General features: G+C 46.3%; 1 protein-coding gene across 1 annotated transcript; it reads right to left on the reverse strand.

The window, feature by feature from the left end:
* Positions 1-39415: 39415 nt before the first annotated feature.
* LOC138567510 (LITAF domain-containing protein-like) lies at positions 39416-213790 on the reverse strand. Its single transcript, XM_069645776.1, has 5 exons — positions 213612-213790; positions 138097-138188; positions 88141-88224; positions 62408-62573; positions 39416-40150 (listed from the first exon to the last, which is right to left on the reverse strand). Exons 2-5 carry the CDS (start codon positions 138170-138172, stop codon positions 40042-40044), a joined length of 435 nt encoding a protein of 144 aa, XP_069501877.1. The 5' UTR covers positions 138173-138188; positions 213612-213790; the 3' UTR covers positions 39416-40041.
* Between the last annotated feature and the right edge of the window lie 74568 nt (positions 213791-288358).

The raw sequence follows: 288358 nt of genomic DNA on the forward strand, positions 1-288358 counted from the left end.
AAATGCCCAGGGAACCCTGCAGTGGCCACAGAACATATAAAATAACACAGAATAAGCACCAGGGAACCGTACAGTGACATCCACAGGCACTGTGGAAACTTGGGGCCACCTGCAATGTCCGATCGGAGTCAGTGTGGCACTCATGGGGGCCTGAGCAACGCCCAGCACTGGTTAAAGCAGGCCGAACCTGACGGGTGCGGAGGAGTTGGGAGCCCCCCCAGTCCCACAAAGCACTAGTGTGCCCATGCCAGGAATGAAGCAAAGCCTCTCCAGACACACATGGGGAGGGACACCTGCAGGTCGAAAAGCCCGCAGCAGCGTTGAGGACATGCCAGCCCTCCAAAACATACGAACGTACAGCACCTCCGCCACACACGAGAAACAGTGGAGAGAGGTGAGCCCTCTGGGCCTGCTTCCCTTGGGCGGACCGTGGACCGGTGGGGACCTGGTCACACAGAGTGGAGTGCGGCTTGGAACGAGTACCAGCCTCTGCAAAGATCCGAAATCAAAAGCATCCTACGATGAACTCGACACCTGCGGTCCTTACTGGCCCTTAGGGGCCCAATTGGGCGTGGGACAGAGTGCTACACGGGGATAGAGCTACCCCCAACATACTAAAGTGCAGCGGACGGCACCGCTTCAGGAGTGGCAGAGGGGGTCTTCAACGAATGCCACAGCGACAACAATCCATACGGAAGACCGACTGCGGACAGTATAACGGACACCATTGAAGAGGTGAGGAGAGGGGGCAAAACAGAACAACCATGTCCGTGGCGCTCGCCTTGACTGCCTTGCCCCCGGGGTGCAGCCGAAAGGTAGACACCACACAGTGACTCCCCTAGTCGGTAGTGGAGGTTAGATCCCCAATCCCCCTCTGAGCCGCTAGGGGAGAGGGTGTCGCTCACACCCTGTTTCAAAGGGTAAGAAGCCCCACCGTTGCCCGCCCCGGGTTCCGCTGGACCACTACCACTAGCACCTCCATAAGAACATCAGAAAATCCTGAACACCAGTCCCTTCACAACCCTTGTTAGGCAAAATCATAATCGGTACCCTTTGGGAACACCACACACAATTAAGACTAAAAGTGACAGTACAAATTCACCTTTGGTACAAGCCTGTACTACACAGTAAAGTGGTAGCGATGGCTGAGCAGCCAGACTTCTCTCAAGAGTAAAGTGAGCAGTATCAATAGTTACACAAAGGACAACAATTACTATGGTTCAAACAAACACTGGCTCAAGGTTTCTGAGTAAATGAATATACATGTATTTACACATCAGTTGTAAAACAATTCACCAAGTGAAGCAGCAGAAAAATAACACTCTTAATATACTACACAACACCTGATGAATTCTGGACAAGTTAAGCTCAAAATGAAGTGTGAGCAAAATGGCACTCCAGCAATTTAAAAGGGAGGAAAAGACAAGGTTATACAAAATTAAGCAGCACCAACAAGTAAGTAGGCAGGGCAATCTAGAAAAGGCTTGCTACAATTAGGATTCAAATCAATTATGCATGGGCCAATGTTAATGGTACAGAGTCTTTGCAGAGGATCACACAGTTCACTCTAGTTCACGGTTAAGTCTTTGCCAAGAGTTCGAAACGAATTTGGTCGGAAGAAAAAGTTACTTAAGGGTAGAGAAGGGCAAGCCCTCAGATTGGCGAAAGATTTCAAATACTTTCACCCTGGTCGGACGGAACAACCGGGTTTGAACAGTACCTTAAAGGAAGAAGGCGGCTTTAGCTGAGGCAGAAGTTCCTGGCAGGTCCTTTAGGCTCACGGTTCCTGAAGCGACTGTCAGACTGACACGAAGTAGGAAGACTGGAGGGTCCTGCACTGCCCAGGGAAGAAACCAGCAGCAGAGCAAAGCAACAAATAAAAGGAGCGCTCCTTAAAACCCAAAAAGGGTCCGGTCCTCCTGGCTATCCGTTCACTGCAGCTGTGCACAGCAAATTCAACCAAGGGAGGGAGGCCTTGCTTGGTGTTTGGCGAACTGGTTGGTCCCACCAGCTCAAGGGAAGAAGACTTCTTGCAGATCTTCTCTGTCATCGAAGTTTGGAGATTTCGGACCTGCAGCAGGTCTTCACCGGGAGGTTCAGTCGTGGTAGTAGTCCTCTTCTTTCAGCTTCTCTTTGGTTCTCTCAATTCAGTGGCGACTCTGCCTTCCAAGCCCCAGAGACCTGCTTTTTATGCAGTTTTCCCCCATTCACACAGCCTGGCTGTCAATCACGCAGCAGGGTGTCTGTCCTGGCGGGACAGTCACCACAGCCAATGATACAGAGTGCGACATGGGTCTCCAAGGAGACCCTGTGAAGGGAGTCTCAAACTTCTCCCTCACATCCTGTCCCCCCTCAGACATTCAGGTGCATAAGGAGGGCTTCTGGGCAAAAGCACGCCAAAGGACGGCGAACAAAGGAACCAAACATGGTTTGGCGCGTAGAGTAAAACACGAGAAAGACCTTCACGAAAAGAAATGGCGAATAAACCCAGCCGGAACCAAATAAAAGTAAATGGGGTCCAGGATTTAAATTCGAGGCTACTAACTTAGCCTAAAACAGTACCAAGGCTATTTAAATAGACCACGGTAGGAAAAATAGGGTAGATACTACTGCCACCTGCCAAATCTTAATGAAAGGGGAAGGAAATAATGTTGCATGAGATACAGACAAAAAGGGTTAAGTATTAACCCTTTCCAGTAGTTTATGGAAGATAGTTTGTACTGGGTCTGTGAATTTAAAAAGACTAATAAAGTCAATGGAATCTTTACATGTTCTGGGAGACAGTAGTAAGTCCCAGAATATGGAGTTTAAAGTGGGAAGTCTGAAAAAGACAACCCTATGTCACTGCACTAAAGATGCTGTGTGACACACAGTAGGAAGATGATGCTTATGGAGTAGGTGAGGCTCCACAGTCTATGAACACAAAAATGTTAAACACACACAGCAAAACACATGTAAGAGTGGGAAAAAAAAATACCAGATCAGGCCAACAGCAAACCGCTGCGACCGGAGGGGAAGAAGGCCAGTGACCATTCCAACAAACACCAAAGCGAAGGGTTAGAGATGACACCTTACAGAACGGCTGCACTCGGTCTTCACTCCACATATGCGCAGGGCAGCGAGCGGGAGTGCCCCTAAAACTACCATTGTGACAAAAGACATAGGGCCTCATTATGACCCTGGCGGAATGGGATTACGGGTGCCGCAAATGGATGCGGACCCGTTAAACCCAATCCGCCTGATTACGAGGTCTCCTCGCGAGACCCGGTAAGGACGCCTGGTAAAACCAGGCATCCCTACCGGGTCCCGCGAGGGGACCAGGGAGCTAACAATGGGCCGGTCGTAATCGGCCCGTTGTTAGTTCCTTGCACTCATTCCCATTGAGTCCTATGTGGGCTCGAATGGGAAAGGTTTGGGCCCGGGTTCCCTGTGGGAGGAATTACCGGGCCCTCCAAAATTGGAATGGCCCGGTAATTCCCCATTCAGGGAACCCGGACCCGGTTTTGGAGGCAGCTATGCCGCCAATAGCGGCATGGCTACTGCCAAAGCCGTAATGAGGCCCATAGTCCCCACACCACTGATGGACCACCTCTGAACAAGTGCAACACCCATTACAGACAAAGGACCAAACAGGAGGAGTGGGGCCCCCGCTTCCCCTCACAGCCTCGGGGTAGCCCTTCAATTACAGCCCTCTGAGTGGAAGAGCCCGCTCTGGCGTCCATGGCTCGACACTCACAGCAGTGTTCAACACCACCAGCTACAACATTATCCCGCAGATACACCCGAAATGGATAACCCCCTGGGCTAAATCACTCATCCCAGGTACCAAACAACCAGCCCCCGGACTCCCTTAAAAAAGTTCAATACAGAAACAGCAAGAGACAGACAGCGCCAGGAGTTCCGCCCCTGAGTCGCCACCTGAACGTCCCCCTCCCGACGACAAAGGATGGACATGGGCAAATCTGATCAATCCCAGAGGAAGCAACATTTTGAACCAGGTGCTATAGTCAGTCAAGAACCCCAAGGCTCATCCACAGTAAGAGTCTCTAGCAGCGAAAATGGATCCAGAAGAAGAGGGCATACAAACCCCAGCCAGTGATATACACAAAATCCTTCTTGACCTCAAATCTGGCATCGGCAATCTGGACTCCAAACTTGATGCTCTCTCTTCGAAAGTGGATTTGCTGCAACACCGACTGGACAAACATGGAGACAGACTGGACTCGGCAGCGCAAAGAGTTTCAGACCTGTAAGGGAGCAGCAATACACTAACAACTAGGGTGTCAGCACTAGAGGCTCAAATGAAAGCAGTATCTGCTAAAAACAAAGACCTGGAAGGGAGGGCCCACTGCAATAATATCAGGCTGGTCGGAATAAGAGAAAGGCAAATTCCTCAGAAAATGGAAGACTTTGTGGAAACAGTATGCAAAGAGCTATTCGGAGCACGATCGCCATCCCCGCTTTTTGTCATCGAGAGGGCTCACAGAGTTCTGTCCATCCACCCAATCCCAGGGGCTGTCCCGCGACCCATCATTGCACGACTACTTAACTTCAAAGACCGGGACACAATCCTGATACTCACTAGGGAGAAAGGCGAGTTGCAACATGACGGGGACAAGATACAAATATATCCCAACTTTTCACCAGCAGTCCAAGCCTCGAGGAGATCCTTTACTAGAGTGAAAAGGCAACTTCGAGACAGTCAAATGCAATATTCTATGTTATTTCCTGCAAAGCTGCGGGTTCAACACACAGGAAAAGTTCTTCAGTACACCAGACGAAGTGAACACGTTTCTTGACAATCTGGGCTGACGACCACCAGACAATCAAGACCGGCGAGGAGAGACTGCAACAGACAGAACCCTTCCTGAAATAACCTGGTATGTGGGGTTCCTAACTTTGGATCACGACTCTGATGCCAGGAGACGGCCAGGGCACCATCAGTGTACTGGTCTGGCTCTCCCTTTCTTATACCCGGCATTCCGCATCACAGTGCTTAACACCTACGCGCGCTTAAACACACATCTTTTTGAGAGCTATCAAACGTGGATGGGCACTAGCACCCCGAGCATGGCAATTTTTATTAGTTGTTGGTTTAGGGGGGCGGTCTAATAATGGTGGGTTGGGGTTGCCAGTGGGGCAGGGGAAGGGGAAGCAACCTGGCTCTATTCCACGGTAGACAAGGAGCAGTTCAATAGGAAAGGTGAAATTGAAGGAGAAATGCCATTTGTGGCAAATCAGTAAGGGAACGTGCCATGCGTGACCCCAACCACCACCGACTGACCCCGTGGTAAACCACTCACAGTCAGCACAAATACACACGAATAACTACAGCACCTGCAAAGAATTTCATCTATATCCGATACAATAATAGCAACTCCTAACTACATTCAAGCTAGCAACTTGGATTATCAGGGGGGGGGCAATAACCTGACCAAAACACGGAAAGTACCCCAGTATCTCAGGAGACACAATATCGACGCAGCCTTCTTACAAGAAACACCCTTCATCCCAGCCTCTGAGACACGCTGGGCACCAGACTGGGGGTGCCACAGATACTTTTCCTCCTATTCATCATATGCCAGAGGGGTGGCCATACTAAGTTTTATAAAATGAAATTTAGGCTACTATCAACAGACAGCGACAGAGAAAGCAGATTGCTCCTGGTTCGAGGGGTCTTAGAAAGTAGTGAAATTGTCCTGGTGAACTCTTATACCCCAAACATAAACGGGGTGAACACCTTTGATTGAGTAATGACACACCTGGTAGGGACAAACTCAGCCACGATCATGTGGGCCAGAGATTTGCACACCATGCTAGACCCCAAAAGGGACAAATCGCACACGTCCACCTACACTCCCTCCAAGGCGAGTCTCCAGATTCACAAGAACTGTAGGGCCTACAACCTCGTAGACGCATGGAGAAGTAGTCACCAAGACTCCTGTGACTACAGCTTTCACTCCTGGGTTCACAATACCAGCTAACGGCTAGACTACCTCTTGGTATCTAATAACGGACGATTCCGATGGGGAATCTGCCAGATACTCCCAAGAACACTCTTCGACCACTCCCCTGTTAATCTCGAATGCAGCCCCACAGATAATAAGCAAGGTAGGCCCCACTGGAGATTCAAGCCCGGGGCACTCCAGGACCAGGTGTTCGCCCTGGAACTCCGTTCCCAGATTACATCCTTCTTGGCCACCAATCAGGGCTCTGTAACATCCGATGGGACCCTATGGGAAACACTAAAGTGCTATGTTAGAGGGATATGCATGGCCAAAGAGAATGGGATACTGAAACTGATTAGGAGAGAACTCGCCGATAGCGAGACACGACTGAAAGAACTTGAACACACATGCACTGCCCTAAACGAACGAGACTCCCTTGCCCGCCTCAGAGAAGAACTGGATAAATTCAGGTCCACCGCAGACCGCGAAACCTGATTTCTAACACAAGGCCACTGCATCCGCCAGTATGGGGAAGGCCAAAAACCAGGGGGCCCTACTAGCACGGCTACTGTGAGTGGATTGAAAACCCCTGCAGGTCGAATGTATTTGGAACCCCCAATGCACCCTAGTCTACACATAGGACAAAATAGCAGAGTCCTTCCGCGTCTTCTACCATGACCATTACAACTCGAAACACACAAGCAGCCCAGAAACCCTCCAGCAATGCCTCGAGGACACAGAGCTATATTGTGTCAACGACGCACTGAGCGCACCCCTAAACAAACCACCAACACTCGAGGAAATTTTAGGAGCGATAAAAGAACTTCCAAGCACCAAAGCCCTAGGCCCTGACGGGTTAACAGGAGAATTCTACAAGGCGTTTGCTCTGCTCTTAGAACCAATCCTACTGTGGGTATTCGAGGAGGCATTGGAGAAAGGTTGCTTGTCCCCAACACTCTGCGAAGCAAACGTGATCCTTCTCCATAAAACAGGGAAACGCCATGAAGAATGCACCTTGTACAGACCAATTTCATTAATTAATGTTGATCACAAAATCCTTGCAAAAATTCTCACCTCCAGATTACTCCCCCTGATGCCAGGTCTAGTAATCGCTGACCAGGCAGGGTTCATCCCAGGTTGCAATACAACATTCGGCATCAGACGGCTGTTCGGTGTCATCGAAGCGCTTGACCCATCATCTCAAGCCATGGCTGTTCTGCTAGATGCAGAAAAAGCCTTTGAATGGCCATATCTCTTTGCGGTCTTGAGTAAACCTCGGCGAATGCTTTCTAGACCTAGTCTCCTTCTCTACAAACACCCCCTGTCAAGCATCGTCTTTGGGAAAGTAAAATCTGCATGTATAGAACTACAAAGGGGGACCAGGCAGGGTTGCCTCCTGTCAGCCCTATTGTTGGCACTGGCGATGGAGCCCTTGGCCGCCAGCCTAAGGGCCCGACAGATGGCAAGTGGTCTTTCTCTAGGTCCCCACAAATTAATACCATCCCTACACACCGACGATGTAGCCCTATTCATCAGTGACCCAGCAGAGAACCTAAACCCAGCCATGCGAGAGGTTGTCAAATTTGGCGCCCTCTCGAGTTTAAAAGTTCACCATGCAAAATCTGTCATATTTCCACTAACCCCTGAGACCAGAGTATACAAAGAGGACTACGGGTTTAAATGAGAACACACAGGAGTTAGATACTTAGGGATCCTAATGTCCAGCAATCACCAAGACCTCTTTCGAGATAATTACGGGAGAATAGTCGACACGCTGCGTGACAAAATATCCAGATGAAAACACCTTCCCCTCACACTGTGGGGCTGGGTTTCCATAGTAAAAATGGTAATTCTACCCAAGCTCCTCTACCGGTTTGTAAATATCCCCCTATTATTGTGTCAGAGGTTTCTCCTACAGCTGCAGAGCCTAATTCTCGAGATAATCTGGGCTGGCAAACCTGCGAGAGTAGCCCATGCAACACTGACTCAGCCAATTGCAAAAGGGGGTCTAGCACTGCCCGACCTGGAATGCTACTACTGGGCTGCCCGTGCCCAATTTCTAGGACAGTGGTACGCCACTCATTTCATTAGACCCCATGTACAAAACTCGAGCGGGCCCTAATAACTCCTAAATTACTGAGCACGGCCATCATAGGCACCATCCAGGTACCACATACAACCCTGAACATAGTACACTCCACTTAAGCGATATGGAAGAAAAAAGCGCAGAAGTGCAATGTCCCGGTCAGGTTCTCCCCCTTCTTCCAGCGAGATTCATACTGAGGATCCAGCCAACCACAGAAAGTGTATACGTCCAGTGGGCCAGCAAGCTGTGAATTGACACACTAAACGACCTATTCATAGATGGGACCTTTTTAACACTCCAACAAGCACGAGAACGGGGAGCCGACTCTGCCCTAGACACATTTATATGCGTCTATCTCCGTCATACACTCCAATTGCTTTTTCCCACATTTCCAGCACAACCACCTGCATGGCAACTCCTACATGGGGTGATTCAGTCCCAAGGGGAGGGTAAACTGGTATCCAGGATCTACAAAAATCTACTGTCAGACATTACTATCCAGTCGACAACCCTGAAAACAAGATGGGAGAAATCGCTGGGGGTCACGATTCCAGAAGAAGACTGGTCACAAGTCCAGTGGCAAACCCAAAAGGTGTCCTTAAACTCCCGCTACAAGCTGATACATTTTAAATTCCTGCACCAGGTGTACCACACCCCAGCTAGACTTCACAGTCAACGTCCAACCATATCAGCAACGTGCGAACGATGCAGTGCACCTGCAGCATTCTTAATACATCTGACTTGGGAATGCCAACAAAAAGTCGCTTCTGGAAGGAAGTACTGTAGTGAACCTCCACAATAGTAGGAGAACAAATTGAGCACAGCCCCAAGGTAGCAATGCTAGGATGCACAAAAGACATGCCAATCTCAGTGAGGAGGTTGTCCGGCTTGCTGCTGGTACTAGTATGACGGAGGATTGCCATGACTTGGGGGAGAGGCCGCACCTCACTTCACAACTATGGCTACAAGATATAGCATACTGTCAAGACACTGAATCAAACTTTATCAGGACTCTGCCCCTTCATGCAAGGCCTCCAGACATATGGGTACCCTACATCAACTATCTGATGTCCGCACCAGATTGAAACTGTCCATGCGGTCTACATCAACAGCTAATGATTTGTTAAACCTTCCACTTACTTGGCAGGTGCCATATGTTGAACTTGAGGCACAATCGTATGACTGTTGTACATCCTTTTATCTTACCATCGGGGGCAGGCAGGGGGTGGGAAACACACGGCGCACCGTACGAAATTGTTCTGTTATGATTTAATATTAACCAAAATAAAGTTTTTTAAAAAAAAGAAAGATAGAACAGTAAAGCCTTTAACTCAGCTTTACATATCTTATGCTTTTTAGAATTCGACAGGTTCATATAATTTGTGCACAGGCCCCCTGGCTGGAGAGCCACAATCTTTCCTCTGTGCCGCTTCATTGTGTTGGCACGCAGAGTTTGATTTTTTTCTGATACTATCCTCATTCATTCTCCCCTGATAGTGGCTTTAATCTCTTCCCACAGGATGGCTGTGGATACCTTCCCATTGTCACTGAACTGAAAGTGCTCCTTCATACTTTCCAGGAGTCCCTGTCCCACCACCCTATCTTTAACAAAAGCATTACAGACCCAATGCCCTCTCCCATCCTTCCTGTTCCACTCTCCAATCTTTACAAACACCAGTTTGTGGTCCGACTAAGGGAACGGTGCGAGGCCCATGTTCCACACCCACCCTCTTACTGTGGAATCCACCAGGATGAGATCTATCTGTGAATATGAATTGTATTCCGATGGGTATATGGGGGTCTGCCTCGCCATCCGGCTGCCATGCATCCTCCACCCCCAAATCCCGGTTGATTTCACAGAACCTCTGTGATTATCCCTTGGGACCTTAATGGGGGAGGAGTCCCTGAATGCTACATTCGATTCGTGTCTCTTACAGGATCCAGAGCCATACTAGAAGGGCCCATTGCACAAACAATTTAATGTTCAGAGCCAGATGCTCCCAGAAGGGAATCTGTGCGGTGCTCCAGCAGTACACTGATGCAAACATAATCCTAGAGCCCCGATAACACCTCTTTAAGAAACGGTACCGTCCTTTTGGCTCCCTTAAACCCTTCTCCACGGCTATGCTAAAACTTCCTCCCAACACTCTGGCAACCCTATCGTCTTACATTGACCGGGTGATAGTATAGCTTCCCCATAACTGTCCCCCAAAAAATGACTCGTTCAACGTTAACCAGTGTTTCCTGAAGGCAAAGGAGGTCAAAGCGTAACCCCTCGAATATCTGTATCGTCATTGATCTTTTGGTTGGGGAATTTAATCCCCTTAGTTTAGCACCATACTTGGCTCACTCATGGAGTCTCATAAAGGTGGCACTCACGTATTCTGCCCTGGCTCCACCATATCTTTAACAGACCTCTCACTACCATTCCGTCTCCTATATCATACTGGCCCACTTCTGAATCAAATCAATATAATTCTCCAAGAACAATTCCCCAACATTAACACCCCTACCCTTCCTCCCCTCCACAGCTCGGAACCCACCACCTTCTCATGACCAAGCTGGACCACCAGTATCACCCCCTCTGCCACTTCTTACCAATGTTGTAATTAACTCTGCCCTGGACACCACACTTTATATTTGACACAACTAGAACCCTTTATTCCAACCCCCTTTCTCCACCCACTCCCTGCCGCCCTTGTTCTGCTCTCTAACAGGTTTGTCGATATACTTTTAAACAAGGCTCTTAATGAGATTTGGAAATATAACATGAGTAGAAATCAGATTTCTATATGTATAGCTGCTTTGACTACTTTCTTACAGGATTTTTAGAAATTAATGAAGATAAGTAAATGGAGGGATTTTCCAGTGTGATAGTAGACTTACATATGATAATTGTATTTATTTAAAGATAACATTTGTGACAGGTTTGCTTGAAAATTAAAACACAAATAAAAACAAATAAAAACATTAAAGTGGAGTAGCCACAATGATCCAGTCCGTTTACTCTCAAAGCAGTACCCAAAGGTCTCCAAGGATGCCAGGGCATTAATTGAAAGATTAATGAGGATGAGGGGAAAGAAAGAAGACTAGATCGATTGATAGAATTAAAGATATCCTGGAGATTTGAAAGACTCTCAAGGGAAATATACAAAAGTAGTGTGTACATCTATAGAAACAAAATGGCATAGAGCATCAGTTACAAGAATGGCCACCTCTCCGTAATAAAACACAATCGAACAACATGGAGGACAAAGATTAAACATAAGGTGCATCAGTCCAGAGGTTAAAAACAAAAATTATTTGCTTTGCACTAAGACACTCATTTTATAGAGCAGAAAAATTGTAGTGATAATGGTGGGGGCATTCACCAAGTATAACCTTGGACGCCACAACATGGACTTGTAAAGACAGGAAGTGAAGGGACAGTGCTGGTATTGGCAAAAGAGCAGCACAAAGAGGGGGTCATATTACATAGCTCCCACCAACTGTTTTCTCAACTTCCTTTCCCTTAACCGCTCATACAACATGTGAGTTTTACCCATGATACATTTGGGTCTTCACGTTGATGCATGTGTTCCAATATTAGAATCTATACAGTAGTGTTGTCCTTGTGCCTCTAGTTATTATGGTTACAGATACTCTGGAGGGTTAAAAAATCTCCTTCCTCCTTCATACATCAACCGAATCTGACCTGGATTCTTCCTCCATATATTGCCCCCAAGGTATCCAGTCACATTGCCTTGGCAACAAGAGCATCAATGGGGAGAAAAATCACAAATTAAATGTATTGGACTATTGAAAGCAAAAATTGGCAAAAGAGGAGAACAGCAACTTAGAAGGATGGAGGACAAACTCCTTTGACGACTACGAAGTACACTACATGATCTCAACACGGAACATGAAAGGTCAGCATTTCTGCATAAGTATTTACATGTTGAATTTTAATTTTTAATAAAGAACCTGTAATGGTCAACCTTATGGCTTTGGAAATCCTGCAACAAATAAACCCTCATGATAAATACCCTGTCATGAGTGATATTGGTGCAAGGATCAATGGATTGGCATATGAGGATTGGAACTATAATATAAATCCACATCCATTTGGGAGGAGATCACGTACTGCTTAGAAATACTAACAAGGACTTGTTGCAAGAGTTGGGACTACCATAGGCTCTCAGAACTCGCACAGGTACCATTGTTCATTGACTAATTCGACAATTTAAGGGAAACCATTTACCTATAACTTAAGTTGACACACTTGGTGAGCACAGTGTACAATTGCTGCATCAAACCATTGTTCCCCCAGAAGTCCATTTATTTCTCTTATCACCAGCCTTCTAGAATATTTATTTGCGCAAATTCAGCCATATTCAGGTTTGGCTAACAAGCGATATATTGTATATGGCCTTGTAAGGGTTAAATAGCTCAAGACAGGACAGGTTTATGGACATAATTATGAAAGAAATCGCAAATAATGCACTTGATTTGTCAATGACAATACAAATTACTTTATTTAATACGACAGTGGCTAACAAGCAATATACTGTAAATGGCATTGTAAGGGTAAATTGCTCAATACTGGATTTGCTAACACTTAATGTTGGCCGTGGCTACCAGGGACATCATTTGGGGATTGCCAGAGTTCGCAACTGCGACCCCACAGGTCTCTCTTGCTAACCCTAAAAAATGTTACACTTTTCTTTTTTAATTGATGCTCCAGGGCTGTGCCCAGCACCATGTGGCTCTTTGTTTCTGGAGTAGCCTGCTTTTTTGTTCAGGCCTCTTAAAATAAAATAATAATAATAATAAATACATTAAAATAAAATTAAAAAAACAGCAGGTTCCACGAGGGTAACACTGAGCAGTGACCCTAAATAAGAAAAATAGGAATAACAAATGTGTTATTCTGGAATTCTATTCAAGAATTGCTGTAATCATTAAAGCTTTATTTCAGGCATACTTCAGGGGGCGAGTCACGGATCTAGTATGTTCTTAAATACCTAAAATTCGCAATGCAGACAAAAACCTCCAAAAAGCATTTAGAATAGAATAAGCATCCATTTTGGACTATGTATTTTGCTTTTAGCAAGTTGCAATTTTAGCATGTTTTACTGCTGTTGTCTCTGTTATGCATCACGAAACATTACATCTCAGCGTCCTCGGTCACTTGACAAAATCTTTGTGCCTAAAAGCTTGTGCACAGTGTAGAAATGTTTGACCATAGCACATAGATTGGTCTTGATTTCATTGTGCCACAATTCATGCTTTTTTGTAATGTGTCTATCTTTCCTGTTTGTTTGCATGTATGAGGTAACGAGTGCCCAGTATGCTGCTTTCCCTGCACTACTCTAAATTCTTTAATCCACAGTTATGAACCCTACCAATGGTATGTATTTTGCGAACCTCTGAAGCCTGTAAAGTAGATCCACACCGGCTTGACATGTGGCCAACTTTGCACCAGGCCTGCAGATGAACTGGCCTGTGCTGTCTGTTAAATCTCGGTTACCAGTTTAATGATATCCACTACAGAGTGTAACTTGCTTTCTGACTTCGAGAACAGTCAAGCATGTAATTGCTCATATTACTATAGCCTGTAAGATAGGTCAGTGGGTTGAGCGCTCATGTCTGGTATCTGTGTGATCTGTGGGTTGCAGGTTCGAATCCCAGCAAGGCCATCTCAGCCTTTCATTCTTATTAGGTTGATAAATGAGTACCAACACAGATTGGGTGATATTGTATGTGTGTTTGTTCTATTTAAACATAAAGTGCTTAAGTATAAGACCTAAATAATAATACATCATTATCATTTGGCCTTGGACGTCTGCTTGCATTCACAGTAATTAGGTAATATGGGCCTATACACACTGATATTAACAATATCTATGGTGATGCAATGGATATCACATTACAGTGATGATATAACTATATTAGGAATAATGAAGGGGTGAACGGTTGTGTTCCATCGCTTCCCTTGATGTCACTATGGGGTGGGGTTAAATGACATTTTCTGTGATGTCATCAGAGGTAATGTGATGTAACTTCCACTACCTGTGGCATTTTGGTAAAATGACACCCCTGGTGGCCACACGGACATGAAATGTTGGTAATATTCAGACACAAGGCTGAGTTACAGTTTACAGCAACACGCGCAACCCGAATGCGGTATACGCACGAACAGCCCACATCACTTTGTTAGTAAACCATGATGCGGTACGTGATGATGCCAGACATATGACGTCATCCACTATAGATAAATACAAAATGGCACCCACAAGACTAACGGAAGCCACCAGCACGATGCACACGGATGCACTTGCAATGAAGTCCTCACTTTTATCCTGATAGAAAGTTAAGCCTCTAGAAGTAGAAGAGGAGTACTACTAGTAGTATTTCAGGCCTTATATTTAACAAGTAGGTTATTAACTTGTAATCACATTATTTCAGTATGAATCTCTTTAATATTAACCCCAGAGGTTATCCTTATGACAACTATCACCTAACAAAGGAAGACTGGTGCAATACATTATTATTTACTCTATGCACTGGGCAACACTTTAACCCACGGGCCCCCAATATACTATATGAACATATTTACAAGTTACTTTGCAGAATGCCCATTTGTGGTAACATATGAAGAGGGCATCTTTTTCCAACTGAAGCAATATAGGAAGGAGGACAAGAACAAGGATCCTCCACAGTTTAGCAGTACATTCACCCAACTTAAATACATCCCAATTTCGACCATTTCTGGACACTATTGTCAAGTGACATTTTAGTTCTTAATGCCTTACAACTGGAAAGCATGAAATGCATCTACATGTTACATTCATTTATTTACAGTGAGGACAATCAGAATGTTTAACCATTGTGGTTATCGCTATGATTAGAAATATATATTGAAGTAAGACTGGTCAGATATGTTATCTTCTACTCTATGCACTGGGGAAATGTCTACCCAATGTGCAATAAATGTTAGAAGGTCATACTAACTGTTATATGGACTCAATCACAGGATAATTTTCAGAACGCCCAATTGGGGCCATATATGACGGAAGACTCAATGCCAGACTCGGGATATGCATGAAGGAGAAAAGTATTTTAACCCCTTAACTGTCAATGGTTTTGCCGCCCAGTGACAAGCCCTTTTTTGGTGATTTCGGTATGTCGCCATGCAATCCCATGTACCTTTTTTGTTACATGTGATATGTCAGCCAAATTTGGCCCCTTTTTCCCTCATGTAGGCGGTCATGAGGCCACCAAAGAATCCTAGTTTGCTGTATGGGGGTGAGAGAAAATAACCAAAGAGAGCAAATGGTCCTTTTTTTAAAAAAATGGCAATAAAATGATGTACAAAGAAGCCTGTGTTTTTTTCCTTGTAAGAGCTAGGAACAAATGGTTTGCTGTTCTGAATCAGCCATTTTCCAGGCTTTCAAAACAGGATGAGCGGAAACCAAAAAAAAAAATATTTTTTATAAGGTAACCATCAGTTTTGTGAGAGGTAGGCGATTTTACCCTTTTTTCCAATAGGACATGCATGGACGGAATCGAAGAGGAGGGTAGGAAAGCTTAATGGGAAGACAGAAAGTCATACATTTCTGAAAAGTAGACAAAATTCCAAGTGTAGGAAGGGGTGATTTGTGCAGGTCAGGCAACAACTATGTAGGTCAAATACCGATAGTTTGGGGAAAAATGACAGAAGAAAAGTTGAGTAAGGGACATGGTTGGACCTGTAAGGTAATGGCTTCTGTGAATATTGAGAAAAGCAATGCCCCGCTACATTCCCCCGACTCTAGTTAGGAAAGCACACATTTTTCATAATGTTTCACAAAACAAGCAAAGACACTCTGAGCCATGGTACATAAGATTTTTATGCTGACGGCCTGAACAGACGTACTTAGCATGTGTAATTAAGGAAAACAAATGTGGTGAGGAATGGCAAGCATACATTTTTTGAAAGAGCACAGGCAGACCTTTTGAAGGGTAGGCGACTTGTGCAGGTTCCAAAAGTGTACAGTGCGTAAAGCAACGACTAAATGTATGTTACATTTGGGAAATGAACAGGTTATGTAACAAAGTGCAGTAGCAAATGTATGAAAACGTTATGCAAACCAAGAGAAAACAAATGTCCTGGAGCGCTGGCTGGGATGCGTTATTTCCCTTGGGGAAGCCCAGCGGCAGTCCCAGGGAGCCCCAGGAATGGTCCATATCCCTTCCCGTAGTCCATTTATATAATGCAGCCCAACCAGAGCTCCAGGATGGTCGGGGTGATATCCCTGGCCTTGGGTGGCTGTCTCCCATGTGGGTTGACCATTCTCCAAGCCCAGAAGCGGTTCAAGGAAGCCCTGGCAGGGTCCCGGTCCTTCTCCAGAGGGAAAAGCTGCACTGCAGGCCAAAAAAATTCCATGATGGTCGGAGTTGATGCCTCTGGCCTTCGGTGCCCGTCTCCCATGTGGGTCAACTGTCCCCAAGTGCAGTAGCAGTTCTGGGGAGCCCCGGCGGGGACCCCATACCTCCCCAGAGGGAAAATCTGTAACAGCCCAGCCAGAGGTGCAGCCTGGGCTTGCGGACTTCGACCCACATTGGAGACAGGTGCACAAGGCTGGAGACATCACCTCCGACCATCCTGGAATCCTGGCTGGCTTGCGTTACAGCTTTTCCCTCTGGGAAAGGACCGAGACCCTGCTGGGTCTCCCTGGAACTGCTGCTTGGCTTTGGGTGTGGTCAAACCATGTAGGAGACAGCCCTCCAAGGCCAGGGACATTACCCGCAGACTAAACTGAAGATCTGACTGGCCTGCGTTACAGCTTCTCCCTCCAGGAAAGGATGGAACCCTGCCGAGGCTCCGAGGGACTATCACTGTACTTGGAGACAGCAGACCCACATGGGAGATGGATGCCCATTGTTGGGGACATCACCTCCAACCGTCCAGGAGTTCTTGCTGGCCTGTGTACAACTTTTCCCCACCATGGAGCCCCAGCAATGTGTCAATACTTCCCCGAAGGGAAAATCTGTAACGCAGCCCAGCCAGAACTCCAGTACGGTTGGCGGTGATGTCCCCAGCCTTGGGCATCAGTCTACCATGTGGTTTTACCGTCTCCAAGCACAGCGGTAGTCCCAGAGAGGCCAAGCAGGGTCCCCATGTTTTCCCAGAGGGAGAAGCTGTACCACAGGCCAGCCAGAGCTCCAGGATAGTCAGGGGGGTGATGTCCCCGGCCTTGGTGGCTGTCTCCCATGTGGGTTGACACCATGCCCAAGTGCAGTGACAGTCTCAGGGAGCCCCGGAAGGGTCCCCATCCCTCCCCGGAGGTAAATTCTGTAATTCAGCCCAGCCAGAGCTCCAGGATGGTCGGGGGTGATGTCCCTGGCCTTGGTCACCGACCTCCCATGTGGGTCGACCCTCCCCAAGCACAGCGGCTCTGCCTGGGAGCCCCGGCAGGGTCCCCATCACCTCCCACCGAGGTGGGGTCCCCCCCAGAATTCTGTAACACAGCCCAGCCAGCACTCGCAGATTTGTCAGGGGTGATGTCCCTGGCCTTAGGTGGCTGTCTCCTATGTGGGTCGACCATTCCCCAAGTCCAGTGGCAGTCCCGGCAGGGTCCAATTCTTGCCCGGAGGGAAAGGCTGCAACGCAGCCCAGCCAGAGCTCCAGGCTGGGCTTGGTCGACCCACATGGGAGACGGGTGTCCATTGCCTAGGACATCACCCCCGACCATTCTGGAGATCTGGCTGGGCTGTGTTGCCGAATTGTTTTCCAGGAATGGATGGGGACCCTGCCGGGGTACCCCGGGACTGCCCCTGTGCTTGGGGATGGTCAACCTACATGGGAGACTGGTAACCAAGGCCACGGACATCACCCAAGACCATCCTGGAGCTTTAGCTGGGCTGCGTTACAGAATCTACCTCCTTGAAGGGAAGGGGACCCTGACGGGGCTCCCTGGGAATGCTGATGCACTTGGGGATGGTCAACCTACATGGAAGACTGGTTCCCAAGGCCAAGGACATGACCCCGAACCATCCTGGTACTGTGGCTGGCCTGCGTTACAGCTTCTACCTGCGGGAAAGACAGGGAATGTGCCAGGCCTTCCCAGAATCACCACTGTGCTTGGGGACATTCAACCCACATGGGAGTCAGCCACCCAAGGTCAGAGATATGACCCCCCCCCCAACCACACTCGAGCTCTGGCTGTGCTGCATTACAAAATGTCCCTATGGGAAGGTATGGGGACCCTGGCAGGGTCCCCTGGGAGTGCCACTGGCCCTGGGGATGGTAGACCCACATGGGAAATGAATGCCCAAGGCCGGTGACATCACCCAAAACCGTCATGCATTATGGCTGGGCTGTGTTACAGCTTTTCCCTCTGGGAAGGGATTGGCACACTGCAGGTCCTAGTGGGGAAACCCTGTAACGCAGCCCAGAACTCCAGGGCGGTTAGGTGTGATGTCCCCGGCTTTGGGCATTCGTTTCCAATGTGGATCTACTGTCTCCAAGGACAGCGGCAGTCCCAGGGCACCCCGGCAGGGACCGCATCTGTTCCCGGAGGGAGAAGCTATAAAGCATGACAGTCAGAGCGCCAGGATGGTGGGGATAATATCCATGGCCTTGGGCGGCTGTTTCCCATGAGGGTTGACTGTCTGAAAGCCAAGCTGCAGTTCCAGCATTCCGTTCACTGACGTGAAATTGAAGAAAATCCAACCCCCGGGCCGTGAGGAGGAACCTCCTCCTCACATAGCCCAGGGGTTGGATTTTAGTTTTGTGCAATCGCTGCTTTGCAGCAATCGCACAAAGTGGAGCACCAAAAAGGACAACCTATCTCTTCCTTCATACTGCAAACATAGTGCTAAGGATGGGATAGCTTGGCCTTGGCACTCAAGGGGTTAAACCTCCACAGGAGCAATTCCTTCACATGGCTAACAAGTGTCCCAATATGAATCATATCAACACAGGTGATAAATTACATGCAAGGAATGGTCGGGTCTCATGAAGGTATTGATCTTTGTATTTTATCAGAGTATCTGCAACCAGAATAACTAGATTATGAGATACATCCCAACTTACCTGATATAAGGTGAGAGTAGAACTGTAATCGGATACCCCCAGAGAGGCTTCAACCATTCTTTGTTCAGCTATACATTCAGTATTCTTAAGTCCACTAGCAGATAAATTGGGCCAATATTTTGCATGATGTGGCGGCACGGTGCGGACCTAGTGTCTCAACACTCATTCCCATTTGTAGGTACACAATGGCATGCAAGGTGAAGCGGTTCTTAAAGTAAGGCATATAGCACTTAAACCCATGTGTAATCAAGAGAAGATAACACCATGGTCTATATACCTGTGGAACAGTTGTATCATTATTGGTGAAATGTGCCATCAGGCATGCTGGTTTTCCCCCTACTGTAACCTGAAATGATCAATTCTATTTCTTTAGAGGGGTTGTTTCAAGTCAATTTTTTTAAGGAAAATGTATACTATATGATACACATGAATTATTGGCACAGCCTTGATAAAGACCTATAGTACAGTCGAAACACATGTTACGGCCAACTCAGGATGTTTATGAAGGCAGAATCAATGCCAGACTCAGGCGATGTATGAAGGAGGAAACAGTATTTTAACCCTCCACAGAGAATCGGCAACCAGAATAGCTGGAGGCACAAGGGTAACACTAATGTATAGATACTAATATTGGAATACATGAATCAACTTGAAGACCCAAATGTATCATGGGTAAAACTATCTGACATAGGTTAACTGTGTATTGAAAGTTATGGTATATGCGCACAAGTGGAGGTGCTGCAGAAATCCATGTGTTAGTAGTCTATTGTTTGATCAGGACAGAGTATGTGTTTGCATACCAAAGTATCATATTGATTAGTAGTAATACTATTCATATGTGACCACACCAAAATAAAAGCTTAATTTGAGCATTTGTAATCATCTGATCAGAATAGACTTCATTTATAAAATACGAACCTGAGCTATGCGCTAGGTACTTGGTGTATATTCTATTCTTACAATGTATCTCTACTGGCCAGGATACACGATTCCAAGCAGCAGGCACACAAAAACACATATATCTAAGCGCTGGGAGCGACTGTAGCCTCGATGCTCTACAAAGCTCAGAAAACAGTTCCCTTCATTCCTAGCATGGCCCCATTACCTAGCAAGTTCGAAAAGAAGTCAGGAAAACAAATGCGGTGCACAGTACTGTAGAATTGTTTTTGCAGTTGCATGCACAATCCAGGTCGCCAGATTTAAATAAAACTGATTTACAATAGGCAAACCTGAGTGGTCCATAATGGGTGAGCCAACTAATTTGTGCCATCACCTCTTTGCCCTTTTTTCCTTTCCCTGCCATACAATTTCTAGAGTGGAAGAAAATTATTTGATTTAAATAGCACTTTACATTTGATTCCCTCCAGCTTCTAGGTTGTGGGGTGAAAAACCAGCTCCAGAGGGACAGAGATGGAAAGGCCTTGCTAGGCCCCTATTGTGAGCGAAGCTGGCTAATGTGGAGTCCCATTGAAATATAAAAGCCAATACAAAACATGAGGCCTAGTAAATGAGCAAGAATGGGACTAACTCAGCTTTATCAAAATGGAAAGGCACTCAGCTGAAGGAGTGGGACTCAGAACGGTAATAATGCCAACAATGCCCAATTAATGGGAAAAGACACGGGGTGCTGCAGATGCTGACTTCATGGGAACTGGGAAAAGGCACCTTTTGACAGATTCAAATCTGCAGCAGAACACATGAGAAAAGATGCATTGAAATGGTATGCTTTTGAAAAATAAAAAATAGGAATAGTGCCTTGCATCTAAAAAGTGAAGCCAAGTGACAGAATTTGGAGAAAGATGCTTACTTTTCACAAATAAACTGACATTTAAATTGAAAGGCTTGCATGGTGGAGAAGTGAACAAGAAATGTCTATGTAACTGTGGCCTGTGTGAATAATACCTAAAGTGAACTTATATCTGTCCAATGGTATGCAAAGAAAGATTGTATTATGAACATGCCCAGATATATTGCTAAATGTTACATGTAAGCACATCTTGTCGATTTAAAGCTGTACTTTCTGAAGTATGGATGCAGCCGCGGTGTTTTCCCCACTGCACTGAAAAGGTCAGTGCCTTTGAAACTTTGAACGCAAGACCTGTGGGCTGGGCCTGGTTCAGTTAGAAATACAAATAAATAACAGAATTAGATTGAAATTGTGGGAGCTGTAGATGACACGATTAGCAGAGATGACCTTTAAGGTCAGGTATCCCAATTAGCTGTGCATTAGTGGGCAAAATAAATTACATTTTCAGGGCTGCCTAGGCCTAAAGAAATGGCTTCAGAGCCACTAATAGATGATCAAACATTGTGTATGAAACAGATTTTGCTGACAAGCAGATGCTCGTGTTGGATCACACGAAGAGAAGTGAATCTTAAAAAAAGGTTGGGGCTAGTGTAATGATGAGGGTACATGTGATGTCTTTCCATGTGATTAACATTGGGCCACCTTTTCATTAATAAAAAGAGAACCGTATGTCCCAGAGAGCTCATCCCAGACTCATTAAACAGAATAATTAGCCATCGGTGTCATGTAAATATGAATCCTGTGTGATGTATAGAAGTTGAGTTATAAAGAATTATGATTCTGCCCTTCTCATAATTTCGAGGGAATGGAAAGTTGGTGTGGTAATAGGTTATGGAAGTAAGGTGTAGAGGAGGTCCCAAATAAAGCCTGCACTCCCATCTCCCATTTTGAAGTACCAGGAACGTTCACACCAAAATATGCGACGTATGATGAGCAAATAAACCAGCAGAGAGACACAGTAGGGCTCTGCCCAGTACCCATCAGAAGAGCAACACCTATTGAAGTACCAATACCCAGACAACCATGGACAGTAAGGTATACATTGAGAAAACCGTCCCGGAAGAAATCAAAAAGGCCTTAATGGAAGATGAATGGTGACGTCACGAGAGCCCAGACAGACTCTCACAGATAGAAGAAAAGACCACCAAAAAAAGACAGACGAAACACCATGAATAAAGATATCATGAACCCAAAGGAAGGGAACGTTGTCGAAACACAAAGAAGCTTAAGCTGTAAGCAGGATGAAGATATTTAACCAGCTAACGCCTGTACATATGCGTGGAACCACAAGAAAGCTAAGAAAACAGTGCAGATTGCTATGCTAAGTAGAAGAATAGCGCGGCAAGCACCATTATACATAATTTATCTCAAAACGAAGCACATTATTATAAGTGTGGTTCCACTTTGCACGAAAAGCATAATCAACTCAGGTTACTAGAAGCCAAACAAGACGAGATTCAAATTCTAGCAAAATGAGAAGAGACGGCTAAATCAAAACTCAGCAGATGCAAATCGTGCCAGGAGAGCCAAGGTCCTACCAATAGAAAGAACGAACAGTAGCTTCATCTAATTGAAACTTAATAACAGAATATCCTGTCTTTGAAAGGTCAAGATAAGGAAGTGGAGGCAGGTGGCAAGCTGAATAAGAATTAAATGCAGAATTAAATGCACAAAATGAGAGAAACTTGGCAAATTCACGGTGTCTGCATCACATGACCATCCGAGCGAGGAGAAGCACAAGTTCACACCTACGCTTGGCATCCGCCCAGGAAGAGATATTAGAACTTTCCCAGAGAGAAGATGCAGTTTCGAGGCCAACCACAGTAACATAATTGACACATAGTTGTTGAAGTGATGATTGATTGTAACCTTAATTGGAGGAAGGCTGGGTAGCTGAGGGGGCACCCTGCACCTGGCTGACCATTCTGCGTGCTGCTAAGTAAAGTGGAAATGTATGCATGGGTTGGTGCCAGCCCAATCACAATGGTCCAAATAATCTAGGGTTCTATAGTTAGTAGAACCAATGGGATGTCATACTTTTAGTGACATCTACAGTAGTCATTTTTGAAGAAAGAGCTTAGACGCTCACCTGACAGTATTTACCCAATCCCCTCACTACGTTACCATATACAGATATAGTACCTATATTAAAGTTACCTTTTCCTAACCAATAGAATTGCATGTTAACTTTTAAGTGTAACATGTCAATTATGACGAGTTTTGAGTATAAATGTCACTGTTTGTATGAAGTTTGTTGGAGTTGAAGCGAGACGGACTATCACATCACTGCTGATTGCCATGACTCCCCGTTTTTTGTACTCGTCATTAAACAGACACCATTTACCAAAGCATTTAGTTGTCCTTATTGATTGGTGTTGGAGTAATAAATTTGCACCCTTATCCATCTCAAGGTGCAGCTATCTCGTCTTAAAATACTTCGGAGCAAACCTCGGCTCTATGGGCCGGCCGGGGGTCTCCTGAGTACACTTGGTAGCAGAGGATGGTTATCGATTATTGATTTGAATAAGACACCTATTGACCGCCGACATAGTAACTAGGCCTTCAGCAATATGACAAGCCCTTTGTCATTCGGCTGCGTAGACCATGAAGCTCCCCGTAGACAGTGGTAGTGTAAAGTGACTGCCGACAGGGCCTGAAGGGACCCGTGTTCCCCACGCATCACTTCTCATTCCTACGGGCAGCTGAACGGGCAAAGAACCGAAGAAGGCGGTAATGAAGACAGTAATCCCGAGGGTTCAGAGAGGAACCATGCGAACAGTGAGTGAAGAAGACTAATGTTCTGGCAAAAGTGCATGCTCTAGAACAAGGAATACTGTATATATATATATATTTATATATAGGGATAATGACTCGGGAATAATTAAACAGATAAAGGTTACCGGGAGCACACCCGAGAAGAGAGGTTACCAGGGTAGACACCCGAGAAGTGAGAGGATTACCTTATTCCTACGCTTTTAATACAAGCGGCTAGAAAAAATGTGTACCCAAAGTCCCAGCTAAAGGGGGAATGATTACCCTACCACGATGGTCAAAGATGTTGTGAAAGGGGTACGTTTAGACTCCATGAAGGGGTAATGATTAGAGGCAGAGATAACTGTGACCAGCTGGTGTCCGTCTAGTCTGTCAAGCATCTGTCTTACATGTTTGTTGCGACGTCATATGTAAAAAAAAAAAAAAAATCTTAGAGAAGACTGATTTAAATTTTATGCAATTTAATAGCGGAGATAAAACCGCATATGAATTGATGTTTTTTGAGTAAATCAGAAGGTATAAGATTTTGTGAAAATTTGGATTGGAGCTTGCAGTGTTTGGTGCTCGCTCATATTGTTTGAACGGTTTAAGACACACAAAAGTGCTGACCACTGTTATACAAGTTAAAAGGGAACAGACTTAAAGAATGGAGGATAGAACTCCATTCACACACTTATGCAAACAGTTGCCGAACCACGCTCCCAAACTAAAGAAATATAGTACAGAGTGGATTAAAGGGACTGCCCACAAGATGTTTATGCCATGGCCTCAAGGTGGGTCCTTATCTAAAGTTGTCTTACAACATATGATGGCATATTTGCATGCCACATGCACGGGCAAAAAGCTAGAAAAACGCCTCGCTGTTCAGGAGCTTTGGAAAATGTATGAACAGGGAAAGGAAGAGGAGCTGCCAACAGATTGGATACTTAATGTATGCACAGAGAGGGGTGAGACACCTGCCGCACCACCTACCCCATCCGAAACAAAAGTTGAAGAAAGTAAGAATGAGGGATTATACCCACAGAGAACTCAAAGCAGCCATGGGGTACAGCAATCACGCATATGAGTCACCTACACATAATAGTGACGAAAATCAAGGGAAAGATAAGGATAAGAATATTGCCTCCACAATCCCATGGGACAAAGGGAAACGTGATGACAAAAGAAGAGATCAAGCACAGACAAGTGCATCTCTCGACAGAGAGAAAGGAAGAGATGGAAGGGAAACGAAGATAGAACTGATGAGATAGCCTTCGTAAGAGACGAATGAATGGGACAGCAAATTTGATTGAAACTTGATGGCAAAGGCATTGATGACGCAAAACAAAGGGAAAAGAGAAGGTGAAGGAAGGAAGAAAGAAAGAAAAAAGAAAGAGAAAGAAAGAAAGAAAGAAAGAAAGAAAGAAAGAAAGAAAGAAAGAAAGAAAGAAAGAAAGAAAGAAAGAAAGAAAGAAAGAAAGAAAGAAAGAAAGAAAGAAAGAAAGAAAGAAAGAAAGAAAGAAAGAAAGAAAGAAAGAAAGAAAGAGGCGATAACAGCTATATCTTGAAGAGCAAGAGACAGCTTGATCGTAACCCAAGAGCAGCCAATGATCAAGACAGACAAACAGCAGAGGTTAGAGGAAGAGCAAAGGATATGTGAGAAAAGAATAAAGAGACGAAGAGATGAGGGGCAGACGGACATAGAAATGAACATAGAACATAGAAATGAAAAGAGAAAAGATAAGAGGCGAGGAAATGCAAAGAATTCGATGACAATATAGAACGTAAGTGAAGACGGAGAGCATGTGATCTTGTATATCTGGGGAGAGAGGTTATAAAACCTGATCCAGTAGTAGATTGGGAAGATAAAGAAGAATTCTTTCCTGCGTACGATTCAGTACCAGGCACGTCTAGGGCAAATATGGAAGATGACCTTGACACCAGAAGCATTGGAGAAACGATCAATAGAATATTTGATGAGATGGGGTTAGAACAAACACCCCAAGGGGATGGGGAAGAGGAGCGCCGGGAGAGCATTCAGCTGTATGACACCGAGGATGTCTCCCGAAGTAGTGGGAATAGAGACCTATCCCTGGACAAATTAGAAATAAGTAGGAGTAAGGAGAACACAATGAGAAGCACTATTTGGGGACAGACAATGTCCGACTTGGAAAGGGAAGAGCACGAGGAAAACGAGGAAGAGAGACTGAGCGAAAGACGACTCCAAAGGGAAAAAGGAATAGGATGGTCAGACACTAGTGAGTCTTCACCGAGGGTATCAGTCAACAACACAGTCTGACCGACATGAAGTATCTCATGGTCAGGGGGGGGTGTCATCACTGCCCTATGTAGACAGGCTCAGGACATTGCCAGGCAGACGACGATGCAGGGATATTACCCCTGCAATAGACAGAAGAACAATGAGAGAAAAGAGAGAGGGCTATGCATCCCAATTTCCGTTGCTCGAGAAGGGGGGGGGGGGAGTAAGACCACAATATATTCCATGGCCATACATGGATCGAGAAAATTTGAAAAACAAGCTGCCAATGCGGACATCGGGAGCTGGAAAGTGGATACATGAGTTAGAAAAAGTGACAGGAGGAAACACGTTAACTATAGGGGACATTAAGGGTCTCCCAATCACCATACTTGGTGAGAGAGCAGACGATGTGTGGGCACGATCAAGCTACCCTGGCATAACCACAATTAATACCGTGCATGACGGAGCTCCATTTAACAACTGTAGAGCTGCAGGAGTCTGAAGATCTGTTAATTTACATACAGAATTTTCAAGACGCATGGGTGCTCGAGACTCATGAATCTTGGACGAAATCTATACCTGTGTTTTACCATATATTGTGCCAAGGGCTGCCCGATCCGGTGCATAAACAACTCAAGAAATTGGTGGGAATTGAAGCCAAGCCTTTGGCTGAAATACAGTTGATACATTATTGTAGACGGCTGCAGGGAAAGAATCGTAAAAAGGAAGCTGCTCTAAAGGGTGAGGAAGCAAAATTGGTGCAAAAGAAATTTTCAAAATATGCTCGAGGGAGCCATGATAATTAGCACAGCTGAATCAAGCATGCAGCAGGTGACTAATCCACAACAGACTAATCTGGGCAATACAGGGTTTTACCCTAGGGGAAGAGGATTTAGGGGAAGAGGATGGCAGGGTAATCAGGGAGGTTTCCAAAATAACCAAGGAGGTTTTCAAAATATGCAAAATGGTAATCAAGATATGTCAAACGGGCAAATGATCCAACCACTGTCAGTATGTTGGCTGTGTGGAATGACAGGGCATTTGGCGCACACATGCAGAAATCAAGGCATGATGCAGAACGGCCAAGGAACAGGAGCAGGCATGGCAAATCCACCTGCAGTTTTACAGTAGGGTGGTGCACAGAATCAGACGGTGCAACAACAGGCGCCAGGAGCGCTACAAGGGGTGTAACCACAAATCATGGGGAATTTTCCACAAGGACGATCCCACCAGACACTGCTGCAACTATCACAGACAATGAGCACAGGGCAGACCATGAACCCTGGAATGGGAAGTAACAATGGGAATGGGGGAAATTCACCAGCACAGTGTGGGCCAAATTTATATATAAACTCGGAAAGCTCACTGGGAACCAAGCTGTGTTCTATCCTATCAGTGACACCAGACACTCACAGGGAACCTAGGGTGGATGTCGTTATAGGGGATAAGGAATATTCCTTCTTAGTTAACACGGGTGAAACACATTTGTGCATGCGTGAAGGCAAGTTTTCCTTGTCTGGTGAGGCCATAGATACTCAGTTTTACAGGAGCTACCAGTCATGTTCCCTTCACAAATGCACTTCAAATCTCCATAGGAGAACGTGAAATGAATGTGCCTTTACTATATTCTCGGCAGACCCCAGTAAACATTTTGGGTTGAGATTTAATGACAAAATTAAACATGACAATCTCGTTCACGGAGGAGGGCATAGTATGTTCCATCCCAGGAATGCACTACTCAAATGTATGCAAAATGATTAGAGCATACTCCGGACAGATATCCATCAGGGTCATAACATCAGAGTCAGAAATGTTCGTGTATGGTATGCGTGTGCTTATGGCAGGTTTTCCAGGCGTTGCAGACAAAGTCATGAGAACCCCTGATGAGTTCTTATTCAGACCCAGAATACCGATGCATGAGGAGGAGGGACAAGTATTTCACTAGATGATACACACGGCTGCAGTGCGAGGGAGAGTGGCCTTGATTGATGGTTATGACGACGAGGGCCGACAATGGTGTGCCGTAATCGCCATTGAAGAAGTATATTGAGTGACCAACGTCACCGATGATGATCTGTTTGAAGAGCAAACAGATATGGGAGAGACAATGGTGGAAGTGAGTCTCACCTTTTGGGTAAAGATGATTAAAAGAGAAGTACCTCCGAGAATGATGATGGCACTTATCGTCCTGAATATTTTGATGACGACATAGCCAAGGTGCGTGTCTCAGTATGGACTACAGGCCCCTATGACGTAGGCCTCTTGAAGGGGGTTGTAGAAGTGAAGATTAAACTGAAACCAGGAGCAATTCTATCAAAAGCCCGACAATGTCCCATGTCCAGAGAGGCAGATGAGGGCATTTTTAAGACAATTTCTGCTATGATAGAGCAAGGCATCTTAGTGACGTCAGAGTCGTCATGTAATACGTCAGTTTACCCTGTGAAAAAAAGTAAAGGGGGGGTCATGGAGGTTAATTCAAGACCCAAGGCCAATAACTGATATTGTTGAGGCCGAGTTCCTTTTAGTTCCTAACCCGGCTACAATTCTATGTAATATACCTATTGAGGCAAAATATTTCATGGCGATTGACCTGAAAAATGCCTTTTTCTCAATCCTGTTGCACCGTGACTCCCAAGATCTGATGTCATTCACGTTCAGACAAAAGTGTCTGAAAAGCACGAGGCTGCCACAGGGATACTGTGAGTCTCCTATTTTTAACAGAGTTCTGCAGATGGATCTGAGCAATATCGCACTAGAAAGTGTCGTCCTGCAATATGTGGAGGACATCTTAATTTGTAGCACAACAGAAGAACAATGCAGGCACAATTCTGTTCAGGTACTGACTATACTGGCTGAGAAAGGATAGAAGGTTGACAAAGAAAAGTTACAATATTGTCAACAAGAAGTGCTGTACATAGGCCAGCTGATATCACATAAGGGAAATAAAGTGACCCCAGAAAGGGCTGAAGCCACACTGAACACGGCTAAGCCACACATGATAAAACAGATCCAGAGCTTTCTAGGCCTATGCAATTACGTCAGGGCATGGGTCTTCGACTATAGCTCTTACACTAAGCCTTTAGTTCAGGCCCTAAAGAAGGAAAAAGGATTTGCTGAACTCAAAAGAGCCTTTTGCACAGCACCAGTTCTAGGGATCCCCAATTATGCAGAGCAATTTTACCTGTTTTCACACACAAATAGCAGCGTTATGACGGCAGTACTCACGCAGAGAACCACACTGGGGTACAAGCCCCTGGCATACTACAGTGGGAATTTGGACCCAGTAATTAGGGGTAATTTCCCATGTGAACAAAGTTTAGCTGCTGCAGCGTTCGCCATAGAGAAGGCTACAACCATTGTGATGGGTTGCTCAACGACACTGTACGTCGAGCACCAACTATTTTCCATTCTAGAGAAACCAAAGGGCACATTGACATCTCAGAGAGCTTCTGCTTATGAAGTGATCATATCAAATCCATTGATTAAAATAGTCTGATGTAAGATCGTAAACCCAGCTATGTTCATTGCAGAGCCAGTCACTGAAGGAGAGCCAATACATGACTGTGCAAATTATGAAGAATTCTATGATGACGTCCCCAGGGTGAAAGAAAATGCCTTGGCAGAAGGAGAGATCGTCTTTATTGATGGGTCTTCGAGGATCGACAAAAATGATGGGCAACGATATACAGGCTGTGATGAAGCACACAATGGAGAGTTTCGAGTTCTTCTTAGTGCATGAATACCATCTCATTATGCAGCATAGGCTGCAGAATTATTGGCGTTAATACACGCCATTATGAATCACGCAGACCAGGAAGTAATGGTGCAGTGACTCCGCCTATGACGTCGACAGTAAATGCAGGTTTAGCGCGCTGGAAAAGGAGGGGCTACCTCTGAGCAGACGGCACGCCAGTGCAGCACGCAGCCTTATTGGACAGGCTGATCAAGGCACTACAGCTCCCAGTGGGCATAGCTGTCGTGAAATGTGCCACCCAATGAAGGGGACAGATTTTATCTCACGTGGGAATCAAGCAGCAGACACAAAAGCCAAGCGTATGGCATTCAAAAGTGAAACAATCATGGAAGTGGAAGTTATCCATGCCAACGAGCGAATGATGGTTACACGAACTGCACCTGAAAGTAATTTGGGGCAAACACAGCTAATGGAACTCCAAGGGGAGGCGCCACAGGAAGAGAAGAACCTGTGGAAACGTCAAGGGTGTTCGTTAAACCCCTCCGACAGCTTGTGGGGACAAGACTGCACTGTTAAACCAGTAATGCCTGTAGCCCTATTAAAAATAGCGCTAGAGCAGTTACATTACCCGGCGCACATGACAAAAGAGAACCTAGCAGCAACACTCGCAGAAGACTGGTTCATACCGAATTTATCAGAGCACGTTGCATTCTTTATGGTAAACTGTATAATTGGTCAGCAATTCACAGCTGGGCACACATTAAAAGTAGTGGGAGGAGTCATCCCAAAGCCAATGGGCCTTTTCAACACTTGCATGTCGATTATGTCGACATGATTCAAGTATGTAACGGGTACAGATACTTCATTGTTGTGGTGTGTCCATTCTCTAGATGTATTGAGGCAGGTCCATGTACACACCCAGACTCTACCTGTGTCGCCAAATTGTTAGTGGGGGGTTTGCGAGGTCAAGAGGTCAGATAATGGCCCTCACTATCAATACACTGTTCAAGCAGATTAGCTTGCTGCTTGGTATAAAGCACAAGTTCTCGTCAGAGTATCATCCACAAGGTAATGGGGTCTTTGAGAAGCGCAACGGTTCATTGAATTAAAGGATAGCCAAGTTGAAGCTTACTCCACAAAAGGGATGGTTGCACTGCCTTCCAATGGCACTGTATGCATTTTGGAACCAACCCGAGTCCGACCATCATTTTACGCCACACGCGATAGCCACAGGAAGAAGAATGAGAACTACTCTGACACCCCGAGATAGAGCTATTTGTGATGCCCAGTCAACAGGAGAAATTTTAGAGTTTGAAATGCAAAACTATCTGAACTACATGACATCTTGCCTTACTTTAATTTCAGACCTGCTGCAGCGATGACGAAAAGGGTGCAGAGCAGCACAGAGCACTGGAGACACTACAACAGACCAAGTTCAAGGTTTACATGTTCCATCCGTCTTCCTTGGAGGCACCGTCCTTGTGAAGAATCATACAAGGAAAAAGTGGGACGAGCCACGATTCAATGTCCTTTTACAGTGGAGGACTGCACTCCATCCGCAGTGAAACTGCAAGGCAGAAGAGCTTGGCTTTTTCTTGCGATATCAAACCCTACATCAGAGAAGGCCCCCTGCCTGCACCCCAATGAGAGGAATTGACGAGCGACGGGGAAGAACCATAGCACGTGCAGACAAGATCCATGATGTGGAAGGACGATGCATGACCAGCCAGACAAAGACGAAGAACTTTTTGCAAAGTGTGGCTTAAATTGGACACTTCCTCTAAGCAAAAAAGGGGATAAGGACATAAAAAACAGACACTCTGTGCATCCTAGTTGCAGGGTGAAGAAGAAAATTGCATGTGTAAGCCACAACACAGGCTGTTGACTATTGAACGTTGGACTAAGGCACACTTAAGCATTTATGAGAAATGAATATGCCAAATTTTGACCGAGGACACTTACATTGGAAGCAAACACAGTATCCCGACTCGTTCCACACCGAGACCCTATTCGGAATCACTTATGGTGTCCTGCAGTAGCGACATCACCAAGGATGTGGTCACCTATTTTGATCTAGTGCTAAGATCATACCCGTCATTGGTAGGGAGGCTTACCAGTGTCACTGACTTTCTACAAGATCCTGAAAACAAAAAGACAATAAGACAACTCCTCACTGTCATTGCCGAACAATTTATCCTACTCCCAGAGTACAGTGAGAAAGAATCAAATGTTCCCAACACAGACGGAAATAGATGAGCTCATCAACACACTGTTCTTTTGCATAATCGAAGACTGTCCAACTCTTATTGGGAGAACAACAGATACACTCACATTCCTTCGAGTTCCAGCAAATACAGAACATTTAAGCCATCTTTTAAATTAAATCATAATTCTAGTTGCACTCCACGTGACCGGACAGTGCAGACATTGTTCACATTTAGGGGAAAACATAATCCCGAACCTCAGCAAGACAGGACGAGTGTCCCAGTCACCAGAAGACACCAGGTTGGCCCATAACGTCCTCATTCGCCTAGTCACTGACTTTCCAGAGCTAGTCGGTAGACCAATCGATGTTGATGTCCTCACTTTCATCGGAGACCCAGCTAACATTCAACAGATGGGAAATGCTCCTACATGGAATCGTGCTCCAAGTTGAACTGTCTAACCATCAGCGGAGCTATCTGAGGAGATTCTAAAAGCCTTCCGCCGAGGGACAGATCAACCAAGCAGTGTCAAGAACTCCATGTGTTCTTTGTTTCTATTTTTCCCTAGTCCTCCGCACCGATCAATGTACACTATGTCCTCAGGACTGAAGCAAATCCGAGGAGTGGATTGGGAGCTTATCTATTTTGAACATGCACAGTAAAGGGAATCACTAAAGTGTTATTTTATTTTGATTTTTCCCATAGTCTAGCAAAGGAACTGTATCCTGACATAAGAGACAATTTGCCACTCACGAGATGGGGGACACTTGTGGAACACCTGACACTCTTAAACTCAGAAGACGATAGTGGTTAAGAGACTAATAACATTGACATTTGGCGAATGATCGAGATGGGGTTCCAGAGCAGCAATCTGGTCCTCCCACAAGAAGAGAGGCCCCCCGCTTCTCTGGAAGCAAATGCTGCCGCCTAACCTACAGGGGCATAATTTACCTATGCAACATATTCATTATTGTTTTACTGTCATTAACGATCAGCACTGCATTCTTTATTGGTGCACAAAGCACTCCAATTTCAGTGCACCCACCTAATGATGCACGCATAAAACCCACAAAAGCACCCAGACCTTATACAGTCATTCCAATCCCTAGAAGATCTGACGGTGGAGTGAATGAACTTGAAATGGATGTGATTAGCAATGATACACACACACTTGTGGTCACGAACAAACAAAAGGGCCAGAGACCGGGTCGGCAAGGAATGAATGAAGTAATATCACTGACAACGCGCATACAAGCACTGAATGCACATGAAACAGGCCTAGTATCAAGGACTGCAGAACAACAAACCAAAGCAGTAGAGAAGAAGAGACTGCTTGCCATAAGAAACTCCACAGCAGATGTGAGAAAACAAGAAGAGTTAAACTAAAACCAACAGAAGAAGTTATATCCGAAACTCTTAAGAAAACAAGAACCAACCCTGAGAAACTCTCTGCACGGACACAACTGATAGTAGACTCATTAGTTCCGCACATAGCCAGAGCAAGGAAACAGCAAGAGGAACTGAAGAACAAAACCGCAGAGACTGTATTACCAAGCACATATGTTCCAACGCAAGGAACAAGTACCAGTTTTACAATACAACCATACACCGGACCAGTGTCAGGCTGGTTGGCACGAGCATTTGTAACCAGCAGGAGAAAGATGTATGAGGAGAGGGAAAGAGCTTCCAGACTCTTGTCCACTCAAATGGCGCAGATGAGGAGACTGCACTACGGACCAGGATACCCGAGAATCCTCCAGCATGAAAAAGCCATACAGATGCATTCAAGGATGTAGTCATAGCCAACTAAAGGAAAACATTAAGACTGAAGAGAGGCATGCATGGAGATGACGAACTGAACGACTACCTGGACAGCACAGCACATCTGGGAAACATTTGATACCAGCACATGAATGAAGTTGGAAGACGAAATTCAGAAGGGTAATGCTTTGTTTGTGCACTCCTACCATACAGCATGGGAAAATCTAAGATCTTCGTAGCTGTAGCAATCGACGTCCAGACAGCACGTTGTCTGTCACACGTAGCAATGTGCAAGACCAGAGGCCAGTTCATGGGTAGTGATGCCGCATTAATATAGGCAACTTTAACAGCCTATCCCGACGAAGATGATTATGTTCAAGACATTAAGACAAGAAACAGAGCACACACTAGTAATCATGTGATCAGATACGAGAAGCCTGGAGTTAAAGGAGCAGAAATAAGATGGGAAGTGAACCTGAGACTAAATGTCCAAGGAAAAACTCCAGAGGAAGCTCGAAAGTGGAAGAATAGAACCCAAATGCAGATTTGGGGAACAATGCTTTCACCAGATAGGTGGGAAAAAGGAGTGGTGATTTGCAGAGCCTGGGTGATCACTGGACTCTACAAAGAAACTGTCGACATCGTGCAGAATGGCTGCAAGCCATTATGGCCGAAACATGCAAAACTATTGACATGGGTCGAAGACAGAGGAGGACCTTTGCAGATAGTGCCACTAGAAAGCCCAAAATTCAGCTTCAGGAATAATGGGACAAGAAAGATGGGAGAGAATCGGAACTGTGGACGAGTTTTTGATGCTCCAGGAATGGTGCATGGAACTGCAGTAATTATGGATCATTATTGGGCATGCAGATCCAAGGCATACATCATACTGCCAAGAGACTGGGGAGGTATATGCACAATAGTGAATGTTCACGTTCCAGCATTGGTGATCCCAAAAAGTGACCTGAATATTGACAGTTTCCCAAAATCAGATGCTCACCTGAGGAAGAAGAGATCTGTGGAACGGATAACCCAGATGAAGAGAGAATTACTTCTCTGCTAAATCAGAAGAAGCTTTTCATGCAATCCCATATGAACACAAGCTGTTCAGCCTCACCCCATCAGTGTTCAAATTATTTTTATGCCAAGAATTCAAGATGGAGTAAATACTAAATGGTTGCAGATAACCAGATGGGAGTTACCATCAACACGACAAAAAGGATTCAATCCAATCAAGGAAGAATTAAGAGCCATCCGACTGATGACTCTCCAGAACAGATATGTCCATGACATGATCACAGCGATTGATGGAGGAGTTTGTACAAAAATAGGAGAATCATGTTTCACATTTATACTTTCCCACGACGAGGAAAATTGAACTTTAAGAGAAGCCATAGGTATGCTGATGAAGCTACAGAACCAGATGATCGACAGAACTGATGGAGTTGATGACAGCTGGTTTGGATCACTATTCTCTTGCGTCCCACACTGGATGGCAGACATATTCAAGTTCCTAGGAGCCCTGCTAGTGATGATATTACTAGGATTTTGTGTCATTAAGATAGTAATCTCGCAATGGCAGAAAAATGCAAAGAAAGCCATAGGGATGAAGATCATTATTGATGTCAATCCAGGATGGAAGCCCAAAGACCTGACTGATGAAGAAATAAGAAACTTTGTGAAGGCCAGCAGGCACGCGCCAGAAGGTACACAGTTTCTCTATCCCAGGAAGCACAGAAATTATGTGGGGAGATGGGTTTACTGTAGCCCAAATGGGCAATGTCAACTCATGACATGGAATAAAGACGAACAAGTAAGAACAGCAGGAAGCCTGAAGGGAGTAATAAAGATATGGACTCCGAAGAGACACTTTTTCAAACTATTATGTATAGATCTAGAATATGAAGGAATGAACCCAGGCGATGGAGTGAAGATAAATATAGAAGAATCGAGTGAATTGAATCCAAGGAAGGAGGTGAAAGTGGTTGATGAATCGCCCAGAGGGGGGAGTGTAAGAGGTCCCAAATAAAGCCTGCACTCCCATCACCCATTTTGAAGTACAAGAAACGTTGACACCAAAATATGTGATGTATGATGAACAAATAAACTAGCAGAGAACCACTAGTACCCATCAGAAGAGCAACACCTATTGAAGTACCAATACCCATGGACAGTAAGGTATCCATTGAGAAAACCCTACCAACAAATGAGATGAAATGAAGATTGCCCAAGTACCGTCCTGCAAGAAACCAAAAAGGCCTTAATGGAAGACGAATGGTGACGTCACGAGAGCCTGGACAGACTCACAGATAGATGAAATGACAACCAAAAAATGACACACAGACAATCACCATGAATAAAGATATCGTGAACCCAAAGGAAGAGAACGATGTCGAAACACAAAGAAGCTTAAGCTGTAGGCAGGATGAAGATATTTAACCAGCTAATGCCTGTACATATGCTTGGACCCGCAAGAAAGCTAAGAAAACAGTGCAGCTTGCTATGCTAAGCAGAAGAATAGCGTGGCAAGCACCATTATACATAATTTACCTCAAAACGAAGCACATTATTATAAGTGTGATTCCACTTTGCACAAAAATCAGAATCAACTCAGGTTTACGGAGGTTACTAGAAGCCAAACAAGACAAGATTCATATTCTAGCAAAATGAGAAGTAACGGCTGAATCAAACCTCAGCAGATGCAACTCGTGCCAGGAGAGCCAAGGTCATACCAATAGAAGGAATGAACAGTAGCTACATCTAATTGAAAATTAAGAACAGAATATCTTATTGTTGAAAGGTCAAGATAAGGAAGCGTATGCAGGTGGCAAGCCGAATAAGAATTAAATGCACAAAATGAGAGAACTAGGCAAATTCACGGTGTCTGTATCACATGACCATCCGAGCGAGGAGAAGCCCGAGTTCACACCTACGCTTGGCATCCGCCTAGGAAGAGATATCAGAACTTTCCTAGACAGAAGATGCAGTTTCAAGGCCAACCACAGTAACATAATTGACACATAGTTGTTGAAGTGATGATTGATTGTAACCTTAATTGGAGGAAGGCCGGGTAGCTGAGGGGGCACCCTGCACCTGGCTGACCATTCTGCGTGCTGCTAAATAAAGTGGAAATGTATGCATGGGGTTGTTGCCAACCCAATCACAATCTACCAAATAATCTAGGGTCCTACAGTTAGAACCAATGGGAACTCGTACTTTTAGTGACGTCTACAGTAGTCATTTTTGAAGGAAGGGCTTAGACGCCCACCTGACAGTATTTACTCAAGCACCTCACTCCGTTACCATATACAGATATAGTACCTATATTAAAGTTACCTTTCCTAGCCGATAAAATTGCATGTTAACATTTAAGTGTAACACATCAATTAAGACGAGTTTTGAGTATAAATGTCACTGTTTGTATGAAGTTCATTGGAGTTGAAGCAAGATGGACTATCGTATCACTGCTGATTGCCATGTCATTAAACAGACTCACTTTGCCAAACCATGGAGTTGTCCTTATTGATTGGTGTTGGAGTAATAAATCTGCACCCCCATCCATCTCAAGGTGCAGCTATCTCGTCTTAAAGTACTTCGGAGCAAACCTCGGCTCTATCGGCCGGCCGGGGGTCTCCAGAGTACAAAAGTTGAATCTTGAAGGGCCAGTGTTGTGACTATTTCGGCTCAGGAGTTAATCGATAAAAACAGTAGCTCCTCCCAGGAAAGACGTGCCAAAATATAATTAGTATTTTCCGACTTGCCAAAAATTTAGAGCTCAAATATATATATATGTACCTGCAGTTACCTGAAAAATTGAGGTAGCTGCCATGTTAGATTTTTAAGGACAATGAAAAAATGTTGAGGCCACTTGTCATTTTGGGATGATGAATCTTTCTCCTCCCTCTGCCTCCATCATTCACACCCCCGCCCCCCAACTCCTTGTCCTATCAGCAGGCATTAGGTGTGTTTGGGGAGGCGGAGGGAGAGAGCTGGCCAATCCACAGCGTGGGAATTATGATAATGGATTGTCACCAGCCATATATAAGATCAGTTTTCAATCTGAGTGGGAATTTTCTTTGACCTTTGACTCTTGGGAACTTTCTTAGAACTTGATTTTTCCCTTGACTCTCCAACTCACTTGCTGGAAGTAGTCTACTTCTGGACTCTTGCAAGGAACAGCTAGCAGAGAGGCAGGGAGAGCTACCAAGGCCTTAAACATTGCATGGGAGACAGACTGGGAAATCTAGAAGCTAGCTGGGCCTGCCATTTGAGGAGCCAGAGGAAGTCTGAGTGCTGGGAACAACCCCGGACTGAAGCCTTTGACCAGATTGGTGCTGTTCTCAGAGGAGCCCTGATGTTTCTCTTGGTGCCCCATAACCAAGGACTCTCATGTAAGGATATTAATCCAAATGCCAACAAAAGTGTGGCGGGGAATCTGCCAGCCCTAATCTCCATCTTGCATGGCAGGTAGGGGGTGGAACTTGGGAGACCTTTGGCACATTTTATTAAATCTAACTCATAATTAATTCCACTATAGAAAAATCAACCTATCCATTTAAGTTGAATTGGGACTGCCTGCCTCAATCCTTTCCATTGAATTGTGGGGAGGGGGTGAAATTTGTAGATCCTTAGTGCATTGAATTGAAGTCACATCAATTAATTCCCATATAGAAAAATCACATGAGTGTTGTTAGAGTTCGAAACTAAGTTTATGCCCAGTGTGCTAGAGAAGGTATAGACAATAAAGTACTTGGGTGACTATAACTTTCAGAAACCCCCGTCTTCTGTACAAAAGGTGGGTGTCCATAATCCCAAATTAAGTTAACCTAAAGCTCTGCCATTCAAGTGAATGTAGAGTGTGCAAAACGAAATTTCCTATTTATTTACTTGCTTCCCAAGTCAAAATACCAAGGCCCTGCATTTCAAGCAAATAAAAAGCCTGAAACTATTTTCACATCGAGTTCCTTTCCTGACTTTGCCTTTCAAATAAAAAGCCCAAATCTATTTTTTTTCTTTGTGTCCATTTGCCAAACCCTACCTTTTAATAAAAAGCCAGGACGATTTTTCCATTGCATTCCCACTCCCCGTACCTTGCCTCCAGATCAGAGGGGTCATATCTAATTGATGCCTGCGGCTGGGGGTTGCTGGGAGAATCGAGCTTGATAACAGATTAAGCAATCACTGTGTGAGTCATATTGTTTGTGGGTGAAATTGATATGATTTGATGACTGTCGATCTCTAAATTTTACCTGTGTGTTGTAATATGTAAGTCCATTAGAAATACGTCAGTCAATTGGTGCAATGGATTTGAGATTGTGATATTGTGTTGCATCATGGCGATGGTGGCTGATGTTTTGCTTGTTTTATTATTCTTTGTCAAACATTAAATAAATATTCGTACTATTCACCGGCATGGTTCCTAGCTCATTGGTGGTACAGAGGGTATTTTCTGGGTGGTGCAAGAAGGTTGGATGCCTCACTAAAGTTGACTCTGTATAAGCGCTTTGGGTGCATTCCACCTTGCTTGGGGGGCAGTGTGTGAGGGGGAGAACTCACTGAGGATAGTGAGCACCTAATAAATCATGACAAGGTGCTGTAATAATTGGGGGTCAATATTACTAGCCATTCACAGTACTTAATTTAGCAACCATAGGACGATTAACGTTGAACCACGACCAGGATATTGAACTTGTTGCACAGCATTATTCTGTTCCCAAGGTGAGCATGGTCTGCTTGAGGTATTCGCCTATACAATGCAAAGAGGGGTCACAACAAAGATGGTCTCCTGTAGAGCCAAACGTACAAGGGACCCCTGCACTCTGAAATAAACATTGCATGGCTCAGCTTAGTTTTAGGAGTTTTTAATCAACAATCTATAGAAAAATAAGAACCAACGACTTGTTCATTTAGACAGCACTGGAATGTTCAATTGACATGGTTTGGAAAAATAAGACTCCCCACGGAGCACATTGCATCGCCCTAAATGTATTTAAGTGAATGAAAAGGAAAACGAATGCAAATAATAATAAAAAACTGATACAAAACATCAGTTGTAGCAATGCAGCCAGTCCCCTGATGCATCAGCACAGCATGTTGGTCCCAGAGAGTGCAGCCCTAGGTTTGCTTTAGCAAACAGGCTCCTTAGAGCAGAGATAGATGGGGACTTTTCCCAACTTGCAGTGTGGCACTAGGATGCTATACTATAGAAATGTGAGGTGGCGACAAAGAGGGCAGCAGCAATGTAAAGCTGCCAGAGACTGGTCATGGCTGGCAACTTCACCACATGTGCTAGGGATTAGATCACAGTTTATTCAAAGTATTTAAGAATCATTATTTACATTTTTTAATAACATTTTACAAATAGACTTGGAAGTATACACATCGCACAATAAAAAGGCACGCCAACCATTCAGACGTTTTGGTAAATGCCAACGGTAGGATTGGAATTGCTCTTAATACACGTGGTCCATGCTACATCCGTTTGTATTTGTAGACTTGATGGTTACAGTTTGGGCAGAAATGATCCACATCCTTGCAGGAATCCACGCAGAAGGGAATGAGGCAGCACCCCAGCCAGAACCTTAAAGAGAGAGAAGGAGAAATGGGCAAGTTAACAGAGCTGGCGCCACTGAGAATCGAGCTCACTACGGCTACACCGGCACAGGTATTCTACTCAGGTTGGCCAGCATGGCCAGATCAAAGCTGCAATAACATCTTGACCTCAATGACAGCCAGAATCCTGTGCAGAAGACCTCTGCTCCACACAGCCTTCTGATCAAGCAGAGTGCAACAAACGTCCAACTTGGCATTGCAGAGGGGATCAAGGCTGGGCCATTTTCCCTAGAACAGAGAAGCCCAGAAAGGTTGCACACTTCAGGTCCTCACCAGTCTGAGTGACACCCTTGTAGGTCATGCTTCTTCCAGTGCAACTGTCCTATTGGCCAAACTTGGCTTAAAGGAGCTAGATCGCCGAGTCAAACTTCATCCTTAATGATCCGATATCGGAGGCCTTCTCTGATGCCCCCAAGCCGGAGCCAAAACGGATTTTCCAAGCTCAGCTGCAAACTGCATGTGTTTTAATAAAAAAGGTTACTATGAGTGCAATCCCCTTAGGCTGTGTTACTGTTGTAGTGAGTTTGAATGCAACAAGCAGGGGAGAAATGTACATGTCCAGTTGTTAATTTGGATAGAACAGTGGAATATTTAGGTTAGTGAAAGGTTCTTTAAGTTTTATATTCTAGGGCCATGCTAGTCATCGTATAGTTATGGTGAAACCCATCAGCAACAGGAAATGTGATCATTTTATGGCTAATTTCTGATGTATAGGACGGATCAGTGCAACATTTGTAATTTGAGTCCCAAGCCCCCCAGAACTGGAACATTTCCTACAAATCTGTTACAGTTCACAGATAAAAGGTGCATTTTTTTATTCTCTCACAGGGAACCTCTTTCCTCAAGTGCAAAGGCCAAAATAAATTTAAACAAAAATAAATAAATAAAAATAAAAAATAAAAAAATAAAAAATAAAAAAAAAAAAAAAAAAAAAGAAATTGCTGGACGGATTTGTGCCAAATAAGAAACAAGTGAGGCACAAAGCACTTCAGGGAAATCCTTGGTTGGTTTGGCATAAATCCGTCCAGTAGTTTTCTTTTAAATTTGGAATAAAGCGGGGTGTCCCCAGTACCCTAACAGTTATTTCTAGCTCCCCTGATGCATTGCTGGTATCCAGGTTCTCATGTCTGAAAATATGCCATAATGGAAATCTCAATTTGATTGATTATTTATGACACGCTTATTACCCAGAGGTTTCTAAGCGCGGACCCGGAGATCGAACCCGTGTTGCTCTGTGACGTCTTGCTTCCAAGGCGAGCACGTTGCCGCTGAGCTATCCTCCCGAGACGTTTTTGGAAACTGCCCTAAAATGATATTAGGTATGTAGGTAGGGAGGTTTTGAGGCTAGGCGTTCTCTCCTGTTCCCCTCCCTTGCCTTGTCGCGCTCTGAAACACTTGTGTACGAGCGCAATAGAAATGAAATATCAGTATCAATGTCCTACCCAAGGGTGCCCTCCCATCTGGTTCTATATGCCCAGGACTGTTGGGGCTCCGATTCCTGTAGGATCGAGTATCATTTTGACACCAGCTGTTCATCTCCGTATTGTGTAGTTCTAAATGTTTCAAACGGGGTCAGCAGAGTATTTGCTGCCTGTCTTATTTCAGGTTTCATCAACCAGTGTCGTAGTGGATTGTATACAAATCTATCTATTTCCCTCAGGCCAATGTGCTGCTTACATTCCTCAAAGGTATCCATCTCTTTCTCTCAAACCATATCTCCTAACTTTCTACATCCCCAGGTGGAATTGTGAATTCTGAAAGAGGAGTAAATGGGGATGGGCATGTGGGAAGACCACCCTTCGCCAGCAAGTGATCCCATATATCACAGGTAGTCTTTAGTACCATAGTAAGTGTCACACTGAGGGGTCTCTGCTTTTCCCATAGCCAGAGTAAACCTTTGAAGGGAGTCCCTGTGACTGCTCTATCCATCCTAGCCCATATTTTGCCTCTATTACCAATTAGGCATTCCCTGATCACCTGTAGTTGTGCCACCTCATAATATTTGTAAAGATTTGGTAATCCCATCCCCCCTCATATGTCTTAGTGCCATTAGGGTTTTTAAGGCGATTCTAGGGTTTTTATTCTGCCATTTACATTTTGATATCAGTTTATTGGCCATTTTGAAGAAGACCTGGGGAACTGGAATCAGAAGTGTCTGAAAGACATACAATAGTCTTGGCAAGGTCAGCATCTTGACCGAAGCTATTCGTCCTAGCCACGAGATTCTAAGGGGGGTCCATCTAAGTTCTCCCATATCAGATTTTGCACCCCTGAGTAATTCAGGTCATATAGCTGAGCATCAATGTCACCCCTAAATTTAGCATACTATAAGCAAAGGGGAGTAGGTATGCAATGTCTTGATTTGCATATCTGATAGACCAAGACCCAATAATTCAGATTTCGTCATGCTCACTTTGAGGCCTGACAATTTTCCACATCGCTTATCTCGAATATTAATGCCATTAATGTATCAATCTTTCAGGTTCTACAAGGGACATCAGCATGTTGTATGCCACAGTCGTTTGTGTTCCTCACCGCCAAAGGGGATACCTTGTATCCATCGATTCTGCCGAATGGAGGTTATAAGGCTTTCTAATTAAATTGCATAAAGCAGGGGGGGGGGGGACAACAGACACCCCTACCTGGTGCCTCTTTCAATTTGTATGCTCCTATATAGTTGGGAGTTAATGGATAGGCTCAGAGGATTATAATTAGTTCTCACCATTAGTATACATTTAGGACCAAACCCCATATGCACCATTGTAGCGAATAGAAAGGACCATTCCAAGTGGTCAAAAACCTTTTCGGCGTCCAAGGAGACTTAGCACTGCAACAATCTGTTGGATTGTCACTTTTTCAATTAGGTGTATTATTCTCATCGTGTTGTCCCATGTTTGACGTCCCATTATTAAACCCGACTGATCTGGTCCCATCACTGAGGGGAGGAGTGCTTTAAGTCTCACTGCCAAAATTCCTGTATATATTTTGGCATCTATATTTAGCAGCGCTATCGGCCGGTATGAGCCACATAATGTTAAATCTTTATTGGGCTTCCCAAACACGATTACTTTCACCTCGGTCATTGAAGATGCAATTCCCTCCATCTGTCTAAACGAATTAAATAACTGCATGACAATGGTGGTACGTTTTTTATTGAATGTTTTATAAAAGGCTGTCGGGATTCCGTCCGGTCCTGGTGCCTTGTTACGTGTGAGTGCTTTGATCATGGATTCCACTTCCTCCTCTACTATGTCTTTGTCCAGCATCTAGCTACATGGCCCAGTTTCGGCATTTTCAGTCAGTGAGGAATAGCTTGATTGCTGTCGGATAATTCACTATAGAATGCTGCAAATGATTCTAATATCTCCCCTGTTTCTGCTTTAAACTCTGAATTGATCGATTCAAAGTCGGCCTTTTCAGTTGCCTCGCCAATAGTCTATCCGCTCGGTTAGCTTTGATGTGATTGTGTTGTTGGAGGTCAAGCATGGATTTCTTTGCTCTTCCTGTACGCATCAACTCTAGCTGACTTTCATTTTCTTATAGCTCTCCCTTGTCCTTTTCTGTACTAGCTCCTTCTGGGCCACTGACAATTGGGGTTCCATCTCCTTCTCCATTCGATCCTGCATCCTGCTCTTCTGAGTTTTGATTGCTACGATCTCCCCACGCATCACTACCTTAAAGGCATCCCAGAGGTTCTCCATTGGGACCTCTTGAGTGGGGTTTATTTTGAAGTACATTTTTCCTCCAACCTTTCCACTTGCACCGCATCATGGAGTACTTCCCTTGGAAGCGTCCAGGCCCATAACCCGCAGCCTTGTCTCCATCCTTTCGTCGTCAACCTAACAGGGGCATGGTCGAATAGAGTAATCACATTATTTCCATTTCTTTCAAGGACCCGAGCACGCCCAGTGTCCCCATACATAGTAGATTCTGGAAAATGTCTTGTGCACGTGAGAAAAGCAGGTGTAACACTCTAGTCTCCTTCTTTGCTCTCCGTAAATCTCTTAAGGCCAAGTTGGCAAAGTATTACTGCAGAGCCGCAGACGGCCCCGGTCCCCAGGTATTTGCCCCCCCCACTCCCATCTTTCCCCAAGTCCAAGGTCAGGTTAAAGTCCCCTGCCAAGATTACCTCTCCTACCACAAATTTCTCCAGTTTCATCATTACCACTCGCATGAACCCATTCCGCCTGGAGTTGGGAGCGTATATATTGTTCCCATCATCAAACGTCCTATGTCCCAATATTACCAGAAGAAAAATGTATCTACCCTGTGGATCCATTTGTGTATGTGTCACCTTGGCCCTGAAGGAATCTCTATCTCTAATACCCGTTAGGACTCTAGAGGTTGTCCCTTTTGCATTAGCTTGGTGTATTTGCAAGCTTTACTGAAGTAAACAGACCTATCAGATCATCGAATATGCATCTCTTGTAGCATAACATCTGCCTGTCCCCTTCTAATCTGCGTTTCTACATTTCTCCATTTCATTGGGGTGTTTAGGCCCCATATATTATGTGAAAGAATTATAAATCGCCATTCCCTCCGAGCGTATATTGCTGCCATGATAAGCCGTAGAAACATGGAATCCATGCCATTCTCTTATCCTGCTCTCTGCAGGTCAACCCCATCACCTCACGTGCGCCTTACCCTCGTGTGCACCTTATCCGCCCGCCCTCTCCTGCCCCAACCCAACCTGTCTGGGCCCAATATCCTATGAATTGCCTCAAGGGTAACAGAGACCCGGCCCACGTTCAACCCCGGTCAATACTAATGCAAGGGTGAACTAATCCCTCAGGTGTACTTCAATGTCCCTGATGGTTATCTCTGCCCCGTGCAGGCCTAATGACCAATTTAGAAATTCATCTTCCCCTTCATTCTCTCCTCCTCCCCTTGCATGTTCACTCATTCACCTCCCTTCTTTTTATATCCCTCCTCACTCCCCCAGTGCCTGGCTTGTGTCCAAGCTTATGCCCCCCTTTTAATTCCGCCAACCCCCTTACTTTAAAGGGCCCCCCCTAGGCCTCCCCCCCTCGCTTTCCCCCAGTGTCAATTCCCACGGTCTAGTCCCCTGTCAGGTACCAGTCCTTTGCACCCTCCTTGGCTCCTCTTCTAGCCATAGAATCTAGAGGACTTATTCATTTATTTTATTTATAAAGCGTCAGGACAAAGCCCATAGACATAGAGGCACGGGGACAGGTGTAGACAAACAAAAAACAAAAAGCAGTCAGGCAAGGGAGGACAAGCGGTCGATAGCAGGAGGCGGCTTAATTACAGAATAGTCATCAGTCTATGCTGGACTGCCCATGTGGGTGGGACAAAGACTGATATGCAAATGGATATTTCCCATCTGTGAAAGGTACAGTGAGCAAAAGGCGTAGGCTGCAAACTCATCTCAGAACAGGTTCTCATGCCATGTTCTTTCTGGAGAAAAGCGCCTGTTACCTTTTTTGAAATATTTGCAAGGAACTTGGAGTTGGTCACCCTGAGTTACCTGGTGGCAACCAGACGTGGACTCCCTGCTCACTGTGCTCAGAGAGGCACAGCTTCACCGCACTGATGAGGCCCAACAAGGCTGAAACACGTGTATGGGGTTGCTGTTGGTACTCTTGTTCAGAGACGAATTGCCGTAGCATTTCGGTGATGTACTGCCCATGTGGGCGGGACAAAGACTAATATGCAAATGGTTATTTCCCATCTGTGAAAGGTACAGTGAGCAAAAAGCGTGTGCTGCAAACTCTCATCTCAGAACAGGTTATCATGCCATGTTCTTTCTGGAGAGGAGCGCCTGCTACCCTTTTTGAAATATGTGCTTGAACAGCAATAGAGGAGCAAGCCCTAAAGTCCAGAGGTAGGGCATTCCACAAACGTGGCCCAGCCCCAGAAATAAACCCTTCTGATACTAATGACAGTTTGACCTTGGAGGGAGGGGGGCAGCAAGCAAGAGTTGTTCGATCTTAGGGGCCACCTATTTGGGAGTCATGAGAGCTGGTTGGAAAGGTAAAGAGGACTTTTCCCATACAAACAGAAATGGGGACGCACAAAGTCCTGAGGTTGACCACTTATCAATGGGCAATCAATGGAGGGATCTCCTAGCAGCTGACACATGATCGGATTTTCGCAAACACTTGACCACCCGAACAGCATTGTTTCACAACACCTAAAGACGATTAAGTTCCCCTTTCCCTGTGCCCAGAAGCAGGCTAGAACAGTAGTGAAGATGAGAGCCAATGATGGCGTGAGCCAGGGTAGCACATTTGGAGGAGTCAAGTAATGGTCTGATTTGGGCCAGGAGTTTGATGTAGCAGGAAGTGCTTGAGACCAAGCTGCGAATGTGGGCTTTCATGGTAAACTCTTTGTCAAGCACTACTCCCAGTGTCTTAACTTTGTAAAGGGTTGTCAGTGTACAGTGTACAATTTGAAAGGAGCTGTATGCAGTGTCCAGATTTCGTATTTTAGAAGCAGAACCGACAATCAGAATTTCAGTTTTGCCATTAAGAGCCAATCTATTATGTACCATCCAAGTGTGTATGTGTTTATAGGTGGTATTAATGGCCACTGAATCTTGGGAATGATTGCCGTAGAGAGGAATAATTATTTTTCCCTAAGTGCGGGAATGGTTAGATTTCGTGCGCACCTTTTTTTCCCCATGTGCTCACATGTGCGCAACAGAATAACGAGGTAAGCCACTTGGTGAGCATGCGTACTTCGTGAGCTACAAAGTTTGGAAGGGTATTTCCCCTTCCCAACCACTGTAATTCTTTACAAATTCACGTAAAAGGTGCATCTTACAACAATTATTTCCAAACCCATATAGTAAAAAAAAAAAATAAAAAAAAAAAAATTGTTTACATGATATGGCATACTACCTACCAAAAGTACTCCAGTGCATAGAAAAAAAGTGTATGCACAAAAAAGCTTTGTATGCTCAGGATAAACAATAGGTTTAGTTGTGGCTATTCATTTGTAGACACAGCTCAGAAACAATGCAGAAAGTGTTTAATACCTTTGAAATAAATACAAAAATCAAATATATTGCTTATCACTGATGTGGTTGTCAAATATTTTAGAAAGCCCTGTTGAAGAAAATTACATATTTGCCTTCTATGTCAATAGCAGCAATGCTCACAAGTACAACAGATTCAGTGTCTTCTTCTTTAACTAAAGACCCCTTTTCTGAAATGTATGGATATCATTTCAACAAGATGCATGGGGATGCTAGAGGAAATAAATGCCAGCACATGATTATATTGAAAAGCCATGAGCAGCTAAGAATTGAAAGAAACAGAAGGTGCAGTTTCCTAGACTGTTACTAGAGTGCCCTATCCTTTAGGAAACAAACTTATTTCCTTCACTGCACTGTACTGCCAAAACATCTGATTTGGTATTTGAAAGTTGCTGATTTGTTCTTCACCAAGGAGTGTTCCCCTGTGCCCTTTCACCTGTACCTGCCCCTGGCTCCTGTGCTAGCCTCCAGTATTAGTTGGGTATAGTTGGCGGGGCTCAGTAAAAAGTGAGGGATTGTAGTAGTAAAACACTAATTGGATATTTGCATACCCACAATACTTGCAAGAAAAACATATTTAAAGCCTCATCATGACATTATGTGTAGTTTAAGAAAATGTCATGAATCGGCATGTGCACAATTACTATGAAGTAAATACAACATTTTTTGCAACATACCCCACCTTTAAATTGTTGGGAGGATTATTCAAGTGCTCAGTTAAACTGTTTTTGTATAGCAGCGAATTACCATACAATAAGCTAAGGTCTATGCCCCATGGAACTCTGAAAACTTTGAAAGGATGCAGATTGTGTAAAAACCATTGTAGTTATCTGAATATCTATTGCCATAATATATACAAATAATGCCAGGCATAGTCCATACCCATTATTCCTTGCAGGCCAAGTAAATGATGTTGCAATGTTGCTCTCCACTTCTTATAGGGTAATGCTAGCAACGCAAAAGTAGGAGACACTGCACATGACATGACATTAGCCCACTCAATCTTTAGAGGGTAAATTAATATTGGAGTTTTATGATGCATTAATTTGCATGGGGGCACTACAAAGTGCTTGTGTGGCACACGTACAAACACTAGGAAGCATGGGATGAGGTTGCACATCCAAGTAGCCTGCTTACTTACAGTCAGTATTCGACATTTGATCTGAAGGTTGGGTTACATAGTCTGGGTGACGCTTTTGCTATTATAACAAACAGAAAACAAGTGGATGTAGGTACATGTCTGGTAACCATTTGCAGAGCCAAGGTAGGCATAGTCACAGTTATCTGGTAATATCTGAATGTGGCCGAGGGCGGAAATGAGTCATAAGGTGTAAGTGTGGTAGAGTCAAGTATAGGAGTCATGGGTGTGGAGGAAGCTTATTTGGGTAATGTGCGCAGGCATATTTTAGCTATATCTTTTGTTTGTGGAGCCACTTTTTCATATTCGTTTTAAGCCTCTTGTAGATGCATTCTGTTTTTAGGATTTTTTGGTTTTTAAGTTCAAGCTTGCATAGTAGGATAATGAAAATAGGCTAGAATAGGATATCAAGACTAGTTAGTCCAATTTAGCATACTTTTGGGAGAAAGCAAATATTAGTTGCCTGCTGTGACTTGTGTCTTCCTAAATCTTTTTGAATTGGTGTACATTTTGTGTGCGCGCTACTAAAATTCTTCTGAGCGGCACACAGAAGGAAGCTGGGCAAGCGCACATGCGCACAGCTTAGAGGGAACATTGATTGGGCAAGGTCAATTTCTCCGGCAATTGCATTTGGTTATGAAAATCTACAAATTACTGTTGAAGCAATTTGGTTTCAGTCAAAGAAAATGTTACTTCAAAGCCCTGATCTTCAGTCAGAAAATTGCCTTTAATTCTAGAAAAAAGGTGCTAGGACATTAGGTTGTCTTCATTAGGATTCTTGTTTGTCAGACATATGATGGGCCTTAAATTGACTGAATGGGGCCATTAAACATTCCCCCAAATCACTGCTGCACCTCCAGCTCTGAATGATGCAGACAATGCAACCATCTTCCCCGGCCTTTCACAGGAGCCTCTCACCAACTCCACTCAAGAGCTTGCAAGCTTTGCCTGGCCCTAACTTTATTGCATCCCAGGAAAGCATAAGGGCAGTGATCTCAAATAGGGACTTCAGACTCAGCATAAGCAAATTATTTCTATGCGCTGGGGCAGGAGTCATGCACCAACCTGACGCATTCGCTGGGAGGTAATACACAAGGGCACGGCTTATTGTACAGGACAGGCGATATAAGGCAGCTATGCCAGGCAAGCGCTCGGCGGGAACCTTTGAACCTTTTTATTTATTGAGATTGCATCTGTGTGCCTTGCTGTATCTTGAGAGTGCCCCAAGGGAGGACTGACCTATAGGGAACTCTGGAGATTTCTCGGTAGCCTTTTGCACCCCTTTTGTGTGGTAATCTACTTTATTTCCACGTTCTCATAGGAAAAGGGTTGGGCTTGCTGAAAATGTGTTATATGGGGCCACTTTGAAATATTTTCCCAGGGCCTCTTGATTCCCAGTCCACCCTTAATATGCCCACCCACCTTTTTACAGAAACCAGCCGAAGCATTTAGCTTTGCTGCCTAAAAGCTAATCAGTCATTCTTATGAGCCCAGTGTTTCTTTTGCTACCCCTCTGCTACTGGCGAACAGGGTGGTAAGCGGGCAGGTGCAGGTTCTCCCCACCAGTCAATCAGATGGAGAAGAATATTTGGGTTTCGCACGAGCATAACGTACCCCATCAGTGCAGCCAGCATTTGAGATCCCCCTCTCCCTTTCTGTGGGTAAGACTTGGCATGTTGATGCCAATAAGGAACCGTGCAAAGGTATTATGTATGCATATGGTTAAAATTATAATTATGTCAGGAAAACAGGGGCAGGGTTCACTTCATGCATGTGGGTGGGTGGGTGCGCTCAAGTGTTACAATTTTTCTGCAAAAGCACTAAGAGCTCTCTGAGAAAAGGCAACCAACCAGAGGACGCAATTGCTTTCCTCTCTGGCCCATGGAATGCAATTAAGAATCTGCTAAATCTAAAACCCCAGTCCTACTGGAGACTTTTCCTTGACCTCCACATGGAGGATAACCTTTGAAAGGGTTGGAAAAACATACCTTTGCCAAAAAGTATACAGGTTTCTTCTAACGTTCTTTTCACACTGGTCTTCCATTTCAAGAGTAAGTGGGTCTACATGAAATAAATTCATTTCTGGCTTGAGTGGCTGTTTACACCTCAAATAGAGAAGTATTTTATTTCCAGCATTGGGTAGGTATGGAACGCATGCTGAACTGCCCTGTTGAACCTGCTGCCGCAGTATGGAATCGCAATGGCAAGGCCGGCTTGAGCCTTCATCCTCCTGAGGTCGAAAGGGCCCAGTTACTGCACCGTTTCCAGGGGGTCTGTCTGCATGTGTGGGTTGGGGGGGGAGATGGAGACCAGACCATTATCACACAGTGCTTAGCAGCGGTTGGAATCCAGCATTAAGGCGCTAGGAACTTCAGACTCCGGGTCAGCGTAGGCAAATTATGTATATGCGCAATAGCACGGATCATAATAATAATTGGCACTTATATAGCGCTACGAACCCTCAGGTATCTGAGCGCTGCTTATTATTACCCACGGTGTGTGGTGCTCATTTATCGAGCTCGGAAGGATGAAAGGCTGAGTTTGGCCCTGCCGGGATTCGAACCTGCGTTAGCAGGCTCGGCACGGATGTCAAAGCGAGCATCCGTGCGCTCTACTCGCTGTGCCACTTGACAGGCTTGCAGCCACTTGGCGCATTCGCTGGGGAGGAAAACTCAGAGGCACAGCTTACTGTACAGGACTCTGGTGAAATAAGGCAGCTCTGCCAGGGAAGTGCTCATAGCAGATGTCTACGTTGAGCCTCCTAGGACAGTTTGAATCACAATGGCATGGCCAGCTTGAGCCTTCATCACCCACCTCCGGCCCCCCCCCCCCCAGGTCAAAAGCAAGCAAGTACAGCACAGTTTGCATCAAGGCGCTATAAAAACATGACGCGAGGGGGGGGGGCATCTGATTAAGAGCTGGCTGTGCTCTAGCTAAAAGATACAAGCCATCACATCAACACGCGCACAAACTGGAAGCAACCCAAAGGTGAGCCCAACTGGTTACCAAACAGCCCTGGGGCTAAAGAGCACAGGTAGACTAAGGGGGATTGATTTGATCACCAGCCACAGCACTTTTTATTCAACAGCTGCCCATGGGCGGTGGTGATTTATTCATTTTCTTTTTCTATAGGGGGTTATTTTGTATGACACGACACGTGGCGGCGTGGGGCCACTTCAGAGTACGGGGTTGTGAATCACCAGGGTAAGTGCAGAATAGAAGGCGGGCAGCCTTCCAGAAGGATATAAAAAGGAGCCACCATAGATGTAGGTGGTTGCGGGGGACTGGCATGCAGGAAGAGTCGTTCTAACTAGCATCCACCTTCTCTCGACTCCCCCACCTGTCACCTGCAGAACAACCAAGAACAGAAACGGCGTGGCTCCAGCGAGCCAGCCCTGCTCATTTCCCCAGTGTGCCAGTGTCCACCCGAGTCTTTCACACGGACACTGTTTCAGCCTGGCACACTTAAGAAATGACATGGGCTTGCTCGTCAGAGCCTCAGCGTCTATAATATGGCGCCTGTGAATTAAAATGAGCCCAGGACGAAACAAACTTCATGTCTCCGTTTGGTCCTGGGCTCATTTTCAACATGTGCACCAGCAAACCACCTGTCCTGACCCTCGACCCTCCCAAAAACATCCATGCTAAATCTGGATGCCTCAGCCTCCTTCCAGCACCTTCGATGATCCAGAGACACATTTCAAAGCCCGCTAACCCGGTGCACACACATTGGCAAACTATGGGCCAATGGGGGCATAGCTTTTAGCAAGCACGTGCTCTGGCCAATCACAGCATTCCTTCTATGTGGTATTGAGATATGCTGCGCTGTGTTTGGCCAAAGCACTTCCTTGCTGCTGTGGGTTTTCTGTCTTTTTTGCCCGAGAGCGATTGAAAAGGCTCAAACGAGCTACTGTTCGCCCGCGATCGACCGTTTGGGGACCCATGGGTATAGACGCTTTTATACTATTCTACATAACTAGAACCGACATTTACGTTGCACAGTAAGCATCATAAACCTGTGCCCTATGAAAGAATCAAGAGTGTATACCCAATTGTGTTATGATGAATGCAGCCACTGTAGAGCAAAGACAACATGTAATCTGTTGCACAATATCAGACATTCTCTGAACCAAGCTTGCCCATATATGGTAATTGTGGTCAGGTAGCAGCCTGATTAGTGCTAGCAGCCAATCAGGTTACTTAATCGCAGACATTACAAACTATGACAATGCATTACTTACCGTAAAAGCATTTCTGATGGTTGTATCTGCTTAGATTCACATGCGGTGCATAGGTCCGACATCCAGTGGTCACTGCGGAGTATTGCATTTTGTTTTTCGTAGTCGAAAAGGGGACGTCGACAAGGCGTGTCTGTAACACTATCCCTATAGTGACGTGCGTTGTACCCACAATCCCTCACGCGTCGAGGTCCCTCTGTTTGTATTTTTCTGCCCTGAGGGAGCCTTTTAGCCGTGAGTGAGTACAGAAAAGAGAGAAATATATATAAAAGGATGTCTATGTTCCTTCCATCCGAGCGGGGAGGAAGGGTGGGCGCATGTGAATCTAAGCAGATACAACCATCAGAAATGCTTTTACGGTAAGTAATGCATTGTCTTCTGATGTTTGTTAATCTGCTTAGAATCACATGCTGTGCATAGACTAGCGAGCAGTACCCGGAGTTGGCGGTGGGTTATGAGAAGGAACAGTAGAGAAAAGATGTCTTAATACTGCCTGCCCAACCTGGGAATCAGACCTAGAGTGTGCCTCTAGACAGTAGTGTTTTGTAAATGTGTGCACAGAACTCCAGGTTGCCGCTTTGCAGATGGACTCAAGGGGAACATTTGCAATGAATGCTATGGAAGCCCCCGTGCCTCGAGTGGAATGTGCTCTTGGCTTGAAGGGTAGTTCTCTCTTAGCAAGAGTGTAACAGAGAGTGATGCATTGAACAATCCATCTAGATATAGTGGATTTTGAGACCGCATCTCCTTCTCTTCCTGCTGCCACCGAGACAAAGAACTGATTAGTCTTTCTCAGTGGTCTGGTTCTTTCCATGTAGAACATGACAGCTCTGCGTACATCTAGTGTATGCAGACTTTTTTCTCCCGAGCTGGAAGGGTTTTGAAAGAATGTTGGTAGTTCTATAGTTTGGTTTACATGAAATTTCGAGATGAATTTAGGTGCAAACCTTGGGTGTGTGCGTAGAACCACCTTATCTTTGTGAACTGTTACGAAGGGGTCTAGTACAGAAAGAGCCTGTAGTTCACTTACTCTCCTAATGGAGGTGATAGCTATTAGGAAAGCAGTCTTAAGGGTGATATCTTTAAGAGTTGCCTTGTGCATGGGTTCGAAGGGAGGGCCCATGAGTCTGGAAAGTACCACATTTAAGTCCCATCCGGGAGCTGGGTTAGCTATCGGAGGGTGTATCCTCTTTACCCCCTCCATGAAGGCTTTGATAACTGGTATCTTCCACCACAACACTTTAAGTTGGGAAGTGGTGTATGCAGAAAGTGCCGCTAGGTGGACTTTAATGGAATTGAACACTAAACCTGAATCCAGTAAATGGGTCAAGTATAGAATAATGTCAGTAGGAGAGCAGTCAACTGGGTTGATGCTAGTACCTGTACACCAGATAACGAATCTTTTCCATTTGCTAGAATAGCAGTGTCGAGCATTAGGTTTTCTGGCTTCCCTGAGGATGTCCATACATCTCTGTGGGAGTTGTAAATGTCCAAATTCTATGATCTCAGGAGCCAGGCTGCTAAGTTCATGGTCTGAGGGCATGGATGCAGTGTTCTGCCCTTGTCTTGTGACAGCATGTTGTACGGGCAGGGAAGTTTCACTGGGGGAGATAGGGACATCTCCATCAAGTGAGCGAACCATGGCTGCCGGGCCCACATTGGGGCCACTAGTATCATTGTAACCTGCTCCTGATGCATCTTGTGCACCACTTTGTTGAGAAGGGGAGTCGGGGGAAAGGCGTAAACAAATTTCCCTGACCATAGAATCGACAGACCGTTCCCCTTGGACTGGTTCTGGGGGTACCTGGAGGCGTAACTTTGGCATTGTGAGTTTTCCAGAGTTGCGAACAGGTCTATTTCCGGGAAACCCCATTGAGTGAAGACGTCTAAGACGATGTCTTTGTGTAATTGCCATTCGTACTCTCCGGGCAGGGGGAAGTCTCTGCTGAGTTTGTCTGCTAGAAGATTGAGTTCCCCTGGTTCATGTTGTGACAGTAGGAACATGTTGTGTCTGAGAGCCCACTTCCATATATTCTGGGACAGTTTGGACAGTCCTGGAGAGTGAGTGCCTCCTTGCTTGTTGAGGTAGTACATGGCTGTGGTGCTGTCTGTGAGGACCATCACTGTCTTTTCTTGTAGCTGTTTCTGAAAGGCTTTCAGTGCTTTGAACACCGCTAGTAGTTCCAGCAGGTTTATATGCTTGGATGCTAAGCTCGGAGTCCAAACTCCGTGGGCCGTCTGATGGGATAGGTGAGCCCCCCATCCTGTAAGGGATGCGTCTGTGGTTAGAGTGGCTTCCACTGCGGGTGTGGCAAAAGTTTTCCCTAATAACAGGTTTTCTTTTGTCCACCACCGTAGCGAGAGAACCAAGGCCTGCGAGACCACCACTAGATCGTCCCATTGTCCGCTGGCCTGACACCACTGGCTGTAGAGCCACTCTTGCATTGGGCGCATGCGCAGGCGCGCGTGAGGTACCAAATAAATACATGACGCCATCATCCCTAGCAAGCGCATTGCTTTGCGTACCGTCACCTCTCGGCCTGCTACATAATGGGGAATTTGAAACAGCATGTTTTGGACCCTCTCGTTGGAGGGGAATACGAGGCCGTCCTTTGTTCGAATTAGAGCCCCTAGGAATTGTTTGGTTTGGCTGGGGTCTAAGCTGGACTTCTTTTCGTTGATGGAGAAGCCCAGTTGGGACAAAAGGTCTACGGTCTTTTGGGTATTGGAGAAGCATGTTTCGTAAGAATCCCCTGTTATGAGCCAGTCGTCGAGGTAAGGGTATACCGGGATGGATAATCTGCGCAGGTGGGCCGCTGCCACTGCCAGTACTTTCGTGAATACCCTTGGTGCAGATGCTATCCCGAAGGGTAGTACTCTGAACTGGTAGTGTTTGTCCTCTATTTTGAACCTGAGGTATTTTCTGTGCGATGTCAACATTAAAATATGAAAGTATGCATCTTTCATGTCCAGTGTTGTCATGTAATCCCCTTGTGATAACAGTGGGATTACCTCCTGTAAGGTCACCATACGAAACTTTTGGGGTTTGACAAATATGTTCGCTGGGCGCAGATCTAATACAGGGCGCATGGTTAAGTCCTTTTTGGGTACAAGGAAGTACACTGAATAAATACCTTCTGTTACCTGTGATAGGGGGACGGGCTCTATAGCTTCTTTCTTCAGTAGTTCTTCCACCTCTTGAAGAAGAATGGAGAGGTGTTGCGGTGTCATGCGTCGGTTCCGTGGGGGTTTGTACTTCGGGGAACCGTTGAACTCGATGCAGTATCCGTGGGCTATGGTGGATAATACCCAACGGTCTGACGTGATTCCCTCCCATGCTGAAAGGAACGATGTTAGCCGGCCCCCGACCGGTGATGCATGGGAGGGGACCCGAATTTTCGGGTCATTTGCTGGTATTGGGCGTGGAACCTCTGGGGCTGGAGCCACGACCTCTTCCTTTGCCACGGCGTTGGCCTCTTTGACTGAACTGGGTGTTACCCTGGTTAGTGGGCCAGTTGGAGCCAGAGTAATATTGTTGTTGTTGGTTCTGCTGCTGTCTTTGGCCACGAAAGGAGCGTTTATTACCATAGCCTCGCCTGTTAGGGGGCCTAGAAATTTGATCAAGAGTCTTGATGGTATCAAACTCTTTTTTAGCATGTTCTAGGGCCTCATCTACTGCTTTCCCAAACAGATGCGTCTGTTCAATGGGTTTATTTATGAGGGAGGCTTGGGTTTTGGGCTTAAAACCTGAATTGTGTAGCCAAACGTGGCGCTTGAGAAGTATTCCCTGTACTAGGGAGCGGCCAGCCGTCTCAGCGGCATCTAGGGAGTTTTTAACGATGCCCTGGTTTACCAGTGTGCCCTCTGATATTATAGCTAGCAGGCGAGAACGCAGAGGTTCAGGTGCTTCCTTTGCTTCGCTGCGCAGCTTGTTCCACTGTGCATCTGCGTAGCTAGCTAAAAGTGAGTTGTTATTAGCAATTCTAGTAGAGAAGGCGGCGGAGGTCGTGATTCTCTTCCCCAGTGCGTAGAGTTTTTTGCCTTCTTTGTCTGGAGGTGCTTCACTAGTGGATAGTCGCACCCCTGCTCTTTTTCTTGTGTTGGTAACCACAAGGGAGTCCGGAATAGAGTGTCCTCTGATGTATAAAGGGTCAGAGGATGAAGGGCTGAAGAGCTTTTCTATTCTAGGGTTGACCCCTCTTACTAAAGCTGGGTTAGTAAGGGAAGGAGAAATTCTTCTTTTAATAGAAGCCAGAAGTGGAATAGATTGGCTAACAGGGGCTTTTTCTTTGATGACCTTTTCTACAAAGTCAATGTCTGGAAGAGTTTCCCCTGTATCAATCTCAAAATGCGCTGCTGCCTTGCGCAATAGTGCATTGAGGGAAGGTTGGTCATCTATGGGAGAGGAGTTCCCATGTGAATCCTTGAGAGGAGAAGGGAGAAAGGCATCAGGGTCTGAATGTACTGATGGGGATTGCCAAGGCTGCACTGACGGTGAATGCCAGGGCTGCGAGGTAGCTGTATCCTCTTCAAACCCTGTAGCAGTGGTGTAAGGATCTTCTTCGAACCCCTCTTCCTCAAGTTCTACCTCTTCTTCTCCACCCAAACACTCCTCATCTTCTTGGAGGTATTGCTCCTCCTCAGTGAGGTCAACCAGCCTAGGAATCTTGACTCTAGGGTCATCCTGTGGCCATTCTCTTTGTCTTTTGTGAGTGGGTGGGTCTTGGTTTCCTAGAAACCTTTCCATTTTCTCCATGCAAGAATGGAGTCTTTCAAGGGTCTCATGGGGTACCCCTGAATAGTCTAGAGGGGGGAAATTAGTGTTTTCGCCTTCGAATCGTTTCGAACGCTCCCACAACGTCGACGAGAGGTTCCCGTCTCCTTCTGAAAAGCCTTCAGGTAGTTCGGAAGCGTCCTTTGGAGAAAGGGGGAGTTCCTGGCTACTTTTATGTTTTTTCGACGCGGTATTCGACGTTTGTTTCGTCGTCCGCGTACGTTTGTCTTCGGCGACAATTCTCGCTAGGCTCTCGACCACGATTTTGTCCGTCGAGGGCTCTGGTGTCGACGTTGTGTGCGTTGCGCGTTGTACCTCGACGGTCGCTCTATGGAGCGTTGCGTCGGATGTTTTTGGGGTAGCGCCCGTGTTAGATGGAAGCCCAATCGCTGGTCGCGGCTGCGTTTGCGGGTGGGGCTTGTGACCTTTACGGTCTGCGGTAGACGCCGGAGTGCCCTGCGTCCCCTTCGGCACCGATGGATCCTTCGTTCTCGACGAAGAAGAGCCGTAGGTAGTGTGTTTAGCCTTAAGGGGTTTGTGTGCGTCCTTGTCGCCGGGGTGTTCATCCCCATAAGCAGGGCGTGAGCCGAGCCCGTCGGGGCCGGGGACGGACGACGAGGAGCGGGAGTGCTCCTTCTGGGGGTTCATGACTTCCGTAACGGACGTCGAGTTATCGCACTCCTCGTCACTTTCAGTAACAGCGGCAGCGGGTGAGGAAACTGACTTCGACATCGCGTAGTCCGCCCACCTCTTAACCCTACGTTCTTTAAGAGTCCTGGGTTTTAAGAGCTTGCAGGCTGCGCAGCTGTTCTCTATGTGATCGAGGGGTAAGCAACGATTACAGAGCTTGTGCTTATCTTTCCAAGTATATTTGCCCCTGCAGCGTGGGCAAAACTTAAATGGTGTCCTCTCCATAGCTGAGGCAATAATAGCTGGCGATAACAACCCCAAGGGAAAGAAAGGGGAGAAAGAAAGACATTCTCAAAGAGAAGAGACAAAGTTCTAACCCCCACTCTCCCTACTGTAAGTTGGCCGTCGAGGCCAGGCCACGTGTTCGGCAGCGCCGAAGGATCTCCTCCGCTCTTCCTCTCCGTCGAAAATCAGTTCGGCGGAGAAACAGCTTCACAGCTAACGTCGAGGGGGAGGGATCGTTATCAGTATATTAAGTTATGACAAAAGGACCGAGGTCCGTGGCAAGTATAGCAATGTCTCTCTAGGAGCTCCGCGAAAGGCGACCAGAAACTGGGCGGAAAAAAACAATCTGAGGGACCTCGACGCGTGAGGGATTGTGGGTACAACGCACGTCACTATAGGGATAGTGTTACAGACACGCCTTGTCGACGTCCCCTTTTCGACTACGAAAAACAAAATGCAATACTCCGCAGTGACCACTGGATGTCGGACCTATGCACAGCATGTGATTCTAAGCAGATTAACAAACATCAGAAATATGCCTACTTTCCAAGCTGCCTTATTGGATGCTTGCTGGAGGCAGCCAGAGGGACAGTGGCAAGACTGAGAACCATAGTTCTCCGATCTGCCACTGCCCAAGAACCCCCTCCTCCCCCAGTTAGAGGAAGCTGGAAGTGGAGGTTTGGGGGGGAGGGAGGGCAGGTGAGGAAGCAACCAGTATATGGAACAGTGAGGAACCAAAGTTGGGGGGGGTTTGGAGAACTAGAATCTGGAATTAGGGTGGGAGTGGAAGGGGTGTTCCCTCACAACCATAGGAACATCCATGCTTACCCAATTCCGGTCTAGCTGTAGGTGTTTCAACATGCATTTTGGGACTCTGGTAGTGCAGTCTAGAAAGGATAAATACTTGGATGACTTCGCTTTGTAAAAAAAAAAAAAAGGGCAGGTAATAAAGTATACATTGCAGTGGGTTTGTGACTCAAGAGTGCTGGTTGGTCCATTAGGAATTTGTGGTGGTTGGGCTTCTGAAACTCTTGGAGGTATGTGTTTTGTCAAATGTGTATGGTACCCTCTAACATGTATTTTTTCAGCCAATTTTATATTTTGTCTTTTTGGATTGAGACCAGTGTCGGTCTAGTCTTTTCCCTCTCTTAAGGCGGGCTAGATCTATATCACTCTTGAGATGCTTTCATAATAGGTTTTTAATCTCAATTTATGGACCGGCCAGGTCTCCTCAATTTCCAGCTGGAAAGATGTTCACAATTCTTCTTGGTCTTTGGGAGTGGGTTGAAATAGTCTGAAATGTTTGAGTTCTTGTGGATATGTATGTGAGGAGGATGCCTTTGCATGCCTACACAGAGCCTGGTTTATGACTCGGAAGAAACCATCCTAAACTGAGGGGGGTCAGACCCCCAAAATAAATATTAGACAGCATGAGAGCCTGGATAATTACATCTGGTCAGGCTGGCATACGAAAGCGTGCACCAGTTCATCAACGCCAAGGTGTGACAAGTGGCATCCAGATACAGTCGCAACATTGTTAAAGGGTTGGAGTGTCAAGGTGCTGGTTAACGACCTCCCATCACATGAACGTGGTTGAGTTAGGAAGCAACTGTGGCTATGAAGTCTAGCTAGTCTTCGAGGGATTCACGATTAGCCCTGGAAGGCCTGTAGATCAGAATCCAACCAGTTTTGCTAACATTTCCACCCCCCTCCACTCCCACCATGTGCTCAAAACACTGGTAGCCTTTGAAGGGCCTGGTGTACAGTTTGAAAAAGGAATATTAGTAGCATGTGTCATGGCCACCTTCATGTCTGTGTCAGCTGAGGGAGGAAGGAAGCCCGACCCCAAACAGCCTCGTAAGTGCTTGAGCGTGTGTGGGCAGGACCCTCCCTAACCGGGCTTCCCTGCAGATGGTGGTGGCGCGGCCGCAGTCTACCCCTCCCACACCCACCGGAGAGAATTTGTCTGGGCTGCAGCAGGTTCCGCTGCAGCGTGGAAGACTGCACCAGGCCACAGAACCACTCGTGGCAGGGTGCTGCTGGTTGCCACAAGCGTGACCACTCTGGCCACAGGAGGAAGCAGCAGAGCAATGCCACTGGATGAGACACATGCCACAGCTCCAGTGCAGGGCATAGACATGGAACGCTGCTCCTTGAAGAACGATGACCACACAAACTCTCCCCTTCACAGACTCCACTAGCCCAACAGGTAATGGAAAGATACAATTTGTTCTGTCCCCAGCATTGGACAATAAGGATCATCAGCTTACTTCGAGTCTCTGCAAGCCCTTGTGAGAAATGCAGCAAGAAGGGATGGGGCTTAAAAACCATCATCAGCCCATCCCTGAGCCTTCCCCAGACACCACACAAGAAAGGGGAGCGAATGGGGTGGGGTATTTAAGTTATGTGTGAATGTTTGTGTGCATTAGCTGGGTGAGCACATGAGGCGGAGGACGTTATCCGGGAGACCAGAAGAGTAGACGTGTGACAGGAGAGCGAAGGTGTTGGAGGGAAGGACCCTTGGAGTGTTTGAGCGTGTGAGTTAGGAGTGAGTGTAATGGTGATAGAAACACTTGTGTGTACAGCCGCGTTATAAATGCCTTATAATATCATAGAAGAGTAGGAGTAGTGAGGAGGTAGTGTTAGGAGGTTGGGGGTAGGGTGGCCAGACGTACCGCTTTTCCCGGGACAGTCAGGGAAATCACCCTCCGTCCCAGGATCCCGGGAGTTTTTTCATTGTAGAAACCCCATCCCGGGTTTGCATGGTTGGGTGGCTATGGTCCCGGTTTTCTAAATCTGGCCCCAGCGTGACTCTTCCTGCATGAATGGAGGCGTGAAATGCTTTTCACGCCTCCATTTCCTCCCACTTCCCCTCCCTGGTACTCTCCTTCAATGAGAGGAGTGTGCCTGTGAACAAACCCCCTCCCCGCCCCCTGCAACAGGCCGGCAACATAGAAGTAGGACTACAGTTTAATTTGTATTTATGTCAGTCCTACTTCTATGACTATGGCCTGTCACTTTTTTTTTATCTGGTCACCCTAGTTTTGGGAGTAATAGTGGGAAGGAGAAGTCATGGTAACAAGCAGAAGTAGTAGACTCGAAGGTGAAGTCTAGAGAGGGAAGAGAGTGTTGGTAGCACTAGCGGAGGAAGAGTAGTAGAGTAGTGGTATTAGTGAGAGGGAGCGGTGGAGGAACAGAGGGGCTAGTAGTTGCAAAGAGGTAGCATAGGAGGGAGGAGAAGGTACCATCGGACGTAGAAGGCAGTAGTGGCAGCAACAATTGGAGGACTTGAGAAGTAGGAGAAGATTGATCAAAGATTGGACGTAGGAAGGAGGAGTGCGAGGTCTGAGCAATTCTAGCAGGGTTGGAGGAGGACACATGGCACCCAGTGCAGGAGGGGGGTCAGGTGAGACTGTGCATGCACGGAAAGAGTGGCAACGAGTCGAAGGAGGCACCATCGCTAGAACTCTAAGCAGGGATCGGTTAGGAAAAGGCAGAAGACCCACTAGGAGGATAGTTAGCCCACGTCTTCGGAAAGTCATAGTTTTCTCCAGATAGATCAGGTGGTACCATTCTGTAGTGAATAGCTGCCTGTTAAGGATGCCAGGCCTAGGGAAGAGGGAAAGGCCAGTTAGAGAGGGACAGCCCTATCACCAAACATCTAAAGAACCCGGTAGGCCCTAGGAATACCTCAGCTGAACCAATTTTGTAATATCCAAATAAAGATCCTTGGAACTTTATTGGAGCATCTCCACTGATTATTTGAGACACCCAGCCACTTGTCCTGTTATTTGTGTTCTAGCTGGGTGGCATCATGATGTCAAACAAGGTTTGGAAGCAACATAAAATGATGTATAAACGATAGGCGGCATAATTAGTTGATTGCCAATATCATGGATGGTCACCGCCGGATTGCTAGCTGATAAGGACCATCAAACTATGGGAATGAGTGGTGCAGGTAGCAAAGTTTGAAAAAAAGGATGTGAAGTCGGTCTTTCTTGTGGCATGCGAAAGGTCAACTGAGCAATGACCAGCAATAGGCAACATACAGATTCTTGCCAGATAAACTGTTTCAATACAGGAAGGCTATGACAAGTTCTCCCTTTTCCCACCCGGCCAAGCATCCCACAGACAAAAAAAAAAAAAAAAAAAAGACTTACCCAAAAAGACAGAGGATGCCAAATATCAACCAAGCCAGAAGGCCTGCGGTATATGCCACTCGTGTGGTGATGTTCTGTTGGCATGAAGGGCAGACCATGACTGCTGGCACGTCGGTTATATTTGATCCTATAATAAAGGTGGCTTGTAGTGGCGGTGCCATGATCACTGGAGGAGGAGGCAAGGAAGAAGGCAGAAGATTACTATCCATTTGCTGCATCAACCTCTGGTATATTTAATCCAAAACTCCACACACATTGCAGTGGGTACAGATAGCATCCGTTGCGCCGTTTAATACTTAACTGCATTAATTACTGCACTTTTGTGCATATATATTTTCAAGGGTGTGTTTGTAATACACGTCCTTATACCAAACATTAAGATACTGCGTCACTGGTCCATTCATGGTGGCAGGACATAAATGGGCCTAGGTCCAAAGACCGTGATGTTGTGGGAAGCCACTCTATGACGGATGCCCCCCAAAAGGTTGCCCTTATACTGCCATACTTCCCCCCACCCCCGGACCTTTGGTTTGGGGAAGGAGGAGATTTCCCATGAACCCCTCATCCTGCTTTGTAGCCCCTACAGCCCCATCCCCAACCTTTACTGGCCCACACTCATCTTCGGTCCGCTCTCCAGACCACTTCCCGGGGTCGCAGTTTAGGGAAGCATTCTGGAGAACGCAATCTAGCATACATGCATGCATTGGCCCTTAAGCGCCAAAGCACGAAGACCCCATCACTACCAATACACAATAATGAACATAGGTGGCATCTCTGGGGTAGTTCCTCTGTTACCATTACAGTATCTGCCCAGCAAGTCACGTGTATGCAATGTTCAAACATCACATTACTGACAAGAAAGACTTCATTTGTTCAGTATTTCCACTACTAAAAACATTACACAATATTTTAGTTGATTTAAAATATGATATTCACAATCCTAAGAAAAAGAAAATCGGTTTCATGTCTTAACAACGACACCCTAAATAAAGACATACTTTTTAAACGACTCCTGAATAACGATTTTTATTTGTTTTATTTATTTGTTGGGGTTCCCCATGCAAGCCCCCCGTTTCTACTGCTTTTTTTACCACTCCCAACTACCCCAACCCCATATATACTTTTTCTAAACAATCCAACTTTTTGTCGTTATTTAAGTGTCGTAAAAAAAGTGTTGTTATTTTTTTTGTTATGAACACTGCATACCATACAAATCTCATGAGAGCTAGAAAAATGAATACATTATCAAGTAACAGCCAGTGCTGCGTTCCAGGCAGAGGGCCTGCCCTGCAGAGCCCCAGCGAGAGAACGCTGCCCAGCAGAGCCCCAGCGAGACAACGCTGCCCAGCAGAGCCCCTGCGTGGCAACTCCGGCTGTGTGTGCTGTAATGGCATGGGTGCCCCCAGGCCATGGTGCATCCGTGTGTTCACAGCCAAACGGGGAGATTCCTGTTATTGGCTTGTCGGCTGGGTGCCACCCAGCCCGGGCCTACTAAAGCAAACTGACACGACACTAGTGCACACAAGTGCGTGTAGGGGCTGACAAGCACGTCCAGGCCTGCAGAAGCCATGGATGACGCAGGTTAGTGGGGTGCGTGTTTCTGTGCGAGTATGTTTCTGTTGGAGCTTGTGACAGGAGTGGGGGGCGGGTTCTGAAGTGACCGGCAGGGAGCAACGGGGGAGGGAGGCTGGGGGCATGAACCCCTCCACCCCCATGAAACAATGAGTAGAGTAGGGGTACAAAAAAAATGTAAATTCCCAAATATTAAGGGTCGCACCAAAATCGGCCGGGGAAAAAAAATGGCGCGACTATCAATATCCAAGAATTTCACAAAGCACCCTAATATGCCGTTTGGCGTCACCCAGCTTGCCATATATTGATTGGAATTTTATCAAATTATATCTGCAGCACTTTCATTCGGTTCATCTACAGGGATTCTCCCTGGAAGCGGGTCCATTATTGAATCAGCGGGTTTGTGCCAGTGCAGAAGCAATGCATGTCCCATGTATCCTCATGTGTCTTGAGCTGCAACTCTTCCTCCATTTTGTCAACAACTGGCATTCCCTTCACAAATAAATGAATCCTTATGTCCTGCCTAGGCAGTACTCCAAAGAAAAAAAAACAGCCACAGAGTTCAACTACATCATAGGTTACTCTGCCTTCATATTGCCACTCACACAGCTTTGCAAATGACTACATTCAGAATCATAACTAATAATGCTAAAATGATTTAATTCCAGGAAAGGTTCTCTTTCCAGAAGGATCCCAATAACCAGGGCCTATTACCCTGGTTGACAACCTGTCTAGGTCCCGTCTGGAGGCCGCCTTGCTTAACCTTTTTTGATAGAGATGGGGGTAGCTTTTCGAGGAGGGTCATGACAAGGACAGATTGCTTTCCATCATACGGTGGAATGCATGCTCTTCAGATATGACCGCATTTACATGCAGTAAAACCCATGTATGCCAGAACGAAGGCCTTCGCGGATATTAAAAAGCTGCCCTTAATAGCCAGGCGAGGCCTTCTTCAACCAACTCACAGAAGTGATTCTACTTTCAAGACAAAGAAAAATGGAAACTAAACCCGACCAAAGACCGTGTCCACATAGGACTCCTCGGAAGCCCTATATAAAAAAATAAATCTTTACAATGGCCTAGTCACTTCTATTTACTGGGTGCAGCGAAAATATCAAAGGCATGAAGTTGGAGAAAATTGAATAAAATAATGCAGAAAGGCTGATTAGTCATGCACAGGCAGACCCAGCCAACCTTTCACAGCACACAATGCCTGCACAAAGGCAGCGTTCAATGCACAGGGGAGCTACATGGGCAGCCATGTGAACCGCCTTTCATTCCAGGCTCTTTCATCTGGGGCCTTCCGCCGATGAGAGATTTCAGTGTTTTCAGTGCTTTGGCAGAGCCCTACAACCTTGAGCAATTAGAGGTGGGCGGTCTCATACATAGCATTGTTATGCACTGTGGTCTGTTCAGGGGATGGAATGGTGGGTGAAGGAAATATATGGGAGAGTTTCCTCAAGCTGCGTGAAATAATGACTATAGTTTTAAATCCAAGGAGGATTTCTTTAGGCTCACAATACTAAAGCAACTTCCATTTGGGAAAGGGGGGGTACCCGTACTGTGGCATTCTTGTAAATACTTCTGGAACCATTGTGGGTTCTAACCCTACAAGGTTAGAGCTAGGGCTAGTTGCAGTGACCACCCAGAAATAAAAGACTGGAAACTGGTGGAGTCTTACCACATGTCCAAGAAAATGCTTACCATCGTTTCCACACCCGTTGGTCTGCCGTTGCGGAAGCCGAGTGGTTGTGGGGCTGGGCAAATCAGGCGATCCCTGGCCCGATCAGCCCCACTCCTGCCAAGTGGGACTCACCAGTCTGGGTCAGCCAGGGCTGCCGTATCACCCCCTGCACACTGGGGAGCCGGCCAAGGTATAGCCGGGCAGGGGGCAGCTTAGACTGGCACTGGCTTTCTTGGTGGCCATTTTTCCACTCCCTCCCAGATGCAAATAATGCCTACGTTAAGGGGTAGGCAGGCGCAGTGACACAGTCCCCGCTAAGGCACGATTAGCTTCAGATATTTCAAAATTGCACCGGAAGGAACTGGAAGTTAGGTTAACTTGCTCAATCTGACGTCGGGCTATTATACAGCCTTTTCACTTTTCACACATGAGACGTGTGTCCGCCATCTTGGAATGGTGTGTGCCATTACTTTAATAATGTACTGTGGAAAAGAGGAGCTGGCGCCTCAAATGTAGATTGGGGGACACAGGAGCTTCAGTTTTCTTTAAAAAGATATTTAAAAAATACAATTTTCCAATTTTCTTTTAAATATATGGATCGCGAGAGATTGCAACCCCCAAATGACGTCCTTGCTTAACATGCGTCTAAGAATTTACTTATTTACTATTTGAGTTTGTAAGTTTCTCATGGCTGCGCGTTAGAAGGCCATAATTTTGCAGTAAAAATAAAAGCTGAATCCCAAACTACTGAATTTTGAATGACCCATTTCACGGCATATATATGGGGGCGGGGGTGGTTGGGTAAAGTTAATAAAAAAGTTGGGGTGTGGGGTCTCCCCCTGCATTTATATGTGGGGAAATGGGATGAGCACTCCCCTCCCCCTGTATTTAGGAATTCAGTATTTTATTTTTGAATATATCAGAACCAGCAGTTCCTGGTTTCCCCCACTTTGGATTCTGGGACCTGTAGTTTCTCTCCCATTCTCGTTGGTAGCACAGGGCTAGGGTGTGTTCACAGTATCAGTGGGCCCAAAGGCAACTTCATGAAAGGCAAGAGTGTTTTTAGTAGTCTTCTGAACAGAAGAGAATAGTCCAAACACCACAAGGTGCCAAAGTTATTCCATAAGGAAGCGTTTACCTCCTTCAATTGGCAATCCATTTCTATTCTCTTAACCAGAGTACAGGAAAAGTGACTGACTTGGTGGGGCGGTTTTTGATGATCGTCTGACTGATTTACCCCGGCAGATCCCGGTCGCACCGAATAAGCACAATGCATGAAGCAGGAGGTTTTAAGGGATACCCTCATCCGGCATTGGAGTGCTAGTGCAATATGGTCTCAGGACCTCAGATCCAGGATCAGCCTGGCAGCTTGGCTTTGAGTTATTTGAAACTGGTGAGTCGTTTTGTGAGACCTAAATAGAATCTGTTGCAATAGTCCACGAGGGAGAGGATCAAAGAAGTTGTTGAAAACAGCTTTTTGCAGCAAGGTAAATGCACACTCTTCCAACAAATGGAGATGCCATTGCTTGATGTCCTGGAGGAAAGGAGGCCAGGCCATCAAACCAGAATATCAACTACTGGCCCAAATAATATAACAGCCCTCAATTAATATGGTTTGATCCGCACATTAAAAAGGCCTAAATAAATACATATTTTCTTGCCAGCCAACACTACGTGTAAAACACAAAAGAGAAATTATAGCGCTTAATGTGATGCCAGAATCCAGTTAGTGGACAGCTAAAACAATGGGCCCACATCCTACCAGGAGAGGGAATGGAGCTGGGACCGATCCCAGAGAGGGAATGAAAGCAAGGAAAGGGGAAGGGCAATGAGGGGGGCAAGCGGGTGAAGATGCAGTCAAGAATCACAGAAGCAGTCTCACGCAAGGATGCTCATTAAGGCCTCTTGGCTTCTAACAATATTGAACACGGTCAATAGGATGTTTAATGGCTTAAGCAGGTGAGGTGGCTACAGGAGGCGGCAAGGGGAGGAAAGAGCAGAGTGAATTGGTTGGTTTAACCTACTCAGCCGAATAGTACCACAGATGTGTTCACCTTCTCATACAGTGACACTCTTTGAAGTCCCCACGGGACCTGGTCCATCACACGCTACGACCTTTCCAATTGCCAGAAATTGGATCAAAGTCTTACTCTTGGATTTCTAGTGCCTCTTGCCTACTAGATCCAGAGTCTTACAGGGCCAGACTGCACTCCAACTGGAGGTCCTGTGATGAGGATGAGCAAGGCAGGGAGGGGGCGAATGATTTGCAGATCCAAATTAGTCCCAAAATGATTTCACGCACATTCTTTGACTTTTGAACAGCACGCGTGTGAGGGACCCTGATCACGTTTCCAACAGTTGCTGCTAGCAGATGGTCCCGGAGTCTGACGCGGATTGGGGGGTACTCATTAAAGCCTAAAGCAGATCAGCTTGTCGCTGCAAAGGTCCACGCTGATCCTGTCGGAGGCAAGATGTGCAGAGTTACATTACGTTCACTGCTGGGTTCACCAACACCCCTCTCTCCAGTTGCATGGTTCTTTCCAAAGGAGTCTTCCTCCTTTGAAATTACCATTTTCCTGATTTTGGAGACCTTAACTGAAGCCAGTGACCCCTGAGAGGCAGGAGCCAGAGAAGGGCCAGATATAGTTTTCTATCAATGTCTCTTAATGGCCTCCAAGTCCCATATTTCCATTTCTTATTTAAAGTATGAAGCAAACCTACCACTCTGTTTTTTATTGCCTCTCGTGTTGGCAATCCATTTAGCCGACCATTCCGCCAAAACAATCCACGTACTATTTTCCCTTAAGCCTGGGTTTAGCCATAGAGCACCTGATCTGTAAAATGATGCGGTCATCGACATAATCAGTTTGCGGATAATCAGTCTGGTTTTTGCACAGAAAAGCAGGTTAAGTGTTTGATGGGGATTGCTACAGGCTTCTGGCCACAAGATCAATCAGTAGTTCCCCTCACAAACGTCCTTCCAGGGCCATTTGGAGAGATTTAGCAGGGGACGCCTATTGCCCTGAGGCCTCTTGTAGCACTAGGCTTTTTTTATTCCACCCCCCCCCCCCTCACATTTAGGAGGCCAACCCCACAATCACCGTTGGAAGACAATCTCTGTATTGGACAGCATTGATCTGCTTCCGCCCCAGCTCTAGCAAATAGAGAGTGCCTGATTGGTTAGATGGCGACAAACAGAGCACAGCCCCGTTTCGGGCTTCTCTATCAGGGCTACCAAAGTAAAAAGACCATTCGCGTCGGTGCAGGACTTGGATTCTGTCTAAGGTCGTACCAAAGCCCATTTCATGCATGGTCCTGAATTTAAAGTTTCTCATGAACCTTCCCAAATGCTTTGCCTGTGTTGACCCAGGACTCGTGATCTCTTTCCATCGATCTGAATCAAAGATGGCACTGGTCAGGTCCTCGGCTGCCCTTCATGAATCCAGTTTGTACATTGCTCATCACTGTGAAACCACTGCTTGCAGACCGTAAGCGAGAATTGTAAGGAGGATCTTAACATTGTACCGGGAGGATAGCTCAGCGGCAACGTGCTCGCCTTGGAAACAAGATGACGCAAAGCAACACAGGTTCGATCCCCGGGTCCACGCTTAGAAACCTCTGGGTATTCAACGCGTTATAAATACGCAACTAAGAGACATATTCCTGTAACAGCGCCTCGATGCCCCTGGGCTGTGTGAGCACTTTAAAAATGCAAATAAATAAACATCAACATTAATCAGGGAGACTGGTCGACAGTTTTGCACAGTGACTGGTTTCTCCCAGACTTCAGAATGACGGATTCAATTCACCAGCCAAGAACAATTAAAAACCCTACTGTTGCAAAATCCTAATTAAAATTTCAGCGAGAATCAGGATCAGCTGCTCCCGGAATGCTAGACCATCCAAACCCTGAATGCTATAGACCATCAAGGGTTGTATCATCGCATCAACTCGGGATAGTTCTTTTTCTCTGTCGAGCCGGTCTTCGCCCCAGGGCCCAGTTGGAGCGTGCCCTTGTTGAGGATGGAAGCAGTCGCCAAGATCCATTATTTCGCATAGAGCAGCTTGTAGACTTGTGCAATATGGCTTTGCTATCACTATGATGAACCCTTTCCAGGTCTGTGGTGCTGTAAACATGGTTTGCAACCATGCGCTGTTTAAGTCTACGTCAGCGGGCAATCCCTGCCCTCTCTTTGCCCAGTCACTCTCACACAGCCAGAAGATCCACCTTTCAACCTTTCATTATAGTCTGGTTTTAATTTCACAGCTAGTATTCTCAATTCTGCGACACAGTTTTACTTTCATATTCATCCTTTAATATCTCAAAAAGACTTAAGCTCTATCAAGACATTTTTAGTTTGGGCCATTAGGTGGTGCTATAGCGCCATTAGAGTACAGATCAGGAGAAATGGCATGCGAGGAGGGAACATTTGCAAATGTTTTGGCTATTTGCACCCCGATTAACTGGCCATGGCCATGCTAATCCCCATGCCCATTCCCACCCATTTCCTGTTCCTCCCCCGCAAAATACCTCCTCATGGGAACTCTGAGCTCGCTTTAATAAAGCCCTACTATAAAACTTTGCACTCTAAGTTTCTGCCAGTGTTTTCTCAAAGCTGTCATACTTCATTCTTGTTGTTAACACGCCACTGTACTAATCAAAATATCTTAACAGCTCTGCCTTCAGCCACTCGATGTATAAGCTATGTGTGCCCATCACTGAAGTACTGTTAAAAACAAGCATTGACAAAGCCAACAGTTTTAGCTTGTGTATAAGTATTAGGCATTTGCCAGGCACTGACATTTTATGCCCAGGTACTCGCACAATTGTGCATCTGCTACCATAAATGGCCAGGTAATACCACTATGGCTGTGCACGGGAAGTGCCTTTGCCATGCCTACGCAAAAGCCAGCACTGTTGGCGTTGCCAATGCTCGTTCTTAATATTGGCTGTCTGGCCATGGCCCTTCCCTCCTCAAGTAGGCTTTTCGAGCACGCCATATGTGTAATTTGCCCATGAATCATCCACATTCCAGGCATTAAGCCTCCGATTGATCATTTAGCTTTATATCCAGGTCATGATTCCGGCCATTAAGTCTCTGATTGATCCCTTAGCTTTCTTAACAGGTCATGATTGCGAGCATCAAGTCTCTGATTGATCCCTTAGTTTTATTTCAAGGTTATTCAGGATGAGGGATTCAATCGCTATGGAGATGGTTCACATTGGCATCCAGCAATAGGTAAAGGCCATGTGGAGAGTGTTCCAAAAACAGGGAGATCACCAACTATTGGGTTTAAAGCTAGATCAATGAATGAATGCTAAAACCGGGAGTAATCAAACAGTGACTGACAGGCATGCATTTGTGAAAGTCGCACGAGTAGATGGAGTAGACGCTAGCCATCAGGTCGAGCACTCTCCAGATTCTGTAGGGCCGGCCTGTCTTTGGTTTTCTCCAATTTGCCCTGTATCCTTGTCTAGAAAGGAGTTGCACATAATATTAAAATCCTGCTAGGACTGTGTGAGGATACACCCCCGGAGTCACCTAATTTGAACAGTGGCGGGACATCTAGCCCACTCACCAACATAAAGTTAACAGAACACCCTGTACCTACAGTCATGGACGGTGAAAACATGCCGCACATAATGAAAAAACCCACTCTGCCAGGAGATTCCAAAATAAAATCTACAGAGACTGTCAGAAAACTACTTCTCCCACAATGCACTATGCTGAATCACAAAGAAAAGCTGCCAAATCACTTAGTTCCAAAATGCATAGTGACCTTCACCTACCTTATTACCTCAGCAGAAGAAAGGCATTCAGAACGGACAGAATATCAGGAGGGCGGGTGGAATCCAATAATAACCAGGGAGGTCAGGTGGGAGAGCCCAGAGAGAAAAGCGAGGAAAGGGTGGGGTTGATTCAGGAGAGCACGGAAAGATTGAACACACCTGGGCTTGGGAGGGGAGGGCAGGACAGCATTTTTAACGCGTGCGTGGATTCAGAGAGGCTGTCTGTTCTTTCTTTATCCAGGGAGAAGGCGAGTGCAAGGAGAAATGGAAGGAGGAGGCAGCAGGTTTTAACTGGGCATACTGATTGCCAGAGCCACAGGCATGCAAGAAGTCCATATGCGCGAACTCTCGCTGCAGAAAAACGCAGAGTCCCTCTGACAGGGGCTTTCTTGAAAAGCACCATTTGGCCGGGATAAATGCTGGCTGTTAGACGACACGGGCATTGATTTATGGACTGTTTACTTTAACCCACGGAACCAAGGAAAGAAAAGGTTACCGGAATGGACATTTTTTTTTTTATTGAACTTCAGATAGGAAGTCTGAAGCAACGCTTAGTGAGTGCCTTAGGAGGAAAAAGAAGCCCACAATAAAAGGCAAGGACATTTAAAAGACTTCTGTTTTTTTTTCTTTCTTTACATTAATTTGGCCTTAACCCGTGTCATAGCACCAACCCTGATTTAAGGCCTGGTTCAGGAAAGTGAAAGGAGTGCTTCCTTGAAAAAACGAAAATCGTGCTTGTGTTGAAAACTGCATTTAAAGTTTTTTTTTTTTTTGTTCTGAATAAAAGGATTTGCTGCATCCTCAAATACGCCTCCCGCCTGCTGATTAACAGTGGTGGCAGCGGTGGGATAAAGATAGCGCCTCGCCAACCACAAAACAATGGAAGCGGTAATAAAAACCTTGGCTGAGGGTCAGCAACAGTTACAGCAACTAATCCAGGTGCAGGGACACCAAGCACAAGTAGATCGCCAGGCCCTGCAGCAGGCAATCCAGGTACAGAATGCCGCCCAAGATCAAGGTAGAGAAGCACTACGAATACTGGGGGAAGCCGTAGCGGCAACAAGAACTCAACAGGCAGTTCCACCCACAGTACTTCAGAAATACCAAACGGGGGATGACCCAAGTTTTTTCTTTGTCAATTTTGAACGAATAGCAAGAGCCGCCCAATGGCCACAAGAGAGATGGGCTTTCTTTCTGGCCCCTTTGCTGACTGGGGTAATGCAGGGAGCCTATCAAGCAGCAAATCCCACAGGGGATACCCCATATGTCGAACTGAAAAAAACTATCCTAGAAAGACTGGGAATGGATGAAGAGTCCTATAGGATCAAGTATCGGGAGACCAGGCTCAAACCAGGAGAGAGCCCGAGACAACTATTTTATAGAATTCAGGACCTCGCAGAGAAATGGTTGCAGCCCAGCACCTCCACCATTGGGCAAATCAAAGACAAAATCATCCTTGAACAATTTGTAGAGGCCATGCCCGGACCTATACAGAGGTGGGTCAGACAACACCACCACCTAACACTACCAGAAGCCATAGACGTAGCAACTGCCTTCCAAAAAGCCGGTACCCCAAGGTCCTTCCTGACACCCCAAGTGAAACAAAGTGGAGACGCGGCCACCCTGCGCAATGGGCCTTACAGATCGATATCGGCAGAGCCCAGACCTCGGCCAGAGATCAGAGCGTCCTCAGGTAATGGGGGTCCGAGAACCCCTGGGGGCCCACACAATGCTTTGAGTGTGGTGAATGGGGGCACATAGCAAGATTCTGCTCCCGAAAAGCAAAACCAGAACCGATGGAGATTGGAACCATTCAGTCCCAGGAAATCCGAAGACGGCGACTCCCGTACGTGATAGAAGTAACTGTGGATGGACACCCCGCCCAGGCCCTGATGGACAGCGGAAGTCGTCAAACAGCGATCCAGCCCCATGTAAGCAACCAAGAAGATAACCAGGTGAGCGGAGTAGTTGTGAAATGTGTGCATGGGGATGTCAAAGAGTATCCTACCAGAGACATTACTTTGGGGATAGAGGGGGAGCAGATTCCAATAAAAGCAGCAGTGATACCTACACTACCAGCCCCAGTCCTGATAGGTACCGACTTACCCGGATTTGAAAAATGGCTAAAAGAAGCACCGTATTCCGGATCAGAACTGAAAGGGTGCCCACTTCGGGAACGGTTGTCACGGGCCCAGAAAAGAGAGAATAAGTGGGGATGGAGGGCAGAAGCCCAGGAAATAGCCCTGATAGATTGGAAAGTAGAGGATCATATACCCTCATTCCGCACCAAAATAGAAACAGATGACTCACTAAAACGGGCAAGAGAACAAGCTCATGACCCAACCCAAAATACAGGCTCCACCCCATATTTTAGAGAGAAGCAGGGTCTTTACTACAGGATAACTAGAGGGGTAGACCACACAGAAAAAGAACAACTATTGGTACCTCTGTCCTATCGCAAGAATTTGGTGCAACTAGCACATGACCACAACACAGGGGGGCACCTGGCAGAAAATATGACTCTGAAAAGACTACTCCTGAACTTCTACTGGCCGGGGATATATGCAGAGGTGGCTAAGTATTGTCAGGAATGTTCCATCTGCCAAAAGACCAGTAATCGTATTCCGCCTCGAGCCCCGTTGCAGAGGATGCCCCTTATTAAAGAGCCTTTCCAACGAATCGGGATGGATATTGTCGGCCCCATAGAACCTAGCAGCCGAGGGTATAAGTTTCTCTTGGTGATAGTGGACTATGCCACAAGATACCCAGAAGCGTTTCCCCTATGAGGTATCTCAGCTAAACAAGTCTGCGACGTCTTGCTCCCATATTACGCCCGAGTGGGAATTCCCCAAGAAATAGTGACAGACCAAGGAAGCAATTTCATGTCCCTTGTAATGAAAGAAGTGTGTAAAACATTAGGAATAAAGCATCTGAAAACTTCTGTGTACCACCCACAAACTGATGGACTTGTGGAAAGATACAATCAGACCATAAAACAAATGTTAAGAAGGGCCACAAGTCCCACAGGATTGGGGTGGGACAGAACACTACCATGGGTACTGATAATACTGCGCGACACGCCCCAATCCTCCACAGGATTTTCCCCTTTTGAACTGTTATTTGGAAGGCAACCAAGATCTATTCTGAAAGTGTTAAAGAACATGTGGGAGAATCAAGAAGAGAAAACGTTGTCTGAGTATGTAAATGACTTACAAGAACATTTGGGGCACCTCCGGGAATTTGCACAAGAGAGGTTAGGTCGAGCCCAACTACAACAAGAAAAATATTACGACCAAGGAACCCGATTACGCACCTTTAAAGTGGGAGACAAAGTCCTGGTCCTATTACCAACAACTACCAATAAAATGCTGGCACAGTGGAAGGGTCCTTATCAGGTCACAAAAGTCTTAGGACCGGTGAACTATGAAATAGCCCAGCCCGACAGAAAAGAAAAAAACAAAAATTATCATGTAAACCTGCTCAAATTGTGGAGAGAGGATACCCCACAAATACTGTGTGCAGCCCTCTCAGAATTATCGGTGGCGGAACAGTTGGTGCCCAACGCACCCAGTGGTTTACATGACGTGATGGTCGGGCAACAACTGAGTAAGAATCAACTAGCAGAGTTGTTTGGATACCTTGATCCTGTATCAAAAGTATTTTCCGGACTGCCGGGGCGAACCAACCTGGTGTCGCACCACATAAAAACAGAACCAGGCAAAATAGTCCGCCTCAGACCTTATCGGATACCAGAGGCCAAACGGGAAGACATAAATAAGGAAATAAAGGAAATGCTGAGACTGGGCACCATCATACCATCCAAAAGCGCCTGGTGCTCACCAGTGGTACTCGTACCTAAGCCTGATGGGTCCACAAGATTTTGCATGGATTTTAGACAATTGAATGCCATATCTCGCTATGAAGCTTATCCCATGCCTAGAATTGATGAGTTATTAGAAAGGTTAGGAGCAGCAACATACCTAAGCACACTGGACCTCACAAAAGGGTATTGGCAAATACCACTGCACCCGGAGGATCAAGAAAAGACAGCGTTTGCAACCCCTCAAGGCCTCTTCCAGTTTACTGTCCTTCCTTTCGGTCTGCATGGGGCACCGGCCACTTTCCAAGCCCAAATCCTAAGACCACATGAACCATATGCAGCTGCCTACTTGGATGATATAGTTATTTTCAGTACCACCTGGGAGGAACACTTATCCCATCTTAAAAAAGTAATCATGGCATTGGGAGAAGCCGGCTTGCACATAAACCCTAAAAAAACCAAACTGACAGCAACCACTACCAAATACTTAGGATACTCAGTGGGTGGAGGAGTGATAACACCTCTGTTAGACAAAGTACAAGCCATACAACAGCTCCAAGTGCCCACCACCCGGAAGGGGATACGAGCTTTTCTAGGATTTGTGGGATACTACAGAAGGTTCATTCCTCACTTTTCCTCTATAGCTGCCCCATTGACAGACGCCCTCAAAACCAACAAAACGCTAACAATCACCCCAGAAGTAACCCGGTCCTTTTATTCTCTGATCAAACTGATCGCTAACAGGCCGGTTCTACACTGCCCCGATTTTTCCAAGCCTTTCTTTTTACAAGCTGATGCTTCAGGGTGCGGCCTGGGGGCTGTACTATCACAGGGAACAGAAGATGAACTCATCCCAGTTGTTTTTATAAGCAGAAAACTTATCACACGAACTTCCATATTCAACCCTGGAAAAGGAGTGCTTAGCCATAAAATGGGCAGTGGAATCTTTACGTTACTATCTGCTGGGTAGACAGTTCACCATTTTCACGGACCATGCTCCTTTACGGTGGCTAGCAACACAGAAAGAATCCAATCACAGGGTATTGCGATGGTTTCTTACATTACAGCCATTCCGATTTGTAACCGTGCACAAACCAGGAAAATATCAATTGGTAGCGGACTATCTGTCTCGTTCCCTAGATCAGCCCGATCGGCATGATTCCTTGAGGGAGGTATGTGAGGATACCCCCCCCGGAGTCACCTAATTTGAACAGTGGCGGGACTTCTAGCCCACTCACCAACATAAAGTTAACAGAACACCCTGTACCTACAGTCATGGACGGTGAAAACATGCCGCACATAATGAAAAAACCCACTCTGCCAGGAGATTCCAAAATAAAATCTACAGAGACTACCTGTCAGAAAACTACTTCTCCCACAATGCACTATGCTGAATCACAAAGAAAAGCTGCCAAATCACTTAGTTCCGAAATGCATAGTGACCTTCACCTACCTTATTACCTCAGCAGAAGAAAGGCATTCAGAACGGACAGAATATCAGGAGGGCGGGTGGAATCCAATAATAACCAGGGAGGTCAGGTGGGAGAGCCCAGAGAGAAAAGCGAGGAAAGGGTGGGGTTGATTCAGGAGAGCACGGAAAGATTGAACACACCTGGACTTGGGAGGGGAGGGGAGGACAGCATTTTTAACGCATCCGTGGATTCAGAGAGGCTGCCTGTTCTTTCTTTATCCAGGGAGAAGGCGAGTGCAAGGAGAAATGGAAGGAGGAGGCAGCAGGTTTTAACTGGGCATACTGATTGCCAGAGCCACAGGCATGCAAGAAGTCCGTATGCGCGAACTCTCGCCGCAGAAAAACGCAGAGTCCCTCTGACAGGGGCTTACTTGAAAAGCACCATTTGGCCGGGATAAATGCTGGCTGTTAGACGACACGGGCATTGATTTATGGACTGTTTACTTTAACCCACGGAACCAAGGAAAGAAAAGGTTACCGGAATGGACATCTTTTTTTTTTATTGAACTTCAGATAGGAAGTCTGAAGCAACGCTTAGTGAGTGCCTTAGGAGGAAAAAGAAGCCCACAATAAAAGGCAAGGACATTTAAAAGACTTCTGTTTTTTTTTCTTTCTTTACATTAATTTGGCCTTAACCCGTGTCACAGCACCAACCCTAATTTAAGGCCTTGTTCAGGAAAGTGAAAGGAGTGCTTCCTTGAAAAAACGAAAATCGTGCTTGTGTTGAAAACTGCATTTAAAGTTTTTTTTTTTGTTGTTCTGAATAAAAGGATTTGGTGCATCCTCAAATACGCCTCCCGCCTGCTGATTAACAGACTGTTAACACAGGCTTTCCTCAGCTCTTACGCTACTTCATGGAGATCAACCCAGCAGACTTTTTGTTAGAAATGTACCCATTGGGTCAGTCGGTGGTTATGTACCTTGGGCCTGCATTATTAAGGATCACAAGGCTGGGGACCTCACCTCATGGATTATCTCAACTCATTAAGTGGACTAGAAGATTTGATTAACAATGAAGCTGTAGTTTGGTGGGGCTTGGAGGGTGAAGCCGCTGCTCCATTTCAAATACAAAAGTGTGTGTGCCAGGGATGTGTGCTGGCTCCCACTCCATTCCTGCTGTGTATGAATGACTTAATAGATAACATTTTGGCAACACCAGCAGAGCTTCGGCTCTTTCTGGGGAAGGATACCTTAACACAAATATACACATAGATAATCAATACAATTGATAGATAAAAAGGAAACGGCACAATTCCTTTATGCGTAAAAAAAGAATGTCTTGTAGACACAGAGCCAACTAGGTCATGCATTCGAGAGGGAACATTTATGTTGTCAGGCTATGCCATGAATACTGTAGGATGGAATACTCAAGGATTCTCTGGGGCTAAAGAAGTGCTTCCTTTCACAGATGATATCTCCCTTTCTATAGGGGAACATGATCCATCACTGCCTTTGCTTTACTCTCGACAGACACCGGTAAATATACTGGGAAGAGACATCATGAGTAGATGGAGCATGACAACTTCATTCTCAGATAAGGGGATAGTGTGCTCTACACCAGGGATACACTTTCTCAACGTAAGAGAGGTTGCCCAAGCCTATTGTGGACGGAAGGTACAGAAGGGGGCGCCAGTAGACCAGGACCTGTTTCAGTACGTGACAGATTGCAATGGCATGACTCCAACGGAATTAAAGGGAAGATGTGGCGTGTCCCAAACAAGTATTTGTTCAGACCAGAGATACCATTGGATGAAGCAGAAGGGACAATATAACCAATAGAAATCGAGGCAGTGGTTTTGAGGGGTGAATTGAGAGAAGTACATGGGATGGAAGACACAGGGTCATCATGGCGAGCAGTGATCGCGGTCGCCGAAGGGTGCAGGCTAACCACAATGACAAACAAATCATGAGCGGCAGAGAACCAAATGATGTTTGAAATGAGTGACTTATTGGCTGAAAATACACTACCGAGTGGTACCACAGAGGATGGCAGTGGCAATGGAAGCACCTCCGTCCTTCTGCAAGGAGGATTTGGCCAAGGTGCCCATCATCCTATGGACAACCAGTCCCAATGAGGTGGGGCTTCTGATAGGGGGAGTAAAGATAAAGCTGAATCAGGAGCAATTTTACCCAGAGTCAAACAGTATCCACTCTCAAAAGAGGCAGATGAGGGCATTTATGAGATTATTGCAGAACTAGCAGAGCGAGGCATTCTAGTACCATCAGAATCCCTATGTAACATGGCTGTGTACCCGGTTAAGAAAGCAAAAGGGCGTCAAGGCATTTTATCCAGGACTTGCACAATCACATTGTAGAAGCAGAGTATCCTCTGGTTCCAAATCCAGCAACACCTGTATGCAGCATTCCAGCAGAAGCTGCCTTGGTCACGGTCATAGACTAACACCTTCTTCTCTGTACCACTACACAGAGACTCACAAGACTTAACTTCCTTTATGTATAGAAACCAGAAGTGGAAACATACAAGACCTCACAGGTACAGCAAATCACCCTCCATATTCAATAGGGTCCTGCAGATGGACCCAAGCAATGTACAGCTGGAGAGTATGGTTCTACAGCACGCAGATGACATTTTGATTTACAGCACGACAGGACCAGTGTAGAAAAGACTCAGAACACATGTTGACAGTGTTAGCTGACAAGGGATACAAGGTGGACAAAGCAGAACTACAGTACTGTCCGAAAGAGGTGCTATACATTGGACAGATGATATCGCAAAATGGGCCACAGGTGATATCAAAGAGGGCGGAAACAATATGCAAGACAGCAAAACCCACGACAGTGAGAGAGATGCAGCAATTTCTGGGGTTGTGCAACTACTGCAGAATATGGGTTTCTGATTATAGAACATACACCAGGCCTTCATTGGTTGCCTTGAAGGAAGCCAAAAGGGACACAAGAAAATAAAATGGACAACAGAAATGACAGGCATTGGAGGAGCTGAAAGAAGCAATATGCACGACTCCAGTGTTAGGGATTCCAGACTACAAAAACAATGTTTTCTTGTTCTCACACACCAATGGGTTGGTGATGAAAGCAGTAGTGACACAGAAGACAAGCCTAGCGCATAAGCCAATAGCATACTAAAGTGGGAAACTCGACCCAGTGATGAGAGGACACTATCCATGTGAACAAGTTTTGGCGGCTGCCGCATTTACAGTGGCTAAATCAGCAGGTACTACCATGGGGTGACGCACCACTCTATGTGGAGCATGCCCTCTTCGTGATACTGGAGAAACCACACTGACAACACAGAGAGCAACCGGGTATTAGGCGTTACGTTCCAACCCATCCCTTCAGGTGGTGAGGGGCAGAGTTAAAGCAATTTTCCTAGCAGACATTTTACAGGAAGGAGACTATGCACACGACTGCGCAGCAAACATACAGGAATTCAGTGACACCCGCAAAGTACATGAGGACACCCTTGAAGGGATGCGGGGGAGACCTGTCTACATCGATGGTTCTTCGAGAATTGATCAGGCAGATGGGGTCAGGCATACATGAACTGCAGTGTTGAGGTTGAGAGAGGATGGGACAAGTGAGGTAGTGGTCAGTGCAAGATTGCCATCACACTATTCAGCACAGGCAGTAGAACTAGTGGCTTTAATATTAGCATTGGAGCACAGCAGAGGGAAGGAGGTGACAGTGTACTCCCGACTCCACATACGTGACATCAAAGGTGCACTCAGGACTGTCACGATGGATGAGGAGGGGTTTCAGGAGGGCTGATGGTCTCCAGTACAGTATGCACTCTTATTGGGCAGATTAATTGAAGTTATACAGTATCCCGAGCAAATAGCAACAGTGAAGTGCCAGGCATTCACATGAGGGGGAAGATCCTATCTCAAGGGGAAACGAAGCAGCAGACTCAGAAGCAAAATATGCTGCATACTATGGAGAGCCCTTAGAAATGGAAGCCACAGCACATGCCCATGACTATGTGAGGACACTAGTACTAAAGGACGGGTACAATGTATTTCCAGAGACACAAATAATGGAGTTGCAGGGAGCTGCACCCAGGCAGGAGAAAAACTTGTGGACTAAAAGAGGATGTACAGTTTCTCCCACAGGCACCCTTGGGAGGCAGAGCAACACAGGAAAAGTGGTGATGCCACTCGCATTATTGCACACTGCACTGACCCATTTGCATTATCCAACACATACAGGGAAGGGGGTCATTGCGGCCCACATTGGAGAAACATGGGAATGTGTGAGCAACTGCTTGACATGCAAGCAGTTTGCAGGACATATATTGAGAGGAGCCATACCTCACCTAGCAGGCCCATTCCAGCATCTCCACATCAACTATGACGACATGATCCAAGTTTGCCAAAGATACCGCTACATGATAGTGGTTGTGTGCCCGTTCTCTCGGTGTATTGAAGCAGGCCCTTGTTCACATCCAGACGCACTCGGAGCAGCAACATTTCTGGTCAGGAAAGTATTCCCCGAGATGGGGAGTGTGAGAGGTCCTGCGGTCCGACAATGGCCCTCACTTTGCCAATGAAATGGGGTGTGTGAACGCCTAAATGGCCTTTTAAAAGAGATTATTGAAAAAACAAAAAACAGAGCACAAAGAAAAACAGCTCCATTGCCTACCCCTTGCACTGTTTGCATTGCACAATAAGCCTGGTTCTGACCACTGGGTCTGACCACCATTTAACGCCCCATGAGGTGGTGACAGTACGGTGAATGCAACTCTCACTGGCTTCTCTTACTAGGGCATTAAAGGACACAGTAGTGCAGAAGTGTTAGGCTAGGAAATGCAGGAGTACATTAGTTCCTCGATTGCTAGTGCCTCTTTTTTATCTTTCGCCAGATATGACACCAGGGGCGCCTAGAGGAAAGCAACAGTGACATTGAACCAAGGGACTCTGAGACTGAGACTGGTTAGCGTTGGGGACACCGTTCTGTTGAGGAATTTTATCAGGAGATGGGATGCACCTAGATTCACTGGTCCCTACATAGTGGAGAGAGCGGCAGACTGAGCAGTGAAGCCTCAAGGGAAAATCTTCTGGAACCATCTCTTGGACGTCAAGATAACGGTCAGCAGCAAGAGGAACAAGATAATTCTGAACTAACATTGCCAAGAATAGGACACCCAATGGTTACTCGCTCAAGGGCAGCAGAGCTAGGGAACAAAATGCCTACACATCTAGGAGTGATGATGCACTATTTTACTTTCTACATATATTCTTCGAGAAAGCCGACTGATATTTTGATATTTGTTTACGTTACCCGCTGATTTCCACCCTGATACTTTCTCGAACCAATTTGTCCACACTGTGAGCAGACACAGCAGATTTAGGGCAAGTTGACCTAGAGTATACTATCTTGCTTTTATAGTACATTTAGCCCAAGTGTACCCACAACTTCGACAGGGAAACCTTTCCATTCTGAGGGAACATGGATTTTGAAACTTGTGGGAGCAGCTATTCATTTTTGCAATAAATTATAGGTTTTACGGGGCTTAAGGATTTACTAACACATTAACACTTAGTTTTGCATATTTCAGGAGGGCAACTATATCGTCAAAAGATGCACATGGAACCAGCAGCACAGGTAAAAATGGGTGAAATAATAAAAATGTGCTTATTTTATCGTGTCTTATTTCCAAGTGGAGTATTTGTATTCATATTTTGGAGAATTGCGCTTGTTGCTCGCAATACCGCTGTATCCTCTACTAACATTACCCGAACCGCAGCAAGTGGAACAACTATGTCAGGTGGACAGGAGAGTACTGCAAGCATAGTAAGGAGAGGTAAACGCAGTATTGACACAAACATGAAGGAGGTAGATCTATCTCACCGAAACTGCTCGAGTGTCTAAAATGTGGTATAAGTACATCACTAAAGTAGGTAAAGAAACCACTGGGGAGACCTGTTTATGTCTGCTCGTTAATCCACTATGCCATGAGTGCCTCCAGAGCATTTATAGCAACAGAGATACCAACAGCAAGAGCTCAATGATTGATGTATCAGTCGATGGTAACAACTGGAGTAAGATTTCAAGAGAAGACAGCATCATTGATATGGATGTCTCAGGAGACATTTCCGTACAAAGACAGTTACATAAAGACTCTCGACATGAACAATTATTGGCATTGGACGAAGCAATACAATATATAATTGACGGTCCACAGAAAGGAGACACAGACTATAATGTTGAAACAACTACCCTGCCCTTGGAAAAGGATGAAGGAGGTAGGAGGAGAACCTGGTTGCTGGGAAATACGGATGCTTGTGTATGATCAAGTGTACACAGAGAATGGATGGAAAGTTGGAGGAGTGGGAAGCAAGGCACACACCCTAGCGCAATTACCAGTGAATAAAGTACAAGAAGAAAATGACAAGTGCCTGAAAGAGTGGGCCGCAAGTGCAAAATTTCTCACAGGATGTCGTAGAATAGAAAAACATGCATCGATGAAGCTAGGCACCGCAGTACTGAACTACTGGGCATGCGGGTCCAAGGCATACGGGAAGCTGCCACCCAACTAGGGAGGAGTTAGCTTGTTGGTGCATATCAATATGCCATCCTTGGTCGTGACACAAAAGGACAAAAGTTCGATGACTTCCCAAAAATGGACACTAACAAAAGAGGTCCGTGGACAAAGAACACATAGGAGAAGAAAAGAAGCCGGCAGAAGTAAGCAGAGTGAAAAGAAGCAACCATTTCTTGGAAGAGTCAGAAATGTCTCTAGAAAATGTACCACCAGGGCACAGGTTATTCATCAGAACAGAAATGTTTTGCAACTGTAGTTCCAGCTATACAGACGTATACAAATGCAAAATGGCTGCAGATTACCAGGTGGGAGCTCATGGTGATGATAAACTCTACAGTGAATGGGTTCAATGCCATAAAAGTAGAGCTCCGAGTAGTAAGGTAGATGGCGCTCCAGAATAGGAACATTCTGGAACTCCTCACAGCAATGGAAGGAGGAGTAGGTGCAGAAATCTGGAGTTCCTGTTGCACATTCACACCTGCCAACGACGTTAACAGCATGCTGACCGAAGCAGTAACACAGCTATCTAAGATGCATGCCAAGATAGAGGAAGAATCCAAGGGGGCTGGAAAGGACTAGAATTGTGTAGAGGAGGAGCCAAATGCCTTTGCCAGAAGCCCCGCCCTTTCTTTTGATTATATGTTGGGAACTGGAAATAGTGACGAGCACGACACCTGTAACGATGCCCATAACACAAAAAGCCTTTGAGACAAGGTATCCATTGAGAAAACCATTCTTTATGTATCCGTGAGGGAGCGGACCGTCTCTTGAAAGAGATCCCTGAAGAACATATAAAGATGGATGAAAGATGAGACTGGTGGCATCACATGAAGCGAAGGTGATATGCCAATAAGAGATTGCAAGAGAGAAGGTGAATAGACCATATAGAATCTGATGACAAAGTTGAGGATCGAGTGACCCTTTACGTGCAGAATGAAGATTGCATGTGCAAAGAGCACAGAAGAAACTGCAACCCGTTTTATAATTGTACAGATGCAGTAACACAAGTAAACCAAGTATTCATGAAGGCTGGCTACACATAGTGAATAGACTGCAGGCAGCGCCGCCATTATACAGAATCTGTATGTTCCACGTCGTGTTTAAGCAAACTAGGACCCCATGAGCAGAAGGGCTGAAAGTGTGGTGCAGTAGAATAAGAACAGCTGACGATGGAGGAAGAATCGAGAAGGCTTGTCTGGCAGAGTGTCAAAGGTTGAAGCAGCCAAGAAACTGGTCATCTATCATGGAAAGATACACTGAACGTGAGTGGCGAGATAATCTCCTCTTAAGGTGCGATGGAAAGACATGGAGTGCCAGGTTAATTCATTTTAATATTATTATATACGAAGAAGGAGCTCAAACACGGTCTCCTTTCACATGGTCGCATGGAAATATACTTTGGGCAAGCTACGCCGAGACTTTAAGATAAGAGCATGCTCACACGCTCTTCTATTCCCAGGAGCAGTTATACTTTGAAAGGCCAAGTTCAAAGACTATTCTAATGGCAGACAGCTTCAGTGATGATGAAGGATGGGCTAATTGGGTGGGGAGGCATGGTCAAGTCCACCCCACTAGCACCTGGGGTACCAGCTTGCGTTCTGCTAGCGAGTGGAATATTACAGAAGGTTACAAGCATGCCAACCAATTGTGGAGGGCCACATAGCAAAGAGCCCTATACTTTAAGACCCAATGAAATGTTGTGTATTTTATGACACTGAAGATGGCTTGCACTAGGGGTGGACATAGTTGTCCACCTGACTTTAGAGACCCAATCACAATCCTTTCCCCCATAGAAAGTATACCTAGATGCTCCCCGTTGACCTACCACAATCCAACTTAGTTTTTCTTATTTTGCCACATAGTATGTATATAAATGTGTTTGTTATGTACTTCGCCAAGAGCGAACTGTGAGACGTCCGTTGTACTCCCAGTTTTAGATCATTGTTAAGAAAACAGCAAAATTTGCCAACTTCCTGAGTCAGTCTTATTATTGGTGTAGGAGTAACTTCTGCATCCCCATCCATCCCATATAGCGGTACCTCACTTAAAGGGCCTACAGGTTCAGTTGGATAAGACAAACTGAAAGTAAGAGTAGGGCACTAATATTGGCACTATACATGGTAAAGATCTGTATCGCCCAGTGCCCAAAGACAGCAAAGAACAGTATTGGGATGAAGGTGCTGATGGATGTCAATATAGCAGGAGCAAAGGACAAAATAGTGGAGGAAAGAGATTAGCTGAGAGTGAGAATAGCAGACTGTCCACTATTCCCACTTGTGGCAATGCAGCTAGATAATCCATTTGACACCAAGATTTACGAAGGAAAATGGGCATGGTGCAACCCAGAAGGAGTATGCAGTTCATGTACTGGACATTCGACGATCATGTCTATTATGGAAACCTCAGAGGGATTACAAATATTTGGCAACCAAGAGCTAAAAGGTGTGAAATATGATGATCTGGTCAACCGGTCAATCAGAGGGGGGACTGAATAGAGGCTCCCACGAATGCCCCTTCTCACCCACTAATTCATGAAAGGACAAATAGCCAGAAGTGCTCGCAGCCACCCATCTTATTTCGGACAAATCCTGAGTGCACCAATGATTGACAAGTACACTGAAAGGTATCCTTTCAGTCAGCCGCACAGACCGAATCCAATACAAGTCTTCACAGGTATAGCAGAAGAACCGGATCGTGGACAGAAACGCCTATATGAACAGTCTCGACTAAGTACCAAGAAGCCATGATGCAGACGTCATTAGTGACACCTCAACGGAGCAGCGTTAGTCATGAAGTACACTAACAGTCCTGCACCGCATTAACCAGACATGCACTCGCATACACAAAGAACATGCTTACACAGTTCTATAGTTAGAGAACAGACACATATTTATACTGTCAATTCTTTTGTTGTTTTTTTCATTAGCCAAATGCAGTAATGCAGAACCGCAAGGCACAAGAGCTCCTGAGCAAGCTTGCAGATGCTTAAACACAAACAACCCTATGGGACTACAGGGATATATGGATCCTTATAGGACAATGTGCGATTAATGTATAGAGTACCTAAAATAGCATGAACATGTAGAAATCCTATTATACATCTAAGGAAAATTACAGACGGCCCAAAAGACACATAGCCCGAGATGAGAGAAGCTGATTCAGGCTGCACTGTGCACGAAACAGGTTCAGAGCCAAAGTCAGAGATACGCGGACACATTGCAATCTCTAGACGATAAACTGCAGAAAAACATAATTCCTCATAAATGCAAGCTGAAGAGCTCGATTTTGTGGTCTCTAAGAATGTGGTACAGCCAGACGAAACAATGGACATTCACCTATGGTGGGCAAGCAGAGCCGATCCCAGCAAGAGAGATGCCGACAGCAACAAGGGTTGCAACATAAGGAGCACATTTTCATAGGCAAAGGAGATACACACAAGTTACAATACAGACTCAGTTGTTCACATCACCTTGAAGAGGTGCACAGGGGGCTGAGAACCGAACCAAGTCTCAGGCCTGGGGAGAAGTTAGAAAGTTAGGGTTGGATGGCAAGGGGCATGGACCAATGGTAATCCCATTACTTTGCAACAATGTAATAGATAGTTTCTTGGGGATGGGGCAGGCCAGCCACCGACATGCAAGGACAAGTAGAATAACCTCTATAGGGCTTGGGGAGGGGGCAGGCCAGCCACCGACATGCAAGGACAAGTAGAATAACCTCTATAGGGATCCTCTATGGGTAATAGTACTCTCAATCCCCAATCCCCAGTGATGATAGGTTTTTCGGGAAGGGCCCATGCCACACGTGCACAAAACTGGCCTGCGCACCAGGGAGAGCTGAGATGTACCAGAGAATTCCCATTTTCTTGTATTGATCCCTATTAGTTTTACTTGTAATAAACTGCAGTTTGAACTTGCCGCTGGCGGAGTCTTGCATTTATTCTGTGGAGGGTGTTGTGCCCTTGACGTCAGGCAGACCCCCAGCCATCCTCTGGCATACCTTGGAGTCCCACCCAACAGATTCTATGTAATCCAAAATAAACTTTGATGACCAAGTTGGATGACGAGTCTAGTCAGATGGATTATTATATAGTTACGCCATTCGCGGTTTTCCTGATTTATCAGTATGCAGTTTGGTATTTGTATTTGACAAAGTGGAAATTAATCAACAAAATGGAGACTAAAAAGGAAATGAATGCATCACAAGAAACCAGTGAATGCAATCCGTTTGCAGAGCACTTAGTTCAAAGGTTCCCCAAATCTAAGCACTCCATTTCGGCAAGTGAGTGACGTCAAAGGTCTATGGCCCTCATTACGACCCTGGCGGTAAGGGGTTTACGCCAGCGTTAGCTGCGCCGACCCCTTACCGCCAACTACGAGTTTCCAGAGCGCCATGGTCACTTTTCCGCCCGCTTTTTGCGGGCGTAAAAATCCATGGCGCTATGGGACCTCGGTGTTAATTACGCCACCGTAGTGTACGGTGGCGTAATTAACACCTTCCCCACTCCCATTGAGCCCTATGGGGCCGAAATGGGAATGGGGAAGGGTAAATGGGTCAATGGGGACTTACCGCCCCGCCAACCTCGGAATGGGGCGGTAAGTCCGCCATCCGCCATGGCGTAAAGGGACTTTGCGCCATGGCGGAAAAGTCCGCCGATGGCGGAAAAAATCCGCCAGGGTCGTAATGAGGGCCTATGTCTCATCTTTTACTTTCGGTGGGTTTGGTTCAGCGTTCACTCAGTTCTCCCCTTGTTATATGGAAACATTTGTTTTGTCTCACCCAGCAAAGCAAATATAAACGGCATGGGGAATGCGCACTGACCCGGTCAAACTCCTAGTTGAGTTTCCAATCATTCATAAGGTTATTTGGAATTACCTGGAGGCTGTCCTCCTCCTGGTGGAAAGTTTTGTGGTGCGCTTCCATAGGCTGGTGGCGGTGGATAGCTTCCTCCCATTGCAGCTAGAAAGAATGAAACCAAACAGGGAGTGAGTGTGGCTGGAAACCAGAATGGTGCACACACATGCATCATGCAGAAGTCATTTGCATACATAACTAGATGACCACATCTGAAGCAGCTTTCAGGTTAACAGCATAAAAACAAAAAAACAAGACATGTTTGCTTGAAAAAGTTGTCGAACATAAATACAGTTATAATCCGGTACAATAAAGCCCCATATTTACACAACTAAAATAGTTTGCACATAATTGACTGGCAATAACATTAAGTCAACAAAACTTTATTCATCACAATACAATTAGTCAAGTTATAAGTGCAGATTCTTTCCCCGGTTCTTATAGGGTCTTTATGTAGCCTATGGTATGCAAGCATCCGTTCTGTAAATGGACACATGTATTACAGTCCAGAGGCTCGGTATACAGTTCTTTTTCAGCAACAGCTAGTTTTAGATCTTTAAAAACTAGTGGCTAATGACCTTGATATGATATATGATATGTTATTTATAACGCGCTTAATACCCAGAGGTTTCTGCGCGGACCCGGGGATCGAACCTATGGTGCTAATAATTTCACATTTATGTAGCGCTACGAACCCTCAGTTATCTGAGCGCTGCTTATTATTACCCACGCTGTGTGGTGCTCATTTATCGACTGAGTTTGGCCCTGCCAGGATTCTAACCTGCGTCAGCAGTCTCTGCACGGGTGTTAAAGCGAGCGAGTGTTCTACTCGCTGTGCCACTTGACTGGCTTAAATTGAAGCTGCCTCCCAGTAATCCGCCCCTGACCTTTGAGTCAATTATCCACCACTTCCATGCTTTCCAAGAGGAGATAGCTTGAAATGATACGTTATCAAACAAATAATTGTTCTCGCCCCAACTTGCACAAAGGGCAGTAACAAAATATTACACGGTTTCCTTGCAGTCCCAAACACACAGACAAGCCAATCTGAAATGCTGCACCAACTGCCAGTGATGTCAGTTACAGTTAACAATGCCAAACGCAGTTTCAATAAGAAATTGACGATCCTTAGGCACACGTCTTACGGGTAGGTACTGCGAGACTAGGCCTGGTGCCTGGTTTGGATGACTAAGCAGTGAACTCACGAGGCCCGGCAGCTCCCTAAGCTGGTGGTGTGGAGGGGATCGACTGGTTGTCCCCACTTAGTCCACTTCACAGGGCCAAGGACGATCTTAACTGCCCAGTCCAGGACCGCCCGAGTAGCCTTGACCCATCCCTGCACCCCAGTGAGTTAAGTCAGAACAATCCTGGTGGCCTGGATCCTCCACAGTACCAAAGTACAGCAGCGCAGGACAGTGGTAGTAGATCCTCCCTCCCTCCCTCCCCAATTGCAAGTGTTTGACACTCTCCTAAGAAAGAGTCAAATCCCTAAAAAGGAAACCTGTTGCTTTACCCAGGGTCACTTTCATTCACACGCTGGCAGCCACATTGTCATGATATTGCTAAAGTCAGGGCATGTTGGATACAATGGTGCAAAGTCCGCAGTTTTTAGAGCGTGGATTTGTGTGCGAGATCCACAGAAATGACCTGTTACAAAGGCATGGTCTCCCAGCAGAGTCTTCCCTAACCTAGGACACAATATGTCAACAAAATAAAAAAGATCCCGCAATTTCTACATCTTCAAGGGAATTTAGACGACTACCCAGAGCATCTAGCATGACTTTTTTTGCTGTGGCCGTAGGAGACCAGTGCCCTCCACAGACAGCCGAGGAATGCTAGACCGGGGAGAATGAAACCCAAAATGGAGGGCAAGTCAAAGCAAGGCCAGGTGCAGTAACCAATCCCATTGCTGCCCCAATGACCAGATAAACGTGCAGCCCCTTTCCGAAAAGCGGGACCCAGGGAGAGCACTATTAATATAACGCAAGGCTGATTAGTTGGTGGGGTTGGAGGAAGCTCAAATTTGGTGGTGGGTGGCGACTGATGCGATTTGGAGAAAGTGGAGCCTGGAGAGACAGAAGATGTGGCAGTAGCAGAGAGTAGGAGTGGGTATAACTACGCGCTGAAGAGGCTCAAAAAGCAGATGGGAGAAAGCAAAATCAGAGAAGGTGGTGATAGAGATATCAGGTGGCAAAGATGGTACATTGGAGGAGGGGATAGGCACTAGCAAGTGGTAACGGGTAACACAGGTTGCACAGTAGAGACAGGGGAAGGTTATAGCATTCGAATTTCTGCCAATTAGCATACCTGTATCCAAGCGTGCTAGAAAAAAGTCTACCTAACAGCGTAACTGGCCTGTAGTTGCAACTCTGCCAAATAGCATATTCTATGGTCTAGCTACATTTCAAAACTGCCAAAGGCACATCTGCAGCCTAGTTTGCAATTAGAACATTAAAACTTAAAATACATGAATAATATCATCCTGCTTAGTTGAACTAGAAACCGTGAATAATCTCCCCTAGTGGTATAGCTTAACTTTCAAAGCCCAATTATATAGTGTAATTTGCATCTGAAACTGTACTTAACAGCAGGTACTGCTGTGGTACTGTTAATCATAGAAAGAGTGAGCAGTTAACATCCAGTGTTATAGCTAAAGTGGGATAGTGTGAACGAAATCTTCCAACCCATCTATATCACAGCTACTAACCATGAGTGCACCCAACCCACCAAGGTCTGCCAGAAACGACCCCCGTGCACCGCCCCCCCTCCTGCCAGCCTTACCTCCCGACCCCCTTCCCATTTCAGCCCACCCTCCACCACATCCCCTACCTATCCCCTTTCCAAACACCAAGCCAGAGGGGCATGATGGCGAGCCAACCACCCTAAAACCACTGCTCCTCCAAACCCCTCCACCGATCAGCCTACTATGATCATACCCACTCCCCTCACTAGCCCCCCAGTCACACCCCGCTCAGCAATCATGCAACCCCAGTTTTTCCCCATCAACCCCCATCATCATCCCCCCTCGACCACACTCCTTCCACTCCCTAAAAACTGCACGCCTAGCTCTAGCAAGAACAGAAGCCTTATCCTTCATGCCCTCTGTACCCCCACCCTCTCGCATACACCAATCGCAACAAAGACACTAAAGAGGAAATGTACCTGGTCCCCCTCATTCTCTCGGCACTCATCGCCTCCCCTGTCTCGACCCACCATCTCATCCCTCCCAATCACCACCCTCCCCCCACGCCTCACCCTGCCTGAAACCACTGTCCCTCGATTTCTCACCGACGACAACTGAAACTCCTATCCCCACACACAAATCCCCCATGCCAAACCCAATCATACCAAAACACGCGTCTATCCACTCCCACCCGAAACCTGCCAACTTCTCTGCTCGCCCACTCTTACCATCGACCATCAACCACCCCACCCCTCTCGCTCCCCAGTTTCCACCCTCTCCCACCTGTTCCCCCATCTCTACAGCTCCGACATCAACCTCATCTCCCGAAGTGAATTGCATCCTATTTAATGCCCGATCCGTAGCAATAAACAGACACAGCATCTCTGACCTCCTCACCTCTGACAAACCAGACCTGGTCTTCATCACCTAAACCTGGTTCTCTGAAGCCTCCGCCCTCCCCCCTTCCCCTCCTCCCTGACTACTCGCTGATCCCACTGAACCGTCCCTCTAGAGCACTGGTCTTCAAACTTTTTTGGCCTGGGCCCCCCCTGAGCAAAGTTTGGGCAGGCCGGGCCCCCCCAAAAGTGCCAGATGGACAGTATGTAGAAATCGCTATGAACTTTTGCATGCCGTCACCGCACCCTACTCCCATTACAGACCCTGGGCTCTCCCCACCCTACTACCACCACTATCCCAGTGCTGCCGCCCATCCTGCTACCACCACAGTCCCATAACACAAGCATACACACATCCATACATATTTAAATAAAAAATAAAATCGCCATAAAACGTACCTCGCGTGGTTGCTAAAATGCCCCGCTCCAGGTTGCTCTGCCCGTATGTGCGAGGAGGTGCAGGAGCACCCCCCTCGCACATAAATACATGCAGTGCCCCAGCTAGCATTTCCAATGAGCTATGCAAGGCTGGCGAAGCAAAACACCCCCAGAGTTGCATGGCTCAGTGATCATGTGCGGCTGGGGAAATAAAATGTCAAAGGCAAACAGAGTTTCCCTTTGACAGTTCAGTCAGCCCAGGAGCACTCCCTCAGCTGGAAAAAGCAGCTGAGGGAGTGCTCAGTGTTTCACTGGGCTGGCTCCTCGGCTCCTCCATAATGGGTAAGGCGGCCATGGGTGGATGCCCTCTCACCCATTATGGATGAGCCGGCAGGCTTGGACTGGCCTATAGGGCAGTAGGACGATGATCGTACCAAAAATGCAAAATGCTAGAGTAGGCCAGTAAAAATGGGCCACTTTTTTGACCATTGTTGCTGAATAAATATTCTTTAAATATCACCATTTGTTTACATTTGAACAAAAAACAACCCCTTGGGTACTATTCAAACAGTCTGTGACTAAACACTGAATATCCATTTGCAACTGCTGGGCATTTTTTCATTGGTGCCTAAGACCGTTGTATGGCTCAGTCTGACCATGTGAGCTGCCCCTTCCCATTTCCTCCAATCTAAAAATAATAATAATAAAAAAAAAAAACGTTTACATTTCATGATGGGCTCTGGCGCCCCCCCCCCTCCCGCCCCTGGGCGGCGGCCGCGCCCCCCAGGGGGGGCGCGCACCTCCGTTTGAAGACCTCTGCTCTAGAGGAGGAGGAGGAATAGCATTTGCCTTCAAGTCTCACTTCCACGCTTCAATCATCGACAACCAACCTTCCATTCCTTCCTGCGAATCACTCCTCATTGAACTATCCCTTCCCCCTTCGTTCTCCCACAGCTTCCTAATAATTGACAGACCCCCTGGCTATGATGGACAATTCTCAAACAACCTTTGCGACTCGATTGCCACCCTCCAACTAAACCATCCCAACCTCACCCTTCTAGGAGATTTCAACATATGGCTTGACATTCCCACCAATCCTATGGTACACTCTCTGGTTGACGGCCTAGATGCAATTAACCTCCAACCCCACTTAAATGGCCCGACTCACTATAAAGGACATACTCTTGATGCCATCTTCAGCACCCACAACCTGATACATCTAAACCCCCTATCATCTGGTCCGATCACTTCATTGTTTCTTTCACCATTCGCTCACCCAACCCGCTCCCCGTACCGGAACCTGAACCTCCACCTCCGAAGCCACGCATGTGCTGGAAGAAACTAATAATCTTTCCTGACCTAGCCGACGCACTCCTCCATTCTCCTCCGCCTAGCTGCCTATCAACTAACCCCCGGCGCCTTCAACTCATGGCTCAACACCTCACTAATGCTGCTCACACCCTCTTGCAAACCATCAGTTTGCCGTGGCCTCTTCCCTAGATGGTTCACACCTGAATTGAAGACCAGTAAACAACTATATAAATACCTAGAACGCAAATGGCGGAAAGACAAAAACACCCATGAGCAGATCCACCTTGGCCCATCACCTTCACCAGTACAAGGCCGAAATCCGGAAAGCAAAAAAAGCCCATTGCAACTCCCGAATCCTAAACTGTAAAAACACCCAGCAAAGAACTGCACAAAATCATCACCAAATTCACCAAACCATCTTGCACCACCACCGTCCCGACCCCCTCACAATCCCTGTGCGACTAACTCTCGCTCCACTTTTACTCCACAGCTCTCAAAAAAACAAACACTCTAACCAACAAACTGGCTCTCTTACACCCACCAGGCAACCCACCCTCCATACCGGCCAACCCACCACCTGTTACCACTACCCAACCAACGTTCCACTCCTTCAGTCCAATATCAGCTGACCAATTTCTCAAACTCCTCTCTGCCCACAAACCATCCGGCTCTCCACTGGACCCGGCCACAAACCTCAAAGAAATGTTCGCATCTACCTGCGCAGGAGAACACGCAAGAACCATCATAAATTACTCCCTCTCCTCAGGAATTCTTCCTGACGCATTCAAAACAGTTCATGTCAAACTTCTAATAAAAAAAACCTTCCCTCAACCCTCTCGAGCCCAATAACTACCGCCCCATCTCAAACACCAAGTTCCTTGCCAAACTCATCGACCGAACTGCCTACTCCCAACTAAATGCCTTTGGCGAAGCCAACAAATCTCCTAGAACCTGCTCAATCAGGTTTCAGAGCCTAACATGGAACCGAAACCACCCTAACTGCAATCTGGGATGATCTTAAAAACATGGCAGACTCTGCGGGATGCACCGCATTAATCCTTCTTGACCTATCCGCCGCCTTCGACAAAATCAACCACTCAATCCTCCTTGACCGCCTCCACTCCCTAGGAATTTGTGGAACTGCTCTCAAATGGATAGCATCCTTCCTCAAAAATAGGAACCAAATAACCCTACTCTCTACCTATTCCTCCCAAGCCCGACCAGTCGACACAGGAGTTCCACAGGGAGCATGCCTATCAGCCCTCCTGTTCAATCTCTACATGGCCATCCTCCCATGAATAATTTGCTCACACAACATCCTGTGCTACAACTACGCTGATGACACTCAACTAATTCTAAAACTCCTGAACTCAAAACCCGACCCGACCTCGCTTCCTGCCTCCTCAACATAGAGCTCTGGATGACCACAAACCACCTCTTGCTAAACCCCTCCAAAACCGAAATCAGTGTTGCCACATACCATGAACTTCTTCCACACCCACTACCCTGGTCATCTTCCATGGGCACCCCACCGACTCCCTCTAACTCAGTAAAAAACCTTGGATGCATCCTAGACTCTGACCTAACAATCTCGCACCAAGTCAACAACGTCTCAAAGTCCTGCCACTACCACCTTAAAACTCTTAGGAGCATTTTTTCATACCTCTCCTTTCCCAACAGACACTCTGCGGTCCAATCAATTGTTATTTCAAGACTCCAGTCTACGCTAACCCCCTCTACCTCGGAGTCCATGCATACCAACTGACTAAACTACAAAGAGCACAAAACGCCACAGCCAAACTGCTACTAGCGCTTGGCCCTAGAGACCACATCTCCCCAGCCCTCAAACTCTGCACTGGCTTCCGGTTGCCCGAACGGTGACCTTCAAAACCGTATGCATTTCTCACAGAGCAATGCATAAAACCAGACCTCAATATCTTCAAGACAAACTAAAAACCTATCACCCTGCACATACTCTAAGATCAAGCTCAGCCGGCCTCCTAGTCATACCAAAAACAAACTCAGTCAGGTTAGGCGGTTCATCATTCTCAGCCTTGGCCCCCACGCTATGGAACGCATTCCACCCTTTAGCCGACTCACCGAAGACCTCATGTCTTTACACAAATTACTGAAAACTTGGCTCTTCCCCTAAAACCGACCCGAACTCAAACTAACTCAAACTGGATAACAGCACGTCAATGACCTTTGCCCAAATGCTAGATCATAAATAGCAATGCTGCATCACGATCCGAGTGAGAAATCAAAAACTAAAAACCTCTTTTGGGTAGCTAAAATGAACCAACAAAACAGAATGAATAAAAAGGATCAAAACTGTGAAGCAGATAAAAAGAATAAGGTGTACGAGAGCAGTAAAGTAGCCGAAATTAATGAAATGGACAAAATAAATGTAATAGAGAAGAGGATCCATGTGGACGTGAGGATTAAAGTAGATAACAATGCGAACTAACCCAAACTGCTAGATCATAAATAACAATAAAACAAATAACAATACAACCTCAAGATTCCATGGGAGAAATCAAAAACGAATAACCTCCAATGTAAACTGAAAAGGACAAACGGACAAAGCTGTACAAGAGCAGCAAAGTAGCCGAAATTAATGAAATAAATTGTAATAGTCATGAGGATCAGTGTGGACGATAGGATTAAAGTGGATAACAACAATCCAACTAACCCAAACTACTAGAGCATAAATAACAAAACAAATAACAATACAAGCTCAAGATTAATGCGAGAAATTGAAAACTAATAACCTCCAATGTAAACTAAAAAAGAAACTGAATAGAATGAGTAAAGTAGACCAAAGCAGTGAAGTGGATAAAAGAATAAATTGTACGAAAGCAGGTCGAAATTAATGAAATGAATGAAATGGACGAAAGGATCAAAATGGACGAAAGGATCAAAATGGACGAAAGGAATAAAGTGAAGAGGATAGAAAGATGAATACAGGAGACGGATGAGTGCACAGACTGAAAGCATGGAATGTAAGAGTGCATGGTGTAAATGGAAAGTACTGAATAGACGATTCGAGTACATGAGATGGGTGTAGTGCATGGGACAGATGGAGAGCACAGAACGGATCGAGTGCGAACCGATAATGCAGGATAAATGAATGAAATAAGTGGAGCGGATGAAGTCTGTGGAGTGGATGAGGTGCATAGAGCGGGTGGGTGCGGGCAGCGAGCGGGTGAGTGCGGGCAGGGAGCGGGTGAGTGCGGGCAGGGAGCGGGTGAGTGCGGGCAGCGAGCGGGTGAGTGCGGGCAGCGAGCGGGTGAGTGCGGGCAGCGAGCGGGTGAGTGCGGGCAGCGAGCGGGTGAGTGCATCATGCGGATGTAGGTTGTGACTAGAGGAGCAGATGAGAGCATGGAGCAAATAGGAGCGTGGTGCGGATGTAGGTTGTGGTGGGGATGCAGAGTGCGAGTAGATATTAGAGTGGAACAGATGTAGGGTGTTGAGCAGATGTGGGGCGTGATGGTGTTGAACAGATGTAGGGTGCAGTGGTGTTGAGCGGATGTAGGGTATGTTGCTTGTGCAGAGCGGGTGTAGAGCACAGAGCGGGTGTAGAGCGCAGAGCGGGTGTAGAGCGCAGACCGGGCAGCGGTTGTAAAGTGCAGGGCAGGTGTAAAGTGCAAAGTGGGTGGCGAGTGTCGAGCAAACGGATGATCTATATGGAATGAACGGATGAGGTGGTTGGAAGGAATGGGTGTAGTGGGGGAAGAAACGAGTGAAATGGGTAGCAGGAACAGAGGATGGATCTGGAAGAAAGGGTGATGGATAAGGACAAGACGGGTAAAGTATAAGGAAGGAATGGGTGAAGTATGTGTACAAAATGCGTCAAATATATTAAATAGAACGGGTGAAGTATGTCGACGGAACGGGTGAAGTGGATTGATCAAGTGAAAAATGTGGTTGGAACAGAAGTATGGGGGTGGAAAGAGCAAAGTATGTAGGGGGAAAGGGTGAAGTATGTGGATGCAACGGATGAACTGGTGTAGAATAGATGAAGTGGGTGGAACGGGTGAAATGCTAGGACGGATGAAGTAGGAGGATGAACGGGTGATGTGTCTGGAACCAGTGAAATGGGTGGAACCGGTGAAGTGGGTGGAACATGTGAAGATGACGTATGTGGAAGGATGATGCATGGAAAAAGGTAACCTAGGTAGAACAAAGGAAAGGAGCGGTGCATAAAATGGATGGAGTGCATAATATAGCTTGAAGTGCATGGAACGGATTGGAGTGCATGGAACGGATTGGAGTGCATGGAATGGAACGGTTCTGAGTGCTTGAATGTCAAGACGTGATGGTCGTGTAGCCGATGAAACCTCCGTCTACAAGTACCACTCGAGCAAACAAGAAATTACTGCCCGAGCGGTCCTTGAGGCCACAGGTGGTGAATTTTCGTCAGCCGGAACCAGGAATGCCGAAAGATGCCCCCTATGACCACCTTAGGTGTTGGTCGGGACCCAATATTGGTGTAAGGATGTTATCGGAGGCAGCCGGCAAGGGTGACGACAAGACGACAGCTTGGTAATGCACTTAGTAGGATGAAATCACCACCTGACGTAGAAGCCAGAAGCTGTAAGTCAATCAGTTGAAAGGTACGTGATCCAAGAACAAAGTTCATAACAAAAGGGCAATCCAGTAGCAGTCCGGGGACGAAAACGTGGTTGAGTCCAGGAGAGAACAGTTCCAGCAGGGTATAGCAAAGGAGTAAGTTCCAGGCAAAGGTACCGTGAAGGAAGAAGCCAAATCTGAGTCCAAGATCAATCCGAGGTCAGTGGTAGTCTGTAATCCGTAATGCGCCCAACAGGATCAGCTGTGAAGCGCTGGAGGGCAGTCAGCGCGTCGCTTTTGAACGCTGACTAATGATCACGTGACTCATCATCCGTCACGTGATCGAACGTGCTGAAGGAGGAGCTCCCAGGTGCCGGCAACGGAGACATTGTAGAATGCCCGTGGTGCGTCTCCATGGCAACTGCCAACGCCGGAATGGAAACCAACGCCGGGATGGGAAATGAGGCAAAAACCGGCGTCGCTGACCTTGTCCCACCTTTGCCGGCAGGCCTGCAGGGGAGAGCATATCCTGGCATGTATTTTGGTGGTGATAGTGGGGGCTGGATTATGGGATGTGTCCACGGAACGCGTGGATGAAGATGGGGGCGTGACATTGAATCAGCCATAATACATGAAACCGCTTGGAGTACATGGAACGGATGGAGTACATGGAACCATTGGAGCGGGGTCGATCTCAAACACCCAAGTTAAACCACCATATCACATCTTCACGCTTACTCTCTTCTTAACACCACCACTCAACTAGAAGACAGCGATACCATGACACCATTTGGTATAGCTGTTCTCATACCATCATTTGCCTCATACTCCCCATCACACTAACTAAACACTGCTGGTACACATCCTCCAGCCTAGGCATTCTCCTCAGGCCTAACACAGCCAGAATCGGTCTGGATAACAACCTGCCAGAACGAACACACCTACCGTTAAGAAGCAGCTATCACACGAATGCCACACCGGCTGCACACATATCCTGTGCTCACACGAACCTTATGGCTCTCTATTCTCTCTACTGACTTGAACTTCGGTTCCCGAGGGCGTTCAACCTACCAGCGCCTTGAGACCAAGGCGCTATATAAATGCAAAGTAACATAAGGTGAAAGTAGGAAAGAAGAGTAACATTAGACGGGAACAGCAATAGAAACAGAGGCAGTAATGATAAAAGGTAGAAGTGGGCAGGAAACGCAACACAGGATGGGGGAAGAATAGTCCTGTAATCAGACAGTACAGGAAGGTTCTGGTATGCCAGGGCAGCCCTAAGCAGGACCCGGAAGTAAGAGGAAGCATGACAGATGGCCAGGGAGGATATCTTAAGATAAGAGACAAGAGTCGAAGAAGCTGAAGGGGCACCAGTCAGAACAGGCCCAACATGAGGCCTTCTTCAGATCTCCCTGCCAACTACTTCCGCTGATGCGCCTGCTGGCAGTTTCACATGGGGGAATTGCACTTAGGGCCTGGGACCATGGAAAGCCAACAACTAATACATCACCAGAAAAAGTGAGGAAAACAGTAAAGCCCACTCTGCCCGGGGAACAGAGTGGTCAATGCATCCCTTTTGAACTACAAGGATGGTAAGGGTAGTTTAGAGAACAGGAAGGTCCCAGAGCCTCGGGAGTCCAGTACGTAAATGTCTTTCTTTAAATGGAGCTCATTTGTTTCAACTGACTTAGATAAGAGTATGAAATGCAAATCTCCGGTCTTGTCGTACTTGATCCCAGGCATCTGCGGCAGGGTTTTTGGATGGACTCCATGGCTAGCCAATAAGTACAGAATTATCTTGGCTCTTTTCCAATTACATCTTTAGACATTTAGCTCTTTTGCTTCTACTTCATCTTCTATGACCTAAGCTTGGTGTGGTAACTGGTTGGGGCTAGGATCAGGGTTAGAGTTGGGTTCATGGCTACAATAAAACATGAGGATTTGGAAAGGGCGAGGGGCATGAGGAAGATATAGGTAATGTGAGAGACCTAAATGTGTCTCCCAAACTAGTCCCTGGGGATCGGTCATCCAGGTGGCCAGGACACTCCCATCGCTATTGGAACCAGTTCATGGGGGTGGACCGGTGAGGGATGATCACCTGGATGGGGGGTCCTCGGGGAGTGGAGCAGGAACACACCAACGGGTGAGATGCGGTATTCCCCTTCTGTTAAACCCTCTTTCGTATCCTATTACATAGGACATTCAACCTCTCTAGCCCCCTTTTCTAACACAGACACTTTAGCAAACCACAAAAGATGACAGACTAATGTTAGGGCCTGTAACCTGACAATGTCCCAACAAAAAGGTCAGGCAAAGTCAGGCAACTGACAAGGATCACTCACACCGCATGGCACTTTCCCTTCTTCACAGAGATAAGGTGGAGCACGAGAGCACACTACCAGCAAGGCAGACACCACAACGACACAGTTATCCCAGGGCGGCAGTTCAAGAGGAGGAGGAAGGCGGCGAGAACCAAGAGGGTGACGGGGAGAGAAGCAACCTTGCACTTTTCAACCCAGACCCGCGATTCCTCCGTGGAAGAAACTGCAAGACCGCGAACAAAGGCTAACATGTGTTGCAGCAGATGTCCACGGTACAATGAGCGTGCCTATGTAGATAAGCAGAAGAGCAGAAGGCGCTTGCTACAGTGTTACCGTCCTCGACTCCTAATACAAAGAAAAGCAAGTGGTTCATCACAGCCGGTGAGTCGAGGGGAGAACCGATAAGAAACCCAAATGTGTTGAATGAAAGTTGCAGGCTAAATAAGATTTAAAGAACTGTGAAGGTCAAAAGGGAAAAGCCAACTGAAAGGGGCCCGGGTGCTCGGCTAGAGACTCTAGTTTGGTTCCCTATCTTTGTTGAAACTACCAAGTCCAGAAGGCTGTGCAAAGGCTGTGAGAACAGTGTCAAAGTGGTCCTACAGAGGTCTAGCAAAATCTGCTGTACAGTCCAAAGTCCTTGACCAACAACTAATGGAAAGCTAAGGGTAATGAATCCCTCATGGTGAGAGAAAATATTGGCAAGAGTGAACCCGGAAGAGGGATGCTGATGAGGGGGAGGGGGAGCATGATGCCTCAATTAACATTTTGTGCTGACAAGTGTGAACCAGAGAAAGGAATGTTCACAGTGAGACGTGTAAAAAGACATTAAGAATTGTGAATGTGACAGAAGAGGTTTTTGAAATACAAGTCACAGTGAACCCGGCAAAAGGAGGCTAACGATCAAAGGAAGGTCTGAGCCCAGAAGATGGGGGCCCAGGGGTGAAGCCAGCATCACCCAAAAGAGGAAAAAAACATTCAAAAGGACGGTCTGAACCCGAAAGAGGGGGACCCGGGGATGAAGAATCATTCCCCAAGTGTTATTGCCAACAGAAACCTTTGTTTTATTATTTGGAGCACATAAGGCCATCAGAAGTAAGATGCAGAACTACCCATGGTCCAGATATTGCTAATTATTCTTAAGAGATTTGAATCCGGAAGAGGGGGATCTGGGGATGAAAAGGCATCACCCAAAGCGCAAGCAGAAAGGAACCTTTTATTTGGAACACATCAGGCCATGGGAAATAAGATACAGAACTACTGAAGGTCCTGATATTACTAAATTTACGGAAAACAACTATGTTTATTATTTTGTACACATCAGATCAACTGAGGCAAGACATTCTCTGTAGAAAGAGAGACAACGACCGATGGTCCTTATACCTGGGAGCGGAACTAGTAGCTTGTACTGGGAAGGCTCGAGCGTGTGCTTGGCTCTGGAAACCCACTTTGTCCCGTGCTAAAAATGCGGGGAAGGGAGACCCCGGCTGCTACATCCTGATTTACCATCTGTGAACAGTTCTTTCTTTCTCAAGAACCTTATTCTACACTCTTTCTGGATTTAGTTGTAAGGATTGGCAATAGTTTTTTTTTAATTATAATCCGCTTCATTTGACAAGACGTCCTAGGACTGCCTTATTTTTATTTTGATGGTTGTAGCTTGCTCCATTTTAGATTTAGGTGTTTTTCCAACTCATTTATGCAGTTTAATAAAAACACCCTCTTTACTGTTGCCACCATGTGTACCTTACAGTAAGAAAACAAGGAGGGGGTGGAGGGGCGAGGGGCTCTCCCCCTGTAATGAAGTGAATTTTAGAAGAGGACCTGGGAGAGGAGGGAGGCAGGTGGATGAGGAGTAGGACTAGGATCAGGTTTTGGTAGAAATCAATGAAAGATAGGTGTAGGCAGTTGAGGGTGGGGGGGGATCAGTATAGGAGTAAGCTTAAGGCAATGGATTTGGATGCAAGGTTAGAGGAGCCACGTTTGGTGTAGGAGGGGAAAAACTGCTGTTGCAGGGTGTCTCTATCTTTAATGTCGAAGTACATTTTGGAAGCAGTGAAAGACAAATTAAAAGTAGCAAGAGATAAAAAAAGTGACAAAGTGAATGCAGAAGTAAAGACATACATGAAGATGTTCGAGTTCGGCTGCAAAGGTAATTTTAGTGGCTTGTTGAGCCAGTATGCATTTTAACCAAGTCTTTAAAGTGCCATCATGCTGGAGAATCCACCAGTAGTTTAAGCCATCTCATTTTACATTAACAAACAGAAGGGGCAAGGTTTAGAAACTATCACTCCATGGTTCATGCAAGCAATATTGTACCAGTAATCCAAACAAAATTATGTGATATGACATTTATAACGCTCCTATACACAAGTGTTTCAAGGCACAACAAGGCGAAGGAGGGGGCAGAGAGGGAAACCAGAGGCAATGATCTTACTAGGCCAAGTGACAGTGAGATCGCGAAAGGGAAGGGGAAGGGAGAAAGTGCGTGAGGAAGTGGGAGGGAGCAGTGCAGTACATGGGAATGATGGTAAAACACATAGAATAAATAAGCAATACGTTAAAGTGCGGCCAGCTGGTGGCAAGTGCAAGGGTAAGTGCAGACATCAAGTTTCCAGTGCTTTAAGGATACAGAAAACAGTCCCCAAGTGCGAGTGATGCCATGGAGGCAGTGCAGGGGTGCAACTGGTGGGGGAGGGGGGTCTAGGCCCAAGATCAGAGGGTAGACCGGTGACCTGTGCAGATTCAGCAAGAAGTTCAGCAGGAGAGAGGAGAAGAGAAAGCAGAAGCAAAGAGGAAGGTTTGAGGTGCTTCCGGACCCGGAGATGGATCTCCTCACATTTCAGAGAGGCAGGGAGGCTGTTCCAGAGGGAGACCCCAGCCGAAGAAAGATCTACCACCAACTCTAATACTTGGAGAAGCGACTGACCCTGAGGGAGGTGGAGGTGGAGGAGCCAAGAGCTCGAGAAGGAAGATATTTAGGAAGAGAGAGTTGGAGGTATTGAGGCCACAGTCGCCAGGAGGCCTTGTGGACAATGCAGAGGTTTTTTAGCTTAATCCTCGCAGCCACTGGGAGCCAGTGAAGACATTTCAGTCCTGGAGAGATACAATCCCTGGGCTCGAGGCCAAGGACAAGTCTTGAAGTCCTGATCTGGATGAGTTGCAAAGGGCGAAGCAGGCAGATTTAAAAAAGAGGCTGTTGCAGTAGTTCAGCCTAGAGAACCAAAACTCTGGAGACAGTGAGATTCTGGGGTAAGGTGAGGAAAGGAATAATACCTCTGAGGCGGTGCAACTGGTAGTGTGACTTCTTAGAGATGTCAGATGTGAGGAGAGAAGTAGAGTGTTAAGTCGAAGATGACCCTGAGGTTTTCAGCCTCACAGGTGGGAGCAGGAAGAGGGCCAAGAGAGGCCGGCCAGAGAGTGACAGGAAAGGAGGGAGCAGGTGTGCCAATAAGGAGAATCTCAGTCTTACTAGCATTAAGGCAGAGATCATTGGCAGCACACCACTCCAGGATAGCAGATAGACAGTCAGAGATGAATGAAGGAGAAGTGGCAGAAGGGAGCCTGAGTGTCATCCGCATAGCACTGAAAGTTGGGGCAGAAAGCAGCGATGCGGTGGGCAAGAAGTGCAGGTATTGGTTGGACAGCCAGAGAGAGAGAATAGACCCCTGGGGAACACCACGGGTAGAGATAGAGCAGAGGAAGGACCCAAGTTGGACCTTGGAGGGTTGATCAGAGAGGAAAGAGGTCAGCCAAGCCAGGGCCTGATCGACGATACCCAGGTTATCGCGTAGAAGGTTGAGCAGGATGGCATGGTTGACCATGTCAAAGGCGGAAGAGATATCAAGTAGAGGGGGACACAACAGGGGTTGGAATCGAGGTTGGAGAGCAGGTCTTCACAGATGTTCAGGAGAGACGTTTCCATGCTTCTGGCAGCTTTGAAGCCAGACTTATGGTCATGGAGACAACCAACAGATTCAGTGTGAAGATTAAAGCTAGGAGAGGAGATGGCCAGCTTTTCCAGGAGTTTGCCCAGGAAAGGAGTGATTGAGATTGGATGAAAGTTAGCCAGGCAGGAGGGGTTGGCTGATGGTTTTTTAAGAAGAGGGTGCACAAGGGAGTGCTTCAGGGGGGAAAGGAAGACACCAGTGGTGAAGGTGTGGTTGCAAAAATGGAATAGAATGAAATAATATTACTGTAAGTGGTATCTGGGGTGTAGGAATGTGTCCATGTTCTCAGCATGGGTTCTGGCTTGGATTTACATGCTCATGAATATTCCCCGTCATGCTTGGAATCCTCGGTTAAACAAAACTGCATTTCTTCTCTAAACCAATTGCTGTCCTCTGGGTCATACTGCCCCATCCAATGACGGTCCTCTCCCTAAGCTCCACCCCTGGGGGCCCTCTTCCCAGTTTTACCGCAGGCTTCAGTGTTGGGAGTACTCACTTTGCTCGCTGAGCACATTTTTGTGCATTTGAGTTTTTCCATAGAAAATTGACTAATTTTGACTTATCGTTTTCGACTAAAGGACAGCTACCGGTGGCCTAGGTCAGTGAATGTGGTGCCTACGACGGCCTTACACCCGAGGCATGAAACAGCTACGGAGGCAGCAACAAAGGCAGCAGGCAGCCCAGGGATGGGTAAAAAGCCCTGCGACTGCATCAGACAAAAAGCCTCTGGAGAAGGAAAGAGGTCAAAGACCCCCCCATTGGAACCTCCAAGGGATGTGGACCCATGTGCTGCTCTAGAAAATCCAGTGCAGATTTATTCAAGCTTTGACAACGGCAATGATTTGCCTGATGACTACTTTACAGACCAAGGTGGTGGAGAATCTGAGGGTGGTGACATCCCCTGCACGCAAGGTGTGCCAGTCTGGACCCTAAACCACTGGCTCCGTTCACCCCTGAAACGAGGGATGCGTTGCTGGATATTCTGATGACTCTACACATACTGGTCACAGAGATACAGCAGAGGATGCGTCCTACACCGGGGCTTGTACCACCACAGGACCCCGGGAGCCTCAGAGGTTGAACCCTCCTCGTGGGAAGAGCAAGTCTAAGGGGAGTGGTCCTTGGCGTCACCCGACCCCGCCACCACCACTGCTGCTGCATCGCGACCTGACTCCACATGGAGCTCCGGCTCTGCATACTGACACGGACACAGCTACAACGGCTACAGGCACTGATGAGGATTACTACTTTGTGCCAGCTGACTAGGAAACACCACACGCGGACGTGCCCCATAGGGCCTCCGCACAGGAAGGTTGGATCCTTTTATTCCATGATGTCCAGGGCATCTGACCTGTTTGAAGAAGCAAGGGTTCCTATACCAGCGGCTCAAGTCCAGAAGAGGAGACCATCATGTCTGTTCCCTTCCTGGATGATATCTGGGACAAGGACCTGATCCTGATTAAAAACCAGAGTACGGCTCTGCCCAAGCGTTAGACTGGAGAAAAAGTACAGGGTACGAGCTGTAGCTCCCAGGTGCTTAAGAACTCAATCTTCGCCCGACTCTGTGGTCTCGCCCACAGCCAGGAAGTGCTCGGCAAACCCAACAACAGCAGCCATGGTGCTTTCAGACCTGGAGGGGGAAGAAGCTGGACGCAATGGGCAAGTGAATGATTTATACAGCAGCCTCCACCATCTAGTCCGCTAATGCCCTAGCCATTTTGTCCCGATATGACCGGGAACTATGTTACAAGCTGGGATCTATTCTAGACTTCATTCCCGAGGACAAGAAGGCCGAGGCACTGGGCCAGTTTCAGGAGGGGGAGGGGGAGGTGGCCTTGGACCATGCCATTACGGTGGTGGGCATCGCAGACCGGATTCCGGCAGATGGGCAACGGCGTGTCCCTTTGTCGACAAGAGTGGTTAAAGGCCACAAACTTTCACCAGGACGTTCAGGCTAAGGTGCTGGATATGCCGTTCAACAGTGAAAACCTCATCAGCAAGGCCATCAACGAGTCTTTGCAAGCCATAAAGACTGACACGGAGAAAGCACGCTCCCTAGGAGCCCTCCATTGTCGGATGGCATCCTTTTGTTTGTCCAAAGGAAAGCCTGGCAGATCCTCCAAGTGATATACTAACCCGTACTAACAACCTTCCTGCTTCTCCACTCAAGAAGCATACAGGGGTCAGGCTTACGGCAGAATCAGCACCTCCCACAGGGCTGGGCCCCTAACCCCAAGCAGGCCTGAACTGGCTGTGGCCTCGGGCCCGCACTTATGCACCCGAGTGGAAGACCGGCTGGTGAAGTTCGTCAACACATGGAAGATCACCACCGACAAAGGGTGCTGGACGATCTCAACAGGGGCACACCTCGGACTGCAGGTCTCCTCTTATTCTATTGGTGCCTCAACATGAACATGAGCCACAACTTCTGCAAGAGGTGCATGCCATGTTACCAAAAGGGACGATAGAACCTGTTCCCCCGCACCTCCACAGTATATTCCAGATACTTTCTGATGTGAAAGAAAACAGGGAATTTGAGGCCAATCCAGGATCTGAGTGGTCTCTACAAGTACTTAAAGTTGCAGAAGTTCCGGGTGGTCCTGTTACAACACGTGCTCGGCCAGCTGGAGGAATGGGAATTATTGATGTTGGTTCTGGAGGATGCCTACTTCCACATCCCCATTCACAAGAAGCACTGCACATTCCTACGATTCGTGGTTCAGGGTCGGCATTACCAGTTCAAGACTCTTTCCTACCACCTAAATTCATCTCAGAGGGTCTTAAAGAGCTTGGCCCCAGTGGCAGTGCATCTTCCTGTGCAGGGCATCCACACATACCCTTACCTGGACAATTGTTTTTTGCGATCCAGCTCTGGCGAGCAAGTACACAGAGGACCATATGTTTGCTGACGGAGTTGGGGTTCTCCATAAACTATCGAAACTCCTGCTTGATGCCATCCCAGAACACGCCATTTCTGGGTGCCCTGCTCAACAAAGTAACATGTTTGGCGTCCCCTTCCGAGGAGAGGGTAGTGGGCATACATGGAAAAGTACAGTGCTGGTCATCGGTGCAGAGAGCCACGGTGCAGGCCATCAAGTCACTGCTGGGCAGGATGTCATCCAGCATCAGCCTCGCCTTCCTCTGCAGACTACAGATGAAGTCTCTCCAGCAGTTCCTGGATGCAGGTATCTGGGACTTTTGCAGACAACATCACCCTCAACAAGGAGTTCCGTCAGGCGATAGTGGTGGGGTGTACGGCTGCATCTCGGCCAGGTGATTCCATTTACAGAGCCACCTTATGGTTTCTAAGCGCTGACCCAGGGATCGAACCTGTGGTGCTCCGTGTCATCTTGTTTTCAAGACGAGCACGTTGCCCCTGAGCTATCCTCCCAAGACAATCAGGATGCAGTCAACACAGACAACTCTCGAAGGCTGAGGAGCCCACACCGGGCAGCCTCTGTCAGCAGGAAGAAACAGGTCTCTACATCAACATCCTAAGAAATGCGGTCCATATTCTGGGCCCTTAAGTATTTTCTGCTGTCGTTGAGGGGCAAGGTGGTGAGGATCTTCACAAACAAAACCACCACCATGTTCTACATCCACAAGCGAGAAGGAACCCGCTCTCCGGCCCTGTCCAAGGAGGCCCAGGATCTGTAGTGCTGGGTCATTCGTCAGGACATGTTCCTTGTCCCTTTTCACCTGGCAGTTGTCAAGAAGACCATCACAGACTTGTTCAGCAGGGAGCTGTGTTCTTGCCACAAGTGACAACTTTGCCAGGACTAGGTGGACCTTCCGTTTGACAAATGGGGCCAACCCCAGATCGACCTTCACAACGGCAGCAAACTCAAAGTGCCAGAAGTTCAACAGCAGGTTCACTCAGCCGAAGATCATGGGGGACGCATTGTCGTTGCCATGGAGGAACTGTTCCGGTATGCTTTTGGTTGGGGGTAAATGGAGGGGGATTTGCAGGGGGTTTCCCCCTGCATTTTAGACCAAAATAAAAGGTCAAATAAATTCGCTTTTCCTCCGTTTCCAGTCCTGCTACATGTGATCAACACCATCAGACAGTGCAACTGCAAGAAGATACTTGCGACAAATCTGGTAACCAGACTGGCTGCGTTTGTCAGTGGCCCCATCCATCAAGCTGCCGCTGCTCCCAGACATTCTCACCAGAAAGGGACGGTCGATTCTGCACCATAACCTGAAGTTGCTTAACCTAAAAGCATAGCACCTGCAGCCCTAGAGTTTGAAGGTTATGCTTCACATGCAGAATGTAAGGACATTCTGTCCAGGGCCAGAGCCTCACCAATGTTGAAGTGCTACGGCCATAAATGGAAGCCCTTCTCCATGGATTGCCGGGCTCAAAAGATTACCCCTCTGTGTATCACAACCCTGCAACTTCTACCATACTTGCTTTCTTTGGCCAAGGCTGGACTGGCTCATGCCTCCACCAAGGTGCAGCTTGCTGCCATATACTGTTATACCAGGTCTCTGGGTTGGGCTTCTCTGTGGTCGCACAGACTTGTCAAGGAGTTCCTCAAGGGGCTCTTCGGACTTTTCCACCAGTGAAGGCTCCTGCCCCGGCTTGGGAGCTCAATGTACTCCTGGGGTGCCCTTTGAGCCTATGCATCAAGTCCTGCTCAAGGTTCTCTCATGGAAGACGTCCTTCTTCATGGCCATTACCTTGGCCTGGAGGGTTGGCAAGATCCAGACCATGTTTTGCAAGCAGCCTTACTTGTCTTTCCGCACTTCAAGGGTGGTACTGCATACACACCCCACCTTTATGCCGAAGATACAGTCGAAATTCCACCTCAATGAACCTTTGGTGTTATTTGTCTTCTTCCCAAATCCGTTGTTGCCAGCGGAGAGGGCCCTGCATGCGCCCGACGTTGCTCATGTCTTGAAGTTCTGAGTTGCATGTACAAAGAATTTTCAGAAGACCTCAGTTGTTCAACAACTTTGGATCTGTGAATCACGGAAAGGCCTTGCCGAAGGCGTCCATCTCCAGGTGGCTCTCTGGCTGCATCATGCACGGTCATCGACTGGCGTTTCTCTTTGGTGTGCCCCTGCTCGACATCTGCAGTGCTGCTATGTGGAGGTCCATGGACACATTCACAAGGTTCTACTGCGTTGACAGGGATTCCAGGAAGGAGTCCTGAGTCGGCCAAGCGGTGCTAAGTGAGGTGAGTTTGTTGCAGAGGTGAGCATTTATTGCTTCTGTTGAGCCTTGCCACCTCCCTTGGTTGTGTATATGTATTGCTGTGTAATCGTTATTCATGGGCATGTGAATCCATGTCAGACCCCATGCTGTAGAAGGTTTAAGTTACTTACCTGTAACAATTGTTCTCCAGCATGGGTCTGCCATGGATTCACATGCAAACCCTGCCTACTTCCCCTCTGTGGAACTTCTTGGTTCATACTACCACTTTATGGTATGGTAGATGTTTACGACTACAAATGCCATGATATCTGGCTATTGACTGTGCTGGTAAGGGATACGAGTTGTAGTCCAAAACATCTGAAGAGCCAAAGGCTGCAGACCGCTGAGCTTACAAACAGTAATTAAACACACTTATGTCTACATATACATTGTTGTACTCTTATGGGCTTCCCTGAAGGAATACTTTCAAATTAAAGAAGGCTGCATTGAACAGCTACAGCTAAATACGAGCTTACTTCAAATAGTATTAGCAGGTCTCAAACCTTGCATTTGCCATCAGCCACTGGCAAGTGATTACAGATTTGACGATTAAGAAATTGTGTGATTTCAGAGAATTCAGGAGAAAATTACTTTATGCCTGGCAAGTAACTTGCACATTTTTTAACCTGTAATATGTAGGATTTTCTGAGGGAGGCATTTATCATAGCTGCCAAGTTTCCCAGTTCCATGCGTGATACCTCAAGCCAGTCCTTTCCCTCCCCCGCACACCCTCTGCATGCGGCACTTGTATGCCCATCCTTACAATGGGAAAAATGAAACTACAAGTTCCAGCATACAATTGGAGAGAACAAACAGGACTAACTTGAGGCGTCACTCAAGGGACTGGGAAACATAAGGGCCATTCTGCTGAATTCATGATATATGTATTTGAGAAAGAAATTGAGGAGGGACGTCAATTGTCTTGCAAGTTGGAGTTCGTCAGGGGGCGTGGACGAAAACGGCCGCATAGACATCGGCTCCATAGCCCACTGATCTAAAGTGATGACATTGTGCAGAACCTTGCAGCGACCCTCTGAAATTGTAGACAGCACTCGCGGGGGAACAACCGGTGGACAGGTAGCCCGGATTGTTACAGAAAATAGACATCCAGACCGGCAGCAGGTACTTGAAGTACCACGGGCCAGCAAGTGACGGGCCGAGGAGACAGCCCTGGGGACGAGCAGAGATGGCTGCACACAGTCTGGGTTGCCTAGAAAGAGGAACGTGACACAGAGATGGTGATTGGAAGACCTGAGGGTTTGAAGCACGTATGGACTTTTCCGATTGTCTGCATAACACTGCAGCTGAAACAAATTTCGTGACACAGAGAGGTGCAGTGGGGCCTTTCTGTCAGACCTGTATTATACAAAAGCCTGGGAGGGTGAGGGGAACGGGATCAAGGGAAGGCTAGTGAGTGCGGCCCCCCCATCCTCCATAAGGCACACAAGATTAGGGGACCATTACCAGCAACACACAGGAGGCGCAACACAAGAACCAGCCGTTGAATGGTCTGCTGAAATAACCAGCCAACAGGAGCACTGAGGAAGAAGGTACCACACTACGCACAGTGGTGTGCGACAAGTGGGAATGTGACCCAGAAAAGAGCAGCAGTGGGGAGGCCTCCATTTGCAGGAAGTGGCCATGGGCATGAAGATGGATGTGGCAATAAAGAAGGGCAGAAGATTAGACAATATAGCAGGGACACCTGAGCCGCTGTGCTGAGCCGCTGTCCTGAGGTGACGTAGACCGGCCTAGGTGTAGTCCAGAATGGATGGTCCATGGCTCTTACACTGAAACAGAGGGCATTGTGCGACACCTCAGTGTGGTATGCAAAAACTGAACTATACGATTAGACTAGCCGAAAATAGGGAACCCGGGCACCGTAAACTCCCAACTGACCATAGTGCAGCAGTACAAAGTCCTACCTACACGAGAGCAGGGTTGTTAAGATGTTGATGTGAGGCCCTCCATTCTGCAGGCTGCCATGGAAAGCAAAGAGGGGCCCTCTATGAAACCCTGCCTTCCCTTTCCATGGTGGCCATCTTGGAAAAGGATTTTCCTTGTAAGAAAAATCCTTTTTTTTTTTAGTACCCTGGATTTAGTACCCTGCTTTGGGAACCTACGGTGCTAAAGGCCTTCATCCCCCATTACAGGAGCTGGAATGGGTGGATAATGGTCCAGAGACCTCATTATCCACCCTCGCTTTGCTTGGGTTGATAACTTGGGCTACCGGGCCGGTATTTGAAGTGTATAGAAGTGTAAAAATTGTTCTAGAAGGTGGGAAATGGCAGAGTTTTAAGGTGACACTTTGTAAATTGGACACAAATATTGCTATATTGGGTAAGTATGATATTAGTAAGTTGTAGGAAAATAGTATGCACTCGTAAAAACCCATGAAATTCACTGAAAAAACTTTGTAAAGTGATGTTATAGTTAAGCTGCACTAATATATAACTGATGAAGGTTCTGGAGGTGTTGGTGTCTCCCCTTCTCTTGACCTTCCTGGAGATCTCATTTTCCCTGACCGTTTTCAATCTGGTTTTCGGCCTGGCAGAGGCACTCTGTCAGTACTCAACTCTGTCATGGACGATCTGCTGTGCTTGGCCGATCAGGGCGGTGTCAGGGCAGTCCTGTTACTAGATCTTTCGGCTGTCTTCGACACCGTCGACCATGCCCTTCTCATCTCCCAGCTCTCTGAGGCCGGGATTGATGGCTAAGTGCTAAAATGGTTTACTCCGTTCCTGGCAGATCGTTCACAATCTGTGTCCCTCCCTCCTTTCCGCTCTGTCCCAGTTCACCTATCTTGCGGCGTCCCTCAGGGATCAGCTCTGTCCCCTATCCTATTTAATATCTATATACGATATCTCTTGTTCCTCATCGCCTCTCATGGGTTCCGCAGCCGCTTCTACTCCTATGCGGATGACACCCAGCTTCTGGTCCGCCTCGACCTAACTAAAACCGAAACGACATCTCGCCTTAAGCGCTGCCTTGATGAACTAGGCATCTGGATGTCACAAAACTGGTTGAAACTTAGCGGTAGTAATATCGAGGTTCTCGTAGGCACGCCCAACCTACAATCCTTCTGAACCACTGAGTTTTGGCCTCCCTTCCTCTTCCTTTAGTGATTTGACATTTGTGATGTCATCTTTGAAGTCCTGGGTGTTAGTCTTAGCAGTGCACGGTGGTGGCGCGAGTTATGTTTGCTTAGCTTACCATAACTGGTGAATTTATGGGGTTTTTCGGTTTTACTTGTAACCAGAACGTCTCTTTAACAAAAGGTTTTTCATTGAATTTCATAGGGTTTTTATTAGTGCAACTTAACCATAACGTCCCTTTAACGAAGTGTTTTCATTGAATATATATATATATATATATATATATATATATATATATCTCCAGTGAAAGACTTGATGTTATTAATATGTTGCACTAATAAAAACCTATGAAAGTCAATGAACAAACTTTTTATGGTTAAAAGTAAGATTGAAGGGATTGGCCACCAGGGGTAACCATGTCCTATGCGTGAGCTCCGTTTCCAATGCCCCGAAAGACGGATTGAGCCCCCGTTTTTTGGAACCCCCGAGTGAAAATAAAGCGAGATCTTGTCTTGGGAACACCTCTGTGCGGGGAAAAACCCAAAGAAAATTGGATCTCTAAAGCCCCTAAAACAGAGGAAAGAAGCAGAGACCCTCAGGACCCGGCAAAACCGAAAGTGAGATCCTGTTCGAAGAAACTCTGGCCCCACGAGCGAATTCTACTGCACGGCGTCCGTTTGCCTGAAAACAGAGCATCGCCCCGGCCCGGGACCACACAGAAGTCGAGACGAGGACCTGGACTGCTGGTCTTGGAGGTGGGGATTCTCAACGGAGTGGTGCGGGACTTGCCCTGAGCGGAGATCTCCCCCATGAGTGGCGCACGCGGCAGGGTTGCTGCCGGATTTGACTTCTTGGGAGAACACGTTACGCAGCGAAACAAGATGACGGGTACCCTCAAGATGCCCGCTTAGTGGAGAGCCTACGCACTATACTCGGCAGGCCGCCTGCCCATCGATGCACCTCCTGTCTCCTGCAGACCCGGCGCCAGTGCCCCGAACTTTCTCCCGACACTTGACAGATGATCGGGCCCCAACGTTCTAGAAGCCACAACGCCAAAGGACACAATGACGACTCCTGACTCCCGTCGGCTTCCCTCCCAACAGGCCTTGAATACAGAGGCCCGCGACGCCCCCATACTGCCTCACAGCGTGCAACAAATAGAGGCCGCAAACCTTTACAACTCTCACACGCAGCCCCACCACAAGGTGATACTGTGGCTCAGCGAGGTGCAGGAAATGCACCACGAGTCATGGAATAAACATAAGACCCAGCGACGGTGGAATTGGGCCCCACGTGACGTTTTAAGAACATCATATGGATCGCTCACACTCAGCACCACAAGGAGGTAGGGACCCTTCAGGAGCGCCTAAGTAAGCCCATTACCGCTAACTCGCACCATACTGGTCTGTGCCCCTGCGTACCCCTCGCCCCATGCAACGGTGCCATATGGGACCCCCGTGACCACTGCTGACCCCACCCATAACAGAAAACTAGTGGGAACCCCACGCGGTCTGAGCTGCACTCCGGTTCGGTGTCTTGGGCCCCCTCGGCAGCACGTACATATGCGTACCACGGCACGCAGTGACTCTCCGCTAGGGTGGATCGCTCCCCAAAACCTTAGATGAACAAACTTGCACAACAAGCTGGAAGATATAGCGAATTGTAGGTACCCATTGTGAGGGAAGAATTTTCCAGGAACGGCTATAACGGAACCCCACTGCCAAATCCAGGTTCTGGTATCATCACCAACAAGCTCCCAAATGAAGACTGTGCATGGATTCACAAACTGCATACTGTCCAACTGATCCCATCGCCAGTGAACTATATGGACATCAGACAAAAATTGGCGCCCTTTGCTTACACTCCCATTCCGTTCACAACCACGGAGTCTGCGATGACGAACAGCATCACCGCAGGGAACGAACTTGCCGCAGCAACAAAGGGAGATATCGCAGCCTTGTTGGGGGGAAATTAAAAACCTGGGCTCCAACATAGGAGGCAAGATAGATAAAATCATCCAAAGACTAGACAGCATGGAGGAAAGACTTGAAGGGGTAGAGAACAACCGGGCCTCCATTGACACCCTAGAGGTGCAACTCTACCAGAGAATGACTGAATTGGAACATAGAGAAGACGAGTTCAAACTCAAGCTCGACAATTTGGAAAACAGAGAAAGACGGAACAACGTACGCATTTTTGGGATCCCGGAAAGAGAAGGCGAAACAGAAACTGACCTGAAGGAAACACTTCACAACATTATCAAATTCTTGTAACTGATGATGCTGTAGATGAACCAATGACAGAAAGAATCCACAGAGCCGGTGGCCCTCCGGGAGGACATCGATCAGTTCTTGCCCGATTCCATAGATTCCGAGACAAAGCTCGAATTCTTGAAAAAGCCAGAAGAAGCGGCACGATCACACTAGGAGGAGCCCAAATTTCGATATATCAGGATCTATCCTCTTTAACGCTGGCCCTCAGGAAGATGTGTGGTCCCCTCACAAAGAAACTCAAGGAAGAGAACATCCGATACAGGTGGGGATACCCCTTCTCGCTAACATTCGAATATGAAGGAGCCAGATTTCGACCGAGATCTGACAAAGAAATAAAGAAATGCATCTCCGAACTCCTCGGCCCCCAGGAAGAAGGTAACAATCAAGGAGGAACGCAAAGAGAGGCTCGAGAATGGCGAGTCCAAGGACCCAGGAGAAAGAAAGTGAAGGGGTCATGAAAGTTCCAGAGAGGTAACCTTTCCCCAGAGGGGGATAACTGAAACTAGACGATGCCGGTAAAACAACTCTACATAACTAAATTTGCAATGCTGTGAAGACACGTTAACATGTACATATTTCCAAGACTGTAATGAAGAAATTCAGGGGGGGAACCAAAGTAGGGCTCAATTAAAATAGAGATGTCGCAATTGAACAAGGGGCATGATGTAACGGCCCCCACAGGTGGTTCGATGCCAACTCGGTGCAGTCAACCGAGTTCATTCAGACGCCACCAAAGGGAACTGAAGGGGGGAGGGGGAGAAGGGGTCTAAAAGAGAAGAAGAGGTCAGACCAGCACCGACAATACCTCAAGACAACCATTGCAGCGCACAATTCAAAATGTATAAGCAACTTCAATCACGCAACAGAAGGCATCTTCCAGTGACAATAAGTAATGGCTTCAAACACTGACACAGGGAAAACTGCCCCTCTAAGAGTAGGGACACAATGTAAAGGGGTTCAACTCACCAACGAAACAATCACTCGTAGCCAGAGAATTTCAAAGGGCCGAAATTGATATCCTCCTCTTACAGGAAACAAAATATATGAAAGGGGAAGAACAAAGGATCCAAGGGAAACGTATCAGAACCGAATTCTGGAGCTCTGGTCCACTGAGAAAGGGAGGCGTGGGTATTCTCATTAGGAAAGGAATAGAATTTGTACTCACCAAGACATGGTCTGATGTGGAGGGCCTAGCTTTACTAATAACTGGACAAATAGGAAAGGTGAATGTAACAATTACAACGCTCTACTCCCCAAACATAGGACAAGCTAGATTCCTCGCCAGAGTGATTCCTAAGATACTATTTGAAGCATCAGGCCACATCATCTTAGGAGGTGACTAATCAGTGGGCAGATCCTCTCAGAGATCGGAAACCTGGCAATCCTAATGTGACACATCAGAACAGGGCAGATCAAACTGAATTTGCAAGAATGATGGAAATGTATAACATGAGAGGTGCGTGGAGGGACCTCCACCCCGATGAACAAGGCTATACCTTTTACTCAACCCCCCACAGCATGTTTACCCGAATTTACTATATATACTTATCCAGAGAGCTTGTTAAGTAACATCACATTCAGAGATTACCCCAATCACATGGTCCTACCATGACATGTTTCTCACAGACATGCAATGGGTGAATCTACCAACTAAGGGTGGGAAGTGGCGCTGTAATGAGAGCCTCTGGAAAGACACAGTCTTCAAGAATGAACTGGAAACTGAAATCATCCAATTCCTTGAAATAAATAACAATGGCGAAGTATCTAAACAAACGGTGTGGGAAGAGGGAAAAGCCACCTGGAGGGGGATTCTAATAAGGGAAGGATCGACAAAGAAAAGGGAGCGAAATATTATTGAACAGAGACTACAAACTGAATTTCGTCAACTAGAGGACGATATCAGGAGGGACACAGGGATCGATGACATGAAAATGAATAAAGAGAAGAGAAACAAACTGAAATTACTAGAACATGAGCAGATAGTCCGCAAACTAAACTAAGATTCCTAAAACAAAAATTCTATGAAAAGGGAGACAAGGCGGATGCACTGCTAGCAGCCAGACTTCGAGAGCAAAGGGCTCAGCGAAGAGTTTCAGAAATCGCTGAGGATACTCCCTCTACCTCACACACCTGTCCCACTATCCCAGAAAGCTTCGCCAACTTCTATGAAGCCCTTTACTCCTCGGAAACAGACCCTAGACCCTAAACACCCAGAGATAGACACCTACTTATCCTCAATAAACATACCCCGAATACCACCTTTAGACGTTGAAATACTGGAATCCCCCATATCTGAACAGGAAGTCCAGGCCGCTATAAAAAGATTAACAATAGGCAAATCCCCATGGGAAGACGGCTATACAGCCGGATTCTATAAAACCTTTGCCACATCATTAACGCCCTTCCTAACGGAACTCTTCAACAAAATAATGGAGTCCGGGAACCCACCAGACTCGTTCACTAAAGCATTGATCACAGTTATCCCCAAAGAAGGAAGAGACCCCACAAAATGCGGGTCCTACCGCCCTATCTCCCTACTCAACCTTGATGCGAAAATGTATACGAGAGTACTGGCCGCAAGGTTGGAAACATTGATGCCACAACTCATAACCCTGACCAAGTTAGGTTTATATTAGGCAGACAGGGAGCGGATACAATGTGTAAGACACTGCACCTTATCCATGCCTCCCAAACCATGTCCAATGACCCGGTCATGATTTCCATTGATGCAGAAAAGGCTTTTGACAGGGTGGAATGGGGATTTTTGAAAGCAGTATTACGCAAAGTAGGGATGGGCCCAAGGTTTAGAAAGGCAATACACGTGGTATACACAGACCCCAAGGCGTTGATATTCTTAAACGGCGAATACTCTAGATGGTTCAATTTAAAACGTGGAACCCGCCAGGGATGCCCCTTCTCTGCTATTCTCTTTGCACTCTCTCTAGAAGCCCTAGCAATCACAATGAGAGTGGACCCCGTACTAGAGGGTATTCAATTGGGACCAACAGAATACAAAGTAGCTCTTTATGCAGATGACATCCTCCTCCATATTACTAACCCCGTAACCTCTGTCCTCAGAGCTCTCTTCCCGTTGGAAGAATATAGCAAACTCTCAGGGTTTAAGTCAAACAAAGCCAAGTCCACACTTTTTCCCCTACAAGGGCAAGAAGAAACGAATGCCACCAAGTTCTCCACATTAGGTCTTAAAATCGAGCACTCAAAAATACAATACTTGGGGATACAAATCACTAGAGATCTGAACGACCTATATGAGGCAAATTTCCCCCCGTTGCTACAGCAGCTCTGGGCTGACCTAACAATATGGGACAAGCTCACAATCTTATGGTTAGGGCGACTTAATGCGATCAAAACGGTATCCCCCCCCGGTTCCTATACCCCTTCCAAATTTTACCCATCAGGATCCCAAACAGTTTCTTCGTTGAAACCAAAGGAACCATTCTTAAATTTCTTTGGCAAGGGAAGAAAGCGAGAATTCCATACAAGACCTTAATACTCCCAAAAGATAAGGGTGGGGTTGGGCTCCCTAACCTACAGAAATACTACAAAGCTTCTCAACTTAGAGTACTGATTCCCCACCTGCGCAACCACACAAACACCCAATGGGTCAATATGGACAACTACTACTTCTCGCCAGCCACACTATCTGAATGGCTCTGGTCCCCCAAGATGAGGATTCACAGAAAACTTAAAGAACACCCAATATTGAGCACTATATGGAACATTTGGACACAGGGTAAAAACATGCAACACATCACCACATGGCCTGCTCCTCTCAGCCATCTGTGGTCACCCAGGATTAATGATCATATTCCAAACGTAGGAAGGTTCCAAACATGGTACGAAGCCGTCTTAGAGAGAGTTGGACAACTACAAAAAAAAAGGACTCCTTCATATCACTCCCAGAATTGTCTGAAGCCCTTGGAATAGGCCCGCTATCAACCTTCCAATACATACAAATAAAGGGCATTCTGACAAGACCGATGTGGAAACCCAAACTGATGAGATCTCATGCCCTTTGAGAAGATATTAGACTCAAGAACTAAAATGAAAGGCCCAATATCAGCGATGTATAAGGAACTAATTAGGGGAGGAAGTGGGTCTACGGATTCCTTGAAAGATAGATGGGGAAAAGACTTCGGTGAACAGATCATACCGGACCTATGGGACACGATATGCCAAGCTGCTACACAAATATCCATCTCGAATCAATATAAACTGCATGCGATCAAATTTCTACATAGGTGGCAATACGACCCCGTTAGACTCTCCAAAATGTTCCAAACAACAAATCCAAAATGCTGGTGGGGATGTGGTGAAGATGCCGATTATTGGCACATGTGGTGGGGGTGCACACAAATAAAAGTCTTCTGGAATGAAGTCCTGGGCTGGATCAAAGAGATTGACGGTATTGCCAGAGCAGCTGACGCTCATTTCATACTATGTAGCCTCGAGAAGGACGAAGATTAATGGATCAGGGTAAGAGACCTCGCTCCACAATTACTACTAGCAGCTCGAGCGACACTTGTCATGAAATGGAAATCTGCATCAGTCCCCACCAAAAGTGAATGGATCAATGTTTCCACCAACATATGCATAATGGAACACATAACAGCATCATTACATGGCGAATCACCACAGACTGAGGCCCTATGGATGGACTTTAAGAACAAATACCTCCCCAGTGGACTTTTTCGTAATAGAATTGACACTCGCAAAAGCGATGGACAAGAAACAACCTAAAAAGGCACCTAGGTATTACTCTCATGAGCCGCCTTTCTGGAAGTGTTCCCTACAAAACATGCAAATTCTGATTCACAGCTGCAACACACTGCAATGACTAAACTATGAACTGCAGGACTCATAGGTGGGAGGGGGGGGGGAAAGAGGGGAGAGGTAACCATGTACTCTTACATACCCAACTAAGATCAATGCATCCATGAGAACGGGTGTTGAGAATAAGGTTTTCTTTCTTGTGTATTTCTTTGGGTCTGTTTTGAAACTATAAGCTCTGAAATATCTTTTGTAACATGACTCTCACTTGTAAAATGAATAAAAGCAAATTTACAAAAAAAGTAAGATTGAAAAACCCCAGAAATTCACTAGTTATGGTAAGCTAAGCAACCATAACTCACGCTGCCACCACCGTGCACTGCTAAGATGAACACCCAGGACAAAGATATCACAAATGTCCTTAAGGAAATCACTGATGACATGACATATGAAATTAATTTTGATGAAAGTCCCAACAAGGGGTTGTGTTTACAATGTTAGTAACAAGCGGTAAGGGGTGATCGAGAGACCTATCAAACTACTATTGTATTAAAAAATGTACTCATCTAAACAAAACATGATATGGAGTGTTGTTAATACAGGAACCTAATCATATATACACAGGCAATGGCAGCAGCATGCACCAATACAGTATGTTTAATCTGGTAATTTTGGCTAGTAAAATAATGAATGCTCCCCTATCAGAGTTCGGAATAATGTTAGATATGGAATAATTAGCTAACAATTCAAGACTTACTACAAACTTGTGTTAGTACAAACAATACATAGGACGAGCCCCAATGCATAAAAATCAGAGGCCCATACAGGGAAACTAATGTAAGAAATAACCGCACCAGAAAATGTAAATAAAATTAAAGTGCATCATCATGTATACAAATGAATTGTGTGTTCGAGGCCTGCTTATTGTTGCATATATGGGAGACCAAACCCTAAGGAAAGTACTTTAACATACGGGAAGTTAACGTGTAGATACATAGCACCTTTTGAATTTTCATATTCTGACTGTCAGTGAACAAATACAAGTGGCCTGGATATGTGATGTCATCAATTACATTTGTGATGTCATTTTTGATGTCCTGGATGTTTGTCTTAGCAGTGCACAGTGGTGCCACACGTTATGGCTGCTTAGCTTACCATAACTGGCAAATTTCTGGGTTTTTTCACTCTTATTTGTAACCATACGTTTTTTCACAGAATTTCATATGTTTTTACCAGAGCACCATTAATTTGCTCCAAGTTCCTTATTTGATACTCACCCCCACTTTAGCAGCTCTAGAGTCTGCGGACAGTGCAAAAGTCTGCAGACAGAAGGCACATGGGACAACAGAAAATGTTGCACCCTTCAACCAACAAAAACATATACATAAAACAGTACTTTTATTTACTGCACCCAAATATACTGTAATGGGACAATTGTTGGCTAGAAAGCAGGTGCCCCTTGCCTTCCCCAGAAAACACAATTATAAAATCAGAAAGAACACATTTCAAACTGCACTTTGAATTCTCCTGGAAATGTAGCTGGCACAAAGAATAATTAGCTTTGCTATACAAGTAAGGACAGAGGAGGCCTTAGCTTGCACAATTAGTGCATCCTTTTAAATAGAATGGACTAGGTGGCAGGAAAGCACGTACCAAGAGAGGGTGTCACTACACATGTAGGGGCAGCATGGCTATAATAGGGAGGGTCAAATTGCAGTGTACCAATATGGAGAAATATACAGCCATGGACCGGACCGTTAAGCAGCAAATAAATGCAGAGCTAATGTGTGTTGCAGAAGAAACATAACATTACAAAATGCCATTTTAAAAATTGCACCAGCAAAGATTTCAACCCTGCAACTTTAAGAAAGGCCCAGTTGAACACGCTTCAACAAATCAGGAAAAATGCTGTAGCCAGCTTGATGGCGACTAGCCAAAAGGTAGGTCAAGGTCAAACTGTTGCAGCAAGCGCGCATAGCGAAGTAAGATATTGTGCTCAGTCAGTTATCAGATAAATTAAGTTACAAAAACACAGCAAACCGTTCAAGTTATAATATCCCAGGAAATCAGAAGGAAGTGACATATTAATGCATTCTTTGCCCGGGCTAGGCGTGAAGGGCCGATGGGAGGAATTTTCTAAAGAAAAACAATGAAATACTGAGATGAAATCTTAGCAGGATGAGTCACAGAATAATTATTCATAAATCTGTCAAAAATAGGATGGCGATACGAAGGCCTCAAGCCTCAGCACTTATGGCCTGGGAGGTAAAACAAGGGCTATTTGATTCAATTAAGTTCATGGACATTGTACCCTATTAGCACTTTTTTACTGCAGAAGTTAATGTAGGGCCTCCCAATTAATTTCCAGATATGATGAGGTAGCACTTTCTTAGGGGTAGGTCTGTGGGTGGGATTCTAGATAACGATTGTCCAATCCCTGGTTGCACACATAGGTTCCATATGTAGCCTAGTTGAGGGAGCCAATGAGCAGGAGCAATAGGTTTTCATAACTGACATCCAGTCAGTTATGAAAACCTACCCTTTTTGTACAATATAAACTCCTAGTGTCTGTTCAAACTTTGGAGAATTATTGAGTGAGAGCTTGGCTTTTATCTTGATTTTTTCCCCCAGGATATTGCAATAAACTGGTTACCCTGCTTTTGGCATACCACAACCACTCGGTGTTGTCTCTTGTTTTGACAGGTGCCAGTTAGAGTGCAATTTGGGCTTTCTGACCCTCTCATCAATAATACCTTTTTGTACAATTCAACATTTCAAAATGTAAAAACTTGCTTTTCATTTAGCACACAATATTATGGAATGCATCAAGCACAAACCATAACTGTAAACCTCATTATCAGTTCAGTACACAGACTGAGAAACACCAGCAGCTCACTGCAGAATATCCTCTCACCAAATAGTATGCACTGTGTATTTGTTTCTCAATTATTAACATTCATTTCTGAAACATTTCCCATCCAGAAAGGGTGGCTCTAAGTTATTTTTAAGTGTTTGGGGGTTTTATATACTGAACTAACAAATGCTCTACTCAACAATTATTTTTTCTAACTTTCACAAACAATGCTTCAAATGGTTTCTTTTTGTTTACTACAATTATTTAAAAAATACTTCAATCCATATTGTATATGTTCACAGAAACTGCATTTTGAACATTTTCAAGAATAAATCGGATTGCCAACAGCAGTCAAATGCACTCCATTGTTTCTATTTTTTTTTTTTACAATATCACATTTCATATTTTCATTGTGAAAAGAGGTTATTCCAACATCCTGCAAAAAGCACATACAGCTTCGTTTATATTGCGCCTTGCCTTCTCAATTTGTGGACAAACTAAATTAGACCACTTTCACATTGGTCTTTGAGTTATCTGAGAAAAAACATATTTTAATGTGGAAACAGTCCATCAATTTAGCATTTCTCGGACTCCATACCAGGAAACCTCAGATTCGTAGGAAATCCACACTGCTCACAGTACACATTTAGCCAATGGACTCAAGAAGACTATGCTTTCTCAAAGCCATAGCCATCCTCACTGCACACAACAAAGACAACTCTTTCTACCCAGTCTTCCTGTACAGCACACCCACGAAGCCAGATTGGCTGATCCCCCAATGTTAGCTGATGTCTGCGGTCTCCGCAATTCCCTTCCCATGCCTGGCATCCTTAAAAGACCCGGATTGCAGGTGCAGTGTCTGCGTATTACCGCAATGGCCGCGGACGTCATGGGCAATTGAAGGGGTTGCAGAGGTTAAAACCCAACTTAAATAATGTATTCTACAATGGTGGCTCTTAAGAACCTTTTTCTGGACTTTCTTTAAAAATATGCTTTTTTGCTTTTATGTACTATAGTAACAAGATATTTTTTCATAATTTATAGAAAATATACTAATTTATTTACATACACTTTTTCAATGCATTTTGAGCATTCAAAAGAAAAATCTGATTGCCAACATCAGTCAAATGCACTCCATCGCTACGAAAAGTATGTACATTGTCAAAAGATACCATCCGTAAACCACATAAAAAAAGCACATACACCTTTATTGACATGCTGCTTAGCTTCTTCCAACAAATTTGGACGTCTCCATATTTGCCTTTGAATGATTTCAGAAAAAATAATCTTTGCAGATGGAAACAGTTCTATTAGGCCTCTCAACATATCCTTCATGGCAAACTGCAAATATACTGGAGTCATATAACCCAAATGGTTGCCTTCACAATGCACAATAATAATATCTAGATTTTTAAAGTGAGCCATATTCTCACACAATGTTAAGAAGGTCACCCAGTTTAAGCCACAAACTGCATTAACTCAAAACTTTCACTTCTTCCAATCCAATAGTAGCAGGGATGCCAAGAGATTCAGTGTAAACCTTCAATGAATGGATCCAAGAATCTCCCACCATCGACACTCTGCTTCTTCATGGCCACAGCCAGGGCCATCTTCACTGCACACAACAAAGACACCACCTGCTATCCTGTCTTCCTTTACAGCACAACCACAAAATCTGATTGGCTAATCCCCCCCAATGTCTGCAGACATCCACAACTGTCCACAGTCTGAACAGTCCATTTTCCATGCCAGAATCCTTAAAGTCCCCGGATATCACATCTGATGTCCGTGGACTATTGCAGTGTCCAGGACACTGTAAAGCAGGGGAAACCTTCTACTCGTTTACTTTTATGTTTGTAACACTCACTTATTGGCTGCTTTCAAACCGTCACTCATCCATCCGCCTATCACATAAAAAACTCTAGAATGTAACGCGGTCATCTCAGTTCAACACTTAAGATGTACTCTTTGAACATGTCTCCCGTTACTCACAGCCACCTGCATCAAAAACCACTGTGAAACTCTCCAAGATTTCTATTTGCAGATTCAAAAAACATTGGCATCTAAGAAGGCATGCTTATATTAATTGAAGTATTTTCTTCTAAATATATACACACACACACACACACATACAATGGGTTGCTGCCACTTACCCTGTATGGCAGCATTCTGCACCTGCTCACATCAAGTGGCAGTTACTTACATGTACTGTCAGCATATTAAAACGTACACACTAAGTAACACAATGTTCTACAAATCTTTTACATCTGCTTTTCCATTCTTTACAAAAAAGTTACTGTGCTGCTGTAAATGCACATATGCATTTTCTCACTTTTTTAAAAAAATGCTCCTGGAAAGAAACATCTTTAAATGCACAGCATTTTCCATTCCATATAAACGTGCTACTTTCCAACCTTTCTCATTACATCCCTCATAGTGTCACCATTCTCCACCTGCTCACTCATAAGTATATACTGGCAAAATATCTATATAACAATAAAGTACTGTTCTTTTCCAACCACTACTATAACACATCAACACTGCTTCAACTACAGTCTGCCATTGCATTACCACTAGGGCACAGTTTCCCTATTCTTTAAAAACACTGCAACACATTACAAAATGCATTGCAGCACAAACACAGCACTTCTCTTATTATAATCACCAGCACAAAATGAACCTAGCTATCCATCTTTTTCCCACACCCATTTTTTCCCCGTTCCTCATAATGTCCCAAATAGCACTAGTCATAGTCCAATTTTTCTAACATACGTTACTACACCACACATAATGCAACTGTATTAAACATTTTTCCCTCCTAACTCAATAACAACCTCTATCACTAAAAGTACTTCACCATTAGCACATATACCCACTAACTTTTTTACAATTACAGGAAAAAAGAAAGAACATGTAAATCTCTCAAATTATAATGTTAAAGGACATTTGAACCGTGCACCATCACCAACAGAGTGGTGCTCTGGCGGATCTGAAAAGGAAAGGGGGGCTAGGGTGAGTTAGTAGGGCTGAGCAGGAAAATTGCAAGAGAGCTGTGATGTGCTGGTGGCAGCTTCAGTTCGGTTAACACTATTCACTGAGCTTACATGTGTTTTTCGGCTGGTAGCCATCGTGTTCTGTTGTGCGAGGCTGTGCCCTATTTGTTTTGTTGGTAGAGTGGAGTGCATATGGTTTGGTGTGCTTTAGAGGTGTGGCTGTGTTTGCTTTGAGAGGTGTATGCAGAGGGGTGAGATTCTTTTAGTGGAGATGGTTAGTGGCATCACTATCTATATGTGAGGCATGCTAATCTTCGCCATTCTTTCCTGATCTGGTGCCTGCTAATCTCCAAATTTCTATCTAGATGTGGCACATGAATATCTCCACATTTCTGTCCAGATGTGACGCAAGCTAATATACCAAATTCGGTCTAAATGTGACACATGCCAATAATCACAGTACTGGCCAGTTGTGATGCAGGTTAATGTTCACAATACTTTTCACAGTAGCTGGGACAGAGTACAGTTCATCTAGATGAGTTATTGCCAACCACCAGTTCTCCTAAAAGTGAGAGATGGCTAGGCAACACAGTTGACAACTCAGTGGATTTATATGGTGTAACAGTTGCTAAATAGAGATCAGTGCATTCAAGCTAATGGGTGGTGGGGAAGATAAGATAGGAGCGAGGTGGGCGAGTTTAGTGCGATGCAGTGATTGCTATGCCACCTCTCTGCACCACACCAACTGTGTCTGTTGCGGCTGGTTGACGGCTGCCTGCTTCCCCTGCCGACACCTGCAAAGACGGTCTGGAGCTGCATCTTTGGGAGCTGCCCTTTGCTTTGGGGCCCTTAGCCACAGGGGATGCCTGGGTAGGATGGATCCCCGGAATGGCTGTCTGCCCAGGGTGGCTGTACCAATAAGGACACAGGCAGCAAATGGATGGTGGAGGGGGCGGGAGGGGGCTGTGGGGCGAGAACATGTAACAGTTCAGGAAGCGCGGAGGGGGAGATGAGCATGTGGAGCAGTGATATTATATGAAACAAGCAGGGACAAATGAAAGACTACAATGGGGGTTGAGGACACAGGGGATAGGGGCTTCACTGGAGCTAAAATGGAGTGCAGGTGGAGGCTGCAGGATGGGAACAATAGTCGCAGTAGCGAGGTTCGCAGCCAATGGATGGCAGTTTGAGGGCTGTGGGAAGGGAAAGCAATCCAGTCCAGTAAGTGCAGAGGTGAGGGGAGACTGGTGCGTGGAGCAGCAAAAATATATGAATCCAGCAGTGACAAATAAAGGACTACAATGGGGGCTGGGGAGTGGCTGGGTCAAGGACACAGGAGAAAGGGGGATCACACTCACCTGCATTCCAGAGCTAAAATGGAGTGCAGGTGGAGGCTGAAGGATGGATTAAAATGCTTGCAGTAGCAAGGTTTGCAGGCAATGGACAAAGTACTTTCACTATATATTAGCCTAGAGTATTCATTTCTACTCAACATTATATTTCACTCTTACTCATATTGCAACATCACACTCTTCCTATTCCCCTCTAAACCTTGCTCTTTATTCAATACACCACCCATTCCTTACTGCCGACCACATCCATATCTCAACTTCTATACCACAATTTCACTTCCTTACCATCTATTCCATAACCCTATCCACATGAGCTCCTAATTCAAACCCAACAGTCTTATTCTTACAACTTTCCCAACCACACCTATCATCCCACTGCACAATCACACCCACATACCAACTCATACCTGCATAAACATTCCACAACTTTTAAAGACAAACTTTCTTGCCCCCAAAACAGACAGAACACCCACTAAAAACCAACTGCATTGAAAACAAAGAAATAAATAGCAGACAATAAAAGCATCCACCTCAAACAATATATAGAAAACATTAAAACAAAAATGTTAGTAACTGTTAGGGAGAATTCTCTGTAAAGGCTAATTTCCCAAACCTAGCGAGTCCCCCAGCAGCTTTGCTGGATTTTTGGGGTTTATAATTTTTCTCCTGCTAAGAGTGAGACTCTTTTTCTTCCACTCTTAGACATGATTTGAGGTGTTCCTTTGACTTTGTATGGGTTTTATGGGCTATGGAGTCCTTTACCCCATAGGGCTACATGTGTTTTTGGTATATGGGTTACACAGCACCGTCCGTGCCGTAACCCAGGGGTGTCGTAGCGACCCCCAAACATAGACTCCATACCCTGGGACTGACTACTGTCTCCCAGGGCATGTAAAGTCACCATTGACTTTACTAGTCTCAAATTGTGAGCAGAACCAGTACAAACCATCATATTGTGGACGTACTGGTCGGGGCAATTCGATTGCCCCGGGGTCTGTTGTTTGAGGGGGCACTGTCCAGTCCCCCCCGACCAGTTTTAGCTGATGGCAGTGGATACTACTTTTTATATTCGACCGCGAATATATCCCTATGGGATTTTCCCATTGTTCGAGGCTACCACTTTTTTTAAAATAGCCTCGAACATACCGCCGGTTTATTAAATTAATATAAATTCACTGGTTGGTATTTTTTGCCGAAACTTGGTTCCAAAATGGCGTTTGTGTTCGCTTCTGTGACTCCAACCCAAGTCGAAACCCTTTGTTCCACTTTTTGGCGGGCTTCGCCACAGAAGCCTCCAAAAGTGGTTCCACTGTCTGGGTACCACGGGGGGTATGGGAGGGGGGTTTAGGCACCCTGGACTGAGTTGCCTCAGTAACTCAAGTCGCACTCGTGTGATTGGCCCAAGTGGAGAGCCGCCCCGGCTCACCACTTAGCATGTTTGAGTGACAGCTAGGCTGAATGAATGGGGGTTTTCTGCATAAAAGCAGGGCTTTGGGGACTGGAACTTCAGAAGTCACCACAGGACCTAAAGAATCTGAAGAGGGAGAAGCTGAGCTGACCTGCAACGACGACACCACCGGTGGAGCCCTGCTGAACCGCCTCACCACTTTTCCCGACGACAGAGGAGATCTCCAACTCGGAGAGTCTTCTTCCTTTGACTGGTGGGGATAACCAGTTTGCCCATCTTTTCGCCTTCCTGGACCACGGTTTACCACTACTGCGAAGAAAAGGGTGGTACCTTGTAACCGGGAAACTATGCGGCTGGTTTCTTCCCTGGTAGCGCAACGACCTTCAGCTTTCCTCCATGTCGAGACCTCCTCTTCCTCTGGACAAAACACTGACTTGCACCCGCTGCCACGAACAACTGCCCCCGCTGGAGCGTTCTTCCAACTTTCAGGTACTGTGTCCCGCCTGGCTTCCCTTGCGACAGATCGTTTGGCGTGACAGTAAATCCTTGACTTTCTAACCTGGGTTAGCCTGGGACCTGTTAACTAACTTTTCCTGACTTGATCTCAATCTTTTTGTGAACTATTTACAAAGACTCTTTTGGCATAACCTCACTGTGTGATCCTGGACACATTTCGCTTGCTCTCTCTAAGAGTGGGCCTGGCATTTGAACTTCCTTGCTCTCCAGTAGACTTTGCCTAACCTGCCTCACTGTGGTTCTTTGAAAAGTATTGAAATTTGTACGCTTTCATAACTCTGCCTTTTTCCCTCCCTTTTTAATAGCTTATTAGAGTGCCATCTTATGTTAAGCGCTCCCCTCTGTCTCAAAATAAGTGGTGTTTCTCACTAAGACTTGTCTAATAAGTAATCAGGGTTGTATATAAATATGATAGTTACTGTGTGTTGAATGTACTTACCTCTTTTTGTGCTAGTGTAATTTACAAGTGTGTCTTTAAATAAATAATTATATACTTTTAACCCAAAGCTCTGGTCAGTGTTTGCTTGTGCTACTGTATCTCTGTACCTATTGTGTATACTCTATATACTGCCTAACTCATCTTGAGTAAATCTGGGTGGTAAAGACTGCTACCAATTGGGTTTAACGCCAACCACCTGTAGTCCTAAATATTTTGCAGTGGTCCTAAGGGAACTGCACAGGTTTCTGCCTATCAGTAACCTCACTCAACAAAACTAAACCAGCCACCACTGAAGAAGTAAAGGTAAAAAAGATGTACAACCAAAAGCAGACCTACTAGTGAACCCAACACTATATCTAACATTGTTAACATAGTAAAGCAATACGAAAAATGTATTTTACAAAAAAACAGAGTTCTTAACAATCTTATAAAAACTACTAAAAAGTCACAATCTAACCTTAAAACTACTGCAGAAAACGAATGCTTGAAGCTCTAATTGACAGCGCATTTCTACTAAAGGGAAGGTTGTTTATTAATTTTAAACATAATGAAACCACTAACTAAATGAATCAATCCATTACAAAAAGAAACATGTGCAATGTCAATAAAGATACCTTTTCAAATTTCTGTGAAGGTGAATGGATTCACACAAGCAGCACATAACCATATTTCAATGAAGAGACTCTTTTAAGCTAGAACAAAAAAAAAATAAACAATTGCCATAGACAATAATGGCCAAGGGTATGAAATGGTAGGAGACACTATTATGGCAAAAGAAACCCTTAGAGAAAAAACTTCCCCAGCAAACTTTGAACAAATGTTCCTTTTGCCAAAACAAACTGTCCAGTGTACAAATGGACGTGCAGCTCAATAGATAATGTACGCCAACTATCTTTCACATTTTTATGACAATTCCTCCATCACTTTGGGAAACTAAAAGACAAAAGTAGAATAAAAACTTTATGGACTCCTGCCCAGTGCACATCCAAACTGGACTGCAAGGACATTCATTTGTCTGCATTTCAGAACTGTTTGCAAAAGCACCTTCCACCACATCAAAATATTAGCAACACACCATTACGCTATACAAAAGCCTGTGCATAAACTGTATTAAAATGTAAATAACATTCTCCTACATGTATCAGCCAAAGAACTCCTTCGAGAAATAGAGCACATTAAAAGAAAATATTCTGAAACTAAAGTGAACTTTGAAAATTCAATAACTTTAGAAAACAGTGAAAACCTCACAAACACCAACCTCCTTACAAAATACAAAAAAGAAATAGCAAAGTTTCAAAGCGCATTTGCTGAAATACCAGACCAAGTATGTGACTGCTGCCACACAAATATAGTAGATATGGCATACAAAAAAAGCACAATGAGGAATCCAAATGGTTCCAATTAGCTTTACATCTACCAGAAAAAGAAATACAAAGTAACTGACCCTCAATGATTTGCACATATAGCAATATAAAGGTTGACAATAACCAAATGGTCAAATGAGCATATCATTGCTCTGATGGCATTCCTATCAGAGTTCCTTATTCTGGAGTGGCTATTTTAGGAGATTGTCATGGGGAAAATTGGTATACCTCGGGAAGGAAGACCACGCTATCAGGTGCTTATAGCGATCTTTAAAAAAGACAAGACATCTAGCAGCCTTGTGCAGACCTTAAAACGCAATAGTGGTTAGCTATTGCCCCCAACATACAGGTATTGTGGGCACTTCTAATTTTTTGGAGACGAGCAGTTAAAGGGGCGAATTGCATATGAATTAAGTTAGATTATCTTTTCCCCTTAGGGAGACTCCCAGTGTAAAAAAGAGACCATCTTGAAATCATAGAAAGCCTAAACAGAATACATCCAAGTGATTATCGATTAAAGAAGACAAGTGTGATAACAACTGTATAATGAAATGAGAACTGATAGAAATACTTTCCATTGCCTTTATTATAGATGGAATTGACAAAAAGATGTTAGCGACAGAAGAGAAGTTGAATATATAGCTCCTGATGAAGGGAAGCCTTTTCCCAAAACACAGAGCAAATCACAACAGTAAAAAAACAATACTATATGAAGCAATATTTTTGTTCCATATTAAGGTTATTGGTGTTATATTTAGTGTGTTAACTATATCATGAAGACATGTGCAATTTGTAGGATTACAGAAGGAGTGCATTTTACTACATAAACTAAGTGTACATACACATAAAAAAAGCTTTTTGGATTATAGAAAAATTTAATGCATCTTATTGGAGTATAGCAGAGATAAATGATATACATATTGTTTGGATGACAATATAAACATGTTTGCAGGGGACGGGAGTCTTCCACAAGTGTGTGGACCTCTGCTCGGTTTGTACATCTAGTGTCAAGGTCGCTCTTCTCCCTTGCACCCCACTACATTTCTCAAATTGAACTACATTGATATCAAAGAACAAGGTGTGGATCTAGACAAACAAATCGTAGGAAGAGGCCGAAGAGATTCAGGCTTGGGCGTGGACTCTTCTTGGACTGGACAGAGAGTCTGTATTGCCTTTGGAGCAGACGGCAGCACAGTTTGTCAGAGGATGCACCCGAAGCCCTCCAATTATCCTCAGCCACCCTGCACTTGTGTTTCAGAGCAGCGAGGTTGGAGTCCTACCAAGAGTTGCGCTTGGTGGTAGGCTTCAGACAGATTCTCACGGCAGGGGCAAAGATGTCCAGAGTGTTGGAAATGGCAAGATGCAGATTTGAGAGGGCTGTGGCAGGGTGTGAGTCGGCCACAGGAGTAGGCGGAGCACAGACGGTGGAGGCAAAGGCATCAACTGACACACGCTTCATGGGGCCGAATGGCCGAGAAGGTAGGTGGCAATGCTGCGGTGGGGTGGGCTTAGCCTGGGGGACAGAGTGCGTCAGGTGAGAGGAAAGAAGAAAGTGGTCACTCCAAGAGAGAGGAGTAGTGAGAGGGATGTCTGAGGAGATGAGAATGTCATGTGTCCCACTGTATGTGTTGGACCAGAGGGTCGAATGCAGTCGCAGAGGTTGTGGAACAACCCCGTGGAAGGATCAGAAGCATCCAGGTGGATTTTGAGGTCTCCAAGGAGGAAGTTGAGAGGTAGAGGCAAGGTGAGATGAGGAGAGGTCAGCCCACTCTGAGATAAAGAGGGCAGCCTGGCCAGGTGGCCACAGTCAGAGAAAGGTCAGGAGAGATAAAGAGCCTGCAGACCAGGCATTCAAATGAGGAGTAGGCCAGCATAGGAATGACAGAGGCAGGGACCCACTCCGGACCAATGAGAGCTACACCCCCACCGGGTCAGGTGGTTCTGGGCACAGAGAGAATCTTGTAGCCATCCGGGAATGAGAGTGTCAAAACTCATGACAAAGGTTGCCATGAACCATGTCTCTGAGAGCGACCACATCCAGGTAAAGATATTTGAGGAGGTGGCAGATGTCAATTAGTGTTTCCTTGACAGCGGAGCAAGAGTTGAGAGTGGCAAAATGGAGCAGGTTTCCCCATGTAAAAGACTTCTGGGGAGGGTACAGGCTTGAGGTACACCCAGCGGAAGTGGTAGCGGTGCCCGAGGGTGGGCAGAGGTGATAGCAGGTGGTGGCAATGTAGGTGGTGGGCAAGGTAGCCAGAGAGGAGGAGGAAGGTGCCAGAGAAGACTTGGAGGAAGGAGGTGGCAGAGGGGCCAGAGAGGTTCTAGTAGGAGTAGCGGGAGGAGGAAGTGGATAAGATGCAGAAGACTCCTATCAAAAAGGAGGAGATGGGCCGAGGGCCCTAGACCAAGGAGGTGCCATTCAAGTAGACATTAATGAGGGTCTTGAAGGAATGGACGAAAGCCAAGTGGACCTCCCACTGAGTGCCATAATTCATGGGAGAGTAGGAGATAGGAGAGAGCGACCATACGAGGGGTACATAGGACCGGTGATGGAATGAGAGAGGATGTCAGTGAGAGCCTGTCTGGAGAAAACGATGTAGGTATCAGCGATAGGGAGGCCAGGGTTGGCAACCAAGAGGTCCTTTTTGAACTTCGTCCTTCCAGACTTAGTGAGAGGGACAGGAGATAGAGTTGCAGTAGAGTAGATGGAAGAAACAGGGGACCACAGAGGGTGCAGAGAAGGGCGAGTGGGAGTTGAAGAGTGTGAGAAAAGAGACACGCAGCCCAGTGTGCCACAACACAGGATGCGTAGGGAGCACCGGGGTCACAACCAAAGGGGAATCAAACAAGTGACGAATAACAGTAGAGTGCAGGGTGTGGGACCTAGAGAGTGGGATAGATCCTAATGGGACACAGTTAACAGTACCACACAGTTACCACAATGTTAAACACCTAATTTCAACGTCCCTAAAAGGGGGAAAAAAAGGCCTCATTTTTAAAAAACACAGCAGCAATGTAAAACACCCAGATTCACAATCCCAATTTGTCGCAGGAGGTTGACGGTTGTAGGCTTCTTGCTTCCCTAGCGGACACCGGCAGACATCACCTGGGGCTGCTGTTACACTGGAGCTGTCCTCAATCACGAGTCCTTCGCTAAGGGGGCTGCCTAGAAGGCCGAGGATAAGGGCCCTGTTCAACCAATGAGAGCACTTGGGTGGGAGGGAGGGTAACAGGAAGCAGAGAAGCGAGGTAGAGGGAGACAGGCACAGCAGCGCTCACGAGCACAGAGAGAGTGAATTTAACAAGGCTAGAGGCTTGCAGCTGGATTGGCAGTGCTGGAAGCACTATGAAATAAAAATTAAGTTAGTCCAGGGGCTAAACAGCCACACACACCCCAGCCGGGAGGTCCAAGAATTCAGAGAACGGAGCCCAGAGGGTGTAGAGCCTCGTGGAAACAGTCCCATCCAACCAATGAAATCCTTACCTGGCTTATCTGCCAGAGAACCTACTACTTGCAGATCGAGCAACAGCCAATAATAGTGCAAAGTTCCTACTGATTACTATACTATGCTGGAGACCATACCTAGAAAAGTAAACCACTACAACCAGTTCAGCAACAGAGTTGTGAAACCTAATCTGACCCACTCCCATTAGTGGGAAGCCAATTTAAGTTCTTAACAGGTCATGGTCTAGGTTACCAAGCTGCATTACCTGGAAATAGACATCTTATGGGGATCCGTTCCACGCGTCAGATTTCTTAAACACAAGGTCACATGGTCTGTATTACAGGACTTAAGTGGAAAGGTTCGTCCTACGAAGTGGGATCCTGGTGGTGAAAAGGAAGGGCTTTTCTCCTCGAGAGACGATAACTGCACAGACATATTGGCACCACTTCAGACAGAAGATGGAAAAGGATAAATACAGCAGAAGTTTGAATGTATCCTGTGCCACGGGAAGAAGAGTAGAGCAATTCACTGATATTGCCTGGACGTGGGTTTCTCACCTTGAATGATTAATCCAGAGACGTTTTTATGGGAGGGCAAAAGGGGCACTTGCCTAGGGCCCCCACCTTGGAGGGGGCCAACAAGGCTAGCTGATCTGAAGAAGTAAGATTACATTGTTCACCAATCTTAAATAGCATATGTCAGGATATTTTATGGGGTGCTGCTGAGGCTCTAAACCCACTGCCTTTCTGTTTTGGCAAGTGCATTTTGCCTTGATTAATTCATAATGTAATGCTTTGTGTGTTCACTGTGGTATACATAGTTTGTGTGTTCCTTATGGCACAACTCTACCATTCTTTTCTTCCTGTGGGAATTATGTTGATCACGTGCAATAGGCAATGGTGAAATGCATATTGATACATTGAGTGCCACAATGGCTCAGAGGTTCTCAGTGTGTGAAACACCCATTGCAGAGATATATGTTAATAAAAAAAATTAGAATATCACATTCGGGCAAGGCTGGCTGAGCCTTTCTTCTGTCTGAATTTTATAAACCTGCCTGCATGTATACTTGGTTTTTCAGAACAACATCTGCTATTAGCAGCAATGTACCTGTACCAGATAGGGGTTGCTATATAAAATAACATATCATCCGTATGGTGAAGGTCTAGAAATTGGTTTGTCCCGATGGGGTGTTGTAAAACCTAGTCAATCGCCTCCAACGATGGCATAAACTGTTAGTCCAAGAGGTGAATAAGTATCCAAATTCCAGACTATTGAACAACAGCATTCATTTTTTAATCCTGGATTTGCCAGCAGACGATACAGTGATCCAGGCCAAATCATCCAATATATCTTACATTACTGTGCTGTGAGGTTTGCCTTCTTGCATGCTTCTGGTATCGTTTAGCCCATTACTTGATCTTTCTTATTGTGTAGGCCATTTGGGTGGAAGGGTTGGTAGACGGAAGAGTGGACCTTATGTTGCAGGTCTCAGGCAAGCATATTTTAAGGTCTGTGTGTTTGACACAAAAAACGGTTCACTTTTTGGCAAAAGTCAAAGGTTTTTATGCACGTTTATAAATGAAAATGTCACAAGCCATTGTTTTGAAAGTATTTAAAGCTTTACAATACAAAAGACAAGCCCAGATTAAATATGTTAACTCACATTGATTGGTATGCTGGTTCTTATATACTTCCCTTGATGATGGAGAGAATGAAGCTAGAATCATTTCCATTTTTCGTAACACCCTGCTATAATATTTTGTTTAAAAATGGTCATGTTTGGTAATGTGATCTATGTACTTTCCAATGCCGTTTTTTAATAAAAAAAAAATATTGTTTTAGTTCATGCTAAGAACTAGAAAATAAAGTGTTCAAATGAAGGCATTGCAGAGTTGGCACAAATCCCAGCTTCACCCCTTCACCCCTTAACCAATGTGTGATCCTGGGCATCTCATTTAATCTTGTATTGCCTAACCCTCAATATTGCCAAACCTAAACCTTTCAAAATTGTCAGCAATTCAGAGTGATTTCCTTCTCATGGTGTGATCTTCATAAAAGTCTTATTCATGGTTTCACTGTCTTAATAGTGAGCATATGTATATTGCACACCACAGGCATTTGTTCCTTTTGATATCTAATGCCAACACTATTTGAAAACCATATCCCACATCTGAGCTCAGTCTGTCTGGATAAAGACACCTTCCTGGTAGCTTCTAATCTGCCTTCACTATCCATGCTACGGTATGTGTAGCATTCTCCTTCCTTCCAATTGGTGGTCTCTATCCATGCATGATCACTTTTGCATTCTGTGAGGCAGCTAATGTGAGTTCTCTGTCTATTATGGGGTACATGTACCTTTTACATATGGTCCTGCATTAATACTACATCTACCTTCCTGGATGTTATTGATAAAAAGTATCCTGTATGTACTAGAACAGTAACCCCTTTGTAGACTGCTAATGTTGGTGTTCAAACGCTACTTGTTTATCATTCTGATTAGAGCAAGAATGAAGAGGGCAGGGGGACTTAAAGGGAGTAGACGTGCTTATTATGCTGCGAGACAGCATTTCAACCCATAGGTTGTGAGCGTGAAGGGTGGGGGGGTGCGGCCAGTATTCTTGACCCCTTAATTCCTTTGGTTTGCTGGAGGGGGCCCCAAAGATGTCCGTGCCCAAGGCCCCAAAAGTGCTTAAAATGGCCCTGGATTAATCTCAGGACATCCTTCTAAAGCAAAAGAACATACGCTTAACCACACTATCCAATGATTGTATGCAAAATCCGGGTGAATCGGTCAGTTTTTCCCATGGTACATTACCCACCTGATGATGTTTAAATATCCCAGGTCAAGTAAAATAAACATCGGTCCACACACGTGCCATCCACAAACTCATCCAGGAAGATTTCAAACCTTAGAAGGATACAAACATCCAATGTCTGCCATTTGTATAACCAATGCCACCTGGTGGACTGGAGGAGCTGCTCTCACTTGATGACGAAATTATGGATGGCATGACAGCCCCCCGCCCTCGCCCTCCAGTCAGACTGCAGAAGGCACTCTCTGTACACTACTCCCTTTCCTCCACCTCTCAAACCTCTCTCCTCTGCAAGGATTTCTTTTCGGCTCCGACGCCAAGAAAGGGGGGACCGTGGAACTCTTCAGTGTGGGCTGTAGCTCTTTAGAATTGGACAGCATGACGGATGTGCTCCACAAAAGGTGGTCGTCTTAATCTTCTAGCACAACAGAAAGTACGGTTCACAGCTGCAGCCAAGCGATGCAGGGAGAACCCATAGACCAGGCGGCGTGATCAATTCGGTTTGGATCAATTGAGAGGCGCGTTTGCCAAAGATTGGGTATTCCTGGGTGCCGCACCTCGCATGTGAGGCACCATTCAAAACTAACAGCTCGATTGGCATCTGATCACTGCAGCTGGGTGCTCAAACAGGACAAAGCCAGGCAAGCTGTTCCAAAACAGAGCCAATATTAGTCCGTTTTCTTACCAGCCACCCTACAGAGCACACCACAGCAATAGCCTTCAGTGTATTTACCTTCCAGATCAAGGTAGCCAGGGTCACCAACGGTCCACGATGCCAAGGAAGGCCCAGCATCCCTTCAGTAGACTGATGGCTCACAGTAAAAGCGAAAACTTGGCCTCAGTCCCAGAGAACGGACAACTGCTGGCATTACCATTCACCGTCCAATCAACGAGCCACGAGATCCTAGAACATAGGGGCCATAATAACCTCGACAATGCCCCTCCTCCCTGCCCCCCCAGACTTTACAGCCATTTAGGATTAAAGGGGCTGTTGGCAGTCAACTACAACTGAACTCGTGGCCTTCTGAGGCTCCTGCCACAAGAATACCACGCTGTGCACACATTTCTACTGTGGCCTAGTTGGAAAGAAGTCATGAAACTCATGCAGTGCCCACATATATGCACAAGATGAACCTACCAAGATAAACCAGTGCTCCTTAACGTTTAACAGTTGGCAATTTTACAAATACATAACTCCCATCTTCCATTCGGATCTTGCCTGTGGGGCAGGCTCGAGAGCACAGCTGGTGTGCGAGCTTCACAAAGGAAGAGCCAAGGTGGCCGAGTCACAGACAGCACCGCGTGCAATGACGTGTACATACCTGGAGGGTAGGGTTGGGGGTATGCGCCGTCCATTAGTGGAGTGCCCATGTTTTGGGGAACTTTATCGTTACTCATGTTCCAAAATGTTAACCTGCAAAGAGTTGAGAAAAAAAAAAGGTTTTAGTGCAGATATTTCATTGTGTCCCTACACATTCCAACCATGAAGAGATTATAATATCACTGCACTTTTTTTAAATGGCAACTAAGTGCTTATTTTTAAATAGACTTTATTGAGAAGAAAACAAAGCTTTGAAAGAGACCGAGATTAGGTAATAATCGTATAAACCATAAGTGTACTGGTATACACAACCAGTATGGTGCAGATCCTGTAGGCTGCAGGCATAAAAGCTAGCTACGTCATTTAATATATGGATTCTAGTATTTCGGTTTTCACGCTTTGGAGCAGGGTTTCTGGGGTGGGTTTACTGAAAACTGCTACTTGGGGTGGGAGGGGGGATTGGGCACGTTAAACACTGTCGGAGGCGATGCGCGTATTTATACATTTATGGCAGTTCAACAAAAGAACAAGTTTCACACCGAGCGTGTTTGAGGGCGGGTGTAGTTTCATGGTGGTCGGAGCAGGAATGATCACGCATGGAGGCATCGCCTCCTCAATGCGTGTACTCCTGCAGGCGATGGCAACAGACACTGGCTGCCCGGTGGGTTGAGGCAGTCTATTGAAGCAGTCCAGTGAGGCACGAGCAGCAGAGGATAGCTCAGAGAGCTCGGGAAGATGGCTCAGGGCCAACGTGCTCGCCTTGGAAGCAAGATGACACGGAGCACCACAGGTTCGATCTCCGGGTCCGCACTTAGAAAACCCTGGGTATTAAGTGCGTTATAAATATATCAGATGGTGAAAATGTCAGCTACATCAATGCGCAAGAGCAAAGCCTGACCGTCTTGGATAATACTCCCAGGTTGCCTGTCTTTAGTGTTGCCCTCATGGACGATTGCTAGTCAAACAGTATGCAAGGAGGGTCCGCATGCACCACTGGCCAACGCCCTACCCTTGAAGGACTGAAGTGGAGCTCTATTTCATGCAGCGACCAGAGGATACCCATGGTGGATGCTGGATAGCAGCAACAACAGAGCAATGTGGAAAAGCATCTTCAATGGGGCTGAACCATGGCAAATTAAAATAGACTATTGCACAAATGTACAGTATTGTCGTCAAGCATTGCGCCTCGGATGACTTACTAAAGTACATTATAAAGAACCCTGCACAAAGCATATGTGCCTGTGAGGAGTCCAAAACGTGAGACGGACACAAGGGTAGAGTTCTCAGAAGATGCCATTTTATTAAATAAAAAGAGGTGATACAAACGCCTATATTTCCCTAGCCTAACAAGAATGCCTCTGCCTAACAAACTTAGACTACAGAAAAATGACTTAGTGTCCAAAATGTATCACACTAATTTATACCACAGAATTATACAAGGTTTGAGCTTCTTAAGTAACACACAGTAACATATCCATTGGAACTCAAAAGCTTTAGAAAGTACTCCTTGTGACCAGGGAGGACTCCCTTCCCCTGGATCAATTCAGGAATACCTTGAGTCAAGTTCAAGACAGGTCTCAGAAATAAAGTTCCATTCAACGTAGCACAAAAGGACTATTCCATTCAATATATCCTTCCAGTTGGCAAAGTGAATCTCTCTTCCCAAGGCGTGTTCATAAATCAAAGAAATCGTACATTTTCCAGTCTCTTGCTTGGCAAAACAAAGGTTTTTTCCCAAAACACAAGTTCATAACCCCGGACAAATGTTCATTTCTCAATAGGTCGAGCAATTGATAGCTCATCATGCTTCTTCCAAATAAGCACTTTAGTCAGGATATCTTAACAATCATACTTCTTCAAAAGAACCACTTTCTGCAATGCAACAGTTCATCAAGACAAGGTGATGGAGTTTTTCTAACACACTTTTATACAACAATCACAATAATTTAAATCATCATCTTTGCCGGTATACTCGCCTGCCAGGACAAACTACTATTGGTTCCTTTCCTGGTTCACATGCCTGCCAGGATAAAACTCCTACTACTACAATTGTACTCTGTGGTAATGCTTGTTCCAAATCTCTACACATCACGATTCCAAGCGAGGAGGTTTAAACAACAACTGCTTCTCCGTATAGTCTCTTGACAAAGAGTATTATAGCTGTCCCCAAATTGATATTCCATAAAAGGAAGTTGCTCCCCTGCTGTCTCTGTATTACTATTTTATTGCCTTTTGGTTGAAGGCAATGGAGGTTACAGTTCTCTCCCCCTTGATCACATACAAGGAGGGATTTGCTCCTCAGCCTTTGTTATATGATTATGCAACCTCTTGGCTGTTGGCAATGCAGTTTATAATCATCTCCCAATTGATACTTATTAGGATAGTTTTGCCCAGTTTGCCTTGATGTCACTCCTCTGCGGCTTTGGATATGTGGGTTACAATGGTTCTGAACTAGTTCCTATTCCTCATCCCAGTACCACAAGCATTATGGGACTTGAAATCCATACTGTTTTTCTTTCTTTCTTATGATTAGTTGACTTAAACAGATTTGTTGACAGAGAATTTTCAAGTTTAGGAGAGGTCATTGTAAGAGTTGGTGGTTTACACTTTTTGGACCTCTATATAAAGGCAGAATCATAACAATTAGAAGTTATGATTCCTGAATCCCCAATGTACCACATGTATGCTTGTTAACCAGGCTTTCATGTTCTGTGCTTTGGGTATTTCTAGTAGAGGGACCTTTAAATTGACAGCATGCCATCAGATACTTAGGTAGGGGAATCTCTTGCGTCTCTTCTAACGAAGTAACCACTTCCCCTTGACAGCAAAGGTGAGTGAAAAGAATGTATGTGCTGGACATGTTTGGACTTAACGTAATGGCTGTCAATATTGAGAAAAGCAATGCAAGGTTACACCGCCCCCACCCCCCCCCCCCCCGACTCATTTAGTTACGAAATCACACATTTTTGGTAAAGTTTCACAAAACAAACATTACCACAAGCCAAACGACGGAGCCATGCGACACAGATTGGAATGCGGTCTAGCTAAACAGACGTACTTAGCATTTGAAAATAAGGAAAATGAATGTGGTGAAGAAGGCAAAGCATACATTTTTTGAAAGAGCACAGCCAGAAGAATAGGCGACTTGTGCAGGCTACAAAGTGCAGTGTGCCTAAAGCGGCGACTAAACGTCGGTCACATTTGGGCAATGAAAGGGCTGTGTAACGAAGTGCAGTAGGAAATGTGTGAAAATGGTCTGAAAACCAAGAGAAAAACAAATGTCATACCTCCCCACATTCCCAGAGGTATCCTGACGAAAACGTTACCTCACTTATGTGGGTGCACTTAACTGGGCACAAAGGGTAAAGGCTAAACCACTGGTACGTTAAATGCCTTGGGGAAGGCTGGATTTGGCAGTCTGGACAACCCACACATTTGGGGCCGGGGCGTCGCAGCCACCAAGGAGAACGCAGAAACTGCTTATATTTCTGAAAGGAAGACACACGGGGGAATCCAAAGGTGTCTCAGATTTATTCCTCTTCTGCCTTCGACACGGTCAACCATACGATCCTGCTCAACCGTCTCCGTGAAAACCTGGGTATCACTGATCAGGCTCTGGCCTGGCTGACCTCTTTCCTCTCAGATCAACCCTCGCAGATTCAACTTGAGTCCTTCCTTTCATCTATCTTCTCTCTACCTGTGGTGTTCCCCAGGGGTCTAACCTCTCGCCCTGGCTTTTCAACCAATACCTGGCAACTCTCGCCCACTGCATTGCCACCTTCTGCTCATATTTCCAGTGCTACGCTGACGTTACTCAACTCATTTTCAGGCTGCCCTCTGCCACCTCCTCTCCCTCTCTCATCTGAGGTTGCCTAACTGCCATTCAAGATTGGTGCACCGCCAATGATCTTTGTCTGAATGCCAGCAAGACGGAGATCCTCCTCATCGGCACACCTTCACCATCCTTTCCCCTCACTCTGTGGCCAGCCTCCCTGGCCCTCCTCCTACCCCCACCCGCGAGGCTAAGAACCTCTGGGCCATCTTTCACTCCACCCTTTCCATCTCCGCCCACATATCTGAGGTCACTAAAAAGTCAAATTTCTGACTGCACCTCCTCAGACTCTGCCTTTCCTCTCCTTTCCCCAGAAGCTCATGGTATCCCAATGATATCTGGTTCTCTTTAGCTTGGACTATTGTAACAGCCTCTTTCTAAATCTACCTGCCTCTACTCTCCGCCCTCTGCAACTAATCCAGAACAGGACTGTGAGACTTGTCCTTGGCCTCAAGCCCTGGGATCGTATCTCTCCACTTCTGAAAGCTCTCCATTGGCTCCCAGTGGATGCAAGGATTAAATTCAAAACCCTCTGCATTGTCCACAAGGCTTTCTGGGGCCTGGGTCCAAAATACCTTCAGCTATCCCTCCGCAAATACCTCCCCTCTCGAGCTCGTCGCTCCTCTACCTCCAACTCCCTCAGGGTCAGTCGTTTTTCAAAGAAACGAGCTGGGGGTAGATCTCGGTCTTTGGCTGGGGCCTCCCTCTGGAACAGCCTCCCTGCCACTCTACAACTGGAGGAGAACCATCGCCGGTTCCGGAAGCCCATCAAGACCTTACTCTTTTCTTCTGCCTTCGCTCCCCCTCTCCCCTGCTGATCTGTTTTCTCTCGGCACCGTACACCTGGCCACCCTCTGTCCTCCGGGCCCAGGTACCTGCTCACCCTGCCACCCTCCTGCACTGCCTCCGGGCCACCCCTTGCACTGGGGTCTGTATCTGTACCCATACAGCCCCCCTTTTTTCTTCCTGCACTTATCAGACCTACCCTGTCTGCTGCCTTAAATCTAGCACTTGCAAAATGCTGGCTGCACTACCGCTGTTAGTTGCCTTTATTACTTATTTATTGTTATTTATCCGTTTCTCCTCTGCTTCACACTTTCCACTTCTCCCCCTTCCATGCACTTTTCCCATCCCCCTCTCCCATGCACTTGCGCGTTCACAATGTCACTGGGCCTAGTAAGATTGCTGTTTTGTTCTCCCCTGATCCCCTCCCTTGCCTTGTTGTGCTCTGAAACACTTGTGTACGAGCGCGATAGAAATATAATATCAATATCAATTAACCACAAGGCCTGGCAAACTCCAAAAAGTGGCTTGAAAAAAAAAAAAAAACATTTCCAGACATTTGCCACCAGGAAACCACCAAAACACATTGGTAACTCCACATGTCCTACCTTCCCAGGTTCCCACAGGTGTCTTGACGAAAACAGTACCTCCCATGTGTCGTTGCACTGACTAAGGCGCAAAGGCAAAAGACTAAACCACTGGCACACCAAAGGGCCTAGGAAGAGGAAATTCTTATGGTCTGGGGTGATGTCCATGGGCTTGGGCGGCAGACTCCCATGTGGGTTGACCGTCCGCAAGGCCAGCCTGGAACACTGGCTGGGCTGCGTTACAGCTTTTCCATCCGGGGAGAGATGGGTACCTGGAAAACCATTGAGATAGCAGCGCAGACTTTCCTGCTCAGTCAAGTAGCTCTGCTCATGAGCGCCGACCGCAACAGAGCAGTGCTCCGCTCCTGTTTCACGCTGCCGTCAATAACCTCTGCAGCAGGACGAAGAGGCAGAATTCCCTCAGCATATGTTGCGCTCATTAAAAAGGCATTCCGGTACCTTTTGCAACCGTTTTCATGACAAGGTACGGCGTCGGTGGTTATTGTATATACTGCATGGGTGGTAGAAGGCGATTCACGCAGCCATTACCCATGGCGCAAAGCCCAGCCCCCTCATACTGTACATAGAACACCATGAAGCTTTGGAAATCAAGCACTTGCAAAGCAACAGTTTTAGCTTTTATATTCTTAAATTGTAGTGGTTATGGGTGAGCTGTTATCATGGCATCAAGACGGCAGAACCCTCCTCTCCTGCCCATGCCAATCTGGTAAGGAGGGACATCTGGAAAGATTTTGAATCAAGCAACAAAAATGTATTTCTCCATTTTGTGGAGAAGGTGGCAAATCGTATGGTCAGTGTTCGTGCAAATTAACATGCATTTCCACATATTTTATTGTAATCCTGCCTGAGTTTTGAAAAGGTTTCATGAAGAATTTACTAGCCAATATGCTGCCAAAATCCAATTTTATCCTGGATCTGGCAGCATGCCCACTTCTGGGAGTCCGCTGTGGAGCAAATTCATTTTTGTTTATGCAATCTTGCCAGTTTGCATTTAAACAGTTGATTGGGGGAGGGAGGGGGGCTATTTCCATACTGATCATGTATATGCAAGTCAAAAATGGGACAGCCCAGGTACTGAGATGAACGCTGATTAAGCAGCCTTTTGCATGGGAAGGTCCCACTCACGAGGGTCTACAATCGCAGTTTAGCCTGCCCTGCCTTACCAAAGGGAAAAATCTATTAGCACATAAGTCTGGTCCTGCACACAACAACATTCCAGCACCAAAATAAAGTCAAATACATTCTGAACAAAACTGAAACCCAAGAGACACGCGTTTCTCTCTCTTGCTGTGAGGTGCAGCAGCGTTTCTCTAGGTATATAACAAGGAGCCCAAATCTTGACTACCCCAAATAACTGAGTACAACCCTGTGTCTTTAAACATTAGTTACATATCCTCTAGCCTCTAGGGACAGATTTGAAAAGATGAAGGTGTGCTCCAGTAGCAAGGCGGGTTGCGCCGCAGAGCACTTTCAAGGCAGAGGGTATCTAGGACTCTGTTCCAGAATGAAGTTTTTCATTTGGGTCGATTATGAATTCTGAGGCCTGAGCATAGCCCCACTGTGTATGGCCTAGTAGGCCCTGCAGCCCCAAGGTTTCTCTGTATTGCCCATCTACTCCATTTTCCTCTCATCAAATAACAGTCCAGCACTTCAATCCCTAGCAGCAAGTGTTCAAAGTTAGGACAGTACAACTCTGCACAAAATATCGTATCAAAGCACATTGGCACATTTGACCCATGCATACCATTGGGATACTGCTGATGGAATATTCTGGAGTCTTCTGGACAAGAGTACTTGATAAGAGGAATAAAATGATACGGTCAACCAGGAGACATGCTGCTCGAGGCAAATGAAGGAAAGTACCATATTAAGAACAAGAATAGAAAGGCCTCTCCACAGAAGCAGCACAAAATGTCCAACCGGAACATAGCAGAGCAAAGCGGTAATGGCGGCTGAGGTCCATTGCCATCGGTGTCAATCCAAAAAGGGTTACAGCCCAGAACTAGAAACAAAAGAGCTTCTGTAAGCAGAAGACCAGGATCAAAGAGAATCCGGACAGGAGAAGATGTGCCACAGAACCATCAGCCCACAGGATTAGGGTTTTTTATTTATTTATTTTATTGGTTTCTTATAATGCGTTCGGTTTCTAAGCGCGGATCCGGGATTTGAACCTCTGTTGCTCGGAGTGGTCTTGGTTCCAAGACCAGTGCGTTGCCTATGCTATCCTCCGTTCACAAAAGGTGCAATGGAATCCTTAACTAGAAGAGCAGACTCAGCCCGCCCACTACACTTGGCCGCAGTTGCCAGCTCCAGTCACTCTCAGCCCAGGCGCCAGACAGCATTGTGGCAAGTGACCTAGAGCGAACCAGAAGAGGCAACTAACAGCCATCCCTAGTGGATGAACACTAGAGTCCAGAATGATCTAGACCAGCTAATATATTGGAAATGTGCCATCTGAGAAGATGACCCCAAAGAACCTGGATGCCAAGTGCTTCATTGAGACACACCCACCTGCAAAAGAATAGTGGCAACATGTCAAACATTGCAAAATGCATGGCTTGGACGGCCATTGCGAAGCAGATGAGAAGACATATTGGGACCCGACACCCTGTGGAATGAGATCCAGATACGGTCATACTCTGGCCAGGAGAGAACCGAGAGTTGGAAAGGAAAGCATCGTTAAAACACGACAGAACACGTGGGAATTCCAATTTAGCTGCCAGAGAGAGCGGAACAAATACGTTGGACTAATACTGTCCCAAGTTGCACTATGCAAATTGCTACATGGTCAAATAGAGACTAAACAGTCCTACCCACGTTTTACTTCCTTAACCACCATTGCATTGCCCTGGTTAGCTAGCCCCGTCCATGTTCCAGACTGAAGCTGTGACGCAGTGGCGTTTGCAGGGAAGCGCGTAACCATGAAATGCGTAACCAAGAGTTGGATTCTGCCACCGTTTACGGCTATCTTGTCCCCTCCACGTGGGGAGTGCTGTGAAAGTAGCACAGTCCGAGGGGAGCAAAGTTGTGGTTCACGTTTACCTGCATTTATTCTTTTAACCAATGGTTATCCACATAAAGTGGCCTGCAGGGATTACCGTGTGGGTCTTTTCCACACGATTAACGATGTTAAATGTCATTTGACACTGCAATGTAAATATTCATAGACCGGAGCAAGGGGCAGGCAAACCCGTCTCCCTTTTTTGGCCACCAACATCTGGAGGGTGACACGTTGTCTACCTCTGATGTGGGTGGGGAGGAGAGGGTCCGGGGGTTCCTAACCTCTTCTCTTAAAGTATTAGATGGTGTGGAAAGGCTGAGTAATGAGACCCCTTCCACCCACACACAAAGCTAGTGTGGTTTAAATGACGGACCGTACCTCTGTGGGATTATACCGAGCCTTGGTGGGGGTGGAGAGCCTGCGTTATCCCGTTCCTTCTACCCTCAAGGAGGAACATATAGTAGCAGTTGAACCAAGCCAGTCCCAAGAGGATCACCCCCACCCACATAGTATGGGGTGTTCACGTAACTCACAACAGTGCATGCACATTTTAACACTCTAATTCATCAGGTCTCGCCAAGAATTTAGGAGGCAAATCCTACACGACCAAACATAGGATGTTTGTCCGTTTCGTTTTGGTTACTACGCAACTAGGACCCCTTTCCTGGTTACTACGCAACTAGGACCCCTTTCCTGTGCCCCTTTCAAGCCTGAGAGGCTTGAAAGGGGCACAGGGACCCTGGTGGTTGAGGGTTTGCTTACTTAGGGATTTTAATGGTCAATAGTGGGTTAAATTCTAGCAAGGCTTCTTTAACTACTGCAATTTACCTTTTGTCCTAATTATAGTGGTCCTAATTGATATATGTATTGGGTTGGCTTAGGATTATAAATGATAAGGTGATTGGGTGGGGGGGGTTGTGGGTGGTTCCCCCCCACCCCATATATATGTCCTAATTGACCTTTTAAATCAGGTCAATTCTACCGAGTTCAATTCTCCCGAAGTCAATTGTGAAAAGGTCAATTAGTATACAGCCGGACAAATGGCTCAAATTTGCACAGGTTCTATTCCAGAGGTTCTCCGGACCCATTAACTGGCTTCCCTTACTGGCAAAAAAGATACCCAAGCTACTCCTCACGGATGACGCCCAACAAGGCCGAAACATGTCTGGGGATGCTTGTGGTCTCGTGCAGAAGGGAAGTGACCTAGCAGTTTGTGCTCGACTACCCCTTTGGGGGGGTGGGACCAAGCCTGATTTGCATATGGTCTTTCTCTTTTTGTAATGGCTTGGCAGGCGAAGAACGATGGTCTGGAGGGTTGCCCAGAGCAATGCCAGAGGTTAAGATTTATTCTAAACCTTCCAGCCATCACCTCTTTTATTTTGCAACAAGTGGCTTTCAGGCAGCGACTGTTTCAGGAGATTACAGGAACCTGGATCACAATGGGTCACCGGCGACTGGGTTGGTTGGCCCTTTGAGGCTCAGTACCCAGCATAAGGGTCATACTTCCCTAGTTACTGAGTGGTGCGCTCTACTTTACACCCAAACCACTGTAATCGGAACCATCATAATAACACAAAGAATTATAGCTAAATGTACGAGGTTTTCCCAATAACCCCGTAAGTGCCTTTGAAATGGAGGTTGTGGAGGTCGGACACAGCATGGATCCAGCGGTTGATCCCGGCATACCCTCCTTATGCCCCGCACTGATTGAAATGGGAGACCGGTATGCGTGAAGCATTACACATGGCGAGGTAGACACATTTTGGTGTTTTGGAGCTGCGTGGTGGTGCCCAACTACCTTCTGCCATTGAATTAATTGTGATCAATTTCACGCTTCGAGGCGGATGAAGGGTGCTGGCAAAAACCATGCACTATTCCAGTGTGCAAGCGACTGCCGTGACATGCTTGCCAGGCCAAAAGCTTTTCCGTCAAGGTTCTGTCTATACTCCTGGCCTGTGGCATTAGGCTTGCTCCGTTATTCAGTTCAACCTACTATTTTGAACAGACACCAAACGTAAAAGGTAGGTTTTCAAAATGGATGCCAAAGACGAAGAGACGAGAAGGCCCTGCCTATCCTCCACTGTATATGGAGTCGCATCTGCAGCGAGTAGCCAGCTAAGCAGGAGCAAGTAGACAGCTAAGCAGGAGTAAGTAGCCAGCTAAGCAGGAGCAAGTAGACAGCTAAGTGGGAGCCAACTTCCACCCACCTTTATGCCCACAACATTCAACTACTGATTGGGAGGTGGGTTACCCGGGGTTCGCCTCCCTCTGAAATGATAGGAAATGGCCCCTTCGTACCAATTTCCTGCAACAAGGGTACCCCTCTCTTATGTTCCCCAAGCCGTGACATGTGGCAATTAGCGCCGGGATACCGCTCAACTCGTGATACAGCCCCAAACCAGTGACTCACCCTCTGACCTGGGCTTGAAATAAACATTTAATGAGTCTAGCAATCATTGTAGAATATTCCAGAAAGACAAATGTGTTATTCCTATTCTTTCTGATTTATGGTCACAGCTCAAAGTGTTACTCTTGTGGAATCCCCTGCTTTTTTTTTTTTTTTTAAAGAAGCTTGAACAAGAAAGCTAGCCACTTTTTGTTGTTTTTTTAGGGGTAACAAGGGCGACCACAGGGGTAACCAGGGAGACCCCAAATGACGTCCTTGGCAAGAGGTGTTAGGGGGGTGATTAGGGGATCCGGATCCCACAACAAGTCCAAAGAAACCTAAAAACGTGTGAGGTAATGGTGGATTCTAAACCAACCTCAAACCTCTTACGAGGGCAGTGAAATAGAATCGACCCCGATGTCCACATGGCCCATGGCTGCATGGCACTACCTTAGTTACATTTCAGACCAGACAGCCCACAGTATGGGAGTGAGAAGAACAGGAAGAACCGGTCTGATAAACCTCACCACCACATCAGTCAAGATGAGCACGGAGGTCAGGCACCCTCCGCTTCTCCCATTCAGGCGTCATGGACCGAACTGCTGCGATTGGAGGAACACAGTTGGAGTGGGCACATGGCTGGTCACTGCTTACTAACTTTCAGAGTGGCTTGAATGGGTAGGACTGGTCACCCCCAAAGCAATAGAGGTGAGGGGGTGGCTGTCAAGGGGATATATTTTAGCACCACACAAATGTGCACACTCAAAGGGGAAAATAGTGCAATGCTGTGCCAGATTCCATCTTTATATATCTGCATTCATGAGTGTCCCTACCACCAGAACAAAATTGGCATCCATGTTTGACGGCCATGCATGAAGGAATGATGCAAGGGACTGTGCAGCGGCATATTGAAGTGCTGTGGCATGGCCTGTCTAGTGAGCATGCCACAATAAGATTGTGCTGGGCGATGGTCCAGTGGGACTAGAGCAGGCCTCAAGATATGCACTTACCACTATCCATTGGCAAGTGATCATTGACTCTTGGTAAGTGTCAAGTGCTGTATGCATTTGGAGAACAAACATTAATTTTGATACCTACCCTGGTAGCTTGCAAATTTAATGTTTTACTCCTGGCCTCGTCGAACGCATGCAGTGTGTGCCTTGCACCAGAGGTAGCTTTCAACATCATAAAAACAAATAGGCATAGCCACCTGTTATGACTTCTGGGCAGTTATTTTCCATGCACTGCATGATGGGACTACCTGGCCACAAGAAGGCAACTCCCGGCAAATGGTGTTAGTAGTTGGACATGTTATGGCAGTACCTGCTTGGCCTTACCACTGCTGGTTTTTCACAAGAATTCAGTGCAAGGTATAGATGCAAGGACACACATATTGCTTATGAATCAAGTGACCAAAGACACAGAACACGACAGGCATTTTACATCTCCAATTAACCTGTTGCCTCTCTAAAGCCTCCTTGGAAATAACTGTCATCCACTTAATATCAGAGCTAGGTGAAAAAGGTCCAGTGGGCGAGTAGGGCAAGCTAGTTGGTGGGAATGGCCATAGATGGTTCAAAAGGCAAACACCACTCACAGGCTCTGTCCCTCTGCCCACATCCCATCTATCACAAAAGGTCCCTTGTCAATAGGTTTGGTTTATAGGCAGTGCTTACAGCAATACACAAAACTAAACAAATCTGAGCAGTGATGGCACTGCGAGAAGAAAACCACTGGCACTCCTCCGTACACTCAAGCAAAGGGAACAAAGAACCGTTTTCTCATGGCAAACCTTGCTTCAACAAAGTGGGCTTCCTGGGCAAGTAGAGTGCTATTGGGTTGTGGCTGCTTTGTAGGGGATGGAGGCAGTCTTGCGGCTTGAAGTGAAAGCCGGTGCATCTCCTTGAGGATTTTGTTAGGGTGGGCTGCGGAGGGAGGATGGAGGGAGAATACTTATTTTGCACTGAACTGCTTTCAGGTGTGCCAAGTCAGTGTTTGGGATTTCTACAAAAATAGGACACTAGCACATTCAGGGTGGTGGTGGGTGTGGGGTTAAGGGAGGAGGGAGGGGCGTGACCAGGGCTTGGACAACTGTCCAAAATATCTGGGCATTTATTTATTCATTTATTGTTTATTTATATAGTGCTTATACACAGGTGAAGGGCTTCAAAGCGCTTCAAGGCAGGAAGGTAACAAGGGAATACAGTAATCATTCTTAGGCCTTGAAGTTGCCCACTGAAGGATCTAGATGGAAAAAACTAGCATACAAGGACTGACGCCATTTCCCCTAGTGCAAGTGCATGAAGTGGTGAAGTGGTGAAGTGGAGACCAAGCTTGGGCCGGGGGTGGAAAAACAGTGGGGAGGGGTGGGGGAACAGGACAGACGAACTAACTGATCCTAGTACAATTAGGAGGTTACGAGGGGCAGAGATGGTTGGGGGCGGGGGGGAGAATATAAAGAGTCTGGTCCAGCAGGGCCTTGGGTTAAGAGCAGAGAGGTTGCCCCACTCTGGAGCATAAGCTGAAAGTGCAGTAATGTTGAACAAGTGCAGCGGCCTGGAGGCAAGACTTGCAGAGGAGCCTGGGACCTGTAGGCTCTGGAGGTGAACCAGGCAACCAGTCAGCAAAAACTGAACAGCGTGAGGAGGAGAAAGGGGGAGTGGAGAGAAAAGAAAGCAGGTTAGCAGGCGAGAGGGAGAGATGGAGGAAGAGAAAAGGAAGGTTTTGAGGAGTTTCCAGAACTTAAGGTGCTCCGGCTCAAGGCAGAGAGAGGCAGGGAGGCTTGTTGGGAGAAAAGAGCCTTGGGATAAACGAAACACTGTGTATTACATTTTTTATTTGCAAAGAAATCTGATGTAAGTTGTGACTGCAAAATCTCGTAATTCTACCTGTGTTTTTGTACTAAGAAAGTGATAGTGTATTGTGCCACAGAGTTGGTGGCTGGTGTTCATTATTCATTGTAGTAAAATGTTAATTAATACATATTGTTACTATACACCAGCCTTGTGGTATAGAGAGCATCTGCTGAATGGTACTATATAGTTTGGAGGCCTCACTAAAGTTGAATCTGCTAAGCACTTTGCTGTGTGCCACCTTGCTTGGGGGGGCGGGGGGGACTCCTTGGGTTGAGCGTGACCGTCCAATAAACCATGCCAACACCATTGCATGCAAATAGCATTCAGGGCTTGGCCTCCTCACTTTTCTCTGGAACCTACCTATTCAGTATGAAGTAAAAATGTTAATTTTTCTAGAAATGATGGGGGGGAAGCCCACGTTGAGCTGTCTTTCTAAAATGAACGCCCCTGGTGCAGACGAATGCACACAGGGGCCGACAGGCAGGGCCCAGGCTGGAAGAGACTGCTGAATTGTGGTGGTGGAGGGGTTGTATCTGTGTGTATGTTGAGGTGTGTGTGTGCCTGTTAGTGTGGTTGCATCTGTGATGGGAGGGTGGGTTTAAGGGGATGTATTTTTTTTAGGGAGTGGGCTGAGGAGCAAAGAGGTGGTCAGGGGTGAAACCCCCCTGTTTTAATGTGAGAGAGTGGGGTATTGAATTAACAGGTGTTGCGGGAGTGAAAATCCCACTAAAGGTGATATATGTTGAATACTGATGGCTGCACCAAGATGAGGAAAATAAATAAACATCAGTATTTTTGGTGTGCGGCCTTCAACAATATCACAAAGAATCACCCATTCTCCTAGTATTACTTTGATCACCACCAAAGCCAATGAAACCCAAGTAATTCCCAGAATATATACTGGTGCAACAACTTTCTCCCCCTGGAGGGCCTTGTGCCAAGGCTTGAGGAACTGCAAGCTCCCATACAGGAGCCCACCTGGCGAGCCATTTGTTAGTACTCCGGTGAGCTCTCATACAACATCAAGTATAAGCTCATTCAATACAAAATCCTGCGTCAAGAGTACATCACTATGCATAAACAAAAATGATTTGACCCAATGCCTAGCGGGAGATGCCCCAAATTTCAGACCTAGAAGGGAGGATTTTTTTTTCTTCCATATGATCTGGGTGTGCCTGAAAGTTAGCCAGTTCTGGGAACATAGTTGCCACATCCTCCATGATTCTAGGCATTGCAATTACATTAACCCCCCCCCATCCCCCGTGTTGCTCATTTGCTATGCTGTCAGACACCTTCTACAATAACAAAGGGACAAAATGTCTGGTTGTCCAATGCCATCATGCGCAGTAGAGGCTTCCCGAAAACACAGAATGCTTCGCTAGAGGGAGCGGTTTCCTTAGGATATACAGTGGTCCAAGTTGCATAGCTTTGACTGCTGTCATCGCAAGAGGGAGCTGTAGGCTTAGGATCTATAGTGGTCCTACTTTGTTAACGAAAACCTGCACTTTGGCCCATGTACATGAGCCTGTACACTCGTTAATAAGGACCATAAGCTTCTGTCAATCAGCCAATAATGCATCATGAAAAAAAAAAATATGGTAGCCTTGCGCTGTTGTCAACGCAAGAATGGTTGCAGGACCCAACCTGGAGCTGCGATATGGAAGCTAACTTCTGTGAGGTTGCACCCCAGACCTCCTGCCCTGGGAACCTTTGGGAAACCCTTAACCAGTATTTATGAGTTTTGAAAAGAGGATGGTGAACTGTAAGGAGCAGCTACCTGTAGGCCTTTCAGCTCGTTTTTTGGGTGCTCAATGATTTGAGAACTGTATATCGAGATGTTGCGCTGGTGGGAGGTAGGCCGGGGCAAGACATTCATGAAGTTAATATGTACTGTATGCACTGTGATGAAATGTATAGAGTTAAAAAATAAAAGCGACTGGAGGCACATTTGGTTAAAAGATGTTTATTACATCAATAACGGGTTTACATCTGTGCTGTAAAGTGCCTGCCAGTGTTATTTCAAAGCAGACCTCTAAGAGTTCATGACTTAATAACACAGTTTAATGTTACTGCTAGATAAAAGCTAGTTGGAAGAGATCCCAGGAGGTTGTGTTTTAAGCAGGCAGGCATTAGATGGAAATGGCCATGGGGATTGGCCGGGGCATGAGCAGACAATGAGTGGGTACATTCTAAACACCACCCACAAGCTGCGTTTTCCCACTCACACTTACCCTTCCTAGCTGTACTCCAATGCAATATCCAATTATTCGGGTGCTTTAGCGCCCCCGAATAGCAAAATCTCAAATGACTACAGAAAAAAAAAAAGGGTCAGCAAGGCAGAATATGAAGTCTTAACTGAGGAACACAGTGGGATTACAAATTAAGTCAATGGGCCTCATTAGGACCTTGGCGGAGGACCATAGCGCTATTGGCACCATGGTCCATGGCGCTAAGTTGCCAACTCCGCCATGGTGGTTGGCGGACTTACCGCCCCATTCCGACCTTGGCGGGGCGGTAAGTCCCCAATCCCCATTTACCCTTCCCCATTCCCATTTTTGCCCCATAGGGCATAATGGGAGTGGGGAAGGCGTTAATTACGCCACCGTAAATTACGGTGGCGTAATTAACAACAAGGTCCCTTAGCGCCATGGATTTTAACACCTGCTAAAAGCAGGTGTTAAAACCTCCATGGCGCTAAGGGACCTCGGAATCAGGCGGTAAGGGTCGGCGCTGTTTACGCCGCCATAAACCCCTTACCGCCTGGGTCCCAATGAGGCCCAATGTGTGAGGACATACAATTGAGCTGACACTGTGTCATAGCCATTTAGAGAAGGCAACCAAAGGGAGACAAGAGCTGTTTGCCGAAGAAGGATTTAGGAGGGTTCTTGACAGTCCCTTCTGCTCATCTCATGTCATGGTATTGCGTGCCCCGAAGCCTAAACTCAGACCTGCACAGAGTCCCATCACAGTGCGAATTGTGAACTAGAGACCTGAATCATGCCAGAGGATAAATGGGAGAACTGTGGTTTTCGTCCAGCAGAGTATGTGTACATGCATGTTCTACTTCAGTACAGATAGATGAGCTAAACTCCCGCTACGCAAGACACTTTGCTTTTCTTTGTTTAGCTGCAATTCCAGCCAAACAGGACGTGGACTCCCTGATCACAGTGCTCAGAGGGGCACAGCTCCACCTTACTGATGAGGCCCAACAAGGCTGAAACACGTGTATGGGGTTGCAGTTGCTACTCTTGTTCAGAAGGGAATTGCCGTAGCATTTTGGTGCTGGACTGCCCATTTGGGCGGGACAAAGACTGATATGCAAATGGATATTTACCCATCTGTGAAAGGTACAGTGAGCAAAAAGCAGATGGCTGTGAACTCTCAAAGTGGTCAATAACCACTGAACAGGATATCATGCCGTGTTCTTTCGAGAGAGGGGCGCCTGCTACCTTTTTTGTATAACAGGATATGCATGTTCACACTGAGGAAGCTGGAGCAAACCCCAGAGACTACTATTCCTGGCCTCCTGGCCGGAGCAGGGGGGTCTGGCTGATGAGCATGGCTGAGAACGAAGACTAAAACGAAGGCCCTTAGTTGGAATGTTCCTGTTCGTGCCGCGCATGCTGCTTTTCACCAGTGGTCAGCGCAAACAGGCTGTGTATGAAAATATTCAAAATGGTCTATTGCACATGCCATAAGCATGAGGCCTGTGGTAAGCCCAATGCCCAACCGCACGAGTATGGGAGTTTTGGTCAAATATTGTGGAGGGTGCCCACCCTGAAACTGCGTGGCAAGCAGCGAGGGCAGAGGGGGAGGGTTAGGTTTCCAGCTGTGCACTTATGTACTTTGCTAGATCTTCAACCATGTGCAGCTCGGGACAAGAACGCAGGCTCCTTAGGGGAGAAGGGGGGTGGGGGGTTAGTTCCACGTGGTCTCATGGTACCAAACCAGAAATCCAGCATAAAGGGTTCCATGTGTTAAAATCGCAGCAAAGATTGACGTTTACACAAAAAATAAAGGCTGTAGTTTTGCTGCTGCAATCCATGTAAATGGATGCGAGGGACACCCCGCATCCCCTGCTCCCCTTAAATGGTATAATGGGGTGCACTCTTACCGGGTCAAAGCACAGCATTTGTGGCGTGCTTTTTTTTTTTTTTTTTTATATAAACAGACGACTATTTTGCACCGATTTTATTACTGCATACCGCATAAAAGGAATCTTGCGAGACCGGGGCATGTATGAACTGGAAAGCCAGAAGGCTACGGGAATCCCACCAAGACACATACACATACATATCCAACGACATGGTGTCAAAATGGTTATCCTGCAAGGGACTCGCCCAGTGGGTCAGATCTGTCTCCATGTTGCTAGATTTTGAGTGCCGAAGGATATTACACCTCCAGAGATGGTACATCTACTCATCCATATAGTGCATAGGAAGAGTAAGGGCATAGAGGCGAATGCAGACGGTTCGTAGTGGGACAGTCCAGATTAGGTATTCCACGTGTGCAGGACCATCGCTGTGACCCCTATTGAGAGGCGGGTGTGGGGGGGGGGGGCTCATGAATACTTATAGTGGCTATCCTGAAGGAGCATACAGATTCAGCCCCTAAAATGACATCTAAAAGCAGTAACAAGTTACGTTGGCGCCACACAAAAAATAAAATTACAAAACATAAAAACACAAAAATGTATACCAGAGGTTGTTAGAATTAGTTTCATTTACATGATGTGTATCCAGTTACCTCACAGGTAACTGGTTTTCTTACACATATGGAAGAAAGTTACCGATAAGTCACAGGCATTTGTATTGATCAATGAAACGGCGATTTGCTTATGGTCCCTTATACAGTACGTTGCAAGTACATTGGAGATGTGGATTGTGGTCTTCAATGCGGGCTGCCGGCGTAGGCCAAACGCAGCAAGACCCATTTGCGTTATACTCGTTCGCTGGGTTAAGAAGAACCAGACCGCCACATATACAGAAGGAGAGCATATGCGTGCATGCATGAATAAGGCCCGCAGGCCTGCAGCACCATAGGGTTGCAGAACAGAACCTAAAGCAAAGAGATCCTTTGAACCTCCATGTCGCACCAAGGATCCAAACCTAGCATGTGCTTGCCGCAGAAACCGATCATTGAAATAATCTTACCAGCCCTGGGCCTACATGATCTGTTTTGAGGGGCGCTAGAACCGGAGCCAACACAACATGTAGAAATTGTATCTAGCATAGGGTTTCATGATAAGGCCCCCTGGCGAGCTACATATACAAATAGTGCCGACTCGCGGATATTTCGGTTTCGTTAAGAGAGGAGTTCGGCACCTAAAATGAAGTCGCTCAACTCCACTTATCCATGTGAGCCAATTTTTAACGAAGCATTTTTGTTCGTTGTTTTAGAGGGTTCCCGCCCCCCCCCCTTTTTTTTTTACAATACTTTTACCCCACCCCCAACACTATTCCCAAATATATATTAGTTACTTTTTTATAGAGGTTTCAAAAACTGCATTCGTTATTTTTCAATGCGAAAAAAATGAAAAAATAAAATAAAGAAAAAACTAAAAAAAATCAATCACTGTATATACCCTATGAACGTGGCTTATTGAAAGCCTCGCGCTCAGAACGCTACTCCCTCGCTGCGCAGGTACAGTTTGACACATACTGGTACAGAAGAGCTGCTAAACCTTATCCAAACAGATGGAGGCGCTGCTGGACAAGACAACCGATGCTGGTCATTAAGCTCCCTGTCCGTTGTCTTCCAATTGGAGACCTTTCCTCCAGTGATATGAATATATACCATTATGGAAATGTCTTTATATTACCAACCCCCTAACCTGCCCACGCGCACGCACGCACACACCCCTCCGCCCTCCCCCCTCCCATCCCTCGCTGCCCTAACTCTGGATAAAGCAAGTCCAGTTGTTTTTGGAACAGAGGTATATAATCACACTGGGTGACATGTTCTCAAATGGCACATTTGGGGCAATGACAGCCATCAATGGCTTGGATCACCTGCCGCCTGACCTGGAAAAGAGCAACACTGACAGGTGAACCAGCAGTCGGGGGATTGCTGGCCTTGGAATGAAGTAGGTAACATTTCTGAATTGTATAGGCTGAGGCGGTCTTGCCATCGAATCCTTTGGGTGGGCTGTTCGGACAATTTAGCGCCAGGTGTGAAGCACACATTGATAAACCTTGGTGCTTTTCTACGGAGCGAAAAACCGCGCGCTTAATAAATAAATAAATAAAATCAACGTGCCACTCCACTCCTGCGTTATATACTTGAATGCAGGACTTAACGCTGGGAACAATAATGAAATGTATGTCTCGATACGACCGGGGGGGGGAGCATGCTCGATTTCTAGAAAGATCCGCTATCCATAAGGGACATGGGTGTGGTTTTGGCCACCGATGTTTATTGGAATCAAGTGTACTGATTGGCTAGTGAAACGTGTATCACGTTGAAAGGGGCCCCGCTTGTGTGCACGCTGCAAACCGCTGTGGCTATTGCATCACGTTATAGGATGACTTATGTTCTCACGCCACTGTGCTTTTGGGGTGATCTTTGGCGTTTACAGGAATAGAGTTGAGACCAAGCTCCCAGCCCCCGCCTCGAGATCATGGTCAGTGCCCAACGCCGGGTCACTGCCGAGTCCCAGTTTCAACAATGCGCAGGTGCTCGCTACACAGGCCAGGCGCTCCCCACACAGGCCAGGCGCTCCCCCACACAGCACAGGCGCTCCCCCACACAGGCTAGGGACCCGGAGCTCGCCCTGGATAATTGCCAACAGTTCATGGGGCCAACGCAGAGACATGAAACGCGCAGCCCAGTCGCCAACAGCAAAGTCCTTTGGAGAAAAAAAAACGCTGCTGCGATTTCACAAAGATATTTGGGCCAGACTGGTCGGCACCTTAACACGGCCAAACTGCGGGAAGTGGCGCCCTAATCACTGTGTTGCGCGTGGGGTGTGAAGCTGCACGAGAGTCCTGGATGCTGGTACTGTACCGAATGTTAGGGCGTGGAAAAGCTGCCAAGGATGGATGAAATCATGTGGTTATCCCCAACCCCGCTTCATTGTTAATAATAATGATAGGTTAGCAGTATTGCAAGCCCCGTCCTCCCACCCCTTTCATAAAGGCCCCACGCATACCTCGGTGTATCCGGGCGCGCAGCTTATCTGCAAGAGGAGGAGTGGCGCGGCTGAAAGCGGGTTACGCTCCCCCTGGCGACTTTCCCAAATGCAGCACTGCCACTCCCAGCTACATCACCCCAGCCCAAGAATTCCAATGAGTGCTGCGCCCGTGGCCCCTTCTAGCTAGACAGCACATCTGCCAGTCAATCGACGCCCACAATCTCTGCAACGCTACTGCAGGTGGTGCGCACATAACCCGGCGACCTACATGTACAAATAGCGCCCACTCACGGATATTTCTCTTTCGTTAAGATAGGAGTTCGACACCTAAAATGAAGTCTCTGAACTCCACCTATCCCGGGCCGGGCGTGTGTGTGACCCGGATCAGTGCCGGATTTCCGGGATGCGCGAGAAGACCTCGTGAACGTCTCGTCCGCGTCCCTGTGAAATCTCGTAAAACTGGTACTCGCAGCAAATGCACACACACGGTTTTAGGTCGAAAAAGGCAGTGCCAGCCCCAGGTCTGCCAGTGCTCTGTGCATGATGTTTGCGCACCGGGCAAGACCCCGGCTGTGCGCCCGGCGCGGCTGGATTGTTTAATAGGAGCTGGTGCTGCGCCTCCATCACTCACTAATAGAAAGTCATTGTCTGACAGTGTCATGTAAAGGGCGCAGCTGGCTCACAACGTCAAGTGTCGTGATGACACATTACATTGTGTGAGCTGTTGACGCCCTTTAGCAGCAGAGCGTGCCCCTATGTGACCGCACCACTTGATCGCACCTTGAAAAAAGGTGTGCACCTTTTATTCTTTGCCAGCAACACTATAGAATGCTGCCTTCTGGGGTCATTTTCCAGGTGTTTATGATTAATCTTCTGAAAAACAAAGGTTGATGTGGATGGCACAGGAATCGCCACCGCTTGCGCCAGACATCACCGCTGGTCATACGTCTTTGGCAGGAAACTCCCCTATTCAAACTTTCAGGTGGGCGGCACGTTACTTTAGGCGAGGCGGCATTCCTGGAGTTTAATTACAGTGGTGTACAGAATAGAAATTCGAGTATTCTGCCGAAGCCGAATAGACGCTTCTGAATGAATAAAGTTATGTCGACAAGATCCATTTTTTCTTGCATTTCTTTGTTTTGTCCTCTATGGAAGGGGTTTGTGTGAACCATGAAAGGAATACATTATTAGAAAATAAACTGTTCAATACTGGCACAGTTTGCATATATTGGCGCATCCATCATTATCGCCTGTTGGGCAGGGCCCAAGTAACACAAGACTAGCCCGAAAGTATAGTGTGTGTGCAATCCCTGCGAGGGAGACTGGGGTGGGTTTACCTCAGTGGTCCAAAAATGTATGAAAAGAAGTGGTGCAACTATGTTCCCCGCTGGCCTGCCCCCGCTCCCCACAATGTAACTATGTTCACCGCTGGCCTGCCCCCGCTCCCCACAATGTAACTATGTCCCCCGCTGGCCTGCCCCCGCTCCCCACAATGTAACTATGTTCACCGCTGGCCTGCCCCCGCTCCCCACAATGTAACTATGTTCCCCGCCGGCCTGCCCCCGGTCCCCACAATGTAACTATGTTCCCCGCTGGCCTGCCCCCGCTCCCCACAATGTAACTATGTTCCCCGCTGGCCTGCCCCCGGTCCCCACAATGTAACTATGTTCCCCGCTGGCCTGCCCCCGCTCCCCACAATGTAACTATGTCCCCCGCTGGCCTGCCCCCGCTCCCCACAATGTAACTATGTTCACCGCTGGCCTGCCCCCGGTCCCCACAATGTAACTATGTTCCCCGCTGGCCTGCCCCCGCTCCCCACAATGTAACTATGTTCCCCGCTGGCCTGCGCCCGGTCCCCACAATGTAACTATGTCCCCCGCTGGCCTGCCCCCGGTCTCCACAAAGCCCATTGCCACAGCCCTTTGCAATCTAAACCCACAAACACACACCTGCCGTTAAAGAGAATGGGCAGGGAAGGGCAAGTTTCAACTTCTTCCCACACGTTTAAAACTAAACCATTTAGGAATGGTTTCTTTAAAAAAATAAGAAGTCCAGGAACAGTAAAACTTTATTTTTTGATGTGCATGAGCACAGGTGCCACCCACTTACAGCTAAAGGTCTTCATTTTGGGCCTGTCCACAGCCTTCTGGCTCCAGCAAGGCATTGAAACACAAGAGGAGTGATTACATCAGTTTGCCCCCTGCTAACGTCTTACTGAACACAAACCTTTGCGATGCAAAAGCCATGCTTTCTACCTGGGGCACTGAATGGCAATTGAACAAGGTCTTCATTAACAGATAGTATTTTTCTTTCTTGTTTGGGTAGGGCATGTTTTTCATGTTTTGAGACAGGGTGAAAGACACCAAACAAAAACACATAGCCAATGGCCAGTCCTTCATGGCACTCGACTGACTAGCAGAGGTATTCAAACTGTGGGGCATGACCCCCTGGGGGATGCAGCCTCATGTTCGGGGGGGGGGGTCGCACCCAGTCTGAAAATAAAAATAAAGGAGAAACACTTTTTTTTTAAAGTCAAATGTTCCCAGCGCTGGTCATTGGGCCGGCTCTCGCCGGATCCCAGATCCGGCACCAGATGTGTAGCTGGATATCGGGCACTGGCCACAATCAGCCCCCAAACCCATGCTCTGCGCTAGGTTACTATAAAAAAATTAAAAAAAAGAAGATCGCCCGTAACGGCGGTGTGCAGAGCAGCTCCTTGCCGAGCCCGCAATCTAATCCGCCATGTACCTTTGTGCACAGTGCTCTGCTCGCACAGGGCAGATTAGATTTCCGAGCCCCCACCTTGGTGGGGTCAGAGTCTAATCTGCCCCACGGTGCAAGCAGTCTGTGCACACCGGGCCTAGCATTTTTGTTATTTTGTACTCTCCCCTCGGGTGCTTTAATTTTCATTGTGCGCCTGTTTCCTTTGTCTCGCTGGTGTTTATTCTTAGTTGGTTATACTTATTTGTATAACCAACTAAGAACAAACCCCAGAGAGGCACACGAAGCCAGCACACATGCAAGTCTGAAATGCAGGACATCAGATACGTTATATAACATGTGATGTGCTGCATTTTTTAGAGGCCAGATTTTAATGTGTGCTGACTCAGTGACCCTGTGTAATTGGTCTTTTGGTTTGTTTGTGCGTGAGCGATGCTGTGGGCAAATGTTATGCGTCTGCATACTGGCTGCCAGGGTTGGACTGGGGCATAAACTTGTCTCGGCTCCAAAGTGGCCCACAGTTGCACATGGCCATTCATTCCTTTTGTGCCAGAATTGTTTGATATTGCTGTTTTAAACTATTATTTTGGCCATTTCCTTTGATGGGAGGTCATCTGCCAGCTCTGCCCCTCTAAGCCCCGCCTCCTTAGACAACGCCCCCCACCCCGATCTCCATGCCGGCCCTTGTGGGATCCCCCACCAACTTTTTTCCCTTTCCACCACTGAGTGTTCCCATGTCAGGCCATCAATCACTCTTGATGCAGGTGCATCTACCACATGAGCACCGACAGGATTCCGGCGCTTGGAGAATGATCTGCGCCGGGCGTGCCTCTGGCTGGTGAACATGCCATCTCCCCACCAGGCTGCGCTACTGTGTCATCGCCCGGATATGGAGATGTGACGCAGCACAAGATGCCAGTGCGGGTGTCGTCTTTATGAAGTGGTGTCGGAATGCAGAGATGAGAAATGGCTGGTGGAGAATGTAGTATATTTGCAGTCTTTTGCAAAGGTTTTACTGTCTCTTTAAAAAACAAAAAAGTGTGCATGGACGGTTCGGCAGGGGTTAGGAAAGCTAGAAGCCTCGAACACATACTCGTTCATCTCAAGAAAGCGTGTCCTTTCAATGGAGGCGATTATAAAAACGCACAGTAAAAGATGCTCCTTTGTTGGAGTCCCCCCTTCACTTCATGTACTTGATATCCGAGGCCAGTGCGCTACAATGTACCCTAGTTACTAGGGGAATCCAGACGTGGACCCCTTGCTCACTATTCTTTGAGAGGCACAGCTTCACCTCACTGATGAGGTCCAACCAGACCGAAACACGTGTCTGGGGATGATGTTGGTACTCTTGTTCAGAGGAGAATTGACTAGCATTTCGGTGCTGGACTTCCCCTCGGCAGGACAAAGACTGATATGTTTGGGATATTTCTTGTCTGTGAAAGATGGTGAGCTAAAGACTCTGGGTAAGTCTCTCGCAACCAAGACTAATGTCTGGCAGAGAGACTCTCAGGACCCCCCTTGTCAATTTGCATATTTAAGTAACTTTGGGTCTCACCCTAAGTTACTAGGGGAATCCAGACGTGGACCCCTTGCTCACTATTCTTAGAGAGGCACAGCTACACCCTACTGATGAGGTCCAACCAGACCGAAACACGTGTCTTTGGTTGCTGTTGGTACTCTTGTTCAGAGGAGAATTGACTAGCATTTCGGTGCTGGACAGCTCCAGGGCAGGACAAAGACTGATATGTTTGGGATATTTCTTCTCTGTGAAAGATAGTGAGCTAAAGACTCTGGGTAAGACTCTCGCAACCAGGACTAATGTCTGGCAGAGAGACTCCCAGGACCCCCCTTGTCAATTTCCCTAGTAACGTTGGCCAAGGAATGCCAGACTAAGGGCACAGTGTGACGCAGTCTAGTGGCATCGACAAATGCAGCAGGTCCAGCCCACGCAGGGGGCGCTAGAGGTGCAGCTCACATAGTGGGCCGCCCCTCTGGCCACAGCCTCCGTGGGCTGGCCCCCTCGAGGTTGGCGTAGTGCTGGTGCCCTCGGGGGTCTAGACAGAAAAGTCCGGCCCCTCGAGGGGCATAAAAAGCCTGGGCTGAGAGAGCAAGGTCTCTTTTCCAGCCCAGGCACCATTGTCCAAACGGGAGTGACTGAACGGGCAGTCGGATACCAGTGCGGGCCGTTCTTGTAAGAACGGAATTGGTGTGAGAAGGCTCACAGGGCACCTCCCTCACTTCCTGCCCCTGCCAGGCACTCTGCAGCCAGAGCCAGGCTTTACCAATGTATCCCGCCAAAGACAAAATGAACAAAGGGATCAAACCTGGTTTGGCGCGCAGAGTAAATCTCAAGAAGGACGTTTCCAGCAAGAAATGTCGAAAAAAGAAGACTGGGCTAGTTTGACAAAATGGGCACCCATGGGTGCCTTACTGCAGCTACGAAATCAACCCACGGTAAAAAACACACAATATTAGTAAAAAGTAAACCACTTAACACCAGCCATTAATTGTAGAAAGGGTAACATAAAAATGTTACATGAGAAACTAGACAAAGGGGATACGAAGTAACCCCTCCAGCGCCTTATGGTAAGATAGTGTGTGCTGGGTCTAGAAAGTTACAAAATGTAAGTAAAGTCAATTTCACTTCACTGCTCTTGGAAACTGTAGTTTCACCAAGAGAAGGTATTTAAACCTTTGGGAAATCTAAGACACTTTCCAGTGCCACTGCACTAAAAGTGCAGTGTTACACAATGTAAAAGATGATGCCTTACATGAGAGTGGGAAAAAGGTCACTGTCTCCAGGTTAGAAATTAAAAGTCCTAAAGTCCAGCAAAGGTTCTGGGAGTCTCTAAGGTAGAAGGGAATCCGCATATTTCTGAGAATTCTCCCTAACAGGGATGTCTGTAACAGATACATTAACCCACTTAATTGTATTATGTGGGTTTAGAATTGATGGCACTGGAACCTGTAACTTTCCAGGTTTCTCACACATGTCCTCTGCAAACCAATGAATGCCTAAAGAAAGAAATACCATTTTCCAATAGCGACTTCATAAACTACTGTTTCAGCTCAATGGTTTTCAATTAATACAGGGGCGACCAGAGATCCATTCAAATGATTTAAAGTTTTGCTTCAGCTGGCCCCATCCCAGCTAACCACCAGATGAAAATTCTGTCTGTCCAGCACATGAAGGTCAGGAACTTTGTTTGCACTTTAAAACCTCTGCTCTGCCTGTATTCAATCAAAAAAGTGGCAGCAGAATTGGTTTAATAATCTCTTTAAGAGATAAGCATGACAGGCCTGAAAGATTCCAGGTATGCAGTCAATGCAGTAAATGCATTTTGAAAGTGAAACTATGTGAGGGATAATTAAGTATGTGACCAAAGCCCAATGTCCAATTATCAGTTAGAATCCGACAGGTCAATTTAGGAACAGGTTTGGCCACACTTTTAGGCCGGGGTGCCCACCCGCCAATGCATGTGGATGGGGCGGTTGGGATAGAAGATTAAGCAATCACTTATTTAAGGGCAACAACTTGATTGTGTAAATCTCACAAGTGGCACCTCCTCTCCCACACAACCCGCAGGTATACGTAGGTGAAAAGAAATGCCAGCAGAATACTAAATACAGGGAGACTTAAGGAAGCACGTGAATAAGCTATTCTGGTAGTAACTTTGTTGGTACAAGGCAGCAAGTACTCAGTTCTTATCTTGATGGCGCATTGAAGTGGGGGTTCGGCCTAGTTTTCTTCCATTAGCTGAGGTGCATATCGCTCGGGATGAAACAACATGTTTGTTCCTAGTGGTTCCCAGTGTGGCCTCCAAGGGGACAAGGAGCTTAGGCAAGTGTTTGCAACAACTGATGGGCAACCAACACCGTGCTCACTCTGTAGCGCCAGAGCGCAGATGCATTTTTCTCGTGGGAAATCCTGGCCCGTGACATACACCTGAGACAGAGTCATGTGGCCTGTGTCCAAACTGAAAGTTAGTTTGAAACACAGTGCACGAATTAACGGTGCACCGGCTGGAACGTAATTTCCTCTGGTTTATCAAGTATTGTTATGTTATGTTACTTTGCATCTATATAGCGCCTTATGTATCATTGGTATGATCTCAAGGCGCTGGTAGGTTGAACGCCCTCAGGAACTGTAGTTCAAGTCATTAGAGAGAGAGAGAGAGAGAGAGAGAGAGAGAGTCATAAGGTGCGTGGGAGCACCAGATGTGTGCAGCTGGTGTGGCACTTGCATGATAGCTGCTTCTTAGCAGTAGGTGTCGTGGATGGGAGGTCAGGAATATGTGTTAATTCTGGTGGGTTGATATCCAGACTGATTTCTGGCTGTGTTAGGCTAAGGAGACGCATAGGCTAGCGGGTATGCTGAGCCAGTTGCGTTTATTTAGGATGAGGAGTGTGTGGCGGGTGTTAGTATGGGAACAGCTATATAGAATGTGTCATAGTATTGCTGTGTTCTAGTTGAGTGGTGGTGTATAGGAGAGAGTAAGCGTGGTGATGTGATATGATGGTTTTCAGTAAGGTTCTTGAGATCGAGTGCACATCAGAACCATTTATTCTATCCATTTTATTCACTCTGTCTGTTCAGTCAGTTTCGTCTGTTCATAGTTTATTAGGTTCATCATTTGGCTTACTAGTCTTTCCATTAATTCCATCATTCGATCGTTCATCAACAAACTGCTCACTCCAATCTATTAATCCGTTTCATCCTTTGCAACTGTTTAGTGTGTTCCATCTGTTCTATATCGTTTTTATTCATTCAATCTGTTGTGTTTTGCACACTGCATCAGTTACATCTGTTGCGTCTATTCTATTCACTCCATTCGTTCCAACCAGTCCATACGTTCCTATCACTCGATGCACTCTATCCATTCCGTGCACTCATCTGTTCCATGCCCTCCATCGTTCCGTTTTCTCCACTCCATGCATTCCATGCACTCCAGCCATTCCATGCACTCTCTGTTCCATGCACTTTGTACGTTCCATGCACTCCATCCGTTCTATGCACTCCATCCGTTCTAATTGTTCCATGTATTCCATCTGGTCTATGCACTTCGTCCGTTCCATCTACTCTATACGTTCCAACTACTCTATAAGTTTCATCCGCTCGGTATGTTCCATCCACTCCATGTGTTCCATCCACTCCATGTTTTTCCATTTGGACCATCCACTCTGCCCAATCCAACCACTCCATCGGATCCGTCCACTCCTTTTGATTCATCTACTTCATCCATCCACTCCATCTACCCTGTGCACTCCATCCGTCCCATATGGACTCCATCTGTTCCATGTACTAAATCTGTTCCATGTACTCCTTCCATTCTATGCACGCCATCCATTCTATTTGTTCTATGCATTCGCTCTGATCCATGCACTTCGTTCGTTCCATCCACTCCAACCGTTCCGCCGACTCTGTCTGTCACATTCATTCCGTCCAATCCATCCACACCATCGGTCCCGCGCACTCCACCTGTCACGCGCACTCCATCTGTCCCATCCTTTCTTTGCTCTCTATCCGTTCCATGCACTCTATCCGTTCCATGCACTCTATTGTTTCAGTCCACTTGATCATTTCATTCTACTTCATCCGTTCCATCTGCTTGATCTCTTCCATCTACTTCATCCGTTACACCTACTGCACCCATTTCATCCGCAGCATCCATTTCACCCACTGCATCTACTTCTTTCCTCTCAGCCACTTCTTTCCTCTCAGCCACTTCTTTCCTCTCAGCCACTTCTTTCCTCTCAGCCACTTCTTTCCTCTCAGCCACTTCAATCGTCCTATATATTGGCCTAATGTTTAATGTGATCTAAGGGATTGAATGGCCCACACCTGATTTAAAATTTGGTTTAGTTTTTTCGCTTGTTTGAGTCCTGGTTCTGAGTATATTATTTGATTCTGTGGCCAGAAGAAACTCTGCTCGCACTGTGGAGTACAAACTATCTATGGGTGTTTGGGTTGAGATGTCCCAAACTGGAAGGACCTGTGCAAGTATTTCATCTAAATTTGGTTTCCATACATGGGTTACGTTCATACATTCACTATTTACATAATTAATAATTCAGTCCTCTGTGCTTCTTAAATTAATATGCGAGATATGTGGTTGCATAAAACAGAGTATGTTTATTATCAGAGACATATGCTTTTTCTATGGTGCCCAATGCATTTTGATCCGAATGACCATCTTCAGGGACCAAAGTTCAGCCTATTTGGTCTTCACTCAGAACACCTGTTAAAGGTTTGTGCATCCCTTTCTTGTTGAAAGGTTGTACTCTGCCTTAGATCCTCTGTAGGATGGTAGCCTTGCTGCAGACTTTCGATAGGAGTTGTGGTTCGCTCCTGGTGGCCTGGTTATCATTGAGGAGCGCTTCCGCAGGGCACCACATTCCAGCGGTCCTGGTAAATGGGTGCATGGATGGAACGCATGCATGGAACGATGCTGTGGAACGTGAGAGGCCCTGGGTGAGTTATGAAGAATGACATTTGGAAGTTAACTGGCACGGGCGCAGACAGGGAACATGGCCAAATGCCATGGCCAGTGATGCCAAAAAATATACAGTGGCCATGGCTAGTGGTCTGGTAGTGTTGCAAAATAAACACCGGTCGGCGCAAAATAAAAATAAAAAATATTTAAAAAACTATGGTATAACAAAACCTTGGAAATTCAAGGAAAAAAAACCTTTGTTGCAGGGACGTTATGGTGAGAGCAAAACCCCTAGAAAATTCAGCTAGGGCCACCTTAACTTTGCGCCCCGCAGCGTATGACCACAATTAGATGACACCCCTGGTGATTTAACCAATTACATCATATTTGACACCACCGATTACATCTGTGATGGCATCAGATGTAACATGTATGACTTTGCTAATAATAAAAGCTTTGATTAACTGAACAATTTAGGCTGGGGCCTTTGCCATGGCCAAAGCTGTGGTTCGTGGCTGGTTAGTGTTGTTTAACATACAGTAGGCACAGCCAATGGCCAAAGCCACTGGCCATGGCCAAAGGACATAGTGGCCTTTTAATGTGTTAATATATGGCTGAAAGCCATGTTAGTGTTTGAAAATATACAGTGAGCATGGCTGAAGGCCATGGCTACTGCATCTTAATGTATTCAAATACATAGGGGGAATGGCTGAAGGCAATGGTCATGGCTAGTAAGATGTTAAAATGTACAGTGGGCAAGGCCAAAGGCTGTGACTACTGGCCATGGCCAGTCAGTGTTGTAAGGTCATCAAACATGCCATCATTGTGGTCATAGGCTGTGCAACAGGGTCGCACAAATAAAGTGGCTTTAGCTAAATTTCAGGGGTCTTTGTTGTGTTAAGTTCTCATCTTAACGTCCCTGCAAATAAAAATGTTCTTTGAAAATTATATATTACGTATACATACATACACACACACATAATATAGTTGTTGTGGCCTCATGTTAGGGTCACGTTAGGATCCTGAGATTTCCTGTTGGAGGTGTTCGAAATTTTGGGATTGTGGGGTGTACAACATTGTGGGGAACTGGTTTATTTCACCCTCAGGAAATATGGGTGGGGGGGGGGATCAGTGGGGGTGGGGGTCAGGCGCAGGGATGCTCCTTCTGGGACATTCTTTCTCTGCCAAGCTCTGCCTGTTCTTTTTAGGTGTCACAAAACGAATTTGCCTTGAATCCCTTTTTCCAAAGAGTAGAATCCTAAAACGATTTTCCCATGGTGTTCCCACTCTCTGCCACTGGCCTCCTATTCAGAGGAGTCAAGTCTAATTGATGTTTGGAGGGTGGGAGTTGCTGTGAGAAAAGGATCATAACCAAATCACCAATCACTGTGTGTCTTGAATTGTATTTTTCTGTATTGGTGGGTGATTTGAAAATAAATAATTGTGACAGCATATCTCAGCGTTACGTTACCTCTGTGTTGCTGCCTTTAGGGAAGTAATTTTGTTCTTGTGCTGCCACAGCAGCGGTGGCTGAAGTTAATCCATTTTTTCAGATTTGATTTAAATAAATTAATAAATCTATATTTTTACGACACACCAGCCTGTTTCCTAGTCCATTGTGGCACCGGGTATTTGTTGGGGTTGGGTGCGAGATGGGTTGGGAGGCCTTACCAAAGTGAACCTTAACAAAATCATAAAACACTTGTGCATAGGCACGTTATAAATTCCATATCCGTGATTTATTGTGTGCCACATTCATTGAGGGGGTGGGGGGGCACTCCCTGAGTTGAGTGTGACCGCGTAATAAACCGCGACACCTCCAGTGAATCTCCCCTGGGGCCACCAACCGGACATGTAGGAGGGTCCCTGGGCCCACAGAGCCATTGCCAGATCAGCTATCGGCACAAGCGGTGGACTTCACTGTAGGGGTTAAATCCCCAACCATTAAAGCCTTGTGGGAATCCCTGCCACAAGAAAGGCGTGTTGGTCTAGTATCCACACGCAACCACCCACCTTCTTGAAAACGAAGATTCCCCATTATTGTACCCTTCATAAAAGGTGCCCTAGGCAGCACTTGGATAAAGGGTCCCACCAGCGCCCTCGCACCTAGTGGCAGAGCTCTGTGACTGCAGCACATACCTGGATGATCCAAACAGTTTGTCTTCACATAGCCTACTACATGTCTCCTCCGGTCAATCTCCGGCACCACCAGAAATGTTGTCGGGCCTAGTGCGATAGTTAACTTGGTGGTCCTCTCCAGGGATCCCCTGCAGCTCACGACAGCCCAGGCTGCTTCTGGCATACACGGCTCGGGACAATCTACTGCCCCCCCGCCCCTCCTCCTTCCACACTGCTGCAGACTTGGGCAGGCTCACACGGACTGGCCTGCATAAATTCACTGCCAAGAGTGCCCAACGAAAGAACAGCATCCAGGCAGGGCTTCCTGCTAAAAGTAAGGACCCTTTGATCTAAAGATACATCTACAGAGTGCACTTCATAAACTCACAGTGGCATCATTTCAAGTTGCAAGCTACTAGTCGGCCATGAAAACTGACTCCACCTCCATTCTACACACATCCCAAAGCAAACTTTCCTATTCGTCAAGAGTTAATCAATAGCCAGTGCAAAAAAAAAAATATACATATATATATATATATATACATATATTTCAAAAACAAACAGCTTCAAACAGAAACTATTCAAGCGAGCAGCACTCCACGAACAGAAAAGTGTTTCAGTGATTCAAATCATCACGGAAATCCAACAGCAAACACTGCATCATCGGTTGTATGAAATATAACAGCCTTTATTTTACATATGCAGCAGATAAAAAGTGTTCTCCCAGTGCAAATTGTGCTTAGCCAGATGGCACCCTGACGCGTTTCACCACTAACCAGTGGCTTGTTCACAGTCACTCATCACCCATAGAGTGTTTGTTTATATAACAAACACTTCCCCCACAGTGTAAATCTCAAAAATAGTGGCAATTAGCCATCTTGGCTTGGGCTACTAATTCACATTACTAAATGGTATAAGCACATGTTTAGACGTCAAACATAACTTTTCAGCCATAGCAAGACACATACAAATAAAATTGGCATTTTAAGTATTGGTACTATTTAAAAATCAGCTCATAGTATATGACACAAACCACAATTATAAGGGCAATACGGAAACATTAAAACTCCCATATTAATAACATGGTGTTGTCTTTCCTATTAGATGCATAGTGGCAGGGGTAATAATATAGATCTGCCTAAAATATTCACAGAGCCAAGAGATGTCTACTTATGCATCTTGCCATGTTTACGGAGTACCTAGAAGCGGGATAACTATCTTCGCTGAATATGTAGCGTTCAGTCAAAATAAAGTGCATAGTGCTTTTGTATAAACAATGCAATCCTATGATATAATAGATTCATATAGAATAATGCAAAATATTCATGTCGTATTATAAAATGCATAATGCAAACTATAAACATCTCTCTAAAATATTCAAATATAGTAAGGGAATTTTTTTCCCTTGTGTAATGCAACACAGTAAGAACAATATATCCCAACGTCTGCTTCTAATGGTGACTGCTAGTAACTCCTTTGCCATATGATGGTCCCATGTGTTTTTATCTGAATGATATAATGTTATCTATCACGTAAAATGCATGAAGGCAGGGATAGCAGAATAAATCTGTCAAAAATATTTAGCAGAGCCAGCAAGCAACTGCTTATGCATTTTACCATTATTGTGTAGTGCCTAGAAGCGAGATCAATTTCTTCGCTAAGTAAGTAGCGTTGGGACAATATAAAGTGCGTGGTGCTTCTGTGCAAACAATGCATTCCTATGACACAGTAAATACATATAGAAGGATATAGAGAACATTAATGTCATATTATAAAGTGCATAGTGCAAGCTATGGACATCTCTCTTCAAATACTTCAGTGCAAGACAGAAGAATGGTTTTTCTTGTATAATACAACACAATCAAAGCGAATATATTCCAACATCTACTGAGCAATGACTTCAAATAACTCCCTAGCCAAATGATGTTCCCATGTTTTTTTAACTTGATGATATCAAAAGATAGATATAAAAGAAAAAGAATGCTTTGAAGTGTCAAATATGCATATCAGGTAATACATGCCCAGATGACAACTCTGAACTGAAAATGTAATCACACCATCTTAGACACATGTAATATCTCAGAATGGTATTCAGATTACCACTACTTGCTTGCCAGGCTGAAAGGAATCAATCAAAAACAGGCCTCCCTATGGGCATACCTGAGCCAAGTATATTAAACAGATAGTTTTTGAGTCAAATTTGAAAGTCACCATAAAAAGTGAAAAAAGAGAGAAGTGATGAGTCAAAAAGGAATAAAAAATATAAAACAAAGCACAATCAATTAAGCATATACAATAATGAAAAAAGGGGGTCCTTGGAATGTATAAACTACCGGGGATATTATCGTGTCCAATATGATCTTTATGCCCCCAAAAATGTATAAAGCTCTTCATCGATGTTATGTCCCAGTGGTGTTTTACTCTCGAAGTCTAAGATATATTTAGTCTCTTCTTGGCGGAGTACTTTTTCATAGTCACCTCCCCTGGGGCCTGGGATGACCTTATGAATGCCAAAGAACGTGAGATAAGCTGGATCGGCGTTATGCTTTTCCGAAAAATGTTTAGCCATAGGATAAGAACAGTCCTTATTAATAATGGCTCTCACATGTTGCAAGATACGCACTTTCAGCTTGCATTTTGTGCTTCCTATGTACCATTTTGAGCAAGGACATATCAAAGCATATACCACCAGTTCTTATTCGCATGTAATCTTGCTATTGATGTAGACCAGATGTTTTAGTATAGGGTGCTCGTAACTTTTGCAGTTCTTTGCATATTTACAGATCTTACATCTGGTACATTTGAAAAAGCCTGTTCCTGTTAAGGAAAGCCAATTGGTGTTTGTGTCATTCCTTTCTATGGCCATGTAACTTTTCACCAATAAGTCTTTGATGGAGGCACTTTTACGAAAGGTAATATCAGGATGATCATGGAGCATGCCACCAATGTCTTTATCAGCTATTAACACTTTCCAATACTTGTTGACTATTCTTCTAATAATACTCGAATGGCTTCCAAATGTCAGAATTAACCTGGTAGTATTTTGCTCCTCCTCTTTCGCTCTGTCCGTTTTTGGTGTTAACATTATATGTCTGTTCATTTCACGGACCTTCAAATACGCCCTTTCAATAATCCTTTTGGGGTACTGCTGTTGTAGGAAATTAAAAGCTGTTATTTTGCTGGCTGAATCGAAATCCACAATTTTGCTACAGTTGCGTCTAATGCGGACAAACTCTCCAATCTTATACATATATATACACACAAACACACACTTTTTTTTTAAATGCAACTGTTTAGTCAGAGGTCGTTTTAGAAGTACGGATAGTTAGGGTTTAAGATGTGTGTTCACGGCTTTGTTAAAGTAAATGCTGGTTTGCTGAAACAGCATCCCCACCCCTTCCAAGAAGGGCCTACCATAAAAAAACAAAAGCAAAGCTAAAGAAAACAGTACTCTAGCGACAATGTGGTCTGTGTATATCTGTGCCATCACCCAATTGCTTTATGACAGCACATGTGTACGGGTCAAAGTGCAGGTTTTCAGTAGCACAATTGGACCACTATATATCCCAAGGCAACAGCTCCCTCCATCGGACAAACACACATTTGGCCTTTTATTATATTGTTAGACATTGTGGTGTGGCATAAGCATTCATGTTAACATGCTTTAAGATGCGATGCCTTGAACACCATATATTAAATGTGTGGCTATGAAGCATTAATGCCCTACCATTTACCTCTGGCAGAACTTGAGCAGCTGCTCTGCTTGCCTGCAGGTTTCACGCTTCGCAAAAGAACTTGGGTTCCCTGCAGAACACAAACCGGCCAACCACGTGAGAACTCTCACTTGCAAAACGTAGAACTACCGCACGCGGGATTCATAGGCGATTGCTCAGTTATGCTGAAACAAACTTTTTGTAGATCAAATCACATTTGTGCCGTCAGCCTCCAGACCCCTCAAATCTGTCATGTAGCCTGCAAACCTTACTTGGCCTTCTCGTGTGCCTTTCTACCATGACCAGCACCACGTCCCCTGGATGGAGGGAGCATACATACAGGGATAGATGCAGCAATACAGAGCTGGGGGCGGGGGGGGCACCAGGGGCAGGATAGGATGAGGCAGAGGCCAAGGCGTTAGGAGGATTCTATGAAGGTTTGCTGCATTTCCCCCCCCGAATTGCAACTTTATTTTACCACAAAAAGCAGGGGGGGGCAACCCCCCTCCTCTCCATATGTACCTTACCCCAATTTCCCATACATTTGTTTGGTGGGGGCAGGGGGGGGTGAGTGACAAAATTCAGCTAAAATGTGGACTAGACCTTTAGAAGCGGTAAGGGGGAGAGGGGGAGTCGAAGAAGTCCCCAACTTCCCAAGTGTAAACCCCTTTACCTAGCTGGGACACAACAGAGCACTGTGGAATGTGGAGACCCCCAGGAGGGGCCAAGCAGGGAGATGGGGGGAATGGTGGACTAGGATAAGAAGAGTGCAAGGAAGACATGACCACACTCCATGATTTATAGGGCTCTGAGGTCTCCGCCCACCTCCTTGCGCCTGCGCTTAGACATGCTGGCAGAAGAAAGCCGATTGAGAAAATATTCTAAAATGCAGCCCAAGCAAACATATTGCGCCTATAGCCATTGCCACTTACTGCTCTGCTTCTCAACACCCTTTCCAGGCTGTCTGTGGTCCAAACGTTGGACCACAAGGAGCATTCGGCATGTGGATAACAGAGGGCGCTGGCACTTTATAAATGCCTCCACCCATTGAAGTCCAGCTTATCTTTTGGCAGACGTAACAAGAAGTCCTGTACCAAGGAACACCTTGCGTTTGCGCAACAGCTGCGCAATCCCTTGCCCTCCGAGTTATTCAATTGATCCCCCGCATGTCATCCACCCCTCCCGAATAATGAGTCATCGACTCCACAAAGGGCAGTGCCACCCACGCGGCCCGGAACATCCGACTGCACCTTGCTACCAGTATGGCATGGTATTTGAAGACATATTTACTTATTTTTCTCTTGTTAGCCGCTTATACGGGAAGCAAATACAGTTTCAAAGTGCGCACAGGGCAACAGGGAAGGGACGATAGACAATTAAAACCACAATAAACACAAATAAGAAATATAAGAAATAAACACTGGGGATGACGAACCCACGATGCCTTGTGAGTGTTCAGAACGTGCAAGTGCAGAAGGGAGAGGGAATGGGATAGGTGCTCGAGGTTGAGCAGCAGCTGAAGTGCAATGAAAGGTAAGTGCAAGCCTGCAAGGGTGGAGAGTGAGCCGATGCAAGTGCAGGTAATGTCTTTCTGGTGTATTGTGGCCGCTTTTCGGTTCCAATTTTCCTTGGTCAGTTCTGAAGGTCATATCTTGAGATGATCTCCAGTAGAATTCCAATGTTGGATAAACTTAGCACCAGAGGTGTTGCTAGGGGTGTGGGGGGGGGGCGCTATAGCCCCGGGTCTTTTGGTGGTAGCCCCGGACAGAATCTCGAGCTACAACCAAAAGGCTAGCTAGCCCCCAGTCCTGACAGTCCGACATTAGCCTAGCCCCGGATCTTTTCCAGACCTAGCAACACCCCTGCTTAGCACAATCACAATTCCCGTTCTGCCCAATTCAGTCCGTTTACACAAGCTTCTAGTGAAGCTTCTCAACAAAACCTAGGCAAAATAGGAATAAAGCCTGCAATATGGGTGGGCGGGGCAAGAGCAGTTGGGGCAGGGGGCGCGGTACAAGCGTGCTTAATCCGCCCCCTTGGGAAATAGACGTGGCGTGTCCATCCAACCGTCCAGGCAGAGGTCCTCGAGCAATGTTTCCCTGGAGCCTAAATAGCAGGCCATGTGGGATGGATGCAAGCCATCAGTGCATTGGATTGGCCCGTCCCAGTGTCAATCTTTAGCTTGCGTTGTTTAATTTGCCCTAGCGTATACGAGTGTCAAACATTCCTTTAGAGGTCTCAGATATCGAGCAAATACATCTTCATAAATATAGTCACCTTAATCATGAGGTAGTCTAGCGCGACTTGCCGGGAACGAAGATGCTTCACAATATAAAATGGCCGAATCAATGATGTGCACTAGGCTCATTAAAATGGCCGACAACTTAAGTGAACTTCATATATTACACCATCAGCAGATCCATTGTTTAAAAAATAAAAAAAGTGTGTACTTTTTGACGTTTCTTTGGACTGGGCTGAACATCATATAAGAAACTTTCATGGTAGACTTGACCGATTTTGTTCCCAGATGTAAACTTGGTTTCATTTTTTTTCGGTTTTCAATAGTATAAATATAAGCATTATCAGCCCTGTAAGAAATTGTGTGTTCTGGTTGGACGCACAACGCAGAGGCGTTGCTTTGGGGTGTGGGCTGAGGGGCTATAGCGCCAGGTCTTTTGGTTCTAGCCCCGGATAGAAGCTGAGGGGTTACAACTAAAAAGGCTAGCTAGCCCTGAGTCCCGACAGTCCTGACATTATCGTAGCCCCGGATCTTTTCCAGACCTAACAACACCCCTGCGCGCAAGCATACAGCCTTGATGCCCAGCGACGAGAAGGTGAGGGACAGGGCAGACTTCAGCGCCATTAGCAGGCCGAAAGCAAGACTTCATGGTATAGACCGAAGCGAGGGCCATTAGGGCACCTTGGCTGTGAATCAGTGTCTCTACGACCATTGGGCAGGTCGGGCTATTGTCCCGGACGGTCCTTCAAAATGTTGGCCTTGTTGACTTCACATGTGGCTGCAGGCAAAGGCCCTGCACGCGCAATTACTAATGGGAAGCATTTCATGGTTAGCACCGGAAATCAAATGCATGCACTTTTAGGCAACTGAAATATTGATGCGAAGTTAGTACTTGCTTGTCAGGGGAGTGACTGCAAGGAGGGGGGGGGGGTTCAGAGGGGAGGGAGAACGGCAGGAGACAGTCCAGTCCGCAGCAGTTCTTAAGTGCCTGGTTTCAGATGTGAAGGCGAGAGCGTGAACTGCAACATTGAAGTTGCACCAGAATAGTCACATTAAAATGTGTAAATATGTTAGACCCCCCCCCCTACACAAGTTAGTATGCCCCCTCCTGCACAGCCTATGATGTTAGCACCCCTTCTGACATTTGTAGGTCAACGCCATCCCAGAGCCCCGTGGAGAAACAAACAAATAAAATAGAAATGGGTCTGGTATGCGGCTTCCCGGCAACAGAGCGCGCGCACAGCAATGGAGCCGATGAGGGGCTCATGGGTGCCACAGCAAGAGCAGCTTGGTGGAAGCACGCAGGGAAAAGGCAGCGGGAGCCCGCGTCGTGAAAGCGGGGCTTGCAAACTGGCAGGAGCGTGTAGTGCCTTGCAAGGGGGAGGAGGCACAGGCTACCAAGCACCCTCAGGCACGAGGGCTGCCAGAGACGCAGTCCGCAGACAGAGGCGGTGAGTGGACGCTAGAGGGCAGCATATCCAAGCATTAGAGGGGCGCAGAGGCAGACGCTTTAGAGCCCCAGGGGATGTGCGAAAAAGAATAACCTCATGAATACTCTGTCACAGCGCCACAATGCCTCCAGGCCACTTGGGCGCTTTATTTATTTATTTATTTATTTGTGTATTTGGATTTATAAAGTGTGCCAGCGTAGCATACACGCCTCTGGAACCAACACCAAACCAAGGCCCAAAACTGCTTTGGAATGCATTTGATGATAGGAAGTTACTCAATAGTAATTGAAAAGTTTGGCAGATCGAGGATCAAGGCAAGATGGGCACCGAGCTGGATTAAGTAGTTAAATCCTTTCTTCATGGGGGCAAGACTTCTGCAGGAGATTTGCAGAGCCCCAGAGCTGGCCAGAGAGGTTTCACAATCAGAAGCACACAAAAAAACAACAAAAAAAAAAAGAAACAAGTAAAGTACCTCATCTACCATCGCTTCAGCATAGTCATCCAAGAAAGGTCAGTGAGAAGCTATGTTTGGTGGGTTTCAGTCACAACTTGAAACCAGCATTGGCAATGCCACCGTTTGGGCATTTTGTGTAGGCACGGGAAAGCACTTGCCAGGCACAGACAGAATGGTATTACCTGGCCATTGATGATAGCAAGTGCAAAATGGTGCAACAGAGAGTTGAGAACCAGCACCCCATTCTACACTTGAAACAATTGCTAGGTCTTCCTAGAATGTCTGCTCCTGATCCTTCAGTCCAGTGCCCATGCGGGATGCACCCGTAGTAATCGCCTCCTTGCATGCCAGCACCTGCGAATTCTGCTCTGTGTTCTCCAAGCGCAACTGTAGGCTCGCCAGATGTACTGGACAACGCCCATCAGCCCTAACCACAATAGTCGTGGATGAAGGATCATGCACGCCGTAGTCCAAAGCACCGGGAGAGCCACAGGTTGCAGAACCTAGTAGAAGACCCCTTTAGGTGGAGCGATCTGCCCAGAATCACAGGGTTGATAAAGTGTGGATGCCTGGCTGGGAGCCCAGGTGTCCCGGCTGCACAGTTGCACTTCAGACGACACATGCTCCGGTTTGATCTAGTTTTACACCAAGGTGCAATGTTGTCTGCCTAGTAGCCTGGTAAGATCAAGCTAGTACTCTGTGCAGGAGGGCCAACGTCTACAGTTACTAGGTTGGAGGGTGGCAGCTCGATCCGAAAGCACCAAACTATAGACCATGAACGTGGCAGAAGTAACATAGGTAAGGGCAATCCACCCACCTCCACACACACAAGTCAGGGTGTGAGTAAAGGTTGGTGGGCAGGAGGGACAAACTCGAAATCTCAGACCGGCACAAACATGCTCTCTGGTCCTCCATGCAATAACCTGAAGAAAGGGACATTCAAGCCTAACCAATTTAGAGTGCTACATATTTACTACAGTGATGGGCTCTAATGGGGGACGGAAGCTCATCAAATGCATCCTATAGTTTGCTGCAGGCAAGGTATTCCTATGTATTTACTTTTTATTTATTTGCTTTTATAAAGCCCAGGGGCATCGAGGCGCTAAATATGATTTTTTGGGGGTAAGGATTTCCGAGACCCTGTCGGGCAATGCTTCTGTCCAAAAGCAGTCCATGAAAATGTGCCAATAATTGGGGGGCTTATCTCGCTTTTTAGTAAGATGCAAGGGACAGCACATGCAATCAGCTCGCAAGGTTTAAGGCAGCTACCCAATACGGAGGAGCACTGTGGGGCTATTGCAAGCTTAGTGATTTACAGTGCAAGGAAAATTGGTTCTTTAAAAACCTTTTGGGGCTCCCAGGTTCTTCATTGTGTGCCTCGGTCCACAGGGAACTGGGAATTGATTTTTGGGAGTATTGGGTTGCCGCCCCGAGCAAGCTATGGTTGAGTCCCTGGGGAAATAAGAATGCAACATTATGCCATTTTATTTTAAGCAATACACTGAACATGGAGACTTGGGTTAAAATTCCATGGCCAAGGTTGGTTAAGGACCTTTTGTGCCAGTGTGATGTTCCTGCTCATTTTCCTCCCGCTGCCGTGTTATTGCCGGCAGAAGGAAGAACATTTAAGGAGGCATTGAGCCTAGGACTTGTGGCTACACATGCCTTTGTTACACGAGCGACCCATGCCGATTGATACCATAAGCTGATAAGCGGGATGGCCAATCTACAAACGTATCTTGTCTGGGCTGGGGAAAAAGCACCACAGTTGGCTTATTACTTGGGCTAGATTTGATTGCTTAGTGCTGAGAGTTAATACTGTGAAACTGCACGGTTACCCAGAGGACTCCAGTTGCCCTGTGTGTGTCGCTCCCAAAAAGAACAGTCATTTTATTTTCTTTTGCCCAGGCTATCGGGAGATTAGGAAACGGACATGATTACAGATTGTACAGTGTACGGATATACATCAGTACAGACCTGCTACGATCAGCCTTTTGACGGCAGGAACCAAACTGCCTGCATGGGCCCTTCTGTTTTATATGAAGGCAGCTAGGCATAGAAGAAAGGGGTTTTTACGGGGATAGGAGGCTGCATTTTAAAACCGGCCAATCTGCGGTTTTGAAGTTTATTTCTTTGAATCTATGAATATGTTTTGGTGTGTGTTTTATTCATTATGTATATTCTGATTTTGGTGTTATGCTATGTGACTGTTTGATGGATGTTTTTAAGTATCCGAATGAAGTATGACATGACTTATTTTATCACAAAATATGCACACACAAAAATCTAGTAGTCCGGGTGAGGATTGAGATGTTTACTAGTTCTGTATGAAACTTACCATCAGAAGACTTCTGCAGTACTTTTAGCTGTCCGTCTATAGTGCGGAGGAAAAAGTGCAACTATGGGTTCTAGAAATGATTGCCGACCTACACACTCTCAGATTTTTTTAAAGTACAGATTTATCTACCACAAAATAAGGGGGGAGCCTCCTCTGCACCACCTTCTACCACCATATATACACACGGTATCACGTGGTGTTCACGAAGCAAATTACTTCGATGTAATTGACTATTTAAACACTGGGAAATGTACATATGTTTGTGGGGTAAGGACAGTGGTCGAAGTGTACAAAAAGCAGCGGAACCATGTTCCCGGCTGGCCCGTCTGCCCTCTCCCGCACCCCAGAAACCCCATCTCCACGCCCTCTCCCCTGCACCATACAAACGCAACTGCCGTTTAAGGGAATGTTCAGTGCAGTGCACTGAAGTGCAAGTGTCAACTACTTCCCACAAGTTTACTTTAAAACTGCTGGAACAGTTTCTTTTAAAAATAAAAGTATCGGAACAGTAACACTTTATTTATTTATTTATTTTTTTATTTTTTTTTTATTTTTTTAAGTAGAGCAGTACTGCTCTCAACCACTCCCGCACACTTCGACCACTGGTTAAGGAAGGTGGGAGTGGAGGAAGGGGGGACTTTGAAGTGTTTTTTTGAAGTAAATTGAATCGTAAGTAAACTTTGTTGAAATGACATGGAGATATACACACCTTACCATCTGCTGTTTGCAGCAAAAAGGGGAGGGGGATCTGTGACGGTGCAGATTGGCAAAGGGGGGCTAGAACCAACTATGCATGGTGATGGGGACCAAACATCCAAAATGGCTGCCTAGAACGTACATGATATGGATCAATTCGAAAATGGTCCCGCGCAGGTTACACGTCCATGGCAATAACATTTACTTGGAGCAGGTGATCAGCATGACAAACACAAGTGGCCTTGCCTCCACCCAAACCCCCAGGCAAAAAGAAAACCACCAGATAACAGATTGGGAAATCAATTGATGGTTTTGAGGAACTGGTTTCGCGTTTCAACAGAAATGTGTAAGATAATGCACTCAAGATCTTTTGAAGATTATAGAATACACCCTCGTAAGACTACACTTTGGCTAACAGCATGCTTCAACAAGTGGAAACATCACTGGGGCTTAAATGCCACTCCCGTCTAATTTCTAGAGTCTGGGCTTTTGTATGCCGGAAAAAAAAAAGGAAAATCACCCCTCGGCACGGAACCCTCCATGTGCAAGCCTGCTTTCACGCACGCCTTCATGTGATGTGCAGGTAATACGAACACCCCCCCACGCACAACCCCTATAGTCTAGCACCACCAATTGCTTGCAAACTTTTGAGCAGCATGAACACCTCAATTCTGGACAGCCAGCAATGAAAGGAAGCCATCTCTGAAAATAAACAGCCCTGCCTAAAAAAGAATGGTCTCCTTCACATTGGGAAGTCAGTGCGTGCGCAGGCGCAAAACAGTCTAGGTGCCTCTAAATGCAGACCATTACAGGACAAGCTTCATAAAGTGTCCAAAACCACAGCCAGATTTCAAACGTGGGACGGTCGACAGCACAGAATGCATGAACAAACCCCAACCGTTTTAGAGCCAGAGGAGCACGTGTTGAAAACCAGCCTGCAACCATTCTGTCAGGCAAAGGGGAGGTTTGGACAACCGTTTAACAGAATCTAATCGACTAAGTGAGACCTCATATGCTAAAGGGCAGCCATCTTCTGGGCAAGTCACACAACAGGCATGGAAAGAAGGAGGTCATGAGCAGGTTATCTGGCATCAACTAGTCAGCAGGAGCTACCCCTGGGGAACAAGGAGCTAGTAACCATTTGTTTTTTCATATGGCGCTTTAATATAAAGCGCTTTACATAGGACATAACTTCTGCATGAGAAGCAAACCAGAACTTTATAGGACCCTTTTAGGCTATAAATGCATGTCAGTGCTACATTATAACGCAGTGAATGTCACACGTGTGTGAATGGTAGCAGATTACCCAGGTGTCAAAATTATCTCCTGGTAGCGCTTGTTGCCAACCCAATCAGGCGACTGTAGCTGGTTGTTCAATTTCTTTTTTTGTTGTTTTTAAACAAGTAAACTCTGCAAGAACCACAAATACACTCCACCTCAGTGATATCAAATCGTATGGCTGCATGTTCCCCGACACTTAGCACACACTACGCAAGGGAGAGGGTGCTGCGGGTAGAAGCCCTCCCAAGGACCCACATTGAATTTGCCTCAAGGGGAAATGTCAAGTGCCACTGATTAAGTCCCAGCTCCTTCCCCAGCTCCCATTTGTTGTGACCTGCAGGATGGAGGATGGCGGGCCAGGTCGCGCAGACCCTACTTACCAGGAAGCTATGCAATGAAACGGCGCTGTGTGCTGAAACACAAACAGCAGAGCACAGGTTTTGGAGTGGCAGACAGATTCAGTAGTCCTAGCCAAAAGGAAAAGCACTCTTTCGGCCGTGTCTAGTTAAAAGCTTGGGATGGAGTTAGGAGCCTTTTCCAGTACCTCGTATCACACCAAAAGTACAACCTAAAGTAACTGCCAAATGTGTAACGTATTTTAGGGTCGATTACTGTTCCAGCTTTCCAACACAATAATGTTTTTATATAGTGCTTCCACGGAATGCAGTCTGTTTCCGAGCGCTCTAACAAGCGTTATTGCCCTTTTTTTGTAATGGTACTTGATTTACCAAACCTCAGATAGAGGAAAGGTTAACTCGGCCCTGCAGTGGGGATTCAAACTTGATAAGAGCGGGCCGCCTTCAAATCAGTGATCAGCTATTTTCTGGCGAGTTGCCTGGACTCTATATGGTGGAAGCAGGCCACCATGGACTGCGCTTTTCTAGTTGGTACACAATGCGAATCCGAGAGTGCATGAAAAGAGATCCTGCGGTCTTGCTGTCTCTTCCACCTTCCCACGCACCTCCAGTGGCATGATATAGCTTTATAGACCTCTCCCGAGGGCCGTACCAGGCGTTATGGCCCTGAAGTCCAAGTTTAAGGCCCAAGCACAGCAAGGACGTTTAACGAGGTCTGAGGGTCCATAAGAACAGTACAGCCCGAGGGCAAGGTCAATAAAGCTATTAGAGCCCATGGGCAAAGAGAAAGAAGTTGATTTAAAAATATACTTTTTATTATTGCATTGTTTTTTGGGAGCCTTGAACATTCCCCAAGCAAGTTTAAAAAAACATGAAAAATAAACTTACAAAAAGCTATTAGAACCCATGGCCAAAGAAATAAGTTCATTTAAAATAATAATTTGTAAAATGATGATATTGTTTTTTGGGGACTTAGTATACCTTGTGGAAAATTATGGTTTAAAAAAAAAAACATGAAAAATAGCATGACAAAAATAGCGATTCTTTTCACTAACAAACTATTAAACGAAAAAGGACGGTATTTGTAGGAAAATGTCATTTTCAGTTTGGCCACTAGAGGGGGGTAAATCACTGTTAATACACACATTTCCAAGCTGAAGAAAGCAAAGGGCATATTTGAGGGCTATAATGCAACTGAGCTATACCGGTTCTTAAAAGCCTCAAATTGACCAATGGGAAAGGGTTATTCACCCGCCCAGGGTTCTAATACACCATATAGTACTGCAGAATATAGGCCTACATAACCACTTTTCCCCTAAGAAGCCTTGCAATGTACACCCACAGCAGGCCTCACAAATTCTTTAAAATCTCACTAGACCTGCAGGGCTAGTTCCTTAGTTTGCATACTCTACCCAAAAGAAATTCACTTGCCCCATTGTGACAGGTAACACAATATTTACAAGTGCCTTTTTTAAATGGTGGATGTCATCATAAGAAGACTCGATGCAAACCTGCCACCCAAAGGCCAGCCATGCACAGGGAAACTTGTGTTTGCCATTTACTTCAAACAGATGTCAAATAAAAATTTCAAACATCCCCATATTTGCCAGCAAGGTCAAATACCATGCAAATGGCACTGTGAGTGGGCTAGTAGATTGTGCAAGCCCAGGAGCAATAGTTGCGTTCCACGAACCTGCGGTGTTGGTAAGTCACAGAGAAACTATCTGAAGTAGCCTGAAGGAACGCAAGTGAGAGAAGGCTTGTATACTGTGCCGTTAAGCGGCCCCGGCACAGCCCAAGCCCCGGAAGAGCGGAAGAACCACAAAAGCCTACACAACCACTAGCTGTGTAGAAAGAGTTGCCAATATTGCATAGTAGAGATTCCAAGATTATAAAGAATGGATTCCAAGGTTGCGCAGCACACAACATGCACTTAAACTTTTCCTTCCCTCATTAGCTCCAATAAAGATAATCGGGTAATTTCCTAATACGAAAGCTACATCCCAAAAAGATTCGAGGGAAGATTATGAAATTCCCAGGTAATAAAATCAAACAAAGAATAAAGTATCAGGAATTAGGTTGGAAGTCATGTCCCAATCCAGGGAATATAAAAGAGGGACCGGGAAAACTGTGGGAGAGGAATACTTGTGCTCCCTTGAAACAGGCCGAGCCCTGGAGCAAGGAACCAGGAAAGGAGCACTGCCTGGAAGAAGCAAGTGACAATTGGGATGAAACTTAAAGGATACAGACTGGAAGCAGTCCTGGCCTGGAGGCACTGAAAGGAGAAGTGGACTAGGGTGGGGGGGGCCTGGAAAGAACCCCCCCTACCTTGAGAGAATTGCAAGGCCAAAGCTGGAGGTCATCCACCAGGGACCCCAATATTGGCTGCCTGAGAAGGACCTTAATGGAGTGAAGGAGGAGGGCACCCATTAATGCTATTGCGAAAGCCGAGCAAAAACCCAAGGCCTGGGCATGACCCGTTGAAGACCCCAGCAAAAGCCACAGTTCTGGGGGAGACCAGCTGTGTAATCTAATGGTGCCATATCTGTCAAAGACCCCTTGTGAATCCTGAGCAGGAGTGTTGCTAGGTCTGGAAAAGATCTGGGGCTACGCTAATGTCGGGACTGTCGGGATTCAGGGCGAGCTAGCATTCGGGTTGTAGCCCCTGAGCTTTTTTACGGAGCTGCAACCAAAAGACCTGGGGCTATAGCCCCCCTCCACACCCCTCAAGCAACGCCTCTGACTGAGAAAAGCCCACAAGTGAGACTGCAAGGCTGGAAGGAAGCCTAAATGAGAGAACCGTGAAGCCAGAAACCTTCGGGAACACGAGCTGAAAGCAGGGAGGCCTGGAGGAGAGACCAGACAGTAACAGCTGCAAGAACCTTCACAGAAGAATACTTCCATTTTATAAAGAAGAATATGTTTGAATTTTTTCAGTGAAAACCTTGGCACGTGTGTTATTAGCTTAAGGTAGCCAGGAGGCAAAGGACTTGTTTTAGGTGTTGGAACTCTGTTGGCCACCCTTTAGGAGATTTGACTTGTCAGTTAAAGCATCTCAAGGAGAGATAAAAGGACTTGTAAAAAGATAGGTACAGAACTTTAAGGATTTGAACCAGAGGCGCGCTAAGTACGCCTCCACCGTTCTTCTGCCCGTGTGCATGGTTTTCTAGGGCAATCCCCATGTGCAGTCCCTCCATAGAACCTACGGGAGTTTACTCAACCGCTAACTCACCTTACGACTGCCAATACAATTATTTGGCCAGTTCCCGATGTGCTTTACCACAAACATCCAACCACTATCCCAGGCCAGCAGACCCTGTAATGGGCCACCCCGCCACAGCCATGCTGCTCCTCTGACCTCAGCCCAACAGCTACACCAAGTCAGTGGGGAGACAAGAAGAGGAGAGGATGGCGCGACACTCGGAGTGGCATTCTTTCCCATAATGCAGCCCCGTTTCCTGCCTTGATGTGTGCAGTGCCCCTTCTTCAGAGTTCCCCTTCCTTGCAGCGCACCATGCAGAGTGGAACCAGAGCACCGCGCCAAACGACAGCACACGCAGAGGTCGCCATTTCAGAGAGAAGCACATCAACTATTTATGCCAGCATGAAAAAGGTAATGCTGGCAGTTTGTATGGCAGGGATGATATTGTGGGATGGGGCAGAGATGATTACCAACGGTAACTCCGTTCCCACTCTTTTCCATACAAAGAGTGACAAGCATTGGCAGTGCCCACAGTTTGGGCTTTTTTGTGTAGCTATGGGAAAGGCACTTGCCAGCCACTGCCATAATGGTTTTAACTGGCCATTGATGGTAGCAGGTGCAAAATGCTGCGAGTACCTGGGCATCTAATAGCAGTGCCTGAAAAATGCCTAATCATTATACACAAGCAAAAACGGTTGGCTTTGGTAATGCTTGTTTTTAACATGCCTTCAATGAAGGACACGCAGAGTGCTTATAAAATAGAGTGGCTGAAGGCAACCCCCGTTAAGACATTTTATTACACCAATTAAGTCATTAACCCAGAAGACTGCTTTGAAAAAACATTGGCTGGCGCTTTGAGTGCATAGTTTGATGGTAAAACTTGACAAAAGAGCTCAAAGTTCCCATGAGGAGGTATTCTGGGAGGGGCAGGAACTGGGTGGGAATGCGGTATTAGCATGGCCAATCAATCAATGGTGGGTGAATAACCAAACCCCTACAAGCTGTGCATCAATTCCCATGCCATTTCTCCTCAGGTGTCGAACAGCCTAAACTAAGAGTGTACGCGTACATTTTACATCTGATTTTTACTCTCCTTAACCGGCAATATGACCCGCCAAAAATGCATGCTCTAATCGCTCAATTCTTTTGAAAAGAAATGCAGGGTTTCTGCATAATTTAGTAGGTTGGTTACTCTTAGAACAGGAATTAATAGATTCCCAGATCAATACATTCCCTATACCTACTCCACCTTTTAGAAAAACAAAATAATCTAGAAGTCGAAATCACTTTGGGATTCTAAACATGTCCAATATTGCCATCTACTGGCAAATATGAGTATTGACACTTTAGATTGATTTGTGTTTGAGAAAGCAAGTCGGGGAATGATTAAGGAAGGAAGGGCCCAACTGAACCCCTCCGTCCCTCCCCCATCTCAAATGGCATGCTTCGGCAGGGGTGTTGCTAGGTCTGGAAAAGATCTGGGGCTACGCTAATTCTGGGACTGTCGGGACCGGGGGCTAGCTAGTCTTTTTGGTTGTAACCCCTGAGCTTATATCCGGGGCTACAAACAAAAAACCCGGGGCTACAGCCCCCTCAGTCCCCCCCGCCCCCGCAGCAACGCCTGTCCCCCAATAGTCATGGCTTTAGAGTGCTCTGGTAAAGCTGGAGACAGTCCAGAATAGACTTGCTTTTCAAATGCGGAGAAAACAAAAAGCGTAAGGTGACAACATGCTCAACTTAAGTGAAGCAAAGGCAATGCAACACTCGGGGGTTTCAATAGCATCAACAATCAAGCACTAAGTGGGACTCAGTAATACTTATATTTCACTTTTAAAACCCTCTCTGGCATTCTATGGAGCACATAAGAACCAAACTGATTCATCTTTTATGATGTGCTTAATACCAGAGACCGGTCTCTACGCGCGGGACCAAGATTCAAACCTGTGTTGCTGTGCGTGGTCTTGCTTCCAAGACAAACGCGTTGCCCCTGGGCTACCTGGTCCACACCGGCCTTCAAGGCAACAAGCACTGCTATAAATTGAAAGCAATTACAACCAAAAAAATACATGCAGCTAAAAACACTATTTGATAGAGATTATTAGAAATGTGCAAACATTGAATAATAAAAAAACAAATTGCATAATAAAACAACCCAACAGTATATAGTTACTATAGGTTGCACCAAAAGAAAGCAATATCGAAGCTATAGTTTCCCAACTACAATGGAAAGTTACAATTACATGCAAACAAAGTAATATGATCCAAAAATTACCTCTGGGCTTTACAACTATACTATTAAGGCAAACTGCTAAGCTGAAAGCCCACATTTTACCACATGTGGTAGCCTGAGTGTGGCTAGTTTTTTGAATGTGCTCTCCCTTAAAAGCCCTAGAGAAGGGATACTCCAAAAAGGTACCCCCATAGTGTCCCAGAGGTGGTACCTCTGCCACCAGTCATATGGTTAGGCTGTGGCCAAATAGAGGTTGTCTGTTTGCCTTGGAGATCTGAAGGAGGTGGGGGGGGGGGTTTAATCACAGGACTATCCCTGGTCCCTGTGTGTGTAGGGAGTTGATCATCTTGGGCCCCTGGGTGCCTGTATAGACTGTCTGAAACCCGTCCCGACAAGCGTACGCAGATACCCGTCAGGGATGGAGTGGGTTCATTCCTTTGTGCGAGATCCTTCTAGAATGCATGCGCGGCCGGGCTTGGAGAGATTATCCGCCATTGGATGACCTCCCCTCTGAATGATTCTTGATGTATGATTGGGCGCTGTGTTCGCTCACTACCTCCTAAGGGGGATAGAGGTGACCCCTTAACCACCAACCTGGTCTACTGTGGGAAATGCAGACCTGCTGCTCCGGGAAGGGCTGAAGCCCGGCAGTAACATTCTGTGGCCCGCCAAAGATTCCAGCAGCAAAGCTCTCTGCCTCGCTAGGTCACCAAGAGTCCTCCTTGGTGTTCTAGTTCCTCTGAACCAGTGGCGCCAACTGGATCACCGCTCCTACCCAAAGGCCTCGACTCCCTGAAGCTCTTGGGTATACATGCATCGCTGCGCACAGAGCGGGCGCCACTTGCTGCCAGGACCCAGAAGGCTCTTCTTGCTGAGTCAACCAGAGAACGTTCATCCCAGAATACAATGCAAGTTTCCATCGTCCCCAACTGGAAGCCCCAAAGGCCTGTGCGGCGTCATGGTCCGCAACCACACCATTACATTCTCCCTCCCAATCCTTTTGTGGCTGTCCTCTCCCATGCGAGACTTCAACCCGCCAATATTTGTTCTTCCTTGGTGTCTCTCCACGCAGATCCCTTTGTCAGAAGCCACATTTGTGCCAGTGGATGTCACGGGAACCCTGCCGACGACTGCAGCCAAACCTTTCCACTCCCACCATCCACCTCCCTCGACTTGGGAATAGGGGTGTGCCAAGTTTCGACCAAACACCAAATAGTTTCCCCAGTATTTGGCCAAAGAATAATAGTTGTTTCAAGATAGGGTTTCCAATTTGGATTTTTAAAAAGAATAAAATACATTCTTGAATGTGTTCCCAAGTTATTTATCTTCATTTAAGTGCCAAGGACGAGTATGCTCATCCTTTTTGCATAGACTTGCTTAATAGCCTGGCAGTTAAGGGGTTAAGGATGCAAGCCAGAACAAAAAATCTGGGACAAAATGTGTCGAAGGATGTTGCATATGCAAAACCAGTGCTACTGAAAGGGATAGGCTTCTTGCTACCACACAATGAACCAAATAGATACTGCAATTGACGTTGTGATTAGCGCATACTGCATCTCTTGCACGTTATCTCTCGTTATCGTAGTCTCGGGAGGATAGCTCAGTGGCAACGTGCTCGCATTGGAAGCAGGACGACACAGGGCAACACAGGTTCGATCCCCGGGTCCGCGCTTAGAAACCTCTGGGTATTAAGCGCGTTATAAATAACCCATCATATCATATCATCATATTCGGCGGAAACAGTTTGGAATCTTCTCTGCAGCTCATAGTAACCTATAAATGCCGTATCCCGCTTTCACAGCACAAGTTGAGAGTACGCACGAGGTGAGTGGAATCCATCTTCCATCTAAGAGCGTAGTCCCTCCACCATAGACCAAACATGGGCGAGGAATCACAGAGGGGCACACCGGGTTGGTGGCGGGGTAAACAGCCCAAACCCTACAAGCTTAAGAAAGCACTTGCCTGTTGGGTAGTCGCTCAATTCCACGCAAACCACGTCCACTTAGCCCCACCTCATCAGGTGCAAAGCTCTATGGATTTATCTATGTCTCGATCAACAATTCGCCACCCAACACCTGCAGATACATTATGTCCACAGGAATAACTGTGCATCTCACATGCTATTTGGATAGAGTGACCTATAATTTGATTGGCAGGAGGCGAATATCCACCACACCCTGCACTTGCTGAAAGCAACGCAATCCTCCCAGCTGTGACCTAGAAGAGGCCGGCCCCTTGCTGGGAAGTCTTCAGATTTCCAAACATGCTCCCTTCCTACCAATTGCACAGCACTTGGACTATGTCCCATGCAAATGGACTAGACTGGCACCGTAGAGCCCAGAGATTTCCCAGTAGGGAGTTCCTCCAAGAGGCCTATCAGGCAGGGGATGTCACTCTGCCCAACATTACAGACCGTCGGCCCTGCTGGTCTCCACTACCTGTTGTGAATTCAAGCTTCTCCAGACTAAATGTATGCCCACCGTCAGTCTTCTATTTAATCAGGAATGCCAAGGTCCTTTCCTTTGTTATCTGCACTCCTTCGCGTTTCAGTCGTTGCAATGCATTCAAACGAGAAGATCACAGTATTGATCAGGGGCAGAATAGCATGAAACTATTGCAGCCTGAGCAACAACATAAAACCATCCAGAGCTTCTAAAATCTGAACCCAGCAGCTTTGCTTGCACCAAAAGCCTTTGCGCAGCCTGAAGGTGCCTAAACCATATTCCTCCGAGTAACTATAAAGACAGACCGAACATTTTTGGAGAGGCCAGAAACAACAGCCTCAAGCACTAACCCAACATTCAATGGGGCACCAACAGATCGTCGTGGATCCTGACACTCCTGCTTTGCATACCCCAACCCCAATAGGGGACCCATAGGTTTATAGCCCAAGATCTTGTCGGAGAACAAAGTGTCCAATCGGCCACCGTCAAGCACCTCACCACCAACCTAAAGGGCAGCCATTGTTCCAAAAGGGAGCCCACGGGCAGGGAAACATATACGGTGCAGAAAAAAACGACTCTTGAGCCATTTTATTTATTTATTTTACTGTTCATTTATAAACGCATTTACTACCAACAAGTTGTTTCTAAGCGCGGGATCAGGATTCAAACCTGTGTTGCACTGCATTGTCTCGCTTCCCAAGACAAACACGTTGCCCTTGACCTATCCTTCCTCGCAGAACTATTGTCCAGACTGAGCAATTTTCAAAATCGGCAAAGAAATTCAGAGGGAGCACCCGGATGCTGCGCTTCCCCCAGCCCAGGGTTAGGCGTTGGACATGTACGGAGCCATGTAGACCATGTAAACGCTCATGAGATTAGTTCCACCTGACCATAGAACTGCTACAAAAGAAGCGAGCAGACACCATGTGTGCAAGCCTCGCAAACTCTTTAAAATCCTCCTAGACCTGCAAGTGCCAGTTCCTTCATTTACATACTCTAGAGCAGTGGCGTCGCTAGGGGGGTGCCTGGAGGGGCCAGGGGCTCCCCTGTGAAACCCTGTGCCCCCCCCTTTACCCCCCTACCTAAGACGAGCAGTGACCATGTTCTCCCCCTACTTTTGACTTTGGCCCCCTCTGTGCCCCTCCTAAATTTGATTCCTGGCGACACCACTGCTCTACAGAAATTCACTCCCTCCATCCATGGTGACGGGTGACAAAATATTCAACAGCACTTCCTGTAAAATGGTGCGCGTCACCCTAAGCACACTTCACATTTGGTGCAATGCTGCCACCCAACGGCCATTAATGCAAAGTGCAACGATTTACACTCACCAGCAAGTTACTCGCCCTTCATAAAATCTCCATAGCAATGCGAGTGGGCCAGTAGATTTTGCGCACATTGGTTTACCATCCAATCACTGCATGCTATTCGGAATCAGCACCGGGCAGTGCGAAGCTGCCGCTCGTCCACCGCTAGTACTAGGCCCAAGGTCCTGCACTAAGGAATGTAGCCAACTCTCCGGCAGGACCCAGGCCTCCTCCAGTGTAACACCTCTGCCTCCAAAATCTCAAACAAACTCAGCTGGCAGCAGGGAACCGAGGTGTGGCTCTGACCCTTAGGCATGTATTTCTCGGAACCGTGTTGTTATGCCCCAGTGGTGCCAAATTGCCCTGTGACTGGGTACCGCTGGCAGTTGCTCGACTTGGCCCTCAATCTAACTTGGCCAGGTATTGGTGACATTGGTTAGGGGCAGCAGTTGGCTAAATTACATGCCAGATCCTTGAGCTGCCCCAGAGTCCAGGTCTTGCCCTTTCCTTTAACTTGGAGCCACTGCCACACTAAGACGGACCTCAAGCCCTTTAACCACAGATGACCCAAAGTTCCTGCAACACTTGGAGCAGCGGGTGGTCCAAGCAGCCATGCGTGGCTGCTACCCTCTGCCACGGTACTCCTGTATGCCGGCTGCGTGTCAGAAATGTTAACACAGGTATGATGGGGGGTCCAACACAGACCAATTGTGAACCTCCTCGTATGTTGTTGGTCTCCAGACTACCCACTCGCCATCCTCGAGCTCAGGACATTCCCTTTCAGAACATACACTGAAGGCATTTTCCAACTGTCTCCAAAGCAGCCAGCAGGACCCATGCACAAACATCCTACCTGCACTCACAAGCAGCCAGCAGGACCCATGCACAAACATCCTACCTGCACTCGTGAGAAGCCAGCAGGACCCATGCACAAACATCCTACCTGCACTCACAAGCAGCCAGCAGGACCCATGCACAAACATCCTACCTGCACTCACAAGCAGCCAGCAGGACCCATGCACAAACATCCTACCTGCCCTCACAAGCAGCCAGCAGGACCCATGCACAAACATCCTACCTGCACTCACAAGCAGCCAGCAGGACCCATGCACAAACATCCTACCTGCACTCACGAGCAGCCAGCAGGACCCATGCACAAACATCCTACCTGCACTCACAAGCAGCCAGCAGGACCCATGCACAAACATCCTACCTGCACTCACGAGCAACCAGCAGGACCCATGCACAAACATCCTACCTGCACTCACGAGCAGCCGGCAGGACCCATGCACAAACATCCTACCTGCACTCACGAGCAGCCGGCAGTAGCCATGCACAAACATCCTACCCGCACTCACGAGCAGCCGGCAGGACCCATGCACAAACATCCTACCTGCACTCACGAGCAGCCGGCAGGAGCCATGCACAAACATCCTACCCGCACTCGTGAGAAGCCAGCAGGACCCATGCACAAACATCCTACCTGCACTCACGAGCAGCCGGCAGGAGCCATGCACAAACACCCTACCTGCACTCATGAGCAGCCGGCAGGAGCCATGCACAAACATCCTACCTGCACTCGGGAGAAGCCAGCAGGAGCCGTGCACAAACATTCTACCTGCACTCATGAGCAGCCAGCAGAACCCGTGCACATACATCTTACCTGCCCTCATGAGCATCCGGCAGGACCCATGCACAAACATCCTACCTGCCCTCATGAGCATCCAGCAGGACCCATGCACAAACATCCTACCTGCACTCACGAGCAGCCGGCAGTAGCCATGCACAAACATCCTACCCGCACTCACGAGCAGCCGGCAGGACCCATGCACAAACATCCTACCTGCACTCACGAGCAGCCGGCAGGAGCCATGCACAAACATCCTACCCGCACTCGTGAGAAGCCAGCAGGACCCATGCACAAACATCCTACCTGCACTCACGAGCAGCCGGCAGGAGCCATGCACAAACACCCTACCTGCACTCATGAGCAGCCGGCAGGAGCCATGCACAAACATCCTACCTGCACTCGGGAGAAGCCAGCAGGAGCCGTGCACAAACATTCTACCTGCACTCGGGAGAAGCCAGCAGGAGCCATGCACAAACATCCTACCTGCCCTCATGAGCAGCCGGCAGGACCCATGCACACATCATACCTGCACTCATGAGCAGCCGGCAGGAGCCATGCACAAACATCCTACCTGCCCTCATGAGCAGCCGGCAGGACCCATGCACACATCCTACCTGCACTCATGAGCAGCCAGCAGGACCCATGCACACATCCTACCTGCACTCATGAGCAGCCGGCAGGAGCCATGCACAAACATCCTACCTGCCCTCATGAGCAGCCGGCAGGACCCATGCACACATCCTACCTGCACTCATGAGCAGCCGGCAGGAGCCATGCACACATCCTACCTGCCCTCTTGAGCAGCCGGCAGGACCCATACACACATCCTACCTGCCCTCTTGAGCAGCCGGCAGGACCCATGCACAAACATCCTACCTGCACTCATGAGCAGCCGGCAGGACCCATGCACACACATCCTACCTGCACTCATGAGCAGCCGGCAGGACCAGCTACCAGGACAAACTGATACACCGCAACCCAAGAACGATATGCTCCCAAAGAGATAGAGAACAATTTGCCCCACTCCCCACATTCATGTCAACAGCAAAGATGGTTTGTGGGGGGGGGGGGTGGGACTAAGGTTAAGATATTCATAAAGGGATAAACTGGAGGAAGGGTTTAAAGTATAAAAATTAACATTTACATTATTTTTGCTACGGGCTTACTTTCATTAGTTTGGGATTGGGAGGTGCGGGGGTGGTCCAACGGTTTGTCACAGGCAGAGTCAGGCCAATGAACTGAAAACATTAATAAATGAATGCAAAATAAAGAAATAAAATCAACCACAATGTCAAAAGCCAACAACAAAATAGCGCCCAGTAATTATTTGAAGAATAGGGTTGTCAATTTTGATCAGAAACGAGGCACAAAAACACATTAACAGATGGCGGGGCCATTCCCCCAGAAGGATGCCTGTACAATAGCACAAAAATGAGATGAGGTGAGCCGGTTTATGGAGGGTGTGAACAGAGAGGGCATTCCCCCAGAAGGATGCCTGTACAATAGCACAAAAATGAGGTGAGCCGGTTTATGGAGGGTGTGAACAGAGTGGGCATTCCCCCAGAAGGATGCCTGTACAACAGCACAAAAATGAGATGAGGTGAGCCGGTTTATGGAGGGTGTGAACAGAGAGGGCATTCCCCCAGAAGGATGCCTGTACAACAGCACACAAATGAGATGAGGTGAGCCGGTTTATGGAGGGTGTGAACAGAGAGGGCATTCCCCCAGAAGGATGCCTGTACAATAGCACAAAAATGAGATGAGGTGAGCCGGTTTATGGAGGGTGTGAACAGAGAGGGCATTCCCCCAGAAGGATGCCTGTACAATAGCACAAAAATGAGATGAGGTGAGCCGGTTTATGGAGGGTGTGAACAGAGAGGGGCATAGACCAAGGTCAAAAATAATAATGTAAGAAACAGGTCACTTACAAAAGAGAACATTAACCTAGAGGGGCAAGCATGTCAAACTAAAGAGTATTGTAGAAATATACAAAACTAGATGGTTACGCTGTACTAGAAGGTGGTGGGGTCAGGAAGGAGTGGTGGGGTCGGGTAGGGATGATGGGAAGGGATTGCGGGTGGGGGCCCTCCCTTTACCAAGCAGGTGAAGTTTAAGCCGAGCTTTGAAGAGATGCACAGATGGGCTGGCCTTAATTGTTCTGGCAGGCAGTCTGGGGAGCAGGGCGAGTATGGAGAAGAGAGGGGGCGCAGGGGTCACGGGAGAGAGAGGTGGAGTGAAAGGGAGCAGAAGGAAGGAGATGGTGAGTATTCAGATACGGGGAGGTAAGTACTGAGAAGCACGGCCATTGACCGCTTTGTGAACTAAATAAAGAGAAGGAACTTCAAAACGGGAGAGGTTGTGCACGGAGAGCCAACCGGCATGGTGTTGGCAAGAAGAGGTAGGGGCGGCAGAGATCTGGGTCGGCTGCAGAGAGTGCGGTAAAGAAGTCATGGACTTTATCTAGAGAGCAGCTATAGCACACGCCCCACGGGACGCTGCGTCAATCAGCAACGTCCGTTTCTCCATTAGCCAAGCGGGAACCAAAATACAGCTGCCCTCGGCTAAACCTCCCCAGAGATTTTAAGGCATGGATTGGCCCATCAAATCTCCCCGAGGATCAGCGCTTCCCATTTCCCCACCAAAGCGTCCCTGCACATCGTTGCTCGAATAGCAGAGGCGTTGCTAGGGGGGATGGTGGGGGCTGAAGGGGCTATACCCCGGGGTGTTTTGGTTATAGCCCCGGATAGAAGCTCAGGGGTTACAACCAAAAAGTTTAGCTAGCCCCGAGTCCCGGCAGGCCCGACATTACTGTAGCCAACGATCTTTTCCAGACCTAGCAACACCCCTAGCTGGAGCCCAATGTTGGGCTGCTGGCTGACACCGCCCAACATTTTGATCAGCCAGACGGAAGTGACCTCATCCCAACTGTACACATGAACCTTTGCGCCATGCTTGCCCCCTAGCTTCAATGTGAACAGAAAACACAAATCCAGGCTGGTAGGAGCCACTAAATGAGCTCGGGCTAAACTTTGGAGATTTTAGACTCCAGGACAAACGCTACTGCAGGGCCTTGTTTGTGCTGTTCACAGTCTTTCCGCCCGTAACATAGGTGTGGCCCCGTTCCTGCTGCTGGACTTTGGCCCCCTGCCTTCACACCTGCCAAGCAATGTGCAGCCGCTCTCTGTAAACAGAGCATCCAATCTTGCATGGCCCAATGACCTGGGAGGAAAGTACATTCGGCATCCAATCTCAGATACTTCCGTCCGATCAGGCAAGCCATGCTCCGCCATCTCCCGGCCTGGCACGCACAAGACGGCAACAGAAACAAAACCAGCACTGGTAATAGCTTGGTCTTTTTGGTATTTTCTTGAAATGTTTAAATAAGATAGGATGCAGAGCCCTTTAGCAGACCGTCGTGTGAAAAGACAGGAGCAGCGCAACGCATGCAGCAGAAACGGAATCAGTGTCTGAACACCCCAGGCAACTGTCTACAGTTGAGGGATCTGCAGAACTTTGCATGTGGACTACATGCACATGGACGTTTTTTGCACACCAGGGTCTCTGTAGTCAGATCCCAAACCCCACTCCCTGCGGTGAACCTCCTGATGCAGCCCATCACCCCCCACCACCCCCCACTGTTCCTCACCAGCTATTTTAGTCAATTCTTTGTCCCTGGGGCCCATTCGTTTCTAATGAGATCCCTCTGTTGTTGCAACACGTTTAAACAAAGTGCCCATGCTGTGGCGTGTTTCACGTAAAGTGCTTTTGATGGGCCTTTGATTGTGGTGGTGGCTATTACTTCAAGTAATAAACATCAAGGCGGCTTTGGGAGAAATGTTTTTTTTTCCCCCGACACATTTAAACACTTTACCTCAAAGCAGAATAGCCAAGCCTACACGGACGAAAGCGAATAGTTAAAGGGGTTGCCAAATGGCCCAATTTCACGAGGGCTTCCGTTTTCCAGCACTGGCTGTTTAGCCAACATCAGTTTGCATGCTGGAAGTATTCGTTTAGCTGTTTTATTCCATCAGAGATACTGGTAAATGGGTGCAAAAATGGAAATCATTGGTGGATAAAAAAGGTCAGGTCTGGAAGAAGGTGACCCTGGTGTCGGCCAATTACAACTCTAACACGTCCTACCATTCAGAACCTGTCCCGTTAGAACAGTAAACATGAGTTGCAGTGGTTAGGGGTGGGGTGCAACATGTTCTGGCTAAATGTACACGTTTGAAAATACGAGGAACCGATTCTAGTCCCGGCTTCCCCACATGTGTGATCCTGAGCAAAATGGCTGTGCCCAGCTGTAAAAAGGTTAAAATAGCTGCATTTAAGACACATTTTCACACATTGAAAACTTGTTTTGCACCCAGTAGTAGCAAAAAGATGTCAAGCCAACTCTCGAGGTTCCAGCACGGAGCGAAGGGAGGCGAGCTACGGACTGAAGGCCCGGGTCAGGTGCCAGCGTGTCTTCCCGAGGTCACTGTACAATCGTGGCACCAGCAAGTCGTGGTAGAAGAAAGGTCAAAAGAGAGAAGATTGGGAGGGGTCTGGGGCAATTAGGTGCCATGCACGGGCAAAGGGTAAAGACCAGGGGCGTTGCTAGGGGGGGGGCTAGGGGGGCTATAGCTCCTGATCTTTTGGTTGTAGCCCCGGATAGAATCTCAGGAGCTACAGCCAAAAGACTAGCTAGCCCCCAGTCCCAACAGTTCTGACATCAGCTTAGCCCCTGGTCTTTTCCAGACCTAGCAACTCCCCTGGTAAAGACAGAGGGAGCAAAAGGGTTAGCAGAATGAAACGAGTGGAAAAGAGACAGAATATGAAACAGGAGAGTAAGAAAGGGGGAGAAGGGGAAGGGGGCGCAACAGAGACTATAAAAGAGGAATGGGGAGACAGAATAGGGATAAAAATGTGAAACAGGAGAGTAAGAAAGAAGGGCATTATAAAAGGAGGGATGGAGGCGCAATAGAGACACTATTAAAGAGGAAAGGAGAGAGAATGAGAGAGGATAAGAATATGAAACAGGAGAGTAAGAAAGGGGGATACGGGGTGCAATACAGGCACTATAAAAGAGGAAAGGGGAGACAGAATGAGAGGATAAGAATGTGAAACAGGAGAGTAAGAAAGGGGGATACGGGGGTGCAATACAGACACTATAAAAGAGGAAAGGGGAGACAGAATGAGAGAGGATAAGAATGTGAAACAGGAGAGTAAGAAAGGGGGATACGGGGGTGCAATACAGACACTATAAAAGAGGAAAGGGGAGACAGAATGAGAGAGGATAAGAATGTGAAACAGGAGAGTAAGAAAGGGGGATACGGGGGTGCAATACAGACACTATAAAAGAGGAAAGGGGAGACAGAATGAGAGAGGATAAGAATGTGAAACAGGAGAGTAAGAAAGGGGGATACGGGGGTGCAATAGAGACACTATAAAAGAGGAAAGGAGAGAGAATGAGAGAGGATAAGAATATGAAACGGGAGAGTAAGAAAGGGGGATACGGGGGTGCAATAGAGACACTATAAAAGAGGAAAGGAGAGAGAATGAGAGAGGATAAGAATATGAAACAGGAGAGTAAGAAAGGGGGATACGGGGGTGCAATAGAGACACTATAAAAGAGGAAAGGAGAGAGAATGAGAGAGGTTAAGAATATGAAACAGGAGAGTAAGAAAGGGGGATACGGGGGCGCAATACAGACACTATAAAAGAGGAAAGGGGAGACAGAATGAGAGAGGATAAGAATGTGAAACAGGAGAGTAAGAAAGGGGGATACGGGGGTGCAATACAGACACTATAAAAGAGGAATGGGGAGACAGAATAGGGATAAAAATGTGAAACAGGAGAGTAAGAAAGGGGGATACGGGGGTGCAATACAGACACTATAAAAGAGGAAAGGGGAGACAGAATGAGAGAGGATAAGAATGTGAAACAGGAGAGTAAGAAAGGGGGATACGGGGGTGCAATACAGACACTATAAAAGAGGAAAGGGGAGACAGAATGAGAGAGGATAAGAATGTGAAACAGGAGAGTAAGAAAGGGGGATACGGGGGTGCAATACAGACACTATAAAAGAGGAAAGGGGAGACAGAATGAGAGAGGATAAGAATGTGAAACAGGAGAGTAAGAAAGGGGGATACGGGGGTGCAATACAGACACTATAAAAGAGGAAAGGGGAGACAGAATGAGAGAGGATAAGAATGTGAAACAGGAGAGTAAGAAAGGGGGATACGGGGGTGCAATACAGACACTATAAAAGAGGAAAGGGGAGACAGAATGAGAGAGGATAAGAATGTGAAACAGGAGAGTAAGAAAGGGGGATACGGGGGTGCAATACAGACACTATAAAAGAGGAAAGGGGGGACAGAATGAGAGAGGGTAAGAATGTGAAAATAAGAGCTAAAATGGGAGCAGGCGGCGAATGCAATAGAGATGAAAGACAGGGGCAGAGAGAAAGGACTCCGAGGGAAGAAATAGAGACGAGTGAAGGGAGATTGTGGGAGATGATAATAGAAAGAGGGGTGCCCAGAGGAAGACAGCCATGCATACATACAGGGAGGTTAGGATGTAGATAGAGCAGCAGACTGCAACCGGCACACAAAACACACGGACAGCCGCAGGCTGCAGATTCCTGAAGAGAGGCAAGAAGAGAAATGAGGAGACGAAGTCAGGGTGCTGCGGAGGAGGAGGAGGAGGAGGAGGAGGAGGGCGAGGGAGAATCACACCGAGAAAGAGACAGTGGACGGCAAAGAGTGACCCAAAGCCAGAAGAGAAATATTGAGTAAATGAGCGGAGGCCTTATACAGTAAAGTGCTAGCAAAGGGAACAAAAGAGAAACAAAGTTGGCTTTTCGGATCTGATCATATGATCTACAGCTTGCATACTGATGCAATTGCCCGCTGAGCTATCTTATGGCCAGACCTTGTACATGGCAATGGGCAGCCTAATGGATGACTTTCGGAGGCGAACAGCAGCATGAGCCATGCGGTGGCACTGGAAAGATGCAGGTCGTGCACCTGAAAACGGATTGTGGATCCAACTGAAGGCAGGCTGGAGATCGGGAGGGGGGGGGGTGCGAGTGAAATTAGCACCCTGGCTGGGGTTTCGTGCTTCGTGGCACTAGCGGCCGGAACACCTGACAGACTGCAAGCTGGAAGATGGAAAGGGCCTACATTGGGAACCCGGAAACCATGCGTTACATGTGTTCACGGAAGGAAGGATGGCGAGAGGAAGGTACGCACAGGCAGCCGACAAACAAAAACAGCGGTCCCTTGCGACCAAACATGGCCGCCCTGAGGTAAACATGAGGCACGCGACTATGGCGATAATGACGCAGCCCGACTCCTCCGACGGGTGCATGCCTAGAGCTGGGACCATGGCAGCTCCAATCACCACCATACACCAGGCTTCTAACCCTCAGCTGATAATCTTTTGACTTTTGGTAAGGTCTTCCAATGAGCGGTGGAATTGCCATGGGCCTGGGCTTTCTTCCACGTGGTGACCCTCTTCCTGCGGGTTTTCATTGACATCCTGTGGCCAAATAGCCATTGCAGATGCAGAAGAAAGGGCAGAGCTGTACTGTAATGGCAAATCGTGTGCTCCCACCATGCGTGGCATGAACTCTGCAACATTCTGCGATATGCTTATTGTTCTGCACAAACTCGTCTGCATGCAGGAAGATACTTACAGCATGCAGCCTCGTTTGCATGCAGGAAGATACTTACAGCATGCAGCCTCGTCTGCATGCGGGAAGATACTTACAGCAGGCAGCCTCGTCTGCATGCGGGAAGATACTTACAGCATGCAGCCTCGTCTGCATGCAGGAAGATACTTACAGCATGCAGCCTCGTTTGCATGCAGGAAGATACTTACAGCATGCAGAGCTGGGATTGCAGTGCTTAGTCCAGCCCATGACCATGACCCTCCACCGTGCAATAGTTGGCAATTGGTGGTTGCCACCGCAAACACTGAAGACGAAAAAGGAATGCACTACCAAAAGTGCAAAACCCACAACTGGAACTGCCCTGTGCATGGGCAGATCGAATGCAAGACACGGCTTAAGAGACTGGCGGCTCATTGCTGACCCCCGTCTGTATCGTTGGGATCGTGTATTCCCGCATTGCATAGCCTGGGGTGGACAATTCCTCCCACCCCATAGGCAACTGTGCACAGTAGGAACACGCATGCTGGACGAGCTTTGCAGGATTCGGGTTGTCTTACAGCAGGTCACCAAATATGGCGTTCGAAAATGGTGCATCGAAAATAAATGCACAGGACTTCCAATTCAGGTCCATAGATCAAGTTTGAAAGTTTTGAATCCGCACATGGCTATTCTATCCTCTGGTGTAAAGTTTCATTATACATATATATTATATATTCTGCATCACGCTGCCAATACATAGCACCCGTTCCAATATAAAGTATTCTCAAAGTATGCTCGTTGGAAACGTGGCTGTTTTAGAATTGTTTTTCAGCACGTGCATTATCTGGCGTAAGGACCTCTGGTCTTTTCATTAGATTTTAAATAGCATTTTCATAAACACTTCCCGTTTTAGGGAACCAGTGATTGCCCATAACCCATGACTTGTATAAAACAGGGTGCCCGTGCTTTCCAACTTGCTTTTTAGGAACACTTTCCAGGTAAGTGACCCAAAGTAGTGCGGCTGACTGACTGCTGGCCTCTTGCTTTATCTATTGTTCTCTGTGTGGAAAGAGAGCCGAACGTGCAGCATTCTTAGTTTAACTCGTAAATGGCCTCACATCTGGGAGAGTGTGTTGTGTATCGCGTGTTATGCAAGTGTAGGGCGACCAGACGTCCTGGTTTTGCCGGGACTGTCCCGATTTTTGCTGCTCTGTCCCCCTTTCTCAAGATTATGTTCCCATTGGACACTGCAGTGGTCCCGGTTTTTGGTAGTAGGTCTTCATGGCTGACCGGCAGGAATGCACAATCTCAGACAGAAGAAATGCTGCATTTTACAACTTAAGATAGTGTTAGTTTGTGATAAATTAATTAGAATGTGTGTTTCTTTGAACACGAACACTTAAACCCCCTTCTCCTCCAAACGCTACGGAAGCGTAGTGCCTTGACAGCCACTTTCAAGAGTTAGTCCTACCTTTATGTTAGTTGTCCTGTCCCGGTTTTTTACTTTTTAAATCTGGTCACCCTATGCAAGTGGCAACAGCGAGCGCAATAGTTCAGCGGGCCGACAATCAGCTTTCACAATGTTCTCTTAATTTTAGTTTCCTTCTTTCAAAACCATCCTCACTCTTTTTGCTACGAGATTATCGCTGGGAAACCAATGTTTCAGCCCAGGACATTACTCGCCCAGTTATCACATCCTCCTTGGGCCACATCCCTTGACTACAAGTGGCTGTCACTAATAAAGATGAATGCGTCGGTTCACTCTTGTGGCCCTCATTCAGCGCTGTCGGGTAATCCCGTGGGGTTTGCTTCACTGCAGCACTGCCCATCTTCCTAGGGCATTATTATATTGCATCCTCGATCACAGCCATGAGTGATCAAATGCTGAAAGAAAATGGCTGCCCTCCGTACAGAACACAGACTGCAAAACCAATTGCATCCTCCTGACATCATCTGCACAGCCAATCAGGTCGTGTTTACACCAGGAGACACTACACCACCCACAAATCAGTATATGGCAGCCATTTTATAAAACACGTATCTTTAACAAAACTTCTTTAGTTGGAAAACCAAATACATTAATGCATGGAACAGAACCTAAAAGATACGGTAAATATTTTTTAAAGCATCAATCAAGTCCAACAACATTAACAGATGACGGCCACCATTTTGGAAGTAAAAATGGCTGACAAATCCACCACACAGTAGAAATTGAGCCAACAAGTGCAAAAGGAGGTGTGAGTGGAAGGAACATTGGGTGGGAATGGGCGGAAATGTTGATACATTCACTTAGCAATGAGCGTTAAATGGTCAAACCACCATGTGTCCATCCTCCTATGCCAACCTGCATTGAAATGCTTTACAACAAACCTGCATCCAAAGCCCCGGTTTCAAGCTCTTATGCTAAAGCTCTAATGACAATAGCTCGGCTTTATAGGTAGCCCTTTCAGCGCCACTTAATAGCCAAAACTAAAAATGGACCGCCAAATACAGGATATGGATTTTCCAAGTCTTAACCTGGTACATTGCTGCGACGTCACATCCGTGACAACATAAAGCTGCAGGGGGGCTAGCTTTTTTGTAATTGTTCTTTAGCAAAGTGCAAGGTATTTTCCCCCATATGTGTATTGCATCCAATAACTCACCTGCACTGCTGGTCCGTGGAAAAATCAGGAACGTTTACATGTGATAATAATGAATAAAATAATAGCTAATGAAAAAATAACAAATACAAAATATCTCAAAAACAATATTGTTTTTGGGGGGCTCTCCCAAAGACCCCAATTTTTTTAAAATAATACTTTTCTCCCTAGCCCCAAAACCACCATTCCCTCTCACAACCCCATTTTTAGTTTTTTTCTACATGTGTTATAAGTTGTTTTCCATTCATTATGTTTTCATTCGGTTAGTATTCGATATAATCACTGCATGCCATTGGGAACAGCTCACTAGCTGTGACGTCATGCAGATGGTAGAGTCCACACACAACATGACCATGTAGCAGACGAAGTACTAACAAAGAGGATTTCCAAGTTAGGGCTTTGAGTTAGAGACAGCTCTGTTTCCTTCAGGGTTTAGTTCTAGGTCTGCGTACATCCCTGTATTCAATAGCTAAATACCTGCAAACTGTACGCAACCGCTTAAGTTTTCCCAATGACTGCTTGTTTGGATTTGATCCAAAATGGAAGCAGCGGATTTCAAGGCTGCACATGTCCTGGCTTCTGGTGGTGCACTGTCTGCCGGAGATGCCGAGTTCCTCTGCAATGTAGCTGGGTGACTGCCTTCTAGATGATGCAGCAAGACGTTGTGCATGCAGTGCGATCGAGTGATAAATCGATGAGGGCAGGGGTGATGTGGTCGTATCGGCGTAAACCAGCGGTATTCAAACTGAGGGGCGCGCCCCTGTAGGGTGCTGCGAGCGCAACTGCGGGCCACAATGAAAAAGTGGCCCGCAGTTGTAAATGGATATTCAATCCTCTAGTCACATACTTTTTGAATAGTACCCAAGGGGGTGCTTTGTGTTAAAATGTAAGTAAAGTGTGATATTTAAAGAATATTTATTCAGCAACAATTGTCAAAATGACTAACTGCATAGTGAAGCAACTCATCAAACTGGCTCACACTGGCCAAAAAGGTGGCCCATTTTGACAGGCCCACACTAGCATTTTGCCTTTTTGGTACAGGCATTGTCCAATTGCCCTATAGGCCAGTCTGAGCCTGGCGGCTCATCCATAATGGTGAGGGGGCGCCCACCCAGTGGCCCCCCTCATCCATTATGGAGGGGCTAAGGAGCCAGCCCAGTGAAACAGTGAGCGCTCCCACAGCTGCTTTTTTCAGCTGGGGGAGTGGCCCCGGGCTGGCTGAACCGTCAAAGGGAAACACTATTTCAGTTCAATTCAGTCCTCCAGCCGCACATGCTCACTGAGCCATACAAGGCTGGGGCGTTTTGCTTCGCCAGCCTTGCATAGTTCATTGGAAATGCTGGCTGGACACTGCATGTCTGTATGTGCGAGGGGGAGCCCAGGGGACACGGATGGTATTTATTATTTTTTTTTTACTGGATTTCTATCATAGATGTCCAGTCAAAAATACCATGCTTTCCCCCTGGGGACCCCAGTGCCGTGCAGACACACATAATCATGTTGATTGTGTTAGGCCCAGTGGGGCCCACGGGACAGGGCTGGTATCTTTTTACTGGACATCTATCATGGCCTGCCCCCCGACCCCCCCAGCACCAATTGCAAACTGTTTGGCCATTTACCCATTTTCTTTTTTAAAGTATGCTGTACAGACATTTTAACACTTTTTTTTTTTTTTTTTTCTCCTTCAAAATTCACGGGGGGGGGAAATCCCACAAACCCCCTTTTATTTGTTCCGGTTCCCTCACTTCGCTCGGTCACTATGGCATTTTTTGGAGGAAACAGTTATGCCCCACCACTTTAAAAAAATTCACCATAGCCGGGCGGACTGGGGGACACTGTGGAGGAAGATCCCCAAACTGGCTAGAGCGTCCCAATTACAGGAGACGTGGTATAAGATTATGTTCAGGTGGCACTATACCCCGACCCGGCTGAACAGATTTTTTCCTAATGTGACGAACCTCTGCTGGAGGGGATGTGGGATGGTGGGCTCCGCGGAACACATTTGGTGGGACTGCCCCAAGCTCTAACCGTTCTGGGGGGAGGTGAGGGAGGCACAGGGGCTGGCATTTGGACTGAAGGCCGGCAGGACCCCAGCGCACATTCTCTTGGGGGAGCGGGTGGTCTCAGAGGCAGGTGAACCTAGAGGAAGAGGAAAAGCGATGGTCATCACGACTCTGGCAGCTATGCAGTTAATAGCCCAGAGATGGAAAGGCTCAGAAGTTCCTAGAATACAAGATTGGTTCCGAAAACTGTGGGAGATAGTGGCTTTGGAATGGGCAACCTATGCCATGGACAATAAGGCCCAAAGATTCGCAGCAGACTGGGGGGAACTACTGCAAGTCCTTAATGACGATTATAAGGTGATGTGGTGTCCGCAGCGGCTGAGGCTTCTGGATTTGCGATGACTGTGTTTTATTGTTTTTTGTTCTCATCTCGTTTAAGAGGGATTGGAGGGTGCAAGGACTTAGCTTGTTGCCGGGGGGGGGGGGGAGCGAAGGGGGGGATGGTTTGTGTGTTATTTTATAAAATCAATAAAAAGAGTTTACAAAAAAAAAAAAAAATTCACCAGCCACCACTGGCCCTCGGAATGTGATAGTGGTGGGAGCAGGGTGGGGGGAGACCAGGGTGTGTGATGGGGAGAGCCCGGGGACTGTGATGGGAGCAGGTGACGGTGCACAATACATACTGTACTTTTGGCATTTTGCGGCGGCCCGGCCTGCCCAAATTTCGCTCGGGGGGGGGGGGGGCATGCCAAAAAAGTTTGAAGCCACTGGTGTAGACCTTGTTGGGGCGTGCAAGTGCCTGTAAGACACTTCTCAGGGGCACATTGGAGGATGGCGAGGCCTCCGAGGAGAGCATTGCCCCCATCCAGTTGGGATAGGACTAGTGCTTGAAGGGTGGAAATAAAGCTGTCCCGAGGGGGAAGGGCTTGCCTTTCCGCAGGAGGGAGAGCCAATACAAAGCTGTCTGAGCTTTCTTAGCTATTTTGAGGTGGTTCATAGTTTTGGTTCTAGATTGTTGCGATTTTGGTGTAAGCATCACGTAAAAACACTTACCGTCCACAGGCACCTGGTAGGAGCCATCTATGGGAAAACAAACATGGTTGCTGACTAGGAACACCCACCAGATACCCTTTTTAAAATTAGGCAATGGGCCTCATTACGACCCTGGCGCTAAGGGATTACCATTGAGCCCTATGGGGCAAAAATGGGAATGGGGAAGGGCCATGGAGGAAGGGGAAAGTACCGCCCCGCCAACCTTGTAATGGGGTGGTAATGCCCCCTTTCTCCATGGCGGAGTCGGTAAGTTACCGGCATGGACCATGGTTCTACTAGCACCATGGTTTTCCGTCTGGGTCGTAATGAGGCCCTTGGAGTGCAAAGTTTAATGGCAAGGCTTGAGTAAAAGAAGCTCTAAGAGTTCCCATGAGGAGGTGGTTTCCGTGGGGGGAGGACAGAAACTGTGGGAATTGCCATAGGAATTAGCATGGCCATGGGAAGTCAATACGTAGGCAAATAACCAAACACATAGCAGCTGTGTGTCCTTTTCATACGCCATTTCTCCCCATCTGCACTCTAATGCAATTGTTTCAGCTTATAGGTGGTGCAAGTGCCACCCAATGGCACAAACTATAAAACGTGGCTGATGTGGCAAGCAATCATTATGCAAGAGTGTGCAGGGAGAAGGCTTCACAACTGCGTTCCCGTGTCATATCGGGTCCGCCACGGTACATGTCGAAGGTTGTTCCATTTAAGGTGTGCCAGGATGACGAAGCGAGCTAGCCCCTCCTACTCCTCCCCCAAAGATGAGGAGGTAGTCTTTATCTACAGAGTCATGGCTGCTGGATGGAATCTGCATGGTCAGCCAAAGTGCACGTCGACATCATGGAAACAGATATGCCGGTACTCAGCAAGTCACGCTGCGACAAGTGAGTCATGGGTTTATTGATCTTCAAGGGCCGATTACTGCCGTTTAGAGGTTGGGAGAGGTAGGAAACAAACTACACCAGGCCTGGCAGCCGCGTCCCGATACTGCGCATGCGCTTTCCTTCAAGTCATCCTAGAAGTACATACATGAAGAGGCTTGGGGACAGTGAATATGCTTCGCTACCAGCGTTGCACCCCAACGTTTCTCTCGCTATCTGACTTCACGCCACCTTGCCCTTTAACATTTACTAGTAGCTCTCAGTCCTGCAATCCTTAGAAAAATCTTCCATGAAACAAGCTGTCTTCCGCTCCGATGCGCACTGCCCTACACTCACTGGTGGACTCCATCCCAATGCCTGCTTCTGCTCTTGCCTTTAGCCTGTAGGCCAACCAGCCACCACCGCCTCACCTCACCGCCATTACACGTCCATCACCCTGTGCACAACACAAATAGTCCATCCTCCCCAGCAAGGTATGGGGGTGGTATCCCCTCAAACTCCCTATGTTTTCCTCCTAGTGGGGCAGCTCCTCTGTTAGAGACACTGGTGATTGGAATGAATGACCCACTCCAAAGCCTTGAGGCCCTCCATCGACATATGCATTTTCAGGTTTGGGGGCGCTCCAAACCAATCCCACTCAACAGGGTCTTCTTGGAGGCAGCCCATCATGGGCAGAAGACGTCAATTGGCATGCAACCAATCAGTGAGGAAACTTTGTTGGGGGTAAGACAGCCCTGAAGCCCCAGTGGTTGTTAATGGCTGTGCAGCATCTACCTGGATGTGTCCAAACTCCTCTCAAGAGAGGAATTCTCTGCCACGGAGTATTAAGACAATGGGCCTCATTACGAGTCCGGCGGTAACCGCGGTGGTAAAACCGCCTGGTTACCGCCGGACTCGTATTACCATTCCGCCTCCGTGACTCCCGGAAATACCAGGGCATTATGACCCTGGTGTCCTGGGAATCCCAGAGGCGGAATTCGGTAAATCTCCATTCCCATTGAGTCCCACAGGACTCAATGGGAATGGGGATCATGGAAACACCGGCACCAACTCGTGATGGTGGCGGTGTTTCCTCGTCCGCCTGCAGGCGGGAGGTGTTCAACCGGCCAGGTCAGACCTGGCGGGAAGATTACCTCCCGCCTGCAGGACTCGGGATCGGGCGGTCCGGAATTAACTGTGGCGGCGGGTTTACCGCCACTGTTAATTCCAGACCGCCCAACCTGTAATGAGGCCCAATATGATTCTGTGTGCATTGTTGTAGATATGCACCTCCCAAAATAAGGCCATGCAACAGCCCCCTGTCCCCCATTGATGGCATTGTTGAAGATTTGTGGAGAGCCATGTTACTCCACAAACTGGATTAGATGCAGAATGCCATCAGGTCATGCTTCACCCTGCTTTCAGGTACATCACAACCTTGTCTATACAGAGGTCTCTACCAGCACAGGCAGCTAAGTTTTGGGATGTCTTCTGCCGCAGTGGTGTTTCAGCATACCCATAGTAGTCTGCTGGCTGTGCTCACGTCGAGGGGACTTGCGTTTAAGCGTCCAGGCAAGTGGAACGTTTGGCCAACGTGCTGGATAGATTGCAGGAACAGTGTTTAGCACTAAATTATGCCAAAAAAGTTCTTGTATGCCTGGATCAAATGTTTTTGATAGCTTCCAGAGTGTTCTTTTTATTTGTTTATTGGTTAAAGTCAATTCAGCCTTAGTAAGAAGTTAAACAAAGCTAACAACAAATAAAATACAATTCATATCATCACTACTTAGAACATTAAATAACATTCAACCGTCAGTCTTACTTAAAACCCAATTAAAATGAATAAAAAGAAAGAAAAAAACGCAAGAGGTTACTCATGTTCACCGCTACATCAATCTTTCCTTTGGGCTCCAGAAGAACATGTTCATACAAATTCAGACTATACAAAAAGTGAATCGCCGAAACCACTAAACGTGTGTGTTGACCTCAGATACATTTTTCCCAGAAAAATTCCTGATCAATGTCTCCAAAAAGTACTTCCTAGATGTCAAATTCGGGCATTCTACTAGTAGGCGTTCCAGCGTTTCCACCAAGCCTTCCCTACGACAGAACTGAGCAGGTAGTTCTGGAATAATAAAGTCCTTGAACTGGGTATTGCCTCCCCCCAATAGGACCCCAAAGCATGTTCAGCCTCCCCGAGCTCTTAATTCGAAGAGGGGCCTCGATTCTCGATTAGCTCCCCCCCTCCCCCTGCCCTGTCCTCCCCCATGGACTTGTGTCTTCTTCTCTGACCTACTGCTGTTCATGTATTCGGTTTGTTTTTCTTTCTTGCACTCACAAGCAAGGCAAGGCCGACTGAAGCATTCTCAATGTACATGCCACAATGTATAACTTGCTTGTATAAAACCAATAAAAACATATTTGGAAAAAAAAAAATTGATGCCAGCTGGCGTTATTGTTTCTCTTCTCTGCCCAACAGACATTCTACCTGGGGCTGTAGACATAGGTTGAGAGGCAGGGGACCAAATACAGAAGTTGTGCACTCGAATGCATGAGAGATATTAAGACAAACAATTAAGTGGGACCTTAGTGTGGAGGGCCCCAAATCCAGAGGTCCTGATGATGCCACTCTAGGACAAGGATAGCACAACACTGTGGCAAAGCCTCCCGCTGGGTAATATTGAAACAAGTCAGACCACATGTCGGATGATGGAGGGTTTCGGGTGGAGTAGGCTGGATAAAGGCAACGGTGTGGCGCCAGATAAGGGGAGGCTGTCAAGCAACCGAGACGGAGTGCTAATAGGAGCATGGAGAAATTCATGGGAATGGCCTTCATCAGGCACCGATCGCTATGCAAGTGAGACCCACAGAATTTCATTTAAATTGGAACGGTGGGGTGGTAAGCAACTCCTATTAGGTGACTCATGAGCCCTTCCAAAGGGATGTACCCCATTAAAAAGGTGAGTATGGGGGATCTCCAAGGAGTGAGTTATGTTGGGCCATGGGTGGTGGGGGGGTGGGGGGCATCCCAATGCATGGCAGAGTTACTGGGTGATCCCAACTTAAGTGGAAGGATGCTTCAACCGTGAGGATTACCCTCCAATCATGGAGGCTGGTACGAGTGCAATTGGCTTTTTCAGCCATAAAGACAGTTTTAGTCCTCAACAACTGCAGAGAGATCCAAGTTACGAATAAGTATGAGACCAGACTTCCCGGAAGTAATGACAATTTGTATTGATAAGGAGAGACGAGGGATGTCAGTTTCGTTTAGAAATTACTACAGAATATATACAAATTGCGCAGGCAGTCCCAGGGAGGGTGTCTGTAGAATAGTACAAATATGAGAACAAGTGGTGAGCCCGTTTACAAGGGTTTGACAAAGTGGCACATGGACCAGAGACAAATGTACAGGGTACAAGTGACGCAAGTTAAAGAACACAGTAGACATGTACAGAATTACACAATGAAGCAGTACAGGAGTTAGTGGGATGGTACTTTGGCCAGTAGGTTAAGTTTAAAACCTTGTTTTGAGTAGATCTAGTCCGGCTGGTTTCGATTGTGATGGACAACGGCAGGGCTTTAAGTGGGCCGGGGCCAGCCGGGACCTGGCCCCGGCAGACTCCAGAAACGGCTCCCGGGCCCACCCCCGACTAGCCCCAGGTAGCCGAGACCTCAGGCAGCCTGTGTAGAGGCTACACGGTTACACGAGCTGCTTGCAGGTGTCAGCACTTCGGTTTAGAAAAAAAAAAGACACCTTTTCTTTTTTCTAAACCGAAGTACTGACAGCTGAAAGCAGCAGGCGTAACCGTGCAGTGCGGGCTGCCCGATGTCCATGTACTCCAAACAGGAGGAGGGCTGGACTGCCCAGCTCTCCTTTTTGTTTCGAGTAACTAACTAGTCATCACCCAGCATCATGCTGGGTGATGACTAGTTACTCGAAAACAAGAGGAGAGACTGGGCCCCTCCAGCCCTCCTCCTGTTTCAAGTACAGGCCTTTCATTCAAGGAGCCTGTGGTTAAAGTGGCCTGCTTGAAAGAAAAGACTGCCTGCTGCGTGTGAGCTGGGGCACATTGGCGTCACACCTCTTGGTGTGACAAGCCCCTTCTTTCGTTTAAAAGGAGAGGCTGGGTGCATCAAAGGTAATAATCCCAGTGTGCCCCAGCTCCAACTTTTACCAGCTGTGCCCTCCCCGCCCTTAATCAAGGGGAGGCTCTCGTTAGGTGACGTGTCCTTGGCCACACCCCCTAACTAGGGCCCCCACCCCACTCGATTACCAATCCCACTTAAATACATACATAGGAGCAGCTCGCATTGCGTGTACACAAAAACATTAAAAACAGTGGTCGAAGTGAGTGGGAGCAGTGCTCCTCTACTTTTTAAAATTACCTTTTACAGCTCCCATACTTTTACTTTAAAAAAGAAACCGTTCCGGAATGGTTTCATTTTAAAATAAAAGTGTAGGAAGAAGTTGAAACTTGCACTGTCAGTGCACTGCACTGAACGTTTCCTCAAGCAGCAGGTGCAAGTGTTTGGGGGGGGGGGTATTGTGGGTGGGAGGGGACGTGGTGATGGGGTTTGTGGGGAGTGGGTGCAAGCCAGCAGGGAACATACTTCCACTACTTCTTTTCGTACACTTCGACCACGGATTAAAAATAGTTAAAACGTATCCAGCACACGCTCAAGTCTCGGTCTCAACCAATAGCCATCAAACCAACAGCAGCAGCAGCGGCGGCGGCGTCCTTTGCGTTGCCCAATTTAGACATAGCGTCCACACTCTAGCAACATAGCTCTTCATTTGCCTCCGTTTTTAAGCGTTCGCAGTTTAAGACTTTGGAACCGGGAGATGAAGCTAAACACCCCCGCGACGTACAGCCGAAGAGGCTGCTAGAACGTTTTCTCGAGAGAACAAACCTTCGCAAGACGAAGAGTCACGGAGGAAACCTGCATCGCGTTTGAGCCCCGGGACCGCGCGGTCGTGCGCACTAACTTCCCGGTGCCTGCGGCTGCGCCTAGCCGGTCCGTCCGGCCTTTCGGTTGATCAGGACCGGGCGGTGAGGCACAACGCCCGCTCGAAAAACAAAGTCCACTATGAACGCGAATCCTGGGGCGGTCGGGGGTGCGCGGCGGAGGGAGGTGGTGGCACGGGCTCAGCCAGCTTCGCTCAGGTCCAACCCTTCGTTTTATTGTGGAGCCGGGCGTAGGAGCTAGAAGCGTAATGTTCGTAAATTATTTCACCTAAAGCCATTCCAATAATCTATAAATCCCGTTTTCCGGGTAATAGCTCCATCTGAACCGGCGTCAAGACAGAGGCTCCCCCCACCCCACACATAAGAGGGGCGACTATACCATATAAACTTGTCGCATTTATGTTCTGGGGCTGCCCAGGAGAAGGACCCCGTCCCTTACTTCGGCTAGGATTTTGTCAAACTATGAAGTTACTGGGGTCGACGGTATGAACGTATTCCTTAAGGATATGATGTGTTATTTATAACGCTTAATACCCAGCGGTTTCTAAGCGCGGACCCGGGGATCGAACCTGTGTCGTCTTACGTCCAAGGAGAGCGCGTTGCCGCTGGGCTATCCTCCCGAGACGCGGGGTGGAAGCATCAGCTCTGCCAATTCAAACGAGATTGACCGGCCCCTCTAAAAAGGTCTTCAATTATCAGAGACATGCGTTACCCTGCCCCCAGGCCTAGGGCGTGGGGCATGCAGTCACATTAAGGCAATGATCCAACCAGGCACCTCACAGTGTGCGCGAGGAAACATTCTCCATTGTAACCTCCTGTCCGCCAGACAGCGCCCCTCTCAACGCAAACGAGTTACCGACAGCGCCCCCGCAATCAATCGATTCATTAAAGCATATTGTGTTATCAGAAGCGACGAAACCCCTCCAAATTGCCTACACCCCAAAAAGGTACCCTTTTCCACTGTCATTTAGCATTTGAAAACTTTAAGCTAGGCATCAATGCATTGTTGTTAATAACCCATCCAGGCGGTTTAGACGGGTATGCCATGGACGGATATTATTCGAGGACCTGCTTCCGATATATCGATTGTAATTCGGTATAAAAAAAAAACGTGCCCGATGCAATCCGGGCAGAAGCCAGCTCTGTGAGTACTCACCGTGGGACTACGCGCGCTTAGCCCGTCTGCGCACCTTCTGATTCTGAGCAAGTCTAAGCTGGGAGGGGCCGCAGCGGGCAGGGAAACCCTGTTCCCGGTCCTCCCTGACTGAACCGGTTGGTTAGCAACAGCCCCTCCCTCATGCCTCATTGCGGTGCGGTGCAGGCTCTGGCTGGCCCCCTAAGGGCAATGGCCGAACGATTTTGTGATCCAGTCCGACTTTGCTCACTGTGCCGTTCCCGGGCCCGTTGCTACGTGTGCTCCTGGACAGCGGGCTGTACAATGCACCATTTGGCCCCCTCCTTTGTCAGCGAAACACCCCAGACACTAGTTGAAACATATGGCCGGACAACCTGTCAAGTGGTGGCTGACTTGCGCGGGGGCATTTGGCCGCTTTATTCCTGGGCATATCTTGGTGGGACGTGAGTCACATGACGCAGCATACATGTGTCAGGCAATGGTTTGGAAAGTCGTAGCGTAGTTCTCGGAGGGACAACAAACAGGAACATAGCAAGATGCCGGAAGGCAACAACAATGGCAGCTTGTTCACAATGGGTGGCCGCAGGGGTAGCCAGTGATTACACCGAAAAAAAGAAAACCCGAATGAAATAATACCGAATAAATACCGAGCAATAAATATATGGTGGGTTTAAGGGGTTATAACGTGTGTGAGGTGGTTCAAGATGGGGTTAAAAGCGAGGGGGGTATGTGGGGTTTGAGCCCCCCTCCTCCGGTCCCTCCATTAAAAAAAAAGTTTTTTTCGGTATTTTTAATTCCCTATTTTTTGATTTGTTGTAATCAACAGGTGGCAGGCAGTGGTGCAACGACCATTGGGCAGACCGGGCTTCAGCCCGCCCCTCGACATTTTGGATAATGTCAACCTCACCTGGCCAACCTACCGAGGTGTGGCAGGACAGGGCGCAGACTATAAACGCTGCCAACGGCGGCCCAGTTAATATACAGCCGCCAGTTCACTGCCAGCACCTGCCGTCATATGTAGACATTGTTAGACAATTGAAAGCCCGATGCGGTGTCAGCGCTGGCATGTCAGAGAAGTTAATGCCCCCACGCAAGTAATTTGCCCCCAGCAGTCCCTGAAGTTAGACCCCCTCATTATTTGAAGAGTTAGCCCCCTCTTCTTTTGTCTAGTTGCACACCTGGTGGCAGGGCATGTTCCTGCTTTCCACAATGCAGCAGCAAGATGAGGGCAGAGCATACCTGCCTAACCTCGGATTTTTCCCGGAAACTCAGGAATTTTAACCATTTCTCCAGGTCTCCGGGAAAGACCCTGGAATCTCAGGAATTTTGGTGGGGGACAGCTTTCACTGATAGCTTTTTTTTTTTCTTACGCTTGCAGGACTGCGCCGCCGCGGACTCCCTGCCTGAGTGTGCCTTTGTCTCTGCAGCAATGACTGTAACGCTTCCAGCACATTGGCAATAAGAATGCAGGTGAAGCTAATAACGCCCGTTATTTTACTTCACATTTCATTTTTTTTTTTTTTTGCCGACTTTCAATGCGAACTCGCGTTTCTTTTGCTTTCGTTCTTTTTGCCCAGGTTAGGGTGGCCCCAGCCCCATTGAACCACAGCCGTCAGGTTTGCAGGCTGGACAGCTCACCACTGCACTACACAACCTGATGACAAACTAAGGTGAAATGTCCAATTTCGGTACTGCAAAATTCAGGGAAAACCTTTGTATTGGTTCTTGGAGTTTACATGTGCACATTTTAACGTGTTGATTTTATGGAAGGCGAATGCCTTTTGTCCTATGTAATGTGGGTGGTTGTGAAAAGGCAATTTAATGGAATGTGCATATTTCAATTTGAACTGCAAATTTCTGACGTCACATCACATTACAACCGATTTTACCTTTTTGACATGTGGGCGGAGTCATGTAAAAATGGGCGGAGATTTGTGTGACTGTGGGCAGGGCATACATCTCAGGAATTTAGATTTTCAAATGTAGGCAGGTATGGCGGCAGGGCAGGTCCAGTGATACCTTAGTGACGCCTCGGCTGCAGGGAGCAGCTAAGGACGCACTCTCATGCCGGCGGGCGTCCTTTGCGTGACGTACCCCATCCTACGGTCCATGCCCCGCCAGGGCCTAGCATCGCTTGCCCCATCGGCCAATCTGGCTACGTGCAGTAGCTATGATAATAATACACTAGCCTTGTTTGTCATCAGAATGTGCTATTAACACGTGTGTGGTGGGCAGCACTCTTAGGTATCATTGCTTTGTCCTTAGGCCCCTTTCTTTTGCTACACGCAGCTTTTCCCTCACGCATCAAGCAATCACTGTGCAAGCATGCCAATATCATCCATTCAATTCCGTCGATGCTTCTCCCCTCATGACTCTGCTTTCTGGGACCGCTAGTCCTGGATTTCCCATTGCAACTACAAGTCCCAGAATGCAAATTCAAACCAGGACTGGACTGGCATCTCCGGAATGGATAATGTTGCCACGTAATATTGGTCGTGGGTCGTCCTGATGCACGCTACTGGAGAAGGGAGTGTGATGCTGGAAATGCATCGGAGGGACAGGGCCTCCGTATCCTTGTCCTTTTTCTGTTCTTATCGTGTGTTCTGTCGTGTTTTCCGCGCAGAAGTCCATGCGGGACTCCTGGCGGTGCAGCTCTCTCTTTTGGTTTGGTGAACAGACCCATGGGATACCCTTATGGCACCCATGGGTAGGGGTGCAACCCTGTGCCCCTAGTGTATGTTTTTGGGCACCCGTGGGTGGCCCACAGAGCCGGGTATGGGCTGGTGGCAGCTACATGCTGAAGTTGACAGGTGCGCTGGGTATCCGCCATTTTAGGGTACCCCGGCCCTGCCATTGGAATCAGTTGATTCCTGATAGGAAACAAGATGGCCCCGGTGGCCTCTTGCTTTCTATCGCCTGATACCTTGTTTTCCCAAAGTCCTGGGAAGCCCTGACTCTGTCCCTTCCCCCTGACTGGCTGTTGGGTGGAAGTTCCGTATATGGTGTTGTTGTGAAGGCCCAGCTAGACTTACTGGAGCCTTCCCGCTGACTGTATGTTGTGGGTACCGCCTGTGGGTGGGACCTGGGTGAATGGGGAGTGTGACCAATATGCACTCCGTGTTGTGGCTGTCTGGTTTCTGCCATGAGAGACAAAGACTGAGACAGCCCTGCCCGAAACTGGACTGAATGCAGTATGTAGAGTTGAATGGCTGAGTACTTGTCACAATCCACATTCCTTGTTGTGAGTGTCTGAGCGGGAGAAGAGTGGCCTGAATGCCCTGCGTGCCTGATTGGCTGACCGACTGCATGAATGCCCTTCTGTACGATTGGCTGCTGAGTGTGTGCCAGCAGTGTGGATGAGAGACCAAATAGTATATCTGGGGACCTCTCACCACTGGAAATTGTTCAGAAGCTGAAGTCCACTACGACGAGTAACTGGAGTAACTGACGCTTGACCTTGAGGCCCTGCTGGAGGAGAAGGATTGCCGTGGCTCTCCTTCACGATCTAAAGGCTGCTGTGTCTCCAAGGACTGACCCAGAGAGGACCTGGTAAGGCGCCCTCTTCCCGAGCTACGAGGGACCATCGTGCACAGCTGACCTTTGCCAACGCTCCCTGGTAGACAGACCTACGACAGGCTGCCGACCCGATACGGGGACTGCTGAGGAATCCCAAAGCGAAGCACCCGGACTGTTGTCCGCCACTGTCGACGACCGCCGTCGCCGACCGGAGCCGCCGTGCTCCCGTTTGCCTAAGAACTTCAACTTGATCAACGGACGCTCTCGTCTGCATCGCCGTGCCGTCTCCTGTGGGAGAAGGCCTGACCGTCGACGCGCCGAGGAGTATCCACCGGTGGGTTTCCCGCCACCCAAAGACCGCAGAGACGCCGACGACTCGACGCCCTTGCTGGGCCACAGTTCTTCTTCATCTCTTTGCGGTCCAGAACTATCGTCACCGAGGTGCCCCGCACGCCTCTTCCTTGCAGGACGCCAACGCTCTGTCGTCGACGAGCACCGCTCGGATCAAAGCCTGCTGCCTCATCGACGTCGTTCTACCCGGTTCACGGTCGGACGTTCGGCGCCCCGTGTCTCCCGCTTGAAAGGGGCGACATTCAAGAAGGGCCGCCGATTCCCCGACACCGAACCCCGAGTCCGCGACGCCTCTCGACGATCCGTGGCTCCTGCCTTAAAGGGAGTCACTCCAGAAGGATCGGTCGACGCCTCGCCGACGAACTCTACTCCACCAGGTACATTGGGGGGGTAAAACATTGTGGGAGAGAACGAGACTCTTGAACAACATATGGACTGGGCTTGTTTTATTTATCGTTATTTTACAGGTTGCCCAGGTGGGGGGATCTCCACTCAGAGCTGTGTCCAGTAGCGAGGACCAGTCGTCTGCCTATTGTTTCATCCGTCTGCTTTCTCTCTTCTCTCTATTGCTGGTTTTATTGCTATTGATCCGTGTGGCATTTTCACAGCCTTGTTGAATGCACTCTAATCGAATATTAGTGATACCACTTTAGAATTGTAGATATTTACCATTGTTGATTTTCCGGAGCACAAAGTGCGTTATTGTGATAAGTGTACATAACCTTTGAATATTAATTATATAAAGACTGTTTTCAGTAATACAGTGTGTGGACATTCCTTTGTGGGGGCTTGGGGATACACTGTACTTAAGAACCAGCCCGCATCACCTCCTGAGAAGCTAGGCCTTGATTGCTCGACCAGCGTTACCATATCAGAGAATCTCGGCTGGGGTCCTCTGTGCCTTTCCTCTGCCATATAGAGAGCGGAAGTACAGACCCCCCCACCTCGTCCTGACAGGGAGGAATATACATGCGTTGTCGGGTTTGGGGGTTTTCTTTTAAGTGTTTTTGGCTTGCTAAAATTATTAATGGGAGAAGTCAGCATGTTAAGATTAATAATGGGGATGAGATAAAATCTAGGCCAAGAAATTTGTTAGTTTGGAAGGGGCGTGCAAGGTGGGGAAACGGATGCAGCTCTTGGGTCGTGCAGGCCCATTTTCTTAAGTGGGTGCTGCTGCGCATTACTGCTGATCCATAGCTCGTGGGGTTCTGACTTCCTGGCTTGGGAGCATACAGAGAAATTTGGACTCCAGGAGAATGTTGATTGGCACCTTTATTTATTTGTATAGCACTTTGGCCCTTAGGTGTCACAGCGCTGAAACATATAACAGACAACAGACATGTTGAATAGAAGCATATCAAGACAGGCAGTAATTAGAAGGATTTAGTGGCAACTTGCATGACGTTTTCATAAAAAGAGGAAGGACTTCAGTTTTTTCCTGCTTCCTGACTGTACACGTCCTGGGGTCATGTTTGCGAGCTGGGAGGGGCAGCGTGGAGGTCTGAGGAAGGCTGGCAGATTCAGCGAGTTAAAAACCTTCTTTAATCTGTTGTCACAAATGTCACTGAAACCATTCTGAGTGGCACGGACAGTGCAAGGGTTTTTATTGTATTTGTGGGGCTTAGAGCCACCCCTGCCATCCTCTCTCTCTTCCCTGGGAATCCCACGCTAGGCCAGGGGTCTGTAACTCTGGGTCAGTGCTATTGAACAGTATCCTCTACTGTCTAAGTCCTTGTTCTTATAGTAGAAATGTTTAGCCCAAATACAAGCTCACTGACACCCTCTGGGACTTTCCACCATTCTATAATCTTGCCACCAGTTAGTTTTCTAATGTAAAGAGGAATAGCACCTGCAGTTGTTTAGTAGGAATCTCACCTTTCCTTTCTGCTCACATGCTCCTCCTTCCTGGCCGCTCTGCTCTTCCTCTGATGTTTCACTCCTCCCCGGCCGGTCTGCTCTTCCTCTGATGTTTCACTCCTCCCCAGCCGGTCTGCTTCCCCTGTGATGTTTCACTCCTCCCCGTCCGGCCTGCTCTCCCTGTGATGTTTCACTCCTCCCCGTCCGGCCTGCTCTCCCTGTGATGTTTCACTCCTCCCCAGCTGGTCTGCTTTCCCTCTGATGTTTCACTCCTCCCCGGCCAATCTGCTTTCCCTCTGATGTTTCACTCCTCACTAGCTGGTCTTGTCATGATCCACAGAACACGCCTCTTTTGGACCGCATGGTCCTTATCACAACGGGGCTTGCACTCCTGGATACTCCCAAAATGGACTTCTAACGTGCAACATCTTCCTTGTCTTTACGTCAGACGTAGCGTATTTACAAATAGGCCGGGTCCCCGCGGGCCCGCACATCTCAATGCTACTGCAAGCAGCGACTAGACGTGTGCTTTGTAGTTCGCTACACTGTTATCCTTGTTCCTGGACCTCCTAATTCCATTCCCATTACCCTCTTCCTTCTTCCTTGTTTCCCGGACTCGTGTGCTGTGTGCTCACCTTCTTTGTTCCTGGATCCCGGAGTGTCTGAATCCGGGAGCTCTGAACGCACGCTTGAGCCAGAAGAGGCTCGCACGGCTTGTACAAGACCAGGTCCCTGCGTAAGAAGACACCGCCCAAGAAATCCTGCAAGGATCGCTCCCAGGTGAGGAAGAGGGAATTCCGTGACAGTTTGAGACGCCAAACGACTGAAGTTGAAGCCGACATGGAAGCGGCTGTTCAGGATCTCATGCGTGGCATGCAAGAACTAATGACCGAGGTACAAAATTTAAAGGTGGAAAACGCTGCTCTCAAACAATTAGTTCTATCCCGTTATTCTGCCACAAAGAAAAGTGTATTGCTGGCCGGTATTGTTGACAAATACAATGGGTCCACAAAAACCCTTCGTGGATTCCTTGATTCTTGTTTGGTTCACTTTACTTTTAAGCCCTACTACTTTTCAACCCCTAGGGCTAAGGTTGGCTTCATAATTTCACACCTTTACGGAAATGCTCTAACTTGGGCTACACCCTTAGTCAATTCTGGTGATGCCCTCCTGGATGACTGACAGTTTCATACAAGCCCGTAAAAACATATTTGACCACCCTGAGCAGGTCTATAGTGCCCATGAGCGCCTGCTAGACTTTTAACAAGGATCCCAAGATATGTTTACGTATGTAACCCGATTCAAGCAATTGACCAAGGAAGCTCACTGGTCTCCTGAAGCAAGTTTTACACTTTTCAGAAGGGGACTGAATGAGGAGATCAAAGATGAGTTGGCCAGAGTGGCTCGCCCAAGCTCATTCCAGGCTCTTTTGGACCTTGCCATGCAAATAGATTTTCATATCCAGGAAAGAAAGGCAGAAAAAAGGAAATCCAAAGTAACACCCCCGAAGTCATCCTTCGAGATTACCTCCAAGACTGACACAAATCCAGGGTCAGCTGTTGAACCAGAACCTATGCAGATAGGAGCCTTCCGTGGACCCATATCCCCGCAAGAAAGGATGAGAAGGATTCATACGGGGTTATGCATGTACTGTGCCTCGGATAAACACCTGGTTAGAGAATGCCCTCTAGCCCCTCCTCGGCATTCGGGAAACGCCAACTCCCGATCCTAGATGGAGCAAGGCTTCGGGAGAGAGATGTTTGCTCCACGTCTATTCCATCCTTGAACTCTCCTGGGCAAAACAGCCTAGTGATTGTGCATGCCCTTCTATCACCATCCAAGAATAAGACCTACTCCATTTTGGGCTTGGTTGACTGCGGAGCTATGGGAGTATTCATTGATCAAGATTGGGTTACGTGTCACCACATTCCATACGAGACAAGAAGCACCATGCAACCGGTGGAAGCGATCGATGGAAGACCTCTCACTTCAGGGCCTATAAACTTGCAGACTAAAGAGATCCAACTTTCAATAAACCATCACCAAGAGCTGATCAGATTTGACATCATTAAGTCTGCTCATTATCCCATGGTCCCGGGTATGCCCTGGTTACAGAAGCATAATCCTTATATCAACTGGGCAGCAGGATCCTTATTTCTTGGATCTGAGTTTTGTATGTCTCACTGTCTATTCCTGGAATCATCCGTGACACCTTCCAAAGAACCATCAATAGATCAGCAAGTTCCACTCATGGTTTCCAATATCGTATCGGTTCCAAAGGCCTATCAGAGTTATGCTGATGTGTTTTCAACTGCCATAGTCCAGGCTCTACCCCCTCACAGACCTGAAGACTGCGCCATAGACACAGAACCCTCAGCAGTGATTCCCTTTGGGAGGATGTTCATCCTATCCGAACCTGAAAAGAGAGCCCTTCGAGAATACTTGGATACCAACCTTGAAAATGGCACCATAAAACCATCGAAATCCCCAGCTGGAGCCTCACTGTTTTTTGTTCCCAAGAAGGACACCAAGGAACTTAGACCTTGCCTCGATTATCGTGGATTAAATCAATACACCCTCAAGGACCGCTACCCTTTACCCTTTATCTCGGATATCCTGGAAGCGGTGAGAGGAGCTGTAATCTTCACGAAACTGGATCTCAGGGGTGCCTATCATCTGATTCGTATCAGGGAAGGAGACGAATGGAAAACAGCCTTTCGAACACCCTTTGGACACTTCAAATATCTGGTAATGCCCTTTGGACTTTCTAATGCCCCTGCCGTCTTTCAACGTTTCATGGATAGGGTGTTCTCCGATATGCTGTTCATCTTCGTCATCGTCTACCTGGACGATATCCTGATCTATTCCAAGAACCTTCTAGGGCACGAATAACATGTTAAGGCTGTCTTACAATGACTACGTGAACATAGACTCCTAGCCAAACCCGAGAAATGCCTATTTAATGTGTCCTCTGTTCATTACCTAGGATTTGTCCTTAGTCCAGAAGGAATTGATATGGATCAGTCAAAGGTAAAAACCATATTATCCTGGCTGGCTCCCACTTCTGTGAAACAAGTTCAATCCTTCCTGGGGCTAGCCAATTTCTACCGGAAGTTCATACCCACCTTTTCTGAGATTGTTCAGCCGATCATTGCACTCTTGAAGAAAGACACTCCCTTTCTCTGGTCTACACCTCAAGACAAGGCATCCCAATGTTTAAAGACAGAGTTTACTCAAGCCCCCATCCTAGCCCAACCCGACATAAATCGACCATTCATAGTGGAGACGGATGCCTCTAACTATGCCATAGGAGCAGTGCTGAAGCAAGAGTTTGAGGACAAGATGGAACACCCCATTGCTTATCTTTCAAGAACTCTGACTCCCAGTGAGACACATTACTCTGTCCTGGAAAAGGAACTGTTAGCCATCCATCAAGCCTTCACCGAATGGCGACACCTTCTCCTGGGAGCGAGACATCCAGTCCAGGTCTGCACGGACCATCGGAATCTTCAAGTTCTACAATCCTTGGAGTGTAGGAACATTCGTCAGGCCCATTGGGCCTTCTTCTTTGCCCAGTACCAGTTCCACATCCATCATGTCCCCGGATCACAGAACATAATTGCTGATGCCTTATCCCGACGTCCTGACTACGAAACAATTGAAGATCGGACCTATCCCAAGATGTTTCCCCACACGATTTTTGTAGCTCAAGCGGTCAGTCTCCTTGAAGAAAATCGGATACAAACCCAATGCTTTGAGCTCTGGAAGGATATTTCAAGGAAGAATCAATGGGATCTAAGAATCAAGGATGGATACTTGTTCAAGGATAATGCTCTAGTCATCCCCACACAGAGATTACAACAAAGGATAATCAACCTCTGCCACGATACACTTCATTCCGGACATCGCGGCATCACCAACACCCTCCGTCTTATACAAAGACAATTTTGGTGGCCCAGAATGAAGACAGACGTACAACTGTACATCCAAGCCTGTTCTATTTGTAGTCAGAACAAACACGTTAACAAGAGACCAGCAGGTCTCCTACTACAACCTACTCTACCAACAAGACCATGGGAATTCATCGCTACAGACTTCATTGTGGAATTGCCACCTTCCAGGGGATACACGACTGTCATGGTTACCATTGACTTGTTCACTCACATGGCTCACTTTACACCCCTGTATAAACTACCGTCCTCATCAGAGCTAGCTGGAATCTTCCTGGAACACATTTTCCGCCTACATGGACTTCCTTCCAAGATCATATCAGACCGAGGACCTCAATAAGTCTCACAATTCTGGAAACATCTGTCGCATTCTGGGAATCCAATGTGCTCTCTCATCAGGTTATCATCCACAAACCAATGGATCTACGGAACGTGTAAACCAGACCCTGGAACAATACCTTTGTTGTTTCGCCACAAAGGTTCAGGACGACTGGTCGCTCCTAATACCCGTGGCTGAGTTTGCGTACAACAATTCCGATCATTCGGCAATCAAGACCAGCCCCTTTTATTGCAGTCAAGGATTCCATCCATCAGTGTTACCCTCTGTTCTTCCACATCCCATACCTGTTCCGACCGTTGACTCCTGGATGGAAACACTCATCAATGTACACAAGGAAGCCAAGGAACACTTTGAGAATGCCAGAATACTAACTAAACAAAATGCTGATTCTAAAAGAAGACCAGGGCCTTCATATGCAGTTGGTGATTAAGTCTGGTTGTCCTCGAAGCTACTACCCCGACACTTACGGCCAAACAAACTGGCCCCCCGGTACTATGGTCCGTTTCCCGTCAAGGAAATCATAAATCCTGTCTCATACCGACTCAAGCTGCCCGACTCCTGGAAGAAGATTCACCCAGTTTTTCACACTTCTTTATTAAAACCCTACATCCGATCTTCCCGGAAATCTTGCAGACCCCCTCCGGTGGTGGTGGACGACCAAGTGGAATATGAAGTGTCCCGAATATGCGATTCCAGGTATAAACTGGGTCATCTTCAATACATGGTTGAATGGAAAGGATATCCTCCAAGTGAAAGAACCTGGGAACCAGCTTCTAACCTGAATACCCATCGATTGCTCAGAAGATACCATCTCATACACCCGGGCAAACCCGGTGGAACAAGTCTTCGGAGGAGGCATGCTGTCATGATCCACAGAACACGCCCCTTTTGGACCTCATGGTCCTTGTCACAACGGGGCTTGCACTCCTTGATACTCCCAACATGGCCGTCTAACGTGCAACATCTTCCTTGTCTTTACGTCAGACGTAGGGTATTTACAAATAGGCTGTGCCCCTGCGGGCCCGCATGTCTCGGTGCTACTACAAGCAGCGACTAGATGTGTGCTCCGTAGTTCGCTACACTGTTATCCTTGTTCCTGGACCTCCTAATTCCATTCCCATTACCCTCTTCCTTCTTCTTTGTTTCCCGGACTCGTGTGCTCACCTTCTTTGTTCCTGGATCCCGGAGTGTCTAAATCCTGGAGCTCTGAACGCACGCTGGAGCCAGAAGAGGCTCGCGCAGGCTTATACAAGACCAGGTCCATGCGTAAGAAGACACCGCCCAAGAAATCCTGCAAGGATCGCTCCTAGGTGAGAAAGGGAGAATTCCGTGACAGGTCTGCTTTCCCTCTTATGTTTCACTCCTCCCCGGTCTGCTCTCCATGTGATGTTTCACGCCTCCCCGTCTGGTCTTCTCTCCCTGTGATGTTTCACTCCTCCCCAGCCGGTCTGCTCTTCCTCTGATGTTTCACTCCTCCTAGGCTGGTCTGCTCTTCCTCTGTTGTTTCACCCCTCCCCAGCCGGTCGGCTTTCCCTCTGATGTTTCACTCCTCCCCGGCCAATCTGCTTTCCCTCTGATGTTTCACTCCTCCCCGGCCAATCTGCTTTCCCTCTGATGTTTCACTCCTCACTGGCCGGTCTGCTTTCCCTCTGATGTTTCACTCCTCGCCGTCCGGTCTGCTCTCCCTCTGATCTTTCACTCCTCCCCTGGCCGGTCTGCTTTCCCTCTGATGTTTCACTCCTCCCCGGCCGGTGTGCTTTCCCTCTGATGTTTCACTCCTCCCCGGCCAGTCTGCTTTCCTTCTGATGTTTCACTCCTCCCCAGCCAGTCTGCTTTCCCTCTGATTTTTCACTCCTCCCCGGCTGGTCTGCTTTCCCTTTGATCTTTCATTCCTCCTGTCTCCTGCCTCCACCTTTCCACTCTCCTCCAATCACTACTACTCCACTACACCTGCTAATAGTCAAGAAACCTTCTTTCATCCAGTACCAGCCATCTCACAGTCACTTCTTACTCTACCCTTACTAAACATTCATCTCACACTCGCACACACTCACATTGCAGAAACAGGACCACTCCTAAACCAATACCGCACCTTTCCCAAAAATCTCTTTCTGTTACAGTTCCTCGTCAGCACAGGATTCTCCGGCGCCTTTCCCTATGGCGCCGTTGGCGTCACGTTGCTAATCTTCAATTTCCTCCTCCCAAGATGGCTGCTATTTCACAGGGGGATGGTCCAGTGGTTCAGGAGACCAGAGAACCGACTCCGCCCATCCTCGAAGAGAAAGTATTTCCGGCTCTCAACACAGGACGGCTTCGCGTAACTTCTGTCAACAGAGACTACGCTCCGTGAGTATCGCTCCTAGGGACCTTTAATACTTACGAACTTGCAACCCTCACAGACACACACCTTTACCGTCCTATTCTCATTCCCAGGGTTTCATCCTGCGAGACATTGAATCTCTCCTTACTCTGCCACGAACTACGTGGTCCTGTCCAACCTCCAGATCCCGTTCGCATAGGTAAACACCTTACCTTATCTGTCACCATCCGGCATTCTGTTTACCCCTGTACTCGTTTAACCCACCTCCCCCCTTTTTCCCAGCACTCGCTAGATCGAGACATTACCGAACTACAATACCCAGCCAACCCTTCTTCCTGAACGCGGATCCATTTGCCTAGCAGTCTTGTTCCTTGATCATGAGCAAACCTCGCTCTGACTTCAATTAGCCTCCCAGGGTAGAGCCTTCCACTTTATTTCCTCCCATACTTTATTCTGTTTCTGTTTCCCTTGCTAACTGTTGCTTCTTGTTATAGCCACAAGACTCCTAGCCTACTACGGACAACGTGACAGAGAACAACACCCTCCGTGAGAAGTCCACAGGAGACAGTCCGCATCAGATTCTTCTCCACCACCGTCTCTGGGTTTTCTTCACCTTGAGGGTTTCCCCGGCAGTTTCACGCAGTGTCGACACCGTTCCACACTGTGAGAGAGTGCTGGGTGAATCGCTCTTATCTACTGAAGGCATTACAGAAGAACAGGTAGGATTTCACTCTTTATACCTATGTGATATTCGAGGAGGTGAGTGATACGTGTCTTAAACGGGAATAATACCTATCACAGTTGATACCCATAACACTTTCATGATCCCCCACTCCTTTCTTCCTTCTCCTGGTCTCTTGGGCATTCTCCACCACCACTGCTGACCTCACCCAGTTCACACACAACTTCCTGTTTCCTCTCCTTCTTTTCAGGGACTGGTTCTCTTTCGCTAGCCAATCTGATTCACTTTCCCCACCCCGGGACGTGCATGTACAGAGGGAATCTTTCAGAAGGGGCTTAATCCTGTGCAAGAGTGTTGGTAAGACTCTACATTTCTCCCTGGTGGTTTAGTGGTTATATGAGGGAGCTGGGACCCCTCCCCAGCAGCACTTCAATCCGGGACCGCACTGATGCTTTGATTGCCCCAGTGGTCGAAGTGGGCAGGAGCGGTTGGGCATCAATAAATGTGTTTTACAGTGACGCTAAGGGAATAAACTGTGGGCAAAGGCATCTTGCAAATACATTAAAAAATGTGATTGTGCACTGTTGGTGACCTATGATCTATTGGAGTCATTCAGTTGTAACCCCATGAAAGCAATTTCAAATTATATGCCTTTCAAAATGTGTAACCCAGATACATAATTACTTGGTTGTCTGGAGTTCTCATGCTGCATTCATACGCGCAAGCTGATTAGTGGGCAGTAGTTACACCCCGAAATTGAAATAATTTTTGAGACATCACTGCATGGAAGGTGTGAGTAATTCGTGTAATTGTTGTCAATTCAAAAAAGTGTATGCACTGTGAAAAACAATGGCCTGAAAAGGTCTAATTTCGAGATACAAAACGTTGAAATTGATACAATTGTCAGGAATTCAAATTACACAAAAAATGTGTATGAAAGCCGCATTTTGGAGACACTTGACGTGAGTAATAATGATTTCAGTGGCAAACAACCAATATGGAGTAAAAGGACACTGCAATCAATTATATCTTGGCTTAGACCAAATGTGAAAGAGTTTAATAAATCTTCGAACAAATAGCATTTGAGGACCCAGACTGGTCCATAAGCAGAGTGGCGGCCCTCAGAGAAGCAGTACAAGTAGGAGATTTATAATGTTCAACCTTATTGGCTCGAACCGTACACCTGTCGCTACCAGCACTGACACCATTTATATGTGTCCAAACTGACTCTTCTGATTGTAATTAAGGAGCCCAGAGGAAGAGACTTTAGGACTGAAACATGTTGGCTCATTTTATGTTACACATTTTATTTCACATTCTATGTGTTTATGATTGGAACTTATCATGAAAGTATTCTATTTTTGATATATTTTAAAGGGATGGTCTAGTAAAATTTTTTATTTAAAAAATAGATAGGCAACATAAAAAAAAAAATACTAGCATTCTCCGTTTTAAAACTTCCTATGTAAAATGTTGGGCTATTCAAGCTCAAAATTCGCAAAAGCAAGCACATGGGCGCATCCATTTTGTGAAATGGAGGCCCTCCTGTGCTGGCTTTTGCGGCACTAATGAAGGAAAAGCCAGCCAGCTGTAGTAAACAAAGGCTACCGCTGGGTGGCTTTCCCTTAATTAGTGCTGTAGGCGGAGGACGGGGACCTGGGACCGGAGACCAGAGCAGGAAAGCTGCAGCTGAATCTCGGTAAGTGCTATTTATTTTTTTTTTAAAAAATAAGCACTAGCTGCGTTTTTTTTTCTAAGTTTCTGGAGGAGCCCGGAAAACTTAGAAATAAAACCGCAGCTTTAAAAACGTATTTATGTTTGCGGTCGCTTTTGAAGCGACCGCAAACATAAATACAACGTTATTGTGATGGAAAACGCTGCGGTTTTTATTTCCAAGTTTTCAGGCTCCTCCGGCTCGGAGGAGCCTGAGAAACTCGGAAAGAAAAACCGCAGCGTTTTCCAACACAACCGCGTTGTTTCTGCCTGAATCTGCTTTCCCATTTGGGGCTCTCGGGGGGAGCCCGAGAGCCCCAAATGGCAAAGCAGATTCAGGCAGAAACAACGCGGCATTGCAGAAAACAACCGCGTTGTTTCTGCCTGAATCTGCTTTCCCATTTGGGGTACTCGGGCTCCCCACGGGGAGCCCGAGAGCCCCAAATGGGAAAGCAGATTTAGGAAGACAACGCAGCATTTAGCATTTCCCATTTGGGTCTCTCGGGCTCCACACGGGGAGCCCAAGAGCCCCAAATGGGAAATCAGCTGCAGGTAGAAACACTACGCGGCATGAAAACATAACCGCGTGTGTTTCTGCCTGCTGTGGCTTTCACTTTGGGTCTCCGGTGCTCCCCTGGGAGCACCGGAGACCCAAAGTGATAGCCACAGCAGGCAGAAACACACGCGGTTGTGTTGGAAAACGCTGCGGTTTTTCTTTCCAAGTTTCTCAGGCGGAGGAGCCTGAGAAACTTGGAAAGAAAAACCGCAGTGTTTTCCAGCACAATAACGTTGTATTTATGTTTGCGGTCGCTTCAAAAGCGACCGCAAACATAAATACAACGTTTTCAAAGCTGCGGTTTTATTTCTAAGTTTTCCGGGCTCCTCCAGCCCGGAAAACTTAGAAAAAAAACCGCAGCTAGTGCTTATTTAAAAAATAAAAATAAATAGCACTTACCGAGATTCAGCTGCAGCTTTCCTGCTCTGGTCTCCGGTCCCCGTCCTCCACCTACAGCACTAACGAAGGGAAAGCCACCCAGCGGTAGCCTTTGTTTACTACAGCTGGCTGGCTTTTCCTTCATTAGTGCCGCAAAAGCCAGCACAGGAGGGCCTCCATTTCACAAAATGGATGCGCCCATGTGCTTGCTTTTGCGAATTTTGAGCTTGAATAGCTCAAAAGTTTACATAGGAAGTTTTAAAACGGAGAATGCTAGTATTTTTTTTTTTATGTTGCCTATCTATTTTTTAAATAAAAAATGTTACTAGACCATCCCTTTAAGTTTTGAACACATTTTAGTCTCGGGTGGATGGCTCAGGGGCAATGTGCCCGCTTTTGAAGCAAGACCACACGGAGCAACACAGGTTCGATCCCTGGGGCCCCGATTAGAAACCTCTGGGTATTAAGCGCATTACAAATAGCCTATCCTATCATATCACATCATAACTATTTGTGTGAAAGCTTTATTTCTTTTAGACACCTTCAAACCCAGTCTAAATACAGCATCGGGGTAGGCGTGTAGGTATCTGAGGCCTTTTTTTATTTAAACTCATTGTTTGGACCAAGGGAGAGTCCCACATTCACTAGGAGCCACAGCGAGACCCCAACTTTCAATTGCCTATTCCTAGCACATGATTCAGGGACTTTCTCTCTCTTTTCCCCTTTTGAAAAATTAAAGGCTGTACAATTTTCAGAGCTTTTAAGCTGTCATGCGCCAGCATTTGATTTAGTCCTTTATTTGTTCATTGTATTCCGATAGAAGTAGGTTTGCTTTTCCCATTCTAAATGCAGGACTACACACCCCAGAATGCCTGATATTATATTGCTTGAGAGTATTGGAAAAATGCAGACCAGTCCCTATAGAGGAGGCTTGCCTGTTGGGTTTATTATTATTAGGGAAATTAATGAACGCTCACCTGCCTTCGGGAAGCAGCGGAGCACTTTACAAATCATAATGGGAAGGACATAGTGTGGGAAGCAGAGATAAAAGGGAGCAGGGAGCTCACCCTGACAGACGAGGAGGGTGGGTAATTTGGCAGCAAATGATCTGCAAGCAACCATGGGAGGAAACAGTGGGGAGCAGATCACCCAGTCTGAGGCAGGGTGGGGAGCAGAGGGTGTTAGGAGCTATTCCTTGAAGAAATGGGTCTTGGACTCCTTCTTTAAATGTAGACGTGAGGTGGCGAGTCTGATTTTGACAGGGAGTTGGTTTCAGAGTCTTGGCATGTACACAAGAAGGCCTCCGTTCTTGTTCTTTCCTTCCTCCACCAGCGGATTCAAGTCTGCACGTGGCCTCACTTCTGGTGAACCGTAGGCCACCAGAGATGTGAGTTTCTGAGTGAGGTTGCTCAGGGATTTTAAAGAGATAACCTTGTTGATGATTCAGCAGAATTGGAAGATGATTCATTTTGCAGCAGGAGCCAGTGCAATTCGATGAGGGTCGGGGTGAAGTGCTCGAGTTGCAGAGTCCTTTGATGAGGTGTGCTGCAACATATGAGGCACATCTCAGAGGTGCCAGCGTAGTCGCCTTCCAAAACGGTATTTCCAGCATCCAAGTAGGAGACGACCTAGGCTTAGACAGCAGATCTGCAGGGTGTTCTGGAATAAAGAGTTTGATTTTCCGCAGGAGAGAAAGCTGGTACTGTAAGGAAGGCATTGTATCAACAGTAAGACAGACACAAGTGATCACAGACCAAGGCTGTTTAATGAACTTCAAAAAGTGTCTGAAAATCGCCTTTCTAATCCTTAATCTACAGATGGGAGCAATGACCATCAGGTAGTCATAATGCAATCCTCGTTGGTTCTTGCAAATAAAAGGGCCTATACTAATAAGCCTATTGCCAATCCCTACTTCTAAATACAAATAGTGTGAGAAATAATGTTACTAATAGAAAAGAAGTGTTCAAAAAATGACGTGTCAAGATCTTTAGGCCATTGGCCTTCTTTCCCCACGTTTATAGCATGGGACAAGGCGGTGCACTCGAGCTTAGCACAGTCTCTGGGTTCTTTAGCACGAGGGTACACTTCAATCATTAGCATCAGGGCCTTCCACCCCAGAGTGTCTTTTCTCCTTCAAAGTCTCTTCATTCAGAGGGCTGGATGTGACAAACAAACAATAGGTTCTCTCACTGTTTCAGATTATCACAAGTACTCAAGTTCTTAGGCTGTTCTCTAATCACCTTGGATCCCCCTCAGCCGGGCTCAGATACTTTCACCACAATGTTTGAACATTATTTATGTATCTAATTCCTCATAGGGTATTATTCTCTGGTGACTCAGTTCTCCCTGGACCCCCCCCCAGTCGGGCTCAGATCTCAGATCCCCCTCGGTCATGCTTGGATTCCTTTTAACACAATGTTCATAACTTTACACAATCTTGCTTTAACCAAAAACTTTGATCTGATCTCCCTCTGCCAGGCTCGGACCAACCCTATTACATTTTCATCCACTATTGAAGATTTTTGTGCACAGGGTTTTGCCTGACCCGTTGCAGTATCACTTTGCTTTCATAAATCTTTATCACTCTTCACATTTGCCACCTTTCCGCTGGACACCTAATGGAGACTTTCGAATGAGCACCCACGTGGTGCAGAAGCACTCTGTTTATGGTATTGTATCTCGGCTTCAGAGTTCAACCACTCATCTGCGGGTTAACTGTGTTCGCGTCACTTGCCACATACACTTCATACACTGTTCCCTTCCGTTTTCATTGTACAATTTTGCCACTTGCAACCTTGGGTTCAACACAGACAGGTCTGGGAACAGTCTCCCCAACTCACCAGCTGAGCTAACTTCACTGGTGCTGCTTTGTTGTGGGAGCCATGAACAGTACCACAGAGGCATGTGATTCTGACAGCCTTGAGAGCCCCGGGTACCTTCTACACACACACACAATGCACGTTTTTCAGTCTTGATTACTGGTCTTATGTTTTGTATTCTCAAAGGCTCCTAGCCCCGGGTACCTTCTACGCACAATGCATGTTCTTCAGTCTTGATTACTGGTCTTATGTTTTGTATTCTCAAAGGCTCCTGAAAGTAAGTCTTTTGTTGAAAAGGTCAAGGGCACTTCCCTCTTTGCAATCCTCTTTGACTTTGCCATCTTCGCCTTGTATTAATTGCCATTTTGGAACGGCTGCTTCCCCGTGTGTTTTGCCTTGCTCAGAGTGTGCTTTCATGCTCTGCCTTTTATCTTTGTGGGGAAGTGTGATGGAAGTCAGGTGTGTGTGTGTAATGGTCAGGGGTTGCCTGACCCTGCCTGACCATTGTATTGGGGCACGTCAGCTATACGGCTCGTGTGTTAGTCCATTTCCTCTCACAGTGGGTTGTCCGTGGGAAAGTCTTTGTGTTGGGAAAGGGGGGAAAGGGGTGAGTTCCTAAGTATCCTACCTGGTAGGATGGGGTAAAGGTGTTACAGGGAAGGGGATACTGCGTCTCACCATCTGGTGTCCCATTTCTACTCCCTGAGGACCCCTCACCCAGGTGCACCTCCCGCACTGGTCCACCCCCAGGTACTGGATCTAAAAGCGATGAGCATGTCCTGGCCACCTGGATGACAGATCCTCCGGGACTAGCGGGTGAGACACCTTTTGGTTTCTCACTTAACATTCCCCCATGCGATGTAGCCGCATCTGTTTCACAAGGGAACCGAGAAAGGAAATCCACGTTAATTTGGTCTTTGCCTTTTTGGTGCTTCACAGTGAAATAGTAAGGTTGCAGATCTAAGAACCATCGCATGACTCAAGGGTTGGAATCTTTCTGCTGGCTTATCCAAACTAGTGGAGAATGATCTGTGGCGAGTGTGAACTTCCTTCCTAGGAGGTAGTGCCTAAAGTGGATGATGGCCCACTTGATGGCAAGGGCCTCTAATTCCAGCACAGAGTAATTTTTTTCACATGGAAAGAGTTTGCGACTCGTTAATAAGATCGGATATTCAAATCTGTTGCAAATTTGGGACAAGATTGCTCCTAACCCTGTAAGGGAGGCGTCAGTTTGTAACACAAATTCCTTAGAGAAATCTACTACCATTTAGGATGCGGTTCTGGCAAAGGGTTTGTTTTAGGTTGTTGTAACATACATCGTCCTTGTCAGTCCAATTAATTTTCTGGGGTTCAACGTTCTTTAATTTGTCTGTCATACTAGCTGTCGTGTCCGAGAAGTTAGGGATAAACCTGCGTAATAACTGATTAACCCTAAGAATGCTCTGAGGTCTCTTTTAGTTTTAGGCGTCGGGGTATCTAGTACGGCTTTCATGTTCTCACGTTGAGGTTGGACACTACCATTTCCTACAAAGAAGCCGAGTTATTTCACAGCGGATTGGGCAAGCATGCATTTGGAAGGATTGGCAGTTAGGCCAGCTTCTCTGAAGGCTCCCATAATAATAAAGATATGGAAAAGATGGTCCTCCCAGGTTTTACTATAAATGACTATATTGTCAATATAAGCTCCACAGAAATCAGAGTTGAGCTGAAATATTTGTCCATAAGTTTTTGGAAAGTGGCAGGGGCCCTGTGTAAGCCAAAAGAGAGGACTTTGAACTGGAACAGTCGCAGGGTGTCAAGAAAGCTGTCTTTTCTTTATCAGGTCCATGCACTGGGACCTGCCAGTAACCCTTGGTTAAGTCTAGGGTTGATAGTAAGGTGGCGTTTCCAAGTTTATCAATCAATTCATCGATGCGTGGCATGGGATGGCACAGAGTCAGAGATGGCATTAACTTGGCGGAAGTCTATGCAAAATGCCCAGGAATGGTCCGGTTTTGAGACCAAAACTATAGGGGAGGACCATGAGTTTGAAGAGGGTTCGATAATATTTGCTCTTTTTTATTCACTTCCTCAACCACTATCTGTTTACGGACATCCGGGAGTCTATATGGTTTCAGATGGACGACTTTTCCCTTGGGTGTTCTAATGTAGTGATAAGTGCCTTCCACTCTTCCTGGTTTCTATGGGAATACATCAGTAAATGTCATAACTAAATTCTTTAGATCTTCATTTTGTTGATTAGATAGCTCTTGAGGAAGTAATTCAAAGTTATCTCTTTCTTATGGTACCAAACAGGGTAGTATTGTGGCATTTTCAGCAAAAGTGTTTTCCTTCCACTCTTTTAAAAGTTTTACATGATATAGATGGTCTTTTGTTTCCTGTCAGGTTGTGCTAACTTATAAGTACAGGTTCCTGTTTGTGCCAATATTTCATATGGACCATGCCACTTAGAGACAAGTTTGTTTTCCGAGGTAGGTAATAGAACCAATACTTTTTGCCCAACGGAAAGTGATCTTAGGTTTACCTTCTTGTCAAAGGTGGACTTTTGTTGTGCTTGGGCTTTTTCCATATGAGTATGGACTAGATCTCAAACAAGTTTCATATACTCTCGCAATCCAGTAACGGTTTGCGAAAGGGGAATGGCTGCCTTTACTCTTTCTTCCCAGGTCTCCCGGAGCATGTCCAGGGCATCTCTAGGTTCTCTACCATAAAGTAGTTCAAAAGGAGAGAATTCAGTGGATGCTTGGAGGGGTTTTCTTACTGCAAATAGTGCCCTTGGGACCATGCGGTCCCAGTCCTTCTGTCCTTATCTACCAACTTTCTTAGGATCATTTTGAGTGTTTTGTTGACTCTTTCTATCAATCCGTCTGTTTGGGGATGGTAAACTGAAGTTCGTAAAGTGGTGATATGGAGCATCTACTTGACTTCACCCATGAGTTTGCTCATGAAATTGGATCCTTGATCCATCAGGATTTCCTTTAGAAAGACAACCCTGGAAAAATATGAGGATAGGTGTTTTAAAATCTGCTGGGTTGTGTTATTCCACATAGAAAATGCCTCAGGGTATCTGGTCGCGTAGTCGATGATCACAAGGACATATCTGTTAGAGGTTTCCAAAGGTCCAATGATATCCATCCCAATCCTTGAAAAAGGGACTTCTATTATTGGTAAAGGTTTCAAAGAGGCAGGTAATAGAATATGCGTACTGGTTTTCTGACCTATTTCACACGTCTAAATAACATTTTATATATGAGCATGGATACCTGGCCAGTAAAACATCCCACTGATGTGAGCCTGGGTCTTAGATTGTCCTAAGTGTCCCCCTGTCAGATAAGAATGTGCAATCTCTAGTACGATCTTCTGGTGGATTTTGGGGATTACCAACTGAGTTTTACTTTGGCCCTCTGTGGATGTTTCTTTTCGATAAAGCAATCCTTGTTTTAAGAAGAAGTTCTTTCCTTTTCTCTTCAGTGGTAGATGATTCATCAGCTTCCGTAAAGCCTAAGGTACCTCTCACTGTATCTTCTGGTTCACCCTTTTAAAATGAGGAAATGGAGCCCTTTCAAGAATTCCTTGTTCAATGTTATCCCCACAATGTACTTCAAATGGAATTTCACCATGGTTCTGTAAGAGAACCTTTATGTCTCCCCGGAAGCTGGGATCTATGATGCCAGCTAGCATGTCTTGACCGAACTTCCAAGCCAATCCAGATTTTGGGGCCAATCTTATATAACACTCAGGAGGGGGTATTAAGACTAACAGCCTCATTACAACTCAGGCGTTAAGGGTTAACGCCGTCGTTAACCCTTAACGCCTGATTCCGATTTTAAAATCCATGGAGCTAAACCGCCTTGGTGCTAATTACGCCACCGTAATTTACGGTGGCGTAATTAGCGCCTTCCCCACTCCCATTATGCCCTATGGGGCAAAAATGGGAATGGGGAAGGGTAAAATGGAAAATGGGGATTTACCGCCCCACTCACCTTGGAATGGGGCGGTAAATCCGCCATCCACCATGGTGTAAACATAGTTTACACCATGGTGGTAAAGTTGGCGTACTTACCGCCTGGGTCGTAATGACCCTAAGTCTGTGGGAATCATTCCTCTTTTCCCTGGAGGGATAGTAGCCTCTCAGCTGCTACAGATATCAACACTTATTGATTATTTTGCGTCAGTAGAGGGATCTGAGGCTGTTTGACTAAGCTTCTGGAATGTTAGGGTTCCCCAGTTTGTTTCAATTGAGTCAGATCCCCCTGACTCCACATGTAAGGAAGGCATGGTATCAACAGTAAGACAGACACAAGTGATCACAGTTCAAGGGTGTTTATTGAACTTCAAAAAGGGTTTGAAAAACACCTATCTAATGGTAAATCTTCTGATGGGAAGCAAGCTACGACCATCAAATAATAATAACGGAGTCCTTGCAGTGTCTTGTCAAATGAAAGGTACTATACTAGTAAACCTATTGCCCATCCCTACCTTTAAATACAAATAGTGTCGGAAATAATGTTACTAAAAGAAAAGAAGTGTTCACAAAATGATATGTCAAGATGTTCAGGCCATTGGCCTCCCTTCCCCACTTTTTCAGCATGGGACAAGGCGGTATACTCGAGTTTAGCGCAGACGCTGGCTTCTTTAGCATGAGGGTACAGTTCACTCATTAGCATCAGGGCTTTCCACCCTAAAGTCTCTTTTCTCTTTCAAAGTCTCTTCATTCAGAGGGCCAGATGTGACAATTTATAGATTCTCTCAGTGTTTCAGATTATCACAAGTACTAAAATTCTTAGGTGATTCTCTAATCACATCGGGTCCCCCTAAACCAGGCTCAGATCCTTAAACCACAATGTCTGTACATAATTTATGCATCTCGAGTACGCACCAACGTGGTGCCAGACTCCTCTGCAGCTGCTCTTCCCCTGAGGGGTTAACAGTTCCTTGATGTTCCCTTAATTTTCCACTCGCAACTTTTGTTCAACACAGTTTGGTTTCTTATTGCTTCTCCTTTGACTCACCAGCTGTGATGAACTGCTTGGCTTTCTTGTCTTTGGAGTCAAGGACGGTGCCACGGTAGCAAGCATCTCTCCCTGCCCTAGTTATCAGTGTAGCAAGGCTCCGTGTACCGTTTACATCTGCTGCAACACATGCTGGCTATTGTTTGCGGTCTTATGATTCCTTTCACAGAGGCTTTGTGGTTCTGTATCGAAAAGGGCAAGGTCGCTTTTCTCCTTGTTGCCCCTTTGGTTCTTGCCACCTTTCTCCTCCTCTTAAACTGTTGTCCTGGGAAAGCTATTTCATTGTGCGGTCTGCCTTGCTCAGTGTGCTCTTGTGCTCCACCTTTTATCCCCGTGGGGAAGGGAAAAGGCCATCAGGTGTGTGTGAATCTGGTCAATTGCCTGACTTTGTCTGACCCTTGTGTTGGGACATGTCTGGTAAATGGCTCTGTTATTAGTCCATTGCATTTTGTGTCATGAGAAAGTGTTCGTGTAGGGAAAGGGGGGTTGAGTTTCTGAGTATCCGTCGTGGTAGGATGGGGAAAAGAAGTTATAAGAAGGGGAGTACTGCATCTCACCCATCGGTGTCCCACTTCCACTACCCAAGAACCCCATCCAGATGATCCTCCTGCACTGGACCACCCCCAGTAACTGGATCCAATAGTGATAGCCATTTCCTGGCCACTTGAATGACAGATCCCCGAGGAATAGCAAGTGAGACACCTCTAGGTTTCTCACATACCCTCCCCTATGCGAGGTGGATTGGATATGCCTGTACTACGTCCAGGTTCCTTGTTGTTAAAACCTGGAAGAGGACAGGGATGAGAGATGTCCAGGAACTCTCGCGTATTCCACTAATTGATTTTGATCGGTGTGGATAGAGGTGAAGTAGTTTTACTTGTCTCCCTTCAGTAACCTATGAGTTGGTTGCAAGGGTTGTCTGGGGTTTCATTGATTCTGAGTTTTCCCAGTCCCATATTGGGGAATTCTGGGAGTAGTAGTTCATCTGGGGTAGAAAATCTCTGAAGGGCGGGGAGGAGGGGTGGGGGCTGGAGATTCCAGTAAGAGAGTAGAGAAGATGAGGAAGTCCCACCCCAGGATAACATTTTTGGGGAGTCCGGGAATTATGGCTGTTGATATTTCACATGCTTCATCCCGGATTACATTTTTACTGGTATTTTAGGGTATACCTCATTGTCTCCATGTACACATGTCACTCCAACTAGGGCTGCATTATCTAGGTCTTTTGTTGTAACTAATTGTCCCGTATAGTGGTTTGCTTACTACCCGAGTCGATCAAGGCCCTTACTTGCCTCCTATTCACCCAAGCCTTTTCATATGTGAACTCAGTAGGAGTTTGGCACAAACACATGCTAAAGGTCTGTAGCTCTTTTTCGGATTCTTCCCATTCTTTGCCCTTCAAACAGCCTATTTCCATAGGTTTGTCTTTTATATTCTTTGAATAGTGTCTAGCTAGATGCCCTGTTTCTCTATAGGAAAAAAAGACCAGAGGAGGTGGTCTGCTTCCTTTTAACTCCTCCTTTCTATGTAACCCCCCCTTGTTAATCTAACCCCTGAGGTTGAGGTCAATGGACGGGCTTATGATCCTTCCATTTTTCCCATCGATGGGCCAAATGGAAGTGTTTAGCTGCATCCGAGTGGTTTTATGCAGTCTCAATGGGCATGGCTAGGGTAGGTCGATTTAACTGAAGAACGGATTTTTGCAAAAAAGGGGATAAGGAATTAGTAAATTGTTCTAAGGTAATCATCTTTGTCAGGTGATCTAAGGACTTCTTATTAATCCATAGGGCCACCGTGTTTTTACGAGTTCACCTAGCTCTAAAGGGGTTTCTCCTGGGTTCAACCTAATGGCTCGTAATTTCTGCTGATAAAAATTGCAGGTCTGCCCCACTCTTTTTTGCAACCCTTCCTTGATGGATAGGAAGCTGGCTCCCTGTGCAACATTAAGTAATTGATAAGAAGTTTGGAGTTCGCCTTTCAACAATGGACCCAAATAGCATCTTTTAAAGTTCTCTTCCCATCCCAGATTTTCAGCAAGGCGTTCAGACTTTAGACATTTTTTTTTTTTCTTAAATCGTCACCCTCAAGATATGATTGAAGAACACCCTGTGGTAGTAGGGGTCTCACTTTTAATTCAATTAATCTAGTTACATTTTCTTGGAGTCTATTTTCGGCCTGTATCTGATGGGCTGCTAATTGCCCGATGACATTGGCTAGGTCGGCCATTTCTTCTGGGGTTGTAAGGGTTCAGTCTGTGGTGTCCGAATCTGAAATAAACAGCTTTTGATTCCCTCGGTTAAGGTTTAAAAATCCTCAAAATCTTCTGATTCTGAGTCTTTCGAAGGAGTTCACTGGGCTAAATTCATTTTTAACCCTGATGGTGCCGCAACAGATGAAGACTGGGTGCCATGGAAAAAAAGTGGGTTTCAGAGCACTAGGTCTGATAAAAGAAAACACAGGTTGAACATTTAGGATTATTCAGTCCCAAGGCTGTATGTTGTAATGGGAGAGAGGAAGGGTGTCTAGCAACACTTGTATTTTAAAGAAAATCTCATGTTGACTAGGTGGAAAAAGCAATGAGAGGACATCTCTTTTAGTGTGGATACCCAGTCAGTGTCTAGGAGACTATTTTATTGTCCCCTTCCAATGGTACCACAATTATTAGCATGGGTTTCAATTTTTATCAGTTGAATCATATCCCACCGCTGACACCATATGTAAGGAACTCATGGTGGCAACAGTAAAGACAGACACAAGTGATCACAGTTCAAGGGTGTTTATTAAACTGTATAGGTAGGTTGGAAAAACACCTAACCTAATCCTAAATCTAAGATGGGAGCAAGCGATGACCATCAAATAATAAGGCAGTCCTAGTGGTGTCTTGTCAAATAAAGGGCCTATACTAAAAAAAAACTATGGCCAACTCTTACAACTAAATACAAAAAGAATGTGGGATAGGGTTCATAAGAAAGAAAGACGTGTTCACAAAATGATAAGTCAGGATGTGCTAGCCGGGGTCTCCCATCCCCGCGTTTTGAGCACGGGACAAGGCGGGAGTTCTGAGCACAGCACACTCTCGAGCTTTCCTAGCACAAGACTACAGTTCTGTTCTCAGGTATCAGGATCTTCGGTGGTTAAGTCTCTTTATACAAACAGTAAAGTCTCTTGCCTTTCAAGGACCTGATGTGTTAAAACATAACCAAACAAAAAGTTCCTTTCCGTATGTATGTTGGGTGATGACTTTTCCCCCCTGGATTCCCCTCTTCTGGGCTCAGACCCTTCTCGAATGCTAGCTTCCCTCCATCGGGTTCACTACGGCATTTTTTCACAAAATGTCATCTATTCCATTCACAAGTCTTTGGGTGATGGCTTTTTACCCTGGAATTTGCTTCCCTTCATTTTCCAATTACTTGTCAGTCAAAGACTTTCACCTGTACAGGAGGTTTTGCTAGACCCATGTATGACCACTTTGACCTTTTCCTTGCGGCTCTTCTAAGGCCTTCTGGTATCAGTAGTTTCATCAATAGGTGAATCAAGCAGAGTCTCTCGAAAGAGTGCCCACGTGGTGCCAGACCCCTCTGCAGCAGGCTTTCCCCTGAGGTGTTAACAGTTCCTTGATTTTCCCTTTATTTACCATTCGCAACTTTTGTTCAACACAGTTTGGTTTCTTATCGGTTCTCCTTTCGACTTCCCAGCTGTGATGAACCGCTTGGCTTTTCTTGTCTTTGGAGTCAAGGACGGTGCCATGGTAGCAAGCGTCTCTCTGTGCCCTGGAAATCAGTGTAGGAGGGCTCTGTGTACCGTTGACATCTGCTGCAACACACGCTGGAAATTGTTTGCGGTCTTATGATTCCTTTCAAGGAGGCTTTGTGGGTCTGGCTCGAAAAGGGCAGGGTCGCTCGTCTCCTTTTTGCCCCTTTGCTTCTAGCTGCCTTTCTCCTCCTCTTGAACTGCCACCCTGGGATAGCTATCTCATCGTACGGTCTGCCTTGCTCGTAGCATGCTCTCGTGCTCCAACTTTTTTCCGTGTGGGGAAGGAAAAGGGCTGTCAGGTGTGTGTGATTCTGGTCAATTGCCTGACCTTGCCTGACCCTTGTGTTGGGACATGTCAGGCAAATGGCTCTGGTGTTAGTCTGTTGTCTTTCGTGTCATGAAAAAGTGTTTGTGTCAGTAAGGGGTTGGGTGATAGAGCTTCTGAGTATCCTTCATGGTAGAATGGGGAAAAGATGTTATAAGAAAGGCAGTACCGCGTCTCACCCATCTGTGTCCCACTTCCACTTCCCGAGGACCCCCCATCCAGATGATCCTCCCGCACTGGTCCACCCCCAGGAACTGGATTCAATAGTGATGGCTGGTTTCTGGCTACCTGAATGACAGTTCCCCAGGGACTAGAAAGTGAGACACCTCTAGGTTTCTCACAACACCAACCCAGGATCCTTAGTAAATAAAGCTTTTTAAACTAACATCTTTGAGTCTGTGTCTCTCTGGATACCATGCCTGTCTCACACTAGGCACATGATGTGAGTGCTTGTCAAATGCTCATCTAATGGGCCTCATTACAACAGTGTCGGCCACGGTATGAACGGTGCCGGTAAGGCACCGGCACCATTCATACCGGGCAGCCACATTACGAGTGCTGCTCACGTGTGCCGCTCTGCATGCCTGGTCAGACCAGGCATGCAGAGCGGCACCTGTGAGCAGAAGAGGATGGTAGCAATGGTACCGTTATGAACGGTACCGCTGCTACCATCCTCCCCATTCCCATTTGAGCCCTATGGGGCTCAAATGGGAATGGGGACGTACCGGCTCCGGGTCCCGCGAAAGGGAATTACTGGGCACTCCAAGGTCGGAATGGCCCGGTAAGTCCCCTTTTGTGGGACCTGGACCCAAGTTTGGGGACAGCCATGCCCTTACTAATGGCATGGCTACCCCCAAACTGGTAATGAGGCCCAATGTCTATAAAAGACCCAACACTGTTGGCTCTGACAATGCTTGTTTTAACATGATTTCAGTTCAAGAAACAGATGAACGACATGAATATTGCTTATAAATCAAGTGGCTGAAGGCACACTTGGTTAAGGGATTTTTATTTCACCAGTAGTGCATTTACAACTGCAATTAATCCGTACATTCTGAGAAGACTACCTAGAAATAACAATGGCAGGCTCCATACATCCCACAATGAGATCCCAGGAGGATGTGTTTTGAGATGATTTGGTCATGCTAAAATGCACGCTCATTGACAATTTCAATTGCCACTGACTTCAACATGAAGCAACATAAATGCACGCGTGATGCCACTGCCGAGCACGGTGGGGTTACAGAAGACACCCCCTCATTATGCATTCAAGATAGATATCAGAAAGAAAAATATGAGGACCTAACAAAACATGATGTACCTTAAAATAAATGATATCAGAATTATACAGTGTCTCATAGTTCTTTAATAGATTGGACCTTGAGAATCAATTGTAGAACTATCTCTCCTACTTGCTAAAAACCAAAACACCTGATACTTAGACTGGGGTGTGAACTTTGGATGACCAGTTGACTGATTGATTAGACCCATTTGGGATGTTAATGTTCATAGGAAGTGAACCCTCATTTCAAGATATGCTGTGAATTTTTTTTGATGTTAATACCTTTCACCATCACAAAGAGCACAACGTTCTTGCGTTTTAGAGTTTGTTAGACATACAAAAGAATATATCAATATAGCACACTTTTCCTTATGCAATTGATGTGCGCATAGGAGCCTGGGGTGTGTACAGACTGCATCCGCTATTATTGAGGTTATGGGTATCACCTCTTACACCCATACACACGCAGCAAGTCAAGATACTATCAGTACCAATTTTCAATCTTGGCGCAGCACACCCTGTCTGATTTTGCCCATAAAAGTACCAGCAAACCCAATAAGTAGGTGAATCCAAATCGCTGAAAAACACTCATAACCGACCCAGACAACCCGAAGGGCTAAGGCAATTAGAGAGTGTCTGGAGGAACTATAAAAGAGGGGAAATTAGAGGAGAAGAGTAGGAAGATTGGTGGGAAGACTGTAGGCTTTGCATTTAACCTTGGCTACACGGGTATACCACTAACTATGAGGGGGAAGTGCATGCTTTGGTGACCTTGCAGCAGCTACTCTGGAAGAAGGAATCCAAGAGAACAGGGCCACAAGAATGCAACAACAGGACTGGCATAGAGTCCACAAGCCAAGCAGGCCCCTGGCAGGAGGGTATATAGGCTGCCTGAAAATGACTGAGAACCGGGTGACGGGAGAAATGCCCATTGCCAATGACGTGAATCTTGAGAATCCCAAGATCTCTCAGAGACCTGAATTCATTTTTGAGAGACCGTATGTCTGGGAGAGATCTGAAGTGAATTTTGAGAAACCCAAGGTCTGGGAGGGACGTGGAGGGACTGCTACAAGTCTGATGAAAAGCCTAAGAAGTGCGGAGTCAACACCTGGGAGAGGTCTTGTGAACGCAGGGAGAACAGAGAAGCAAAGAATGGTCCAGACTGTGGGTAATCCCTGGGCGAGCCTTTCCAGGAGAAAATGTCTGTTTTGTTGGGTTAGTTTAGGGATGGACATTTGATAATAGGATTTGTGAACCCTTTTGTTTGGCTATTTCTTGAAACATTTTGTTTTTATATTTTAGGTAGTCATGAGTCTATGGACTTGTTAGGATTAGGAAATACCTTTCTCTTGTCAAATTCATGGGCGTCCCCAGAGAGACACGGAATATTAAGTTTTGCTTAAACATGTTATTATTTGAACATTACTCCTAGAGGTGTCGAACATCTCGAGGAAAGCCCACTTTGTGTTATCGCATTCATGACACTGTTTGTTTTAGGAACGTCTTCATTAGTTATAGAGGTTTCCCTGGTTCATGTAGGCACTGGGTCGAAACTCTACCCTATCAGAATACTGAATGAAACCATCTTTTGTGAAACTCACCTCCACTGTGTCACGTGTGTCATTGCTCGGCCTTACCACAAAGGTTAAACATCATCTGGTTCCACTGTGGGAGATAAGTTACTTTTCTTTTAGTATGTAAACTCAGTTACATTGCATGCACACACGACCCAACAAAATTACTTTGCTCTGTTTACTTGAAAAAGAAAATGTTGTACTTTGTGAATGTTTACTTGTGCAAATGTTAATCTTTATTATGATAAAATTCTAACAGGAATGATGTCTCACGAGTCACAATATTTTAAAACTTAGACCAAGACCATGGATCCGTCCAGGCAAATGCATGAATATTTGTAATTTATTAATTCATTATAATATAAAATCCTTTTTACAAAAACAGACATACAGCATACAGACAATAGACACCAACATTCCATAAAAGCATCAATATCAATACATACATTGTGTGTTGTGCAAAACTATGCATATCAAGTCAAAATAAGCTTCAAAAAGTGCAATTCAGCTAATGCCACATCATACCTAGAAAGTATTAAATTGTATACTTACAGACGACCGTAAAGAATGGTTTTACCTGATCCTGACCCTGGGGGTGGCTATATGAGTGAGGATCACCTGAGAGGAGACAGCCTCTGGGGAGATGTCATGACGTCATTGAATGTGACATAGTATCCCCCATTTGCCCATGAAGAAAATCCCTTAATACCCAAATGTCCTAATGGCCTATTGCCATACAGCTACACCACCCTTTTGTGAAAAAAGATTAACCTTTTCTCAAAATCCTTTATGTCAAACTTCCAGCCCTGGTATAAAATGTAAAATCTGCAACACTACCTTTTCCAGTTCTGATTGTCTACCTTATAGAACTGGCTTATTCAGAACTGTGGAAAGTGATTTTTCAAGTAAATGTGAAAGCATTGTGAAGCAAGACACAGACAACACATTCAAATCTGTACTCAAAGTAGATTTATTTAACTTAAAAGGCAGGGTGTAGTAAGGCCTAACTTGCCCTTTGCTAAAATGGGATTCCGCTACTGTAAGGGAGGCATGGCATCACACGTATGACACTGACACAAAAGGTACAATTTGTAAAACCTTTGTTGAAGTTTTCAATGGGGTTTGAGAAACTTCTTCTTTGCCCTATAGCTAGGATGGGAGAAGTCTTGATCAACAAATAATAAATAAAACAATCCTAGTTGAGCCCGTCAAATCAAAATGGCCTATACTAAAGAAAACTAACGCCTGCCCTATCTCTTATACAAAAAGTGTGCAAAGGAGAATATGTATGCAAAGGAAAGTCAGTGTTCAAAAATAAAGAATAAAGGTGGCTGAGTCAGCTCTCCTCCTCACGTTTGACAGCACGAGTAAGGCGGTCCCCGTAGGCAGGATGACACACTCTGGCTCAGGTTCTTAACACAAAGGCAGTTAAAAACAAGTATTGAGGCCCGCCTGGCCTTCCACTTTAAAGTCTCTCTTCCCAGTTTCAAAACACAGTTCACCAAAAAGTTCAGACTGGTAGCCCTCTGTTGAGCTCAGACCTCTCAAAGCAAAAGTTCCCGTCAGTCACCCTCTGTTGGGCTCAGACTTCTCAAAACATAACACTTGCAGGGGTTCCCTTCACAAGCTCAAGTCACATCATTTAGAGGTTCCCTTCCCCTAACTTATCACGCTTCCGGTCTCCCTCAGTTGGGGCCTGACCATTTCCTTGATGTCGAAGACTTTTGAATGTGTGCTGCATTTTACTATAGACCTCCACAGGACCACTTTCAACTTTCCCTTTTAAATCACACTCTTGTGAGATTTGCCCCAGCGTCTCTTGATTTGGGTAGTTCGATGTCATTCCCACCAAATTTCAACATTCACCCTTTACTCTCCCCTTCTCTCTGGAGTAATTTTGATCACTTTGCTTTTACAGTTCATTTACTTTATCACTAACATTTCACCTTTTTATCTGAGACTTTCGAGTGGGCTACTTCCTTTTGCTGGACCACTCCGTTACTCAGTATCTCTGGTTTCACAGCTATCAGTACTTCAACGTTCATTCACAGGTCTGCCTTTCTTCGCTTCTCAGCCACACGCGTGCAGCCTTCAATTTGTACGATATATGGTTGCCACTTCAATCTTTCCTTAACACACACCAGTCTTTCATGTTGCTTGCCTACTCACCGGCTGTGTGCATCTCTTTCTTGTCTTTACAGTTTTTCATAAGTCAAGGTTATTACCACAGGCTTGGCCTTGCCTCCCGACTCTGCTGTTCACCCGGGAGGATCACTGCCATCCTTGAAACACAATGCAGCCTTCTTGTTTGGGATTTGTTCTTCTCCACGTATCTTTTGCAGCCTTTCGGAGGCAACAACCTCCTGCATGGAACTCCTGGGGATCTCTACCCTTTGCTCTCATTCTTCGATCCGTTGCTCTGCTCCAGTAGGTTTGCCTTTGCCATGGAAGTTCTGATCCTGGACATGTTCCACCTTGCACAGAGTGTATTCCTATGTACTGCCTTTTATCAATGTGAGGAGAGCTAATTAGTATCAGATGTATGCACTTAAAGTCAAGTGCCTGACTTTGCCTGACCAGATTAGCGGGACATGTCCAATGCAATATGTAAGGATTAGCCTCTTTACTCTCAGTCATCCTCGTCCTCGGCCCAGTGTTTGTGTAGGAAGGGGGTGGGGAGATGGGACATCAGAGAATCCTATGAAATAGGATGGGCCATGGGTATGAGAAAGGGGGGAATACCGCATCTTACCATTGGTCACCTCACCCCCACTCCCTGAAGACCCCTCAACCAGGTGATCCTCCCTCACAGGTCCACCACCAGGGTCTGGATCCAAAGGCGATGGCTGTGCCCTGGCCACCTGAGAGAGAGATACTCGGGGACTGTTAGGTGAGACACTCTTTGGTTTCTAACATACCCTTGCCCTATGCGATGTAGCCGCATCTGTTTCAGGGGGAAACCAGGAAAGGAAATTGATGTTCCCTTGTTCTTTACTTTTTCGGTATTCCACAGTGAAACAGTAGGGTTTCAGGTCTCAGAATCATTGCATGACTCGAGGGTTAGAGTCCTTTCATTGACTTATCCATACCAAAGGTGAGTGGTCTGTGACAAGTGTAAACTTTCTCAGTAGATAGTAGTACCTAAGATGGATAATTGCCCATTTAATTGCAAGGGCTTCCAATTCCAACACAGAGTAGTTCTCCTCACATGGGAAGAGTTTATGGTTAGTGAATAGAATGGGGTGTTCTATTCCCTTGTATATTTGTGATAATACTGTTCCTAACCCTGTGAGGGAGGCATTGGTCTGTAACACGAACTCCTTTGAGAAGTCTACTACTTTTAGTATTGGATTTTGGCATAAAGTTTGTTTCAGGTTATTGTAACAAGCAGCGTCCTGATCAGTCCATTGTATGCTCTGGGGTTCCGCATTTCTAAGTTTGTCTGTCAGTCTGGAATTTCTATCTGAACATTTTGGGATAGACCTACGATAATAACTAATCCTAGGAATACCCTGAGATTTCTCTTGGTCTTAGGCATGGGGGCATCTAGGATGACTGCCAGTTTTTCTTGCTGGGTCTGGTGTAAGGAAGGCATGGCATTGAAGCAAGGCAGACACAAGTGACCACAGTTCAAGGGTATTTATTGAACTTTTAACAAGGGTGTGATAAACGTCTATCTAAACCTAAAATCTATGATTGGAGCAAGCTACAACCATCAAATAATATTAACACAGTCCTGCTGGTGTCTTGTCAAAATAAAAGGACCTATACTAAAAAAATCTATTACCAATCTTTACCACTAATTCACAAATAGTGTGGGATAATGTTAATGAAAAATAAAGAAGTGTTCACAAAGAATAAGTCAGGATGTTCAAAACGTGGTTCTCCCTTCCCCACGTTTTCAGCACGGGACATGGAGGTTTCACTCGAGCATAACACACTCTTGGGCTTCTTTTGGGACAAAGACACAGTTCCAATACCAATATCAGGGCCTTCTATGTCCAAGTCTTAGGTAATGTAAGGAACGCATGGTGGCAACAGTAAAGACAGACACAAGTGATCACAGATCAAGGGTGTTTATTAAACTGTAAACGCAAGGTAGAAAAAAACGCCTAACCTAAACCTAAATCTAAGATGGGAGCAAGTTTCGACCATCAAATGAAAAATAAGGCAGCCCTTGTGGCGTTGTGTCAAAGTAAAAGACCTATAATAAAAAAAAACTATTACCAAATCCTTACAACTAATTACAGAAAGAGTGTGGGATAGGGTTTTCAAAAAAGAAACACATGTTCACAAATAATAAGTCTGGATGTAATTTCCAGGGGTCTCCCTTCCCCACATATTGAGCACGAGACAAAGTGGATCTCCTGAGCACAGCACACACTCAAGCTGTCCCAGCACGAGCTGACAGTTCCATACCAGCTATCGGGTTCTATGATGGTTAAGTCTATTTCAATAAAAAGTATCTTGCCTTCGAGGGCCTGATGTATTAAACAACAATTGAAACACATGTTTATGAGCGCGATACAACTAAAATATCATTATCAATATCAATATCCATAACAAACAAACAGAGTTCCTTTCCAAATGGACTTTGGGTGATGACTTTTCACCCCTCAGCTCCCTTGTTGGGCTTGGACCCAAATGACAAGGGGGACAATTCACTTCCCTGGTTTTACAATACTTCTTGATTTCACAAATCTTAATGTCTTTTCAAACCATTCACTGTGGACATCCACTCGGTCGGGTTCACTCCTGTCAACACACTGTTCATGGGACTTCAGGCTTTGCGTCTACTTGTTAGCATCCCTCTGCCGGCTTCACTCTTGCCAACCTTTGCAACACACTGTTCATGTGCCAAATTCACCAAGCAGGATTCATCTTCCTTTCCTTCACAATCATCTCTAGGTGAAATACTTGATGGTACAGAGGATTTTACAAGAACCCTGTATGATAACGTTGACCTCTTTTCGCCTCTTCCCAACGCCTTCTGGTTACGGTAGTTTCTACCATCGCGTAATCACCCAGAGTTTCCTGTGTGAGCACCCATGTGGTGCCGGACTCCTCTGCTGCTGGGTTTCCCCCTTTTCCATCAATAGTATCTTTAAGCCTTGCAAAGTTCAAATTAGCCATTGGCTACTTTTCGTTCAACACAGTTCGGTTTCTTAATGACTCTTCCCCTCGACTCACTGGCTGTGATGAACCGCTTGGCTTTCTTTCTCTTTGGAGTCAAGGTTGGTACCACAGAGACAAGTGATGTTCCCCCTGATTGGTTAATCAGTGGAGAAGGGTCTCGTGTACAATTGACATCTGCTGCAACACATGCTGGTTATCGTTCGCAGTGTTATGATTCCTTCTATCAGGTTTCACAGGCTTTGGTCGGAAAGGGCAAAGTCACTTCTCTCCTTGTCACCCTCTCGGTTTCCACAGTCTTTCTCCTCCTGTTGAACTGACATGCTGATTTATCTCTCAAGTTGTGCGGTCTGCCTTGCTCATCCTGTGCTCTCGTGCCCCACCATTTATCCATGTGTGGAAGGGAAAGGGCCTTCAGGTGTGTGCAATTCTGGTCAATTGCCTGACCCTTGTATTGGGGCATGTCAGGTAAACGGCTCTGGTGTTAGTCCATTGTCTTTCGTCTTGTGTGAAAGTGTTCATGTTGGAAAAGGGGGGGCAGTGTTTTGGAATATCCTACGTGGTAGGATGGGGAAAAGGTGTTGAAAGAAGGGGGACACCACGTCTCACCTGTCGGTGTCCCACTCCCACTGCCAAAGGACCACCCATCCAGGTCATCCTACTTCACTGGTCCACCCCCAGGAACTGTATCCAATAGCAATGGGCGTGTCCTGGCTCCCTGTATGACAGATCTCCAGGGACTAGGTAGGGAGACACCTTCAGGTTTCTCATAGAAAAGACACACTGAAAGAAATGTGAATATTTCACTTTAGGATACATTCAGTTCCTGTCATGTCACTTCCCAATGCGTACATCATAGTCCCTCCTTTTCATTTTTTAAGGACATGTGTCCTGAGTTTGACATTATCTGGTATTTTATAAAGAATGATAAGGTGCATATGTTTTTGTATTGGTGAGAAGGAGTGGTGAGGATAAGTGAAAAGTGAGTAGCATTTGTTCCTATGGGCCATGCCCATGGAGAAACATTAAGAATTCACAATAGGTAGTGCAGACTAGCAGGGCTCGGTTATGTCAGGCAGAGTAATATGCCCCCACCTAACAGGCCTCAGATGAATTGATGTTAGGTAATCTCTCCAGGTCCAAAGTTGGCCAGTGTGTGACAGCGGGTAAAGATAGGTGTGAGGACTCTGTATGAGACAGTCAGAGAGCTATGCTCTGTTGGTGGAATTTGTAGGATGTAGAGTTGGAAGTGCCAAAGAATTTCTGGGATGGGACAAGTCAGGGCCGAGCCTTAGAGTCTGGCTGGACTCCAAGTGGAAAACATGGGCTGAACCGGCAAAATGAACATGTAAGTCTTGGAACCAAAGACACCATTGCTGGAACTCTGCCGGCATACAGTGCAAGCCCCCATTACTGGCATCCTGCCTCCCCAACACCCCCACAAACCTCCTACTTGGGGACTGCCACCCACTAACACATACCATACATGGCATTCCACCTCCCACCCCAAAGCCACAAATCCCCTACCTGGAATTCTGCTTGCCCATCCCGACTAAAAATAAATCCCTGCATGGCCTCCAACCTCCCCAGACCACGCAGAGAGACAACACCCTACACCTACTCAGAACAATCAGACAATGAAGTGCAGCCAGAGCAGGAAAATGATGCTGCTTTAAAGAGAAATAAAAAAATAAACTAGTAGTTATTAAATCGCCTTTCTGTTCTGCAAAACATAGGACTATTCCTCTGAAATTTTTCTTTTACAGCGTTTTTAATTTGGTTTGGCTAGTCGCAGTGGGTTCAATTTTGACATAAAGCAATTCTTTAATGAGAATGTGTATTTAGGGCCTTTCTGTCTAGTAAATAGATGAACAGGATTTGGATATGTTAAGCCTCTTAACACGCTTGTTTCTCAAAATGAGCATTTTACTCTTTTGACAAACATATTAAGAGCTGGTCTAGGTACTGCCAAGGTTGCAAAGGAACAGACCAGGCTGAGACGCAACACCTTTCCATCAGCACAAGTGATTGCGGACCATTGTTTACTCAGAAATGGGTGAAGGTCAGAATTGCTGTTTAGTAACTACTAGCAGCATTTGAATGTAGAGGCAAGAGGGATACCAGCAGCGCTCGAGAGACAGGGCCAGATCAGACTAGCCTTTTTTTTTTAAAGAAATGGGTGTAACCTCTACAGGGGAGCCTTCAGCAGGAACACAACTGTACGAGGGAGTGGTGACAGGACGATCTTGCAAAGCTCACTCTTAAAGCCAGTACAGGGTTACAGTTCAAAATATGGGACAGATTTCCTTGTACGTTTGCACACCTGTCTATGTTTTACATATATTGCTTTGTAGTAAAAATGTGATGCTTGTGAAATTATCCTTTGAAGAATGTAAGGCTGAATCGTGTGAGACCTGCAAGCCACTCAGATTCATTCAGGATCACTGCTGCTTTAACGCACCAGATTATTCAAGCAGCTTTCTTTATTGCCCAAAGAAATTGAAACAAAACAAAAACAGCACTACACAGGCAAAAAGACGAAATTGACAAAAGCAATAGCAAATTTGGTTGAAAACTGCAGCACATATATTGGTTAGTATATGACTATATTTCGATCAAGTAGGAAGTAAATGTTAAAGTAGATTTTAGTGTGGCTATAATTTGTTAAATTGTTTTGGTGGCCATCAGAGTTACATAAACAAACTTCTCCTCTGTATGATCTAGAATTGTTATATATATTTTTTTAATGCAATGAATAGTTAGACCTGGTGTGCAAAATCAATTTTAATAAATGAACGGGTGCTTATCCATTCACCAAACACCAACACCCTCTCTGGGAGAGTCCTATGCGGAGGTGGGGGGTAAATAGTTGTGAGATGGAATTCCCTCATTTCAGATTTCCTCTTGACTTGTGTCCTGCATGAGCCGACATGACCCATTTTATATATTTCTATGTGAGCTGCAAAGAAGTTTTGAAACTCCACCGCAGTGACTTTGCAACTGCATAGAGAATGCAATGCATCTGATTAACAAAGGCAGTTGCAAATTGCAATATCCGTTTTGTTCATTGCAACCTAGTCCTTTTGCATTCGTGAACCCTCCTACTTTAATTTTCTTTCTGACTTTTATGCTTTAAATAAAGATGCTGCATTGATTACAATAAAGAGAAATAAAAGTATAGAATGCATTTAAAATAGTGCTCTATTTTTATTTTTAATAAGTGTGTTTTTTCAAGTTTGGAACATGATTGATTAAATAAACTATTTGGCTTCATACTCGGCTTCGGCCGAATAGTTGATGAACTATTCGGTATTTGGCCGAATACTAAATATCCTATTTGGCACATCCCTAGTATAGGCCCTTTTATTTGACTAGACTCCACTGGGACTGCATTATTATTATTTGATGGTTTTAGCTTGCTCCCATCTTAGATTTAGGTTTAGATTAGGCATTTATCTCACTCATTTTATATATTAATAAACATCCATGAACTGTGATCACTTGTGCCCGTCTTACTTTGATAGCGTGCCTTCCTTATATATGGTGGCAGCTGTGGGATGCGACTCAATTGAATCTAATTGGGGAACCCTGCAATTTCAAAAATGTTGTCAAAGAGCTTCTAGCCCTTCTGTTGCCATGAAAGAATCAATAGGTTTCGATATCTGTAGCAGTAGGGAAGCTGTCATCCCCCTGGGAAAAGAGGAATGATCCCTACAGATCTGATTTTGATACACCCTCTGGTGTGTTACATAAGGTTGGCCCCAAAATCTGGCCTAGCGTGTAAATTCGGTATAGATGTTTTAGCAGGCATAATCGATCCTGACTTCCGGGGAGACATAAAGGTTCTCTTACAGAATCATTGTGAAATCCCATTTGAACCTGGGAGGACAGCTCAGGGGCAACACACTCATCTTGAAAGCAAGACGATATGGAGCAACACAGGTTCGATCCCCGGGTCTGCACTGAAACCTCTGGGTATTAAGCACGTTATAAATAATCAATTACAATTACCCATTACAAGTACATCGTGGGGATCAAATTGCTCAAGGAATTTCATAAAGGTCTCTATTTCCTCAGTTTAAAGAAAGTGAACCAGATGAGACAGAAAGAGGTACATTAAACTTTAGGGGAGCTGATAAACCTTTTAACATCGACGAAAGGAAGGGAGAATAGCCTAACATCTATCCCAACCTAGCCTTTGCCCAGCAAAGTAATGCATTTCTTGCTGAAACTTTTTTGAAAGCTACTCTGGAAGGAGAAGATATAGAGAAAGCAAGCCTCTTTTTCTGCTATATAGAAGAGAGGCATCGACAGAGGGCTTAGTAAAGACACAGTTAGTAATCCCCAAGACCCACCAAAAGGTGGTGCTGGAGATTGTGCATTCCCATCTTAGTGAGGGGCACTTAGGACAATTCAAAGCCCAGGCACATACCAGTGGGAAGTTTTACTAGCCAGGTATCCACGCCGACATCAAGACCTTTATTCAGACATGTGAGATATGTCAGAAAACCAGCATGCACTTCCCATTACCTGCCCCTCTGAATCCTTTACCAATCTTAGAACTCCCTTTTTCAAGAATCAGGATGGACATCATTGGAAATCTAGAAACATGCAGACTAGGCAACACATATGGCTTCGTGATTGTTGACTATGCAACTAGATACCCTGAAGCATTCTCAATGCGAAATAATACCATACAGCAAATCCTTAAACACCTCCTACCATATTTCTCCAGGGTCAGCTTCCCCAAAGAAATACTAACCGAGCAAGGCTCCAATTTTATGAGCAAGCTTATCGCAGAAGTCAAAGAGCTACTCCATATTACCACCTTACGGACATCTGTGTACCATATCCAAACAGATGGCTTGGTAGAAAGATTCAATAAAACTTTGAAATTAATCCTACGAAAATTGGTAGATAAAGACCGGAAGGACTGGGACCGAATGATCCCTTGGGCACTGTTAGCAGTAAGGAGGACCTCTCAGGCATCTACAGGGTTCTCTCCTTTTGGACTGCTTTATGGTAGAGAGTCTAGAGATGTCCTGGACATGCTGCAGGAAACCTGGGAAGAACAAGCAGAGGTACCCATTCCCATCTTGCAAACCACTACTAGAATACAAGAGCATATGAGACTTGTTCGAGATCTAGTCTGCACTCATATGGAAAAAGCCGAGAGCCAACAAAAATCCTCGTATGACAGGAAGGTGAGCTTAAGATCATTCTGCAAAGGACAAAAAGAACTGGTTCTCTTACCCACGTCAGAAAACAAGCTTGTCTCTAAGTGGCACAGGCCCTATGAAATATTCGAATGAACGGAAACCTGTACTTATAAAGTAGCCCAACCAGACAGGAAACAGAAGGTCCATTCATATCACATAAATCTCTTAAAAGAGTGGAACGAGAACTCATCAGCCACCCTTGCCAAGATACTATCCTGTTTGAAATAGACAGCACCGTGGAGAAGGAAGACCCCAGCTATACCATCCTAGCTTATCATTTTGAGAACACTTCTTTCTTTTCTTGTGAGCATTATCCCACACTCTTTTGTAACGTAGCAGTAAGGGTTTGCAATGTATTTTTTTAATATAGGCCTTTTTGATTTGACTAGACTCCACTTGGACTGTGTCATAATTATTTGATGGTTATACAGTTTAATAAACACCCTTCAACTGTGATCACTTGTGTCTGTCTTTACTGTTGCCACCATGATATGATATATGATAGTTTATTTATATAGCGCCTATACACAATGTGTTTCAAAGCACTTCAAGGCAAGGGAGGGAACAAGGGAAAATACAATGACATTCTTACAGGCCATGAACAGTAAGGATGTGAAATTAACTATCCTACTAGGCCTGACGACATTTCGGATAGTGCAAGAGCTAAGACATAGATAAGGAAGGGAGGGGGGAGGGGGAAGGAAATATAAAGAGACAGGCGACTACCGTTCTAGGCCTGATGACATTTCTGGTAGAGCCGGAAGAAAAACAAAAGGTGAGGGAGAGGGGTGCAGAAAGGTAGGGGAGGAACAAAACAAGCGACTATTATACTAAGCCTTACGACATGTCAGATAGTGCTGGAGGGGGGCGGGGTGGGGAGGATAAAAAAGTAAGGGGAGGGGGAGGAGACAGACGAGGTTGCTATCATACTAGGTCCAGGGACAATTCTGATAGATTAAATGCATAGAAGAAAGTAAGGGGAGAAGGGGAGGATATAAGAAAAGGGAGAAAGGGAGAGGAGGAGAGAACAGAGCATAAGCAGTCAGTAAGAGTGGAGAAGCAAGAAGGAAGAGCAAATACAATTGCAGAAGTCAGTAGTAACACATAATGTTGCAAGCCAGGATACAAGATGAAGATGGGAACAGCATGATTCACTGCCACCATTAGTACAAGATGCAAAGGAAGTCCAGCATGAGAGTTGAGAAAGGGTGACGCACCGTGAATCAATGAAGGCCTTAAAAGTCAAATCCAGTATTGGCCACAAGACAGTGATGGTCAAACAAGAATTTATCAGGACAGACTCCTGCAGAAGTAGGCCTGAGGGCGGTGAGGGGGTAGCAGGGTAGAAGAATCAAGCAAAACAGGCAACACCTGTGGGCGAGAATGGTGTGGGCACAAGGGAACATCACGGGGGGACCAGAGGGGGTGGGGATGGCATGTTGGTGCATGCTTACCTGCTGCCTGAGCAGGTGGTCGGGCCCTGGGTCCTCCTGGTCCGAACAGGTACAAACAGCAATTGCCCTTTTCTTCATCAGCCCTTCACTTAGGACGCCCAGGCGAGAGACGCCCTTGATCTAATAGTTAAGAGCAGGAAGGAAGAAGCAGGGCTAAGAAGGTGGGTGAGTTCCATGAGTTCCTTACAGTAGTTATCGGCAATTGCCTGACTCTGCATGACCCTTGTGTTGGGACAGGTAAGGTAAACGGATCTGGTGTTAGTCTGTTGTCTTTCACGGTGTGAGAAAGTGTTTGTGTCGGAAAAGGGAGGAGTACAGTTTCTAAATACCCTACGGGGTAGGATAGGGAAAAGGTGTTATCAGGAAGGGGGTACCATGTCTAACCCTTCGGTGTCCCACTTCCACTCCCCGAAGGCCCCTCATCCAGGTGATACTCCCGTACTCCTCTACCCCCAGGACCTAGATCCAAAAGCGATGGCTGTGTCCTGCCCACCTGGACAACAGATCCCCGGGAACTAGCGGGTGAGACACCTTCAGGTTTCTCACATTCCCCTCCCCTGTGCAAGGTGGATATGCCTGTTCTTTATCCAGGTTCTTCATTGTTAAGATCTGGGAGAGAACAGGTATGAGATATGTCCAAGAACTCTCACATATTCAATTGATTGTCTCTCTCCGATGTAGGTGGAGTGGTTTTACTGCTTTCTCTAAAGTGACCCACAAACTGGTCTCTAAAGGTTGATTCAGGTTGTGTAAGGTCTTTACATTTTGAAAGGGTTTCATGGGATTCAGATTTTTCCCAGTCCCATATTGGAGAGTTTTGGGAGTAATAATTTGACTGCCAGCAATTCTGGGGTAGAAAATCTCCAAAGGGCAGTGAGGCTTCCTGTAAGAGAGTAGAAAAGGTAGGGAAATCACGATCCAGAATCACTTCCTCTGGGAGTCCAGGAATGATGGCTGAGGATATTAAACAGGACTCGCCCCGGTTATTAATGCGTACGGGTATTTTGGGGTACACTTCATTGTCCCCTTGTACACAAGTAACTCTAAGTAGGGCAGCGTTCTCAATGTCCTTTGTAGTAACCAAGCCAGCTCGTATAGCGGTTTGTTTGCTACCCGAGTCAATTAATGCCCTTACTTGCTTCCCGTTGCTTACTTGCTTCCTGTTTGCCCAAGCCTGTTCATAGGTGAAGTCCGTAGAAGATTGGCATACACATATGCTGATGGTTCTCTAAATGCCCTTTGGGTTCTTCCCACTCTTCTTCCCTTAAAGAGCCTATTTCCATAGGTTTGTCCCCTACATTTTTCAGGGAAGTGTCTAGCTAAAGGCCCAGTTACTCTACAGGAAAAGCAAATAAGAGGAGGCAGCCTGCTCCCTTTTATTTCCTCCCTTCTTATTTCATCTTTAGTTCTAGGGTCAGACCTCTTGATTTCCTTTGGTATCCCTTCTTAATTCTCTGTGACCCCCCCTTGTTTGTCTATTCCTTGAGGTTGAGGTCGGTGGAAAGGTTTGTAATATTTGCATTCCTCCCCTCGATCTGCCGAATGGAATTGTTAAGCTGCATTTGAGTGGTTTTGTTCAGTTTCAATGGCTATGGCCAGGGTAGGTCAACTTAACTGTAAAACGGCTTTTAGCAAAAAAGGGGTTAAGGAATTGGTGAACAGTTCTAAAGAGACATCTCGATTAGCTCTTTTAGGGATCTGTTATTGGCCCAAAGGGCTATGTTTTTGACACACTCACCCATTTCTAAGGGGTTTTCTCCTGATTTTAATCTAACGGCCCTCAGTTTCTGCCAGTAAAAATTGCAAGTTTGCCCCACTCTTTTCAGTAAACCTTCATTGATGGATACAAAGGGTAATTGAAAGAGTAAAGCCTCTTTTAGCATGAATACACGGTCAGAGTTGAGGAGTTCAATGATTCTATTTCCCCCTATGGGTGGTATGACCATTATCAGTTTGGATTTCAATTTTTATCAGTTGAATCACATCCCACTTCTAACACCATATGTAAGGAAGGCATGGTATCGAAGCAAGACAGACACAGGTGACCACAATTCAAGGGTGTCTATTGAACTTTTAAAAAGGGTGTGATAAACACCTATCCAAACCTAAATCTAATATGGGAGCAAGCTACGACCATCAAATAATAATAACACAGTCCTAGTGGTGTCTTGTCAAAATAAAAAGGGTCTATACTAAAAAAAAATGATTGCCAATTCTTACTGCTAATTTACAAATAGAGTGGGATAAGATTCAAGAAAAATAAAGAAGTGTTCACAAAAAAAATGTCAGGATGTTCAGACCGTGGGTATCCCTTCCTCATGTTTTCAGCATGGTACAAGGTGGTTTATTCCAGCATAGCACACTCTGGGGCTTCTTTGGCACGAGGACACAGTTCAACTATCAATATCAAGGCCCTTTATGTCCATGTCTTAGGTAACCAAAGTCTCTTGACTCAAATGACCTGATGTGTCAAACAAACAAAAAGTTCCTTTACAAGTATCTCACATTACAGTGATTCACCCTTTAGGATGGTTACCCTGAGCCGGGCTCAGATCTCAGTTCAACTTCACAGCATTAGTCTCCCTCAGCCAGGCTCAGACCAATGTCAATTCACTTTGCCGTCGAAGACTTTCGAATGTACACAGGATTTAGCTTGACCCGCTGCAGGACCACTTCGACTCGACACTTTACAATGATGCTTTGTATCAGAAAGCACTGTTTCCATTCCCCAAGCTTTCTCTTTGCATCCCTCCGTCGAGTTCACACTTGCCTTTAGTATCACAGTTCACAATTCACTCTCAGTTGGATTCCGACCAGAGGCCTTCAAATGACCACCCATGTGGTGCTGGGCCACTCTATATGGAATCTCTTTAGCTTCAAAAGTTCACTCCCTGTATGTCAAATACATTTGCGACACTCATCATATACGCCTCTTTGTTCCTTGCAGATTTCTTCATACAATGCTGCCTCTTGCAACCATCCATCTAACACATACCGGCCTGCTATCACTCTCCCTGACTCACTGGCTGTGCTGACTTCACTAGAGCGACTTTGCTCCGTCTATCGATGCGGGAGAGCCCTGTGTATTTTCGACGCACAATCCACCTTTCTTCAGCATTCATTCATGGTCTTAAATTTCTTATCTTTGAGGACTCTGGAAAGTAACGGTTTCCCTCCTGTGCAAAGACCAAGGGCAATTCCTTGGTTGCGACCTTTTCTGGTCTTGCCATCTTTCTCCTCGTATTAAACCGCAGTCTCGGAACTGCTGCTTCGTCTGGTGTCTTGCCTCCCTTGTTTCACACCTGTAATTCTTGACTCTTGTTTCACTCACTACTTTGCTTTCACTCAATTCATGAGCATTCCACTGACAAGTGTTTACAATGCTTTTTACTCTGTGCAGGATTCACATTTGCTTTTCATACTTTTTCATTCAGTGAGTTATTCACAAGTGGTCTCAGTTCATTTTTACTCTGTTCAGTATTTACAAGTGCTTTCAATCAGCTGCACTACATTCAGTATGTCAATAATATTTATGATGGCATTCAACAGTAGTTTTAATAATGTTGCTTTCTACTCGGCCGCTGCAAAGGACTCTGTCAAATGTTACCGGAGCACAGCACACTAGTCAGAGTGTATATTTGCTTGACACTCGCTGGTCGCACACAGCAGCGTTCTTCCTCCTGGCATCCTTTGCAACTGGCTTCTCCAGGCTTCCGCTGATTCCCGGCTTCACCCAACTCCACCTTCGCAGTCTGCAATGCGCGTACCGCCTGCTTTCCTGACTTCTCTCAGCAGTGGCTGCGGTCATGGGAGCTCCACTACTTCTCCCCACCAGACCCACTTCTGCGGATGGCAGGACCTCTGGACCCTTGCACAGCTGACCATGGCTACGGTGTCCTCTTCTCCTGCTGGCATTTCTGCCAGGCTGTTTCTGGGGATCCCTGACTCAGGTGTCCAGGGAAGGGCCCTCACTCTGGAATCCCATCCCTGGGGGTGGACAAGCGAGGGAGGATCACCTGGGTGGGGGACTTTTGGAGATTATCGGAGGAACTGTCATGTCCCACATGCAACGATGGTCCCTGTGGCACAGGTGGCACATGTTGCTTCTTTGATCCGCAGTCCTCCCAAGATGGCACCGGAATGACCAACAGCATTGCAGCTGTTTGCCTGGGTTTACCATTCCTGGCTCCGCCCCCAGCTCCTGTGTGGATTCATCTAGCAGCAAGAACAGAGCAGCAGCGAGTTGCTACTCTCCCCAAAGCTACGCTCGTAAATCTGTTCTTCTCCTTATCGCCTCCAAACGACTACACTGTCTACTTTCCCTTCCTTACTCCTGTCTTGTGTATGAGTCAAACCCTAATCTTGTTTCCTTATCAGCTCAACCCTGACTACAACCGCGGATCCCTCGGTTCCTCGGTCCGACAGTCTGCTCTCGGCTCAGAAGCCACGCCCCCTTTGGTGCGGTTCCCGTCCATGTCACCCCGTTCCTTCGTGGTACGTTAGAAAGATTTGTCAAAATTCTGTGTCGCCTCCATGTCCAGCCATCACCTCGGCACACTTACAGAACGTCGGAACGCAGCAGTTCTCCACTCGTAAAACACTGGCCTTCACTCCTTGCAGCAATGGCAGCACCTCCTCTACACCTCCGTACCGCCTCTGTAACGGTAGGCACCCTTTGGCCCATTTCCACTCTAAACTTATCTGACCTCTCTCCGTTCTGATATTCACCCACTCTCCTCTCTACCTTTAGAGGTTCCCTGGAATAGCTTCTATATCTCCGGAGCACCCTGCAACAAGCCAGTCATTTTCAACATTGTGTAATCCTTTACCGTATTACACAGCATAGAGTTGCTTGCAGTTTTGACAGTTCTAACCTGTTCCTTTACGTTTCTTTCCCTCCTGAGATAAACTGAGTCGGCCCATATTGGAAGTTTCTTTGCATCCATCACTGATGTCCGCTTCACATCCAGGGAGACAACATCTACCTAACAAGGACAGGGTTTTCTTCCCCGTGAGGGTTTCCCTGGAAATCCTATCCAGCCCTGGCTTTCTAGTCTTGGGGCTGGGTAGGGTGACTAAGTAGGCTCTCCATTCATATAATCTGCAGTGCCTGATCCAGGTTGATGCCTTTTTCTATAATCATTGCACGTCAGACCATAATTGGGCCATAAATATTACAGGAACGCACATTGGCGAGACGTGGTAGGCCCTCCTTTCCGACACTCCCCTAACCAACACCCCCTCAGTCATTATAGGGTACTGTCAATAAAACCCATCAAACCCCAGTATACTCCTATAACAAAAAAAAGAAACACAAAAGGAAAATAAAACCACCTGCGTATATTCACCCCCTTCACCCTGACGAGAACCCCCATGATTTTGATACATTCTTTCTCTACAACTACAATTCCCATAATGCCCCCCCTTTCCATGTAAACACTGAGACGATGAAGAGAGGTACTTGGAGGATGAAGACTACTGACGGGGAACACACTAAGACACAGAAAACAGACTCTTCCCTTTTGACAGCAGACTGTCCCACTAATGAGGTCAGGCAAAGTCAGGCCTCCTTTCCAAATACTCGCACCTGATTCCACTTAACTCTCCCAGTATAAAAGGCAGAGCAGGATATCACACTTTGAGTGAGCTGGGGATACTAGAAGGTGCTGAGAAACCAGAGGAAGACCAAGTGAGCTGCAGAGGCCCTAGGAGACCTGGAGGAGGAGAAAACTGGCCAGACACTGGCCCTCGGAGTACAGGGGAGACTGCAGTATGGAGAGCGAACTGTACCTCCAGAAGGCTAAACCAGGGGCAGCTGGGGTTGCCTGGTGGTACCCATGGCAGAGCTCCTCCCCTGGGCCAAGCAGGCAAAGCCAGGTCTTTGAGAGGTAGGCAGTTAGACCCTGACCTCATTTCAACATCCCCTTTTAACTCCTGCAGCTCCCAAAGCCAGAGAGTGCTGTTTTAGGGAGCTGTGAAGTGGGAGAAAATATAACCAGGTGCATTCTGGCACTCGAAGTCCTAAACATTGAGACTTTTACAAAGCAACTGAAAACCCTCTGCAAAGTGCTGAGCAAGGCAAAGCACACAAAGAAGTAGCAGCATTTCCAAGATGGCAGTTTAATACAAGGCGAAAGACGGCAAGACCAAAGAGGATTGCAAGGAGAGACGTGCCCTTGACCTTTTCACCGAAAGACTGTGACATTCATGAGCCTCCTGCATCGATAGCCAAATCACGGAAGATCGTCTGCCACTGTGGGACTGTCCTTGGTTCCTATAAAAAAAGCAGCCCCAGTGAAGTGAGCACAGCGGGTGAGTTGGGGAGATTGATATCAAACCGGTTTGTGTTGAAGCCAAGGTTGCAAGTGGCAACATTGTATAGAGAAAACTGAAGAGAACAGTGAATGAAGCATATGTGGCAAGCAACGCAAATATAATTAAAACAGAAAAGGAGTGACTGAACTGTGAAGCTAAAATACAATACCGTAGATGGAGTGGCCAGGCACTGTGTGGGTGCTCATTCAAAAGTCTCTGTTAAGTGTCAAACTGAAAGGTGGCAAATGATAAAAGGAAAGGAATTGTGAAATGGAAGTGGTCCTGCAACGGGTCAAGACAAACCCTGTACACATTTGAAAGTCTTCGATACGTTGATGTTAATTGATATTGGTCCAAGCCCGACGGAGGGAGACTAATTGTGTTAAAAAGGGATCTGAGCCCAGCTGAGGGAGATCCGGGGTGAACCATTAGTCACCCGAACAAGAATATCCTATGAACATTGTGTTAAAAGGGATCTGAGCACCGCTGAGGGGTGTCCAGTGTGAACCATGTGTCACCCGAAAAAGAATACATATGAACATTGTGTTAAAGGTGTCTGAGCCCAGTGGAGAGGGATCCAAGGTGACAAACATTGTGTTAAAGGGATCTTAACTCATCTGAGGGGGATCCGGTGTGAATAGCGAATCACCTAAAATGAGTACTTGTGAAAATCCAAAAGAAGAAAATAACTTATCGTTTATTTGGTCGCATCAGGCCCTCTGAATGAAAAGACTTTGATAAGCAAAGAGACTTGAGCACAGAAGGCCCTGATGCTAATGATTGAACTATATCCTCGTGCCAAAGAAGCCAGAGACTGTGGTACGCTCGAGTGAACCGCCTTGTCCCATGCTGAAAACGTGGGGAAGGGAGACCAACGGCCTAAACCTCCTGACATATCATTTTGTGAACACTTCTTTCTTTTTCGTAACACTGTTTCCCACACTATTTGTATTTAGAGGGAAGGATTGGCAATAGGTTTATTAGCATAGACCCTTTTATTTTGACAAAACACTACTAGGACTGCATTATTATTATTTGATGGTTGTAGATTGCTCCCATCTGTAGATTTAGGATTAGATAGGTGTTTTTAATCCCTTTGTCTAAGTTCAATAAACACCCTTGAACTTTGGCCACTTGTGTCTGTCTTATTATTGATACCATACCTTCCTTACACTGTTCAGCGCTGCTCCAGCTTTCTGGGTCTGCAGCTTCCTTTCCTGCAGCCCATTCCTTTTCCTTCTGAATGGCGTGCATTTTTATACATTTCAGGTGTGTTAAGTAACCCCATTTGTGGGTCGTTGAGTTCTCTTGCCTGACTTTGGAGAACTCCATTGTGCAGACATACCTGGTTTGTTTCTCTGGTATGCCTCCATAGTCCTCTTCTTCGTCTCAGTACCAGAGTGGTGTTTGAAATTGTCTGATTTAATAAAAGAAGCCTTTTCATCTCTGTTTTGTCTCAGATGTACGTGTGTGTCCATGAAATGAGGATGTCTCCTCCTAGTTGGTGTCTTCGTCAACCCACTATAAAGATGTTGTTTTTGGGGAACAGATTGAAAGGAGGATGAGGGAGGGGGTTGGCAATATCCCATGAAGGCTTTAGGGATAGAGGGCTCATAGTGAAAGGAAAAGTGGTGTACCATGTGTCACCTAAGGCCGTCCTCTCCCCATTCCCAAGTTACCTCCACCCATGTGATTCTCCCTCGTATATCCACCCCCAGGGTCGGGATCTAAAAGCGATGGCCTTTCACCTGGCCAGGTGAGAAGAGGAGTTTGGGAAAAAAGAGGTGAGGACACCCTCAGGTTCCTCACATAACCTGCATCAATCGAAATCAATGGACTACTTTTCCCACAATCACCCAAGTACCGAGATAAGGAAGAAGGAGAGAACAATGCAGGGTGAGTCTCAATCTCAATGAGCATTCTAGTCTATTTCGGAATAAACCTCTGCTTTGGATATTTAAAGCTCAAAAGCAAACTCTTGAAGACTGCTGTTTCGGAGAAGTCATTGTACCTCTTAGTGAGGCTTGTGGAGCTTGGAAGCATGAACCGGTGTAGCAGAGACAAGCTGCTCACCAAAGAGGAAGCAGAGGAATGCTGCAAGAAAGGAATGTGCTGCAGACATGCCAGGAGCCAGCGGAAGACTCCTGGGTGTTTCAGCAACCAACGGAGGCCGCGTTTCACCTACCGGGACATGGTTTGAAGCAGGCATGTGGAAGCAAAGCTGAGAAAGAGACCGGAATGAGGTGAGAGCAGTCCAGAGTGGGAAGCAGGTGCCAGACCATTGCTGCAGAAGCTCGAACGGGACTAAGAATGCCAAGCAAAGCCAGTGAGTGAGCCCAGGCATAGTGGGGAACCCGGGCATTTCGACGACCACACCAAGTACAAACCACAATTAGTAAGCCAGATAAACAGAGACAAAAAAGAAACTGATTAGAAACCAAGAAGGCATATTGCAAATAAGGACCCCAGCCTTACATGAATGGTATGCAAATATGAGGAGAACCCAAGTCAAATGATGAATCAAGGTGAAGTGAGATTCCAAGAGGATATGTGCAACTGTGGAAGCAAGAAAGGAACCACGTGTGAATATAAGAAGTCCTGGAAGGCAAGTAAACCAGACAGCTACAAGTGTGTGTGAATACAAGAAGCCCTGGCAGGAGTGTATACCAGGCAATCATAAGTGTGAATACAAGAGGTCCCAGCCGGAGAGTATACTAGGCAATCACAAGTGGATAGGAAGTCCTGGCAGGGGAGTATACCAAGAAATTGCAAATATACATGAAGTGACAAGAAAAGATATAGAACTGTGTTTGATGAACAAGAAAAGGAACTTTTGAAAGAAGTGGAAATCACAAAGGCTAAGCAGCCTTGTTAATAACTGTATTGTCGTGGACCAAGAGGAGAAACCTTGGAAAGAAGTGGAAATCACACAGCTAAGCAGCCTTGTAAATTACTGTGGTGTTGTGGGACAAGACAAGAAGCTTTAGAAAGAAGTGAAAACCACAAGGCTAAGCAGCCTTGTAAATAACAGTGTTGATGTGGGCCAAGAAAGACACAAAGAACTGTTGAACTAAGAATCAAGGGAAAGGGAACCACCCTCTGGAACCAAAGCCTTTTCATCTTGAAGAACATTTTGTGTTGGAGAATCATTTGTATTGAGGAAGAATCCAGGGGAAGGAAATCATACTCTGGAACCAAGGCTCTTTTACCTTAGTGATCGTTTGTGTTGGAGTTGTTTATTTTTCTTTATGAACTCTTTGAAATCACCAAAGGTTAAAGACATTCCCCTATTCACCTTATAGTTTGGTTTACAGCATGAGGGTCAAATAGAACGTGTGGACACAAGGACAATTTTGATTTTTACTTCCTGACACAGACAGATTCTTCATTTTTTTGTTTTAGGTAGGGAAACTCCAGTATGATCATAAGGGCCTTTTCCTGCCTTTTTGTTTTCAATAAAAGTCTTTAACCAAAAACATGGCAAACTTAAGTCTGGCTTTCATTCTTCACTCCTCACAGGGAGCGCCTTTTACTATTCTCCATGCTGGCTAGTTTGGAGTAGAGTTAGAGTCAGAATCCAATGTTTCAATGGTGTGTTTTGAGGTCCCCTGCCTGGTTCTGGTGATAGGCAAGTTGGTGACATTAGGGTATGGGTACCACCACAACTGGTGAATTTTGGACACAGGGATGCTATGGGGAGGATCCCCTGTCCATCACACTTTTGACCCATCACATGACGGGGCAATTACATTACTGCATCACAGGCCAGTCTTGGAGCTTCAGACATTCCCTGCCCCACTGGCACAATAAGGCAACCAGTCCTGAAAGATTTGGTCCTCCCCAAAACCCTTGTAAAACCCAGCAAGCTGAAATGATTGCACCTCCACCCCAACTGAGACAACTTAATGTTTTTCATGAGCAGACCCATGTCAAACAGTGACATGCAAAGAAATGTAAAATCCCGACACCTGGAATGGGCAATTACCGGGTCATTACGGCCCAGCCGGATCCAGTAATTTCCCATTTGCAGGCGCCGGAATGCATTACTCGCGGGTGCCGGTACGACCGTAGTTCCCGGACCGGCAAACTTGTAATGACCCCTGTTGTCTCTCCTGGCCACTCCATTCTAAAAACCAAAGTTCAAAGGTGATGGGCAACAGAAAATTCAATCCTATTTTTTATCGGTCCTTAAGCCTACATGATATCCCTAAGCTACCACACAAGAGTTCTCTACGTTTGGCCAGTTTGGCTTCGCTCGGGCCTATAACTATGGGCCCCGGGGCATTACCTGAGTCGGTAATGCCTCGCCGCTCGGGTCATATTGCTAAATTAACAGTTTTTTAATAAATCAGTTTGAGTGACATACATCTGTTATTTAAATATAGGTTAGGAGATTGGTTTTGTGGGCATTGTTGGGGTCTCCATGTTCTCCCTACCTAGAAAATAAAAATAGTGGAGGACCTCAGGTGTTTGTTTGTGGTTATTCTGCTATAACACCTTGTGAACAGACAGACCAGTGGAAGTAACCAGCCGATAATTGTTCGGAGGGGCTCCTGGGGTGTGGTTGGTCCTAGGGTTCCTCTCTAGTCTCACGGTAAGCTCCATCATCCTGGCTTTTTCCTCCTCTGACCATCCTGTGCTGTCTAGGGCTGACATGGCCCACCGGCACATGCCTGCTCTTACTAACCAGATGTTGGCCCTCTCTCGCATCCTCAGCTGCTATCCTTGTCAACAGACATTCTTATCTTAGACTTTCACATTCTTTCTGATGTTAATTCTCCAGTCTCCTCTGTACCACCATGGTTACTACTTTTCCTGCCAACCTCGCCTCAAGATATTCTTTCTTTTACCTCTGTCATGTTGATTTCTTCCCTTTGTGTTACCTCCTCATTGTCACTTCCACTCTCTGATCGTGCCATCCCCTTCTTCTCATTGACTCTCGCCATTTCCAGTTATACCCTGGCTCCAAAGAAGCCCTCCTGAATTCCACTCTCCTGTCCCAATGGTGTCCTCTCCTCCTGCATCTGTCCTTCGGTCGATGTTAGCACCTGCTCTATTACTCCATTAACTATCACCAACTGGTGATAGTCCTATCACCATAAGGAATTCCTTATGTTCTCTCTCACCGTACATTGTAACTGCCTTCTCTTTGGGCAACATCTCATCCTATCCACTCTCACCAATGGATGATATTACCTCCTTGATGGCTGCCACATTCTCCTATCATCTCCTACCTTCTGATGTACCACCTCCTCCTTGAGCCCCTTGGCTCTCAACATCCCCACCTGTTCTCCGCTTCTGCACTCTCTCCACGAATCTCTGCCTCTCCAGCCACTGCTTCCTCCCACGCTCCTCAGTCTCCAGCCTTCTCCTAACACCCACACCCCCGGACTGTGATGTGGTCTTTTTATAGTGCTTCCTACGGCTCCTGTGAGTGTCTTCTAGTGAGGATGTGTGCCTAGGTTTGTGATCTTGTGAGAACTGTGATTGGCTATTCTTCCTTGGTGCACCTGAGGATGTTTTAGGGTTGAAGGGCTGTGGCAAGTCTGCAATTGGCTGCCTGCCGATTTGGGGTTTGGTCTTTCCCCCTGGCCCTACAGGTTGCTGTCTGTGGTGAGCTAAGCTTTTGGATGTTCCCGGCATGTTTTCTAAAGGCAGGGAACAGATTGGGTAAGCATTTGGAATACTTTATTTCATTGATGATGTGGGGGAATGGTAACAATGTATCCCTTGAGTGAGAATCTCTTTGCCAGGGATAAATTCCTTTCAAATGCTTTATTATGTATGAGTTGGAGGAACTCCATATGCCCTTCTGCAAGGAGGGCAATACCCATGGGACTGGGTTGGCCTAGTTGCTGCCCAGTGTTCCTCCCAGAGGGTGGATGAGGAAGGATGCCCTGAGCCCACCCTGCACTTAGAAACATGGCATTTCCTTACTTCAGAAGGATTTATCTTCACCTGAAAAGATGATCTGGATTACATATGATATCATGCTCCAGAAGGCAGACACAGCCCTGCTAGTGCTGGTCACAGCCCTACACGCACTCTCTACAAGCCTTCCTGGTTAAGAGCTGCAGATGAAAGAAGTTACCTTCCTTGCCCCTGAGACCCGGGATTGGTTTTTCCAGCAACCAAAGAACTGAGGAAGCACCCCCTGGTTCTCACTACATTGACACCGGTTTGAGCACCTTGATGCCATCCAAACTGCTGCAAGGGAACCACCTGAGTCATCTTCACACTCAAGGCTCGACTGCCTCCACATCTCTGAGTTTCACTTGGCACCGACACCAAAGCTCTGCTGCCTCCACATATGAGACCTGCTGACTCTACTCGCATCCCCAACTTAATATCGGCTGCCTAGTTGCATCTTCTTCACGCTCCGAGCCGTTGCTGCTGCAGGAGCATGATGCTGTGTCAAGCAAGTCGTGTTCACTCGCCGCTGAAGGCAAGTGTGCGGTACTTCCCACCCGAGGCCGCCAAATTTTCCACCACCACTGCCGCAACATCTCCTGCCAGTGCCGAGTCTTCATCGCCACTGCAGAGGCGCACTGTGTCACTGGATCCAGTTGAACCTTCTCTCAGATTGGACCTCAGCTTGACACCACAAGCACCCAGACCCAAAAAGCCTGGCTTACACTTTTGCACCTTTAGATACAAGACATATCCAATAGCTTTTACTTGTTTCTGCTGAAATATTGTATATCAAGAATTGTGTGACATTTGCTTGCTAAATGCAATTTAGTCAAACAAAATGGTGGAACATACATATTTCATGAATTTTCATAATTTCTATTGTCATCTTATGGACAAAACAATACAGATTTATAAAATGGATGAACTACCAATGAGGTCATAAGAATCTAAACCAGCACATGTATATACAACATTGTTATTTTCAATCAGTGGAGAAACTTTGCTGAAAATGTTGGGGGGGGACATGACCTCTGTAGAAAAGGTGCCCCATTCAAATGAATGGGGACAAAATAGTGTTCCATGAAAGTTGGGGGGGACAAACACCCCCGTCCCCCCCTAAAATTACGCCCATGTTTTCAATCGATGTGACAATGATGTGGAAGCTAATCATCAGTTGAGAGATGGTTCCTGCTGCAGAACATTGGGTGTCAGTCCTGTTTCCGATGTACAGATGCATTTGAATTCTCTCTTAAAGAACTGGACTGACAATGGCAATCTTGATTTGGAGATTTGTGGGTTTCAGTCACTTGCCTCGTGTGTCGTCCCTACTGTATACTTTCTGCCTAAGATCCATAAATCTCATCAGACTCTGGCAGACCTATTGTTGCCTTGCCAGGGTAATTACTTGAGAATCTTGCCAAATTTGTGGATGCGACATTTATTTCCTTTGTGTCCATTTTACCATCATATTTACGGGATACAAAGGATTTCCTCAACACCTTAATGAGGTACCGTGGGAGCCCGGCTTCATAATGGCCACCTTAGATGTGGTTTCCCTATATACCTCCATTGAGAATCATGTGGGGGATGGGGGCTTGTAAGCATTTTCCCAGTTCACGGTCTTTGAATTTTTCTTTCAAGTACCAATATATTTTGGGAAATGTTGAAATTTTGTTTAACCAATAATGTCTTGCTTTTGGAGGGGGACTTCTATCCCCAACAAAGGGGTACCACCATGTGTAGAGCCTTCACACCAGCTTCTGCCAATTTTACCATGGGATGGTGGGAAGACAATATAGTTCCGTATACGTCCAATTCATGTTTCACTGACCATGTGTTTTCTCAGTGGCGCTACATCAGTGATATTTTTATAATCTGGAAAGGAGGTGTCTCGGAATGGCTTACACTTATTAAACATCTTAATCTTCATAGTATTAATCTACACTTCACTGAAACCCACAATGATTCACAAATTGTATTCTTGGATGTATGTGTCAAATTGGACATTACAGGTTTCTAGACATCCCTTCACACCATATTCCCCTCCAAGCATCCAGTAATCACCCAGCTAGTTGCAGAAAGGGCATACCGTGCGGCGAGTTTGTCAGGTATCGCCGCAATTGCACTGACATGACCTATTTTGATGTAGAGTGCTCAGATTCAAGTCACAAGGATATGCATATCGGGTGATAGAACACGCTTATGAAAAAGCAAGAGGTTTACATCATCAGACTCTTTTGATTGACCCTATACCTTCATGTTCTGAAGGGTCCAATGAGACTCGTTTGATACTGACCTGTGGACCGACAGCGCAGCCAATTAGATCAATTATTGAAAAACAATGGCATGTGCTTAAAGGAATCTCGTCCTTGGGATTACCTCCCCAGTGCCAACGACGAGATAGCTCGTCCTTGGCACTTAAGGGGTTAATGATGAAGAAAATGTTAGAAGGCTTTGCATGGTGAAATACCGAAATCACCAAAAAAGGCCTTGGCACTGGGGAGGGGGGGGAACCCATGGCAGTTAAAAGACACAGTTTTATCTTCTATATTATTGTCCTTGTCTTAAGGACAAATTAGTAGTCCCTTTTCTACATCCCCTCACTAACAATGAAGGTCCGGGTACATGGTTATCCAGTTAAACGTTTTTTTTTAAGTGCATGAATATCTGCACTAATGCATTGTCATCTAAAAACCATATACATCCACTCGGGTTATTAAACATCTCATCACATGCAATACCATGCTTGTTGTTTATTGACTAAAGTGTCCCTGTGGTAAGTGGTATGTGGGGAGTGCCACATGTAAGCTGAAAGTGCATATACATCTACATTTAAGAGCCAAAGAAATGTGGACAATGCATATCTTATGGCTAAACATTTCTTTGAATTCCACAACAGCAATATTGAGGACTTGTCTTTCTTTGGAGTTGCTCACATGCCGCCCCATTCACAAGGCACTGGTAGAAGGCTGAAACTGAGGCAGCTGGAGACAAGGATGATGCTTGACTTTGATACCAAATATCCCAAGGGACATAATGTCGATTGAGGAGTTATGCACATTCTTAGGAGTATAGCTATATAGGTGGCATGACTGTAAACAATTTTCTGTCAGTGTGTTAAACAGCGCTATGCTGTTTTTTTTCTTTTACAACATTGGATTTCTGCAATTTTGCTTCATCAGCTGATTAAGTTATCCTTTATTTTTCCTTTTTGAGTCCAGTCTTCTGTATTAACTGTCCACCCATCTAAGTAGAGGCTTCGTGATCTTTGACTGAATGCACAAGGTTTTGTATCTGTTCTCTTGTGGACATTGCCCTCTGGTGTGGGTCAAATTGAGATCTGTTGGGCAATTTCACTGCCCTTTTTTGTCTGTGTTTTTATATATGGGCTGCCCTCATTTAAATTGCTTTTGATCTTACGAGGGGTGCTTTGGTCTCAGTATATGCACATGCTTGTCCCTCCTTGCCTGCATTTTGTGCATTAGGTATGCACATATGCCTGGAACATTTTTCTACCTGAGATGTTTTACTTTGCTTAGTAGTACTGTGCATCATCTTGCTGCTATTTTCACTTTGCACTTTAGCATATTAGTTATTAGATACCAATGCTTAGAACAGTCTCACACCTGAGATGTTTAATTTGCCTATTAGGATTGTAAGCATTTACTCCTGCTGTTTTCACCAGGCACTTTAGCAGACCTGTCATTATGGCTGGTCAGCAACCTTGGGTTTACAATCTTGCTATTTTTGCATTGTGATGTATTTCCTCTGTATTTTGCTGCTATGTGCACTTTGCACTTTAGTAGGAATGTTATCTAGGCGGGACAGCATACTATGAACAGTCATCATGCTCTCTCACACTTCTGTGTTAATGCCTTAGTAGATACCAGGATATAATCTTGCTGCTTTTTGCACCATGCACGTTATCAGACCTAACATTACGGCGGGCCAGTAACCTTGGATTTACAATGTTGCTATTTTTGCAGTGAGATATATTTCCGCTGTATTTTGCTGCTATATGCACTATGCATTTTAGTAGGCATGTTGTCCAGGTGGGACTGCAGATTATGGATAGACATCATGCTCTTTTGTACTTTTGTGTTACTGTCCCATTATGCATTTTGTACTTTTATGGAGGCAGTTACTAACTTTACCAGGTCTTCTTTTGCATATAGTACGATGAATAAGTACTTTTTGCGCTCTGCACTTTAGTTTGTGTTTGTGCCCATTTCTTCTTCATTGCAGGTTTTGGGATGTGTGTTGGAGGGTCTTTATCCTCTAGCACTATCATAATTCTCATCCTGGCCCCTCTCTGTTACACCTTGCATCATGTGCCTAATTTCTGGTACACCCCTAACATATACATATATTACCTATTACGGATGTCTGTTAGGGAGAATTCTCCAGAATGGCTACATTCCCTTACCTACTGAGTCCCTCAGAAGCATTGCTGGATTTCTAGGATTTATCTTTTTCACCTGGTAAGAGTGTGAGCCTTTTTTCCCACTCTTACATGTGTTTTTCCTGTGTGTTATACATTTTGTGCTCATAGACTATGGAGTCTCACCTACTCCATAGGCATCATCTTTTTACTGTGTATCACACAGCACCTTTAGTGCAGTGACGCAGGGTTGTCTTTTTAGACTTCCCACATTTAAACTCCATTTTCTGGGACTGACTATTGTCTCCCAGAATATGTAAAATTGCCATTGACTTTACTAGTCTTTTTAAATTTACAGACCCAGTACAAACGATCTTCCATAGAGTACTGCAAAGGGTTAATAGTTATCCCTTTTTGTCTGTTTCTCATGAACATTATTCCGTTCCGCTTTCTGTAAGATTTGGCTGGTGGCAGTGGTATCTACCATTTTTATTTTATCGTGAGCTATGAAAATAGCCTTGGTACTGTTGGAGGCTATGGTGGTAGCCTCGAACTTTTATCTGTTGGACCCCTTTTAATTTTATTTGGTTCCAGTTGGGTTTATTCGCCATTTTGTTTTGTAAAGGTCTTTCCCGTGTTTTATTCTGCGTGCCAAACCAGGTTTTGTTCCTTTGTTCACCGTCTTTTGGCAGGCTTCTGCACAGATGCCCTCCTTAGGTGCCTGAGTGTCTGGGTGGACAAGATGTGAGGGAGGGTTTTAGGCCCCCTGCACAGGGTCTCCTTGGAGAGCCAAGTCGCACTCTAGTTTGATTTGCTAGGTGGCTGTCCTGGCAGGCAGCCACCCTGCTGTGTGATTGACAGCCAGGCTGTGTGAACGGGGGGAAACTGCTTAAAAACAGGTCTCTGGGACTTGGAAGGCAGAGTCGTCACTGGAACAAGAGAACCAATGAGGAGTTGAAGGAAGACGACTGCTGCAACTACTGGACATCCCGGTGAAGCCCTGCTGCAGGTCTGAATCACCTGAAACTTCGACAGCAGAGGAGATCCGCAAGGAGTCTTCTCCCCTTGAGCCTGGTGGGACCAACCAGCTCACAAAGCCCCTGCACCTCCCTCTTCAGCCTGGTCGAATGTGCTGTGCCACAGGAAACCGGATAGCCAGCTTGAGAGAGTCCCTTTGTGCTTTTAAGGTGCACACCTTTTATTTGTCGCTTTGCTCTGCTGCTGGCTTCTTCCCTGGGCAGTGCAGGACCCTCCAGTCTTCCTCCTTCTTGTCAGTCCGACAGTCACTTCAGGAACTGTGAGCCTGCAGGAACTGCCAGGAACTACCGCCTCAGCTACAGCATTCTTCTTCATCTGAGGTACTGTTCAAATCCGGTCGTTCGTTCCGTCCGACCGTGGTGAAAGTGTTTTAAATATTTTGCCTCTCTGAAGGCTTGTCCTTCTCTACTCTTTTGAATAACTTTTCCTCTGATCAACTTCATTTTTAACTCTTGGCAAAGACCTAACCGCGAACTACTCTGAACTGTGTGATCCTCTGCAAAGACTCTGAACCATTAACATTGGCCAGGGCCTAGTGATTTCAATGCTAGTTGTAGTAAGCCTTTTCTAGATTGCCCTGCCTATCACTTGTTGGTGTTGTTGATTTTTGATAACCTTGTTCTTTCCCTCCTTTTTAAATTGCTGGAGTGCCATTTTGCTCACACTTCATTTTGAGCTTAACTTTTCCAGAATTGATTGGGTGTGGTGTAGTGTATTTATTTTTTTGAATTTTTATTTTTATTTTGATATAGCTGATAAAATCAACTTTTCAAAAATCAAAACAGTTATTGCACATTTCAAATTCTACATTGATATGGCATACAATGAACACAATATTAAAAGTTTGAGTTTCCATGGATTATACGGAGTTAAAAAAACGTTATTTTACACAATAAAAATGTCTTGTTTCCTGCATTATGCTTCTTGCATTTCCCAGTTAATTCTATCATGCACTTACAACTTAATTTCAATAGGTAAAAATAACAGCGAATTTTGTGTTCGAAAATAATAAACTCCAAATCTGGTTTTCATCTAATTCATTATTCAGATTTAGCAAATTTGAAAAAAATCTAACACGTTGTTCATTCAATTTGCCACAAGATATCACAAGATGTTGAAGCATCTCTTTTTCGGTAACAATCTTACAATGATGACAGTAATTCATATTAGATGGTATAACATTTCTCCTTGCCAGAGCTTCTCTGGTCAGCCATAGGTTCAACCTAAGGCGTAAGAATTTATTTTGTATGGACGGAGAAGGACATTTCAATAAATAGCCTGACATTTGGCCTAGTTTTTTATCGCCAAAGTTGCTATTATTAAAGTCTTTGGCCCTCATTACGACCCTGGCGGAAATCAACCGACCGGACCGCCATAGCGTAAATAGCGTTTCCGCCATTGCACGATGGAGCAAAGTGCGGCTCATTCCGACCCATCGGGCACGAGCACCACGCCATGGCGGAAGTGCAAAGTCCGCGATGGCGGAAATGACCCCAAAACGGCCCACACCGCCGCCGTACGACGCCCTAGGTGCAATACCGCCACCCATCTTAGCGGACACCGCAGTGAGCGCCAACCGGAAAGTACGGTGACCGTAAATATACGGAAACGGAAGTAAAAGCATGGTCCCGGAACGGGAAACATCACGCCGTACACCTATAAAACCACAAATTCCACACAACCATTAAAAATACTACCCTGAGACACATCCCAACCCGTCATCCACCCTAGTGAAACCAAGAAAAATGGGAAAAGTAGCGAAGAAAGCGTGCGACCGCAAGCGGCAGGTCCACTTCTCCCGTGAGGAACTCACCGTGCTCACAGAGACCCTCCAGGAGAATGCTGCCGCCGTCTTCTCCACGCAAATGACCAGGACGGCACTTGCGAACAAGAAGGCCATATGGGCCCTGGTGGCACAGCGGGTAAGTGCGGTGGGGACCGCACCCCGCAACCCACAGCAATGCAGAAAGCGATGGGACGACCTGCGGATACGCGTCCGTAGCATACTTTCTGCCAACCGCAACATTGCCACAGCTACCGGGGGAGGATCGGAATCACCCATCAAGTTGACCCCCTGGGAAGAAATCTGTGCCTCCACCATTGGAATGGAGAGCATAGAGGGAGTCGGAGGGATGGAGAAAGGAGTGCAGACATCCGAAGAATCAGGTAGGTGTCCCAAATAAAACAATGCCAAAACCACAATGTCCAATCATGTGAAGTACCACGTGCCCACATAGTGCAACAGTAACACATGTCCAGGAGAACGTCCACATACATAGGCCTGATAGCACACTTTAAAACTCACATCAAATACATAAATAATTAAAAATCCTAAAAACACCCTCTACACGTGCAGCAGGCACACCCTAACTGCAGGCTGCCAAACAACTGCACCCTCACTCCACACACAAATGAAACCACCTCCAAGGCCCCGACCCAAATCACCCTCAGGTACCACCCCAATGCATGTGATACATTGCCATTCCAATTCCCACAGACCCATTAATAACGCTCGCCCTCCTTTACTCCACCACAGGGTCCGATCCAAACGACGAGCTCCAGGACACCCCTACCAGCACACCTGCAAAGAGGGCCAAGACCAACGGCCAAAGACCCTCCACCTCAGCTGCACGCATCAAGACACGGAAGCAGCACAAATCAAGTGGCAGCACAGAGGAGGGAACTCCATCAGGCACCCCAGCAGCCAGCATGCCCACAACAACACCACCACAGGTCCCCCCAATGGATGCCACAGTAGGCACTGCTTCTGGTGGCAGCAGCACCATAGGTGACACTGCATTAATGGCAGCATGCTCCGACACAGAAAACGGGGATGTCGAAGTTAGATCCATCCATGACCTGTCTCAATCCCCCTGTCTGTTCCATCCCGTACACCATGAGGATACCACGCAGGGGCACCCACAAGACGACGACTGGCCATCCCCCACAAGCCCTGTGGCAAGGCAACATGTGGTGATCAGCCACTCTGTGACACCACCGCAAATGGCCATGGCCCAGCAGAGGCAACAGTCCCTCGACCAGGTAATCGTGCAACAGCAGCAACTGGCCACGCTCCTCAAGGGCCATGCCGATGAATGTGGGGGCACTAAGGCAGACATAGAAACATCAACTGAGACACTTAGGGCAGAAATGGAGAGAAGTACAGAGACACTAAGGGCACAAATGGAGAGTAGCACCGAGAGCCTGAGAGTAGAAATGGAGAGAAGCACCGAGAGCCTGAGAGTACAAATGGAGAGAAGCACCGAGAGCCTGAGGGGGGAACTGCATGCGACGTCCAAAGACGTATGTGCCGAACTTGCCGCAGTGCGCCGTGTGCTCACTGAGCTCTCACAAACCCTTAGGGACATGCATGGACGTGAGCAGGCAGAGACATCATCCGTTGCAAGTTCCGTCCAGGGCAGCCCCCAACGTAGATCTGGGAGGAACCTGCGCTCCACAGGCAGGGGTGCCCCTGATACCCGCAGAGGGGGCTTGCAATAGCGACTGCCCACTGACAATGAGCATCTTTGGACACTGGTGTTCGGGGGGGAGGTAGGAGGGTGGAGGGGGTGTGTTGGGCTCACTTGGGTGGCGGGTCGATAGGGTGTTTAACATGATATCACATATGCCATAAACAATGCACAATCATCCAATGAGATGTGTGGACATTGATCTTTGTGTACGAGGCCATTATAGGCGTACAGTCCATATTGTGCATGTTCCAGACACACACAGTGCCACGAGTCCCGTGTCCATGTATCAGCCACCAGGCGTGAGTGCTAGAAGCATGCATCTATGAGATGCTGACGAATGTCACGGCCCTCCTGTGCCTCGCAGACTCCTTGAGGTGCTGCCACATCCCCACCCTCATCATGACCATCTTCAGGTGCTTGCAGTTCTGCGTCAGGGGGCATGGGCACATTTCTACGTACGCACATGTTGTGTAGCATGACACATGCCATCACCATCTTTGCAACCTTCACATGGCGGTACAGGAGTGCCCCGCCAGACCTGCTGAGGCAGCGGAAACGAGTCTTCAGTAGGCCGAATGCCTGTTCTATGACTACACGGGTACGTGAGTGGGCATGGTTGTAGTCCTCCTCATGCTGGTCCCGTGGGTTCCGGACTGGTGTGAGGAGCCATCTCTTCAGTGGATACCCGGCATCACCTGTATGTGGACAATAAACGAATTTTGAGGAATGCCATTGCTACGTACGCACCCCCCTCCCCTTCCTGCCAGGTCATTGCCGCATCACATACCCCACATCATCATGCATGAAATGAGACTCACCGAGTAGCCAGGATCTGTTCCCTGCGTGTCGCTCCATGTAGCGTGGTATTGTAGAGTTCCTCAAGACCATAGAATCATGGGTTGATCCAGGGAATCGGGCACAACAATGTGTAATGATCCTGTTGGAGTCACACACCATTTGTACATTCAGAGAATGAAATTGTTTTCGGTTGCGGTACTGGGCCTCCATGGCATGTGGGACGACCAATTCCACATGGGTGCAGTCGATGGCACCAATGCAACCCGGTATGCCGGCAAGTGCATGGAATCCCACTTTTGTGTTGGTAATTTCCTGCTCCGAGCGTGGTAGAGAGATGTAGTCGTCTGCGTGCTACAGGAGGGCATCGAGCACTTGCAATAGTGTCCGTGAGAACAGTGGCTGTGATATGCCATGCAACTGTCCGACTGTGTGCTGGTAGGTGCCTGTGGCCAGGAAGTGGAGTACAGACACCACCTTCAGTAGGGGTGGGATGGCGGTTGGGCTATCTATCATGCTGACAAGGTCAGCCTGTGTCATGTCCACAATGGCGGTTATGGTGTCCCGGTCCAAACGGTAGAGGGTGTGGATCTGCTCATCAGTGAGGTTGCACGGATGTGCTCGGAGGCGTGGGATTGCGGGCTGCCTGCGTGGTGGTAGTGGCTGTGCTGGCGGCCCTTGCTGGCCCTGCCTTGCCCTCCTCCTCCTGCGTCTCCTCCGTGCGGCCGGTTGTAGTTGGTGTTCGTCTTCTTCTTGAAGTTGGAGTACTTGCAGTGCTATCAGGTCCCCCAGGGCCAACATAGCTAGTCCTGCCGGTAGCATTTCGGAGTGGGTGTGGTTGTGGGAGGAGACTGGGTGTGCAATTTATGTGTTTTCAGGCTGTATGGCCTCCACCTGTGGTGATTCATTCCACCTGTGCAAGCTGCTCTCCCCTTTGGGCGAGCACGTCCCGCACACAACGCTGCAATTCGACGAATGGCATCTTGCTATTACAATCATGTATTTGTACCCGATGGCAGTGTAACATTGGTTGATATGTTCATTCGGCTATGGTCCCATTGTTTCACATACTATCTTTGCAGTCGCGAACAGACTTGTGAAGGGTCAGTGGAACGTAGTACTCGAGTAACGGTGGACCCTCATGCAACACTGTACCGAGGTTCACCGACGGGCGGGGCGTCCCATTTGTGAGTGAAGGCAGTTGCCATTTTCACACACAGCCGCACTAGATGGATTAATTTGTGATTTCAAGCGGCCACAGATGCCTTTTCGACGTGATGTTGCAAATGAGGAATTCGAAGGGCGGCGCTTTCGGTTTTCAGCTAGCGGCGAGGAGATGCCCACAGGTCTGACTGCAAATATAACGTTCTATTGTTCAATGTCCTTGGGACAGGGGCCATGGCGAGGATGCAATGATTGATATGAATAGTTTGGGATGCGCAATAGCGAAGTGGGCGATGAGGCCGGACGTTCCCAAATACATGTTACTTCACAACACTGGAATTACGGGCTGGGGCACAGTGGATTTTGCAGGCTGCATAACGCACAGACTCAATGGAAATTTCACATGTTATGTGAGTATGGAAACAGGCGTTTTCATTACGGGATGAGGGAATGATGTATGGATGCATGGACAGATGATTTGATACAGAGTTTGCCATGTACAGGGCTTCTTGGAATCTATCCGCCTCCCCTGCGCTATGTGATGCAGGGCTGCCATAGTGGGACCATCGTCTATCTGGCCTTGTTGAGCCCTCCCTGTCTCGACGCGCCTTCAGACACTTGTGTCTATGCACGTTACCAATCCCATCTGATGGATTCTGTTTTAACAGACGCATGCACAGGTACACTCGTTTGTGATAGTGTTTTCACCTCGATATAGATAGTTATGATTCGCAAGTGGTTTTTGGGTGGTGATGATCCTTTGGAGTGGGCTAGCATGCATATGGCTGTGGATTTGGTGTGATCATTGAAGTGAGTAATTCAAATGTAGTTCTGATGGCCATACTATTCTTTTTCATTTCATTTGGTTGACAGGTATCTCCTCCCCTTTTGCCACTGCCATCTGTATGCCACTCCTGCAGATGGATTTTACTCCCGACACCTGCTGCTTCGTGTTAATCAGTGGAGCAGCATTACGATCTTATGGGACGATCGCCAATGGGCCACATGCCCTTACGCAGTACTAGTGGCTAGGAGCAACATTTCGGCCTTTCAGCTGGACTAGTGCCTCCCTATTGGGACGGCCCTGCGGTTCTAGGCGCTTCCATGTTGCCTTTTCGTACGAGAATGTAGCCCCTGTGTACCATGAAGGAACAGGGCGTCACACAAGAAGTAGCTGGTCATTTATTGCGGATGCAGCCCACAATGGTGAAATGTGTTTTGGAGTTCATGGCCTAATGGCTGTATGGGCTTGGTGAATTTGTTGTGCATTAAATTTCTATTCTGATATGAACCGTGTAGCGTTCTTCTTTGCAAGTGATGTGGCATATTCCTATTTGGGGAGCAATGTATTGTGAGGAGATCTGCATTGGGTTCCAGCTTCGGAGTATAGTTGCGTGGTACTGTGCTGGGCGCGTTTGCCTACGAAGCCCAGTGAGGTCAGGGATAAGGGCTGCCAATATGACTGTTTTGATGATGTCATGCTCAGGGGCGGGGGATTAGCTTTTGTGTAACAGATGCCGGTCAGCCAGTTGGATTGGTGGAATGATGTGATTATCGGAATATTGCTGGTCACAGGTGCCTGTGTTTGCGTGCGTTTCTTGGTGGGAGACTGAGGTCATGTCCATTTGTATAGCTTCTGTATTCGTGCCATCTGTGCCCTGCAGCTCCCATTGGCCCCTCTTGAGATTCATTTGTTCGTTGGCAGGCATGGATGACTAGTACATTTCACTGGTTGCATTGTGTGACTTCATTGCACCTACGGGGAGTTGTACAATGTGGCCAGGGAGCGGTGTACAGGCACTCAGTAGGGCCGTTTACGGTTGGTTCGCGATGCCGTACTTCTCACCATGGCGGAATGGTACTTTCCGCCGTGCTTGATGGCGTTAGGTGCATGTCCGCTAGGGTCAGAATTCGCGTACCGTTGCGCCATGGTGGTAATTACGGTTTGGCATGGCGCGCGCGCGCGCGCACTTGGTGCAGTTAGCGTTGGCGTTCACTACGGTGTCGCTAATGGCATCGTACTTTGCGGTGACGGGTCATGATCGCACCGAGCGCTATTCGATGGCGGTATTGCATTTCCGCCATCGTTTTTCAATTTCCGCCAGGGTCGTAATGAGGCCCTTTGTATTTTAAACAGGTTTCTCTGTTTTGTATCCAATCCCATTGGTAAAACTTGGTCTTGGCTCGCATAGGATTTTCAATTAGGAGTGTTATCGTTGTGTCAGCTTCAACCAGAGTATTCAGTACACATTTACGCCATGTTAGGGGAAAAATGTGATTTGATGAGGTTAAATAATAAGCCACAGCGCTCAAGATGTTATTATGTTCCAAACCCAGCAAACACTTTCAAAAAAAGCTACACAAACGCCACTTTACTCTATTAGCCAGAGAGCACATGCCCAATTCAAATCGCAAAATTGGCATAGGGGTGGAATTCAGGAGATGTAGTACCTTTTTCCAAAAGCCGGCTTCCAGTTTATTCCACCTTTTGTCATTGCTATATAATTTGGATTCAATTCCATAGAGCAAAATAGGAATTACCTTTTGTTCATGAAAGAGAAGTAGATGTTTCAAAGTAAACTTTCCAAATTTATATAGCAAAATTCTTGCTTGTGAGATCAAACTCGTAAGTTTAGATTGCATATGAACCAAAAATATATGGTCAGTGACAGTGTTCTGTATTGTGAGCCCCAGGTATTTATATTCAGACACTGATTTCAAGGGATTATTTTCAAGAGACCAGATGTAATTGTCGATTTTTATTTTTACCTGAATTTTTGCAAACTAAAATTTGAGATTTTTTTAGATTTACTACCAAGCGATTCATTTCCACATATGTGGCTAAGGCGGACAGTAGGTTTTGAAGTCCCTTAGGAGTCTGCGATATCAGAACTAGGTCGTCAGCGTACAGCAACAATGATATCCGCTGACCACCCAGTTCAGGGGCATCTGAAACAACTTGAAGAAAGGATTTGCCCATATCCAAAATGTAAAAAATAAACAGAATAGAAGCCATAATGCAGCCTTGTTTAAGTGCTAAATGATGAGGACAAAAGTCCCTCCAGGGAAAGACGCACATGCATAGTTGTGTCTGAGTGCAACTGAATTATCAGTGCTAACAGCGAGGCCAGACAACCAAGGAGTTCTAGTTTGTGAAATAATAAACCATGGTCTATTGAATCAAATGCTGTTCGAAAATCAATGAATGCAAAATACAAGGATTATTTCTGGACAGCATACTTAGATTTGAACATGTTTAGGGCAATCATGTTGGGTAGAGTACCAAGCCCACTAACGAATCCAGATTGAAAAGGATCTCTCTTATGATAACACTTGGACCAATCATTCAGTTCTCTTAAAATTATATGGCAAAAAATCTTCCCCGGGGCATCCAGCAAGGTGATGGAGTGCTTCCAAGACATAGGAATTTTTTGTGATATGAGTAAATTCTTGAACATAATGTACAGAATATCGGCCCATATGACCAGGAATTGCTTCATTAACATATTTGACAGCCCGTCTGGGCCAGGCTCCCTAGAGCGGCTAGCTTTGTTGATAAAGTATAAGATATCATCTTTATCGAACCTAAGATGGAAGTTAGTATGTTGCATGGGCCCAGAGGGGCTCGATTCGGAGTTTGATGCCGAATAAAGATTTGTATAGTACTGAACCCATGTGTCCTCATTCATGTCGTTGGTTTGGACTGCAACCTGATGACCTGCAGTCACTTGATTGATAATTTTCCAGGAGGCTGCAGAGTTTTTACTGGACAATAGTTTTAACATATTACTCCCATCGCTTTGATATAACTTAGCCTTCATTCCCCTCGTCGAATTCCTATATTTGGTTTTAATGTGCATCAAGGCTGAGGCTTGTTTGTCACTAGGTAGCTTATAGGCCACCCTCCTTTCATATCGAACCAGTGATTTCATGTTTTTTACTTCATGATCAAAAACATGAAGATGAGGTGTTTGTTTTTTTATGTCTAAAGGAATCTGGCTGGAACAACTGCATTAGTTCGGGATAGATTACTGTTGATTCTTGATTTCCAGTCACTTCATTTTTCAGCTGAGCCTCGTAACAGAATCTAAACGCTTCCAGAGATTGCTCTGTCCAAATTAGTCTAGTCCTAGCAGAGTTTACCATAGTAGGGCCCTGGATATATTGATGTGTCTGTTGAATCCTATCAAATTTGGATGTCCAGGTCACGTTTAGTATGTTGTGATTGCTCGTTTCAGTGTGAAGCACTTGGAAACATTTTAGTACATTCAACATATTTTTGTTCACATAAATTTAATCAATCATTCCTTTACTAGAGGCTCGATGCAAGGTTGCCCTTGGAGGGATGTCAGTGTCAAATGATCCATTTAACATAAATTAGGTTTCTGGACGCAACAAAATTCGACCATTCAACTAGTCGAGTCGTTTCTGCTTTCCGTTTTGGACCCAAACAATGTAAGTTCAGATCACCCGCTATAATGAGGGAGTCGAATTTGCCATCCAAAATTATAAGATCTAAGGCTTTATTCATGGAGTCCAGAAACCCATCATCTGTTACACCCAAGGGATTCCAGTACACATTAATAAATGCAAAATGGCTATTATCTCTAGTGAGTTTGAACATTTGCACAAAAGGATTTGGGGAATACCATTCTTCTGATTTTAGAGATGAACTCTGCTTAACAGCGGATAACAAACCCGATACTGGTCGCCCAGCAGTACCTTTGACAGCTGTATTTAAGAGGACATCATAATTATTCCAAGAGGGAACAGACATAAACCAAGATTCTTGAAGCAGTATTACATCAAATGCTTGCAGTTTGATTTCCTTGTTGTTTATTAAATGCTTATGTCCTCTAGAATTCCAGCTAATCAAAGATAGCAGATTATTCAGAACAACCGGATGCTAAACTGAGTAACTTTTGGGTTGCAATTGCAATCATGGGAACATATGTTTTGCCTTTGGGTTAACTGTTGTTCTGTAGTATGAGTAGATGTATCAGGTGGAATATTAACAGATGAACCCGGACCTGACAGTATTACAAATCCAAGATCGAAAAGCTGAGACTTCAGGGCCCAGATGGTGTTAACTACAACCCTGGAATTTATCCACAAGGTCACTGCAGACTGATTTGATGCATCAATGAATTCAACTTGTTCAATGTCAATGGTACCAATGTCGTCTATAGCAGGGATCTCACTAAATATAGATAGCACCGAGGCTCTGTTCAAATTATACTGAGGAGCAGGGGAGGGCCGGTATATCATAGTTAATCAGCGAACTGCCGGCCGTTTAGTTGATTGGGTTGAGTTTTTCTGTTTCCCAGAATTTTCAAAGGCATTCTAGTTCCGGGGCGCTGTAACTTTGAAGCCAGATTCACTTCCATTTATAGAGGTTCTTTCATCTAGAATCTTCAATATTGTAGATTTGATTAGATTTTCTATTTTGGTGCATGAAGGGGATTGGATAAAGTGTTCGTTGCTCTTGTTTGCATGTTGTCTCTTAGTCAATGCCTGTATAGGTTGTGTACTGTCAGGAGCTTGAGTTTGCGCTTGCTGTGGCAACTGTTGACTAATCTTGCCCATAATTGTTGGTGGATTTGCACAAATAGTTTTAACATTATGTGCTTTTGTGTCGCATGTCAGGAAACTCAAGCTCTTGGGGGCAGGTTTAGAGACCATATATTCATCTACCGCGTGTCTAATTTCTCTACGGCGATCAATTAGACCCTTGTCCTCAAGTGCTGAGGAAGGATTTAAGGATGATGCTTCTTTGTTCTGTTTTTCAATGTTCTCCAAGGAGGCGACTGAAGCAGCACTCACCAAAGCATTCAAGGGGCTATATGATTGCACAGAAAAACTCTTGTCTTGAAGGGCCTTACTCTTCTTCGTCTGTATCTGCAGCATATATTTTTTTGCTATGGCGTTAGAGGCAGTTTTAGCTGCTGAAGACGAATAAGAAAGATTTTTGACAAATGATTTAGTTTGGGATGATCGCTTGGTCTTAGTCCTAATTATTTTAGGTTTCTTTGATAGATCACCCTTGTTTTGCCCTAATTTAACATTCGGGACAGGTGCATGTGTGCTTGCACCTTCGAAAAGAGCATAATTTAGTTTTTTTTTGCATATCAGTGTGAGATTCATTTATGTTACAAGCCAAATCAATAATGGGGTTCAAGATAAAAAGGAATGTTATGACCTCTCTGTACTAGCTCCTGTGGCTGCACGTTAGTTTGGGAGTTTACCGAGATTTTCAAGATGGGAGATGTGAATATACCACTTTGTTTCTCTAATTTATTTGTGATGGTATGCTGCCAGGACAAAATCTGATTAAGTTGTTGCAAGTGTACATCAGCCTTGTTGGACAGTGCTTCAAACAGTTTAGCCAAAGAGAGAATTGCTGAGTTCATTGAAGTTAGTGCAATTTCGGTTGAGCCGTTTGTGTTTTCAACTTGTTCAACCGGGGAAAAATGATTGGCCAGGGCTTTCCGTGGAGTTGGGGCTATAAAAGAGAGTTTCTCCACTGAATTCATGTCGCTAATATTTGTAAATAAAACCAGTGACTTTGATAAGTTTTCAGACATTGTGTGTGCAGAGAAACAAGAAGCATTTGTGTCTAAATCTATTACAGCCAGATCACCTGAAATGCTTATTTTAGACGACAGTTTAGAATTAGAGATATCAGTATCAGATGATACATTCAAAACAGGTATTTTACCGCCAGTGGCACTGGGGCCAGTTAGCACATTCGTCAATAATATGCTATCTGTTAGTGATACATTTTCTTTTGCAAAAATTACCAATGGGTCAACAACCGGAGTATGGTTTACCTGGCGATCTGATATTTCCATACCCAATTTGTCCTGTTTTCCATATTGACCATGTAGAGAGCCATTTAGTGAGCAGCTAGCTACATCTGCGGAGTTTGGTAATGGACGGTTTAACACAACTGCCATGATTTTGTTTTCCAAATTAACAGGATCTGAGGTAGTTAAGTAACGGCAAAAAGGCTGAATATCCATTCCCAATACATTTTCAGCCTTGGTGCTTGATTTGGGCTTTATTAAACCCATATGTGGTGTAGAGCTGAGTCGGGATATTTTTATCGGGCATTGCGGTGAGTTTTGCAAAGATCCAGCACCATTAGAGCGATGGGCAGCCGTCACTTGGGCATGCCCGATTTCAAAGAGGTTATGCCTCATATCATAGTTAACGCCAGTTACCTTAAAACACGGCGCAAAATGCTACTATGTGACGGACAAGACCGGACAGCTCCACCGCCTAGCCATAACCCGCGACAAGCGCAGCAAAGCGGCTAAGCAGTACTTTCCGGTACTTACTCCAGTTCGCGCACGCGGTGCGCGAGCGAGACCAACTATATAGTCACTCCCACTGACGTGAATAACACAGCCTAAAAAAGAGGAAAACAGGTTGAATAATAGTTGACTGCTAAAGTATAAGAGTATTTAAGCAGTTCTTGAAGTGCTTTTTCACCTTGTGGGTGCTGCAGTCCTTACAGTTAGTCCTTGCACAGCAAATGCAATGTAATCAGTGGAAAATGGTAGACACACGTCTTCACATGAGCAGAGTACAGCGGCTAAGCGGAACTTTCCGGTACTTACTCCAGTGCGCGGTGTAGTGTATTAAGATTGTGATTTTCTGCTGCTTTATATTAGTGAACTGTTTTATAAATGATGATGTAAATAAATGTATATTCTTTTACTCAGAAACCTTGAGTCAGTGTTTGTTTGAACCATAGTAATTGCTGTCCTTGTGTAACGTCTGATACTGCTCACTTTACTCTTGAGATAAGTCTGGCTGCACAGCCATCGCTACCACTTTACTGTGTAGTACAGGCTTGTCTCAAAGGTGAATTTGTACTTGCATTTGTAGTCTTAATTGTGTATGGTGTTCCCAAAGGGTACTGCATATGATTCTGCCTAACATCGGTGTACGGTGGTGGAATAAAGTATAGTGAGTACACTTAGAGTGCTGCCATTACCTCAGATCAACTAACCACAAGGCTAAACACAACTAAAAGTAAACCTTTAATCATGTCTGATATGGAAAGCTACAGTCAGGAGCCCCTCCTTAGTTACACTGTTGATTATCTGAAAAGTCTGTGCAGAGAAAGGAATCTCTCTGTTAAAGGCAAAAAGTCTGAATTAATTGGAAGGTTGTTAGAGAAACAAAGTCTGGGGAGTGGGTCTGAAATACCTAACCCCCCAGCAAATGTGGAAAGTAATGAGGATGATAATGTGTCAGATATTATTGATGAGCTAGATGAGTTAGATGAGTCTTATAATGTAGGCCCTATTGCTCCTTTGCTTGCTCAGCAACCTCAACCTTTGTCCACTGGGACCCCTACAGGTCCTACACTCAGTCCTGAATTAATTGCTCTAGAAAAGATGAGGCTTGAATTGGAATTCAAACGTATTAATGCTCAAACTGAACAAAACCATCAAGAACTTAAGCTCAGAGAAATGGAGATGATCAATGCACTAGAAAATAAAACGTCCTTTGAGAATGCTTCTCTCCCAGAGTCTTCTAGGTCTTCCAATCCTAAGAGACCACATATTCCTAAAGAAATTGTTGGTATGTATCAGGCTAAGCTTGATATTTTGGATTGGTTGGCGAATTTTTGAGTATAACGATGGGATTCAAGACATTACAGGGAATCAGTTGCTTTTCTGGCCCTTCTCTAGGCTACCCACGGTTGCATCTGATGTTGTGATGGAGCTGGGGGAGGTCGATAGGATAGAATATGAGTGTGTGAAGCTAGCTTTAATTGCTAGATTTGGGAAGACTCCTTACCAGTACCTTAAGAGGTTTAGGACCCTCAAAACTCATGATGGTACCCCTTGGGCTACCTGGACATGTGAATGTTTGAAAAACTTAGATGGTTGGGTTAAGGGTTACAGAGTTAGCACTCATGAAGGTATGAGAAATCTTGTTATGTTGGAGTCAATTTATGATGCCTGCCCTCCTGAGCTCAGACAGCACTTGGCTGATTCTAAGGAGATAGATCCAAAGAAGTTATCTAAGGCTGCCGACTTGTGGGTTGCCAACAGGGCTACTCACAAGGATTCTGGGGCAACTCAGAAGAACGATGAGGGAAAGCAGCCAAAGAACGATAACAAGGAGAATTATAATACCTCCACTCCAAAAGAGGGCCCCAAACAGCAACATAAGGGTAAACCACAAGGGAAACTGAATCAGGCTAGTGTACCATCTGGACCCAAACCAGATGGAGGTCAGAACAAGCTCCTATTCATCAAAACATTTAGGAAATGTTATGTTTATGGGTCAACTGACCATGTGAAAGGGGATCCCAGATGTAAGGGTAAACCTTCAGGAGTCCACACTGTCTGCTCAGCCTTCTCCCCAGAGGAAGAAGTACTTATGGCAAGTGGAAACTTTCACCTACTAGCTGATGAACCCATGAGAGTCTCAGC

This window comes from Ambystoma mexicanum, chromosome 2p (assembly GCF_040938575.1).
Source record: "Ambystoma mexicanum isolate Mex_15411 chromosome 2p, UKY_AmexF1_1, whole genome shotgun sequence".
Classification (NCBI taxonomy): Eukaryota; Metazoa; Chordata; class Amphibia; order Caudata; family Ambystomatidae; genus Ambystoma; species Ambystoma mexicanum.

Excerpts from the sequence above, each read along its gene's own strand:
- LOC138567510 (XM_069645776.1), bottom strand. The coding sequence starts at position 138,172 with ATGAGTAACGATAAAGTTCCCCAAAACATGGGCACTCCACTAATGGAC. Across the intron at positions 62,574-88,140 it reads AGGAGGAGGACAGCCTCCAG|TGATCATGGCACCGCCACTA; the intron begins GTAATTCCAAAT and ends CTCCTCCTCCAG. Across the intron at positions 40,151-62,407 it reads GGCATCCTCTGTCTTTTTGG|GTTCTGGCTGGGGTGCTGCC; the intron begins GTAAGTCTTTTT and ends TCTCTCTTTAAG.